The sequence below is a fragment of the Dipodomys spectabilis genome, unplaced genomic scaffold (assembly GCF_019054845.1).
Source record: "Dipodomys spectabilis isolate Male_0828 unplaced genomic scaffold, ASM1905484v1 ptg000140l, whole genome shotgun sequence".
NCBI classification, from domain to species: domain Eukaryota; kingdom Metazoa; phylum Chordata; class Mammalia; order Rodentia; family Heteromyidae; genus Dipodomys; species Dipodomys spectabilis.
In genome coordinates this window covers 23,734,722-24,023,079 of record NW_024870817.1, presented here as the reverse complement: position 1 = coordinate 24,023,079, position 288,358 = coordinate 23,734,722, and the positions used below count along the sequence as shown (strand labels likewise).

The window sequence follows — 288,358 nt, the reverse complement described above, 5'->3', positions numbered from 1 at the left end:
GAACACTGACTATGAGAGGAAAAAGCCAAGAAAGAGCTTAAAACCCTGCTACCACCCCCCCCACCCCCCAAAAAAACCAAATTCATGCCTCTGAATTATAATAAGTTGTTTCTCAAAAACTTACTGCAGTTTAGTGCTTCAAATGTCTTGTAAATGTGTAGAGTTTGAGCTTTAGTTCCTACAAAACTGTTAAAAGAAGGAAAATCTTAAATACACTTTGATTTTTGTGTGTGTGCATGCATGTGTGTGCGTGTACTGTCCCCTGAGCTTTTGTGCTCAAGTCTAGCACACTAGTACTTGAGCCACAGCTGCACTCCTGGCTCTTTTGTGGTTAATTGGGAAGAGTCTCACAGTTTCCTGCCCAGGCTAGCTTTGAACCATGATCCTCACAGCTTAGTTTCCTGAGTAGCTAGGATTATAGGCGTGAGCCACCCACGCCCAGCTTAGGTTTTTTTTTTTTAATAAAAAAAGACAATTCTCATGTTATGTTCTAATATATCACTTTCATAAAAGTTTAAAGAGTTATATGTTTTTTAAACCTAATGTTTATGCTGGTGATTTATGTTTTATTTTTCCCAGTTATAAAAAATCTGATTCTTTTTTTTTTTTTTTTAGATCTCAGTGGAAAAAGTAATGCATTTGCCATATTTCTTTTTTAAGGCCTATATAATATTTTTATATCCTATAAAATTTTGATGACTCTGCTCAGGAGAAAGTTAAGTCATTACTTCAGCCAAGTGTGGTGGGAGCTCACGCTAATGGTACACAGAGAAGAGATGCTGAACAATTTCAAACATGAGAGAAGCATCCAGAAATTTAAAGCACAGAACTGTTATCTAGTAAGCTGTTCCCATGGTGGTAGCCATTTTTCAGCTAGTATTTCGAAAATAATCTTACCTGTTTTGTGTAAAACATTCCATTGAATTTCATATTGTCTCCCTCCCAAGCCCACAGGCCTCTTTTTCCTAGAACCTTATTTATTGTTCCTAAACTTGTATTCTCAGGTTTGGACCCTATTATTAAGAAATAAACCAGAATAACTTGAAAGAGGTGACATTTGTGTTGTACTTATAAACTGACATGTTGAACTGAAAACCCTTTGTACAACTACTTGAAGATTTTTTTTAAAGAGACCAAAAAGAACCCCCAAATCAAGTAGCCTACTGGAAATGTATACGGTTATACTATTGTAAAAATCCTATAGATTTCTACAAGTAACTGAATCCTTTGCCCATCCCCACTGCCGTGTCTCATAAAGGGGAAGACTATTGAAAAGCCTACCCTTTGAATTCTCTCCTGGTTGGGGGTTTGGTGACATCCCTAAACCACCACCTTTTAATTTTATTCCTTGTGTATTGCCAGATAAATTATTCCTTCATGTAATGAAGCTTCAGGTTTAAACATAGTTAACATTTTTTTACAGACAATAATCCATCACAAGTGAGGCTTTTTGCTTGTTTGTGTTTGTTTTATAACATTTACTTCATGTATAGCAGTGTTTGACAAAGTGTGATCCCGGATGGACTCCATTAATATCACTTGGGAATGAGTTAGACTGGCAAATTCTCAGACCTTGAAATTTGTGTTTTAGGAGACTTGTACACTCTAATGTATGCATAGGTTTCATAGCCACTTGGTGTGGAGAACCTGAAAACTCCCATTCATGGGACTTAATCTATTCCTTTCTATGATATTATAAACCATGTAATATGAAATATGAAGAAGTAATCCATCATGCCCCAGCTACTATTGCCTTGGAGATGTTGAATGGTATAACAGGGAAGTGCTATGCTCAGAGCAAATGTCAAACTCCAAGAAGGAAGGGACTTTCTTCCAGAAGGCTGCTAGAACACCTTCTTTCATAGCTACAGCAGTACAAAAATGAGAGGATGAAGATGCAAGATCCACAGAAGATGCCAATGTGAGGCCCTCAGGTTGAGCTGCAGCCTGGTGGCACCCAGAGCTAGTTAAGAAGTGACATTTCAAGGCTCCGAAGGCATTCTAACTTCAGCAATTCTGACAGAAAGCAGGAAACTACCATCTCTCTGTGGGCCTGACTATAGAGAAGCCCAAGGAAGTCTTAGCAAAGAGCTAGTTTTCTTAACTCCCTGGGGAAAGGGTGGGCCATGCTCTTGTGGGTGAGGATGATATTGGGGCTGACATAGCTATCTGCCTTCTTCATGTTTCATTTGAAATATGAAGATGTATTATTTCTGGTTGTAAGTTCTAGAGACCAGCAGTTGACACGCAGGAAGTAGGCCTCAAGTCTTATGTTCTTGTTATATTCTGGAGATAGTTGTCAGTACTGGTGTTAGGTAAATACTTTTTGGTTTCTAGACTCAATCTAATAGGCTCCACAAAGTATAAATCTTGATGAAGTATCTGTGTAGACAAGGATCATTTCTCCTAGGAGTTCATGTCTTTCTCTTGTCCTACCTAACCATTCTGGGACTTTGGCAATCACTTAATATCACTGTCTTCTCAGCCTCTCTAACCAGGCACAATATCCCAGGGTTTGTTCTTAGTAAGCTTTGTGGAATTCCTTCCTCTCCCGCCCCTCCTCCACCTCCATTCTTACAAATTTTATCTACTCAAATCTCTGCATTTGCTAAGGCTACACTGACTGAGTGGTTTAAACAATGTAAGTTTACTTTTTTGCACATCTGGAGGCTGGATATACAAGACCATGGTGCCGGCAGAATGGATAGCTGGCAGTCTTTTCTCTGAGGTCGATGCCTCTCCTTCTGTGTATACATGTAGCTCTGGTATTCTTTCTTTCCCTAATAGGACACCATTACTACTGGACTAGGGCCCCACTGTTACAACTTCATTTAACTTTAATAACTTAAAGGTAATTAACCCAAATATCATTGGGGATTAGAATTTCAGCACTGGAAGGGTATAATTTAGTCCACAACAATCCCTAATATCCCATTTCTGGATTGTTCCAGCTCCCTATTCAATAGACCTTGAATATAGATTCGCCTCAGTAATATAGCATTTGTAGGTTGTAGTCTTGTTAAAAAAAAACTAGAATGATTTCCACTAACTAGAAGTTAGCCAATGGCATAATCTAGCATTTGGTTCCCTTGTAATAGCCTACCTTGTCAGCCTACTTATTCAAATACTGCCTTTCATCCAGAAGTTATGATGTTTCATCAATGTCATTTCTAGATCACCTCCATCACACCAATCTTTCTCTCTGAGCTTACACTCTTATTTCACAGCAAGTATGAACAAGTTTCTGTGCATATGTATGTGCTTCTTCATACATTATCTGCAGGTAAGCACCACGTATTTTACTTCTCTAGGTTCTCACAGTGCCTGGCACAATAGTGGCACTCAGTGCATGGATAATGGATGGATGGCTAGATGGATAAAACCAGGGAAGATTCCATTTGATAAGGTTTCCTAAGTCTCTTAGACCAAAAATCATCTCCTCTGAGAAAACTTTCATAATCCTTCCTGTTTCTATCATATCAACATATTTGAAAACATGGTATAACTTTCAATATTCCCAGAGAATTTTCTTGTTTATCTTTCTAATCTCTCTTCTGGATATTCACACTTTGCGGACACTGAGTCTATGTCTATCTTTTTGTTGGTACTTGGCAAATACATGGTTCGCACTCCATGTGCTAAATGGATGAAAGAATGAATTTAGCATCATGTGGAGATGACATCTTTTGGAAAGGATGATGTGCCTAACAAGGTGTGCATGTAAACAAGGAGGGGCCTTCTTCAAGACCTGGACTTCTAGACCCTTCTCATGAGGTATTTAGGAAATCTTACATTCACTGAGAAATAAATCTGCCTTATATCTTGCTTTATATATTATATATGTTAAGATAAGTGTGAATTAATAATTTATACTCAGAATACCAAAAAGAACTCAGTGCCACTTAAGAGTAACTTAAGGAACCATGAAAGCTATTAGTTAAAGAAAGCCAACATTTAATCATTTGGCAAGCAATTTCTTTTGCAATGAATTTGTTTTCTGAAGCTGGATTTCCACATGGGGAGTTTCCTTAAGGCTGGCAGGACCAATAGTGACTTTACTACATAAGGACGTTTCAGAGTTGTCTGATCATTTCACTGCCTGGATTCCACCAAAGTTAGTTTTGTCTCTGTGCCTTTGCACATGGGATTCATCTCAGTGAGGGTCCAATTGCTTTCTCCAGAAAGTCTTCCCAAGTAATCATAACCATAAAAGAATGTAGAGCTGCATTCATTTTTGCTCTTGCACCTTTGATGCTCATGGATTATGCTCCATTTCTCCTAAGTCCCATTGTCCTGGATGCTCTGTAAGCTCCTTTGGAGATTGTACTTCATGTTTCATTCAATGTCCTCTAATATCTCTTGAGGTTAGGGGGAAATGTTTTTAGGAGACTTCTGGAAATGAATATTCCATGCTTCATAGTCTGGCAGTTTGGGTCCAGAAAATTGTGATATAAAGAGCAAGGCTATTCTGGAATCCCTCTAGAATGAGGCCATTGATCTAGTCTTGTGGTGCTCTTGCTAATGGGAGGACAGATAGCTTTTATACTAAACACACAAGGGCCCAGCACTCAGTTTGATGATGTTGGCTTGAAGAAGTCAGATGTTGGCTGGAACGTTTCCTACATCTTCTCAATTTGTGTTTTCTACAATTGGCAAGGAAAAACTGTGCTACAGGCCAGATCTTTTCCTTAATTTCATTTGGTGTTTGGCAAAAGACCCAAAAGTGATGCAAGTATAATTAAAAATAAGGCTTACTTCTACACTTTTTTTTCCTTTCCAAAAGCTGTATCTGTAACCCATTCGTTGGGAATATTTCACCATCAAAAGGGCTGCTGTGTCTACCTGTGTTTCTCACCTTTTGCCTCTCTGCATGTTTCTGTGTGTCTGTTTCTGTATTTCCTTTGTGAATTGGCATATATTATTTTCTCAGTCTCCATCTATCTCTGTTCTCTGACTCATGTCATTTTTTTAGATTTTTCTGCCTTGTTTGAAGGAAAAATACCAGTGAAAATTCATAAAGGAATATACTTTATAGAAGTGTGATTAAGGTAACAGCAAATGTATTTATGTACATTGTTTTAGGTGATTTTACATCACTTATAAACTTCAACATATATATTTATTTCTATTTTCATAATCAAGCTATGCACTCTATATTGTTCTTTATCCTAACATTATTTTGTCTAAACACATTTAAATAGTGACATTCTGACATGCCAGTGTTATTCCCCCAGTGTCTTATGTTTGAATTATTTCCCATTTCATTATTGTAAATAGCATTGCTAGTTACAATATCTGTATTTTGTTATTTTAATTTTATTGCCAAAAGAAAGATTTTAGGTCAAAGACATTCCCTGACTTTAAAAACTAAAACATAGGAGATCCAAATGACATCCTATCAATACTCAATTATAAAAAAACCTTTGATTTTTGGGTTCTACCAGTTAAGAGATGACAAAGGCAAAATAAAAATAAAAAAGAACAATTCTTCTTATCTACAAATGTTTGAGCACCAACTTCTAAAATTATGGGATCCATCAGTCAATGAGAAATTAAAAAAAAATTCTGCCCATGTAGAGCTACAGCTATGTCCTGTTGGGAGAAGGAAAACAATAAACTGAGTAATAAGTGCACTAATTACATAGTTAATTGGAAGGTGAGAGGTTTTGTGTGAAATAAGAAAATTTGCAGAAGTAAATTAAGGGTAATTAAGAAGAGCAGAGGGACAATGGAGGGGTATGGGTTTTTAAATAGGGATTGGGAGCAGATAGCAATTGAGTTGGGGACATGTGTACATGTGCACAGAGACCTAAAGGAGATAAGAAGTTAGCCATTCAGTGTGGATATGACTATAAGCCTGGAAGAGAAGACAACTCCTTGGAGATGGTAGATCTAGAGATTTGCAATGTAGAAGCAGAGTGAGGGTGAAAGAAAAGAAGCCAGCCAGCGGTGGCAGAAGTCTCACCTCACAGGGGCTATAGGTACTTGCAAGGACCTCAGCTGTCACTCAGCCATGATTTCAGAGGAGGCTCTGGAAAGAAAGGCAACACTGGCTTCACTTTTCTTTGAACAATCAGATGTAGGGCCAGTCCTAAAGCCCTGAGTCCAAGTCTTTGGGATGGGACCAGGGAACTCTTCTATTTATGATGCATTTCTCCAGGTAATTTTGCCCTTAGGGCTTGGGACTGCCCCTTTAGTTCAAAAAGCCCATCATTCAAAATGCAAAATAATTTAATAAAGGGATTAAAACTTTCACAGCATCTGAAATGTCAGCTCTTTATAAAGACTTTGGAAATTATCTGGGAAGATAGAAGCTCAGAGGTTAAAAGACTCACCCAAGGTTACACAGCTTGAAGAGGCAAAGCCAGATTTCACACTGACCCTTGTAACTCAGAGTTTAGTGCCCCCTCTGCTGCGGTGCACTGCCTAATAGGCGATATCATTTCACGTGTCAAGTGGTTAGATTTCCAATAAGCTTCACTGTTACAAGCATGGTTGATGGGTTGGTTAAATGTTTGGTTAGCCAAAGATCAATCAAATAGCCACTGTTGTTTTAACCTTTATGGTTAAGAACCTTTAAAAAGTATTCATCACATTTTCTGCTTCCTTAGAGGAATTCTGGGAGATTCATACCATTTTAGAATTGGAATGAACATTAATTGTTCAGGATCTTGCAGTCATAATTCTGATCCCTGGGTCATAATTCTGAAGCAAGCTTTTACTTAATATCATTATAAAACATAAAAGCCATCCAGCTGACCTTGGGATATATCTGAGGCTTAGTTTAAAAAAATGCATTTCTGATTTGGTTTGCTTTGTTTCTTGGGCACTGCCACTAAGAATTTCCCATTTAATTAATTTTTTAAAAATAATATTGGGTTTTCTGGTCATATGCTGTCATTTGGGCCTAAATTCTGTCTGTGGTGTCTAAGTTTGTAGATGTTACTGTCACTTTGAGATGCACTGTCAAAGTGACACGAGATTGGACCAGAAGTCACTTGTACAGGTGAGAACTTGGGCCTCAGAACTAAACCGACAATGGTATCAGCGAAACCATTTCTCCTTCACTTACACACTTCTGCAAGTTTCAGTGTTCATATCTTTTCCAGCAACAGGGGCAGGTTGTACATTCCCTGGGAGCACTCAGTGGAGATTATAGGGATACATTATTTTTTCCTTTCACTAAGCCAGAATTGGCAGTGGAAGCTGTGTCTGAGCTGTAGGCTGCTTTAGAACTGGAAAGAAATATGTATATCTAGTACATTTCTTTTTCTGTCCTCTCTCTTTCTACAGAGAAGTTGCAGTGTGAGAAAGACATAGGTCCTAGTAGGAAATGGTCAATGAACCCAGTACAGCAGCCCAGTTTTATTCACCAGCTACCTTGGAATCATCCACTCTCTCGAGGTCTAACCAGTTTTTTTGAGCATTATTAATATTGCCTTCAAATAGTTGTACAGAGAATTTTAAACATGTCCATTTATATGTAAGATGCTTCTTGATCAGTGTTGTACCCTTTATTGTTTTCCTTCTCCCTCCATTGATGCTAACCCCACCCATTCCCTCAAGTTTCTAGTTCCACTTTCACATATATGTACACTGAGGATTTTGACTGTATGCATCCACAATTATTCTTCATGCATCCATACCTCTCCCCTTTATCCCTAACCCCCTCAGACATGAGTCAGCTTCCTGGTATTCATTTTGTTAAACTGTTACTTCTTCATAGGGGTTACACCATGGAAATCTACCTCCATGCATAACATGTTTTAGTTAATTTAATCATGCGTATGTGCTTATGGCTCTGTATTTTCATATATGTTTATATTATAGGTGTAACTTTCACATATGAGAGAAAACTTGTGCCTTTTATCTCTCTGAACCTCACTTACTTCGTTCAATACTATTTGTTTCCAGGTCCATCCATTTACTGCAAATGACATAATATTATTATTCCAAGTGGGAATAAATGTAGAAAGCTCAACCCAAATTTGCTTCTGGATGGCATGTACCATTACAATTCAGTTCCTAATGTCCTTGCTCAGAACATTAGGGGAGAAAACTCTGAAGCTATAGACATGAGACATGAAATTTAGCATGGCTATAAATTTCACAAAGGAATATGACTAAAATGGATTGTATAGGGCTGTCACACTGTTAAGCGGTAGGAATGATAAACTCCTGACTTTGAGGTTACACCTGGGGTTGGGGTAGGTGGAGACTAGTGTTTCTTTGAATTCAACTCTGATTTCTGCTCAGTTCCCTTGAAGACAGGGCAGATAGTATTGATTATTTTGGCTAGAGTGGGCAGTTACTAGGGTTTTCTATGTAGACACTCTACCATTGGAGCCACACCTCAACTTTTTTTTGGGGGGGGGGGTCCGGTCGTGGGGCCTGAACTCTGGGCCTGGGCGCTGTCCCTCAGCTCTTCAGCTTAAGGCTAACACTCTACCACTTGAGCCACAGCGCCACTTCGGCTTTTTTTCTTATGTGGTGCTGAGGAATTGAACCTAGGGCCTCGAGCATGCAAGGCAAGTGCTCTACCACTGAGCCACCTTCCCAGCCCCGGAGATGGACTTTTTAATGAAAAATGAAGGGTTAAATGGAGACAAGAAGCAAAAGTAGACTAGGAATAGTGAATCTGTCGCCTCTATATCTGAACTGGGGATGTGGGCTGATATCTTGTGTGAAGATTACAAGCTGTCATTTGAGGTCAGTCCAAGAGTTGATGCTGTGGGGAGGAAAAGGGGAAAGGAAGAGAATGACTGACATGTATGCTTATTTGTGCTTTGCATTAAAGCTTTTGCAGTTTTTCTTTTGCCTTTATAAGCAACCGGACATGAAGACCTTTTTCAGACCATTTCATTATCTCCCTGTGCCTTTGTGGCTGTGACAGAGACTATGGAAGAAGCCCATGCATGTAAGTGGGCAATGGCAACTATAACCATTTCTGCTGAAGGCGTTCTCAGTCTGGGAGACGGAAGGAGGTCATTGTTGACTGGCCAGCCCAGGGTGTCAGGAAAAGCAGTTGACAGTGAGAGACTGGATGGGGTAGAAGGCAGGGTGAAACTTGAGTGATAACCAGAGAAGAGGTGAAAACTTGGGGAGAAACCCCTAAACTATCCACGCAACGCCTTTCTCTTCTTTCTAAGGATGTATGCATTTAAGAACAGGTTCCTGTGTGGGGTTTCCCAGACCTTGGCAGGAACTTCCCACATGTTGAATGGTAGGAATGAGGCTTCTTCTGAAGGCCAGGGCCCCATCCAACTCCACCTTCAGACTATGTGGGTCGGGGGTAGGGGCGCAGGTGGAGGCTGAGGGAAGAACTGTACTGTGGAAGTAGAAAGTCTCTTCTTAATGCCCAGTGTGTTTAGAGACCTGCAAGCCCATGTGGCTGGGCCTCGGTTGTAGGTTCCCCACAATTTCAGGAAGGGCATCTGGGTGTTTGGCTCAGGAATGTGTGAAAATGTGTTTATGAGAATCAGAGATTCGGGAACCCTTCATGGCCTGCCCCGAGTGTGTGCAGGCAGGGGAAGAAGGGCTGGGGCATTAGGGGGCGGTGTGGACATGGGTGCAGGAGGCGCGAGGCCTCCGGCGGGCGGAGGGAGGGGAGGGCGCCGAGGCGTGGTGCCAGTGCTGCGTACCGGGGCAGGGGCCGAGCCCAGTGGCGGGCACGGTCTGCCCAGCGGGGAGAGCGCGGGGAGCAGCGGGACCCAAGCTGGGGGTGGGGGGCACCTGAGGAGGGCGAAGGGAAGGGGCGCGCGCAGACGGAAAGTGGGGAAAGACAGTGCGTGCGTGCGGGCGCCCTGGCCCGGGGCTGGGGCTGCGGGCGGGTGCTGGAGCCCGGCGAGGTGGAGCTGGGCGGCGGCGCGGGCTGAGCCGGGGGGAGGAGGGGAAGGCGGAGGCGCAGGGCGCGTGTTTGGGGCGCCGCGGCGGGGAGGGTGGCGGCCGCCGCTGCGCGCGGGGCGCTGTGTATGCGCGCTCTCCCGTTGGAGGAGGAAGATGGCCCAGAAGGGAAAGTTGGGGTGACGCGCGCGGCCCCCGGACGCTCGGCGGGGGGGGACGGCGGAGAGCCCGACGGAGCGGTGGCCGCGCAGGCCGGGGGGCGCGCAGCCCGGGTGCCGCCGCCGCGGCCGCGCCCGCCCCCTCACTGCAGGTGGCAGCGGGGGCGCGGGGTCCGGGAGGCTCGGGGCGCGGGCGAGCGCGTGCGGGACCCCGGCTGAGGGATGGGCTGCGCCCCCAGCATCCACGTCTCGCAGAGCGGTGTGATTTACTGCCGGGACTCGGACGAGTCCAACTCGCCCCGCCAGAGCAGCCGCGCGTCGCCGGGCCCCGCCGTCCCCCTGCACGGCCTCCTTGTGCAGACCGACGCCGCCGACGCCGTCCCCCCGAGCCGCGCCGCGTCCTCGGGGCCCCGGGGCGCTGTCCGCGTCCGCAAGGCCCGGGCCGAGCTGGGCAGCGGCAGCAGCTCGGGCTCCGCAGCCCCCGCCGCGACCACCTGCAGGGGCCGAAGGCGCCACTGCTGCAGCAGCGCCGAGGCGGAAACCCAGACCAGCTACACCAGCGTGAAGGTAAAACCACCTGCGGGGGCTGGGTGTGTGTGCGGAGGGGGGGGCGGGTGGGCGCTCCGCCCGGGCGGGCCTCGCGTGGGTCGGGGTGGGCTGCGGGGGGGGGGGACTCGGGAGGAGTTGAGTCGCAGTGACGCGGTGGGTTTTGGGGGACCCTGTTACTCGCTGAGGAGGAGTAGTTTACTTTTTTATTTGTGGGGGTGGTGGAGACCTGGGAAATGCGACCTGAGAAAGACCCTCAGAGGGGTTCAGGGGGTGACTGTAGCTGGTCCGGGGAGGAGGGAGTGGAGGCAGGTAGAACGAGGGGAAACAGTTTGTCTGGCCTGCTTCTCGGGGAGGGGAGGAAGGCTGTGGCCAGATTTATGTTGCAGGAGGGTGTGTGTGTGGGGGGATGTCTATCATTGAGAGAAATGGGGGGGTGTTTTTTTGGGGGGGGGTGTCTGCCTAGTAGGTAACTGGTGCAGACCCAGTACCAGAATCGCATGCACCTGCTTGTATTCACATGCACTACCTGGGAAAGCCAGTCAGGCTGGATGGAGTCCCACAGCACAGGGACCCAGCGCTGGGATTTGTGAATGAACGGGTTCTGAGTAAGCTATAGGAAAGGACTGGAGGAACAGGAGCAGAGTAGAACCTGTTGTTTGTCACTGTAGTGTGCCCCTGGGTTGGCTGCGTCCTGGAGGTAATTGAGAGAACCCAGCCCAGCTACAAGGAGAGGACATGGTTTCCAGTTGCGGTGCAGCATCTGAAGATGGAGAGGCTGCACAGACATCGCATCTCCAGGGAGAGTGCAACGGGGAGGGAGTGGTTACAGCAGCCACTGGCTATGTCTTAATGATGATGAAAAGTTAATATTCCAATAGTGACCTTCTCCATTTTCTATCCAAGATGCTTTTCATTGTGTCAGTGTGGACACTAGCCTTTTTCTTTAGAGCAAGCAGAAGGACAATGTGTATCTTCCTGCACAGAGGCAACTATGTCCCCTATTTCCTGATTCCCCACCCCACTTCTGTCCATCCTGGGGTTTGAACTCAGGACCTAGCCTTTGTCTCATATCTTTTCCCTCGAGGCTGGTGCTCTTTTACTTGAACCACAGCTCCACTTCTGACTTTTTTCCTGGTGAATTGGAGATAAGAGTCTCGTAGACTTTCCTGCCTAGTCTGGCTTTGAACCTTGACCCTCAAATCTCAGCCTCCTGAGTAAGATTACATACATAAGTCACCTGCAGCTGATTTCTCCCTGATAATGCTGGATAGATGCAGCTTTTTACATGGTTCGGAACCATTCCACGATTCTTTGGCAAGACACAATTGTAGATTTAATAGTTAAAGGCGTGTTCACTGGCTGATCTAAAGAGAAGAGAGCTTGGTCTTCATTGGATAAAGTCATCCCACAGTGAGGAGGGAGGCGAAAGATAGCTTGCACTGACTTCAGTTTGAAAGAGCAAAAGCTTTATTTTTAAAGAAATCAGTTTTTAAAAAGCAGCACCTGATTTTGAAATACAAAATTTAACCAATATTACTTAGAGTTTCAGTATTTCTGTGGCAATGATCAAAGCACCATTAGAAAAAAATATTATTGACTGAGCACCTACTATATGCCAGCAATAAGTTTCTCTTTTTATTATTCAATGTTAACAGTGGGTAGTGTTAATATCTAAAGACTAGAGACCTGGCTTCATGACAGTATGGGCTATCATTTACACGTTTTTAACAGAGGCATGCACTTAATACTAAGTTTACATATTTTCTTACCCCTCAACCTTCATCGCCTGCCAGTAGTTCACATAAAGTTAGTACCAAAAGCCATTTAAAGATATCAAAATGTTATATTTGGTGACATAATTAAATTGGGGTGTTCCCCATAGAGACTGTTCTGTTGGCTGGGATTGGTGATACATGCCTGTAGTCCTAGCTGCTCAGGAAGCAGAGGTAGGAGGATCTTGAGTTTGAGGCCAGCCAGCCAGCTAAAGTGAGCAAGACCCAAAGCAAGGACACTAGGAGCATGGCTTAAGTGTAGAGTGCTTGCCTAGTCAGGTCCTGGGTTCAGTCTCCAATACCACAAGACAACCCTTTTGCCTTATTGTTGAAAAGAAAGTTTGAAAACCAGGGCTGTATTTCAGAACAGTGACCACTCCGTGCTATTTCTCTTTGCTTGCTCAAGAGGCATCATCTATTTTTGCCTTTCGGATAGCAAAGACCTCATTTTAGTATCTGGCAACTCTAGCTACTCAGTGTTTGTTTAGTGAAAGAGAGTATAATGAGCTAACCCATTCTCTGGGTTTTAACACTTCTCTCAAGAGGCTACTTAAGAAACCAAATGGAGTAAAAACTGAAGCAAAAATGAATCCCAGTTATTAGTTGCTAGTATAAACTTGAATAAATCTCATTGCTACTTGGCTTAAGTGTTAAAAGGCTTGACCTGGGAAGGAATTTAACTCACTTTGCTTTAGCAACAAGATTCCCAAATAAGAGCTTAGTTCATTTCAACCCATTACCAGGAATGTTGGAAATAAAATGGCCACTTTAGGGATCCAATGCTAATTTGCATCCTATTGATCTCAAATACTATGAATTTGAAATTCAGTTTGAGACCAGAGTTATTTATACAGTTCACTCAGAATTTTATCACAGAATTGCCCTAAAATATTTAAGAGTGTCCTTTTAGACATTCTGCCTCAGTGTTGTATTGCTTTTGGATGTCTTTTTTGGAGGGGGGAGGGAGCAGGATTAGTACTGGCGTTTTAATTCAAGGCCTGAAGCTTCTTAGGAAGGCACTGTACCACTTGAACCATGTCACCATCCTGTTTTTCTCAATGTTAATGTTTCTATCTTCTGTTCCTTTTTGTGGATAATTTTGTAAACATTTTCATTTCTCCTTGAATAAGAGTTTTTCTTTTGACCTCAGAGTTTGAGATAATTGCTAGCCATATGACCCTCCACCCTTTCTAAAATGCTTAGGTGGAAAACAGTCTGCCATTTGTCCTGCTTGCACGGCGGTGGGTTTCAATTGTCTTTCTTCCTTTCTGTGCATCAATTATAAGCAATATCCTCTTATCTACTAGGCCTCTAGTATTCCCCAGAGTGCAAACAAAAAATGAGCTTGATCTCTCTTTTTCTAGCAATAATTCATTTCATTAAGCTTTTAGAATGATGAAGCATTATGATGTCAAACATGATGTCAACAGGAACCTTCTTGAATACCTAATTGGCAAAAGATTGTAAACATTAATAATTCATAGGCAGTACAATGATATCACATGGGTTTCCATTTCTGGTAAGAAGTTAGATTTGTATCCCAATTGCTGTAAAAATATGACTTCCTAGCAATTTTTGTCCTCCTTGCTTGCCTTTTTTAAAAATAGTACTCCAACAGGAGAATCTTGCAGGATGCTCTCTCCTGATACTGGGCCAATTTTGTAATTCTCGTTTAGAAATCCTCAGAGGATATGCTTGAACCTCTCTCTGGGAGGAACCAGGGATTCTTACAAATCTTATACCAGCTGTTGCTGCTTGGAAGCACCCAGGACTAAGAAGCCAGTTGTAGAACTTGCAGCGGTCTCTGTTGGTGAACTCTCATGGATACAACACAGGAGACTGTTACCTTTGAAATGGCGCTGTGTGCTGGTAGCTGGCATCTCCAGCTCCCCTGTCCTTCCCCTCCCTCTCTGTGGCTCATTGATTCATGTAGCCAGTGTGGCTGCCAGACTCCAGGGTAAAGACAAAGGTGTTCTGGGAATATCCAAGAAGGAGGTTATATCTCTTACAGAAGGATGTGGCTAAATCAAGTATTCGTGACCCTCATAATTTCTGTTTCTAGATATTACTCTATAATCAGTAAGCGTAATTAATTCTGAGTTGAGTTTATACAAAGGAAAAAATAGATTTTTCAGTTCTTACATTAAGAAGTTTTATTTGAGGAAGGGGTGGGGAAAACTATTTTTTAAATAGTCATTTTGTTTTCTAAGTTAGTACTCTTGAACTAGAATCACCTGGCTGGAGGGCTTATTGAACTATGTTCTGGGCTCTGTTCCTAGACTTTCTAGGTCTTTTCTGGGACCTGAGTTTGAATACATTTACTTTGATTAATTTTGGGGGGTTTTGCATTTGTCAGGCAGGTACTTTGGCCACATGCCAAATCCTTCTGATAGAGTTATTTTTGGGACAGGGTCTTTGCCCAGGATGCCTGCACTGTGATTCTTCTGTTTGTACTTCCCTCTATGACTGGGATGGTAGGTGTGTGCCACCATGCTCAGCTGTTTTTCTATTGAGGTGCAGTGTCAGAAACTCTTTTGTCCTAGTTGGCCTGGAAACTTCCTGAATATCTGGGATGACAGGTGTATCAGAATTCTCAGTATTGGAGAGATGGAGATCTCTTGAACTTTGTCTAGGATTACTTGTCTTGAAGTACAATCCTCCTAATCTTGGCCTCCCAAGAAGCTAGGGTTACTATATGTGAGTCATCAGGCCTGGCCTAAAGTTTGAGTTTTTTAAATTTTATTTTTATTTATCTTGAATTGTTTTTTGTTGTTGTTGTTGGTCGTGGGGCTTGAACTCTGGGCCTAAGCTCAGTCCCTCAGCTCTTCAGCTCAAGGCTAGCGCTTTATCACTTGAGCTACAGAGCCATTTCTGGGTTTCTGGTGGTTTATTGGAGATAAGAGTTTCACAGACTTTCCTGCCCCGGCTGGCTTTGAACTGTGATCCTCAGATGTCAGCCTCCTGATTAGCTAGGATTACAGGCATGAGCCACTGGAGCCCAGCTACCTTGAATATGTTTATTATGTTTTTTGTTGTTGTTGTTGTTGTTCATGGGGCTTGGGCGCTGGGCTTGGGCTTGGGCCTGGGTGCTGTCCCTGAGCACTTCAGCTCAAGGCGAGTGTTCTACCACTTGAGCCATAGTGCCACTTCCTATTTTTATTATCTTTAAGTAGTTATACAAAGGAGTTGCCATTCAACTCAGCAGTTTATAAATACAGTGTATCTTGATCAATGTCACCCCTTTCAAGATTCTTAAGTTTTTAATGCACTTCCAAGAGATGCTAGTGTTGCTCATCTGGGGACCACAATTGGAGAACCACTGCCTTTAAATGAATTGAATTGTCTAGTTGATGAGCTAAATTAGGTATAGGCAGTCTCTGACAGAGAATGTAATACTATATTACCATCTCCATTCACAAAGTCAGACTCAGAGCCTCCATGGTTGGCTGGAAAATCTGCAGGGCAAGCACTTGACCACACAGTCTATTCAGGTTTCTTGAGGCTCAGTTTTTGACTGATCCTTTTGGATTTGCAAGAATTCTGGTGTGTTGCTCTCCCATTACAGTCCCTCACCCGTCTGTGCCTTGGAGAGACCAGGTTATATACAAGGGGAAATTAAAAAGCACCGGAAGAGTAGAAAACAGCTGATGTCATCAGATTCAGGCAGATACTTGGTTTTCAGCTCTTAAGAATTCTTATAGTCCTTTCACCATCGTTTTTAATTATAAAGGAGCTCAAGTGAGTCCCACAAGTGGCTTTAGTAAGCCCCAAGTTTACCTTCTGCCATTGCACATTTTATCACAGTACATACACCACACTAGTTAAAGTCACCGAGCATACTTGCTTAATTTTCACTGCTTTCTTTAACCACTTGATTTTCAATTTTTAAGGATAATCAGGTATTTCTTCCTTTTGACTGCTGAATAAAACCTCATACCAGAAAGTAACAATGCAAGCATATAGCTTTCCAGAGGTAAGACAATTTCTACTGAAATCCTTAACTCCTCTTCCCCAGTGCCCTTCTGACCATCAGGCAGGCAGGGTTTGGGCTCCAGCAGGACAGGGCATATAAGTAGGGGTGGAGCAGATCTGTAACCCCAGAATAGCAATGGGTTAGGGCCAGGAAGCCAGGTAAGAAGGAGAGAATGAGCCCCATAGGACCAGAGTGAAAGATAAAGTCAGGAGTTTGAAAACCAGCAAAGTTGAGGAGAAGCAAATGGAAACCGTGGGGCCAAGTGGGCAAGTAAATTCAGATTTAGAAGGTCTATAAAAGTGACAGATACTGAGCTTATCAATGAATAAAAACTGCTTTCTGTGCTTTGAAAAGTTCTCTATTTGGTATGTAGCGCTCAGAGCCACAGGAGGTGCCACTGGCCAATCAGAGGGCTATAGGTAACTGCTATCCCTAGATGGAGCCGGAATCACCAGCCATGACTTCCTTCCTCCCTGTCACACAGTGTCTGGGCAGGAGACATGCTATACATCCAAAAGTGTTCAACTTGCAGATAATCTCAGAAATGGGTTATGTCAGCAGGTTGGCAGGATGAAGGAAGGCCAACACATGATGCTACTATACACCAGGACTAGAAACTAGGGTGCTGTTACCACCTTAGAAGGGTCATGGCAGTGAATGGGTATAGGAGACGGGAAAACAAAATCTATATAACAGGGAAGCCCCCAGAAGCTGGAGCCTTGGTGTGCGGATAGGTAAGTGACTCTGCTGGTTGCTGTTAGTACAGCTGTTGACTGGGCAGGGAGGGATCCTAGAGGGAAAAACCTTTATTCCCTTTCTCTTCCTCTTAGGGATCTCCTGTCCCCCGCCCCTCCCCTTTGGCCAAATACATCTGAAAGCAAGAGGGAAAGGAACATATTGAGGAGGATTTCCAGAGTATGGGCAGGGGGAGGAACACATTCCATAGAATGCCTGTGAAAGCTGTTAAACGCAGTCCAAACATCATAATAGACACACAGAAAAATCTAGATGAGCAGTGATAATGGTTGCCTTATACTAACAGCACTAACAAATGGTCATCTAGGCTGGGCACTAGAGGTTCATACCTGTAATCCTAGCTATTCAGGAGGCTGAGACCTGGAGGACTGTGGTTCAAAGCCAGCCCAGGAGGAAAAGTCCTTGAGAGTCCATCTTCAATGAACCAAAAAAAAAGCCAGGCTGGAAGTATGGCTCAGGTGGTAGAGAACCAGCTGAACAAAGCCAGCATAAGACCCTGAGTTCAAGTCCTGGTACTAGAGGAAAGAGCCACTTAACTCATTGTTTATATTTCCTCTTTAATGACCAATGATACAAAATATCCGGTGATCTTGGTTGGAGACATCTAAGTTGCTGTAAATGTACCGCCTTCTTTGGTCTCTTCTGAGACCTGTTTTGATTCCTTTCTCGGTCCCATGCCTGCTGTCCTTGTCCCCACCTTCTATTCAAAGCCTAGGGCCTGTGTGGGGAGAGAAAGCAAGTGTTGTCTGCAAGTGAGTGGGGACTCAAACTCATCTGTGTTTTCCATTTTTTCCCCCAGTTTGTAGTTTCCTGCCTTTTTTTTTTTTTTTGGTACAGGACTTAGAACTCAGGTCCTCATGCATGCTAGCCAGTTTCTCACTGTGGAACCATAATTCTATCCCTAAATTTATGCTGGTTATTTTTGAGATAGCTTCTGACTTCTTGCCTGCGCATGTGCCTGGATTGTGATTCACCTGTTTTAGGTTTCTTATTGCTAGGATAATAGGTATGTACCACTGAATCCAGCTTCTTTCCATTGAATCTTGGGAACTTTTCTGCCTGAGTTTGTCTGGAACTTTGAACTTTCTGATTCCAGCTTCACATGTATCTTAGGTTTACAGGTGCATTCCACTGTACCCAGCTATGGGTTGAGAAGAGAGCTCATAAGTTTTTCTGCCAGGGCTGGACTTTACTGGGCTCTGCCTACTCTCAGCTTCCTGGGTAGTTAAGATTACCGGTATGAGCCACTAGTGTCTGGTTGTAAGAAAGCTCTTTCAGCTTTCTTTCCATGGACTCAAAAAGTGAAATAAGGAAGAGGTTACTATGAATTTTACTATATGTTTATTGGTATGTATTTTAAGTAAGGAATATGCATATTTAAACCTATTTAAATATATTAAAATATAGTCTGGATTTGATTTTTTCTTTTGGGGGTCTGAGGATTTAGCTTAAAGTTTCCTATATACTAGTCAAGTACTCAACCACTGAGCTATATACCCCCATCTCACTGGTGTTTGTGTTTATTTGTTTGTTTATTTATTTAAGTTTTTTGTTATTATGAAGGTGATGTACAGAGCGGTTCCAGTGGCATAAGTCAGGTAAAGAGTACATTTTTTTTTTGGACAAAGTCACCCCTTCCCTTGCCTTCTCCCAGTTTTCCCCTTCTATCCCACCCACTGGAGTTGTTTGTTTGTTTGTTTGTTTTTACATAGTGGCTATTTTTGCCTTACAACAGAAGCCTCATTAGTTATGGTGTGTTTATGGAAAATGCTTTTTCTTTAAAAAAAAAAATCAAGTTGTAGTATACATTGGTTTAGAGTTGATTATGGATGTCTCTTTCCCTGTTACTTTTCTTCAGTTGGCACATAAAAGCCATCTTTGGGCTGAGAGCTTGCTCAGTGGTAGAGCACATGCCTTGTATGCCCAAGGCCCTAGGTTCAGTCCTCACCACTACAAAGGAAGAAAAAAAGCCAGCTTTTGTTTAGGACTTTTGTGCATTATTCTTTACCATTCTTAACTCTGCCTTTGTAGGGGTAATCCATAGAAAAATAGTTCCTCAAGTGGAATTACCCTACCTCTGCTGACAATTTGCTCTAAGAAGCTTGTGATTATTGTAATAAAAACCGGGAAACGATTTCACTTGTGGATTATTTTGTGGTTATCTTGTTTCCTAGGTGATTCAAATTTTCACATACCATTTGTTGATTTCATAAGGTAAATAATGTTCAGCTGTTTGCTGCGAATATATATGATATATATATATATATATATATATATATACTATGTATGCAATATATTGTATAAATATTGTTTTACCTAATCTATTCTAAGGTAAAATATGTTATTTTTGTTTTGATAATGGGAACACTGAGGCTGCTAGTGGTGGAAAAAATTGCCCAAGGTAAGAGTGGAAATTGGAATGAAAGATTGTTCAACCCCAGCCCCCAAATTCTAACCATTGAGCTTCACTGTCTCATACTACTTGATCCACCTCTTAGGCCTGAGTATCTTAGGATACTCAGGCTCAAAGGCCCACAGGGTGATTGGTGTGGATTGCAGTTATTCATAGAAGAGAGTGTTATTAGGTAAAAAAGGGAAGTAGGAGGCTTTAGAAATACAGTTTCCAGCCAGGTGCCTAGTAATCCTAGCTACTAAGGAGGCTGAGATTAAAGATTGCAGTTTGAAGCCAGCTAGGGCAGGAAAGTCTGTGAGACTCTTATCTCCAATAAATTACCAAAAAAGCCAGAAGTGGAGTTGTAGCTCAAGTGGTAGAGTGTTAGCTTTGAGCAAAAGAAGCTCAGGGACAGTGCCCAGGCCCTGAGTTCAAGCCTTAGGACTGGCAAAAAAAAAGAAGAAGAAAAATGCAGTCCCTCCCCCCCCCCACCCCCCAGTACCCACTGTCACCTATTTTACTAGTGTGAACTGCAGTGTTGTTTTGAGGTGAATGGGCAATATGTAATGCGTGCAAAATTTGAGACACTTTGATTCAACATGTCATTATTTTCACTGAACATAACCCTTGGCATTTGATAAATACTGTATTGTACAAAATACTAGCTGCTAATATCCTTGTGGCTGCCATCATTACTATTAATTACTATTAAAATAATATTTAAGTTATTTAGGTATTTGTTTTTATCAGAAAGTGTATACCATATTTACAAATTGATGGATTTGGCCTGCATAGACCGACTGGGTATACAGAGTTATGTTATCCAGAAGCTTTGAAAACCACTACCAAGGACATGAACTTGTGTGCTTCAATTAGGTTTCTAAAGGAGAAGATGCAGAAGAATCTTATAAGGCCCCTGTTGGGGTTCCAGAATTTAAAGGTCAAGGCCTTCTTGTTATCTTGAGATGGTTCCTCTTTGCATAAGTTTTTGTTATACGTCTGAAATCTTGATCTGGACTTGTGCTTGGAGCCATTTTGCATGAGCTCTGCTGGTTTTGTCTTGCTGTGTCTCAGGGCTGTCCTCCACAGTATGCTATTGGGAAGATGACACACAGTAAATCCACAACTTAAACTTCTCTCAGATAGGAAGGTTCAGTGAATGGCGAGTCACAAAGGTGAAAGATTTGAATTCTGGGAATTTTTATAGGAAGACACATGAGAGACTTTGAAGCAACCTATCACACAAGGTAACAACTTTTGAAAAAGTGTGATTTTTGGTGTCAGAATCACAAATACCATTAAAGCTCAGCATCCAGAGGTGATGACCAGACTTTAGGCTAGGTAGGGCTTTTGTCAATATCAAGGTTCCTGCTTAGGGAGTCTTAAGCTAGAGAAATGGTTGGAGAGAAAAACAGGTTGGTTGATTTGTTTGAGCCAGTGTCTCCCTCTGTAGCTCAGGTTGGTCTGGAACTCGCTATGTAGCCAGCTCAGCTGTCCTTGAACTCCTGATTCAGCCTCCAAGGTCTGCTGGGATTACAGGCATGGGCCTATGTATCCCTGTGTCTCACTCACTAAAGAGCAGGTTTATGAAAGCCAATGATGACCTCTCCTACTACTACTGGTCTTTAACTCACGTGACAGGCAGTGTTGTCTCCGAAACTGGGTGTGAGGGAATCAAAACCCTACAGTGTTCTGGGATGAGCTTTATTACAGCTAGATACTCACAAGAATGATGGCTAAATAAGAGAGAATGGAGCAAAAGATCTGCTTTGTCAGTGACTTCTGCAGGTACTGGTTTGATGTGCATGTGCCCCAGAGTCTGCCACATGCCCCCACAGATATGGCATGCTTATCCCCTTGTTTGTTAAGATTTTCTAGTTAGGACCAAACACCAGAATATCTTTCTGTGTGTCAGAAGTGAGAACTTTGTTTCTTAAAATAAGTAAATAAATCAGGAAATGCTTTGATTAGTAAAACAGACAACCACTGCGTTATAAGCAGATTGTAAGATGTTCCTTCACCGCCCCTCACCCCCATTCCCCATCCCACCAAATAAACCCCAGAAAACAAAAAAGCCAGATTATAAGGCACCTAGCTGGAATTGGGAAAGTATTCTTGTATAGAAACAATGTTCTTTATATGTGGCATTTAGGTTTCTAGGTTAGTCCAAAAAGGTACATAACCCATTATGTAGCTGGGATGTATTTACAGTGTTAAAAATACTGCTGTGAGAGAAACATAAAATTGAATCAGAACTTGTTTCTTTCATGCATGTCCTTTGGGAGGAATGGGTTTAATTAGAGGGTAATGAAGCAGGTGAGGGAGAACTTGGGGAGTTCCTTCAGGGAGTGTTTGTCAGGGATTAGTTGTGAGAAGTGATACTGGGTGATCTTCAGAGACCAGAAGCTCAGGTGGTGTTATTAACCCCTATAGTGCTAGACAGGAGGCTGAGACTCTTATCTCCAATTAACCACCAGAAAACCAGAAGTAGAGCTGTGGCTCAAAATAGTAGAGTGCTAGCCTTGAACAAAAGAGCCCAGGCCCTGAGTTCAAGCTCCATGGCTGACAAAAAAAGAATACCTGCTGGGCTGAGGGCATGGCTTAAATAGCAGAGCATTTTCCTTGAATGCAATGGGACTCTTGGGTATGCAGATGCATGTACATGTGTGAGTACTGAGTCTGATTTTCGAGTGTGTCTTGGTTTGCTTGCTCTACCACTTGAGCTCTACTACTCTTCCACTTAAGCTACACCCCTAGCCCATGTTTTGTTGGGTATTTTGGACATGGGATGCCTTGGACTTTTTTGTGTAGGCTGATTTCAAATTTATCCTCCAGATCTCAGCCTCCTGAGGAGCTAGGATTAGAGGCATGAGCCTCTTAATGGCATGAGCCATTGGTGCTAAATGCTTCCTATAATTTTTCTAGCTACATATAGTCAACATGAGATGATGGAAAGATACTTGCTGGCCTTTGCTTGAGTTCCAGCCTTGCCCTACTTAAACTTTATGACTTTGGAAAATCTGAGTAACTCCTTATAAAGTGGGAATAATGCATTGCCCAAACAATGCACAACTCCTAGAAGGATGAAGAAGTAGCATCCACATCAAGAAACTGTAAATACCCCAAGTTGGAACTCACAGCCCGTACCCATGCCAAACGCTGCAGCCATCACTCTGCAGGCCACTGGGCAGGGGCTGCTGTTTCCTCTTCCTGTCTTTCTCCCACAGGTACAACTCCTGTACACCTTATAGACTCTCTGAGGGGTGTGTGTGTGTGTGTGTGTGTGTGTGTGTGTGTGTGTGTTTCCTGTCTTACATAAGCACTACTGTCAGTCTGGGGGGGGGCAGATGTGAAAATGAATCAAACAATTCTTTCAGAAGTTTTCATTGTTTATGAAATATTGCCATGGGAAGGCAGCATGTTGGCTGAATGTTGGCTGGTGGTAGGAGGGTAGGAATCGAATTCTTGAGATGAAGTCCTCTTATTGTGGAGCAGGAAGAACTGTAAGCCTGAGGGTTAAGTCACCAAAGAGCAGTCAACTGCATCGTCACTGATACTATCATGTTTACAGGCCAGAAGCAGAAATAAGGTCCAGCTTTCTAAGCCCAGAACTCACAGGTGCCAGATTAAGATAGAATCCAAGAGAATTGACTAAGAACTGACATGAAGTCTGGTGGAGTTGACATCTGGGAATACCCTGGGTAATGTGGTTTATAGGCTTCCAGGTATGGCTGCCTTGGGCTGAACCTCTAGAACAGCACTAGTCAACAGAATTGCAATGGGAGCCACAGATGGAATCCTCCCCTGTAGAGTTCAAATTTTCTATTAGTCCCATTTTAAAATTTTAATTGTAATTTTTTGCAGAGCTGAGGACTGAACTCAGGACTTTGCATTTGCCAGGCAAGTGCTCTTCCACTGAGCTAAATCCCCACCCCCTAGTCCCATTTTAAAAGAATTAAGAAGAAATAGGCAGAATAAAATTTAATAAGTAGTTACTTAACCAATACATTAAGAATATTATCATTTTAACCTATATGGAATATAAAAATTTAATGAGATAGTTTATATTCAGTTTTGGAACTAAATCTGGAATATATTTCATAATTACAGTACATCTCAATATGCACTAGTTGTATTTTAAGTGTATAATGGCCACATAAGTAGCTGCCATAATGGAATGGGAAACTTTACATCAAGGTTATAAATCAAGCTAATGTAATTTGACATTGGAGCTTGGCAAGGAGTTGAATTGGTTATTTATCTCTTAGTTTGGTTCGCCTACCCACAATCTTCACTAATCTACCCTGATTTTTATGGGATTAGAATTCTACAAACTGCATCTTCCTGGCTCCTTGACCCAGTGGTCACCTTGCAGATTCTACAAGGAGTCACTGGCAAGAAATTGACTGTGGAAGAAAGACAGGAAGAGGAAACAGCAGCCCCTACCCAGTGGCCTGCAGAGTGATGGCCGCAGCTGTTTGGCATGGGTATGGGCTGTGAGTTCCAGCTTGGGGTATTTACAGTTTCTTGACCTGGATGCTACTGCTTAATCCTTCTAGTTTCTCCAGCTCTGCCTCCATATTTGTTTTGCTCTTGTGCACCTTCCAGTGCTGTCTCAAACCATTTTTTTTTAATGCTGATATCCCATGCTGAAAGTAAATGAAATGATTTCTGCTTTTCTTATAAATCACTTGGGACTTGAAGTCAGAGAAAATGAGGTTAATCTCATGTGGGCCACATACTCAGTTCTGTGACTTTCTATAATTTTCATTTTTATTTAAAATTATCTTTGAGTAGTTGTACAGAAAGTTGTTATTTTTTTGGCAACTCTTAAGGAGTTGTCAGTCAACAAAGTAATTTATTAATACAATGCATCTTGATCAACAAACAGTAGTAGAAGCACTGAGTTCATAGATTTGCTGGCAGTAGTGTATCCTTATTAGCTTTGTCGTTTGTTATAGAAAAACAATATATAGATTTGTTTTCAACACTCATCATTTAATATTTTTATTATTAAATAATTTCAAATATATAAAGAAGATTAGAGAAAGGTATTCTGACATTTCAGGTACATACCACCTAGTTTCGCCAGTTTTCAAATGGCACCTACTCTTTTTATTGATGACATCCACTCTCCCCCTACACCTGGATTATTTTAAAGCAAATCTAAAACATCTTATTATTTCAGCTGTAACTATTTCAGCATGTAACTCTGAAAGACAAGGTATATTAGAAAGCTTAACTCTAATACTATTAGCATATCACCAAATTAAAATAATTCTTTACTATTATCAAATACCAAGACATTGCTCAAATTTTCCTATCACCATGTTTTCATTTAAATTTTTTGTTTGAAATCATTTTTAGAATAAGATCCACCCATTGCAAGTAGTTGAGATGATTCTTGGACTTAAACTGCAAGTCCTCCTCTCTTTCTGTCTCTCCCTTACAGTTTATTTGTTGAAGAAAGTGGGTCATCTGTCCTGCAGAGTTTCCCACAGTCTGGATTTTGTTGATTACATTCCTGTGGGGCCATTGACCACATTCTCCTGGTTCTGTCTTCCCTGTATATTGGTAGTTAGAGGCTTGCTGGGACTGGAGTTTACTTCTTTACTTAATAGGCAGTGTTGTATACCTCCATCAGGAGTCACAAAACACCTACTGTCTTTCTATGATGCTAGCCGCCATTGCAGAATGTTGCCTAAATCCATGAGATCCTTCAGGGTGGCAAAGAACATCTTTCTTTCCACATTCTTCTGGAGTGATTTTATAAAGAGAAACCTCCCTTCCTATTTGGTTATCCTCAGATACAGCTCATTTGGGAAAGGCTGAGAAATGCTTGCCTCATTGTCTCTGTTTATCAGTTTGCAAAACAAGTTAATCTATGGTATTTTCCAAAGGCAACCCTTGAAATATTGTCTGTATTGTTCTGAGTTTGTCAATTTATAAACACTAGATGTGTCCAAGTTCATCGCAGTCACTGTCCTTACTGATGTTTGGTTATCCTGCCCATGTTGTCTTGTGGGTTCTTTTCATCTTGCTGCAGCAATGTTCAGTAGAATTCTTGTTCTTTTTTGTTTGACAGGATGTTCCAGGTTCATCATGTTCATTCTCTGTCCTTGATCTAGAATCACCCCTTTCTCCTGGGAGCCTAATTCTTGCTATCGTAAAATGATATTTAGAGGCTTGATCTAGGCAGCGTGGTGCTTGCTGTTCATGAATTGTTCATTTCTGAACTTTTAAAGTAGACATAGCCAGGGAATAAACACTTGTTTTTGTTATTTGTTTTTGGTGATGAGCGCAGGGCTTTGCAGAAGCCCTATCACTTGATCTGCTCTGCCACACCCTTTTTGAATTGGTTATTTTTGATAACCAATTAAAAAATAATAATAAATTGGTTATTTTAGATAGAGTTTGTGCCTAGGCAGACCTGGACCATGCTCTTCCTATTTGTATACTTCCCTTTGTCACCTGATGACAGGTGTGTGCCGTTGCACACAGCCATTGGTTGAGAGAGAAACTTGTGAACTATTTTTTCTCCAATCTTGATTCAAACAGCAAGACCCCAGCCTCTGCTTTACAAGTGGCTAGGATTATAGGCCAGCTCCATTGTATCCAGAAATAAATACATAAATTTCACTTTTCTTTTTTTGTCAGTCATAGGGCCTGAACTCTGGGCCTGGGCGCTGTCCCTCAGCTCTTCAGCTCAAGGCTAGTGCTCTACCACTTGAGTCACAGTGCCACTTCTGGCTTTTTCTGCTTATGTGATGCTGAGGGCCTCATGCATGTGAGACAAGCACTCTACCACTGAGCCACCTTCCCAGCCCCAATACTTAAATTTTAAGGATAAAAATATATCATGCCAGGTGCTGGTGGCTCACGCCTGTAATCCTAGCTACTCAGGAGGTTGAGATCTGAGGATCACAGTTCAAAGCCAGCCTGGGCAGGAAAGACCATGAGATTCCTATCTCCAATAAACCACCAGAAAACCAGAAGTGGCGCTGTGGCTCAAGTGGTAGAGCACTTGCCTTGAGCCGAAGAGCTGAGGGACAGCGCCTAGGCCCAGAGTTCAAGCCCCATGACTGACCAAAAAACCCCAAACTATGTATGTATGTATGTATCTCTATCTATCTATCTATCTATCTATCTATCTATCTATCTATCTATCTATCTATCTATCTATCTATCTATCTATCTATCTATCTATCATGACTTTAAACTGCCAATTCAGATTTAAGGTAGCAAGTCTTTAACTTCATCAGTATTCCTTTTCTTTTATCTGCTGCCCATGACATAACTCCTGGTTGAGAGCAGCATCACAATCACTCATCATGTATTCTGTCCTCTAAAGCATACATGTACACACGTGTCTCAGAACACATGAACAACACATGTTTGTGATCTCTGTGGTAACTAAGAGTCATTTAGTTTTCTCTACTGATTGTTGGTGATAGAGTTAAGTCTCACTTGGGATGAACAAATTGTGATGATTTAAGTGATTTACTCAGTCTCTTTTTTTTGGGGGGGTGGGGGTGGTCCGGTCCATGGGGCCTGAACTCTGGGCCTGGGCGCTGTCCCTCAGCTCTTCAGCTCAAGGCTAGCTCTCTACCACTTGAGCCACAGCGCCACTTCCGGCTTTTTTCTTTTTGTTTATGTGGTACTGAGGAATTGAACCCAGGGCCTCATGAGTGCAAGGCAAGCGTTCTACCACTCAGCCACTTTCCCAGCCCCTACTCAGTCCCTTTTTTGTAGCTGTTTTGCTGTTAGTAGAAGTTATTGCTTAACGTATGACAATTAGATTTGTTTCTCTCATTCTAATTTTGGCTACTTTTAATATTACAAATATTATTTATGTTTCCTAAAACATGTATGTCTCATTGAGGGTAGTTTAAGTTTTATCTTTATTTTACATTAAATGCCCTCTATCCTATAGGCAACTATATTTAAAACATTTTTTGTTCCCGCATGATATAACCCCTGTTTTCACTGTATTTGATGTTGGTATAATTTGTGGAGGGGAAGGGAAAAAACAAATTGTTTAAATAGTGATACAGGTGGAGTCATCGCCACAATGAGATGTATAAGACGTTATGTCGAAAAACGAACTTTACAACTTTGGCAGGGGGTGGGAAGCAGGGGGAGGGGTATACTGCGGGGAGTGGGGAATGGGAAGGGTTGGGAAGGGGAAACAAAGGAGGAGGCAACAATGCTTGATAAGAAATGTACTCATTACCTTGCCCATGTAATTGTAACCCCTCTGTACGGTATTTTCCCAATAATAATAATAATAAAAAACAAACATTTTTTTGTTGCTATTGGGTCTTGAACTCAGGACCCTTTGAAGATGGAGTTTCACAGCTTTTTTTTTCTCTCAATTTGGCTTTGAACTTCAGTCCTCAGATCTTCGCCTCCTGAATAGCTAGGTTATAGCTGTGACATATTGATACCTGGCTTTATTTAACATTTCTATGGGTCTTATACTGTTGTTTTAGCACACATTTATTTTTATATCTTCTGTGTGTTAGTTGCACAGAAGTATACCCATTTTCTTTTCTGCATTTTCCTCAATAATATGTTGTGGAAATCACTGCCTTTCATAAAAATGTTCTACATTTCTTTATAGCTGTGTCATATAGATCATATGGGTATACTATGGCTTATTCAACCAGTCCCTATTGATTTTTTTTAGGATTATTTCATAAATTGGTGAAATAATATTTTCCAGGAAGGACATATTTGCCTATTCAGAGCAATAGCTTTTTTATGGGATTCATTGGTTCTCTATGAAATGTAAATTAGCAATACAGTTTTAATTCAAGCTCAAGTTGAAAATCTTCCGCAGAGGGTCTCTGTGAGTCAAATCTACTCTTGTCTCCTTTTCACCCAGCTCCAGTTTGGTTTTCAGGGAGCTGGGAGAGCTCTGAGATGAACTTTCTAGAACAAAGTGTCCTTTCAGATGCAAACATGTTGGGTTTCTTCTTCCTTATCAGGGCAGCAAAGTGGCTTGGCTCTTCACGTAGGGTTCCGTGCATTTACCCAGCATGGGGCTCAGCTCCCCTGACCACTTCAAAGAACTTCCTGAGCCTTCATGAGAACATAGAGCAAAACTGACACCTTATTGTGGGGTTGGTCATCAAGAACTAAAATCATATTTTTCTTGCATGTTAGGAACCTAACACATGGAGACACATGGATGTATATTCTTTTAATGTTTGTTTTTGTTTGAACCCAGGGCTTCACGTTTTCTAGACAGGCCCTCTAACCACTTGTGTCACACTTGAAGCCCTTTTCATGGTTATTTTTGAAATAGGGTCTTTTTGGTCAGGTTTGGCCTAGACTGTGAGACTGTTACACTAACTTTGATAGTTGGGATGAGACGCTTAAGCCATTACACCCAGCTATTGGTTGAAATGGGATATCACAAAGGGTTTTTGTTTGTTTGTTTGTTTTTGCCTGTGTTGGCCTCAAACCATGATCCTCCCTATCTCTGCCTCCAAAGTAACTAGCATTATAGGCATGAGCCAGCAATGCCTAGCTAGATGTATATTCTTGAAAACTGAGATTGGAAAACCCAATTCTGTCTCTGTCTCTGATGAATCTAAGATGATACTTTCCCCAATGTTATTAGTTAATAACATATTAAGTAATATGCTATTATTTAACATCAATAATATTAATGTTAAATGTTATTGGTAAGCAGTTCTCATTCTTTTCTCATATATAAATGTATCAAATTTTACCACCTAGCAATGTTCAAGGTGGTTTCTTGGCTCACAAGTATTGTATATGATTGAGCGAGACACTGAGATAAATTGAATATCAGGTGCCATCATTAGACTTAGGAATGTAATGATGAATAAGATAATCTCTTCCCAAAGGAAGTTTATGTTCTCCTTGGAATGGAGGGTGACATGAAAACACATATTCATCTATGCTGTATACTATACTTAGATGCTTAGCATACACGATTAGTATTCATTTCTATAGATTAGCAAGAGAAATCCTACAGTAAGTCCAATCTTATCTAGAAGACAGGATTCCACAAGGATCAGAATTCTAGTAGATGGGTGTTACTAGGGCTGTGGTAGAGTCTACCAGCCATAGGTATTTACTGTGGGCTTGTAATGTCTTCAAGATGTAGTGTTGAAGCAAGAGGAGAAAGGAAGGACATCTAACCCAGCATGGCATGGAACTGGCTTCTAAGTGAATTATTTACATTTCTAAGCATATCCTTGAGGAAGGGTTCACCTGGTATGGAGATGGTATTGGGGAAAGGAGGGAAGGATTGGTTCCGTGCAGAGGGAACATGAGCAGTGTAGACGAGGTAAAATCTGGTAGCCTGCTAGAGCACTAGTACTGTCTCTGGAGCCATGTGTACCCATGTTCAGTGGAGGACATGTGGAAAAAGTCAGAAATGACAAAATGAAAAGTAAGGGCAAGACTTTGAGGTTTCTCATTCACTAGCCTAAAGAATGAGGGACACATAGGCAATTTTAAGAGTTGTGATTTCATTGGAGTAGAAGATTAATGTTAGCAACTTTTATAACATTTCAGATGCCTGGTGAAAAGGGCCTGTATTAAAGTTGTAGCTGTAGAAAGGAGAGAATACATTTTTTATTTTTTAAGTTAGGAAGTTATTTGATGTTTAGACAGGGTGAAGTGGGAGATAGCGTAGTCCAGAATGCCATCTAGTTTTGGTTTAGGTTTTATTTATTTCTGTGTGTGCTGGTTTGGGGGCTTGAACTCAGGGTCTGTGCACGGAGCTCAAGGATAGCACTTTACCACTTGAACCACAGCTGCACTTGTGGCTTTTTGATGGTTATTTGAAGATAATCATCTCATATCCATTCCAGTATGTGCTGGCTTTGAGCTGCAGTCTTCAGATCTCAGCCTCCTGAGTAGCTAGGATTATAGGCATCAACCACTAGTGCTGCTTCTGGTTTAGTTTTGGCAGGCCAGGAGAAAGAGGAGATGGAAGGAAAGGAAAGCATGAAAGGGAGAGGTCTTGGTTTATGTAAGTTTGTAAATCAAGTCACTGACTACAGGAGAGAATAACTCAACTTTTTTTTTTTTTTACAGTACTCATATTCTCAATTTAATCAATGAAACTATGTAAATTTACTTTCTAGTTAAACCATATGTTCCCCTGGATGGAGTTAGAGTCAAATTCATTTTTTTTCAAATTCATTTTTTGCAAGCATTTCAATAAAAAGAATTCAGTATCAGATTTTAGTAAAGCCAGGCCAAAGGTAGAGATCTCCAATCTACCAGTCTTGTTTAATATTCAGAATATCATCACCTGCCATTTGCATGCAAGTAATACCACTTGCTAGATAGAGAGTGTCATGTAGCTGACTTTTTCTTGAAAATGGAGATATAACTTCCAAAACATGAGCTATAAAACATACAGTTCTGGGATTTGGTGTACAGATAGATGTGCTTCAATTTACAATGGGGCCATACTCCAACAATGACATCATAAGTTGAAAATCTCATTATGTTATATCACTAATGTGTCTCACATACTATACATTATCATTTAGCTTAGCCTACTTACATATGCGCAGAGCACTGACATTAGCTTTACAATTGGCAAAACCATCTAATACAAAGCCTATTTTATAATGAAGGGTTAGATATCTCATGTGCACACACAGATGAACATTTTATAGGAATGATGGGATATAAAAACATAGAATACCGAAGTCCTTTGGCAACTCTGTGTGCTACAGACTGTCTGTTTGTTTCTGTTGTGGTTCTGGATAGCTGCTGAGGCCTGGCAAGAAAATCTGCTGTGTTATAGCCCAGGAAACAGCATCTAAAACTCCATTTCTGTTGAATGTATATTGTTTTACACAGTAAGGCTGAAGACCTTATAATGGTCAAACCATTATAACTTAGGGATAATCTGTAGTCACTGAATCCAGTTCTAGAATATTTATTTTCTTTTTTATTTTCATGGTAGTGGGGTTTCAACTCAGGACTTTGTGCCTGTTTGGTAGATGTTTTACCACTTGAGCCACATTTCTTTTCTTTTTTTTTTCTTTTTCTTTTTTTTTGGGTCCGGTTGTGGGGCCTGAACTCTGGGCCTGGGCGCTGTCCCTCAGCTCTTCAGCTCAAGGCTAGCACTCTACCACTTGAGCCACAGCGCCACTCCCGGCTTTTTTTTTCTTTTTGCTTATGTGTTGCTGAGGAATCGAACCCAGGGCCTCATGCATGCAAGGCAAGTGCTCTACCACTGAGCCACCTTCCCAGCCCCTTGAGCCACATTTCTATCTCTTTTGCTCTGCTTATTGTGTGTGTGCATGTGTGTGTGTGTGTGTGTGTGTGTGTGTGTGTGTGTGTGCACGCGTGCATGCGCATATGCACACACGTGTATGCATACATTCATGTGTGAGTCCTGGGGCCTGAACTCAGGGCCTGTCCCTGTCCCTGAGATCCTTTGCTCAAGGCTAGTGCTCTACCACTTGAGCCGCAGCTCTACTTCTGGCTTTTTTGGAGTAGTTTTTATTGGAGATTAGAATCTCACAGGCTTACCTGCCTAGACTGGCTTTGAATGATGATCCTCAGATCTCAGCCTCTCGGGAAGCTAGGATTACAGATGAGAGCCACCAGTGCCTGGCTGCTTGGGTTATTTTTGAGAGAAGTGCTCACTTTTCCTCTGGCCAGCCTGGACCATGACCCTTACATATACTTCCCTGGGATGACAAATGTGAAGCATTATGCCCAGCATTTTCTGTGGAGATTCCAGTCTTAAACATTTTTGCCTGCACTGACTTAGTACTGTAAGCCTCCCATACGGGTGGGATGACAGGTGCCCACCACCATACTCAGCTGCTGGTTGAGATAGGTTCTTACACACATTTAGTCTGAGGTGGCCTTGAACTACAATCTCTGATCTCAGCCTCCTGAGTAGCTAGGGTTATAGATATGAGCCACAGGTTCCTGCCCTTAATTCTATAGAGTTTTTATTTTCCCTTAAAAGCAACCTTGTACTTATTAGCTGTTAGAGAATATCCGTCTCTAGCGACTATGGGCAACTACAGATTCATTGTCTGCCTCTGTTGATTCGCTAATTCTGGAATTTCGTATGGGTGTTCCCACGCGGCATATAGTGCTTTGTGTCTGCCTCCCCCGCCCCCCCCCCCCCCCCCCCACTTATCATCTTTCAATTTTGGTTCATCCATGTTGGACTCAGAATTACATTCCTCTTTCCTCTTTACTGAGTGTATATCCTTTGTACGAATCTCCTGTTTTGTTTATTCCTTCACACATTAGTGGTCATGCTCATCATTTCCATAGTTTTTGGATATTATATGATTTGATATGCATTTCCCTGATGGCTGATTTAGGGTATTTGAATGAGATACTGTAAGTGGGTTTGGACCTCAATTTGCTGTTAGATTCAGGAGGTCTTCAGGATAACTGTATTGGTATTTCTTATGAGTTTTATTTACACTACAGCTTTTTAGCTCAGGAAGGAAGTTCCAAAGGCTTCATAGAGATATCTGCCTTATAGAACTATGTCAGAGAGTTCTGGAATCACAATACCATGGGGCCTTTCCAATCTCTGCATTTTTCAAAGTGCATGGTCAATGTGCATACAGAGTCAAGAGTTGAGACTGACTCCCTTCTAGGAGAAGCAGTTCTCGGGACTTTGAGGGAAGCAAACTTATTTTCAAGAAGTACATTTACTTGCCACCCACAGGAGGCGCTACTGAGTGCATAGAGCCGAGATGGTGGTTGCCGTTTTTACAAGTTACCTTTCTACAACTAAAATTTGGTTTGTAAGTGAAACAGTAATCCTTATACATCATTACTGAAAGCACTACAGTTGAATGTACTGGTTTGGGTGCATTGAGTCACACAGAGTTGGTTCTTGATATTTGTCTTTGTAATGCAGAGGGAATAGTAAGATAATTTCTAAATAAATAACCCGTGCCAAATTCATGTAAAATTGCTTTGGAATACAACTGGTATGGAGGCAGATGTAGCTGACTGTGTGGAAAGTGGCAATATAGCAAAGGAAACAAGCCAGGCTACAAGGACTCAATTAAAAAAGAATTAGGGAAAGCCTATGAGAATATCTCCTTTCCACATTTCAAGTCTTTCTACTTTTCTTGGTTGAATTAAGTACTATTCCTTTTTTGCCAGACACAATTTTTGAAGGAAATATTTTGCTCTTCTGAAGGCTTTTCTTTGGTTACAGTAGAAAGAATAGAGTTTAGGCTTACCAGGAGGGAATTTCAAATCGCTTTCCCCCCTCCCCCTTTTCTATGATAAGTAGAGAAAGCAGGAAAGGCAATATGGTAACAGTGTCACAAAGGAGCACAAAAGGTTTTGCTACATGTTAATTCAGAACCGATTACAGCTGTCAAAGTTGCATCATTTTTTTTTTGTTGTTCCTTATCCTAGGGGAAACAATTTACTGGGTAGGTTCTCATGAAGAGACTTTAGGTGTACATTCTACTCACAGAGTGGTGAGCAGAGAAAAAGGGAAGGCTAGGCACAGCAAGATGCCTAGTCTTTCTAGTGGATGAAGCCCTCATAGCCCTGTTGGCTGAAGGGCCTCTGGCAGGAGCTGTTCTTATGAAGTCACAAGATATTGCCACCACAAAGCACCAGAATAGGAAAAAATTACCTGACCTCTGTCTTCTCCAGTGCCTCTTCAGTGCTCCTACTGGCTGTACCAATGCACCAATAGGAGGCCAGCCATCAGGCTGCCAGGGTCATCACCCAGGCCCCCAACTAGGATATGGTGACTTGCTATTGGAGACTAACTTGCACAAAAATCAACTTTTCAGGGATCACCCTCTTTTTTTGGTGTTAATTTTAGAAAGTGTTATTTTGAGAAAATATGGCAAGGTTAAAACTCATTTCTTTTTTTAAAAATTCACTATATTTAATGTTTATGAGAAATTTCTCATCTGGTAGGTGATAAACTTTGTTATGAAGTATCTTAAACCCTGTACTTTTTTGTTTGTTTGTTTGTTTTTTTCCCAGTACTGGGACTTGAACTCAGGCCCTCATACTCTTGCTAAGCTCTTTTGCTAAAGGCTGGAGCTCTACCACGTGAGCCATACCTCTACTTCAGGAATTGGCTGGTTAGTTGGGAAGAATAGTCTCATAGACTTTCTTGTCTGAACTGACTTCAAACCACAATCCTCAAAAGTCTCAGCATTCTGAGTAAGTAGGATTATAGGCATGAGTACTGTTGTACTCTGATAGATCTGAAACAGAGCTAGATTGTCTTTCAGATGGGCAGAGATAGGTGCTTTTTTAAATTCTTCCTTTCTGGATAGATACTTAAATACTTATAGACTATTCAGCCATGGCCACTTGTCTTCCAGTTAGTCAAAGTGGGTGTAGTTTGTCTCCTGCAACTTGAAGCTAAGGAGAAGACACAGTGTCAGAAGCATCGACTGTAACATGTCTCCTTACAGGCAGCACTGGGAATAATTTTGCTCCCCATTTGAATGAAACGTACCAACTTGAAGTGTTTGTGCTAACCGAGTGACCTGTTTTTGTCTGTGTCATGTGCATTCTCTTCTAGGTCTGAGATAAAGGCTCCGTGTCTCTGGATCCCTATGGGGTTGCTAGGAAATGATTTTCAAAGTGCTCTGTGGCAATGTAGCAGGTTGAACTTTTTTATGAAGCGTTGTCGTGGAAACCAAATGCATCATTGCCTCGTCTGACTAATTTATCTTACAATGATAAAAAAAAATTGTGATCCTGGCTTAGCAGATACAAAATAGTAAAAATGCAATAGAAATCCCCTGTAACTATCAAGGGGGATGGCCTTGTCAGTAGAAACCTTTTGAACTGCCAGACTTCACTGCAGGAGTGGGCCAGTGTTAGGAAGTTCACGTTGATAAGGGCTGGCTGTGGGAAGAGATGGGGTGGACCAGTTTGCCCTGTTTTATCTTTGGTGAAGGAAAGCCCCATCTACCCCATGGCTTGTTGCTGTGGGGATTTAATAATGACCTAAGTTCTTAACTGTGTAATGAGGCAGGACACTGGTCTGTCCCGGGGAGGCTTGGCAAGATTGTCAGAGATTTTTTTGTTCTTTAGTGGTTGGTTGGTTTTAGTTGTTCTTACTCCCTGTACCTTCCTCCCCGTGGGTGACATTGCTAGACCTACTATCCACAAAGGCCTGTCACTTGGAGATTGCTCTTGGAACTGGTTCTCTCTGCTCAGCTCCCTTCTCTCTGTGCTGGTGGTGTTCAGGACCTTCAAGGGAGAGGAAATCTCTTTTGTGCGTTGAGGACAAAACCTTCTGTCACTGTAGATATTGATGGTTGCTGCTTATATCTTGATCAGTGAACTACTGGGTATGCTTTCAAATGAAAGTAGTTTATCAGGATAGGAGAACTGGATGGAAAGGACATTTTTACTACTGTGTTAAGTTGTTCATATTGCTTCTGTGGGCTTTAGCTCCTGGCTTTTTTCTCCTCCCCCTACCCTACTTTGTTGTTGCATTGGGTTAAATCTGCCTGTTTGTTTTAGACCTTTCCAAAAATCCTTTATTAATATCTCTGTAATGTTTTTGCATTTAAAAGGGAAAAGTTGCACTCTAGGTATGCATTCTAAGATGGAATAGAAACAAATCACTTAAAATCAGTATTTCATGGACTTAAGGCCCAAAGCTATTTTTATTTTTTTCATTCAGCACATATTTCTAAGTACCTATTTTGTGCTAGGTACATCTGGTGAGCTTATTATATACAAAACAGTCATCACATGGACCAAAAAGTGCCTTTAAGGGGCTGAAAGCAAAGGCCAGCCAAAATTGGAGGCCTATCAAGAGCAGCCACAAAACAGCTACCATCGGAATTGGAATCTCTGTGCTGAGGTCCCTATGTTCCTGTGCCTTACTTCTATAATGGTGGACAGTTCCCCAGTCCCAGTCTTAGATGTAGCTCATGAAGACAGTGCAGCCACTGTTTCCACATGACCCTCCAAGAATGACCTTCAGTAAGCAATGTTACCTTTGTTGGTAAAATAGCATTCAACCTTGCTCTGGAGGAGCCGAGCAGCTTTTGATTCTATCCAAGGCAATTTTGTCTTCAGCTTTTATCTCCATTTTATCTTCTATTTTCCATTCAGTCTTCGAGTGGGATACCTTCCTTTCCACGTAGATACTTTGGGAGACTCAGATTTCAAAGATTCTTTCTGCACTTCTAAGAACAGAGATGAAGTAAGAACGCAGTATTCAAGGGGTATCACTGAAGACGCAGCTCTGGCAGAGGACAAGCAAAGTGGAACTTCAGTGACTTGACCCTCTAGTTTGCTCTGGGTGCTGGCCACTCTAGCCTTCCTTGTCAATGCCTTTTCATAGAAGTTTACCCTTTGTTATCTATGACCTTTGTCAGAGGTCTGCCCAAGATATCTAGCCTCCCAAAGTCCAGGTCAGGTGTGTCTAAGGTTCTCCCAGGATATTTGTCATCTTTGCCAGTAAGTGGTTGAAGGGTTCTTTTGCTCTAGAATTTCATTTTTCCCTCTTGCTAGATGAATAACGCTTAGTTTTTGTTTTCTTGCTCATTGAATGGTGGTAAGTGTAGGACACATGTGGAATTAATTAGGATTAAATGAGAGCATGCAAGCAAGGCTCAGCTGCTACTTGGTAAATGCTTGTCACCATCCAACTGGGAAAATTTCCCCTTTCAGTGGTCTTTTCTCTCCTACCCATGAAGGCCATCCTCTACTCTCCTGGCCTCAGAATAACTACTATGACTTTCTACCCAGGGCTGGGAAGGTAGCTCAGTGGTAGAGTGCTTGCCTTGCATGCATGAAGTCCTGGGTTCGATTCCTCAGCACCACATACACATAAAAAACCGGAAGTGGATGCTGTGGCTTAAGTGGTAGAGAGCTAGCCTTGAGCTGAAGAGCTGAGGTACAGCACCCAGGCCTAGGGTTCAGCCCCAGGACCGGCAAAAAAAAAAAGACTTTCCACCCACACAGGAGCCACACGGAGGTCTACAGTCTGTGATGTCTGTGATAAATCTATGATCTATATTTCCTTTCATCATATAATAAATTCATGCCCTTACCTTCCTTCCAGGATTTCCCTGTAGGTTGTAATTTGTGTGTGGATATGCATGTGCATATGTGAACTTTAAGCAGGGAAACATACAAGTGGAAGAAAAGATTAAAAATTGGGTGTAATTATTAATGTGTTAATGTAGCATTCAGCGATGGAGTTTACAATAATATTTATTATACAATATCATCCATTTTGTGTGTGTATTTCAGCTATTGGCTTTCAAAGATGAGTATAAGGTTCTCTGGCTATGCTGGTACCTTTCCTGGTATGATCTAACTAGCAATTCAAGAGCAGGGGACTACTGACAGGGCATTCATTCCAGCAGTCAGGTAGCAAGCATTAGTTCTTGCTGTTATGGAGCTTATGTGGTACTTCATTCACTATTTTCACTCCTTCATCCCTTCAACACATTCTGAAATTCTGTGTGCTTATATGTGTGTACTTATCTGTGTGTGCTTATCTGTGTGTGTGTGTGTGTGTGTGTGTGAGAGAGAGAGAGAGAGAGAGAGAGAGAGACAGAGAGAGAGACAGAGACACAGACAGACAGACACAGACAGAGAAAGTGCCAGTACTGGGGCTTGAACTCAGGGCCTGGGTGCTGTCCCTGAGCTTTTTTTCTCAGGGTAAGTACTCTAGCCACACCTCCATTTCTGAGTTTTGGGTGGTTAGGAATCTCATGGACTTTCCTGCCCAGGCTAGCTTCAAACCATGATCCTCAGATCTCAGCCTGTTGAGTAGCTAAGATTACAGATATAAGGAAAACATTCCTAATTGATGATAAGCTGAGCACATAGTAGCTGAGTGCTGGTGGCTCACACCTGTAACCTTAGCTACTCAGGAGGCTGAAATCTGAGGAATATTTTCTGTATATACTTCTGTTTTCATTTACACTTCCATTCATTTATTTCCTTGGCAAATATTGTTTGGGGCCTACTAAGTGTTGGGCCATATTTGAGCCACTGGCTACAATGAAAAAAGAGAGAGTATCTTCTAAAAGGCTTACATTCTAATTGGAGGAGCTCACCAAGAAAAAATTAAATTGCTAAAATATAAATGTAGTAGTTAGTGGTAAGTGTAATCAGGAAACTAATTCAGGGGAGAGGAAAATATATTTAATTGATTTTTTAAGATGCACTTTTTGAAAAACATTTTTACAGCTTATAATTGACAGCATCTCCTACTTGAATTGGTAGAATTTCTTTAATAATTGTGTATTATTATTCATAGCACCTTTGATATGATAAATATGGCAGTTCTTCCAAGTGTCAGGCACATCTCTTAGTAATTAATTGATTCACCCAGTTTTCACAACAACTTGCTATGGTTCTTGCTATGGCTTGAATGTGTTCCCAGAGGTCATGTGTTAGAAACTTAATCCCCAATGTAGCAGTGTTGAGAAGTAAGGCCTAATGAGAGGTGATTCAGTCATGCAGCTCTTCCTCATGAGTGGGTTATGCTATTAGAACAAGAATGGGTTAGTTATAGCGAGTGGGTTATTATAAAAGCATATTTGGTCTCCTTTTTCTCTCTGCTCTCTTGTTCTACTTCAACATGTGATTCTGTCTTCATGTCATGACATAGCAAGGAGATTCTTACCAGATGCCAAATATATTTCTGGTCACTTAAATTGTTCAATCCATGTTATTTCACTATAGCAGCATAAATGGACTACAACAGTTCTATTCTCCTTTTACAGATGAAGAAATGGAAGCCTAGAGAGTGTAAGTCATTTGCTTGACAAAATGTACTTTCATTTGCATAAGGATTAGCTCTTAGGTTCTATAAATCAACTGTCTTGCTATGTTGGGGAGGGTATCCCTGAAGGATGATTTTTTGGAGATAAGATTTGCAGGAGACAAGGGAGGAAGCCAAGTAGGTATTTGGAGGAAGAATATCCAAAAGAGAATAATCCTGAATCTGGAATATGTTCACTGTTTTGAGAGAACCACAGCAGTCCTAAGTTTTAGAGTGGAATAAGTAAGAGGGGAGGGGAGGAGGGAAGGAGAGAGAAAGGAAGAGGAAATGTGATAGAGAGGCAAAGGGAAGATGCTATACCCACAGATATAAATGTGTGAATCATCAGTACACAGATGACACGTAAAGCTACCACCTAGATGAAATCAAGTGAGTGAATATGGCCAGGAAAAGCAGTCCAAAGACTAGAGTATGTCCTGGACACCAGGACATACAGAGTTGGGTTGATAAGGAGGAATCCAATTCCTGAGAATGAGTAGCCATGAGAAAGAAGAAATTGTGAGAGGGCTTTTTTCTTTTTCACCTGAAAGCTGGGTTGGAAAAAAAAGTATTTCACAGAAAAGGGAATAGTAGATGCAATGCTAGGACAAAGATGACAAAGATGCTAGAATTACCTGATAAATTTAAGGAATTATTATAAAAATATCCACTAAGTAAAGGTTAATACCTGAAACAAATGGAAGTACAGGAAATCATAGCAAAGAACAGAATAAAAGGATAATCAGGATATCAGTTTAGGCTTACAAGATATAACAACAGCAACAACAAAGTCAACTGGATAGGATCAATGTTAAAATGGAGATGAAGAGTGTCAGTGAACTTGAAGATGACCCTACAAAAATGATGCGATCTCGGGCTGGGAAGGTGGCTCAGTGGTAGAGCGCTTGCGTTGCATGCCTGAGGCCCTGGGTTCGATTCCTCAGCACCACATAAGAAAAAAGCCAAAAGTGGTGCTGTGGCTCAAGTGGTAGAGTGCTAGCCTTGAGCTGAAGAGCTGAGGGACAGCGCCCCGGCCCAGAGTTCAGGCCTCACGACCGGACCAAAAAAAAAAAAAAAAAATGATGCGATCTGAACAACACAGAGAGAAGATTGAATAAGATACAGAGTCTTGGGCACTTGTGAAACAATAACCAATTACCCAGAAGCATGACTTTGGAATTCTAGAAGGAGAGGGGAAAAAATATAGTTGGAGAAATAAGTGACTATTTCTAATGGAGAAAGATGCAAACAAATACAGTATCTTGCTCATCAAGTGCCAGGAGACCCTTTCCTGTTTGTTGAGCCAGAACTAAAGACTTTTTTTTTTGTAAATTCCCTTTGAGAGCACAAATGTTTTGAGGGATGCACTAAATACTAACTGAACATCAATGGAGAAAAAGTGGTAAATTCAATGCCAGTGTGGGTACTTTGAATTCTGGCTCCCTTACCAATCCACCTGCTACTGCTTCTTTTTCAAAATTGTCCAGTAGCCATCCCAGGCTTTCTCTCTTGGCTTTATAATTGCTGCCAATTAGAACAAAGGAGTGAAGTATGCTTGCTGCAACCTAGATTTTTTTATGGTGTACAGGAGGCTCACTGGCACAGTTCAGTTTAGTATTGTGCAGACTAAGAAAGGACTTGAACTGTAGTGTTTTGTTGCTGTTTGTGGCGGTGGCACGCGAGGTGATGGGCCCTTTCTGGCATTTTCTTTCCAGAGGCAATTTAGCAGTAAGCAACTCTGCTTAAAAAGGATAACTTTGAAGCTTGAACACACAATTTGAAATGCAAGTTGGCCAGGCACTTGTGGTTTCTTTAGCAAATCAGTGTAGCTTTGCCATTTCCCCAGAGAAATCATCCAAATGCTAGCGTGAACCTTGCTTGAAGAGCACATTATCTCATGAGAAGGGCAGGGAGCACTGGCCTTGGCCCTCACACAGACTTGGACTCTGTCTTGGCCTGGTCACTTAGTAACTGTGTGACCTTGATGCAGCTACTGCGCCTTTCCAGTCTCTGTTCCTTCCTAAGTAGAAGGGAGACAGATACACAGGACTGCTGTGTTAGGCTCTGGGTAGCTAGCAGAGCCAATGTTTAGACATTACTGACTATTCTTACTACAACCGTCTTAGGCTAGTTGCCCTGAGATGCCTTTTGATCTGATGAAATATATGGCCTGGAATCATTCTTTTTTTCAATATTTTAGTTGATAGAAAACATTAAGGAAGATCTTTCTTGAGACTAAAGAAAGAGATTTTGCACTATGATATTTCTGTAACGAAATATCTTTCTCCTATGTGGTACTTGAGAATTGCTGGCCAAACCACTGTACTGCCTGAGCTATAATCCTTTTTTTGGGGGGGGGGGGCGGTCGTGAGGCTTGAATTCTAGGCCTAGGCATTGTCCCTCAGTTCTTCAGCTCAAGGCTAGCGCTGTACCACTTAAGCCACAGCGCCACTTCCAGTTTTCTGGTGGTTAATTGGAGATAAAAGAATCTCATGGACTTTCCTGCCTGGGTTGGTTTTGAACTGTGATCCTCAGATCTCAGCCTCCTGAGTAGCTAGGATTACAGGCGTGAGCCACCAACACCTGGTTTCTGGCAATCCTTTTGCTTTTTAAAAATTTTGTTTTATTACTGAGACATCAGAACTCATGATTCTCCTACCTCTGCCTCTTGAGGAAATGGGACTACATACATGGAACTCACACTGAGCTGAATATATGAGCAGATGTAGAATGTAATGATGAACTAGTATTAGTACTGACCACAATGATATGTATGTGCTGAGATCATTGTAGGATGTCACCCAATATTTTAGATGTTGTTTTCAATAGTTGCTCCTCTAGACATGCCCATCTAGAGAATATCTGGGAGGAAAACTTCTTTCCAAATGGCTGCTGTCTCCCCTGTTCATTACAGCCTCTGCAATTCTCTCATTTGTCTTCATTCTTCATTTTTATATTTTAAAGAACCTTCACTATGTGTGTACTAAAATGAATAACAATCTACTCGCTTCCTTAGAAGTTTTGCAAATAACATTTCCTTACCAAAATTCTGCTTGGCTATAGCAACATGTTATTAGAAATGCTTCTGAAACATTTTATCCCTCCCATAGTTGAAAACCTGTATTTCAACAGCAAAATAATTTTATTTGGTGGAAATGCAATTCTGGAAGTTTCTTAGAGGAAAGAATTATGCCTTTTTCTTTCTTTTCTTTTCTTTTTTTCCTCTTGTACAACATTTATTTTCAGCACAAGATGGGTGCTGAATAATCCCGGGACTCTAATCCAAATTTGAATCCTTTTGGGTAATTAGTGTGGGTATCTCATTTTATTTTGGATATTTTGCTAGAAATGTATTAATGCCTAGTCTCCAGGGACAGGAAAGATGTTGACATAGAATTCTATGACCAGTGACGAGGCTGGGGTACACTAGGCTGTGCTGTGGGTTGCACTCATTTTCTTTCTACATGAGTAGCAGCCCATCTGTGAGCCCTGTGTTTTAATTAAAATTTAAATTGCCCTTCTGAAAAACTTTCAGTTGAATGACTAAGACAAAATACCAAAAAAGTAGCTTCATTTTAATTTCTATCCTAGACTGTCACTGGAGAGCTTGTTGAAAGGGAAGGATCACAGGAAAAGTACTGATGCAGGAAGCTAAAACACTTAGACTTGGATGCACTTGGAGAGCTTGGCGTCCAAGGGCTGCCTGTGTTTCTGGGCTGGGGGAACCCCCCCCAAAACCTTGTGTTCTCAGGGGATAATGGACCAGTAGCAATGATAAACAAACAGGCTTTAAAAACCACCCAAGTGGAAGAGCATTCTGGAAAGACTAGTCCCGGTTATGACAAGAGTGAAAGCTCTGGAAAGAACCATGTTTAGCTTCATCCCAGATCTTCACAGCAGAATGGAGGCTGGCGGAGCTCATCTCTGTCAGAAAGACTAGCTTCTAAATATTATATAGAGAGATAGAAGATTGGGCTATTTTTCCTTTTGGCTTTTTTTTTGGAGGGGTTGGGATGGGAGGCTGGTATTAGGCTTGATCACAGAGCCTGACACTTTCTTGGCTTGCTTGCTCAGAGCTGGCTCTACTACTTTGCCATGCCTCCTTTTGGGCATTTTGGTGGTTACTTGGAGTTTCAAGGACTTTTCTGTCCTTGTTGGCTTTGAACCACAATTCTCCAGATCTTAGCCTCTGGAATAACTAGGATTATAGATATAAGCCACAAGTACTTGGCTTGAACTATTTTCACTCAAAATGTAGATTTTAATTTTCAGAGGGATTATATGTTATTTTCTACACTAAAATTATCCAGCAAAGGAAAGCAAACATTGCTGGTATTATTGTACAGAGAATTAGAGAAAATAAAGTTGGCCACAGATAAGTTTCAAAAGTGCTTAAGAAGTTAACAATTATTAACAAAGCCTGTTGCATCTACAATAGTGTGTTTTTAAGTATTTTTCAAAGAACAGCAATGGTGGAGGATATTAGACCAAAATAGGTGGATCCATTTGTAAATCATTAAAAGACACACACAGAGTATCTTCTCTATATCGTATCATATATATAATTATTTTTATGCTGGTCCTAGGGCTTGACCTCAGAGCCTAGGCCCTGTCCTTAAACTTTTGTGTTCCATGGCTATTGCTCTACCATTTGAACCTTAGCTCCACTTTTGGCTTTTTGCTCATTTTTTGGAAATAAGAGTCTTACAGACTTTCCTGCCCAAGATGACTTTAAAAATATTGTTATTGTTCTTATTAAGGTGATGTATAGAGGGATTACCATTCTATAAGTCAGGCAATGGGTATATTCCTTTTGGGGCAATGGCACACCCTCTTTGCTCTCTCCTACTTCCAGGCTGGATTTAACCCTCAATCTTCAGATCTCATGCTCCTGAGTAACTAGGAGTACAGGGGTGAGCCACTGGCACCTGGCAAGACACTATATATATTTAATTTGGCGGAATAGTAAGTATGATTTAGAGACCCAGGTTATCATGGTTAGATTTTATTAGTGATACTTCAGTAAGATATCAACTCCTACTGTTAGAAGTTTTCTACTAAAATATCAGGCACATTTCTTTTCTCATTAGATTTAGCATTTTGAGAAATGCCAAATAAGGAACCAAGTGTACTCTCAAAATATCAACTATAGCTGGGTATTAGGAGGCTGAAATCTGAAGATCATGGTTCTAAGCCAGCCTGGGCAAGAAGTCTATGAGACTCTTATCTCCAGTAAACTATAAACAACAACCACAACATCAAAAACCAAATCAAAACCCAGAAGTTGAACTGTGGTGTCTCAAGTAAGCAAAAAAGCTCAGGGATAGTGCCAAGACCCTGAGTTCAAACCTAAGGACTGGCACAACTATATATACATATACATAATGCATATATATATAATATACACACATAATATATACATATATAATACATATATACATATATGTATATATGTGCATATATATGTATTATATATACATACACATATATATTTAATAATATTTTTTCTATTTTTAAAGAAAATAGTCTTTTTTTTTTTTTTTGGGTCTGGTCGTGGGGCCTGAACTCTGGGCCTGGGCGCTGTCCTTCAGCTCTTCAGCTCAAGGCTAGCACACTACCACTTGAGCCACAGCGCCACTTCCGGCTTTTTTCTTTTTGCTTATGCGGTGCTGAGGAATCGAACCCAGGGCCTTGAGCATGCAAGGCAAGCGCTCTCCCACTGAGCCACCTTCCCAGCCCGAAAATAGTCTCTTTTAATAAGAGTTACAGCAAATTTGGTGGGAAAAGTTAACTTAATTACAATTTAACAAATAGAGCCTATGTTTTTGTGGGGCAAGACAAGGGACTTTTCAGAAGATGCTTTCTATGGTAAACCCATTGATAAAAACAACAACCAAAACATTATAATAACTCTGGGTAGAACAATCTAGACTACCTAAAAAGCTACTTTATATTTACAGTAAGCTTTGTAGGAGTTATCATTTGTCTTTTATACGTCTTTAGGAGAAGAGCTTTATTGAGGTGCAACTTACATACCATTTCTTCCATTTTAAGGGTACAGTTTCAAGAATTTTGAGTATTTATCCAGTTATGCAAACATCATCAACCAGTTTTAGAACATTTCCAGGATCCCTAAAAAGGACTGAAGTGCAGAGCTTGTCACAGTTAAGCCTTTTCCCACCCCTGGACCCAGGCCACCACTCACTTTCTTCCTGTTGGTCTTACTTTTCTAGAAACTTCATATAAGTGGAGTCACACAAGTGTGGTCTTTTTTATCTGGATTATTTCACTTAACATAATATTTTCCAAGCATAATATGTACTATCCCATGGCAGATATGGCTGTTCCTTTCTATTGCCTTGTATTATTTTATTAAGTGGATATACCACATTTATCCACTCACCAGCTGATACACATTTGAGTTACTATATTTTTTGCTATTACAAATAATGCTAATGAGCTGGCTGGCGGTGGCTCACACCTGTAATCCTAGCTACTCAGGAGGCTGACATCTGAAGATCACAGTTCAAAGCCAGACCATGCAGGAAAGTCTATGAGACTCTTGGCTCCAATAAACCAATAGAAAACTGGAAGTGGCACCGTGGCTCAAATGGTAGAGTACTAGCCTTGAGCACAAAGAGGCTGAGGGACAGCGCCCAGGCCCAGAGTTCAAGCCCCATGACTTACAAAAAAAACCCCAAAAACAAACAAACCCATAAAACAAACAAAACAAACAACAACACTAATGTGAACATTTGTATACAAGTTTTTGTGTGGGTATATGTTCTCATTATTTTCCTTGAGTAGAAACATACAGGGGGAGTAGGTTGAATAGGAACTTCAGGCTGTCCAGTTGTTTTTGAAGTATTTGTGACATGTATATTTCCGTAGCTACCGCTGAATCACTTTTTTTCGTTTTTAGTACCTCTTCACAACCTTTATTGTTTTTCACTTCACTTTTTTTGCAGTTAAAGCTTTTTATTTTTATTTATTTGGTTTTTTCAATTAATTTACTTTATTACTATTATAAAGGTGACGTATCGGGGAATTACAATTACGAGTCAGGTAATGATTACATTTCCTTTTGTACAGTGTCTTCTGTTCTCTCGCTCCTTCCTAGTTCCTCTCTCCCATCTCCACCCATGAGTTGTATAGTTCACTTTCAGCAGTGTCTAGCGAGCTCCACTACTGCATTTTTTCCCTCTTTTTCCTTGTACCCTCCCGCTAACCCTCCTGATGATTTACACTTGAATACACCAGACATAAAGAAAAGAAGACAGACTCATCAAAAATACTTCTTTTAAAGAGAGATCTCTTGCTTCCATATCTTGGAGTTCATCACTTTTTTCTTGCTGTAGTTAATGCTTGTTTTGAGCTGAGGAGCCAGAAGCAGAGTGTGGGAAGGGCTGGTGAGGAAGGGTGCTGGGGAACTGGATTAGATGACAGGGCAGAGGTGAGGAAGAGACTGCAGCACACCCAGGCTTGAAGGTCATAGCAGACCTGGACAGCATTCAGCCAGGAGTTGGAATGACTGAGGGTGGTGGCAGCTGACCTCTGAAATGGGGTTTCTGGCTGTGGTCTTAGCTCCAGATGTAAAGACTAAAAGTGGACAGAGCTCTCAGCACTTTGCCCTGGGCTCATGGCTGACCATTACCCTAGACTCCTATTATTGGACAAAAATATAGAGAGGGTCAGATCTAGAGATAGGCCAGGTCAGGGAGGAAAGACCAAAGATCTGGGCTCAGGAAAGAAAGTATACTGGCCTGAGCTAGATGCTTTTTTAAAAATATGAGTTCTTTATGTACACATTTATTTGATACTGACAAATATGCTAGCACATCAAAATCTCCCTTTATTACAACTCAAATACTTGAAATATAGTTAATCATCTCTCCTCATTATTACCGAATACCTAAATTACCCAATATTGTTTAAATGCCTTCAAATGACTATCACAGACTTGAGCAAATGGCTGGCATTGAGGTAAGAAGAGATCACATGACCAAATTTAAAAAAAAGATAATCACTGAGTCACATGATATGTAGGATCTTCAAAATTCCTACCATCTAGATCAGCATTTGGGAGTTTTGTCCACTGGCCATATTCAATTATCAGCAAGAGACTGACCCCTAATGGACCCTATGCCATAATCAGACCCTAATCTTGCATCATCCCAAGGATCTTGGTCCCAGTCATTCATCAAAAAGTCATTGCATGTGCATCTGAATGGCTTGCTTTCTTTACTCCGGGAAAGCCTGCTGTCAAGGCCCCATTCCCAATTCCCAGAGTTGGCCCTTTGCTCCCAGATGAAGTGCGAGCAGGTCTCCCACAGGAGCTTCTCAGGGTGGGCAAGCTCGTTCTTAAGTTTCAGATTCAAGTTCCAAAAGTTCAAAATCAGGGATCTTCAGGGTCCTAGAAAAGGAGAAGAGCCCTCTAAATCACCGGGGGAGCTTTCTTCATAGGACACCTCAGAAGGTAGAAATCCCCTGACAAGAAGAGAGCAGCAGGCTTTACATATACTATAAATAGAGAAGAGATTTTTGAAATGACAGCAACTAACATTAAATAGTATTCATTTTATACTAACCATTTTAAGTACTTTACACATAAATTAATTTAACACTGCAGACCCATGAGATAGATAATATTGCTCCATTTTGCTAAACAAGGCCTTAAAGCTTAAGAAGATGAAGTAACTTGCTCAAGGTCATAACCACTTAGTGACTAAGCGAGGATTCAGACCTAGCCTGGCTAACTCTGCAGGCTGTCCTTTTAACTCTGAGCTAATCCTTATGCACTGTCATCCTTGACACCTCGGCCTAGATCCAGTCTAGAACTTGTCAATGAGGATAAGGGCCTGGGAACTTGAGATGGGACAGGTGAGATACTACCTTGAAAGTTTAATACCAAAAACCTACATAGATGTAGGCTACAAATTCCAATGAGAGGACTTTGTGGAAAACCCTATGTGAAATATTCCCTAGCCTGCTTAAAATAAACACCCCAGATCTCTTCTTGAGTTAGGTCTAAGACAGATCCAATGCCAGTGAGCTAGAACACTATCACACCGACTCTGCCTGACTGTGGCCACTCTCCATTGATTTGTGTAAGATACCTGCTAGTTATGAAATCAGGAAGACATTATACAAGGTTTACAAAATGAAATAAATTTGTATTTAATATATAATATATATTATATATAATATATACTATATAGTGGCATTATATACTTAGTATAATTATATATAGTGTCAGTTATCATGGTTTAAACTCCTGATCTTTCCCTTTTTCTTTATTTTCTTGCTCATGACTAGCATTCTACCACTTGAGCCACACTTCCAAGCTGTCATTTTGTTGGCTAATTGAAGATGGAATCTTGTGAACTATTCTGCTTGGGCTGACTTCAAATCTCGGCCTTCTTGATCTCAGTCTTCTGAGTAGCTAAGATTATAGGTGTGTATGAACCACCAGTGTCCAGCAACAATATCTGTAAAATAAAAATAAAATAAAAACTTTTTGGTCCAGGAAAAATATTAAATAAAGTGAAAAATTGTATTAAAGCAAAGCATCAATGCCTTGACACTTTTCAATGATATTACATGCAAGGTAATGCCATCATCAGTAGGTATTTATTGAATATCCAGTCTCCTGATCATAAAGAAGACAAAGCCCAGTCTTACAGGAAAACTTAAGAGTTCATAGATGTATCATGGGACCTCCTATGCCTGTCTCATTTTCTCTTTCTCGTTAGTCTTTTTCCCATGAGAAAGGCTAGAAGTGTATGTGTGTATGTGTATATGTGTACATACTAAGTGCCATGCACTGTGCCAGCATTTCATTTACATTAGCTCACTGCATCATCACAGCAACCCCCTGAGATACATTATTTTCACTTTACAGGAAAGAAAACTGAGGCTTAGTGTTTAAAAATTTATCCAAGATCATTCTAATCAGAATCCATGTCTGAGCCACTATATATTTTGTATCCCTCCTCTGTCTACCATCAGTCTTTCCTTTTCCTTCCCAATGGGTCCTAGCATTGTAAAAGCAGGTATTTTAGATTACTGGATGGATTTGTTATTGGATGCTATGCCCATTTTGTTGGTCCACCAAATGACTGAGTGTGCCATTGGGGCCTATGGACTTAAAGTGAGGTCCCAGATCAGTTAGGTTGTTTATGAGGACTTCCTGGCATTAGAGGTCAAGAGAAGAAATCAAGGCAGAGTCTCCCTTAGTTACCATCTATTGCAGAGATCTGAAGACTGTTACCTAAGGACATGAATCAGATCACTCCCTACTCAAGTTTTTTTTCAGCTTGAGACTTAAGAACAGCTTTAGCAGGAGAAGATTTTTTTAAAAAAAAATTACAGGTGAAAAATGATCAGAAATTTCAAATTTCGGTGACATAATAATATTTTTTACACCATAGACTTGTCCATTAATTTGCTTCTTGCTTGTGACAGCTTGCAAACTACAATGATAGAGTCAAATAGCTGTGACAGAAATCAAATGACTTACAAACCAAAAATATTGACTCTCTGGCTCTTTACAGAAAAATTTTGCTAATTCCTGGTTTCTTGGAACATTGGAGAAACAAGCTTGCACTAAATTGTGTATTCCCAACAATTTCTATATTGAAGCCCTACTCCATAGGTAACCGTTTTTTAGAGATAGTTCCTTTAAGTGATTAGGGTTAAGTTAGGTCACAGGGAAGGGGTTCTGATCCAACAGTATTAGTGCCCTTATAAGAAGAGACAGGAGACCCTGTTCTTTGTTTGTCATGTAAGTATGGAGCAAGAAGGCAGCTGTCTGCAAGCCAGCTAGAACCTTTGCCAAGAGCCAGGCCTGTTGAACCTTGATTTTGGATTTCAAAGGCTTCAGAACAGTGTGAAAACAAATTTCTGTTGATTAAGTCACCCATTTTGTGGTCTTTGATGGAAGCAAATTGAGTGGGCTAATGAACATGGTTTCTTAGTATACATCTATTTACACTACTGCAGAAGTGTTTAAATCAACAACAAAAAAAGAATTCTTCAAATGATGCCAGTAGTAGATGATAACTTAGAAATCAAAATTAGCAGCAAGTATAATGGTCTTTTGTTTTGTGTGACAGTCCCGGGGCTTGAACTCAGGGCCTTGGTGCTTCTTCTGAAGCTTTTATGCACAAGGCTGGTGCTCTACTACTTGAGCCACAGCTTCACTTCCAGCTTTTTGCTTATTAATTGGAGATTATGAGTCTCATGAGCTTTCTTGCCCCCACTGGCTTTGAACTGCAAGCCTCAGATTTCAGAGTCCTGAGTAGTTAGAGTTACAAGCATGAGCCATCAGCTCTCAGCAATGATCCATATTTTTTACAACAGGGAAAGATACATTTAATTATTTTCTGTCACAAAAGTATGCCACAAACACTGTCCACTTTAATTCTCATAGCAGTGTTGTATTCTGGTCAAAGGTAATTCAGGCTCAAGAGTGGGTGAGTGAGTTATGCAAGTTCACATGGTTTGTAAGTGGCAAAGTTGAATACTAGTCTAAGTTTTGGTCTCTTGGGCAAGGCTGTAATCTCAGATATAGTTCAGGTTGTCTATCTTCCATGGCCTGGCTATAAAGAGATCAAAATAAAGTACTTCTAACCCAAGGAGAAATCAGGGAAGTTGAGAACAAAGGTTTTGTCTTTGTCCTTAATTTACCTGCCAATGTTCTCTGAAATAATGGATGTCTCAGAAATGTGTGGGCTGCAGCATGTGCATTTGCAGCAATTACGAGGCAGAAGTACTAAGGAAGGCAGTAGTGGCATCCAGACTTATCAGCTGTCAAGGCCATTTGCTCTTGTTCGTCTGAAGCATGCCACTTTAGAAGCACTTCATTTTCCACTGATGAAAATTAGAGGAATTAGATTTCTTGGGCAAGCATTCCAGCACAAAAGAAAGCATTTGGCTGAAGTGTCTGCTGGCTTAGATTTGATTCTTCAGAAATTAGGAAGGTTTGTGAAAACAAAAACAATTACAAGTCAATGTGAGGCCTTGTACAAAGCCTTCTGTTGGCAGACCATCCCCCCATGTCCCTGGTACATGTTACTATGAACTATGAGCCCCGTGTGGGCCCCCTACCAAACTCATGTTGAAGTTCAATTGCCATCTAGTGGGGACCTTTAAAAGGTGGTTAGGTCTGAGGTCTCTACCTCAGGGGATGGTGTCAGAATAAGTGGTCAAGTTTAGCCTCTTCACATTCTCCTTTACCCTCTGTCTTCTACCATAAGTTCGTGTAGTACAAAGGCCTAACCAGATATTAGTCCTTTGACTTTGGAGTGGAAGCCTCAAGAACCATAAAAAGTAAAACCTTCGGTTCTTTATAAGCTACCCAGCTTCGGGCATTCTGTTGGAGTAGCACCTATTAGACTCTGACACTGCATTGCTGCTATTCTTTGTTGTTTCCATATTAAAAAGAATAGCAGCACAAGATGACTAGTGTGTCCAGAGGAGAGCATGCACCTGTGCACTGTTTCCTTCTCATCAGAACCAGGGGGAGGGAAGAAGTTGTCATATGTTGCCTGCCTACTGAGCTTTGGGCTCTGTGCCGAGCTTGCAGATAGGTTTGGGGCATTTTTATCTTCAAGACTCTGTAAGGCAGATAGTGCAAACTAAGCAACAGAATTGCTAAATGCTTCAAACAAGATTTTTCTCCTAAAAAAAATTGTAACAAGGACGTGTGATTCAGAAATCCTTGCTCTCTGGTGATGGGACCCAAGTACTTTCCTCCCAATCCACAGAGGTTTATCTTCTGCTTTTGCACTCTGCTTAGTCAGCATTCAAGGCCTGAGTTTGCTTTCCTGGATGACTAGTTTCTGGGAAATAGGCTGCAGATTCATTTTTCCCTGCATTGTGGCCATGAATGAACCTGGGTTCACTATATTCTGCACTGGCTTTTCCTTTAGTTCTCTTCCGTTTATACTGTTAAACAGAAGCTCAGTTTCACAGCCCTTTCTTCTAAATTAGTAAATACTGCTGGGTTTACACATCTTAGCTTAGTTTTTAGAATTTGGCCTAGTCATATCTCACTGTGTGGATACTTTGAAGCTTTAAAAAAGGTTGCTTTAAAGTATTGCAAGTTGGTCAGAGTTTCCTAGAGTGCCTAGACTACAAGTGAAAGTCTTCTATGCTGGGCTGGGAAGGTGGCTCAGTGGTAGAGCGCTTGCCTTGCATGCATGAGGCCCTGGGTTCGATTCCTCAGCACCACATAAGCAAAAAGAAAAAAGCTGGAAGTGGCACTGTGTCTCAAATGGTAGAGCGCTAGCCTTGAGCTGAAGAGCTGAGGGACAGCACTCAGGCCCAGAGTTCAGACCCCATGACCAGACCTCCCCCCCCCCACACAAAAAAAGTCTTCTATACTGACTTTGATACATAATTGCTAGCTTTATTAATTGTATGTATATGGGAGAAAAAGCTTTTGTGACATGTTTTTCTGCCCATTTCCCTTTTTTTTGAGGCAGAGTAGAGAGGAACTGCTAATATTTATGCATTTGTAAAAGTCTAGATATCACTGGCTCATCTTCCATCTTGGCAGAAGTAGTTTTTGAGGAGAGAGATGATTTTGAATGAGAGAGCACTAGAACTTTAGTAAAAGAGAAAGACATTTTATATCAACATTTCCATTTTTTAAAATGTCATCTTCAAGGCATTGGAGTTTGAGCAGAGAGTTTTCCCAATTTTATTCTATTCTAGGGCAGGCCGTCATTGTGGAAGCAACACCTCCACTTTATCAGATACACGTGACAGGATTGATTGCTCATTCCAAATCAACACAGCTCAAGAAAAATCAGCAAGAAAATTAATTAGCACACAAGGAGCTGGAGCGAACGTCCTGGTTCACCTGGTGAACATCTGGTTTCATGGTAGTGACAGGTGTTCTCTGACAGTTTGTATTTCCATACACAAATTGATGGGCTCCAAGTGATGACGAAGAAACAGTGTTTCAAGTGCACTGCAATCTTACTTTAAGAAAGTGTAAACTTAAGGGATATGTAATTGCAGCCATCGGGTAGCTAACATGTCCTTTACATACAAACAGGTGAGCCTAGGGAGGAAAACAGTTGACTATGAGAGTGAGAGATGCTGTTCGTGTGTGTACGCATGCACGAGCACACGTGTGTATGTACAGACATGTATATGTAAATACATACATATGTGTATTCTTAGCAGTTTTCCCTCTCCTATCATCAGATTCCAAATCCCTGTCACAAAGCAAGTTTCAAAATGGTTGGCAAAAGCCACTCAATACTCACTTAAGCCCTGTAAACAGAAGAGAAAAAGAAATTGAAGAGTGCCCTTCATGAACTTATTTTATCCATTTGGAATTTCATCCGTGTAAAGAGAGTGTATAGTGAAAATATTTTCTGTGGCACTCTACATTTGACATTCTTCTCCAAAGATGGCCTAGGACACAGGCACAAAAGATTTGGAGTAAAATTTCAGTATACCTGAAGGTTTTAGTTTTACAGCCCTGATGCTATCATTGATCACAAATGCAGAACAAGGAAAAGGATTTTTTCTCATTTAAATTCACATATACTCATTTATAAGTAGACAGATTTAATATGATTATAGAGTGCTTTTGAATGAAGTATAAATATTCTTTATATGTTCAGTTCCCACTGATAGGAAATATGTATTCATGATCTGCTTTCACATAGTCTTTATGAATATGGACTAGCAGTTACTAAAAAGAAGCAAGGCATTTGTGGGCAATCAGTAAGCAGAATGATCTTCATGATTGTGTCTTGAAAATATTTCCCATGTTCCTTTAAATCAATCCTTTCCTATTCCTGGTGGGTAACAGCTACAAAAGCATCTGGTTGCTTAGCAACTGGACCATATATGATGGAGACAAACTCCTGGAAAGAACTTTGAATGTAAACTCATTAGAAATGGAAAAATACCTTGCACATCATGAACCTCTTACTTTTAAAAGTAGATTTGAATTGTGCTCAGTAAAGAACTATGGTGAAGAATGATCTTCAAAGTAGGAAAGATCTCAGAACCATTTGAATAAATGCTCTCTAATTTAGAAAAATTCAGTCATTAAAAATTGAAATAATTGTGCTGAAGAATTAGAGTTTGGCTTTCTCTTTTAAGATTCCTGTCTCTAATGGGTTTCTTTAACCACTGCCTTTCTGTATTCATTGTATTGTTACACTAAACCCCCAACCAGGTGCAAAATGACGTACTTCATTTCCATCTGCCATTCTCACAAGAACTGATCTTCTACTCTTTCTTCTTCTGGTCTTTTGTTTTGTTTGTTTGTTTTTCCTATCAAGTTTCCACTTCTGAAACACAGCTGATTAATGGTCTGAACATTAATTATAACTTGAAATGAAAGGAAGCATAATTAGAATTAATTTCTTTGTATTGTTTTATCAGTTCTTCAAATGTTAAGTGATTTCTTTTGTGCCTGTTATTTTCCATTCTTCTTGAACTTCTCTCTCAAGTCTTCCTGGACAAACCAACAGTTCACAGATGATTCTGTGGGGGCAGAGGTGGGAGTCTGCAGGTGCCTCAGTCTGTGTAGCTCTATAGATATAGAAATCTGCAGTTCCTTAATAAATGACACCTTTTTAAGAGACTCAGTGGGATTAAATGTCTTCTAATTTGTGAGTCCTTTGGTTCTAAAGGTCCCTTAATTTCTGTGATGTACAGCTTTCTTTTTTTCTCTCTCTTCAACATCAAGCATCCAAGGTTGTGACTCTCTAGTTCTTTTACTTCCTGTGTGGCCAGTGATGAGACCATTCTCTTTATTTCCATACCCAAGGTGGGAGGTTCTTTCTGGGCTGACTTTTACCTGTTCTACTACCAGTCTCTGCAACCTGATTCTTCTCTGGTAAAGTTTCTGTGGTTTTCAGCAGTTCATTTTGTCCCTGTGCTTTCGTTGGAAGTTGGAGTTTCTCTGTCTCCTGATTGTACTGCAAGCCAAGCTGGCTTTATAGGCATGCCACCATTATACTTGTCCAGGGCCCATTTTCAGAGGGTTTAATGCTTGAAACTTGAGGCTTAATGCTCTGTGGTCATTGTCCTGGAATCCTAATAATTTGATTTTAGAATTTGTCTTCATTATTGCAATCTGATGGGACAATATGGACTATGTGCCAGGACCTGAAGCCACATGGTTCAACTTCCCGGGATGAATTTATCAGCCAATTTACCACTGTCACCACTGTCTTCAGGCTCGGGTGACGACCCGGTTGTATTGCAGAGGGAGGCTTGGTCTGTGCCCTAGTCCTCCACATCTTCCAGGGTCTAGAAGCTTAGCTGGATTTCTCCTTGAATCTGTCGTGACTCAGTGGGGGGGCCTCTTGTCCACTGCAGATGCAGGTAAAGAGTGTGTTCTGGATGGAGGTCATTGGCCCACTGTAGTTTGGGGTGGTGAGTCCCTCTGAAGAGGGGAGTGACTTTTCACTTGCAGCTGGGGTTTTTCATTTTCATTTTGGAACTAGGTCTGGTCAGTCATGTGGGGTATTCTGTTGGATGAGTTATATATGAGTTACAAGTGGCTTCGTTTGTTCTCTAGTTTGATTTCTAAGGTGTTAGAGAAGGTTCAGATTTGGGTATCTCTCATCTTACAGGAAACTAGAAAATCCTAATTCTTTAATTTGCTTTATTAAAATTTTCAAATCTAAAACAAATTCATGATTGGCTACCAGTGGCTCATGTCTATAATCCCAGTTACCCAGGAGGCTCACAATCTGGAGGATTGTGGTTTGAAGCCAGCCTGGACAGAAACATCCACAAGACTTGGTCTCTAGTTAGGCAACAAGAAGCTAGACTGAAGCTCAGGCCTGTACTCCTAGCTGCTTAGGAGGCTGAGATCTGAGGTTTGCAGTTCAAAGCTAGCTCAGGCAGGAAAATCCATGAAACTCTTACCTCCAATTAACCACCAGAAAACTGAAAAGTGGTGCTGTGGCTCAAAGTGGTAGTGTGCTAACCTTGAGCAAATGAGCTTTGGGACAGCGCTCAGACCCTGAGTTCAAGCCCCACAATTGGAAAAAAAAAAAAAAAAAGGCTGGGTGCTGGTGGCTCATGCCTGTAACCCTAGCTACTCAGAACATTGAGATATGAGGATTGTGGTTCGGAGTCAGCTTGAGTAGAAAAGTCTATGGGACACTTGCCTCCATTAATTATTGAAAACAAAACCAGAAGCCACAGCCAGAGTTGTGGCTCATGTGGTAGAGTGTTACAGCCTTGAGCAAAAGAAGTTCAGAGACAGTGCCCAGGCCCTGTGTTCAAGCCCTAGGACTGACATAGAAAAAGCTAAGCTGGAGGCATGGCTCAAATGGTAGACTGCTAGAGTGCCAAGTGAGAGCCTAAAGCCCTAAGTTCAAGTCCTACTACAATCACACACAAAAAGCAATTAATGTTTTTGCAATAAAATGAACAACATGGGTGTACAAAATAAAAGTCAACATTCTGCTCTCCCTCCCAGAGATCAGTGTTCACATTAGGTATATATTAGGATCTTCTTAAATTTTTTACTCATGATCATGTAATATGTACATAATATTAATTTTCTTTCTCAAGTAGTCTTTTCTTTCTTAACACAAGCTTATGAAATTTTACTCCTAATTACAGTACATATATTTCAGCAGAATATTCCTAAATAATCACAAAGGTTTAACTCTTTTCTAAGGAAAGTTTTGTCATTACTTTTCAATTATATATATATATATATGTATATATTTCCCTTAGTGTTACTGATTTTGTATTTTCCATCTCTGAGATAAATTTCTTTTTCATAATAGACTTTTCAATTTAATCTTCTAGATCCAGACTCCAAATTTCAGGCCCCACGCCAGCTTATTTCTATAGATAAAACTTTCCTGGACCAGAGCCCATGCCATTTGTGTTTGTGTTGTCTACAGCTGTTTTCATGATACAATGGCAGACTTGAGCAAGTTCAACAGAGGCCATATGACTACAAAGTTAGATATGCTTATTAACTGGACCTTTGTAGAAAACTTTACCAGTCCTTCTTACAAATTACTTATTGTCTGCAGGAGTGAATATTTTATTTCAGTTTGGTATTGAACTTTATGTTGCTTTTAGTCTTTTTTAGTTCAGAAAGTCATCTTTTATATTCTGGTCACATCCTTTGAGAGTTTGCATGCCTTTGTCCTTTAGTGTTTGCTTACATCTCTTTTATCAGTGAAACCTATCTAAGGTCAGTCTTGTGTGTCTCTCTTAGGGACCAAGTTTTCTTTGTGTATTCCCACATTGATATCATCAATATCAGTACATTGAGGCTCTCAAGCAGCGTAGACTTGGATAGAGTGGAAGACCTGACAGTCCTCTCAATAGGAGGTGCCTGGTCAGAAAAGGAGAAAGCCCTGTACTTACTCCAGTGGAGGCTGATGAAGGTTTTGTTCTCCAGCTGTGACACTATAGTGGATGAGAGGACCAGTTTCAATTGTAGAGCTGGATTTCAGTTCTCCTGAATGATCAGGATTGTAGGACTCCCTTTATAGAGCCATGGGTATACTGAGGCTTTGGTCTCAGTTATCTGGGAGTGGTGGCAGCCTCACAGACTCCCCCCCACCCCCAAACCCTCACCCCACACACATCCAGGTATGTAGCTCCACATCTTCTGCCTCCTTGGGAAGACAGCCATGGCACTAGATGTCATGCATCACAAATTTATATATAAAGCTAGGTCTTATTCAAGACTCTTAGGAACCTCAGGCCTCAGCTCCCTCATGCTTCCTAGGCCCCAGAGGAAAGCATGCTCTTGTTTTCCAGAGTTTAGAAGCATTTAGTGAGTTCAGAGAGAGAGAGAGAATTAGAAAATCTCCTGGTTGATTTGTAGGTTGGGTTTCTTTTTGCTCATCTGGCTATGCTGAGAAAGAACAGGTGATAGAGCCACGTAGAGTACAAATCCATTTGGGACGTAGCATACTTTTTCACTGTATTTGATGTTGGTATAATTTGTGGAGGGGAAGGGAAAAAACAAATCGTTTAAATAGGGATACAGGTGGACCCATTGGAACAATGAGATGTACAAGATGCTCTGTGGAAAAATGAACTTTACAACTTTGGGGGTGGTGGATGGGAGGGCAGGGATGGTAAGGGAAAAACAAAGGAGGAGGCCACAATGCTTGATAAGAAATGTACTCATTACCTTGCTCATGTAATTGTAACCCCTCTGTATGGTATTTTCACAATAAAGAAACTTATTAATACTTTAAAAAAGCTGAAAAGGAAGGGTTCTAGGAGGGGTAGAAGCTTCCTGGAAGGGTTTTCATCTGTCAGTGAAGGATTGTGCTCATGTTTGTTTTCTCTGTGTCTGTGTATGTTGTGCTCATATGCACATATATACACTGTCATACAGATACTGAAGTTCAGTGTTGATTACAAACTTGCACGAAACACTGTGGTGTAAGTACACATACAGTAACACAAATGTCATCAAACATAAAGAACAAATAATCCTTAGTCCTTGGGACCAGTGTCCATGACCCTGTTTCTTAACCTTCTACCCTATCTTCTAGAGGATGCATTAAAATACTTACTAGCTGAACCAAAATGCCAAATTGGCTTCTCTCAAACTTCTGAAGTTTATAAAAGATTCTCTTTGGATCAGGAGTGTCGAATGTAGAAGGAGATCTGTAATTGTTGCTAATCACTGTTTAACAGATTTGGTTCAAAGTATTGTTTAAATTTGTAGCTATCTTCTCTTCTTGCAGAAATGGTTACTTGAAATTATTTGCCATTTATCACATATAATTACTAGTTATATTGATAGAATTATTTTTATTTGCTCAGATATTTGTTGCCTAAGAGGATTACAAACTAGAAATAATACATGGAAGCAAAGATGATCATACATTATGTGTGTTAAAAAAGAAATGCATCTTTTGTGGGAGCTGTTCTGATATGTTACTTGGTCTACTTATGCCCTTATTATGTCTGAGTTCATAATGCACTTAAGTTCACTAGTGCATTATTATTCTTATAATAATCCCATCTGATTCAGTTTTATTTTAAAAATTCTATAATTTGTGTGAGTCTTGACATCAAGATAGTTTCTTTGCTCTTATGCTAGTTGATAATGCAGAAGATACTTTCCAGTAGTTAGAACCAAACATAGCCGTCTTTAATATCTGGAGGAATGTTCCTTTCTTTGTAACAACATTTCTTAGCTGGGTCCTGGAGGCTCACATCTGTAATCTTAGCTACTTGGGAAGCTGAAATCTAGAGCATTGTGGTTTGAGGCCAACCCTGGGAAGAAAAGTCTATGAGACTGAATCTTCAAAATTACCAGCAAAAATCCAGGCTAAGGGTGAGGCTGAAGCGGTAGAACACCAGCAGAACAAACAAACTGAGCAAGCATGAGGCCTAGGGTTTAAGCCACAATAGTGGTTGGTTGGGGAAGAGTTTCTTTAAAAACAAAGAGAAATAAGTATCTTCTGTAGAGTGTTTTGATTTCTGTATATATACATATATATCTCATATCTCATATATCATATATATCATATATATGTTTAATCCTATGCCTTTGATTCATATCAGTGCTTAGACATCGGTATCATTGGTGCTCAGAATAATGATAATGAGATTCTGCACTTTTTTCTAGTATACTAAGTTTCTAAGGCATGAAGAGCCACTATTATATTTTAGGAAAAAAACCCTGCAAGCCCAAAAAGTTTAGATCACATAAAAAATTCTATGTAATCTTCATTTGATTTGGAATTTAGTTAACTAGAATGTCAATTTCTTGAAAATTTTGTTTAATTTGGGTTTTGAGTAACTCTATTATTCAATTTATTCAGTAGTAATTCATTAAAACTCTACTAGGTTCCAGAGATTTTCCCATATGCCAGAATAATAGCAGTAAGTTGAACAATAGTGAACATAAATAGAAAATGATAAGTGAAACCAGCTATTAAAATAAATGTACCTAGTAGACTAACACAGAAGATAAAATGCTTTAGACATTTAAAAAAAATAGTAAACTCGAAAGGAGAAAAAAGAGGAACCAAGAAGAGAAAAGAAAGCAATGAGCAAGATAATAGATTTAAACCCAACTGTATCAATGATTACATTAAATGTAAACAGTCTAAAGAATGAATGTAAGGCCAGATGGCTCACGTCTGTAATTCTAGCTACTCAGGAGGCAGAGATCAGGAGGATTTCAGCTTGATGCCAGCCCAGGCAGTTTCCTAGTCCCCATCTCACCCAATTGCTAGGTTCAGTATGATATGTGCCTGTTATCCTAGGTGTGCCAGAAAGTGTAAATAGGAGGATCATAGTCCAGACCAGCTCAGGCCAAACAAAGAAAAGAAGAAAAAGAAAAAAAAAAAGTGAGACCCTTTCTTTAAAAGAACCAGAGGAAAAAAATGGCTAGAAGCTCAAGTAGTAGAGTGTCTGCCTACCAAGTGTGAAGCTCTGAGTTCTAAAACCAGTATTGGAAAAAAAAAAAAAGTGGAGGTTTTCCATTAGGACAAAAGACAAGACCCAACTAACTGTATGCCTTAGCAAGGCACTTCTCTTTAAAAAGATACAAAGACATTTAAATTACAAGGATAGAGAAATCTGTACTGTGCTAACACTGATCAATTGTGGCAGATAAATAGTAGCTTTTGCCTTGCGTGCATGAGGGCCTGGGTTCCATTCCTCAGCACCACATAAGCAGAAAAAAAACCTGGAAGTGGCGCTGTGGCTCAAGTGGTAGGGAGCTAGCCTTGAGCTGAAGAGCTGAGGGACAGTGCCCTGGCCCAGAGTTCAGCTGCCAGGATCAACAAAAACCCCAAACAAGCACACACACACACACACACACACACACACACACACACACACACACACACACACACACACACACACACACACACACACACACACACACACACACACACACACACACACACACACACACACACACACACACCCCAAAAACACCCCTAGAACCCAATTCAGTGCCTCTACACTTCCATCAGGGCTGCCTCTATCTAGGAAAGAGCTGAGGGACAGTGCCCTGGCCCAGAGTTCAGCTGCCAGGATCAACAATAACAACAAAAACCCCAAACAAGCACACACACACACACACACACACACACACACACACCCCAAAAACACCCCTAGAACCCAATTCAGTGCCTCTACACTTCCATCAGGGCTGCCTCTATCTAGGAAACAATGCCCAGCAGAGAAGAGCTGCAAGGCCCTTTGTCTCAGCTCATAGCTCTACCCTCTCTCACACAGGCATTGCTCCTTCAGGATCTGTGGGGGGAGGGGAGGAGGAGGAGAGTAAGAGGCAAAGGGGGAAATGAGCCTTCAACTCTCTTTTTTGGTTAATTAATACCTTCTCTGATGGAGCATTTTGCTGAATCTTTGTGAATCTTTCTCCCCTGCACACAGATACACTTTATTCCTTGTAGAGATGTCAGCTCTACAGCTGACATCCACTCTCTTGAGGGAGTTAGTTGTCTTGCTGTGACCCTCACTTGGAAGGAAAAAGTCTTGGCCACTTCTCTAAAAGAAGAGCTTTGTAACAATCCCTAACAAACCAGTGATTCTTCAGAAAGGCTCCTCAGCCCACCAATCCCCAGCCTACTTTTTGGCAGCCTGGAACAGGAAGAGGAGTGGCTTAAGTCTACATGTGAAGTCCTTCTTTCCACCTTCAGCCCATTTAATTTTTTGTACAACAGTTTGCATATGAAAACATAGCTGTCATTCCCACCTTATTGTACCACTGAAATGTAAAGAACCAGGTAATTTGGTTGGTTAAGGTTCTTCCAAAAAGTTCTAGTATGACAGTAGAACTTTTAAGACCTTGCTCAGTTAAGAATTACTTCTCAGAAATCCGCTCACCAGTTTACCATCTGGTTTGAAGCAGAAGGTGCATCTTTCCTTGTAAGGAGTGTTTTAAAGTGACATTTAAAAATTAGCCACCATTTGTGTACATGCTTCTGGAAATTAATGATTTGATAAATTAAGAAGTAGTAAAAACATCCACAGACACCCCCCATTTTTTAAAGAAATTGAATGTCAATTACTTCACTAATAAAAAAGTAAATATATCCTTAGGCATTTTACTGATGGTTTGTATTGCGGCTCATTTAATCGACCATTGGGTTGTTTCCTCAATGTACTCTGCTATTAGAAAAGTGATTAAAAAATAAAATCATGATTACTGTAATACTGGCTGACGGTGGAGAAACAAATTAGGAACTATTGATCAAGACTTCCTTTCAGTTCTGTGGAATTTTGGAGAGACTGTTGCATGGAATGTGTTTAAGCTCACACCACTGAGCCTAGATAATCAGGAGACTGAGATCAAGAGGATTGAGGTTCTATGCTATCCCAGTCAAAAAGTTCTCAAGACCATGGGGCTGGGAATGTGGCTCAGTGGTAGAGCGCTTGCCTTGTATGCATGAGGCCCTGGGTTCGATTCCTCAGCACCACATAAGCAAAAAGCAAAAAGCTGGAAGTGGCACTTTGGCTCAAGTGGTAGAGCGCTAGCCTTGAGCTGAAGAGCTGAGGGACAGCATCCAGGCCCAGAGTTCAGGCTCCACGACCGGACTCTCCCCCCCCCCCCAAAAAAAAAAGTTCTCAAGACCACTACAGAAAAAGTTGAATGCAATGGCAAATCACCTTTCATTCCAGCTACATGGGGAGGCATAAATAGGACAATTACAGTCTAGTTCACTGCAGGGGAAAATGTGAGACCTTATCTCAAAGAAAACCAGAGTAGAAAGAGCGGGAGGTATGGCTCAAACAGGCCTAAAAAAATATAATGCCCTAGTCCAAACCCTAGTTTGTAAGCTAGTTGAATTCTGTTGTTTTTAATTCCCAGAAATAAAAAAAAACTTTTAAGTAAGAAATTTAAAAAATGTCCAGTGGGCTTTAAAAAACTGTCCAGAGGCCATTCTGTTAGACTTCTCCTATGGAAGAAGTAAAAGCAGCCTGCGTTCCTAAAGGGACTGAGTGAACAATGCAGCACGTGGGATCATGTGAGAAGACACCAGGAAGGAGCAGCTCTCATTCCTTAGCGCCTGTGCAAAGCCCATCCCTTTTTACGGGGGAATGGAAAAGGATTTTGAAGTATTTCTTGTCAGTGTAGACAGAGATGTAATGTCAACATTGATTGATGATACTTGAAGACTGATGAGGCTCTGGGAACCACACCTGTTTCTGTACATTTTGCTCTCAGTTATACTATTTTATTTCTGGTTAATCACTAACATTTCAACAAACTAGTGGAATTGATGGCTGTCAAGCAGACAGTCCTTATGCCCATCAGAAGGTTGTACCACTCTCTCCATCCATTACCGGATACCCTTTCTGGGTATCTGCCCTGTTGCCAGCTATACATGCAAGTGCCAGATGTTTAAGAAGATTGGAATGGCATTCTAAAGGTATCCAAGGGAGAAAGACTGCCCTGCTCTCCTTCTGAATCCAGACATTTACCTTGACCTGCACCTAACTTGGAGTCATCTACTTCTGACTGTGGGTCCAGTTGGAGGGTCTCCCTATATAGGTTGCTGACAGCTTCCTGCTTTCTGTTTTCTTCACCTTTGTTCACAGAAAAAAAGTTGTGCTACATTTTTTTAAACATGAAAAACATTCTTATTAGCTTATGTTAATTGTACAAAATAATTATTTCATTGTAATATTTTATTATGTGTATTTTGATCATATTCCTTTTTTAAAAAATGAGTATCAAAATAAAAAATGAGTATACTATCTTAAGAAAACTAGCAGGCAACACAAGTCTTTTTACTTCATAAAATGTAAATAGGAGCAATATACTTTTATTTCTATATTATGGCCAATAATGATGGAAAAAAATCAAAAGGCAAGCAGAGTGGTGAACATCTGTAATCCCAGCACTTGAGAGACTAATACAGAAGGATCTTAAGATTGAGGCTAGCCTGGTCTATATAATGAAACTCTTGATTCAGAAACTGGAAAAGAAAGGAAAAATTGTGTCTGTGGAAATGAGGCAGAGGCTGCTGAAGGAGTATGGTGAGGAAAAGAGCAAAAAGAACCAAAAACAGAAACCAGAAGACAGAATGAGGAGCTCATAGGGAAAAGGGGTAGACAGAAGAGCTGCCCTAAGTTTTTCAAACATTTTCTTTCATGTTCAAGTGCTCATTGATGAGCTTGTCCACAGTCTCGCTTGTGTGGCTATTAAGCATAATCAGTATTGTTTCTTAAAAAAAGAATTGAGAGAGGAAATAAGGGCCTCACTCACTTTGTACTACTACTGAAATGTTGCAGAAGAAACCTGTGCTGCAGCCGTAATGCTTACATAAAGATGTGATTATGTAAGAGTAGAAAGTAACAGAGCTAATTACATACCTCTTACACAAAACCTGTTTTCCATACTCTTTATTTATACTTTATTGTCTGATGTGTGCATTTTGTATTTTATCCAATATTTGTGCACAAAACAAATTTGATTACATTTAATTTGACATCTGGACTATCTTACTGCCTATGTGGAATTGGTTATGCATTGTCTTTACTGTCACTGGTGTATTAGGGAGCTCAGCATGACAGAGCCTGACACAGAGGCAGCTGGACTCTGGGGACACCTGAATTTTTTTCTCCTAAAGACCTATATTAACCACATGGCCCAAAGACCTGCTGTGTTTAGGAGTGGAAGCCTGCTCTGTCCACTTAGGCATGCCTAAGTCATTTTACAAAGGTAAGCATGTGTTGGCTCTTCACTTTATTTGACCAATGTTACAGTATCTTCAAGTGAAGATTTCCTCCTTTTTTCCGATAAAATAGTAATTATAAACTTTTAGAAACTCTCCTGGATGTGGAAATGAACATGGCAGTTACTTCCTTTAACCCACTGAGCTGACCCCTGGTTATATGTCTTGTAGACAATATTATAAACTTTTGCCTAACTAGGAGTAGCAAAGAAGATAGAGTGCCCAGTGGGTCCTGAAGAGGCTACCAGGGAATGTCTGAGACATAAACAGCCCCTGGGATAGTGTGTTGAAGACTCAGGGGCAGATTTGGACAGATTCTTTTTGTCAAAGAACAGGAAGTGTTTTGTATTTAATGCATTAAAATAAGTGTGAGATTCTATTCAAATGCTGATCTTGGAGTAGGTCAAACAACATAATCTGAGGTCCCTGTGTCATCTTGGAATATAGCTGAGTAAATAAAAGCTTTTGTTCTCGGATCATATTTAGGTATATTTGGGTTGTGCTCTTTAATACTACAGGAGTTAATGTTAGAACTTCATTTCTGATAACTGTTATAGATTTCTGGTAAGTAATTTTTCATAGAGAACAAATTTGATTTTTCTCTACTGAAAGGCAAAATTACAGGAACTCATCATCCTGCTTCCCTCCCAGTCCATCAACGGAGGATGATTGGAAAATATGGTTATTAGTTTGTGTGATTTGATTTTATTAAAGTGAAAGAGATCCCATCAGATCATTGCTTTTCTAATTGGTTTGAATCACTGGTATTTGGTGCTGTGTGGAATGACCATATTACTAAATTCTTGCTGAAGATTATTATTATTTATTTGTTAATTTTATGGTAGCTTTACTGAAATATAATTTACCTAACTGCAGTTTTCCCTTTTAAAGTGAACAAGTTGATGATTTTTAGTATATTCCCAGAGTTGTTCAACTATCACAATAATCAATTATTAAAACATCTTAATAATCTTCCTTCCAGAAGAAGCCCTTTTATGAATAAGCAATTACTATTTCTCTCACTACCACCTTCCAGCCCCAGAAAAACACAAATCTACTTTCTGTTCCTATAATTTGCCTGTTCTAGATATTTCATATAAATGGACTCACAGCTGTAGTAGTCTAACTTCTTTCCCTTGGCATAATATCTTCAAGGTTCCTTTCTGAAGTACCATGTATCCATACTTCCTTTTTTTCTTATTGCTAAATTATAGGCCATGACTTGGATACACCCCATTTTATTTGTCCATTCATCAGTTGATAGATATTTGGGATGTTTCCCTGTTTGTTTTTGGTGATACTTAGGTTTGAACTCAGGCCCTTATGCTTACTAGGCAGGTACTCTACTACTGATCCATGCCCCCAGCCCTTTGTCACAGTGGTTATTTTTGAGATACAGTCTTGATTTTTGTTTGCATCCATACCTAGATAGCAATCTTCTATTTTATACTTTCCTCCATAACTGGGATGATAGATACACACAACCACACCCAGCTTCTTTAGTTGAGAGTAGGTCTTGTGAACTTCTTTTCCTGGCTGGCCTGGAACCAGGATCTTCCCGGTCTCAGCCTCCCAAGTAGCTGGTATGACAGGTGTTCAGCTATTGGTTGAGAAGGAAAGGTCTCACAAGTTTTTTGCCCTGCTAGTCTTGAACTGTGATTCTCCCAATCTCAGCTTCCAGAGTGAGCCATCATTCCTGGCTTGTTTCCACACTTTGACTTTTATAAATAATGCTGACTTGAGCATTTATATTTAAGTTTATTGAGCATGTTTTTGTTTCGTTGAGTCTATACTTAGGAGTGAAATTTATTTCCATGTGACCAGCCTTAAAGGGAAAGCATTTTGTATTTCTAACTACAATATATTTAGGTTCCATGTTGGTCACATTGGGCCTTCAGGTAGACACTGGCAAGGATAGGGTGGCAAAACACGTGGGAAGATGCAAAGACGTAGATTTCTTATGGCAACAAGCTTGAGCATGATGTCTGAAGATCTTATCCTGTTACCATACCATGCTTTTTAAACCAAGGAATGATGAGCACTTCCCAAGTGCCAGCATGCTGTGCAGCTGCCAGATCAGATAATTTCACATGGCTCTTCTCTTCTGCTTTGTCCTTGGGCAGTATCAGCCCCTCCATTACTTCTCTTCACCTTTCCCTCCTCTCGGCTGTTCCACCTGTTGCAGTGGGCTCAGCGCTGATCTGGCCCAGCTCCTTCTTGCCCTCTATAACCAGAGTCTCTAGGTCTCTTCAAGTCTCTGCCCAGTGTTAGACTTGAGTGCATCCAGTCACCCACCTCATTGAGAAGTTGTTTTCAGGCTGTTTCAATTCTGAATAGCTGAGAACCTAGAAGATGCTGTTGTCTTCTGATCTGTTGTTTTCATGTTACTGGAGTTTCTGGACAAAAACCACATCCCTGGGATTCCCAACAGACTACCCCCACCCACCCCAATATTGTAAATATGCCAGCTAAACATATTAGTAGTGATGAAGGGTAGAGAACAGAGTTTTTTTTTTAACATGGCTGTATTGGAAAGAATAGGTAAAGGGGTTCAGCCACCCCAAGTCTGCCATTGGGGTACTGCCAAGAGCTTCCAGTTTCTCTAGGGAAGGGAGAAGAAGCACACATAGTTAATCATCTTGGTCACCTTGGGGTCTAGTTGATCATTAAGATTGGTCTAGCTGGGCCTTATCAGGGTAAGAAAGTCATTGCTGCCTGGGAGGTAGAGTTGACTCTTTTCATAAAGATGTTTATCAATCTCTACTGTTATTCTCAGAATCTGAGGTGACTACAGGAGAAAAAGATTCAAAGAGGAAAAAAAAGAGTCAAACAAAAGGGAGTTACAAGGGAAAAAATGGAGGCAAGTCAGTGTACAGTGCCCTCTGTCATCCATACATCTTGAAAAGAAGCCTTTTTAGAATCAGTTCTACAGGAGGTAGTTATATTATCCCTCCTAATAAAAAGCAACTATAGATCAGATACAGTCAATGAGTAAAATAAGTTTACCCATAACCCATAACCATTTGATTATGGTTCCACTTGGCCAGGGGTAAATTTGTAACAAGCAATCCATTCAGAGACTTAACTATTCTTATTTCCAGGGATATCCTTTGACACTGAAGGGTATCTCTTTCCTAGGTCCCTCCTAGATGCTTATGTGGGCCAGTGGACTTTGCAAATTTTACATCATATTCCTTTATTTTTTGTACCTTTAGCGACTGGCTGATCATATTCTTGGCATCTTGTATGGGAATCTCCAGCTCTCACTCATCATAGTGGCAGTTGGCTTCTTTGGCCAGCAAGATCCCACAGTACTTCTATTCATTGAGATGAAGCCACAGAGAATATCTTAAACATCAGACCCAGAGACCAAGATATCATAATCAATGGTGCTGACACAACAAATGCCTGCTGGACTTTATTGCCCACAAATGTATCCCTAGACTAGGTGATCAGGTGTGTTGGTCTTTGACTCTTGGTGAAAACCCTGTTTTCAAATGTTTCCTCTCTCTTTTTTTTTTTTTTTTTTGCCAGTCCTGAGGCTAGAACTCAGGGCCTGGGCACTGTCCCTGAGCTTCTTTTGCTCAAGGCTAGCCTCTACCACTTGAGCCATAGCGCTACTTCTGGCTTTTTCTGTTTATGTTGTACTGAGGAATTGAACCCAGGGCTTCATGCATGTTAGGCACACAAGCACTCTACCTACCACTAAGCCACATTCCTAGCACATTTTCTCTTATTTTTGCCAGAAGCTCAGAGGTGACTTTTGTTGTTGTTTAATCTGAGTAAATGATTCATTACTGTCTATAACATAGCAGTTTCTTGTATGCTCCTTCTAGTATTTTAGTTCTTTACCTTAAAATATGTTTTGAAAAGGTTAATCACCTTTGACTGTATTCTGAGAGTTGGAATTTACTTTTTATTTTCAAATTTCCTACCCATAAAATATAGCTGTCTAGTCCCTCCAGAACTGTAGGCCTCTTGAAAAAAATCTCATGATTTGACTTAAGGGCCCCTAAGTGCCCCTCCCTTCTCTAGGCTGTCTAACATCAGGGACCATCCACTGTTTATCATATTAAGGAAATATGAGAATGTACTTTGGGTGTTCTTTCAGAGTTTAATTAGAAAAGGCAAAATTGCTTAATAATAACATTTATTTCAGTATTGTATGTCCTGCCAGAAAATGGCTTCAAGTCTATACTGGTTTGATTCCATACTGGTCAATATGTTTACTAAAAGCACTGGAATCAGAGGTCTTTTGACATGTCCTTGATTAGAGTGTACAGATGCAGGTTGTTTCCCTTGTTCTCCATTTTATCCGGGGAACAGCTGAGAATACATCCTCAGAAACTGAAGCAAACATTACCACAATGATGAGACTTTTTTACAGTGCTCGGCTCAAACTCTTCCTAACTTGCCCTGCTTAGGAAATGGAGGGAGGGGCACTCAATATAGTATAATAAGGTGGCTTCAATGGGAGGCTTAGTGCCTTTGGGTACCCCAGTCTCACAGACTGAGGAGGAGGAGAATAATTGACTTTCATTTTATTGCACACTCTGTATTTGAAAATTTGCCTATTTGTCAACATTTATTTGTAATCCCAACATGAATACTGGCAGGACTTTGTGGTCATTTGTGGTCATGTGCAGTGTGGTGAAAAAATTGAGTCATCTGATGTGACTGTTCCCAGCTGAGGTTGAAGTGAGGAGGGGCTCTTCTGCATCCTATTTCAGCTCCCATACTATAAATAAGTGTCCCTTTCTTGCAGTTTACTTGATGCCAATTTTTTTCATGCTTTTGTTCCATTCTTTGGTGGTTTCCCTGTCTAGAATAGCCCTGAGTTCACTGTCAAAACTGTCTATTGCTTCTGTTCAGGAAGGCTGTGGTGGGGCTTATGGAGAAAATACAAATGCTAGGTAAACTTTGTTCAGGTGTAAGTTGTAGTGCCGTTGGCCATGAGTTCAGTGGTAATAAATCAACAACATAAATTCAATGGCATTTCTTTCAACAGAACCAAACATAAAACAAAGTTATGCATTAATCGGTTGGAGAAAATGTGACCAAACCCTTTCAAGAACCCAAGCCCAGACTTTTCCTAGGAACAGTGACTCAGTGTTTATTAATTTCAGTATTTGAGGGGGCTAAAAGACAATCACTGAACTAATTCAACATGTAAATCCATACTATTTTCTAAGGAAATTTCTTCAAGGGATCTGCTAATGGGTTATATTTCAGAAAACATTGCAGTCTAATCTCAAGCTAAACAATTTCCCAATCTATAGATGATGCATTGGCTCACTAAAGGCACTGGCCTCATCTGCACCCATTCATTGGATCAGATGACTTCATTGAACAGTGCTGCCTTGAATGAGAATGGACTGGGTCTCTTTTTCCTGCCCTCATTCTTGATGTTTGTGAGGAATATGTCTTCCTGGAGAAAGCCTGGGCCTTTTGATTCTTTAGATCTGCTTTCTTTGGAGAATTTCACTTGACAGATTGAGTATTATGTGGTGCTGAAATGAGCTTTTGAGAAAATAGTCAAAACCATCTCCATAATTTTTGTTCCAAACCTCAAAATGGCTATAGCTATCATGAGGCTTTGAGAGTTGGAGAGAGAAGCCAGTTCACTCTGTATCCTTTAAGGTGACCTGATATATTTTTCCACATTTAGATTGACTTGTTGATCAGGCGAGTGATTCATTCATGGCTTCCCACTTCCTGGAGGTTTGACACCACTATTATTAAAAATAACAGGAAAACATTTTGCATACTGAGGCCAAGTGAAAAGATGGCCTCACTTCTGAGTTCATTGCTCCCTCACTGAGCTGAAAGGGGGCTTCTGTGTGCTCCCTCTGTGCCTCCTCTCAGCAGGCATGACAGGGCCATATTTCTCCTAGAGACTGACAGTCTTAGTGGGCCACCCACTTGGAGGCTGCTGCCTTCTGCTGCACTATTCTCCAACTCATATCCTAATCTAGGCTCATTTCACGTAAACCTCATCAGTCATTACATTGACCCAATCCCTAGACAATGGGTAGGAAATAAGTCAACTTTCATAGGGTCTTTTTTATATTATATGCAATGATTACCAAGAGATCACTTACAAGAACAGTCAAAAGGAAGAGTTCAAGCAAGGATCTTTAGAGGGCCAATATATTGTCAATAACTTGACTGGGAAATGGTTTAGAGATTAGAATGAAATGTTTTCTGAAACACATATTGATGAGCAAATCATGTGAAGAGAGATTTCCTTACAGAGTGTGTATTTACGTGTCAAATTAACTTAGTGATTATCCCTATGTACCCAGTTTAAGAAACAAAAGATCTAATGGAAGGGTAGTTGGTTATTAGGGATGGCGGAGAAGATTTGGCAAAGGGATAGCAACCATCAGAAGCTACTAAACACTTCTTTTTGTATTTTTCAGGTTCTCATTTCCTTCTGTGTTACCTCCTAACCCTTCACTCTCTCCTTTGCTTTATGCTCTTAAAGCCAGAGCTCCTGCCTTTTAAGACATGGGAGTGACATGGTAATATTTGATTGAGGAATCCTGGACCTTATAAGCCTCACTTTTTGGGGGGCTCGGTTCTGGATCTTGAACTCGAGGTCTGGGCACCGTCCCTGAGCTTCTGGCTTTTTGGTGGTTAATTGGAGGTAAGAGTCTGATAGACTTCCTACTTTCTTGTCCTGGCTGGCTGCAAACCACAATCCTTAGATCCCACTCTTGCAAGTAGCTAGGATTATAGAAATGAGCCACTGATACTTGGTGAATCTCACCTGAGTAGGCCATCCTACTTAAGAAGGTACTTATTGGTCATTGTGCCCAGTGAGTGGTGAAGTTTCATAGCACTTGTTAGACTTTGTCCCATACTGCAAATAAGGAGGCCTCCTTTGGCAGAAGAAGGAGTCATACAGAGGTACCCAGCTCTTGCACAGAGCTGCTGGGATTCTGGCCAGGTTTGCCTTATCAGCTGGACAAGCAGTCCAGAGTCAAAGGAGTCAGCTGGGAACTCCAGAGCTCCTGAAAACAGAGCTTTTCTAGTGTAGAACACAGAATCACCATTTGCTCAGGAATTCAGTGACCCTGGGAGAAACCCTACTCATGGAACTCATGAGGTGACAGTTCATGGGGAACAGAGGGCAGATACCCAAAGAAGGGGGTCTATACTGAGAAGATCTGCTACCATCACATTTGCATGGCCAGGTTCTGCCTTTGCTGTTCTGGTGACTTTCCCAAGTCACTCTGGTGATAGGCTGCTAGTATCAAAAAGTAAAGGAGAATTGGCAATTCATAAGAAACCACGGGGTTTTCCTGTTCTGATCAGTGGTGGACAACAATGATGGTTATTTCTGCCCTCTTCTTAAAGATAGGAAATTAGACCCAGAGTGGGTGAGCTGAGCATATGGTCTAAGACTGCCAGCTATGAACAGGCCCCGTCATTCAAAACCAAGTCTGATAGCTGGGTGGTGGTGGCTCTTGGCTACTTAGTGGAAGCTGAGATTTGGAGGATCGTGGTTCAAAGCCAGCCAGGGTGGAAGAGTTGGTGAGATTCATCTCTAGTTCACTAGCAAAAAGCTAGGATAGAAGCATAGTTCAAGTGGTAGAGTGCTAGTGAACAAGTGGAAGACCCCGGGGTACTAGCTGGCATCCATAGAAATATACTATAACCCCATCCTTCAACCAATAGAATAAGACCTTCATTTTTACAAGGTTTCCAAGTGCTGCATGTGCAGGTTAGGGTCTGAATCCTGCCCTAAATCCATACCTCTGGTCTTCTTGGAGTTTAGGATGTTGGCTTGTTTCTCTGTTGAGGGTGAGGTCAGAGGCTGGAGGATGGATTAGAAGAACAATGGTAGGAATATGGTGGGCTATATTAACAGAAAGCTAGAAGATTAAGGCACCTGTAAATTTACAGCTTGTGCCTAAAGTGGGTATTCTTTTTCAGGTATGTTGGCATCACAGTACTTTCCAGAGTGAAGTAACTTTAGTTGACTGGAGCTTTTATAATTTCCTTACTTCTCATTCTCCTGGGAGTGTCCAACCACAGCTAGCTAGCTGATCTATTATCAAAGGATGTACAGGGCCTTGAACATGTTCTACTATTTCATAACTCAGTGTCCTTTGTACATAAAGGTCCTTCTCTACTTTGTCTGATCTAACCTTTGAAGCCTTCATTTGATAGGTTCCTCTTCTGGAAACCTGTACTTGTCCACCCCTAGCTGGTGTCTTGTTTTGAGCTGTTTTCTCTGTGCTCCTGCTTACTTACTATTCTGCATAGCCATGGCTGCTATATGATCTTTGAAGTATCTGGTATATGTGTGTGTACACACTCACATATGAATATCATGCACAAAATGGTTTTGAGTGGCTGTGCTTGTTTTAGAATCAGTTGCATAAAGAGGCATCAACTTAAATGTAAGGAAATTAGTTTATTCAATCATCCTTGTTTAAGGAAGCTTTGTATTATAGGAGATTATAGAAGTTAGAACAAATTCATGATCTTGGAGTTCTTTTTTTAGATCATATGTCTGAAAGTCTTGGTACTTGTGATCAATGTAGTATATTATGTAGCTATTATAATATATATTTTGTAGAAAAGAAGTCAAATTTTACATGTGCAGCTAAGTTATGGCTTTGAGTCTCTATTATTCTGTTAATTCTATCTGAAATTTAGTTCAAATAAATTTTTTTTTGGGTCCGGTTGTGGGGCCTGAACTCTGGGCCTGGGCACTGTCCCTCAGCTCTTCAGCTCAAGGCTAGCGCCTTACCACTTGAGCCACAGTGCCACTTCCGGCTTTTTTCTTTTTGCTTATGTGGTGCTGAGGAATCGAACCCAGGGCCTCATCCATGCAAGGCAAGCGCTCTACCACTGAGCTACCTTCCCAGCCCTCAAATAAATTTTTTAAACAGACATTTAATAGTTTATTATGTTGTCCTTTTTATGGGACAATATGGTCAAGTTTGTGGATTTTATTTTATTTTATTTTTGTGGTCATTGGCCTGAACTCTGGGCCTGGGTGCTGTCCTTCAGCTCTTCAGCTCAAGGCTAGTGCTCTGCTACTTGAGCCAGAGCGCCACTTCTGGCTTTTTCTGAGGAATCGAACTCAGGGCCTCATGCATACACGGCAAGCCCTCTACCACTGAGCCACCTTCCCAGCCCTGGATTTTATTATTTTTTTCTTGATGCCAGTCCTGGGAGGCCTGGTCGCTTTCCCTGAGCTTCCCTCTCCCCTTCTCCTTCAGGGCTAGCACTCTACCACTTGAACCACAGCTACATTTCCAGCTTTTTTGGTACTTAATTGGAGATAAGAATCTCACAGACTTTCCTGTCAGGCTGGCTTTGAACCTCAATCCTCAGCCTCCTGAGTAGCTTGGATATATAGGCATGAGCCACTGGTGCCTGGTTTGAATTTTGTTTTTAAAAATGTAATAAAATTCTCCTTTGAGACATTTGACCTAAACTCACTAATGATGATTATGGGAGGATATATATCTATATCTATATCTATAGATATATAGATCCCCTATATATATGGATTTTATTAACATATTCCTGATGTAAATTCATAGAAATTTTACACTGCTTATTTAATCTCATTCTGAGATTAAATAAAATTATTCTTGGATTCAGCCCATGAAAACAAACGTGCTAAATATTTGTTCCATGGAAAGCACTAGGGAAAATGTTTTTGAGAGATGCAGTCAGGAGCCAGAAATTACTTTTGTCTTACAGGACACTGACATCCTAGGACCGGAGGTACCATAGGTAGATATGATGATAAACCTAATGCAAAACATATTTAACTGGTATAGTTATGTGATTGCTGGCTGCCAGGGATGTACAGAAGGAATAATGCTTGGGGCAAAGGCGGTAACCCCTCTTGACCTAGAAGTTAGGTCTGTTTTTCACAAAAAGAAGTAGGGCAAAAGATATTCCAATGTATAAATAGTATATAAAAATTAGTTTTGCTTTTCACAAATTCATTGTGAAGAAAGTATCCACAAGAAACAGAAACTATCATTTAATGGATGTTGATAGCTAAGAATATGTGTGTGCACACTTATGCATGTGTATAGTCTCAGTTTATGTATATGTATAAAATCTCAGTTTGTGGGTATGTATATATATATATATATATATATATATATATATGCACACACAAAATCATAGATTATCTAGCTAGCTAGCTAGCTAGCTATCGCTCTCAGGTCGTCCTCATTACACTCAGTATCTAGGTAAAGAAACTGAGCTTCAGAACATTTCTAGTCCATGGCAGGCCTTGTATCCAGACATAGATCTGTCTGATTTTACTATTTATGCTTTTCCCACCTCTCCCTGCCTCTTTTGTGGGCCCATTCATAAGACTAACAATCAGGGCTTCTCAGCCTTTTAGTTACTGACAACCACTCATTCACTCATTTCCCAAGGTTGGCTGAGTATCTGACTTGTCCCAGGAGCTTTTCTGGGTCCTGGGTGCACTGACAAGCTACAGTGTAGTCTCTCCAGCAACAGAGCCATGTGATGCTATGCTCCTTGCTAAATGTACAAGGCAAATTGAGGTTCAAATGACACCTCTATTCTTCTGAGGCATAAAGGTTTTCAATTAGGTATAAATTTAGAGGATTGTGTGCCTTTGTGATCTCAGCAAGTAGCATAATTGACTATCCCTATCAAATAATTGGAAAAGGCACAGTACTTAGTAGGAAAATAGGCAATATTTAGATAGGAAGCTTGCAACTTAAATATTTTATTAAACCATCAGTAATTTAGAACATAAACAAGGCTATACTAAAGCCACCAGCACAACTATGCTTATTGCAGCATTATTTATCCTAGGCAAGATATGGAATCAGTCCAGATGACCTTCAGTGGATGCATGGATCAAGAAAATGTGGTATATATAAACGATAGAATCCTACTCATCCATCAGAAAGAATGATATTGTACCATTGATAAGGAAATGGAAAGGCTTGGAAAAATTATATTAAGTGAAGTAAGCCAGACCCAGAAAAACATACATTTCATTGTGTACCTCATTTGTGGTAGCTTGAATGTGTCTATAAATCTGTAAGCAAACACACTGGGAGGTATGCAAGCAGTTCCAAATGAATTAACTGAAGTATAATAGACTCTATAGAGAGCTCAAATAGTATATTTCTTCAGAAAGACTAAGTCCAAGCCCAACAAAATAACTACCAGTAAATGGATACTTGCAAGGCAGGGAAAGGGAAGAGGAGTAGAAGAATGAAGGGTGGGAGGGAGGTGGGGAAAATGCAGGCAAGAATACATTGTATATGCCACAGTTGAGAAAAAGAAAGGGGGTGTCAGAAGGAGGATGAAGATGGTGAAGGGGTGACACAGATCAAGATACATTGTTTACATAAACTGCTATGTTAAATGGGAAAAATTCAACGTGGATCCTAGGAACTAAGAAAAGGGACGGGTTGGGAGGGGTTCGGAGGGGTGGGTGAAAATGTTGAAATGGGTGACATTCGTCAAGAGGAGTTGTTGTAAGGCCACACTAAAGCTACCAGCACAACTATGTTTATTGCAGCATTATTTACCATAGCTAAGATATGGAACCAACCCAGATGCCCCTCAGTAGATGAATGGATCAAGAAAATGTGGTATATATACACAGTGGAATTCTATGCCTCCATCAGAAAGACTGACATTGCCCCATTTGTTAGGAAATGGAAAGGCTTGGAAAAAATTATATTAAGTGAAGTAAGCCAGGCCCAAAGAAACATAGGTCCCATGGTTTCCCTTATTTGCAATATCTAGTATAGGTATGAGTCAAGCGGAAAAAGTCAGATAATGTGATGTTAGGAAAACGAACCCTCAAATATATATTTTAATGTTTTTGTTTCTTTCATGCATGTGTTTCTAACGCATTTATAACATTATTTCTTTGTTGCTTTGTATGTCCCTCCCCCACAGTGTAACCCCCGCTTTCACTATATTTAATGTCAGTATAACATGTGGAGGAGACGGGGACAAACAAGTCGTTTAAGGATTCAGGTGGACCTGTTGCAACAATGAGAAGTACAAAATGTCATGTCAAAACCAGTTTTACAATGTCAATGGGGGGGGAAGGGGGGGTATGATTGGGTGGGGGGGAGGGGGGAGGCTGGGAAGGGAGTTGAAGGGTAAACAAAGGAGGAGGCTGCAATGCTTGGTAAGAAATGTATGCATTATCCTGCCCATGTAATTGTAACCCCTCTGTACAGTATGTTCTCAAATAAAATAAAATAAAATTAAAAAAAAAAGAGGAGTTGTTGTATTTATAAACTGCTTTGTTGAATGGCAACTCCTTTGTACAACTACTTATAGATAATAAAATATTTTAAAAAAGAATTCTAGCAAATACAGACTTGAGTGTTAAGCCATGAAGATTATGGTACCGATAAAAGTCCATATAAATATTCAGATTAAGAGAAAGAAAATGGGGGCAAAATTGGGGAATAACCAGATGGAATTTTATCTCTTGGCTTACTTTTTGCACAAAAAAATGTAAAAATCCTAGTATCTCCACTTAAAAATATATTTGTGCTGGGTACTAGTGGCTGATGCCTGTAATCCTAGCTATTCAGTAAGCTGAGATCTGAGGATCATGGTTCAAAGCTAGCACAGGTAGGAAGGTTTGTGAGACTAGTATGTCCAAATAACCATCAAGAAGATGAAGTGGAGCTGTAGGTCAAGTGGTAGAGTGCCAGCTAAGAGAAAAAGCTGAGAGACAGTGCTCAGTCCCTGAGTTCAAGCTCCAGTACTTGCACACACATGCGTGTGTGTGCGTGCGCGTGCACACACATGTATACTACATATGTCCCTCCCCCTCATCACCTCCTCTAGTTCCCATTCCACTAGAACTAACCACTTTTTACAATGTGGAGTTTACCTTTCTTTGGAATTTTTTGCTTCTGTTGACAAATTCCTTTACATAATTTGCACATATAATCCTTATATTGTTAATAAAAGACTATTTCCCCTTCCTGAGCATCATATATCTTTGGTTATATAATCTTTGTCTTTTGAGAGAGCAACTTTAAATTGCTCCCAAAGGTTGCACTCATCAACAATTGCAGATGAGACTAGGATAGAGTGTGTGTTTGTGGTCTTCCACGCCAGGAGAACATCAGTCTGCTGCTGCTTGTGAGGGAACAGCACTGTGCTGCTTGCAGCCCGCACAAAGGAGACAATATCTTGTGATCCAACTGAAGAACTAGCAAAGAAGCAGCTGTGGACTTGCTCTTAATTGCTTTTTCACTACACAATTCTCTCCAGTCATTCTGTGAACTAGTGAGGATCCACCCACAGTAAAAGTCAGATTTGACAACTTGTGAGAATTGTTAAGAGGATTACAATTCTTTGTATTCCCAAGTGAAAAGAGCTCTGAGATAGTCTTAAAATGCTGGATTTCACTTAAATATTTCACCAAGAAAAAAAAAAAACCACCATAACCGTATGAGATTGGAAAGCTTCAAAGTAACTATTAGTTTATCTGTGAGCACAGCAAAAGGGAACCATTAAGTGTTCTTAAAAATGATATAAAGCTGAAGCAAGATAGAGTATCTGTACTTTTATTCTTGAGTGGAAACAGGTGGTGTGTGTTACCCTTTATGCTGAATTAATTTTGTAAAGAATTAAGTTGTGAGTGGAGTTACTGCGTGACAAATTGCCTGAATTGTTCCAGTGATTGTCATATAGGATATGGATTTGTCATCCATATTGTTTGCCAAGGTTAGTAGAGCTTAGAAAAACTGCTCAAAGTTGTCTGTAGATTGCCTCTCGGGCTGTTGGCTAAGATCAAGTATAAAGATTGTCTTTGAGGTGTGACATTTGTGTGTGTGCTTTACTTCACTTAGCATGGGAAATATGACATTACACTGGTTTCCTTTCTCTTTCTTAAAATAAGGCAAGTTTTCCTGGCCTTTGGGGCTTTTACACCTTGTGTCCCTCTCTGGGGCTGCCCATTAAGGCAGACAAACTCTTCAGGTCTCATATGTCAGACTAGAGCCTCAGCAATCCATCTCATGTGTCTTCTTGCTCTAATCACTGTGCCATTTTATCTGATTTTCAGCATTTATACTCTGTCATTATTATGTTCATTTATTCCTCATGGCAGGTCTCTGCCTCAATATATAGTGGAACTCCTGAGTGAACTGTGTTGTCAGAAGATTACAGGGTTCTCTGATGAGTCTTCCCTCACCCCTTTCTCTCCTGTGTTCAGCCTCAGCCACACACTGAGCATCTCAGTGTGCAAGTCACTATATGGGGCATGGCTCACCAACAATGACCTCAGAGAATCTGTCACATGGTGACATTTAGTCCTTTAGAGACCCAGATTCACCTGAAGGTTAATATTAGCTCCAAGTAAATAAAAGACAAATTAGTAAAATATTAGCTCAGAATGTTTCTTAGATTCATCTGGTACTTCTTTCTTGAATAGAAATGCCCAGTCTTACTATATAGTGTGGGCCTTACCAGGAAGTGCCCTTAGAGTAAGACTTTTGTGGTTTTTCTCTGTACCTGTAAAGGTGCCGCTTTCTCTGCTGTAACTCTGTCCAGTTGCTCCAGCAACAGCTCCTCCCTGTCTCCAGACCTAGAGGTTCTAATCACTGACCTCCTCAGCCTAATGCAAGATATCTAGAGTGGTGGCTCTCACCATGTCCCCTGCCTCTCAGACTTCCTGCACTAAGGGTTAGACATTTTCTATATATGACCCCGAGTCTCTAAGGATAAGAAAACAGGAATCTTTGTGGAAAATTGTATTTATTGAGTTAAATATTAGAAACATTTTTGTCTTGTCATCAATCACCTTGATTTAGTCCTTTTTATAAAGTCATCTTTGGAAGATGACATTTACATTAACATGTGAATGTTCAGATGGCCTTTAGCAAAGGAGTTTTAGGAAACATCTACCATCCATGATTGATGTTCAGAATGCAAAGATTTAAACCATCATTTGCATAAAACTCTTCTGGATTCCCTGTTTGTAGCCATTCTTTCTATGCTTCCATTTAAACAACTTTCAGAAGATGTTAGTCTATTTCCTGTTGCTATAACAAAATTCCTAAGGCAGTATACTTAAAAAAGAAAGGAGATTTATGTAGCTCATAGTTTTATCAAGCCTCTGCTTGGCTTCAAGTGAGGTCCCTTACTGTATCTCTATATGGTGGTTAGTACCACACGAGAGAGACAGGTCACATAGTAACACAGTAAGCCAGAGATCAGGATGGAGCCAGGCTCCCTCTTTTAAAAATGCCTCTTTTCTTATAACCACTCTCACTTAGCTAACTCACTCCAGGAGATCTACATTAATCTCTTCCAAATCTGATGCCTCTGCTGGATGTGTGGTTCAATTGATAGCACAAGTCTGTGAATTCAAACTCAGTACCAAAAAGGAGACAATGCCTAATTACCTCCCTCTGGATCCCATCCCACCATTACCACAGTGGGCACCATGATTCCAATATACGAACCCTGGGAAGCAGACCACGTCCAAGGCATCTTCTCATGGAGGCAATATCAAACTTTGCCCAAGTAAATTGATACGCTTAGCTTATTTTGTGAGGGTTTTACTTCCCAATTTTGTTCCTTACTACATGAAAAACAACAGTGTCTGCTTCATATCCAAAATTTAGACTTGTGCCTAAGGAGATATGTTTTTGAAAGCCATGACCTGCGTATGATATGGCTTTTATTTTGTATTTCACTTGGTATTTCTTCTTACTCTCTTTCATCATGTTAGAGGAAATGGAAGATCTGAGATGTGGCACCATTGTGCATTCTTTGCCCCACACCACAGCTCTCTCCTGCTTTTCATACTCATCCTATTAGACACTACAAACCTCCCAAGGAGCACTTTTTCATCATAAATGAGAAACACCATTAAACACTTGCAAATGTAAGAGAATTATTATTTTAATCACTTTGGAAATATACTTCACAGTTTTCTATTTCTTCAATAGACCATACTGAGCATTCACATATCATGAAGGGGTCAAGGCCAGCCTAGTGAACCTGTTCCTTTGTCCCATGCTGGAAAGGGATGCTGTGGAGGCTGCTGAGTTCATCAGAGCCTGTTTCCTGGGCACCAGTGCTCCTGTGTTTTCTCCCTTTGTCTGCTTACTGCTCTTGGCTGCTGACTTCTGAGACCATAGTTGGGTTTTTGTGGCTTGGGATTGTTTTTCCTCATTGTAAACACAGTTGGCTGAGTTAGGGGTCAAGTGTGCACCTAATTCTTCCATAGGCTTGTCCTCTGGGTTCATTCAGTATTCTTGGGCTGTTGTCTTTCATGTGGTATGGTTGTGGCAGGTAGGAAGCAGACCTCTGGATAAGAGGTTGTGCATTATCATTACAAACAGTGTAGTTCTTAATGATCTTGCTCACGGGGTCTCATGAGATGAAGAACGTGGAGCCAAGTGTCTGAAATATTCTTCTTGAGATCATAGCAAGACTCTGTGTTATTACAAATTAATTTATTTATAGGCTAGTTCTGGGGCTTGAACTCAGGGCTTTGCATTCTTGCTTAGCCATTTCACTCAAAGATGGTACTCTACCACTTGAACTATGCCTTCACTTCCAGTTTTTTATCTGGTTAATTAGAGATAAGAGTCTCGGATTTGTCTGCATGGACTGGCTTTGAGCCAGGACCATCAGATCTCGGACTCTTATATACCTAGAATTATAGGCATAAGCCACTTACACCCAGCTTTTGATATTATTTTTTTAAAGAGAATGTTTTTCAAAATCTTGAATAGTTTTACATATTAATGCAATACTGAAAGGACATTATGAAAACAATCTATCATTTTCATTTCTCTTTTTCTGATAAATGCTAATTTTAGCTATCTCCAAAAATTCTCCAACTTCATTCAGAATATGAAATAAACATTAGGGAAGGTTTGTAACTTAATTTACCCCTTATTGTTACTGGGTTTAGTTTAGTACTTTAATTACTAGAAGCTTCTGACCTAAAATGAATATATACCACCTTATGAAGCTATTTTAATTGCATTATTAAGCTATTTTGTTCCATTTATAATTATATTTTATGTCACATTTCACTAAATGCTGGTGATTATGTGGAGTTTGAGGAGTGTGTATATGTAATAAAACTTAAGATGAGGGAATTTAGATTCAGGAGAAAATAAACCTAGAAAATAAACATTGCTTAATTCTAAGCCAGAATTCTTTGATGACTTCTGTTGTAAGCAGGATAATTTTCTATTACATTATAAATATAGGGTGTGACTTGAACAAGAGTTGCTATTCTCAAGTCAATTCCTTTCATTTCATGCTGCATCCTGTCTTCATGTTGTTCTAGATGATAGGTTCTTTTAGTCCTACTAGTCTATAATGCTCCTCGGCTTCTAGCTTTCCAGTTCTCACCTGTCTGGTGCCGTAGGTGTTGGAAAGGGCCCTGACCTTAGAATACCTGCATTGCTTTACTGTTTGCTTTGGGCCAGCGACTGTGTCAACTATTTTCTAGATCTTGCTTTACTTAATTATCACTAGAACCTTATGGTACAGGCGTTAGCATCCACATTTTACAAATGTGCAACAAACAGACCCAGAAGGCTTAAATAATAACACAAAGGTTACCCAACTGGTTGGTGACAATGGTAGAATTTGAATGCAAGTCTTACTTCTAAAACCTGGGTCTTTGGGATGCTGTGCTAACTCACTTCCAAGCCTCTTCAAGCCAGTGAGAATGCCAATCTTGACCTTGTATGGCTACCTAGAGGCATGGTGAGAAAGCAGATGCAGAACATCTGTACTATATTCAAACAACATGGCTAATACAGCATGATAGTCATTTTTCTCTTCTTGATGTGCATTTCCTTCTATCTACCCTGCAGGCCCAATTTGGACCAAATCTGTCCTGCCACACAGCATGCATCCCAGCTCTGGGTGCACCGAGGAAGTTCAAGTGACTAGAAAATGCCAGATGAAGTAGGACAGGAGCCATGAGGAAAGAAATGCTCTTGAGAGCCTTCCCTATGTTCCTTATCATCCGTGGATGGGATCATAGCTGAGAGAGTGCAGGGGACTGGGTGCTCACTAGGACACCTCAGGGCTCCTAGAGCTGGTATGCTGTGCTGCCTTGAGGTACTGCTCTTCACATTTCAGGCATCATATGCAAGTCTTCTTCTGGGAGGACTGGCAAATCACGCTTGTGCCATTACTCCTGTTTCCCCTGCCCAATGTCTGCAATGTCTTCTCCATGATTGCCAAAAGTCTTACTGGTGAAAAGGACCAGAATTATCTGCGTGTATTTTCAATTTCCAAGTTATGATAGCCCGATACTTGGTACACAATGAAAATAAGTTACTAAAATAAGTGGTTTCTTTATAAAGAGGCACAATATATGTGCTGTAGTAGTTTATTAGAAGATTAGCAGCCATAAAATTATATCTCCCCAAATATCACAGTGATACCAAATTACCAGAAATTTCTAAGTATGTATGCTCAGTTTCTGTCCTTATCTACTTGTTGGGTGATGGGTCTCAGACCAGCCCCATGCACAGAGTATACTTTGAGAAGACAACCCAGAGCCCCTCCAGCTGAGGCAGCCAATTCCTGTATGGTCTCAGGTTCACCTGCGGTGGGTCTTGGGTTGTGCTTGCTGCTGTAAACTAGGTGTGCAGGATGCTTGTCCAAGCCACAGGCCACAGTGCTCGCTAGAGTTCCAGTTCCCTGCTGTCATCTACCACAGCTCCCAATTTCCTTCTGGTTTCTCCTTGGTCTGGGCCTGGCTGGTATCGTCGTGGCACTGAGAAGATCTTGTTGGAATCCTTTGCTCAAACTGAGTATCTGTTGTCTGGGTACCTGGATAATGGCCAGGATTCGAATCATTTGTATTAGTTACTAAATGCTGCTCTAGCAAATTACCATAAATTCACTGGTTTATAATAACAGAACATTCTTCTTACCTCCTTTGCAAGGCACCCTTCCCTTATTTTGAGCTGCTCAGGTACCCTCTAGAGCCTTCTGTTTGTGTGTAGGAGGCAGTGCCAGCAGCAGTTGTACTGGCAGCTGGAGTCTGGGGAAAGGCTGTTTGATCATGAATCATCCTCCATGACAGTGCATTGGAGTCCTGGTGGAACAATATCCAGCAGACTTGGAAAAGCTGGAGATCTCCAGGTCCAGAACTTTGAGATAAATGCAGGTTTTACTTCTGGAGTAAAGTCTAGGTGTTTACAAAGCCAGCTTTTTTTTCTGAAGGCTCTATGGCAGAATTCTTTCTTTCTTCTTCCAGCTTCTGGTAGCTGCCAGCATTCTTAGCTTGGGGCTACATTACTCTAATCCCCCTTTTCCTTGTCACATTGCCTTGTCTTGCCTGTTGTCAAACCTCCCTGTACCTCCCTCTTACGAGAGCACTAGACTATCTGAGAGAGAAATATCGGTGGAGTGACCTGAGTTTGTTGAGCTCTGGGGGCAGTGGTATGGCAGGCAATATTAGGTAATTTGTATTCCAGATGCTTTGCTAAAGCCTTTATAGAATTCCCCATTTACTACTTACAACAACCCTAGGTGTTGGGGCTTCTAACACAGAGATGAGGACATTTAACTTGAAGGAGATCAGATAATTAGTGATCCAAGGTCCTTTGTCAAGGAGATTGGGGAGCTATAAGCAATGGTGAACAGTCTGTCTACAAAACCAGAATTCTTGCCCTCTAGATCAGATGTCCCCGTGGACAGAAGTTGACCCTGAGATGTGTCCTACGGCAGCCACATGGCAGGGCGTGTGCTCCAGCTTGACCCCATGGTTCAAACTTTTATCTCTTCCCTGCCAGTCTGTAGGAGGCACTGTCCCTAGCAAGAACAGCCAGGAGAAGCTCCTCAACTTTCTCAGAGTGGAATACATGGCTCAGGAGCCAAAGGAGGACTTGGGCTGGAAGTCAGACATTAGAGCATTCTGGAGAGTATTTGCACCCTTTATTGCAAGGAAGCCTTTCCTTCCTTTCTGGCTGCTTTGGTACTTTCTAGAGAGCCTTCTATTTGCATATAGGAGTCAGTACCAGTAGCAGTTGTCCCAGCAGCTGGTGTCTAGGGAAAGGTTGCTAGGTCATGAATCACTTTCCCTGACATTGGATCTGAATCCTGGTGGAGCAATGTCCAGCAGACTCAGAAAAGTTGGAGATCTAGAACTGTCTGCCTGGTGACCCCATACCTATGATCTAGGTATGGTTACTAGAGCTCAGCCTCAGCTCAGAGGCTACCTGGGCAAGGCTATTTTGAATCTCTATTAGTGAAACTCTAAAATGCCAGCCAAAAGAATGCTATAAGGATTGGGCCTTAAACCTTACACTAACTTCCTGGAGCTTTGTGCTGCAAGATTCCTGGCTCAGAGTCATCCAACCCAGGCCTGCGGCATAAAGGACGTTCTCTGGGAGAAGGAGCCTTATTAAATTCCATGCAATTTAAGTACAGTTTAAGTGAAAAAGTATACATATATTGTTATTGATAATAACACAGATTTTTTTGCATATCTTTTCACTATGTAAGTAAGCACTAAACAGGTTTTGTCTTCATGTTTTAGAGCAGTTCTGAATTCACAGCAAAATTGTGTAGAAAGTACAATTTCTTTATATTCCTTTCCCAGGCATGTACAACCTCTCCTGTTTTCAGCATCCTCACCAAAGCAGTGCATTTGTTACAGTTGATGTACCCACATTCATACAGCCTTACCACCCAAAGTCCATACTTTACATTAAGGTTCAGCCTTGGTAATAAATGTGAAGTACATGTATCCAACGTTGTAGTGCCATGCAGATAGTTTTATTGATCTGAAAATCATCTGTGTTTAGTGTGTCCATTCCTCTCCTCCTCTCCTTAGTCACTGGTGACCATTGAGTAGTGTTACCTATTGGTGATAATAGTGTTCATAGTTTTGCCTTTTCCAGACTATCTCCATGACCTATATGTATAGTCTTTGCACATTGCCATCTCACTTAGTTTTATCTTTTTCATGGTCTGATAGCTCATTTCTTCTTGGGACTGAATAATGTTCTATTGTCTAGAACTCATCTACTGAAGGACATTTTGGTTGCTTCCAAGTTTTGGCATCTATAGTTATTGTAAACATCTGTGTGCAGTTTTATGTGTGGACTTCACGTGTTCTGCTCATTTGGTAAATATCAAAGAATAAAATTGTAGATCATGTGTTAAGAGTATGTTTTGTAAGAGGCTACCAAACTCTCTTGCAAAATGGCTATGCTGTTTCATATTTCATGAACAGTGAATGAGAATTTCTATTGTTCCATATTCTTGCCAGCAATAGATGATGTCAGTTTGGGGAGTTTTCTAATAGATGTGTAGCGTTGTCCCACTTGTTTTAATTTGCATTTCTGTGATGACGTGAGTTCGAGCATATTTTTATAAGCCTATTTGCCATATATATCTTCTTTGGTGCCTGTTTAGCTCTTTTAAAATCATTTAGTGCATTGTTTACATCAAGTTTTCCCTTTTCTTACTGTTGAGTTTTAAAAAGGTTTTGTATATTTTAAATGATACTCATCTTTATCCATATGTATATTTTCTCACTCTGTGATACGTTTTATTATTCCCTTGACAATATCTTTTTTTCTTTTTTTTCGGTCGGTCATGGGGCCTGAACTTTGGGCCTGGGCACTGTCCCCTCAGCTCTTCAGCTCAAGGCTAGCGCTCTACCACTTGAATCACAGCACCACTTCTGTTTTTTTCTGCTTATATGGTGCTGAGGAATCAAACCCAGGGCCTCATGCATGCAAGGCAAGCACTCTACCACTGAGTCACCTTCCCAGCCCCAACAGTATCTTTTGTAACGCCAAAGTTAATTTCCAGTATGGGTTATGCCTTTGTTGCCATAGCTAAAACGTCACGATCAGTTCCAAGGTCATCTATATTTTCCCTATATATCTGCCAGGATTGTTGTAGCACAATGTGTTATATTTAGGCTTAGGTTTCTTTTAGAAAATATTTTAATTGGAAAATGATACTCAAACAGAAAAAATAAAAAATCACGAGTTACTACAAAGGGAACACATTCATAAATGTTCCACATGTTAAAAAAAATAGAACTAGGGGCTGGGAAGGTGGCTCAGTGGTAGAGCGCTAGCCTTGAGCTGAAGAGCTGAGGGACAGCGCCCAGGCCCAGAGTTCAGGCTCCCATGACCAGACCCCCCCCCAAAAAATAGAACTAGTACCTCAGAAACCTTCAGTGGCCCTCTCAATCATTACTTTGTACCTTTTTGGAATTATAACACCATAGAATAGCATTGCCTGCTTGTAAATCTTATATAAACTAAATCATACAGCATGTATTATTTTAGGTTTGGCTTCTTTCGCTTAATATTACATTTGAGAATTAAATCCATATTGTTGTATTTTGTAGTATTTCATGTCATTGCCATTATTATACTATACTATATTATACTGTAATCTCATTGCATTATTATACTACAGTTACTTTATTCTAATGTTAATGAACATTTTATTTTCTCCATTTGAAGATAATCTGAAAAAGCTGTTTGAAAATTCTTGTATAAATCTTTTAGTGTACATTTGGGTACATCCCCGTTCAGTATTTCCCTAAGAGTTAGATAGTGTCACCGTATTTCCAATGTGGGCCTGTCTCAGTTTATTCTCATTTTTGAGGACTAGTAATTGGATACCATTTCTCAAAATGGCCCCAGTTTGGTGGATACAAGTTTAATATTGGTCAAAAAATGTTTGCTTACCCTGCAGTCATCAAGGTGGTCTATATTGTCTTTTTTATTCTTCTGTGCTAACTTAGATAAACTAGATTTTTCTGATGTTCCTTATTTATCATTCTCTATTTTCCTATCATTTCCCTCATCTTTATATTAGATAATTTTATTATCTAACATGTTCAGAATCTTTTTCCTCTCTCATCTCTGTGCTGCTCTTAATTCTATCCAGTAAGTGTTTCCAATATTTTATTTTCAATAAGGTTTTCTGTTTGTTCCTTTTGTTTTTTAAAACCAATATTTGTGGTAGATATTTCTTTTTGGCTTTTCTTAGTATATAATAATATACTATAATATATAATATAATAAAAATGATATGATGATCAGATGCAGGAATAGAATGTGAAATGAGAAAAACAGGACAGTTTGAGAACCCATTTCCTTAAACTTTTTTTTTTTGGTGCTGGTCCTGGGGCTTGAACTTGGGACCTAGATGATGCTGTCCCTGAGCTTTTTCTTTTCTTTTTTTAAAATCACTCTATCAGTTGAGCCACAGCTCCATTTCTGGATTTCTTTTTTTTTTTTTTTTTTTTTCAATTAATTGAAGAGTCTCACAGACTTTTCTGCCTTAGCTGGCTTTGAATCACAATCCTCAGATATCAACCTCCTGAGTAGATGGCATGGGCCACCAGTACCTGGCTCCATTTTCTTAAACATTTATCATTTATTTTTGTTAGGAAACGACTTGTTTGTTCCTTTTTGTGGTCTCGACTTTTAGCTGATATTTCTTCTCTTTTCATTTGTTATGTGCATTTTTTATTTACCTCATTGAGCACAGTTATAATAGAAGCATTAACATCCTTGTCTGGTAATTCCTACATCTGGTCCTGGGGCTTGAACTAGCAGAGTCTGGGCATTCTTCCTGAGCTTTTGTGCTCAAGCACTATCACTTTGAGCCACAGCACCATTTCCAACATTTTGGCAGTTAATTGGAGATAAGAGTCTCATGGACTTTCCTGCCCAGGCTGGTTTTGAAACCTTATCCTCAGATATCAATCTCTTGAATAGCTAGGATTACAGGTGTGAGCCACTGACATCCAGCCCATTATTTTTCTCATGTGGAATGATTTGGGAGTTTATCATAGAAATTGTGAATGCTATGTTGTAAAGACTCCTTGTTTTGTTTTGCATTGTTTATGCAGGCAGTTAATTTGATTAGTCTCAAACTGTGAGCACTTTGTCACTGAAGTGGGACATATTTCATTAAGATGTTTAAAAATCTTTACTGGACTCCTTTGCATCTCTTTTCACCATTTAGACATCTCCTTCTCTAGTTACCTGCTTGCTGGGATTCTTCCCTCACTAACAGCTCTTGCTGCCCAGGATCTATCTTCTAGTATTATAGGCAAAAATAATGGTGAATTCTCTTCCAGAGTTTGGTCACCCCAAAATGTGCTGTGACTGTAGCTTATCCTCATGGTGAAAAACTGAAAAACTGGGAAACTGTAATGGGTTGGAAGTATAGCTCAGTGGAGTATTTGCCTAGTATTTACAAGACCCTGGACTCAATCTTTATCACTGCAAAAGTAAACAAATGAACAAACAAAAAACCTAGGTGATTGAACAGATACTGGATTTTTCTCCAAGTTCCTAATCCCCTCCAAAAATATGTCCACTTTTGTTCATTCTCCAGTGTTTCTGGTAGATATTCTTTATATTTTTCCTGGAGTGTATTACTGCTATAAGTGAGAAGGTTGGTGGTTTAAAATTTTATTCTTAGTGCAAGAGGAACCAAGTTCGTGTGTATTAAATATAAATAGTAATATATTTGTATTAATGCTATTATCTTATTTAATGTTATTACCTTACTTTCTACTTTCCTTACCTGTTCTATAGCAACATTTTTCTCTTATTTTGCTTTTTTTAATTAAGTGTTTTATTCTATACCCCACTACTTTGCTAGTTGCATTCTTTATTATTCCCTTTGCAATTAATGGCAATTTAAAAATACTTTTAACTGATTGGCTTAATATTAATATCTCTACCTTTCTCCCAAACAATAGGAGGATCATAGAATACTTAAAATCCAGTTATTTTCCTCTTAATCTTATGATTTTGTTGTCATGAATTTTACTTCTATTTATTTTTAAATTCCAGAGGGTGTTATTGCTTTATGCATCCTATTGATTTATATTTACTTGCAGATTTACCTTTTTCCAGGGATATTCATGAGTTTCTCCATCTGTGAGCCTCCAGCTGTGATCCTTCTCTTGGAGCTTCAAGATCTCCCTTTCATATTTGTTTAGTGTCAAATTTGTTTAGTGACAGATTCCCAGTTTTTGTTAACCTGTAAGTTTTTATTTTATTATTTCTGAAGTATATTTTTTGCAACGTATAGAGCATATGTTTTATTTTAGCACTTTGAAGATGCTATTTCATTGTGTTCTCACTCCCATTATTCCTACTAAGAAGTTAGTTGTCAGCCTTACTATTACTGCTCTTTGAAAGCAGTTTGCTTTTTCTCCCTCTAGCTATTTCACTTTTATTTTGCTTTTAGGAGTTTTTCTATAATTCACCTAGGTATAGTTTTCTATGTCTTCTTTCTTTATACTTTTCCTGACTTTGGGGACTGTTTTATTTCTTCAGCATTGTAATATCCTTAGCCATCTTGCCTTCAAATACTGTTTCTGATCTACGTCTCTGTCTTATCCTCTTCATATGGTATTATATACATATGGCTTTCCTAATATCTGTTCCAGTTCCCCAACTCTTTGCTCACTGAGCCTAATAGCTTTATAAACCATGCCATTTAGTGATTAATTTTAACTATTGTATTTTTAGGACTGAATTTTTCACTTGATTTTTAATAGTTCCTGGTTTTATTGTTGTTGTTGTTTTTTGTTTTGTTTTTTGTTTTGTCGGTCGTGGGATCTGAACTCTGGGTGTGGGTACTATCCCTCAGCTCTTCAGCTCAAGGCTAGCATTCTACCACTTGAGCCACAGCACCACTTCTGGCCTTTTCTGCTTATGTGGTGCTGAGGAATCAAACCTAGGGCCTCCTGCATGCAAGGCAAGCACTCTACCACTGAGCCACCTTCCCAGAACCCAGTTCCAAGTTTTTTCCAAACATTTTTATATCTTCTCTTTGAATTCTTTGGACATATTAACTGCAGTCATTTTGACATTGTACATAGTAACTCAGAATCTGAATCTTCTATGAATCTATTATTTCTCTCTTGGTTTTGGAACATTTACTATATATATATATATATATATATATATATATATATAAACACACACACACATACATATACACATATATTAAACCAAGTGTTAGACATTAAACTCTTGAACAAGATGATGGTATAGTTCTCCAGTGTGATTTTTCTTCTAATTGGATGGGTGATGGTAGCTTAGTGTGTGTGATGTAAAGAGGTTTTCTTCTTTGTGCAAGCTGGTCCTTCTAGGCCAGCCCCACTGGGGTTCCAATGGTGTCTCCTCAAATTTCTCCTCTCTGATGAGCTACAAATTCCAATCTGAAAATGTGCTATTATATGCTTATAATTTCTTTTTTCTTTTTTTAAATTTTATTTTATTTTTAAGATGCTGTTCAGAGGGATTACAGTTACATGAGTAAAGTAATGAGTACATTTCTTGTTGAACATTGTTACCACTTCCTTTGTTTTTCTCCTACTGTTCCTTCCCTCCCCTACCTCCCCCAATATGCTTATCTTTTCTGATGAAGAGCATTTTCAGGGTTACCAGGAGGAAAGAGAAGAGCAGGATGGAAGAATCACTGGCTTAGCAGTCCAGAGACCTCAGTTTTATCCACTGTGATATCTCACTCAACATGTGACCTTGGGTACACCATGTACTCCCTTCTGCTTTATTCACAGTCTGTAAAATGAAAGGTGAAGGGGATTTTCCAATTCTCAGATTCTTAGAAAACATCCTTAACCATGAGGTCCAAGAGGATATTTGTAATAATAAAAAAGGGTATAAAACATTCTCTCTTCTGTGATACTCCCTCCCAGCATCTAACTTTGCACAGATTCAAAGTTAGATAATTTAGAAGTTGACATAAGAGAGCAAGTCAAATGTTCTGGGATTACATTTTTGCTGCACACTAAAGAAAGAACTTTTTAAGTGAGACGACAAATATGAGGCACCTATTTAATTTCTGGCTCACTGTGGTATTTTCTAAAAGAATGAAGACTATATCATCATCATAATACTTATCATTTATCAATGGCCTGGTGTGCCAAGACCCACCCCTGAGGAATGTGGCTTCAACATCTGCCCTGTGCAAGAGACATTATCCCTTAGCTACACATGGGGAAAGGAATTACAGATTGATCATATATTAAAAACCTTTTACCAAATAGCAATACTGGCAGCATTAGTTCTTCAGCAGCCTATGTTTTATGCCCAGGAGCAAAGTAATCTTCCATTTACCAAGCGCTTTTTCAGCTTTTTAATGATGTATTAAATTAAACACCCACTCACCAAATATCTGTGAGTGTTGGTTGTAGCAGATGGGTTTGGGTGTTGGGTGCTGGGATGTATCCTGTTACAGCTGATCATTTATTGGTTCCCCAACTGTGGCTGAACGGAGCTGGCATCTGTATCTGAGGGTCCTTTTACCCCAACAGTTTGTGGTTATGGCAGCCAAATTATCTCATGATAAATATCTTGTCAGATGTATAAACAGAGGAAAGGGGACTGTGATCAAAAAAGTTTTGGATTCATTTTGGAATTCAGCTGTTTCAGTTAGAATTCCCAGGAAGGCATGGTGTGTGTGTGTGTGTGTGTGTGTGTGTGTGTGTGTGTGTGTGTGTGTGTGTGTGTGTGTGTGTGTGTGTGTGTGTGTGTGTGTGTAAAGGTATTCAGTGTTCCTAGGACAGTTTTCTTCTCCCTCTGGCAGAGTATGAAAATGCTGATCACTCCAGACCCTCCATGATAATCAGCTCCAGTGATCGTCATTGTAAAAATCTTTGGAATCTATTTGTTTTTATTTGCATTTTTGGATTGCCAGAGAGACTGAGCATTGTTGCATAATTTTTACAGCCCTCTTGTGTGTTTGTTTTGTAAATTGCATGTACTTTTTCTGACCTATTTTTAATTGGGGTGCTTGCCATTTTTATTACTGTCTTATTGGAACTTTAAAAATTCAAATAGGATGCCAATTCCTTTTTTGGCCATATATTACTTTTTTAAGTTTGTTTCATATTTTAATATTCAGTATTCTTTTGAGAATTTTTTTATTAATCAAAACATAATTTTTCTTTTGGGTTTGTATCTTTGATATTTTTACCAAAAGCTTTCTGAGCCCTTAAGTGATATAAAAATTTGCTTATACTGTTTTTAATAGTTTCATTTAGAATGTATCTGGAAGTATTTTTGGCATGGTGCGTGAGGCTGACTTAATTTTTTTCCCACGTAGTTAACCAGTTAGCTCGGCATTATCATTGAATACCCACTTGTTTCCCACTGATAGGAAATGTCACTTTTTTTTTTTGGCCAGTCCTGGGGCTTGAACTCTAGGCTCTCTTTATTCAAGGCTAGCACTCTACCATTTGAGCCACATCACCACTTCCGGCTTTTTCTGTCATTAATTGGAGAGTCTTGTAGACTTTCCTGCCTGGGCTGGCTTTGAACCTTGATCCTCAGATCTCAGCCTTCTGAGTAGCAAGGATTACAGGTGTGAATCACTGGTGCCTAGTGGCACTTTTTTATATAGTGTGTCCTATGTTTACACACACATGCATGCACACCCATGAGTACACATAGTTAGGTCCAGAATTCTGTTATTTTTCATTGTTTATGCTGCCAGAACCATACCATTTTTGACACTTATATCTTTGTAGTACATTGTTACATGTGGCAGAGAAAAAGACTAATACCCTTTTCTTCCTGTTGCTGATACTTATTCTTCTACTTGGATCTCACAGTCATTTAACAAATTAAAAATGGCATACTGGAACATGGCTGGAACTAGAAGACATTATGTTAAGTGAAGGAAGTCAGATCTACAAAGATAAATACTATAAATTCTGCAATACTTGGAAGCTAAGCAAATTGATCCCATAGATGTGTAGGGTATAATGAACATGGGCTGTAGGGATGGAGAGAGGATAGTCAGTGGGTGCAGGGGTACAATTGCATAGAAAGAATAATCCTAATGTTGTACAGCATGGCAAAATAACTATACTTGTCAACAATTATGTACTTCAAAATAGATCATAGGGTTTTAAATGTTCCCAGTTCCAAGTAATAGTAACTTATTTGAGGTAATGGATATTCTGATCTGATCATTACACTAGGTATTCATAGTTGAGATATCACACTGTAACCTATAAATATGCAAATATGTAAAATTGAAACTATTTAATTGTAAATATATGTAAATATGTGAAATTTAAAAATTCAGGGCTGGGGATATAGCTAACATAACTTAATGGTAGAGCACTTGCCAGGCATCACACTGAGGCCCTGGATTCAAAGAGAAAAGAGAAAAAATAGTTGTGTCAGGATAGTTACCATAACTACTATTTAGATTCATTCAGGCCAGACAACGTCTTCCTACTGATGATTTTCCAATCAGGAGGGCAGCATATCATTTTTCGTACTTTCAGTTTTCCCTGTCAGTACTCAAGTAGTCCTGGGATAATGTCATATGTAAAAGCACAGAGTCTGTAGGCAGAGTCTGAGTTCAAATCCCAATAATTTTACAAGTACTGCAAAACTAATCTGGAATAGACAACATTAAGATATATTCTAGCAAAATAAATGCACCATAATGAAAAAATTTTTGAGACACTGGAGGAAAACTATCCAAGCCATTTATAAGAAAAAGAAGTCAGGGGGAGGAGTGGAGGAGGTGGGGGAGGGAAGGGATAGTGGGAGAACAACAAAGGAGGGGGTAACAATGCTGGACAAGAAATGTAGTCATGACCTCACTCATGTAACTGTAACCCCTCTGTACAGCATCTTTACAATAAAATAAAATTTTTAAAAAGGAAAAAATCAGATTGGCATCAGTCTTTAATAGCAATGTTTTAAGCTAGGAGAGAGTAGCAACACATATCCAAGACAATCTAGAAAAGACAAAGTGAGACAATTGTTCTATCGCTAATGACATTGTCCTTCAAGTATAAAAACCACAATTGAATGTGCCAGACCTCAAGGAATGGATTTCCCAGGAACCCTCCCTTGAGGACTCTTCTGAGAGCTACTGTGATTGGAGAAGCTTTGGCATAGGGACTGCTGGCTGGTACATGATACATTGGGGTTCATTAGTCCCCCAAGCTTCTGTTTAGACCCTTAATCTTTCTGAACTACCATGTGTGTTTCTGGTCCAAAGACAGCTATGAAAGAGGTTTTCTTATCTCTCAGCTGCAGTACCATTTGTCTTCTGCTCAGGTTGAAGCCACTCTTCTTTGTTTGGGTTGTGATTGTTTTATATCCTTGGTGAGGGAAGCCACATCTTGATGAAGCTGTAGTTTGTGAGCCTTTTTTTCCACTCGGGATACAGATCATCAGATTTTTCAAATATCAACAAGAGGAAGTAATTTGTTTTCATTGGTCTTCTTTTTGTTTTAAACACAAGGAAAAGCTCACTCAACCTTACTTAATAAGAAAAAGGGCAATTTCTTAGCTCACAGGAACTGAGAGTCCTTATGGCAAAACATAAATCTTGAGGGTCTTGGTGTCTTTCCACTTTGCTTTCCACAATATTGCTTCCATTCCTGCATTTTGTCAAGATGTTACATGCATCTTTTGACAAGCAGTGAGCATATATTTAAAAATAAAAAGAACAGCTCTCTCTCAGTATTGCTTGCAAACACCGGAGATGAATATATATTGGTCCAACTCAAGTCATATGCCTAGTCCTAAACAATTGTTTTATTAGGGAAATTAAATGCCTGTGCTTTGTTCACAAATAGACTGTGTTGTCTTTAGAATTACCCAGATCACCAAACAGAAGTCAGTGACTTCTGGTAAGACAAAAGTAAAGAATGGCTGTTGGAAAGACTAACAATAAAGGAATTTTTTAATTGAATGTTCAGTTGCATGAAAATACTACTTTGGCTCCTCTGGAGATGATAAGATATCAACTTGTCCATTATGACTAGCTATATAAGTAAGTAGAGGTAGGACACAAAACTTGAGTGGTGATATTCTAGGAGAATCATCGTTTGCCTTTTCTTCCAGCTCTTAGTGGATTTCTCTGCCTCTTCTTGGCCTCAACATTGGTGTTCTCTAAGGCTGTCTTTGGTCCTCTCCTCCTGTATTCTTGGTTACTTTTCAGTCACTGAAACCGGAATCTTTGAGCTGCATTTTCTTCTCCTCCATTGTCCACATGTCTCAGTTTGTGAACCTTGCCTGCCTTTGATGCTTCCCTTTCTTCCTATCCCCAGCTCCTGTCCTTAGTGCAGGCAGTCAGCGTTTCTGGTCAGCATCAGTGATCATCAAACTTTAGTGAGCATCACGATCATCGAAAGACTAGCCAGTGCCTGCATTGCTGACCCACTGCTGGAGTAGGTTCTGAGAGTTTCCACTTCTACCATTTCCAGCTGAGGCTGAGGCTGTGGGTTCAGGGGCCACACTTTGAGAAACACCCAGATGGAATACTGTAGCAGCTCCTTTGTGGTCTCTGGTTGTCCAGTCTGGATTTCTTGATCTATCTATACTTCCACTAGAACTATCTGGCTAACCATCGATGCTTAGGAAAGCCTAAATTTCCTAACAAAGTGACCATCTGTGACCTGCTTGAAAAATTGTAAGCAGAGTGCAAGAGTTCTGAGTGAGTTGCTTATGAGACAGTTAGGTTAGGAATTCCCCCACACAAAGTAGAGTAGGCCAGGATTGCCCCCTGTCCTTGACCCAAGATATGTGAGACCATTTTTCTCGATGCGGGAGCCTAATGAAAACTGGTGCTGGGTGCACAGTTTAGGTTCTCTTTGAGGAAGAGGTTTTCATGCTTTGAGAGCAGTGAGAAGTTGAGGCTTGCCTGAATTGCAGATGAGCAGAGCTTTATAACCAGAAGCAAAGGGGAGCTCTGATCCCCTTCGTTGTTTTTTTGTTTATTTATTTTTGCCTCTCTTGGTAAGCATGTTCACTGTATACCCTTTCTAATTATCCAGGATCCTGGAGGAGGTTGGGGGCACTGCTTTGGGAGCACTTCCTCAGTGATATTACTGCAAGTAAACAGTTTCCATTGATGGTGTTCCCCTTCCCACCGCCTACATCTTCAAAATACAAAGAAGTAAGATCATGGGCATTCTCACTGGCCCCAGAGGTCAAGGTGAAATGGGGACATGTCTTGGGTGTGCGGGCTCGGTGTGAGTCCAGATGGACTTTCCCTGGGAGCATCTCACATCAATGCTAAGTTTTTATAAGAGTGTAGAAGTTTTAATTGTATACAGTTTTACTTGGGTGTTGTGTTAGGTTGTGACTGGTTCTTTTCTTTTAAAGAAAATAATTGCTTGGAAATACCGTTTTGCCAAATAAGTAAAATCTAGGCATTCCGAAATCTAGGCATTTGTGTTTTGCTGGTGACTTCACATGGGTTACTTTTACACAGGATTCATCTCAATAAAATTAGTTTTTCTGCAGGAATCAGTGCCTGACACATGTACATTACTCTCAAGTACCACACGGGCTCTGGGACTGAAGATTGCCCTGGCTGACAGTGTGACACTGGGTTCTTGGTGGGATATCAGAGTTGCTTTGGGGTCATGGCAGCTATCGGCGTTACTCTTGGAGCCAAGCAGGGAAGGCATTTCATCCTTGGTTCTCTAAAACAGCTCTGGCTTATCAATAGTAAAATTGAGCACAGAGACAGGATGGATAATTGAAATCCACAGGAAATCTCTAAAACTCATTTTTAGCAGATGGCTTGTTTTCTTGCCCATCAAATTTGTTTACTAGAACTGCTGACCATGAAGTAGAATGGACTGCTTTGAATTTCGCCCCTTTCCATTTTCTCCCATCTGCATTTGCTCTTCAGGAGCATGGGCAGGTGAATAGTGGGATGGATGAGGAGCAAAAAGGGATTTTTTTGTGTGTGTTTTCCATGGTCTGGGAATAATCAGAGGGAGTCCTTAGCTTGTTCTCTGTTATACATTATTTTACAAGCTTAAAGTCATTCAGCAGTGACTTTTAGCAGTAGTATCCCTAATAAAAAGAAGGAAGTTAGTTGTGAGATGTCACGTTTTCCCCATTGCCTTTAAATTCCTCTGCTGTCTGGGTCAGACCTTGGGTTTGATCTTGAGAGTCTGGGAATTGTACTGTGTTTGTTTATGCACTCAGCCTTACTGATGCTGTGGTGGGGTTGTTATTGATGGAAGCTCCATGCCTGGAGTTCTGCACTGCATGAGTGATGGGGAGGAAGCCTTTTGACGTAATCACACATCAAAGTGAAGCTGAGCCTTTCTTTTCTCCCCTGAAGTTAACTCTAAAGCTTCCTTGTGCTGGCCTCCTTAGGCTACTTTTCATTTCATGGATTAGAGTCTAGACATTTTCTTTCCTTTCAATTTTAATACATAATCAATGTCAGGCTACATTCTTTTCTCATGGCTGTAGATATTATGACTACTATATAAATATTTTCTCTCCTTCATCTAATATTTACGAGGGAAATGGCTCTTCCATTAGACTATGCCAGACAGGTTTTCTGTGCTTGATTCTGATGGCATCTGCACAACTGCTAGGTTTATGATTTGTTTTTGTTTTTAATTCCTGCTTCAGAGCAAATGAGAGGATGGCCTCTTTATCTTTTTTCATGGCTATGTTTTTCAGGCAGACTGAAAGGCAATATCTTCTCCTTGCCTAGCTCACTGAGGCTCACTGACAGCGGCGATCATCCTTAAGAACAGCCTTATCCATAACTGTGATGCTGGGGCGTGAAGAGAAGGGTGTGCGAGGGCCAGTGTGAGATGTGGTGTTGAGACATGCATCGCTTTGTCTAGTGCATGGTGTGTCCTGGGCTGTCACCTCCATCCTTGCCCTGGTGGCTGGACTGTGTAGACTGGGAGCCCACTGCTTCCAGGCGTGTGCATGGGAGGCAGACATCATATACACTGACCTCCCTACTAGCTCCACCGTTCACATGCTCATCACTTGTCAACCACATCTTAAAAGTCTTATTTTATAAGCCATTCTAAAACTCTTACTCACTGTTACCTGCCTTAGTATACCAGCTGAAGACCTCTCTAGAACAAACTGAGATATAAGCACATACATAAATAAGAGCATACCTTTCCCAGTAAGGGAGACCTGAGCTTTAAGCTCAGTGCCATGTGCTTGGGCAAACTTCTTACCCTGTGTATAGTGTTGGTTTCTTTATCTATGCAGAGGGGCACGGGATTCCCTTATGGAATTGTTACAACCATTCCATGAGGGAATGTATTATGTATGTATGTGAGCTATTCATCAGCTACTTCTGGGGGTGTAGGCACCAAGCAGTTACTCATCTTGAGCATGGGCCAAGAAATAGCAGCCCAATTTTCTAGGATGTTGTTTTACTAAATTTCAGAGGAACAATGTGTTTACTGAGAGGCTTCAAATATAGCACCTTGTCTCATTGCACAGTGCCTGCCCTAATGTTGAATTATATATCTATAATAGTCTGTGTGAGGGGCCATGACTGAACATGAAACAGATGTCTGCTCAAGAAATAGACTAGTGGCCCTTAACCTTCTGCACTCATGGAGATTTAAATAGTGTTGACGTCTAGACCCCACCCTCGGAGACTCTGACTCTGTATGGAGTTGGTCCAGGCACTGGCATATTTTAGAAATTCCTCAGATTGTTTCAAGTAGTCACAGACATCTAGGTCAAAGGTAGAAGTTGAGATGGGAAGGGGCTTTTGAGATGCCCACTGACCTCTTAGGCCTTGAAAGATTTAGACTGACAGAAATACTGGGAAGTGCTGAAGAGTGGCTAGATCAAAGCCAGGGAAGGGCCAAGAAGAAAACCATAAAGAAGGCAGAGTCAACCAGTAGGCAATGGCTGAGGGGACAGAAGGAAGTAGAGTGTTGTGAGAGTGCTAAGCACAGTTGCTGGAGCAGGGTCCATGAGGTGAGATGGGGTTCTTAGTTTGGGGCAGACCCGTCAGAGCCATGCAGCCTCACTGTGTGCTTATCCAGATGCTGCAGTGCTAGGACCTTTCTGGGTAGAAGCCAAAGGGTCGGTGGGGTCTATCCAAAAGGCAGAAGGCAAATGTAACCTCCATTTACCTTGAGCTCAGAAGGATAAAGGAATAAGTTGGCCTGAGAATAGGGGATAGACAGGGGACATCTTGAGATGATTAAATCCTATTTTAAAATCAGAAACAAAAGAGGAACAGGCAGAGGAGGTTAAGAGCACTTGAATAATGCTTGTTCCCATACCCATAGCTAGTCCCTTTTGTGAGTGAGAAATTATTTTCACTGCAGACATCCCTTATGAATCTTAAGCTCAGTGTATGATGGGAAGGGGCGGGAAGGAAAGTGCTGTGTGCAGACACTGAGGAGCTTCGATGGTGGGAGGAAGGGATTTCAAAGGAGAAGCTGTGCAGATTCTGAGTTGGGTTTTGGAGGGTAGAAGATATGAAACCCCACATGTACTACACACACACACACACACACACACACACACACACACACACACACACACACACACACACACACACACACACACACACACACAAAATCTTCTTTCTCACTGCTGATGGCAGCCCTGTTAACAGACTATCAGGATGGAAGCAAAGATCTCCAGGTATTAGATCATCTATTTTGCAGAATCAGGATAGAGTCCAGAAAGCCTTACCAGGAGACAGCGGGTGGTACCGTAAGAATAAAACTCTACATTCTGGAGCATCATGGAAGAGCAGCGCCCTGGGAGGTAAAAGACTAAAGTCTCAATCCTGACTGTGATACTGAACATCTGGGGGGTCTTAAGCAACTCAGTGCAATTCCACAAAGTATTTGCTGAGTGCCTTCTAGAGACAAGGGATTAAATGGTGAAAGACATAGTGTATGTCCTGAAGAAACACAATCTTGCCTAGATAAGTAAGTGCTCTGAAGGACAGGAGGTGCACTGAGGAGGGAAAGTCACTGCTTCTGCCTTGGGTGAGGCATGAGGAGGGGCTGAACATCCTCAGGGGTGGAGGGCATCACAAGAGACCCTGGCAGGATGAGCAGGCCACTGAGCCTAGAAGGTGGGGAAGGGCTTTCTACTTTCCTTCTTGAATCGCAGTTTCCCTCTGGTCGGATGATAGCCATAACACTGGATGCCAAGTTATTTAGCAAGATTCTGGAAGCAGAAACCACCAAGGATGTGGAAATCACCTTTAGAGTGTGATAACATAAGTGAAGGAGCCAATGAACTGTCTTGTTTTCTCTCACAGTTTTGTCTCTCATTGCCTGTGTTCTGCGCCGGTTCAGCTGTACTTTGAAGTTCTACCAATTAACAGAAAAGCAAGCTTTGTCTATTGGTCTTGTAATTTGTTTCTTGATCTTTGTAATATGTATAGCTTCTACTCACTGGAGGATTTTTGTTCGCTTGTTGTTGTTGTTTCTTTTTGTTTTCATTTTGGCTAAATCTCTGTTCTTTATTTTGAAAGTAGGTAAACCAAATGTTTATTTTTTCTCAGATCTCATTATGTTAATCTTTTCTTTAAAACCTATATTGTGATGAATGGTGCTTATAGAATAAGGAAGCTTTTCTCCAGAATCAAGGATCTGTCCTCAACCCACTCAGTCTTCATTTTTATACACTATCATCCAACCTCTCTGTCTACTTCTTTTCTTCCCTGTAAACACCTTTGTTTTCCTGCCTTCCTATCTTTGCTTGGGCTTTTCAATATGTCTACAATCCTCTCCTCTAACCCACTCTCTTTGTCTTCCTATTCTTCACCATCTGTCTGCCTTCATGATGAGGAACAGGTATAGTAGATCTTCCTACCTCCCAAATCAGAATTTTCTCCTTTCTCTCAAGTTCATAGTCTTCAAAGTAAACTGTATCCCAACCAGAACTCTATATCCAGCTGAACTCTCGAGGAAAAGCAAGCAATAAACATTTGCCAATCAACAATGACTGAAGGAGTTTGTTGTATGTAGACCCTCCCTGAATAAAAAGATTTATTCTCAATTGTATAGTCAGAGAATATCTTTTTATTTTAACATAGTCTAGCTACATTGCTAGCTTGAGATCAGCCATGGTGAAAATGTTTATACCACAAGAATCAGTATACACTACAAAACAGGACTCTTTCTCAACCCCCAGCAAGTGTTGTATGTGCAGGTGAGATGGTAATCTGCTTACATGCATATGTATATATATATATATATATATATATATATATGCATATATCCATATATGTATATACCTATACACATATGATATCTATCATGCACATGCATGATATGTACACATGCCTGTGTGTACATACATATTAGACACACTAAAAATGTATGATGTGGTTAAACCTGTATGTTGATAAGCAACCCTTCCTCATTAGGCTATTGGGAAAACTTCTGTGGTTGCAGTGGCTCAGAACCATCTCTACACTATGGTTCCATTTTCTCCCTCTTCCTGAGCATAGAATTTTGTTTTCTATTATTACCACCCCCACTTTTTTGTTACTCTGTCCCTGGCAAAAATATTCACTTCTTGGAAACAGAGCTCATACACTAATTGAGGACCTGTACAACCTGCTCAGTTTGCTCTTTGAAGTAGAGAGCCTTGGCTTGGCCATATGGATGTCTGTGGACAAATAGTGTGGGAGGAATTGGTGGAGTAAGGGCATCAGGATTCCTCTGCTTCAGGCACAGCCCGTAAACTGCTGTCTGTGAGTCTGCTTGCTTTAGGTTTCCTCTGCTGGCCACTGCCTGGACTGGCCTGCAGAGCCAGCCAAGATAGCCTCATGGGTTCTGTTGGCATAGAATCCAAGTTGGGTAACTGGGAGTCATGGATCAAGAGGGAAAAGACAAGTCAAGAGACATGATGCAAGTGTGGGTCATGATTAGAAGAGCCAATAAACTAAGGCACCTAAGCTGGAGGTAAAGGTGGAGTGACAGCATTGGGAGGGGCACAATGAGGTGTGGCTGGGAGGAGATAGGTAAGGGACAGGTAGAGACAAGAGAGGCAGGGGCTGGGAGAAGGCTCTGGCTCTGCCTTCTCAGACTCATAGCTCTGCTTTCTACTGAGTTGTGTCAGGCAAAAGTTAAAGTACTGGATGTATGCAGGGGATGGTTATGGCTGTGAGAAAAAGCCTTTAGACAGGAAAACAGGATCTTCTAGCTTGAGTGTATCTTTTAAAGCTCTCCACTGTCCTTCAGTAGTATTGCCTACTTCCTGCTAAGATCACCAGCATGAAAGTGCTAAGCACAATGCGTGGGACAGTGCTGCTCAGGGAGTGGGCAGTCATCAGATAATTCTCCTAGGGTTTAGACTACTAAGTCCTGCCTCTGAGGAAGGCCAACTGTATCACCACTTCCCATGCATAATGGTTATGGGCAACTTGTCAGGTAGGGGTGAATTGCCATTGTTTTTGTGTGCAGCTTTGTCTGTCTGCAAGTGCCTTCCCCTCAGTCTCTTGACCTCTCAACAACTGGGCTGTTTCTAAGGAGCACCTCTGTTTCACATAACATACACCTTGTGGGTGGAGCCAAGTGAGGCTGGCAGGACACTGGGCGATGGGATGTGACACAGGAGGGGACCAAGGATAGGTTGTACTTGCTGTCATTCCTGGGCTGGGCACCAGACTGCTACTGTCTGCATGGGCCCCGCAGCAGGATACTTACTTGCTAATTTTCTCAGTGAAAAGGAATGTGAGAGAGGTATGTGCTCAACTCTAGCATGTCATGTTTTGCATGTCATTTTCACCTGACATGCAAAGGCCCGTGGGCATGGAGATGACCTCCTGTAGCAAGGGAGAAAGGGCTTTCCCCTCCTCAGTACCTCTGTAGGGTTTTAAGTCTCAGAGTTGCTGCCCAAAATGAAAGGCCCAGGCCTGGGGGAGATGCCCAGGCCCTCAGATTCCCAGTTTTATTCTTTTACCTAGCCATGGGATGTAGATGAAGAATCCAGACAAAGAAGAACGAGTGGAGGCACTTCTGGTGGGCAGGTCACCATAGGAGCCTGGAGTGAAGCATGAGAATAGGAGGAAGGAAAATGTTTAGTCTTTCACAATGTAATTTATAGCAACTCTGACTTTTGGGGCTTGTCCTTTTGATGGATAAGGCCTCCTGGGGCCCTGACATTGCAGTGTCTCTGATGCTCTTGACAGTGCTCCCTCAGACTGACAGGGAGCTCGTGCAGGATCAACAGCTTACAGAAAAAACAAAATGGAACCCATGGAGATAAGGCCAAGACCTTCAGCCAAGGTAGTCTAAAGAAAATTAATTTTTAGAAATCCAAACCAAGTAATTAAAAGTAAAGCCAAATATTTGCTCTACCTTGAGCAAAGATGGAATGAGCCACTGAGCACCTAAAAGCCTCAGGCTCACTCCAGGAGCACCGAGGAGGAGTCTAACCTCTTATGGTCATGGTGCTTTTTATTACATTCATTTGAGGAAATGACTGTACTAAGCCATGAAGATAAGAGAAATAAGATCTAAATATAGAACAGCCATTAAACCACAGATATGTTGAAACCTCTAAGGTTGAGGAAATTCCTACTCCATTTTAAATTTCCGAATAAATAGTCATAATAATAACAGTAGTTCCTAGGACATAGAAGGTATGGAATCGTGTTCTCCTGTAAAGTGTGCTTGCCTATATTATAGAGTACTAAATATGTATCATGAAAATAATGTAGGAATAACTGCAAGTCCTGCCACTTGGCAATTATGGAATATGTCCTTCCAGATATTTTTAAATAAATGAATGTATATATTTCGTGTGTGTGTGTGTGTGTGTGTGTGTGTGTGTGTGTGTGTGTGTGTGTTGGTCTTCGGGCTTGAACTCAGGGTCTGCGGGCTGTCCTTGAGCCTTTGTGCTCAAGTATAGTGCTCTATCACTTGGGCCACAGCTCTACTTCTGGCTTTTGCTGGTTAATTGGAGATATGAGTCTCACACTTTCCTTACCTGTCTGGCTTTGAACTGCAGTCCTCAGATCTCATCCTCCTGAAGAGCTAGGGTGATAGGCATGAGCCACCAGCACCTGACTATATATTCTTCTATAACTCATGATAGTTTATAACCCATCTCCATGTCAATAAGTTGGTACTTTCTATCTAGCGTCTACTGAGTGGCACAATGTAAGGAAGGATTTGTCGATTTATATCGTTTAAGAGTTGGCCCTTCTCATGTGCTGTTCTTTCTTTAGCAGGTATCTTCTGCAGAGGTACGCATCGGACCCATGAGACTGACACAGGACCCTATCCAGGTATGCTTCTGTTCCCCAGTAGGGGCTTTATTGTCAGGGCACATGGAGATGAGGACAATGTTGAGAACTTTCTGCTGCAAGAGCAGATAGCCGCCCTTGCCCTCTCACACCTGTGGATGCATGGTGTGTGTTTTCAATGGTTTGTTTTTATTAATATCACATTGGAAGACCCAAATTGTATTCTTGATGACATCACCCCGTTTTGAGTATAGACATGAAGAATAGTTTGCATGACGGCTTGTGAGGAAGAATCACTCTTCCACCCAAAACTAGACTGTCCCACTTCTTTTTACATGCAGGAACAGAATGTGTTAGAGTAAGGGGCTTTGCCATGAGCTGTAGCTGGGAGGCTCTGCTGTATGAGCTTTTATGTATTGTCCCTCTCCTATGTCCCATTATCCTGCTAAAAAATGGAGATCATAATGCCTTTCTCACTTGTCAGTGAAGTGAAAGCCTTGAGTGCCTAGAACACAGTCTGCAAGGCAATGTGCTCAAGAAACATCATGTGCTATATTAGTTGCTTGCGGAGAAGAGAGCAGTGGAGAGGAGAAGTGAAGAAGAGATGAGAGAAAAGAAGAGAGGGGAGGAGTGGAGAGGGCAGGGGCTGGGAGAAGAGGAGAGGAGAGAATAGGAGGAGAGAAGAGAGGAGAGAAGGAGAGGAGAAAATGAAAGGTTCTCTTTCAGGCCAAGCAGCCTACTTACCGGGCTCCATGATACAGAGGCAGGGGGTCCCTGACAGAAGGCCCAGCCACCTGTGGGAATGGCCTGACTCTAACGATCACCACAACTCTTATTTTTCTCACAACTTATTCAACTTCCAGAGAAACATGTACAAAAGGAGCTTCTGCCTATTTAAATAACTGAAAATTTCCCCTCAGTATATAAGTCAGCTTCTTTATCCTAAATAATGAATCTCCCTCCTCTTTATAACCAATGTAGCTTGCCAGCACCTGGCAGCTCACCCTGGGCTCAGGAGTGAACCCATAGATAAGTAGACAAGTGTAGGGATGCTGGTGGAAACAAGCTAAGAAGGTGCACAGTGCAAGTTAGGAGCAAATGGAAAAAGACAATAAAGCTTCAGAGTTGTTTGAGAAGGAAGGAAATACGATGCTAGGCAAAGGAAAAAAACAGAAAGGAGAGATTTAGCTTGGGAAAATTTGATGAAAATAAATCTAGGAGCAGGGAGAGAAGGAGAGAAAAAAATAAGCTACAACTATTTGTATAGAATACAAACAAGTGGAAAATTCCAGTAGTCATTCTGAGGGCATGTATTTCATACTCCAGTTTTGGGTAAAGGCAATGACAAGTAAAGGCACTGATACCAGATATTTATTCACAAAGCAGTTTTCATAGTACTTGCCCGGGGAGTAGGGGAAGGGGAGAGGGGTAGCGGAGGGGTGGAGGGGATGGCAGGAGGGGGGTAGCTAATGTAGTTTTCAAACAAACAATCTCATTTACCTACATTTGGGCCTGTGCTATACTGGCAATGAATGCTTATGCTAAGGTTGTCTCATACTTTAAAAAATGTAAGTTGTCAAGTTGTGAAATATTTCAAATATTTATAAAGGTATATGTGTACACTCACTTTCATTAAATATTAATATTAGCCCTATTCATTTGGGAGAGGTAATTTTTTTTCCTTTTCAGAAACAAAGATTGCAGCTGGGTATATATTGGCTCATGCCTGTAATCCCAGCACTCTGGAGGTAGGGGCCAGAACTATCACAAGTTTGAAGCCAGAATAGATCACAAATTGAGAGTTTGTCATAAAAATCTAAGGACTGTAGACATAGTTCAATGGTAGAACACTTACTTAGCATGTTCAAAGCCCCGAGTTTAGTCCCTGGCACTGCAAAAGAAAAAAAAGTAAAAGACTGTAGTTACTGTTGAACACGTCGCTTATCCCTGAGCCCTTTCCCCAAATACTTCATTGTTGCATCATTCTGAAATTTATTCTCTTCATTCAGTGTCATTTGATGTCATATCAAAGAACCCATTGCTTAATCTAGAGTCACCAAGATTTAGTTCTTTGTTCGCTTCTGAATGCACTATAATTTTAGCTTTTACACTTAATTTTCTGAGTTACTCTGAGTTCTCTTTTATAGGTAGGGATCTGCCTTCATTTATTTGTATGGAATAATGAATTGTCCCTGTAACATTTGTTACCCCCCCCCCCCACACACACACACTCATGCACATTTCTGCATTGAGTCATCCTGACACCTTTGTTAAAATCCATGAATGTGAGACTTTGATAGATTCTCAGCTCTCTTCCACTGGTTTTTACATCTCTCTTTATGTCAGTACCACACAGCTTTAACCACTATAGCATTTGCAGTTTGAAAATTGTGAAGTGTGAGTTCCCCATTTTTATTCTCATCTTTCAAGATTATCTTGCTTTATCTGATGACTGCAGCTTCACTGAACTGATGTATAAGCTCTCACAGACCTTTCATAGATTATTATAAATTCTTAAAGACTTGTGAAGTATTTGGTTAAACCCATTCATCATTTTTGTAATGGAACAAGTGTTTTGAACTCAGGACTTTGTACTTGCTAGGCAAGTGCCTATTGTTTGACCAACCCATTTTTCTTCTTGTTATTTTTCAAGTAAGTTTCAAGCTTTTTGTCCAGGCTAGCCTTGGATTGTGATATTTTTACCTATGCCTTCTGCACAGCTGAGCCTACAGGTGTGCATCACCATGACTGACTGACTTGTCATTTTGAGAGAATCTCACTAGCTTTTTTGCCTGGACTAGTCTTTGACCCTACTTTTTCTATCTGACTGCCAAGTAGCTGGGATTACATTCAGATGAGTCACTCTGCCTGGTTTCCATTTGTTTAATTGGGTTAATTTTTTTAAGTCTTTAAAAGAAATTCTTCACATATATTTATAACAAAGTCCTTTGTCTCCCAATCCCAGGTTTTTATTCATTTCATAACTCTGGCTTTCGATGAGCATACTTTTTCATTTTGATTTGATTTTATATTTTATACTGCATACTTGCATATATTACACATACTAAGCATCTAGATTTTATAAAACTATTCCAAGTTATTCTGTATTTTCTGTCCTTTCAAACATGATGTAGTCCTTTGCAGGATTTAAATATTGTTAAAAGCTTCACTTTCCTCTAATGGAAATGTAGTTTTGAATTTATTATATTTGATATATTGAAACACAAAAATATTTTTGGCTTTGTATATGATTTTGTATATAAAATAATTATATACAATTATTTTTAACATAATAATAAAATGAATATTAAACCTACCAACACAAGGAAGGTCTAGAATGCCTGTGTTGCTACATACCATGCCTGGTTTACATTGCATGAATTTGGACCCAAATGACAGCTAAGAAAGTGGTAGAGTCCTTTTCTTAGTGATAGAATAATTAATTAAAAGATTCCTTGGAAGAAATAAAACCACATGCTTACAGTCAGCTGGTATTTGACAAAGGAGCCAAAGACATACAGTGGAAGAAGCATAGCCTCTTCAACTATTGATGCTGAGAAAACTGGGCGGCCCCATGCGGAAAACTAAAAGTGGACCCCAGCCTGTCACCATGCACTAACATCAACTCAAAATGGATTAAAGACCTTAACCAAACCTGAAACTCTGAAACTACTGCAGGACAGAGTAGGAAAGACACTTGAACTTATAGACACAGGCAGGAACTTCCTGAACAGAGTCCCAGGGTCACAACAAATTGGAGAGAGACTCGATAAATGGGACTACATTAAAATAAAAAGTTCCTGCACAGCTAAAGATTTAGTAACCAAACTAGAAAGACAGCCAGCTAATTGGCAAAAAATATTTGCCAGCAATATATCAGATAAGGGGCTAATATCCAGTAGATACAGGGAACTCAAGAAACTAATCCCTCCCAAACCTAACAAACCAATTACTAAATGGGCAAGGGAACTAAGAGAGACTTCCCAGAAGAAGAGATAAAAATGGCAAAGAAACACATGAGGAAATGTTCAACATCCCTGACTGTAAAGGAGATGCAAATAAAACAACCCGGAGATACCACCTTACCCCAGTCAGAATGGCCCACATCCTAAAGTCAGCCAATGACAAATGCTGGAAGGGATGCGGAGAAAGAGGAACCCTATTGCACTGCTGGTGGGAATGTACACTAATACAACCACTTTGGAAAGCAGTCTGGAGGTACCTCAGAAAGCTAAATATAGACCTCCCCTATGACCCAGCCATACCACTCCTAGGCATCTACCCTGAGCAACAGGAACAGGATACAAGGACATATGCCCCTCCATGTTCATTGCAGTACTGTTCACAATAGCCAAGATATGGAAACAACCCAGATGCCCCACTACAGATTGATAGATCCAAAAATTGTGTTACCTATATACAATGGAATATTATGCAGCCATTAGAAAGGACAAAATAATGTCATTTGCAGGGAAATGGATGAAACTAGAAGAAATCATTTTGCGTGAGGTAAGCCAAGAGCAAAGAGACAAAAGTACATGGCCTCCCTGATATGTAGATGTTAAATCCAAAATGCAAGGAGATATGACAAAGTAAACAGGACTGGAGAAAAAAAGGACCTCCACTTATCTTATCGTATCATTACTAAATGACCCATGTTGTTCACCACATTTATGGTGTGTGTGTGTGTGTGTGTGTGTGTGTGTGTGTGTGTGTGTGTGTGTGTGTGCGTGCACATCTGAAGGAAGCTAGGAGGAGGACACAGAATCAGAGGGAAAGGGAAAACATACAACAGAGGGGCCCATCAGCTGCAGTGGACATTGACGAAAACAAACTAAGAAACTCAAGGGCAGCGATGGGAAGGAGAGAATGAGAGGGAAAGAGGGAACAGCTAGCACTAAGCAAAATGAAAGAAATGTACGTATCACCCGATGTGGAAGAAATAGCTGTACTGTCAAAGCTCAGAGAATTCACAAACTTTATAGACCATGATAATGACAATTTGCCTCATGAAGATTAGAGTATGTTTGTGACTTTAACTATCACTCACAATACTGGGAAATTTGTGAAATTTATGTAATCATTTAATCACAATAAAAATTATTTTAAACAAAGATTCCTTGGGGAAAAAAAACCCAAGAAGTTCAACTTAGAACCCAAGATGCCTGTATTGATTGGTGTCTGTCATTAAAACATAGTTGGACTAATTGATCCATTCAATAAGAATCTACTGAGGCTGGCTGCTGTGGCTCATGCCGGTAATCCTACTCAGGAAACTGAGATCTGAGGGTCATAGTTTGAAGCCAGCCAGGGCAAGAAAGTCTTTGAGACTCTTATCTCCAGTTAACCACCAAAAAGCTGGAAGTGGAGCTGTGATGCAAGTAGTAAGATTGTCTTGAAGAAAAAAAAAAGCCCAGAGACAGCATTCAGGCTCTGAGTTAAAGTTCAAGCTCTAGGACTGGGGCACACACGCACGCACACATACACACACACTCACATGCATCTCTCTCACACACACGAATCTACATATGTCTATATACACACATATGTCTATATACACACGAATCTACACACACATACATGAATCTCACACACACATATGCACGCATGCGCCCCTCCCCCCACGAATCTACTGAGGACCTACTATGCGAAAGGCTCCATGCTAAGGGCTTCAGGGTTAGGGATATGGCACACGCAGAGGTCTGAGAAGTGGATTTCATTATTCATAACACTCTTAACTTTAGGGACATTGATGGCTACTCATGTATTTTTGTGCTTCTGCTACTGACCAAGCAAATGCCTTAGAAAAATCAAACCATGTCCTGATGCTTTCACTTTTGTTGTATTTTTTCCCCCTTGGAGAAAAATATCTATTCTGTTACTTCACTGGAATGCCAAAAATATTAATTAGTTACATCAGCCAAGAGCCCTAAGGGCTTGGGAGGAAATGGCTTGATAAGACTGTTTCAGGATGTGGTTGCTTTGGAGAGTGCATTGCTGAGTTCACAGGGGAAACAGGGATGTGGAACAGAGGGCCAAGCATGCCCCACATGGAGCTGGCTGAGCACAGGGAGGTGTGGAATGAACTGGAAGAGCAGTGTGATACTCTGCGGCACATCTATCCTGGGTGAGTGTATGTGACTCAGAGAAAGTCAGATTTTCCAGTCTTGGCAAGAAAATAAAAAACTAAGGGAACTATTATGAGGCAGTAAATTCCTATTCACAGAATGCTGTCTGAAAATTAAGTGGCCTTTATCAGTGCTTGGATACATTCGTTTATGCTTACAGTCCTGTCTTCACTCCTTCTCGCCAGGCTTTCCGATGAGCTGGGAACTGCATCCACAGAGGTGGCCTAAACTATTTTTCCTAAGCAAGGCACCTTTTTTCAAAATTATTCTTCCATTTTGTATGGAATTTTGTGGGGTCATTAGTTTTGGGGACATTATGTATTGGGGATCATATGGCTGCATGCGAATCTGGTCATCTCACATTAAGTAAAATGCGCACTGGAGAGGAGAATGGAGTGCTGGAGAGGTACAGAAAGGTCACTCACTTCAGCAGCATTTCCCTTCCAGTCTGTACTTTCTACTACTACCAGGTTGTGTCTTCTGCTTACTCCATCCAGACTGGGGTCAGTCTGGCCTCAGTTCACATCCTGTTATATGTGTGGCCATATACCCAGATGTCTCTTAATCACTCAAGCCTCTGTTCCTGTTTGTAGTATGAGGACAGTAGCCACCTCTACAGTTACTGAGGGATTATTGAGTGGGTATATCACAGGTACTTTAGGTTCAAAGGCTGGCCAATAGAAAGGTCTCATCAAACTATAGCTCTTGGTAACATCACTTTCCTAAATACATTTAAGAGGAATTCCCACCTAGGAATTGTTTTACACTGGAATTGGCCCCTCCTCTGATCATACTAGCTAATCATTTAGTGTTATGTGGAGGAAACTTGCATGGACTATGTGTGTGGTCTGCTCTAGGAGATGCTTGTTACCAGGTGTTGGCTTAAGATCAAGTATTCTAAAAATGCTTCCCAGCAGATCCATGTTGAGAGACCATTTGGAGTCATGGTAGACCCTTATTCAGAAAGAACACTAATGACTAATACATGTACTTGTCTTCTTTGAGTTAAGGAAAAGTTAGTTTTGTTTTCATCCCTCTCATAGTCTTCCCAAGAGAAAATAGTTTCATTTGAAGTTAGCTATCAAAAACAGCATTTTTGCTATTCACACACACAAAAAAAATCCCAGCTTTTTCTAGACAAAACTTGTGAAAGAAATGATTAGAAGGATTTCCCTTGAGGTAAGTGACACGAAGCAGGTCTAGGGACAGATAGATGAAGGAAGTCTGCGAAGGTGCAGCCTGCAGCCCTACAGCTGCTTTGCTTGGAGAAGTTACTGTCCTCATCTATGAGCTGGTGGTTGGATGGATTATTCCCAGAGTCCCTTGGGCTCTTAGAAGCCCTGCAGGTTGTAGTGCCTGCTGTGGACACTGCCACAACCCACAGTCTTATGCTTCCCCTTTGAAACCTCTCCCAGCAGCCACTCTCACTCATTCTCTCATCCAGCCCTGGACCAGCCCTTGTTTCTTCATTCTAGCTCAGGATGATAGACAAATTTTGTGCCTCCAAGAAGAATGCCGCAAAGTTCTTTTGGAGATAGGCCTCTTCCTCACAGTTTGAAGTCTTTGAAAAGCAGTGAGGTATCCCTTCCAAATTCACTGATTTTTACCATTAAAAATGCCAGGCCCGCAGTGACACTCATTACCTACATGAGTGTTTTAACTATGAATAATGGCACAAAGTATAAACTTCGCTGCTAGCTCCTCACATACAAATTACTCTGTAATAACAACTATGTAGCATGATCAGTGGCCATCCATGACACTTTTTTCAAAACCTCCATAATTATCTGCTGCCTATTTGGTATTCAGCTCAAGTACAGCTGGCAAAGTGTGTATTTGTGTTGCTTCCTGTCTCTCAATGATAACCCCACACAGTTTTGTACAAAAAGAGATCCTTGAGAGGGGAATGAGCCAATGACATGCAGCAAAGAAGTGAAAAGAGATGATGTTGTAAGTGAGAATCAAATTGAATGTAATTAGACCCAGTGGCTTATGGGAAAGCTGACACTGCCTTTCAGAGACTCAGGACCAGGATCCACTGGGCTTGTTGAATACAGCTTTTGGACAGTGGTTGGGACATGAAACATCAGAATGCCACAGAGGAAGTATGGCCAGCAAAACCAGTCACACCCATTAAAGGAAGCTCAGGAGCACTGTCTGACACCAGAAGCGCAGAGGGGCAACGTGTTGGAAGCAGATCCAAAGTTGAGAAGATAACATTTCACCAAGGCAGAGAGATGCTCCTTCTGGCCATAATTTATATGGTTTGCAGATGGGAAAGCACTTTGCAAACTACTCCAGAAGTTTAAAAAAAAAGAAATAAAATATTTTAAATTTATAATGTCTGCAATTACAGTGGGCTTGTATAAATATTTGTTTTACTTTGAAAATATTTTTTCCAATATGTTTGTAACCAATACTAAAAGGTTTACAGTATTTTGACAGAAACCCTTAATGGTCATGAGACAATCCTAGCTTTTACCTTTATTAATTCAGATCACTCGGTGTGGTTATTTTTGTGATCTGATTTGACCATGTAGAGGAAGACTGCCAATAGTTGTACTTTGACACTGGACAAAGCCCAAGTTGGCCCAAGTCAGCTCCAGAAAAAGAAGACATTTCCTCATTGTTCCAGGCTTCAGCCCAGATCTGTTTTTTTTTTTCTTCATTACTGAGGTTTGAACTCAGGGCTTTGTACTTGCTGTAGTCCCTCCCCCACCCTCAAACCCACTGTTTGTCTCTTGCTGTTTTGCTGGGATGAATGTGCAGTGAGATTGATGATATTCTTCTGCTTGTTCTCCTAGGCTGGACCTTTGTCCATGCTCTGCCCATGGTCACCACTTACCAGTGCACTTCTTATGGCTCTCCTCCTGGGATGCCAGGACTAAATGTTGGCTTATGGCCATCTCTGTCACCTTTAATACTAACTCTACCTGTTGCATAATAGGTCATCAATAAGTCTTGGAATAAATGTCAAGCTACTATTTAGAAAAGCAGGCACAATGGCAGCTTTTTTTCCTTCTTTCTACATCAAGTTCAGTTATATGCCTTTAAAGTTTATATAAATATTTATTTATAATTTTCATTAGTATATGTTGTGCAAAGGGGGTTTCGTTGTGATGTTTTCTTACATGTGTATAATATACTTGGGTTAAGTTCACCTCTTCTGTTTCATTCTTAGCTTCCCTCCCCTGCCTCCTTTTAAAATAATTTCTAGTAGGTTTCTGTTCTACTTGGAAAACTATTTTTCAGAATTAATAAAGAGATTTGCCTTAGTAGATGGCCAATAGGTACTAACAAATAGCCTAAAAAGAGATTATAACTACAAATAGATTAATCTCTAAGAGAGAGATTTTATACATACAAAGAACACTAAATCTGAAGAGAAACTTCATTGCTTACTTTTTTTATTGTTGTTGTTTTGTTGCAAGTAACAGCTCCCCTATGCAAGTAAATAAATAAATAATTGAGAAATGTATTACAAAGATAGTACATTCTTTCTCCCAGAATCTAAGAACAAGTTGAACAGCCCTGTCTTGGGAAGGGTAGTGGTGGGCCTCCTCTGAGTTTGCAGTGCTTCCTTCAGCATCTCTTCTCTAATGGGTATGGGCCCACTCCTCAGTCTCCCTCGAAATCTAAATCCTGGAAACAGAGTATCTTTACTTGACTGTGATCTGGGAGCCATAGAAAGAGTCCGGTACTGGCCAATTGGATCCTCTACTTTCCTGGAGAAGGTATAATTTTTCACGGCTAGGCATTTTTAAATGATTACTAAATAATTGAAGTGATTATTACAGTGTTTTATTCTCAAATGTATATTTTTATTCCTATAGATTTTCACTTTGCTTAGTTCTTAAATAATCAAAAAGTAGTTTTTCTAATCAATGTTTTATAAATGGAAAGAATTTTAAATACTCAAAGAAATTCTCTAATAAATGCTTGCCTGCCTGCATGCATGCATGTATGTATATATGTATGCGTGCATGTATGCATGTATGTATATATGTGTGCATGTATATGTATGCATGCATGTGTGTGTATGTGTGCATGTATGTATATACATGCATGTGTGTGTGCATGCATTGTGTATGTATGTGTGTGTGTGTGCATGCATGCATGTATGTATGCATGCATTTATGTTTTGGCAATACTGGGGACAGAACGTAGAGTCTTGCAAAGCACTCTACCCTTTAAGCCATATCCCCAAGCCCTTTGACTTTTTAGTTTAGTTTCCAGAGGGGATTTTGTGTTCCTGCTTGGGTCTACCTTGGATCATGATTCTTCTCCTCTCAAGCAGCTGGGGTAACAGGCACACATCACCGTGCCTAGATTATTTTTGAGATAGGTCTGGCTAACTTATGCTCAGGCTGTCCTCATACTACAATCCTTATATCCCTTTCAAGTTTCTGGGCTTATAATAAATGCCTTTATAGTACAAAATTTTCTGTTTTGCAGTATAGATTTTAAGCTGGGCTCTGGTAGCTCATGCCTTTCCTCCTAACTCCTCAGGAGCCTGAGAACTCAGGATTTCTGTTTGAAGACAGTCTGATTTTTAAAAAAAATGTGAGACACTTACCTTCAATTCGTCAACAAAAAAACGGGAACTGGATGTATGGCTTAAGTGGCAGAGCACAAACCTTGAGCAAAAAAAGCCACTTGAGAATATGAAGCCCTGACCTCAAGCCCCAGTACTGGCACAGAAGAAAAACATAAATTTTATTGTTCTTTAGGTATGGTAGGCCAATAGATCAGAGGACAATTGCTGTTGAAAATAATTGTTCTGGTTTCCAAGAGGAAAAGGCAAATCACAGACTATAGGAAAACACCGGAGTCAGTGCTTCAGGGAACTTCAGGTGGAATTTTTACTGTGGTTTCTGTGGGAAAGAATGAGCAGGTAGGATAATCAGGTTAAGGACTAGTTACTTTGGTTAATTTTAGGGTGGGACATAGGGATAGTTCTAGTTGTCTGTTACCTGGCCCAGGGATGGTTAAGTGGCCCAGTCCTGAGTCTATGAGAACAGTAAAGGTGGTTGGAGCATGGACTGTGGAGATTTGCTACACAGATGAAAGCCAAGCTCCCAAAACAATTGCATTTTTGTGCTGGTACTAGAGCTTAAACTCAAGACATGGGTGCTTTTCCTTAGTTTTTATGTTCAAAGCTAGCACTCTACCACCTGAGCCATAGTCCTGTTCTACTTGTGTGTGTGTGTGTGTGTGTGTGTGTGTGTGTGTGTGTGTGTGTGTGTGTGTGTGTTTTATTGGAGGAGATAAGAGTCTCATGGACTTTCCTGTCCAGGCTGGCTTTGAACCTCAGTTCTCAGATCTCAGCCTCCTGAATAGCTAGTATTATAGGCATAAGCCACTGGGCCCCACTCCCAATACAGTTGTTTTTATCACTAGGAATTAGTAAATCCTATCAACAGCTGACACTCCAGATCAACAAAGCCCTACTAGTCAAAGCATCAGAAACATAAAAATTAAAAAGACATGATTGATACTTCTTGCCTTGAGTCCATCTTACACATTTCCCTGTGAAGTACAGTTGTCTTCAAAATGATGCACAATGCCTGACCATTATCTAGCCCTCCATCTACTTGCCCTCCCTATCTTCTTTTCTCTCCAGCACAATTCTGGTTCCCTTGGGTTCCAGAGCTCAGCCAGGAATACTTTTCCTCCAAATGTCAACTCATTGCCTATCTCCTGTTTCCAGGAGCCTTGCTCCTGTCCTCACTGCCCACTGCTTTGTGTGTGTGTGTGTGTGTGTGTGTGAAAATACCATACAGAGGGGTTACAATTACATGGGCAAGATAATGAGCACATTTCTTATCAAGCATTGTTGCCTCCTCCTTTGTTTCCCTTTCCCATCCCTTCCCATCTGACCCCCTGCCTTCCCCCCAATTCCCCCCCCCCCCGCCAAAGTTCGTTTTTCAATATAACGACTTGTACATCTCGTTGTTGCAATGGGTCCACCTGTATCCCTATTTAAACAATTTGTTTTTGCCCTTCCCCTCCACAAATTATACCAACATCAAATACAGTGAAAGCAGGGGTTATACAGTGGGGGAGGGACATACAAAGCAACAAAGAAATCATCTTATAAATACGTTAGAAACAATTGCATGAAAGAAAAAACATTTGAATACTTATCTTGGGGTTCTTTCACCTAACATCAACTTATCTGACCTTTTCTGCTTGACTCAGACATATACTAGTTATTGCAAATAAGGGAAATCGTGGGACCTATGTTTTGTTGGGCCTGGCTAACTTCACTTAATATAATTTTTTCCATGCCTTTCCATTTCCTAATAAATGGGGCAATGTCATTCTTTTTGATGAAGGCATAGAATTCCAGTGAGGGGCATCTGGGTTGGTTCCATATCTTAGCTATGGTAAGTAATGGTGCAATAAACATAGTTGTGCTGGTAACTTTAGTGTGGTCTTGTTTGTGATCATTTGGGTAAATGCCCAAAAGTAGGATTGCTGGGTCATAGGGGAGCTCTATGTGGAGTCTTTTGAGGAACCTCCATACTGCTTTCCAAAGTGATTGAACAAGTTTACACTCCCACCAACAATGCAGTAAGGTTCCCTTCTGTCCACATTCCCTGTTGTTATTAGAGTTCTTGATTATAGCCATTCTAACTGGGGTGAGGTGGTATCTCAATGTTGTTTTGATTTGCATTTCTTTTCTGGCTAGAGAGGTTGAGCATTTCTTCATGTGTCTATTGGCCATCCTTCTTTCTTCTTCAGAGAAGTTTCTCTTTAAGTCTTTAGCCCACTTATTTATTGGGCAGTTGTTTCTTTGAGGATTTGTTGTTGGGGGATTTAATTTTTTGAGTTCCAGGTATATTTTAGATATGAGACTCTTGTCCGTTATATGGCTAGTGAAGATCTTCTCCCAATCCGTGGGGCTTTCTGTTGATCTTGCTAGCTATGTCCTTTGCCATGCAGAAGCTCTGCAATTTCATGCAATCTTATTTGTCCAACCTTTCTTTGAGTTTTTTGTGTTTCTGAATCTTTATTAAGAAAATTTCAGCCTGTGCCAAAGAGACCTAGGGTTTCTCCTATTCCATCCTGTAATGTTTTCAGAGTGTCTGTTTTGACTCCAAGGTCTTTGATCCATTTGGAGTTGATTCTGGTGCAGGGTGATATATAAGGATCTAGCTTTAGTTTTCTACAAGTAATTAACCAATTTTGCCAGCACCATTTACTGAAGAGGCTGTCTTTCTTCCATTCTATTTTTTTAGCTCCCTTATCGAAGATTAGATGGCTATAGGTCTGTGGGTTGATTTCTGGGTTTTCAATTCTATTCCATTGGTCCTGAGGTCTGTTCTTGTGCCAGTACCAAGCTGTTTTGATTACTATGGCTTCGTAGTAGAGTTTGAGATTTGATATTGATATTCCTCCAGCACTGTTCTTTCTGTTAAGGATCGGTTTTGCTATTCGGGGTCTTTTATTGTTCCATATGAATTTTGGGATTGCCTCTTCTATTTCCTTAAAGCATGAAGTTGGAATATTGATAGGTATTGAATCGCATTGAATTTGTAGATAGCCTTGGGAAGTATTGCCGTTTTCATGATTTTGATCCATCCAATCCAGGAGCATGGGAGGTTTTTCCACTTTCTAAGTTCTGGTTTGATTTCCTTTTTCAGGTTTTTAAAGTTTTCATCATAGAGGTCTTTCACTTCTTTATTTAATTCCTAGGTATTTTATTTTTTGTGGGGCTATTACAAATGGAGTTGCTTTCCTGATTTCTCATTGTTGGCATACAGAAAAGCCATTGATTTTTGAGGGTTAATTTTATACCCTGCTACTTTGCTACTTTGAATCAGCTTAAGTAATTTGGGAGTGGAGTCTTTAAATACAAGATCATGTCATCTGCAAAGAGGGAGAGTTTGACTTCATCTTTCCCTATTTGGATCCCTTTTATGTCCCCATCTTGTCTTATTGCTGTAGCTACTGCCCACTTCTTTTATATTGCCCTTACCACTTGCATTCTACATAATCTCCTTACTTAATATACCTATGTTTGTTTGCCCTTTGACTAGGACAAATTAAGAATCTCAATGTTGTTCTAGTACATAGCATAAGCAATTAAAAATAGTGCCTGGCACAAAGTAAGCTTTTAGGAAATGTATGTTAAATAATGGCTCTATTTTTCCCAAGAGTGTGATATTTTAAATCACAAGTGGATACTAAAGAATATTAAATGCTTTATCTATATCTGGAGGTGATTAAATGTTAACCAATGGGATCTGTTGTCTTACCTTTACTAATAGCAAGGCCCTCACAGTGGTGCATGCCCCTAATTCCAGCTACTCAAGAGGCTGAAGCAGGAAGATTGAGAGTTTGAAAACAACCTGAGCTACATAGCACAACTGTTATAAATATCCTTTCCAAGAAACATTGGAGTCACAATAATAGACAGGTAGAAAATAAAGAATTGTTTCAGCAAGGCAGAAGGGTGAACCATCAGCCAAAAATGTGGCAAGCAAGCACACAAAATGGGCAGGCTACTCCCCTATTTATCCCTAATGCAACAGGTCCTGCTCCTCTGCTCAGATTGGCTGAGGTCAGGTTCACAGTCTGCTCATGATTGGCTAGTTTGTATCTGGTAAGATGTATTTACATAAGGTAACTTTGAAATAAGATGAACAGTTTCCATGTAATCTCAACATATACCTGCACCCTCTGCTATTTCTTGAACAATATGAGGTTTGTCTTATGCGGTGTATTTTAATTCTATCTTGGGGGAAAAAGCAGTTCTTTTTTTTTCTTAACAAGAGCTAAGCCATCAGGCCAAAGCAGGAATTTTTAAGCAACACACACACTTGGATAGAAAAGACAATTTTTCTCACATAACCTTTTCTTAAAAACAAGTCCTCTTATATTGTTCTCACAAAATCCTACGAGTAGTTATATACATTTTTTCAGTCATAAATATTTTACTGAGTGGCTCACAACTGCCAGCCTGGTATTGGACACAGGGTGTGGCAGGGAACAGGACTAGCAAGTCTTCTCTAGTGGAGAAGATCATGTAAGTAAGTGAATAATCCAGGTGGTTGTGTTAAGCCTGACTCTGGCCTGGCCAGCAGAAAAACTGGCGTTCCTGGGCCCAAGGGGTCAGGGTAGAGCTGTACTGTTTAGTGATAAGGATCCAATAGTCCTCAATTTAGTTCTCACATGTCATGATCACTTTTTTTATTTTTTGGTGGTTCTTTCCTGTGCCTTTGTATCGGTTCAGAGACAGCCTCCAGGGACTCAGGCAACTACCACATGCACTGAAAACAAATGCATGCATATGTGAATCATCACCTAATCTGCAATTTGTGTCCTTTTAACAATTGTACTGCTTATCTTATTTAAAAAACAAAGCTAATTGGAAATTAAGAAAACTTGGATTGTAGCCTACGACTGCTCTCACCAGCTTGACTGAGTCCTATTGTATCCAGTCATTCAATTTTCAGCTCCAGTTTATAAGGCATGGCTCTGAGTATATCTCGCAGCAGAGAAACTAGGCCCAGGACATAGAATGACTTAACCAGAGAACTATGACTTAGCACTGGAACTGTTGGAGGAGCTGGGTTTGGCCCTAGGCAGCTTCCTTTCAGAGCCCCTTGTAAACTAGATGGGAATTTCTGTGTAGATGCTATATTCTTTGTGTTTCAGGTTTTGCTAGTCTTTGCCAAGGAAGATAGTCAGAGTGATGGCTTCTGGTGGGCCTGCGACAGAGCCGGATACAGATGCAACATTGCTCGGACTCCAGAGTCAGCTCTTGAATGCTTTCTGGATAAACACCATGAAATTATTGTGATTGATCACAGGAAAACTCGTTACTTTGATGCGGAAGCAGTGTGCAGGTAACGTCCTGTGAAACCCACCCAACAGTTTACAGCGAACTTCTCTTACAGATTGCTTTCATACCTAAATGTTTCTTCAATGTGTGCGGACTCCGCTGAGAAGCAGGTTCATGTTTCTGCAATGAAAGCTGTAGCTCCTTCCTGTGGATACCTCACATCTTCCCATTTGAGTTACACTGATTTTTCTGTGTGTGTGTGTGTGTGTGTGTGTGAGAGAGAGAGAGAGAGAGAGATAAAGAGAGAGAGAGAGAGAGAGCTGGACTGCTCCCCTAAAATTTTGGGATACTCCCCATTCCCATCCCAAGTATTATGTCTAAAAAGCATCATTAAAATGAAGTTTTCATTATACAGATATGGTTTGGATTTAAAGCAGATATTTTAAACTTCATTATTCTGTCCCAAAGTGAACATCAGAAATGTGTGAACGATAAATTTTTCTGTGCGTGTCACAGATGGGTAGATCCTGCGGCAGGCTTCCCAGACTCAGGGGGAGGGAAGGCAGCCACTTTGCGGCAAGTCATCAGTCTTCCCAGGGCTTGATTACAGCAATGCTTGCACTTTGGGGAGCAAACACATGCCTGTTCATAAATAAATACACAGTCAGAGTTAGCAAGGGATGAACTGAGCCGTTTAGCGGAAGTGGAATGCTTTAACGTTAGGTGGGAAGAGGTCACTAATTAAATGCTAGGCCAGGACAGAGTCCACTTACATATGGAGCTGGGATTTTCTTAAATATTAGCAAATGAAAGCAAGAAGTAGAGAAATGGATTCTTAGAACCTTTAGTACACTGACAATAAATTAATGGACTAAGATTTTTTTTAATCACAGACATTTGCATTTTCCCGAAGAAGACTTTTTTCTAAGAAACCTATTTTAAGTGTTTAATGATCTCAGAACTTAATTTTCATAGAAATTTCCTATTTAATAATGCTTACACACATAATATATTTGAATGCTATTTTTTTAGCATTAAGAAATGTATTTTGGATACTAAAAGAAATGCACCCATGACCTGACATGCAACTGTAACCCCTCCTTACATCCCCTCTATAATAACATTAAAAATTGAGTGATTACAAAAAGTTCGAAAACATTACCCAGATCCTGGTATCAAACCCAGGACAAGTACAAAAAGAAAGAAAATGAAGTATAAATTTCATTAATATCTTAAAAAAGAAATGTATTTTGTTATTTTTAGGGAAGAATCTGATCTTTTATAACTAAGTAAACCTATATTTCCTGGCCTTCATTTTCTTATGTGGCTTTGTAATAGATTTAAGATAAGCTTGCATTATAAAGAGAAAAACGATAGGAAGAAAGTTTTAATGCAATCAAAAGCTAAGTTTAGCAGATTAGCCTTATATTTTCTTTGAATATAAAAAGGTATTGTTTTGTTTCCTAACAAATGCACCTCTATCTTTGCTGCACACAAAGACAATGGAGAATCTCTACATTTTAAAATATATGGGGGGGCTGGGAAGGTGGCTCAGTGGTAGAGCACTTGCCTTGCATGTATGAGGCCCTGGGTTCGATTCCTCAGCACCACATAAACAAAAAGAAAAAAAAGCCAGAAGTGGTGCTGTGGCTCAAGAGGTAGAGCACTAGCCTTGAGCTGAAGAGCTGAGGGACAGCGCCTATGCCCAGATTTCAGGCCCCACGACCAGACCCCCCCCCCCAAAAAAAAAAGAATTAACAAGTGGCCAGTTTCTTGGATGATTGACCACCAGCAAATATTCCCTAAGGAGATGTTGAGGGGTAGGGTGTGTGTGGAGGGGAGGGGAGGGGATGCAGCGGACATGCTCCTAGCAGATGTGTATCCTGTATTGTCATCCATGGCCACAGTCCTTGGCTTTTGAGCTAGACTGGATCTTCTCTTATCATGCTTGATCCAGACCCATCCATCTCCAGATCTCCCTTAGTCTTCTCCTCAAGAAGTAGCCTAGGTGCCTCTTGCCACATTTCTTTGGGAGGAATGAGCTGGAAGAGGAAAACAGCAGGAAGCAACTCAAAAAACAAGCTAATTCCAAAAGAAACCAAGAGAATATATGCTCTGGCCCAGTTATGTTTATTCCTACTTTGACCTCTTGCCTAGGACTCATCCTTTAGAATGTGGCCCAGCAGTGTACCTATGATACCTCACTGGGGTAAAAGAGGCCAGAGGAAGGTGGGGACTCTGCAATATTTTCTAGTGATCAGTGGAATGCCTCTAAAACACTGTCATTTGTTTTTCATTTGGTACAAATGGATATGTATGCTGTGTATCCATCTAGTTGGTTCCTAAGTATAAAACAAATTTAGACCTGCTCTGTGGGATGGCTCAATGGGACATAATCTATGCCAGCATTGGAGGGAGGCTGACCCAAAACTCCTAGTCCACTGTGATTTAAAGTATCTTCTTCGAAGTTGCTCACTTAAATATCATTTACCTGGGAGGGAAACTTCACTTCCTAGGAAGACAGCAGCTGACCATTTTTCTGAGTATACTGGCCACACAGGTGTCAAAGAGCATGACATAGAGAACATACAATTTTGGGGAAAGGTCAGGAATTGTTGGAGTGGAAGAGAAGCAATAGGAGCTGCCATCCCTAGGGGAGCCAAAGGTAAACATATTAACATGGAGAGGAGCAGAAATGCCAGAAAAACGAATTCACGGCAATAATCATAACAGCGACAACAACAACAACCCATCCCAGAAACTACATGCTGTTTTACAAACTACTTGGATGATTCTGTCCTTGGTGATAATTGTGCCATGTTTCAAGAGATTTCAAAATAAGCAGAGACCACACTGTGGGGATGAGTTAAAACAAGCAAGCGTGCTGGTTACACTTTACAAAGATGTGGCTCTTCATGGAAACTTTCCCCAATTCAAAATCCTTTGATCCCAATAGTCCAGAAGCTGAACACATCTAAGAAGACTCAAAAACTTCAGATGTCTATATTCTTATATGTTTTGATCCATTAGACTACTAGGGAGAAAACTAAGTATATAGACTTGATCCTAGTTCAACAAACATCATTATACAAAGACAGTTACTGTATTTCAATTGATCTAAGCCCCAGCTGATGCCCAAGTTGCTTGAAGTATTCCAGCCAAATGACAGAATAACAAAAAGTTGAGCAACTCTTTGAATCATCTTTAATAAACTTCAACCTGTACTTGCCAGCAAGTGCTTCAATTTTTATTATGAACTTTCTTAATTAACCACTATTTTCTAAGGAAAAAAGATCCAGCCTTGTCAGCTGTCACAGATACAAATTGATAATTAAGTGGATTTTAGAACTGTCATTTTTTTCAGAGTAGAATTTCTATCAAAAACATGAAATTTAAGTGGAATTTGCTCATCTTTGAGTGGAAATTGGCCAGTCTGACCTATTGTATAATTGCCTACCAGTTAGAACAATTAAAAAAATAATAACCTTCTTAATTCAGAAGGCCATTTTTCTTTGCTGTCTCACATGTCTTGTAAGACCTTTACTTGAGAGAAAGACTTGATTCCGTTTTATTATCCGTGTAAAAAAAGATCCACATTGGTTTAATGTAACAAAGCTCAGCTCACTGTTTGACTTGGAGCCTTTTGGTTGCAGGTCGATCCGGGCCACAAACCCCTCGGAGCACACAGTGATCCTGGCAGTGGTTTCACACATGTAAGTTCAACCTCCAACCCCAGCAGGAAACAGTGCTTCTCAGGCTGAGGCATTTGTCTGGAGCAATCCAGTTTTTGAATTGGCAATATGCTGGGCAGGTACGGGGCCTTGGGATACCAACCTTAGGATTTGCTTTGGGGGTTTTGCTTGTTTCACAAGTCACTGGAAAATCTTTCAGCTTTCTCTCTATTATGTGTAACTGCTGTTAGCACATTCTCATACACCTCAGGGAAAAAGTTTACTTGTCATCCTTCTGTGCCAAAAATGAGTAGAAACTGAGAACAAAGTCTGGAGAGAAGATTGTTCTATTTCTTCTCTTCTTTGAAGAAGAGAGATGGGGAAAGTACTTGGTTTTTCACTTACAAAGAAACACTGTAGCCTGAGAACAAAGAAACAGACTGTGAGGTTAATGTAAGAACTGGTATGTAGCTAGCAGGGCAGTGGGATTTATGTTCATGTTGGACAGCAAAGAAGACAGACCAAACTGTAGGTACATCAAGACTATGGTTAGGAAATTGTTTGCCAGGTTTACTGTCTGGAATGTGCTGAACTTACAATGAAAGAGCCAAAAGGAAAGACATTGTTTGCACAAGTCTCAGTAGTTGGGATCTTTGCAAATAACAAAATTTGTTGTAGTGAATTAATGGCTGTCATTAGCATCAGAGAGAATAAGATCTTCATTAGACCTGTTGAACTTGGCTCTGTTCTGGCACTTGGCACAGATCGTGTACAAAAGGAACTGACAAACCAGCAACTCTGACAAGAGGGTAAAAACTTTTCCCAGGCCAGTGGATGCAGAGAGAGTTGAAATACTGTGACCCAAAGTCATATTGGTATAGCAGAGGGTCAGGGATATAAAATCCTGCCCTGACTGAAATTTCCTATTGATATACTATTCTTTGAGTATCTTCACTTGACTTCTTACCACAGGCTGTGGTCAAAGAAGGTAAAGAATTGTCCCCGTTATTCCTTACACCTGCCATCCTGAGGAGATGAGATTTCCAGGAGAATGAATCCGATGTGAGACCAGCTCCATTATCTTCTTTCTTCCATTTATCTTCAGGTTACTCTGAAAGCTGAACAGTGTCTTAGAGTCTTGGACATGATACTAAAATGTACAAAGTAATACTGTATTTCCCTGCTTAGCTTGTTCTATGGGTCCAAGAATGAAATACCTTTTTTTTCCTATTCATAGAGGAAAAATATTTTCTGTTGCTTGATACATAATGTCTTATTTGTTACATTTTCACCTATTTTTCCTGTTTTTAAAAAAATATGAAATGGTTCATATAAGATTAATAGTGCCTGTAATAATTAGTAAAGCTTCTAATTAATAATTAAGACATTATTAATCCATTTGGAGCCTCTTTGTACCCCTCCTGAACTGTCACTCAGAGAAGACAGAACTTCATGTTACCGAGGGAAAGGAGGAGCGGGGTAGGGTACAGAATTTTCTTATAGGGCAAGACTCAGCTATGGATAATGCCACAAATAAATTCTGGAATTTCTCTTCCTGTTTTGATTGACATTTCCATGCAATCTCTTTTATTCCATTTTTCTTTCCAAGCCACTGTCTGGCTATCTCAGGGACCTTGTTTCTCTCTCAATGGGATGTTTTCGTGACAGGCTAGTCCCTACCCCACTTTGTACTCAACACCTAACTGTAGGCTCACTGTAGGAAACCATCTCACAGAATAGATGACAATGACCAATTTTTGTTTCCTTCTGTAGTAAGTTTACATTCTTGCTGACATTTCTCTCCCAGTTGGCTGTAGAGTCCCGCAGGTTTGCTCTTCACATCGTAAGGTAGATCCAGCTAGGCCTTAAGCAAAAGTCATACTTGCACAAGGTTTTGGAACAACGGTCTTGGGATGAGTAGTGTCCTTGATGAGTCCTGCTTGAGACTGCTCAGAGGACAGCTCAGGGTTGGAGCAGGCCCACACATGTACTTGGTGGTACTTCCCAATGCATGATTGGATTTCCTGGACTGTCAGTGTTCTGTTTTCATCTGGAAGGCATATGTGGGGTTTCTGCCCTTGAAGATGAACCCTGTGAGCACGGGCTGGTCAGGAAGCCCCTCTTATGGCTAACAGCCATGGTCTCACTGCTCTTTCTCCATGTTTCAGTGTGAGGAACCCTGGTTTGTATCTTCTGAGTGACCACATTTTCTGCTTTGCTGCAGATCTGATGACTGTGAAGAGGCCTCAGTCCTTCCTCTCCTCCATGCAGGCTTCAACCGGGTATGTACAAAGGGATCCAGTACTTTCTGACTCTCCCATGACTGCAAAGCTCAAGCCATGAGAATTGTCATGGGAAGTGAGCCCCTGGACTGTGAATGAGAGAAAGGAAATAATTGTGTTTTGTGGGATGTAACAAGCAAGTGCTAGTCAAGCTTTTTGCTTTTTTAAATTCATAATGTTGTATGTCTTAGCAACAGATATGTAAGACATAGAAAATGCATCTTACTATGTCAGATCAGAATTCAATAGTCATAAAGTAGTCTCATGTCAATCAGCCCTGTGAATCAGAGGCAAGGTGCCTGTGATTATATAGAAACAAGTCCACCAAATTGGCACTTGGCTCTGTGTTCACCAAGACCCACCAGAGCTTATAGGCCAGGTTCATACCATGAACACTACAAAGGAAAACTCTTTGAATCACAACTATGTGAAAAATACTGATATTCATCTTGAGACAGATCTATTATTTCAAGGAGATTTACCCTCAAACTAGATAACTGGGCTTAACAGTTATGTGAAACTGGAAATTTGACTGTGGTCATAGCTGCATGCATGCAAATTGAAAGCAAATATTGTTGTTGTTGTTGTTTGTGTGTGCTGGTACTAGGGCTTGAATTCAGGCTATGGGTGCTGTCTTTTAGCTTTTTTTTTTTTCCTCAAAGCTGGTGCTCTACCACTTGAGCCACAGCTCTACCTCTGGATCTTTGTGGTTAATTGGAGATAAAAGACTCATAGACTTTTCTGCCCTGGCCGCCTTCAAGCCTCAATCCTCAGATCTCAGCCTCCTGAGTAGCTAGTATTGTAAGAATGAGCCATCAGCACCTAGGTAAACGTGGGGGTTAATTAAAATAAAGGGGGAAAAAGGAGTAGAAAAAGATAACCTAAACAGTAATGTTAAAAAAGAAGTATATTTTATATTTATAAAGCTCATTTAGAGAAGTTATGGAAGACCTTTATATATTTAGATTTTTAATAATAGGTATCTTTGTCCTCTTTTAAAAATAAAAGATTAACTTTTGGATAAAATAGTATAGAGATCCTAGGCTGGAGTTATGTAAGTTCACAATATTCAATCTTAAAAGATTGAGCTTCATTATTCCAAGTAGATCTAACATCAAACTGAACAGCCGGGCTTGCCTTGTATCACAAGGACTTTTGAAAGGAGTAATGGCAGATCAAAGAGATGGTGGAATACATCTTTTCAAAAATAAGGTACCACCTGCACCTTGTGAATTATGAACATTCCTTTGGTGCTCTGGGTATGATATTTTGCTCTTCTGAGGTTAAAACCAAAATCCCTCTTGGTTGTAGACCAGAGAAGCAGGAACTGCCTTTGTGAGGTGGTTGCTCTGTGTATTGGTAAACCTGGAAGCAGCGGCGCTGCTGAAGGCAACGTAGTAAATCAGTGTGTAGCAGAAATATGTGTGTATTGTGAGCAGTACTCCACAGCTGCCTAACACTTCTCGGTGTCTGTCATCTCTTTTCACAACAGTAATATTTGGTTCTGCAAACAATCCTGAGTTTGGGATTGTAGAGGAAAATTAGCAAAGAAATTATGTGAGTGGGGCTTATTTTTCTTGTTCATTTGTTTTCTAAAAAAAAAAAAAAGTTAAAATTATTCACAGGCTTCATAGATCTATTTCATATGGACACCCCCGTACACACACACACACCCACACACACAACATACACACACACACACACACACACACACACACACACACACTGACCTTTTCAAGTCGACTCTCAGAGCATGACGTGCTAGCTATTTCTCATGGAGAATGGCCTTGAGCTGCTTCATCAGTTGGGACCCACATGGGTCTGTTGAGTGGCCTTTTGGAATTTTGCTTTAGTTCAGTGATCCTTCTTCCAACTGGTTTAGAGACTGGTGTTGTTTGAAGCAATAGCCTCTTGACTGGAAGGTAGAGATTGAACACCTGCTCACATACTTAGGAGAAACAACTGTTAATCATAAGGGCAAACACTCAAGAGAATCTAACAAAAATTCATTGTTTCCTTTTATATTTTCTAACTTGTCCTTGCTGTTCTGGAAGGTTTCATTTCCCTCCATCCAGACCAGTCACTGATTTTTGCAGTCACCCACAATGAATGGACCCTTAGTGGGAACATGATAGGCAACCCCTGTCAGGACTGCCGGCTGTCCTCTGTGCTGGGTCTAATCTGGTCAAGACCATTCACCAGTTGGGTCAGGGTACTTCAGTCCTGGGAGCCCTATCCAAGGGGAGCACACAGCCCCCATGGTGGCTTTCCTGTCTTACTGTGGCTCAGGAACAGCTGAGGTAGATCTCCAGGTGGCTGTTTTCCTTTTCTGAAGAAGATCTTGTCTTTGGCAACTCTCTATCCAAATATGCCAGCTCTTCTTGCCTTCCCTGGGTTGTTTTGATTGTACTAAATCATTTGCCAAAACTCAGCCTGTGTTGCTAGCTGAGAGGCCAGCACTTCAGTCTATGGTCCCTGAGTGAGGATTCAGGAACATGTTGTGCTATCAAATGTCCTGCAACAATTCCCCTCCCAGCCTTTGGAGCTTGAGTATGTGATCAACTATGCTGATACTCCACACTAAGCCTTCTAGAAACTAGTATCTTTGCAAGATTAACCTTATATTAACCTTTGTGTGCCTCCTTTTTCTGTTTGAAATAATGCTTATTCATCTCAACAAGTATTTCTGGAGCTGATTGTGTGCAAAGTAATGTGCTGGGCATGCCAGGGCATAGCTGTGGGGCATAATTCTCCCCTGAGTGGCTGCTTGTGGATGAGGACTAGGGAACTATAATTCATTATTTGTCAGGCTCAGTTCCAAGTGATTTACTTAATCCTCCTCCACATAATAAGGGATTTGATATTTTCTCCATTTTTTCAGAGATGGAAACAAGGGCAAAACAACAAAATAGCTAGCCAGAGCTCATGTTCACAGCGAACTCAACGATGCCGTTTAGCCTTAACTCCAAACTCTTGTCCGGGTTCTCTAAAGTTTATTGCCCACACTGTCCCATGTGACTCCAGTATTCCAAATGCTCATAGGTATTACACAGAGATAGCCTTTAGGGTCAAAGAAGTTTGGGGTTAGTGAAGACACAGTCTGAGAATCCACAGAGCACGTTAGCCACACTGCCCATCAGCATATGGGATGATCTGATCACTCCTATAGTCAATTCCATCATGCCAGCTTTAGCATAATCTACTGCATTACAGAATGTTTTAACTCTAAAGAGTATTTTCTTTTTTTGGAAAAGAGATTTTATTTTGTTTAGTTTTAAGTATTTTTTATTGTAAAGATACTGTACAGAGAGGTTAAAGTTACATGAGCAAGGTAATGAGTGCATTTCCTGTCAAACATTGTTACCCCCTCCTTTATTTTTCCCTACTGTCTCTTCCCTCTCCACCTCCCCAACTCATCCCTCACCCCCTGCAAAGTTGTAAAGTTTGTTTTCAACATAGTGTCTTGTACATCTCATTGTTATAATGGGTCATCCTGTATCCTTGTTTCAGCATTTTGTTATTTCCCTTCCCCTCCCCGATTTGTACATTTTCTCTTTTCATAGTCATTCATCTGAACATTCTAGCCGACTCTGTGACTACTATTTTTTTTAAACATTTTTAATTATTGTTATCTTGAAGTAGTTGTACAAAGAAGTTCCCATTCTACAAAACAGTATATGAATACAAGGTGTCTGACAACATTGCTGCCCATGGCTCCTAACCCAGCCCTTTTCTCATTTTTATTTTCTTTTTTTAAAAAATTGAGATTAGGTGATTACATAAATTTCATATATTTCACATTATTGTTGAATAGTGATACTTAGTTAAAGTCACAAACACATTTTAACCTTTTCAAGGCAAATTGTCTTTATCATGGTTTATAAAGTTTGTGAATTCTGTGAGCTTTGACAATACAAGTGTTTCTCCCACATCAGGTGATGTTTACATTTCTTTCCTTTTGCTTAGTGTAAGCTTTCCCTCTTTCCCTCTCATTCCTTCTTTCCCATCACTGTCTTTGGGTTGCTTAGTTCTTTTTCTTCTATGTCCAGTGCAGCTGATGGGTCCCTTTGTTGTATGTTGTTCCGTTTCCCACTTACTCTGCATCCTCCTCCTGGCTTCCCTCTGTTGCGTGCATATATATACGCTATATATGGTCAAGAACATGGAGTCATTTAGCAATGATATGACAAAATGAGTGACTGTCCTTTGTTTCTGGAGGTCCTGTTTACTTTGTCATATCTCCTTGCATTTTGGCTTTATCATCCACATACCAGGGAAACCATGTGCTGTTTGTCTCTGTTCTAGGCTTACCTCACTCAAAATAATTCACTCTAGTTCCATCCATTTCCCTGCAAATACCATTATTTTCTAAAAAGTATTTCTAAATAAAATTAAAAGTAAAGCCTTAGCTAGTCACTCAGAACTTTCTAACTGCCTGACACATGGTTCCACCCATCAAAGAGTTCATAGCATCAGTGGCTCACTCCTACAATCCTAGCTACTCAGGAGGCTAAGAGTTGAGGACCATGGTTTGAAGCCAGCCCTGGTTGGAAAGTCCATGAGAATCTTATCTCCAAAAAAGCCAGAAATGGAGTTGTAGTTTAAGCCGTCAAGTGCTAGCCTTGAGCAAATAAACCTCAGGGATAGCACCCAGGACCAGCACACACACACACACACACACACTGACTGAAGTATGGTCTATGTAGGGTGGATTTTTTTGGTATAACGTCTTTGAACAGTTAACAGCCAGTTTAACAAAATGCTAGCTGAAACATGTCTTGTCTGAGGGTGGCTAAGGTTAAGGGGAGGGAGTGAATGAATGGGAGAGGAATGGTGAGTGAATATAATCACAATTTTCAATGTGCACACATAAAGATGGAACTAGGAAACTTGAGGGGACAGGTGGGATTGAAAGAGATGCAAGTAAGAATGATTAAGATGCACTGTACACATTGATAGGCATGGTAAACTGAACATTGTACAACTATTTAAAGATAATAAAACAAGGAAAAGAAAGAATAAACTACTTTAAAATGGACATTTAGCATATTTACAGTTGTGTATCCACCACCTATATGTAGTTCTAAAACATTTTATAACCTTTTCCCATTAAGTGGTCACTTCTAATTCTCCTTCAGCTCTGGACATCCCCAGTCTGGGCTCTATGGATAGATCCACCGTACAGATTTCAGGTCAATAGAATCACAACATATGACTTTTGGTGTCTATTTTACAGATGATTGTTATCTTCATTGGTGTGTGTGCGTGTGTGTGTGTGTGTGTGTGTGTGCACAAGAGTGCATGTACAAGAATGTGCCCCAGTCCTAAGCTTAAACTCAGGGCCTGAGTGCTTTCTGAGAGCTTTTGTGCTCAAGGCTAGCTCTCTACTACTTGAATCACAGCTCCACTGTCACTGTGTGTGTGTGTGTGGTTCATTGGAGATAAGAGTCATAGACATTTCTGCCCAGGCTAACTTCAAACTATGATCCTCAAATCTCACCCTTCTGAGTAGCTAGGATTACAAGGTGTAAGTCATTGGTACCTGGCTTCACTGAATATTTTTAGGTTTATACATGATACAACATGTATCAGTACTTCATTCCTGCTTTATGTTTGAGTAACACTTCACTATATGTACACATCACAAATTGTTTATACATTTGTCTGTTGATGGACATTTGGGCTACTTCTACCTTTTGGCTATCATGAATCATGTTACTAGGGCCCTGTTTATACAAGTATTTGAGTCTCCATGTTTAGTCCTTTGGGTATATTCTTCCCTGGATTATACAGAAATTCTGTGTTAAGTTGTTTTACTCATTCCCCAAGTATTTTTCCCAGCAACTAAACCATTTCACATTCCTACTGGCAGTGTTCAAGTGTTCTGTTTCTCCACATCCTTACCTGTGCCCATTTTCTCCTTGTTAGTATAGCCATCTCCTTGGCTGTGGAATGACTACACTGTGCTTTTGATTGCATTTCTTAAGTGGCTGATGCTGTATTCAGCATCTTTCATCTATTTGCTGCCCATTTGTATATTTTCTTAGAGACATACCTTATCAAATATGTATCCCAGTTTTTCACTGAGTTGTTTATCTTTTGTTGTTTCGCTTAATGTTTTGTTTGTTGCTTTTTTTTGCCAGTACTGGGGTTTGAACTCAGGCTCTACCACTTGAGTTACATCTCTAACCCACTTGCTTTACTTAATTTTTGAATAAGGTCTCATATATATATATATATATTGGGGGTGGGGAGCAGGGCCAGCCTGGATCATGATGCTCGTGTTTAAACCACTCATATAGCTAGGTTGACAGAAATGTAACACTATGCTCAGCCTTATTGGTTGAGATGGGTTCTTGCTAACTTTTTTCCTGGCCTGAAACAGTGATCTTCCTGATCATCTATGTCTCTTAAGTAACTGAGATTATAAATGTGAGGAACCACACCTGACCAAGTTTACTGGTTTTTTAAATGAGCTGTGGATTAAGCACAAACAAAATTCAGAATGAAGCAGAATAACCACTTCCTACAATGAGTTCATTGGCAATGTAGCACACAGTGAATATGCTGGGATTGAGTTTCAGTGATGTTTATTAGTACAATATGAAATAGCAATGAGTACATGATTGGGGAAGCATTTTGTGCTCTTGTGTATTTATTTTCCTATGATTACTCATAATGAAGTTTAGTCCACCTTTGTTATAAAGGGAGTGTAAGTATAAGTATTGCCTGCTCTGTTGTTTCTCACGCATTCAAACAAGCATTTCAAACTCCCTGACAACTTTTCTGTTTCCTCTCATCCTACTTACTAGACATCTTACATAACAGTTACCTGGTGGTAGGAACAGCTGTTAAGTTTCTCTACTTGACTCTCTAAGAAATAATTGGAAATGTCTTATGTATTATCTTTGCTTTCTTTTCAGAGATTTATGGAGAATAGCAGCATAATTGCTTGCTATAATGAACTGATTCAAATAGAACACGGGGAAGTTCGCTCACAGTTCAAATTACGGTATGTAGCAAAATGCAGTGGCACCGCAGCTTAAAAACTCTTTAGAAAAATCTTACCTGTCAACAGGCTGATATTCACCATCTCATGGCTGAATCCCATAGATTTTGAAGTTCTTAAACTGGATAATGCCAAGTGGCCAGGGACAGTATTTAAACTGGGATTTCCCTTGACATAATGGCCTAAATTGAAATCATTTCTTCTTTTGGAAATATTTTCTGCCATTTCCAGCAGTTTTAAAATCATAACCTGGGAAAATATGGTTTACTTTTTGCATGATTTGATCAAGATTAAGAATAACCTTTGTTGGGGGGGTGGGGAAAGGGAAAGTAGGAGAAAAATAAGGGAAGGGATAACAAGTTTGACAAGAAATGTAATTATTGCTTTACTTACGTAACTGTAACCCTCTCTACATCACCTTGACAATAAAAAAGAGAGAGAGAGAAAGAATAACCTTTGGCAATAACTCTCTATCTCTTACTTTCCACATTTATAAACTCATACTTGTATTGTTTTAGTAAGGGCAAACCATTGGGTATATGTACTCTGCTAACTATGAAAATAGCTATGTAGTAATTTCCTAAATCTATTTCTGACCTCAATATTCATGAGATATCTTCAAGAAAGGGACCTTGGTCTCTTTATAGGTATATGGCGCTTTAAGAGCAGGCTCCTTATACTGGCTTTCAGGTGCTGGTGGGAGTCTCCTAGTGACAGTTAATAGCCAATGTTGCTGCTGACTGACTTGTTCTGCTCTAGGCTTAGTTAGACTGCCAGGGTCCTAGCACCTGCCTGGTTTGGCTCAGGCTCTGCTCTGATTTGCTCTGAGGACCCTAATTTTTTCCAACTGCCCTGTTCAAGTCAGAGATGAGGGGAGTGGCAAGAGGAGGCTTATCAACCTTACCACCCACCTCTACCCCCTACTTGAGAGGGCCAGTCCCCTGCAGCTTTCTGGCATCCAGCAGGAAAATTCCTGCATGGCTTCTCACTCTAGTCAGCTGCTAGGTTGGTTTACACCTACAGCAGCAGGTCTCCCTGGGTACACTTGGTCTGGGGATTCCTCTTTGGTGACTAGAGAAAGCTAAAGAATAATGTTAGAATAAGAAGTTGATGGTTGTAACAGTGGAAAAATGTTTCAAAAGAATGTCCAGTCAGTGGTAATTCAGATATTTGAAAAATTCTGATTATTTCAAAGCCTTTGATGAACAAAACTCACCAAAGATTTTTTTTTAAATATTTAAGTAAGGTAAATTCCTTGGTTTCTTTTTGTCTGTATGTCTTTTAGTTTTAGAGAACTTCATAGAATTTTTCCAGAAAATTACATAGACTTTTCTTCTAGAATTTGTGCTTTTTGGTATATTTTTGTGTATAGTTTTTATTTCCCCTCAGCGGAGGGAGGGGAGCGTCTCTCCTGATTTTAAATGAGATAAAAAGAATATAGGCCAGTTGCAGTAGCTCATGGCTGTAATCCCAGCAATTTGGGAGGTAGGGTCCCAGGAAGAAGAGCCTGCCTAGCTCTCTGTCCTCTTTCTTTCAATACCATCTCACTTGATTGCATTTTGACTGCTTCTTCCTTGGCCTAACCTGAGCTTTTTCCCTATCTGGGTATTTTCATGCACACATATGATTTGAATCTCCCCAGATATACCAGATCCAAACCCCAACAGATGAGAAGTCAGTGACCTTGACCATGACCTTCCTCCAGCTCTTGAGGGCATTCAGGGATATCCAGAGTATCTACCTGTACCCTCAGGCAGCTAAGTGGCTATACCATTTGTGACAAACTGGGAAATGAGCTCTTTATTATACAAAGCCAGAATAATTATAGTCTAATTATGTAAGAATTTTCCCTACAATTCCGCCCTCGGCTGCAGCTAAATATGTAACATGACTGTCATTCTACAAGGACACAGTCTGTGCTGCATGATGGTGTTGGATGCTGCACACCTCTGTATGTGAGTCTGAACTTATCAAAAGGATGATGCAAGCCTGGTCCCCTGCAATGTTTGCCTTTTCCTCCTGAATTATCAAGTCCCTAAGTAGGTCCAGAGGAAATAACCAAACAGAAGATGTGGTCTAATTTTTTAAAAAGGACTTGAGGTAGAATAAATTTTAAAGATGTGAACATTTCTGTGTACACTTGATGAATTTCTCTGCTAAGCAAAATAACTCATGAAATGCAGAGCTTCTAGGATAATGCCTTTTTATCATGGAAAGACCTGTTTTATCTAAAGTCAACATAATTTACCAGGAGTTTCAGCTGATCAGTTTGTACTAATACAGTTCCAGCTATTCTTTCAATCATTCATCAGTCTAGGAATTACTCAACTAATCATGCTTCTTTAATTCTCAATCTTAAGACAGTGGCAGCCCTTCATTTCAGAAAGAAGGAACATTTCTGATGGACCAGACTCTGTGTTCTGTGGAATACTAGCATTAATGGATGTTTGTAGAGCTTTTATTCTCCCATGGGTGCTTTGTGACAGCTATTGTGGTAGACAAATACATGGAGCCTTAAATACCTAAAATAATCTACCCTTTTGCATCCTTACCCCAGGACTAGTGCCAGAAAGTAGCAAGCCCGTGATTCCCTTGCCCATCTGGTTCCTACTCCGCTCATTCAAGGCCCCTGTGGACTTGTATTCATAAGTTTAGACATGTCACCACCTTGCCTAGCTCTACCTTTGTTCTCAGTGGTATTTGTGTGTCTGTGTTTCTGTCTGTGTGTCGTGTGCCTTCCAAAGAAACACAGGAGATCACGTATCTAGCTCAGTTACATTGACAAAAGAAAGACACTGGAAGCCAGAGGACTGCTGACATGATCATAGCTGTGCAAGTTGACGTGTTGGCTACAGTGCTAGAATAGAGCTCATTGTCCTGCTTGTTATTGTGGTGCTCCTTCTATACCATTGTAGCTGCTAATACACATTCTACCTGGACACCTACATTTGCCTTTCCCTTTTGGGCTCTCCCTTGGGGTCCTTGTAAGGCCCCTAAGAAAGTCTCAGGAAATGGTCCCATTGCTTATCCTTCCTGGATTTTCACGCTTACCTACATTACCTTTCTTTCTTTTTTTTTTTTCCTTCTTTTTTTTTTTTTTGTCAGTCATGAGGCTTGAACTCTGGGCCTGGGCGCTGTCCCTCAGCTCTTCAGCTCAAGACGAGTGCTCTACCACTTGAGCCACAGTGCCACTTCCAGTTTTCTGGTGGTTTATTGGAGCTAAGAATCTTGTGGACTTTCCTGCTTAAACTGGCTTTGAACTGTGATCCTCAGATCTCAGCCTCCTGAGTAGCTAGGATTACAGGCGTGAGCCACCAACGCCCAGCCATTACCTTTCTTTCTCTTCTGTTTCTTTTTCCAATTTCTGACTTAACCTAAAGGAAGTCAAACCTATCAACTAAAGGCATTTGAAATATAGTTATATGGTTTGCAAGAACAGAAAATTAATAAAGCCATGGTTGTCCTGCTTAGAGAATATGAATAATTAATATTAGCAAATTAGATTCCCAAATTCTAGCAACATGACACAAATTGACTGTCCCATTTTGCTGCATGTTTATTTAAGTAGAGAGATCGAAAACCCAAATAAATATTGTTGTTTGTCACTGTGAGGGCAGGAAGAAGAATAATATCCTATTCTGTTAAGTATCTTCTGTCAACTGTCAGTATAAGAATTTGCTCTTCCCTACTGGGCATTATACTTTTTGAAGATTTTATGTTTTGTGGCTAATCATGAAATGAATGTTTAATAGACCAATCCTAGACGTTGGCTCTGAAGATTTATACAAAGGCCACTTCTTGAATTGATAAAATGATAATTGCCTAAAGTACCAGTTTACACTCTTACTTGAAATATATGGATACCTTCGAGAAACCACTTATGCAGGAGAGAAATGTATCGTTTGATAATTTGTGTTCATTAGAACTTAATTATCCAGCTCTCAAAGTTGACAAATTGGCCCACATAGAGTGTGTATTGCCACACAGCACTTCTGAAAAGTAGAAGTCCTTTTCTAGGATAAGGAACTGAGCCCATTATAGACCAGGTATCCAGAAAATACTTTTCATAAGACTGGCTGTTAGCTGGGCATCGGCAGCTCATGCTTATAATCCTAACGACTCAGGAAGCTGAGATCTAAGGATCAAGGTTTGAAACCACCTCACTTAGGCAAATCCTCAAGACTTTTCTCTCCAGTTAACCAGCAAAAACTCAGAATTGGAGGTATGACTCAAGTAAAGTACCAACTGTGAACGAAAAAGTTCAGTGAAACTTGAGGTCCTGACCACAAGATCTATTATTGGCATGTGTGTGCACATATGCACACACACACACACACACACAGGCTCTTGCTTATCTCTCAAGAGGCAGTTCAATAACCATGTTTATAATGGCCCTGATTTCCTCTCTTACTCTTCCTTCTTATTGCTAATCACCATGTTTACAAATACTGAAGTGATTGTGTGACAGTATGCAGTTGAAGTTGGGTGGATGGGTATAATTGGAATATAGAAATGATCTGTCCACTCAGGAATGTCAGCAGAGTCAGGCTGGTCCCATTCGTAGCTCTGCTCACCCAGAACATGGTTATTTGCTTTCCGACCCTTGCTCACTGATATCCTCATCTCTGGAATTACCGGGGCCAAAACCCTTCACTCTCCATGCAGGTTACCTGGCTATTATACACTTTTTGGTTTGACATTTTAGATATTCACATGAAAAAACGACAAGCTATAATTTATTTTTCTTTTCACTAAAGGTTTTTAAAAGCCTTAGATAACAAATAATAACAGCTACTACATGTTGAATTCTTACTCAGTACAGTCCCAAGTGCTTTGAGAAATACTTAGCAAAAATCATGTTCTGATGATTACAAAGCCCTGTGGAATACGTATTCTTTGTCTTCTCATTTTCTAAATGAGGAACCCAAGGGCCAGCAAAGATAAAAAGTTGCCCAAGATTCCAGAACTGGAAAAGTACGAACTCAAATTTCACTCAATGCTTTCTGCCTTTTCCCTTATAAACAGATCAAAACAAAGCAGCAAAATTAGACTCCCTTGATGAGTGGAAAAAATAACATCGGAAGAGTTTGTTTTGTATGAACAAATATCAGGGCAATAAATCAATGCTTTTCTTTTTTTCCTTTGTAATGTGTAAGAAAGCCTTTGCTGGGATTCTTTAGATAGTCAGTACAAATAACAGAGCCCTAGCTACATTCTTGCCATATTGGGTAGTAACTAACCTACTGTATTTGAACTGGTTCTAGATTTAGAAGTTAGTTAAAATTATAACTGCATTCTGTGAGCCTGATTTCAAATGTCCTAGATATACAGGAAGGTTGGCAAGGGACAGGCTACCTGGAGGGCTGCACAGGTACTGCTCAGGGGGATCCGGCCATATTTGCCTTTCTTCATGCCAGGGAGTATAGTTGGAACCAAAGTAGCATCACAAAAAAAAAATAATAAGAAAAGATGGTTCTATGTCTGTTGCAAGAGGCTAGACTACCTCAGAGCCAATTTAGGTCTACTTAAAGCCTCCTAAGTGATGGAGACTTTCCCTGTTCTCTGACCAATTCTGTGAAGGAAATGGAATGTCACCAACATAGAACATATGGGACTTACAGGACAGTTTCATCTGTGTTTTGTTCTCTGTGTCCCTGTTGAAGCTCCATTCAGCATACACATAGCCATTCAGAACGCAATTACAGTTCTTTTTTGCATATACATATGGGTATATATGCTGTTGTTTATGCAGGTAGTTTGAAAGATTACTTCACTTTTTCAAAACATAATAACTGACTTAGTCTGTTTGGACTACATAACAAGATACCTTAAGTTGGGAAATTTATAAATACCAAATGTATTGCTCAGTTCTGGAGACTGAGAAATCTAAGATCACAATGTTGGTGGATTTATTGTCTGGTGATAACACATTCCATGTCCTCAAAGGCATTGGGAGCAAGGGTCTTCTCTAAGGAAATGAATCCTATTCGTGATGGTAGTGCCCTCATAATCACTTCCCAAAGGCCCCATGTATTAATACTATTGCATTGGGCATTCAATTTTTAGCATAGGAACTTTGAGGGGATGCCAATAGTCAGATCATAGTAATAAGAAGTATATGTCTTCAATGAATCTAGCATCTGTTTTTTTACTTTGCTAAATTAACCATCAAAATGCAAATGATTTTTATAGGACAACTAATTCAGTCTTTTGCATCTTTCAGGGCCTGTAATTCAGTGTTTACGGCATTAGACCACTGTCACGAAGCCATAGAAATAACAAGCGATGACCACGTGATTCAGGTAAGGAAAGAAACACTTCTATCATTAGATGCCAAAATAGAACCTTTTTCAAGTTGGGGCCACCTTTTTGACAAGTGCTTTCCCATAATTATCATATACTAGTACAGTTTCTTTGAAGAACTGAGAATCAAACTATGTAAAGCACACTGACAGACTTAAAAGAATTAGGTTCTCAATAAAGAATAAGATGTATGTGTTCAGATCATAAACTGTGGTTTCTTTGACAGAGTTGGCATAAATTCTCTGGGTCATCTGTCAAGACAGAATTTAGAGAAGCAAACCAGAATTGTAGAGCAAACACTTGCAAATGTGTATGGGAACAAATCATTCAGAAGATCTCATTTATTTGCCTGTAGTTGGTATACCGATTATAGAGCACTATGTCTTCTTAAGGGAATGTGTATGGTAGATAAACATTCATTTGCTGTTCCTCTGAAATGTAGCTGTTCTTTTGTGGCCTCTCTGTGACAGTGGCCTGCCTGTAGCTAGTTTACAGAGTATCCTTGCACGTGAGGAGTACTTGTGGCCACTAGAACACCAACATACTGTGGTCAGCTCCACAGGAGCCTTCTTTTGTCTCTTCTGATGCTCTCACTGCATACACAGCCAAGCCTTGCTATACCCACAGATCCCTGGTGTCAGTAGCCCACACCACCTGGCTCTGTCAGCATCACTTTCGTTGAGTTATTTCATCTCCATTTGGCAACAGTGGCATACTGGCCCCATAGTATAGGAGAGTAAACTGAGGCCCAGCAAGGTCCAGGGACTTCTCCAAGAAGTAATAAGCATTGAAACCCAAACATGCAGCCATGTCTTTTTGACTCCAAAGCCTGACTACTTTCCTGTTTGGCTGCATTTTTAGGATTTGTTTTTCTGGCTGCTCCTTGAAATGGAACTGAAGGTTCCTTCCTATTGCTGGCTTATTTCTGGCTCACCTGCCCACAGCTTTGGCTCAAATCCCACAATTCCCCTATCTCCCCCACTTACATCTAGAACTGAACAGTCAGTCCTGTCCACGAAACACATTTGTGTTGTGCCTCCCTACTTTGTGGTGGGCAGCTGGGCTATGATTTCTAAAATAAGGAGAAGGGGCTTCTGCCTTCCACCCACCTTTTCTACTTGTAATCTAACTGGTGATTGTTTGAATAGGGAACTGAGTTGATAGCAACCAGTAGTTAGCAACCCCGTATCCCTAGTCCGGAGATGGTTTCACATTATGGCGTAAATCATCTTTCAGCCTCTTCCAAAGACAGGCATAAACAGGCACAGGAACATAGACGGTGCCTGTGAAGTAGAGGTGGAGGGAGGGTCACTGAAATGAAATGGAAGCATGTATTCTGGAATAAGATTTTACAGGGGTTTTCTCAGGGGATCTCTTTTTGCTACTTTTAAAGATGTATCATCAATGCAAATTTCAATTCAAAGCAAAGGGAAGAAGGGTTGGGCATGGTGGCACATGCTTGCATTCTCAGCTGATCTAGAGACAGAGATTAGGAGGATTGTGTTCTGAGGCCAGCCCTGGGCAAAAATTCAAAACCCTATCTGGAAAGTAACTGAAGTGAAAAGGACTGGAGGTGAGCTCAAGTGGAAGAACATCCCGCATAGCAAGTATCTAAGTTCAAACCCCAGTACCATCAAAAAAGAAAAGAAAAAAAAGTATGTATTAACCAACAAATAAGGAAACATTACATTCTATCATATTACCTATTTACTTATCACATATCTACAAAATAAACAGGAACAGCCAGATAAGATTCTAAAATGGCCTTTGGCTTTGAGGATTTTAATGTCCAGTGGGATAGAAAATGAACAAAAACTTAAGTTCAGTGTAGTTAGCTTAGTGTTCACAGGAGTCACTGGGAGCTCTTAGGAGTGACGGAGTCTACTTCCCTTTCCTAGAGGAAGACAGTGGAATAGGGCAGGATGGGGAGCAGGGAATCAGTCAGGCACAGACTGCTAAGGCTTTCTAAAGCCCAGAGGAGGGAGACTCACAGGTAGCCTGGCAGCCTGCAGGGCCCACTATGGGGCTGAAGGCTGGTCCTGGGAGGAGGGGCCAGGCTGCCCCCACCTTGTCCAGGGAAGGGGGCAGATACCTGCTCTGTGTGTGCGGTCACAGCTTTCTTCTTTAGCCATCCCCATAGCTCTGATGACTACAGCATCCTCTTGACCTTTTCAGCTCCTGGGGTTAATCATGTTCATAGAAGCTATGCTCCCAATGGAGTAGCTCCCTAGGTGTCCTTACATCAACCAGTTCGTGACCCATCGCCCCAGTGGAGGACGAGCGTGACTAGAGTGTGGGAGAACATTTCTGATGGAACCCTTACCCACAGAAATCATGACCAAAGTGCAGCGTGGCCACGCTTTCCCCACATTCAACAATGCCTGTCCCCTACTCTTGACCTCTCATCTGATTCTGTGCATTTTGAAAAGAAAATGGAAGTGGAAGCCTGAGCCGAGTAGGTTAAAAAAATAGTTCTAAACCCCAGATCATAGCAGATTTCTGCACTGAAACCTCCCGAGTCTGCTGACCTCCAAGTGCACGGTGGCATACTCCTCCTCTCCACTAGCACTCGGCTCTACAAGGCTGTCCTGTCCGTGCTGGCTAACTATATTTTTTGTTCAGATTAGATTACAAGTGACCTCAACCATAGCATCGATAAATAAATTGTGGCAAGTAGAAAACCAGCAGATATGAGATCAAATTGCTGCCTTACAGCTATGATTAATAAATGCCACAACCTGTTGAAATAATTAAGCTCTGGCTTAATTACCTATTTGTTTTTAAATTTCTGATGCTAGGCTGGAACTCAGGACCTCATGTGTGCTAGGCAAGCACTGAGCTACACATCCCCAGCCCTATTTTTTATTTCTACTTTCTTCCAGATTTTTCCTGATTTCTTGGGGTGGCAGATGGTGAGTGAAGTCCACCACAGATTTGGACTACTAGATAAGGAAGGCCTTCTTGCTCCTTCCCTGCTAACTAAAGTTCCTTCCAGCTGCCCACAGAGGAGTTAGGACAGCAGTTAAATAGTGGCCATCTAGGAGGAAGGCCCCTGGTCTGTGGAGGTCAGAGAAGGAGGGCCATGTGGCCCCTGCTGTGGAGCACAATTGGTGCTAGAACTGCTTTCTCCATAGTCCCGAGTCCCAGCAGAGTACCCTGAATTGCACACTGATATGTAACCCACCCTGTTCACAGTACGTCAACCCAGCCTTCGAGCGGATGATGGGCTACCACAAAGGGGAGCTACTGGGCAAAGAACTTGCTGACCTGCCCAAGAGTGACAAGAACCGGGCTGACCTTCTGGACACCATTAATACCTGCATCAAGAAGGGAAAGGTTAGTGGAACGGGCAAAGCTGGTCCCTCTCCCCCGTGCTTTGTTGTTGCTGCTGCTGCTGCTGCTGCTGCTGTTGGAAGTTTTGGTGTCTCATCAGTAAGGTTTACTTCCTTAATAATATCAGAATTAAGTGAAAGCCTTTTGCTGTTTGCAAGGAGATAATGGTTTAGTTTTGCATCTCAAGTGAATCCAGTGTTAATCGTGAAAGGACATGCATGCTACCTGTGTAAGTAAATGCCACCTGTCATTTCTGGAATACTGTGCCCACCTTTGAGCAGTGTTCTACCCAGACAGCCACTGTGTATTTTTCAGCCTATCAGTTAGAAAGTAGGACTGAATGTCAGTCTATTTTTTTTAATTGCCCTTTTCTCTTGTCTTTGCTCTTTACTGCTCAGAATCCACAGGTAGTTCTCTCTCCTGGCTTCTTCTCCTGCCTTCTGTGTCATCCTGGGAGACAAAGGCATGGTAGAAGTGCAAGAGGAATTTCCTCTGTAGCCCTCTCCTCCAAAGGAGTGCTGGCCCTCTAAACTGGGATAGGCTGGGTACTTTCTTCTAAGCTTCCTCTCCTGCTGTCTTCCATTTTCCTTCTCTTCTGTGTAATAGTTTGATAAACATTGTCTTTGTTGAACAGGAGGCCATTCAGTAGGGATAAAAATGTGTAGATTATAAAGATAACCAATGTTGATTTTAAAACAATTGGAGCAATGAGACTTAAAAACGATATAAAATGTTATATACTACTACAAAAGGGTTTGGCAAAAGAATCCAACCACTCACCGGTTAACCCAATGTACATACACAGCCATATCATATGTAAGTAAAGGGACAAGAAACAGATGAGAGCCCGCCTCTGAGTTACTCCCAAGAATTGTTGGGATACTCCATGGTTCCTCCTGATGTCACTTGGCTCTCTCAGCCGATTCCCAGGGTCCAGTGCTTAGCTTTGTTCTTGGCAGCACCTGTGGAAACTGAAGAGTCAGAGTAGCTCTAAACATCTTGGCTGAGAGGCTCCAAGAACGTTAGCCATCTGGGGGCTTCAGGAAATGTTAAAGACATACAAGTTTATGATCAGATTCTCTATTTCCTAATGAAGCTAAGTTAGTTAAAATCTCTGAGCCTCTGTTTAACCATCAGTACACTAAAAATACTAAGTCGAGCTCATAGGTGGTGATTTTGAGAGTGATTTCTCAAATTCAGTGCTATGGCAGAAGGTTAGTAGCAGGTAACTTGACCCCCTGGTCAAAGATCCTGGAGCCCAGGACCTGCAGCCAAGTGGACACATTGACTCTATGGTTTTGTCGAAGCTTTGTGATGGTGTCAGTGTTGCTGTGGAAGCAGTGGTACAGCAGAGTTTGGTGCAATGTAAGGGCAGCTTGTGCAAACATTCTGACTCAGCCTACTCCATGGGGGCAACTGTGACCATGACCGAAGGATCTTAAGAGCTCTCTTTGTCTATGTAGGAGTGGCAGGGGGTTTACTATGCCAGACGGAAATCCGGGGACAGCATCCAACAGCACGTGAAGATCACCCCAGTGATTGGCCAAGGAGGGTGAGAGCAAGCTCTTTGACTCTTTCAGCTGCAGACATGGACTCAGGCTGTTGGGAGCATTGGGTTTAGACACTGAATGCCAGTGTGAGCCTTAGGTCCTTGCAAACAGTAGTGTTGTGCCATATGTGTATGCACTAACGTATCCTACCAAGCCAGTAGCGCCCCATACATGTGTTTCTTCCCCCTGTCTTCTAGTCATGGATGTTCCCATTGTTTCCAGTACCCTTTGAGGGGGCTTCATGTCCAGGCTGTTCTTCCCCTTTAATAATTTCCAGCTGGGGCTCTAAGCCTCTGCCCTCAGCCCACAGGGAGTCTACTTCTCTCTCTCTCTCTCCTGGGGCCCTGCCTTTCCTGGTTTTCTCCAGATTGGCTCTGGGTTTCTTCCACAAGGGCTCAGAAAGTTCTGGAGGCCACTAACCTGTAAGGGATGCTGTCTGACCAGCTGCTGAGGGCATCTGACTCCATGGACTCAGGCTACCAGAGATGTCTGTGTTGTAGAGAGATGAGAAAACTACACAATTCCTTTTCCTTCTCTCAGTTAAATTTTGTGAGAAGGTTCTCAGGGCTAGACTAGACTCCTAACAATACCTCACTGATAAGCCTCGTGACCCATCTTGAAGGTCAACCCTGCTTGAGCGTCTGAGTTTGTAAGGGACTCAGAACATGGAAATAATGAGGTAAGAAGAGTTAGCACACCAACAATTGGTATTGGAGAGTCCCAGTGGAGACTCCAGTGGGAAGCACACATGACCAGCTTGGGGTGGGGGTGATGCTTCTCGAAGTCTAATCACCAAACAATTTGTATATTGTGTCTTCTCCGATTTTACTTATTTAGCCATTTGAAATCGTGCTGCCATCAGATGGAGATCACTGCCTAGTGTTTGATACATTGTGTAATGCATGTCCTCTCTCTGGCTGAACTCTGGAGGTGGCAGGCACCATAAGCTTCTAACCGGGCTTCTACCCGAAGGCTCCCTTTTGTTTGGGAGCAGCGGCCCCTCCCAACAGGTCCCTGTGGGAGCAGGCATCACCTCAACGCATCCCTTCCTACCAGCGGCCATGGCTGGCAGAAAATAATGCCCGGGGCTCTCATGCTTTTAACATCCTTATTCTTAGACCATCTTCTGAGAACATGGAAGCTAAGAACCGTTTTTGTTTTTTGTACATGGGACCAGAATCAGTGGATAACCAAAGCAGAGGAGATTGCTATTACTTGGTAATTTCTGTCAGAATAAATTTTTCTGATTTGACAGATGAGGGAAAGAAGTTCTTTTATCTAGACACAATTTCCAATGTTATTTTTATCTAATTGTAGGCAGTGAACTAACAGAGGCAATTCTGGTTTAAAATTGGGAATGTTACCTCTTCCTATTTGAATGATGCTCATTAAAGAATAGTTAGTATTTTCTATGCTCTCTTTAAAGTTCTCCAGAGAAAAGTAAACCAGAAAAAGTTAGAGATAGAGACACAGGCACAGAGATGGAGGTACACACACATACACAGAGACAGACACGGGCTGGGCGGGGGGTGGAGAGAAAGATGCAGTGCTTTTGAGACGTGAGGTCTTATATAGTGTTTGAATTTCATGGCTGTACTTTCAACAGAAAGTCCACCTTGAGCTAACTTTTACATGGGGCCTAGGTACCTGTCATCTTTTAGTTTCCCTTATGGTCATGAACAAGACCACAACCTAATTGGCAGAATTTTAGCTTGCCCTGGCCACTGTCCAAATAAATGTCTTGGCTTTTTATATGAGAAATCAAATTATTTAGGTCAGAAGTTATGTGTGGGTAGTATTGCAGGCTTTCCCTGAAAGTATCTAGGAACCAAACTTCTGGAGACAGTTACACAAAGAAAAACCCCTTCAGAATATGTGTCTGCACCAGCTGGGATTCCACCAAGCCAGGTTTTTGAAGAGCAGGGTGGGAGCTGTGTGGAAAATACCTTTTCTGTAGCTTGGATTTTGCTTGAGTCCTAAATCTACCCTAGTCCCTGCTAAGGGAGTGTTGCTTTAAGAAGACTGCTGATGTTTTCATGTGCTGATTTGTGGAGCCCTCTGGTATCGAACTCACTAATCATGGATTATTTATGTTATTAGGAAAATTAGGCATTTTGTCTCCCTCAAGAAGCTGTGCTGTACCACTGACAATAATAAGCAGGTACAGTATTCAGACCCCCACCATCTGCTTTGTCAGCTTCACCATGTGCTACATTCTTGCTACCCTTCTCTGCCTGTCTTTCTCCATATCTTACTATAGTTACCAGCTAAGAAGGCTCATGTAGACATTAAATACCTCTGATATGAATTTGTGAAAGATTCCCCTGCAAATGTGTCTTACTTTATTAGCAAAGACACTGGTTATGCCTTGCCTCTTGGCTGACTTACTAAGCTAATGTATTTTATGCAGCAAGTATGAAATTCTTCCTCCAACCCCCCCCCCAATCTTATTTTCTATCTTCAGTTCTTAAACAGATGAAAAGTATATATCCATTTGAGCATTTCAACCCTACAATCTGCATCCAAATTCAGAATCATTCCAAGTTAGGATTGCAGTTTTTTTTTTTCATACCATGATATCATGTAAAGCGATGCATTTAAATGATAACTTCTGAAACAACAGAATTTTAACAAGTTTTTATATTTAAGGATATATTAAGATAGTTTTATAGCAGAGAACAATGTTATAGATGAATTTTCTTTTATGTGATTCATACTTTTGCTACTTGATCACATAGATTTTCATCTCATGCTCTGTAACTTGGTTAAAAACTATGCAGCAAAAATAGTTACCAATGAGCTGTTTTTGAAACCTTACAGAATATGATCTTTGATTTTGGTGAAGTGATAGCATTTCTAAGAGCTTTCAGAGGTTTCTGGGGTAGTGGTCCTATGATGGGGTAAGACCTGGCTCATGAGGAGTTGGACTGGGCTGGCAGGACTGCAGATGCCAGGGCTCCTCCAAGAGAAGTTCCTGAGGGACAGATGTGCTATGTCTTAAGGAGACTCTGGACATCAAAGTCACTATGGCCATGTGCTTATTCCTAACATTTAGTTCAACCTACAAGCCTTCCTTCACCACTAAGAATCTAATTTGGAGTCAGGAAATGTTCTGTTAATACCAAAAAGTCACGCAAAGAAGCAAGTCCTTGGAGACATGGAAAGGAAAAAAATGGGCTTCCACAAGGAAAAAAATCATCAAGTTAGCTACATTGATACAAACCAGGAGGAAGAGTAAGTTTGGCATGAGAGAGGTCACAAGCAGATGGCAAGAGACAGGCAATCCTGGTGTCCCTTTAGAGACAAATGACTTAACATATGTAGTACAGACCACCGTTTCTGGGCTGTGGATTCACGGGAGAGGAAACAGGCTCCATTGGGCTTATTCATTCTCATGCCAGAAATTAACTAAGTATAGCTCATGTCTAAAATCAAGCATGCCCTTCTTCCTTCACATTAGCCTCATTTTCTCCCCTCTCCCTTTTGGAGTAATGAAGAGAACCTCCAGTCCTTATAACTCCACTGCCAAGCAGCCCTCCATCCCTAACCCCCACATTGCTTTGTTAGTTTTGTACCTCCACTGGCATAGCTATTTGTGGGCTAACCTGCCTTCCCTCTCTCACAGGGTCATGGGTTGGTGTGCCAGCTGCCTGCACATAGTAGGCCCTGCCGCTGTTGGTTAGCGTGAATGGAATGAAGTGTCTCAGTCCTGGCCTCTGGCCAGCCATAAAGCTTCTACCACAGGCGCATAAGGAAAGCAGAGGAGCCATTAGCACAGGACTTCAGGATGTAGAAGCAAGGGCCATGTCTTTTCTGTGGCTGTAAATAGCAACGCCTTTACCACCATGAATCAGCCGCTGTTCTAAGCAGAGCTCTTATACTCTGAGCCATTGACGTCACCTAATGGTGCAGCACAGGCCTAGAGAGACTCTTAGATTTTCCAATAATAAAGCATTTTTGTCCCTCTGGCTGGCAGCAATGCTTTTCCTCCTCATCAAAGGAGGCTGAAGTGTGTGGTTCTGGGCTCTGCTCCACACCCGGGGAGCTCCAGACGGGAGCAGCCTGTCTGCAGGCGTTCCACAGCACTGATTTCTGGGGTTCAGCCCTGACGTCAGCATGGACCCATGGGTTTGCATTTTAACAAGGAATAGAATTACAAGCCAGGCAGCTACTTCTGGTTGGGTTTGTCATCAGGAGAGATTTCTTTTCCTCTGGAAGTCCTGTAGGTTTTTTATTTTTGTTTGTTTATTTATTTTTGCCAAGAGGCTGGAAGTGTTCATTAAGGTTTGTCTGCTGTAAACATTAGCCTCACCACCACCACCTACAGTCTCCCCAGATGTGTATCAAACACCTGCTTGGTGCTGGCACCAGAGACATACAATGTCTGTCCCAGAAACCATGGGAGCCAAAGGCAGGTTAAATGGGCTAATCAGAACACAGCACTGGGGAAGAGCAAATTGAGACTGGAGAAGGCCTAACCCACGGTGGGTGGAGGCTGGGATGGGCAGCCAACTGTAGTGCCCAGCCTGAGGTGGCTGCTTGGTGAACAGCTCTATTGGAGCATGGCCAGCCTCTTGGAGACTGCTGTAACCCAGTAGCTGACTAGAACAGCTCTCACAGAGAACCTGTGGCCTGCAGAGCCTAGAATGTTTACTTCCTGGCTCTTGGCAGAAGTTTGCCAATCTATTTATAGATGATTATTTTCTCTTTTGAATTTCTCCCTTCTCTAGGCCAGTAATAGCCCAGACCCCCCACACTACCCTTCCCCCGCCTTCTCCACGGCCCTCTGCATCCTGGCTCAGCCCCTGATAGGCTACCATGCTGAGATATGAGGACCTACGAACGCTGATGTTTTTGTCTTTACATGAGGTCAACTCCAGATCTGAATATATGGAAGTTCAGGGATCTGCAGCCATGGTCGGAGTCACACTTGTATAGGGAAGAAGAGGCACACCAGCTTGTCCCAAGCTGGCCCAGAGCCTGGTATGGGGAGGACAGCCAGTCAGAGCAGGAGTGGGGGGAGGTCCCACCTGTTCAATGTCCACTCTCAGCTTCAAGCATCATTCCCTGTGCTTACCTCCTCCTCTGCATTGGTCATGACAATATGGGGAGCACAGCAGTTCCAGAGCCAGTGTGCCAGAGGGAAGCGAGCAGTCAGGAGGACAGGGCTGCAGTGGGCAGTGTCTGACATGTCCTGGTAACCTCTTCTCATAAATGGTAAACCCATGCTGAGAGCAGGAGACCAGTCTGACCCAACACTCCACTGGGCTTTGTGGAGCTGTTAAGTGGGGACCCTACCTTGGGAACTCCTCAGCCTCCCTTCATGGCAGGAAGGCTGTTTGCACTTTGAGAAATTGAAAGGGCATAACCTCTAAATGGAGAACAGCTATTTAACTTGAGTGAATCGGGTTTTCATGGAAAACTTGGTTTGCACATGGCATATGCAACTTATTTGAGAGCAATAGGGGTAGAAATGGAGGTTAAATTGGGCGTTTATGGTGGTATAACTTTACTTTGAATTACTACTCTTTGGGGTTCATGCGCTTTTTTTTATAGTTAGCTATTTAATCTTGAAATTCCATCAATTAGGAAAAAGCAGAACTTTAATAACAATGCCAGTCAGAGTGCCTAAAACAAGAAAAGAAGGGTATGCAGTGAGGGGAGCAGGAAGGAGAGGGAATGAGTTCACTATTGTGAAGGCTACCTGTGAAGAGGGAGCTTCCACGCCTGAAAGCAAAGCAGAGAAGAGTTCTAAAGAATCATGTCAGGTTCAGTGTGAATGAAGGAAACATCACTTAACAGAATGGATCACGACTTGGTAGCCTTAGTGTGGGCAGTGAGCTCCCAGTATGGACAGGAATCACTGGAGGATGAGCCAAATCGTGGTTCCCTGAAGCAACGGCAGCAGCGTCCCTAGGAATTTGTTCTAATTGAAAAAAACAGATCTTAAGAATCAAAAACTCTGAAGGAAGGGGGCAGGCATCCTGTTTTATCAAACACTCAAAACATGCCAGAGTTTGAGAACTTTGGGCCAAGATGAATGGCTTCAACACTTGAGTGGTGTGACTGAACTCTGATTATTAGTCCAGGAGCATGGGCTGCTTTGGTTTGAAAATAGAAAAATTATTTTGGGTGCCCTTCCAACCCTCCAGGTGTTCCCCTCCCAAATTAAGATGCTGTGTAGAGTTTTAGACTGTATAGTTCTAATGTATGTTTCATATCCTTTAAGGCATGCATCCAAATGCGATATTTTAAAGCAAAATTGGAGGAAAAGCAAAAATCACCTAAACTATGACTTTGATTGCCTCTGAAAGTGGCCATTCACATTTGAAACATTTAAATATATATATGTTTATATAGTTTACATGTTTATATATGTATATATAGTTTGGCTATATATACTTTATAATGTATATATACATTATATATAATGATATAATGTGTACACACACACATATATATAGAGAGAGAGTGACAGAGAAAGAGAGAGAGAGAAAGAGACAGAGAGAGAGGGAGAGAGAGAGAGAGAAAGAGTTTGTTTTGTTTTTCCCACTTTTGGTGATTAATTGGAGCTAAGAGTCTCATAGACTTTCCTGGGCTGCCTTTGAACTGCTATCCTAAGATCTCAGTCTCCTGAGTAGCTAGAATTACAGGTGTGATCCATCAGCACCCGGCTAGAAGTATATTTTAAGTCATTATCAGTGGGTCACCATGAGGCAGAATTTATACATGTGTACCTCGCTCACAGCAAATGTCCTGAAATGTTTGTTGATATATTTGGTAAAGCCACTAAGTTAACAAAATGATCCAAATTTTCCCAGTTAGCTTTAGTACATATTTACTAGACACTATTTAAAGGAAGCCCTCTGATATTGGAAAAAACACGTTTTTTTCTCCCGAGAAACCACATTTTGAACAGCCAGGCCCTGAGCACACAAGGATGGAATACCTGCTGTGTGTCAGGACCCCAGGAGCTCCAAGAATACAGGACACAAGAGCTTACAGCAGGGACACGGATACAGTGGCAGGACTGAGTGCAGGGAAGGGTATGGGAGATGGTTTTATGGGTAGTGGTGGCTGCTAAAACTGGCCATGAGGCCCAAATGTCTGTGGGTAAACTGAGGACCTATACTGCCCATGTGTAGGTATACAGAGTTGTTCTTTGCCTGCTGGAGAAGCTCGACCCCTCATGGGCAGCAAGTTGCCATGCCAGATACCCTCTCTGCACTGTGATGGGGTTTCTTTCTGTCCTGCCATGTTGTCGCTGTCATAAGATGTTCACAGGGCACTTGGCCAATGGTGGAAGACAGGAAGAGAAAGTAGGCAGAACTATTAAGTCTGAGTTAGACGTACAGTTTCCCATTGTGTAAAATCATTCTTGCTCTTCACAGTCATCACCTGCTCCCTGAGGAGCAGAAGGCCCCACTCAGGTGAGCCTGAATACTGGAGGTCTAAAGGTAGGGACAATTAGTTTATTTAGGAAGTTTAAGATAGATTTGATGATGAGGGGCAAGCAGACATAGCTTAATATTACATTGATGGATGTTTAGTTCTAGTGGTAAAGCACCAGCTATAAGCAAGAAAGTCAGCAAGAGTGTGAAGTCCTGAATTCAAGCATCAGTGCTGGCACAAAAATTAATGCCTCATTAATGTTCATCTCTGATGCATTCAAAGATACTAAGACTGGAAGAGGTGATAGTGTGTTACTATTTGGGGAGTAGGGTCTGTGCTTTGAAATTTAACTTAAATTTCAAAGGTTGCACTTTTATTTGATTTGTATCATTTTTAACTATTGCATTCTGGAGATTTGTACTTGTAGAGCCCAAGATATTTTACATTACCTGATCAAGACCCAACCTTGACTATTTTTTATGTCACTTGTGAGTGTTAGCCTTCTCTGGGAGGGGAGAGGTTCTTTCACCAAAGCAATAGCTGGTTGCTAATTTGCCAGAAGAGATTTGTTCACTTCACAGTAAGAATGCTGAGGTTTTGGTAGATACTCACCCTAAGTGGAGTATTGGTTTACCTGTTCTGTGAGCAACAGCGGCCTCAGGCACTCTGGCTCAGTGGATGAGGCAGAAGTCACCATGTCTGTCCGCACATCTGCTCTTGCTGTCTAGCCTCACTTCAGGGTCTCTGTTATGGCTTTTCTGCTTAGCTCTGCCATTCTGGTAGACAAGTGGATCAGGTGTCAAGGAATGGCAAGGATGTATTAGAGTAAAGTGTTATTTACACAAGTACAAGTAGTCTACTTCTGAGCCAGGATTTACTCATATCCACTGCATATCAGTAGTGTTTATAAGCTACGTAGCTGCAGGTGTTTGTGCATATTTGAGCAAACCAGTGGTTAAACCTTTTCCCACATGCCATTGTCATCCAGCCCCCGTCCTTATTCTGCAGGGCTCACCAGTGGATCCTCACCACATAGGAAACCATGGTCACCAGGGTTAAGGGACATTCCTGTCTCTTTCCCTGCCACTTCATTGTTCCCTAAACACACCAGGCTTGCTGTAGCTCGGCCGAATCTGCTGCTCCCTCATGCTTCCCCTTGTCTTCTAAGATCTCGCGTGCCTGCCCAGGACTGTTTCCCATGATTCCCCCAGATATTCCTCACCCTGCAGGGTGGATTTAGCACTTCCACACTTGTGCTGCCCTGCCAGGCACATCATCTGGAGCAGGCAGCACAGGTCTCTGCACCGCCATCTGATTGTTAGTCAGGATAACCAAAGGCTTTTGTTTTCTTTCTCTTTTTTTTTTTTTTTTTAAAGAAAACATATCTATATTGTAAAGGTGACGAACAGGGGGTTACAGTCACATAAGTAAGGTAATGAGTACATTCTTTTTAAACACCATTACCCTCCCTTCATTTTCTTCCACTTACCTCTCTCTACTCCCCTCCTTCCCCCCAAGTTGTATAGTTCATTTCCAACATTGTGTCAAGTGAGTATCATTCTGACATTAGTTCATCCTTTGTCCTGCTCTTTCTGTGATTCCTTTTCCTTTTCACAGGTCAAATAAACTTATGTACAAGACAAAGTGTACAGAAAACTAAAACAGAAAAAAGTAGAAATAACTGCTTACAGGACATAATAAGAACTTTTGTTTCCAATTTTTAATAAGTTTTTTATTGTGAAAATATTGTACAGAGGAGTTACAGTTACATGAGCAAGGTAACGAGTACATTTCTTATCAAGTATTGTTGCCTCCTCCCTTGTTTTTCCCCTACCATCCCTTCTCTCCCATGTTGATACGCTTCATTACATATGGTTCTATGTACTTCGCAATTGGGCTATTGTGATCCATGTTAAGAATATCATGGGACTATTGTTTTCATATCCTGGGGAAACCTGTGGTGTCCTGACACTTCATATCCCTTACTCTGCCCATGCTTGTCATGTGTCAACTCCTGTAGCCTCAAACAATCCCTTTTTACAGATGACAGAAACAGGCTGGGAGTGGGTGAGGAACCTGTCCAGGTGTCACACAGGGAATATGTGGCGGGGCCAGGATTTAACCCCAGGCAGGAGTAATTAGCAGCAGAGCCAGGAAAGAAATACAAGCACATGTTTACAATCTTCATGGAGAGTTGTTTCCTTTACTTGAAAAGCCAGGGGACTTCACAAGAGGGGCTGGTAGTTAGAGTCAGCCCTGGTTGGGAGAGGAAGAGGAAGCCCCTGGAGAAGCTAAAAGATAGCTTTTAGCTTCTGTCTAGACTCCTGAGGGGCTGGGGAGTTGGGGGTACTAGAGCTGCAAGTGCACCTGAGGTGCAGTCTGGGTTACCCAGCTGCCTTTGCCCAGCAGCTCTATGTCCCTTCTCTAAGGGCTTTAGCATGCATAGTCATCACTGCTAGGTGTTGAGGCTGGGCCCTGTGTATGTGATATGCATGAAATGAGGGGACAGTTGGGTGGTTTGGTGGTGGATGTGAACAATGAGAGAGTGAGGAAGCTGACTGGGCATAGAGGGCCTCGGGCCTTGGACTATCACTGCTTGTGAGGTCATCAGAGCAGCTCACCCTAGGACTGAGTGCTGTTGGGCACACTGTCATGTCTGCTAATGGCGGTGTTTCAGGATCCATGCCCCATCACACCTCAGTAGTATGCAGCCCATGCAAACCTAAAATCCAGCCGTGGTAGCTCCAGCTCCTCTGCCTTGAGTGCATTTGGTTCCAGCCATGGTGAGAACCATGTTCATTGCCAGGATCTGTTCAGAATTCAAAGCTTCCCTATGTGGTATGAAGTACGTCCTCCTCCAGTGCCAGTAATGGAAAAAAGTATGGAGAAGGAGGGTTTTGGAGTGCTGCTCCTTCAACTTCCTCTGTTGTGTTTTGGGAGAATCTGACACTGAAGTCTTAAGTTTCAGAGCTGGGATTCAGAGCCCTATTCCAGAAGCCTGGAGATAGCTGTATGTACATAACCTTCAAGGCCAGTGTGTCCCTACACCTGGAATCCTGATTTAAGGAATAGATTCAATGAGAATTTTCCCCCATATTGTCAACAACAGCCGACTATGGGCTGAGAGGCTGAACAGGAGTGACAATTATACTTAGAGTCAGAAGGAGAGAGAGTGGTGAGGGATCAAGGGTCAGATCCCAGGAGCACCATTCATTCTACAAGGCCTGAACTGGAACTAAGGCACAGTGAGAAGCAATCAGGTGGAACCTGTACTCAAGCTGCAGAGTCTTGTGAAAGATGATGAAGAGGTTTCAGTCTGTAAAATTGCTCAAAAGACTATAAGAGCTCATTTGCAGATCACTGGTCCAGGATAGAAGATGCCAAAAGAAGCCAAAGGCAGGCTTCAAGGAAGCAGTAGTGGTGGTAAGGAACACTGTATCTGTTGGACTCTAGAAATGTGTCCGGGAGAGTGCCCACACCCATCCAGGGCTGTTAGGGCTAGCAACACCACTGGCCCTGTGTTCTGTGACAGGGAACATGGAAAAGCTAACAGAGAGGCTCACCGTCTCAGCTGCACATGGCAATTTCCTGGCAAATTAAAAAGAAGGGAAACAGGCCTCATCGCAGAAGAGCTTTGAGAGAATGGGCTTGGGTTACAGGATGGGCACTCAGATTCCTGAGAGGCCGCCTCAAGACATTCTAATGTATGCCAAGGTGAAGCTGCCAGACTCCCAGCAAAGCCTCTGCAGGGATTTAGACTGTGTGGTGGTCTTGTGCTTTTTGTTTTGTTTGTGTGTGTGTGTTAAAAATCCACTTTGTTTTTTTGTTAGATACATTTTTTTGTGTGCCAAAAAGTTTCCTGCTGGGCACTTTGGAGGAGGCAGGAGATCAGATGGAAGGCTGATAGGAGGATGCCATTATCTGATTCTTGCGGTGAGGAGCAGGCACTGCTGATCTGCCAGGGGACAGGGACCATGCCTTTGGCATCTTGATCATCCCTCCTGCACCCTGGCATGATAGTTTCTGTGGGTGACTGTTCACATCAGGGAGGCCATAGGGTTCGAAGCCTAAGGTGCCAGGGATGATCCTTGGAAGCCAGGAGCTCTGTGTGCTCCAAGGGATGATGGAGCTTCAGCAGGCAGAATGCCTGAGGATGGGAGCCCAGTTGCCTTCCCAGCTAAGTCTCCAACTCCTAGCAGAACCTTGTCCAAGAATGAGGAGATGGGTGATGTTCTAGGCAGTTGACTTCTCCCTGGGTGTGACTCTGAGCACTGGAGCATCTCTATCTGTGGGAACTGACCCAACGACACTTTCCTTGCTGATCATAGTGAGATTTGGAACACAGGACAGCAATAACGCGCTCATCCATCTACCTACCAAGCCTGTTACCTGACTCAGCTGTCAAGTGTTCTGTTTATTTTTCTTCCGCATTAATGTTTCATGGCTGTAGCTCTGGCAGGGGAAGTAATGATGTGGATGGGATTTATTTAGTCTTCTGTTTCATTTAAATCTGAAAAATTTATCCCTGCATTTTTTAGGCTATGAGAACTAGTTTTGAAAATCATCTTTAATAAATCATCAGCCTTGTGATTCTGCAGGGCTGCAACTCCCAAGTCTTGTTTCTCTGTCTGTCACTGCTGGGCCCCCAGATGGTATAAACTGGCAACCCTGTTAGCCAGAGATCCAGCAGAGTACTGCTCAATAGTGTGGCATGTTCTGGGGGAGCTGCCTTGTTGGCTGATTTTTGTCACTGTGTAAATGTGAGAGTGTATTTGCATGAACTAAGACTGTCGCTGAGTAGGACAATCTCTAGGACCACCATCATATATGCAGTCGATTGCAGACAGAAATGTTATGAGATACATAGCTGTCATCTCCAAATTGTGCTGTGGGTAGCACTGTGCAGGTAAAGGGGTGAAGGGATGGTGTGGCCCTCAGGGGGGAGTCTTGAGATGGGGGCTCTGGGACAGGCCTAAGCCCTTGGGAGAGGCTGCCCTGGAGGGTGAGTTGTGATGAATGAGGCAGATTCAGGCCAGAGCAGATCACCACCCATCCCAGGTTTTACTGCCCCTGAGAATAGCATGGCCCATGCCTGGGGTTCAGCATGGGGCAGAATGGCCTCGGGGGCCTGAGCAATGGTAAGAATGTTATTTGTAAACTTCCAAAGAAGGGAGAATGTTAAAACATTGCTTTCCCAAGGAAACAAAAAGCAAGTGTCTTTATATAAAAAGAAAGGGGGAAAGTCTAATTTTGTTCATAATCAGAATTTTGTTCATAAAGTGCTTTGATTAGGGCCTAGGTTCCCTTCTCAAATGGAAAGCAGGGAAGCAGCTACTATAGCCAGAGTCCTGTGGTGCCTTGGAGAGGGGGCTGAGCCTCATGTGCCTCTGCTGGTTGAATTCATCTGGGGCCCACAGCAGACTTCCCAGCTTACCTGGACCATAACCTTGACCTTGCTTCTGGAAAGCCATAGAGATGGGATGCGTCAGAGAGCAAGCACTTTGCTGTCAGCCCACCATTGTGTGTGTCCAGTCACCTCTCCTGTTGTGACTGTTGACTCCTGTTCACTAGCTTAGGCCAATGAGGCCAGGTGACCTCGGTGACCTGCTTCCTTCCAGAAGAAGAAGGGGCCTAGAAGACCCTCTAGAAAGTCTTGAACCTCAATATCCAACTTTCAGTAGTAGTGACATGTAGAGAAGAAAATGTAATTTTCTGCTGACAAACAGAAACCACTGTGCTGAAACCACTCATCCTTTGCCAGTACATCTCTCACCCATACCAGCCCTGTCTCCTTCATTTGACCTTGGACCATTTATTTCTGCCATCCAAGCCTGAATCCCTGTAGCCTACAGGTCTGTCCAGGTGGCAGCGTGCAGCCCCCTGGCCCATGGCTCACTCCTACCTAAGGAGCTCCCACTCCAGAAGAGTCAGCTACCCAGCACCCCGTTAGTCTTTGCTTCAAAGGGAGACTTAGAAGTCCTGTTTCACCTATGAGTGTCCCCTTCACAGTGGCTGCCTGTTTTTTCAAGACTGCACTTCCCTTGCTTGGCAGTATCAGTCAGAAGAGAGAGAGCAACATGAGGCAGAGTCTGGAGGAAACCATAGGCTCCCTGTGTTCCTCTCTCCATTCTGCAGTATAGGAAATCAACAGTAGGCGTGCAGGATTTTCACTCAGAGACTCACAAAGTCCAAAGTTCTTCTTTTCATTCAGTTCAAAATACTTTAATTTCACATTTCCCACTTGATATTTTTCCTTTGGTCCTGGGATATGTAGAAATTTGTTTTTGTTTTGTTTTCAGTCTTGAAACATATGGAGATTTTACAGATATTTTTCTGTTAATCATTTCTAATTTAATTATATTATGGTAGAGAATATCCTTGGTCTGATTTAAACATTTAAATTCACAGTAGGAGCCAGATAAATGTCTGTATTAGTCAGTGTTTCAAGCCCATCTGGAAAGAAGGTGTATTCTTCTTCTGGTGGGAGAAGTGTTCTATTAATATTAATTAGATCAGAGTGTTTGATCACACTTTTCCTATCATCTGTTTTTGCTATTTTTCCCCCAAATTTAGTACATGCTAAAAGGAGAACATTGGGATCTTCAACATGACTGTGGCTCTGGACTTGTCTCTTTCTCTGTCAGTTTTTGCTTCATGTGTTGTGAGGCTTAGCTGTTCAGATACTTATTCATGATAGTCACGTATATGATTGTTAGGCCTTTCTACTGACTCTTGGCCATTATAAAGTATTCCTCTTTAATATTACATAATACAATCTTATAATCTACTTTATTTAATATAATACAGCATAAATATAAAACATAATATAATGTTATAAACATAAATATAAATATATGGTGGGGTAGTGGTGATTCATGCCTATAATCCTAGCTACTCAGAAAGCTGAGATCTGAGGATCACAGTTCAAAGCCAGCCAGGAAAGTCCATGAGACTCTTTTTTTTTTTTAATTTAATTTTATTTTATTTGTGAACATACTGTACAGAGGGGTTACAATTACATGGGCAGGATAATGCATGCATTTCTTACCAAGCATTGCAGCCTCCTCCTTTGTTTACCCTTCACTTCCCTTCCCAGCCTCCCTCCTCCCCCCCCCCCCCCCATGAGACTCTTAATCTCCAATTAACCACCAGAAAACTGGAAGTAGTGCTGTAGCTCAAGGTGCTAAAGTACTATCCTTGAGCAGAAAAACTCAGGGACAGTGGCCAGGCCCTGAGTTCAAGCTCCACAACCAACCCTCCACAAAAAAATGCTATAAACATATGTCATATATTTATGACATAAAAATATGTTTATTTACATCATGCATCGTTTCTCATCCATATGCTCTCAATCTGTGTCTATTTAAGGTGCATTTCTTATGGAGAACAAACTAATTTTGTTTTGTTCTAATCAGTTCTGGCAATGTTTAATTGGAGTCTTTAGTTCATTGATATTCAATGTAGTCATATGATTGGACTAAAGTTAATTTATTTAGTCTTGGTAATGGAGTGTGAACTTGGCCTTTCATTTGCTAGGCATTTTATGTCCATCGCCCCTCCCCAGCACTTCCTGCTTTAGGTTATTTTAAATATTTTTATTACTGGTAATTCTAACACTTAAACTCAGCGCCTCACACTTGTTAGGCAGGTACTCTGTTACTTTAGTCATGCCCCAAGCCAGTTTTTTTTTAACTCAATTTTTTTTTGTGTGTCTAAGACCATAATCCTCCTTTTTACTCTTCCCATGTAGCTGGGGTTACAGGCATGGACCAGCAAACCCAGCTTTTTGACTGTTTCTGGCCCTTCTTGTTTGTTTTTTGCTTGATTCTCTTTAATTTTTTTGTTTCTCTGGTTTTTCTTAATGTATACTTGAATTATACCTGTTAGATATTTGTACAGTTTTTAAGTTTTTATCTATCCATTGGCTTTTTAGTTAAATCTCTGCATTGTTTACTGGTTGCCCTACAGAATGTCTTACACATCTTTAACTCATCTATATACACTTTACCTAACATTATACTAGTTCGTGTGACTCACAGACAACTAAGCATTGTAAGGTCCAATTACTACTCTCCCCCCATTCTTTCTACTGTAGTTTTCATATACGGTACTTCTGCATACATGGCAAACCCTACAAGGCAATGCTAGCATTTTTGCTTTAAACATGTATGTTTTATAGAAATTAGGGGGAACTGTTCTCTGGTATTTGCCATTCCTGTGCACTGATGCCTGACAAGAAGGGTGCACATCTGCTCCATCCTTCCCTCTCCAAGGATACTTTTGTGCTTTGGGGCCAATGCCCTGACTACTCAGTCTCAGCAGCCACCTTGACCTGGCACATCAACAGCTGCCTTACCACCTGCAGGCTGCAGACCAAGCCAGCCAGCCTCACACAGATAAAACATACACTGCAGGAGCACTGTACAAGGGGAGAAGACAGAGGCACAAGCTCAGGACTGTCTCATCTCCTCATACAGACCCCCTCATCTCTAGGGACTATGATTCTTGAGAAGTTGCATTATTAATATCGAGCTTTGAAGACTAAAACCGTTGCCAGAGAACATAGCTGTCTTCCCCCAGGAACTTTCAAAGTGGTTGTGGCATGATTAGATGCTTGCATACTGATGTGACCACTAGCTAAGCTCTCAGCTGTATTTCTAGGACTCTATTCTGGCAGCCTTTGTTGTAGGACAATGGACAGTCCTGAGCTTGTGCCTCCATCTTTTCTCCTTGTATAGTGTCCCCTGCAGTGTCTTGAGAGGAAGTTTCTCTGTGAAGCCCACAGCGTGAAGGCTCAACAGGCCTGGCCCCTCAGGACAGGCAAGATAGACAGGCACACCATCTAGATGGCTTCCCCCCTAAAAGCCCTTCTACCCGTACAGCTATTAAAAGTCCTACTTTCAGACATGGATTCCAGATGCACTTTACTAGTACATTTTCAGTACCAGAGTCTGCAAAAGTGAAAAGCTAGGTAAGAGGAAGGCAAGCTCCATATCTGTGTAGAGAATGGCTCCTGACTACATTGCCATCTGGCTGCCTTGTGTCCCTCCCTCCCTCTGTCAGCCAGGCCATCCTACAAAGTTGGCTCTCCCTGGGAGGTCCTCCTTCCGCTGCCCTGTCACTGCATACTCACAGCCCAGTTCAATAGGCTCCTAGGAAGGTTTGGTAAATTTTTTTTTTCTTTTATGCCAGTACTAAGGCTTAAACTTGAGGCCTAGGTGCTCTCCCTGGGCTTCTATATTCAAGGCTGGTGCTCTACCACTTGAGCCATGCCCTCAGTATTATTCTTGCTTTGGTTGTTTTTGAGAAGGTCTCACATTTTTTCTAGGCCAGCCTAGACCACTGTCCCCTATTTATGCTTCCCTCTATAGCTGGGGAAACAGGTGTACCCCACCATGCCCAGCTTTTTCTGTTGAGATGGGATCTTATGAACTTTTCTGCCTAGGCTGACCTGGAACTGTAATCCTCCTGATATCCATCTCCTTAATCACTAGGATGATGGTCATTAGCCACCAGCAACTGGACATACACTTTCATTTTTTTTTGTTTCATCTTATTATTATTTCATATTGTTTCATCTTTGTAATAAAAAAACAGCTCATTATATTCAAATGTTTTTTTCCTTTCATGCAATTGTTTCTAACACATTTATAACATTATTTCTTTGTTGCTTTGTATGTCCCTCCCCCACAGTATAACCCCTGCTTTCACTGTATTTGATGTCGATATAATTTGTGGAGGGGAAGGGGAAAAACAAATCGTTTAAATAGGAATACAGGTGGACCCATTGCAACAATGAGATGTACAAGTCGTTATGTCAAAAACAAACTTTACAACTTTGGTGGAGGGGAAAGGGGGGACGGGGAGGATTGGGTGGGGGGGGCGGGGGGAGGATGGGAAGGGGAAACAAAGGAGGAGGCTACAATGCTTGATAAGAAATGTACTCATTATCTTGCCCATGTAATTGTAACCCCTCTGTACAGTATTTTTACAATAAAAAAAGAAAAAAAAAACAAGACGTTTATTTAAACAACAAGATACTTGACTTGAAGGGGAAACTATCTAGGATTCTTTTTTTTTAAGAGTAATTGCCCTACATGTAATAGCTACGTACAAAAAAGTTATAAAATTGTCCTTGGTTTTACAATGATAAATGAAAACATTAAAATTCTCCAATCAAACAAGGTATGCAAGGATTTTTGTTGTTTTTTTCTTTTTTTGTTAAAACAATGAGAGCAAAATAACTAACTCAAATATAAAGATAAAAGCTGAATGCGCATGCCACGAATGGAGGAGGGGGCTATTTTCACAAGACAGTATTTTTCCCCATCCCATCTCCATTTGATGTCAATAAAAATATACCATTGGCCATTTAATTTAAAAGAAACAAAAAGAAAAAGAAAAAAGAAAAGCAATGTGCTTGTGCACATACACCAGTTACTTTATGTACAATAAAGGAATGGGGAAGGGGAAAATGAAAGAATAGAGAAAACTATATTGTAGTAGTCAGGATGTGGTGGACCCAAATTGCAGTCTTCTAATTAAGAATGTATTCTTGGTCTGTAAGAACAAAGTTCTGGAGCAAAGTAGCAGGTTCCCTTTTTTAGTAGACACCTCCTGTCTGCTGCTGGAACATATCAATTGTATCTTCATCCTCCATTTCCAACTGTGCAGGTGTGTCTGTGTCATTGATTGGCTGCCCATCAAATCGGAATCTGATCTGCCTCATTGACAAACCCTGTCGTTCACAATAGGCTTTCATTAGTTTACTAAGTGGTGTGTGCCTCTTCATCTTAAACTGCACCACAGAACCATCCTGCCCCGCCACCTTCAAATTAATATGATCGTTGTTCTCAGTCTTGACTCCTTCCTTGGGCTTTTCGTCTGCCATTGCGAGCGCCGGAGTCTCCTCAGATGCCGCTTTATAAAAGAGGTCCCTGGTCCGCACCGAACGAGCATACAGGCAGCACCACAGCAGCTGGAGGAGGTGGCAGCGGTGGACAGGTTTTCATTTTTGAGTGTGCTTCCAGACTTGACTGAATGAATGGCTCTATCTCTAAGATGTCTTTGCTGGTCTACTACCTCTTTGACTGGCCGCTCAGAACTAGGAATGAGTGCTAGGTTCCAAACAGCAAGTGGCTTGAAGTACATGGTTCAAGGTTATGACTATCAAGCCTGAGAATGCTCTCAACTTACCTTTGAACTCAGTGGCTTCTTACCCTTTGGAGGTGCCATCTTTTCTACTTTTGAATTAAGTTTCTTGAGAATGGAGCTTTCTCTCTTTAGTTGTCATATCCCTATGCCTAGCACACGGCCTAGCACATGATATATGCTCAACAAACAAGGAATGGATGAATGGCCTCATGATAGATCACCCATTTTTGTCCATAATAAACAGTAAATTGCTAGAGGGTGGAGATTAGATCTACAAAGACCCAGTGACAACTTCTTGGGTTAAATTAAAACTGGGAGCCAAGAGCCACTGGCTCATGCCTGTGATCCTAGCTAGTCAGTGGGCTCAGATCTGAGGATCATGGTTCAAAGCCAGCCAAATCAAGAAAGTATGCAAGACTCTTTTTTTTTTTTTTTTTGGTTGGTCATGGGGCCTGAACTCAGGACCTGGGCGCTGTCCCTCAGCTCTTTAACTCAAGGCTAGCACTCTACCATTTGAGCCACAGTGCCACTTCCAGCATTTTCTGCTTGTGTGGTGCTGAGGAATCGAACCCGGGGCCTCATGCATGCAAGGCAAGCACTCTACCACTGAGCCACCTTCCCAGCCCTGCAAGACTCTTATCTCCAATTAACTACCAAAAAGCCAGTGGAGCTGTGGCTTAAGTGGTAGAGTGCTAGGATAGGTCTTGGGGCCTGAGTTCAAGCCCTAGGATAAGTATGCAAAAAAAAAAAAAAAAAATAGAAGCTGGGGGATTCACCAGAGATACACCTTTCCTCCTGGGGTGATTATTCACAAAATGCAGTGAATGCTCCTAATATACAGCATTTGCCAAAGCTCAGGACGCAGAAAGACAACATGGTCTTCCATTCCCATCTTGTCCTCACCTCAGCTATAGTTTGGGAGACTTGAGTTTTTAAGCACTGGTCCTGAGGGTCACTTCTGTCTTAGGCTAATCACAGTATGAATGAAGCTAGGTGTCATTAAGTAGTTTGATGAAGGACTGTTGAAGGCTTGGGTAATAGGAGTGGGAAAATGTTAGATCTTATAATTTTCTCTCTCCCTCTCTCTCTCTCTCTCTCTGTATTGGTGGTGGGGCTTGAACTCTGGGCTTGGGCACTGTCCCTGTGCTCTTCAGCTCAAGGCGAGTGCTCTATCGCTTGAGCCACAGTGCCACTTCCGGTTTTCTAGTGGTTTATTGGAGATAAGAGTCTCACAGAGTTTCCTGCCTGGGCTGTCTTTGAACCATGATCCTCAGCTCTCAGCCTCCTGAGTAGCTAAGATCACAGGCATGAGCTACTGGCAGCCAACAGATTTTATAATTCTCTTGACAAATCCAGCAGGCATGTGGTTTTGCACGTTGACAGCAAAAGTGCTACCCATCATTGGCAATGCTTTCAGAAGAGGAAATGGAATTCTTCCTGAATCTATTTGTGTATGTATGTGTGTGGTCCCTTTGTCACTGAGTGGGGAAGGGCGGCTGGGGGAATGACAAGGAGGTGGCTTCCGGGCAAATGGCTTGGCAGCACACTCAAAGTGCACTCAGCTTTGGGCTTCAAAGGAAATGAAACTAGCGTCAGTCCTCGATGAGCAAGCAGTGTAGACATCACTGGTCCCCAACTCTTGATGAATAGAAGGGATCCATGTAAGAGAAAATCAAGAGAGAGGGAACTGGCATCACTGGACCACTGGGGACCCGTGACAGGCCACTCAGAGAACCTGGAGTCTCTTTTTCACCCCAGGACTACTTAGAAATGCAGTTTCAGCTTCCAACCTGAAGAGTTTAGAAAAACTACAGGGTGGGGCCCAACGGGGGTGTTTAGCAAGCTGCCCACTTCACCCCAGTGTGCAGACCAGCTCGCGGCTCCTTGGCCAGGCATATAGTACATACTCATTTCACCCTCTTGGATCTTCAGAAGTAGATGTGACAGCTAACTGTGGAGGCATTTTGCCAGCGTTAAAGAATACCCCAATAACTGCGAATGTCTAGAGAGGGTTTCCCGAAGAGAAGGAATCTGAGTTGGTGAAGGGAGGAAAGATCAGCTGTGCGGGGAGGTGAGATGTCCGTCTTTGCCACCCCTGGGCTGTGGCTCTGCAGGTCCCAGGGTGTCGCACCCCAGAACTTACACCACCACCCCTGGGCTTGCACAGGGCATATGGTGGCACTTTATAACCGTCATAATCGCGTGAGCAATTCTAACTATAATTCCTTATAAATACATGCATGCTGCTAGTTATGTTTCTCTGAATAACCCTGATTAGTATGGCAGGTACAAGTCGCTATTCACCCATGAGAAAAGAAGACTCATGAAGCTCCTAAGTGCCACAGGTTTACACAGCTAGAAATAAAGGTACCAAAAGATACCCGCCTCTGGTGGGGATGTGGCTTAGCAGTAGAGCACTTGCATTCTATCCTCAGCAGTTCAAAAGCAAAAGGCACCAAAGCTGATTATTTTTCTACCTTGCCAGTGTTTCTCAAATGCTGACACGTAATCCAATCATTTGGCAATTGTGTTAAACTGTGGATTCTGAGTCCATAAATCTGGAGGGGCTGTCAGCCAGCTCTAATGAGCTCCCAGGTGTCACCAGCCCCTCTGAACACCAGCCCACTTTGAGCAGGAAGGCATCCTGCATTACTGTCTGGCCTCGCCCAGGCTCTTAGAGACCCAAGCATGTCAGTAATTCTTACAGCAGCTCTTGGCACGGAGCAGAGCAATCTCTTTTCAGAAGCCTCCAGGTGATGGGTTCAGCTTACATTTGAGAACCAACATCCATTTCCATATGGAAAAACTCATTCAAAGCCAGGCTAGGAAGCAAAGAGGTTCTTACATTACAGTTACTACAAAGTCATCAAAGGAAAAATGGGACAAGGGAAAAAGATATCACATTGTAGTCTGAGTAGTAACTTGCATGCAGTGTTTTTGGATGAGATAAAGATATAAAATGACCCATGCTGAGCACCACCCTTGAAGGCTTCTGAAAATGAACGTGGGATATAGAGCCAGTGGCATCAGCCGTGGGTGGGGCAGGGTAGGGACATCTGGGCAAAGGACACAGTGGTACGTGGACATGTAGGTCTGGCATGGCACAGGAGAGGAGTGCTTCTCCTTTTTCCCACAAACTATCTACCGGTGGAGGATGGTGGATGTTCATGTGATGTATACACATGGAGCTGGGAAGGCAGCTTGGGGTTTCTTGTTTTAATTGTGTGTAATCTTAAAAAAAACAACCATGCACACGTTCATCTATAGCAAACCAATACACTTTACTTTGGTATGAACACTGTATTTAGTTACCATTAAGATAAAAGGAGACACTGTTATGTGCAGTCTCATGCATCGAAGTGGAAAGATCACCCTCTTCTCCCCGCCCCCCAGATAGCAGGATCTGCATTGATTCAGCCTCTCTTCCTCTTGGTGCTGCAGACATTTGAAAACCAGACTCAGAATATGGGAAGGCAAGTGGCCCTTGGTCTGTCTGTGTTGTTAGGCGCTGTGCAAAGTATTGTTGAGGACAGGAGCCCAGGATGTCTTCTGAGTTGTTTTGAGCCCATGTCTGGGACGCTTGGGTTTGTGTTTTAAGAAGTTATATCTTTCAAGTAGATTTCAAAAACAGAGACAAAAGATCTTTGATCTATGCTTTAGATCCTTTTGAGTTTCAAGAAAATGCTCATCAAAGTATTTTCAGTAAAGAAAGCTGATGAAAGGTGTATGCGTGATACCACTCACTGTCATTTTCACTCCATGTAAATTAAGGGAGGGATGCCAGTGACTCAGTTTCTGCCATCAGATCTCAGCATCTAATACTTCATCAAAGGACTCACATCCTGGAGAGCCAGCTGAACAGAAAAGTCTGCAAGACTCTATCTCCAATTAATCAGCAAAACTTTGGGCTGTAGGTGTGGCTCAAGTAGTAGAGCACCATCCTTGAGCAAGAAAGCCAAGTGAAGTTGAGGCCCTGAGTTCAAGCCCCTAGGAGAGCCAGAAAGAAAAAGAGAGAGAGAGAGGAAGAGAGACTGCAAACAAGAGTGAGCATATGACAGCAGGGCTTGACCTCGAGTATTTGTAAAGAGTTTAGTACCAGGACAGCCAATTTTGTAGCATTCTATAACATTTTAATTAACTAAAGTTCTAAAATGACTCTCCTTCACCCCACCCCACCCCCAACAAGAAGAACAAACTGTCCACCTTCAAGGGCTGGTTAGGAAATTGCAGCTTTGAGTTCGTCAGAAGCTTGACCCAGCTTCGCAGGCCAAGGACAGAAGAATTCATGTTACAGAAATGCTAGCCAGCATCATCGTTCCCAGCCATTCCTGATCTTGCAAGTATTCTACTTGTAAGTTTTTACGGGAGGAAAAACAGCCCACACAGACAGCGGCCTGAGGACTGTGAATTCTGATCTCTTTGTATACATGTTACAAACCTTGTGTGCGTGCATGAGTGTGTGCGTGCATGAGTGAGATGCTGGGGATTAAACTGAGGGCCTCACACTTTCTAGACAAGCACTCATTTCTAACCCTTTTACTTTTATATTGTTTTTCAGATTCTCAATTTGGACTAGGCTAACCTTGAGCTATGATTCTCCTACTTATACCACCCAAGTAGCTGGAATTACCGGAGGGAGGGGAACTGCTACAGTTGGTGCGCTCTCTCTCTCTCTCTCTCTCTCTCTCTCTGTGCATAGGCTGCCTTTGAACAGAAATCCTCCTATCTCTGTAATCAAGTAGCTAAGAGTAAAGGTGTGTAACACCATGCCTGCTGACAAAATCTTTTGACAAGAGAAAGTCACTACTCCCCCCAAATAGCAGGGGAAAATACATTCCAAATTAATGACCTGAGATGATCCAGGAAGTACTTCCTTTGACCCCAGCTAAGCAACTCATGTCCTGGGAAGTCCCTTCTGGAGCATCTCTGTAGTACGTAGTGTGGCAAGGAGCAAGTGGTTTTGGAAGTAAAGGACTGTGGTTTGGGTTCTGTGTGCAGTTACATGGTACTTACTTTTTCCCTTGCCAGAGCATAATAATGACATCATAACGATTGCAAATGGAGAACTATCAGGATTTGGAGACATGTAAGAGGTGGTCTTTATCACAGTCTGCAATCCCCAGTCTCCCCCAGCCACCCACCCCAGAGAACACTGAACTGTTCAAGCCCTGTTTATATTCTCTATGAACGTGACAGTGTTATGTGGAAAATAATTTGGAATAATTCATACTGAATTATAAGTAACTGGTGGGTTTTGGTTTTAGGAACAGATTTTTTCTTCCAAGAGACTCTTGTCATGTGAGTAAAATTATTATAAAATGGAACAGTCAGGAAAAGTTCACAGATTATCAGAGAGCTTTGATGAAAAACCTTTTCTTCTGGGATGGGACAGAAGAGACGTCTCCCCATGATGTACAGCCCTGAAGCACCTCACCTCCAGAGACAGCTGTCTTCTGCTGTTGGCAGTGGGCACAGAATCCACCAGAGGCTCTGGTGCCAACAGGGGGACCGCGTGTTCAGCTCAGAAAGTACCAAAGATGGTATTGCCATGTGGATAAAGATGGCCCACACGCACCCCCGCCAATGGATTGTTCCTCTAGTTTCAATTCCTCCTTATTCCCTCTTGTCCCCTTTAGTGGCCAGGGTACCCCCCACTCCCAAGCATGGCTGGGCTTCTGCTGGACTTTAGACTCTATCAAGTTTAATGTGGCTCCTCTCCAGACAGAATGCAAAGCCATGGTTGGCCCATGGGCCTGTGAAAGATAAGAGAAAGGAGTTAGGTTTTTGTTTGGTGTGATATGGGGAATCAAGGTTATAATCAAAGCAATGAACTTTGATTCAGAGAGCAAAACTAAGCACGTAAAGATCAGTTGCTTTTGTGCTAGAGCTGATGAGAAAAGAAAACAAGGCAAGAGTTGTATTTACTTGTATAGTATTGAAAAATTGACACCAAGCCTAGTAGCTTTGTAGCAAGTGGTCTTTATGCCTGAAGGAAAATGTAAAATAATTGTTCATAGAAGTATAAAGGCCCTGTAATCATGGTATAACTGGGTCAGCAGCCTTGACTGGCATGATGTCCACAGTAGCTCACAAGTGGGTCACGTGGTTGTTTCTGTGTCACAGGGAATATCCTTGAGCAGAAGAGCTCACAGCCACTGCATTTTAATACTTCATTTTTCTCTGATGAATTTTCAATGGCACAAGTCAGCAGAGACGTTTTTCTTGTACATCTTGCCTATGGCCATGTTAGTAAACGACATGACTCTCTCCACTTCCAATTCCCCCACCACCTTTGTAGTCCACGCTCATGGAAACAATTCATTGAATGGCTGCCAAGGTGATGATCTGAGTCTGTGATGGGAGCTGGTGTCCTGAGCACAGAAGCCTCAGGAATGAGGGAGATGGGACAGTATTGCCCACTGCCTTGGTGGGTCATAAACTCAAGAAATGCAGAACAACCAAGAAAGTTTCCTTATAAGTTCTAGTGTTAATGACTTCATTTTATCATTTCACTGATAGCTAGTGAGCATTTGCAAAGCCATTAGCACAAAACAAATCTGATAATGAGAAAGAAGTAGGTGCAAAATGGCAATGAGAAGAAACATTTCAGAATTGACTGACGGTAATGGAGCAGCATTTGGAGACTTTAGCACTAGGGAGATTAAACTTTAATTCAAGTTACTTTTACATTACAGGAAAAGCTATGGAACATGTCTGAATCCAACAGGTTATATAGAAACCTTATTTTCAGAAAAAAGTAAGCTGAGTTTTAGCCTTTGTCTTCCTTTGTTGTCACAGACTGGTGACAAGAAGCTAGCTGATGGGAGACAGATAAGCAGCTTGGAAGGGTGACCCTCCGCCCAGGCCCTCAGGGCCTTTCCTGCTCAGAGACTTCAAAACTGGAAAGCTGTCTGTGTCCACACTTGGTGTGTGTCTCATTGCCCACACTGTCTGTGCAGCCTCTTGCTTTCTGCAAGTCTTCAGATATTTTTAGCTCAATTGTTTGAGGAAGACAGCAAATCCATCTTTAACTTTTTTTTCTCTTGTTTTATCAAACTTCGGAACAACACTAGATCCACAGGATTCATCGTGATTCCGGAGACAACTCCCAGACAGGTGAAAATCTTTCATGTTTGGTCTCTGTGTAGAAGACTTTGTGAGTTCAAGTCTATCAGTTGCTCTAAAGGTGATGAGGGTGACACTTGCCACCCAAGATTGGAGACAGCTAAGTGCTAATGTTGAGAGCCTAGAAAGGTAAAGAGAGGTAGGAAGCGGTTAAAAAGTACTCCATTCTTCATTGACAGTAACCTCTACTCGACGCCTCCCCACTGTGGTTTTCTTTTATTTTCATAGAGAAAATAAACCAACACAGTGAGAACTAGCATTCTAGGTAGACACTAGTAGGATAGAACACAGGAGAATATGGTGGTGGTTCAACCATAACCTTTTGTCCTCCATTGCCTTTTGGTAGTAGGTGGCTGACTTCAGAACTGGGAAGTGTGGCAAGGTAGCAGGTAAAGAAAGCCCCCTCCCCAGCTTCCCCTCATCATCTCAGACCTGTGGTGACACTGCCTGACCTTGCGTCAAGAAGCACTAGATGATTTTTACCTGTAGAAAGACCTGGAATTATCAGATCACTAGAGGATATTTGGATTTTGGCAATCAGCTCTGGAGCTGGTTCTCCTACCATCTATAGTGCCATTAGGCAATTCTTTTTATTAGATTACTATAATTTTATTATCTATAAGTAATTGGACAAAGAGATTTCAGTTCAACATGTTGATGAGTACAGTGCATCATGATCAATCACCCCTTTCATCGTTCTCCCGCCATCGCTCCCAGCCCCATCCATCCCTTCCATTTTCCTAGGTTCATTTTCATATATCTTCATATTGGAATAATATGACTGCCTTCTCCCACCATTCCGCTCTACGTATCTACTCCCCTACCCACATACACACCTCAAGTACCAGTTCCCTAGTATTCATTTTATTAGACTGTAAGTTATTTGTTCTTAAGAAACTATTGTTACCCACTTTTTCCCCCGGCTTAGAATGTGATCATATGATGGTGTCTGAGAAATGCATTCTTCCTGGCCCTCAATTGTCTTCCTCTTAGCATAGCCGTGACTGTTTCATGGTTACAACTCCCTCCTTGCTCGGGAGTTTCTCTCACAAGAAGCAAATACCCTGAAAATGTGTGTTGTCCAGGGTGACATGGCTGCCTTCACATTATGCATAGTGTTCACTGTGACATGTGATTTTATATTTCTGAGACAGAACATTTTCAATGTGAAGTTCAAAGTCGGCAAAGAGTTATGCAGAATTTTTTCAATGATTTTTTTCCTCCCCAGAAAATAAAGACACAGATTAGAGGTTAGCTGTTCTCTGCTCTTGCTATGATCAGCTGCTCTTACACATCATTGGGTGAAGTTTATCCTTAGTCACCCTGAAAGACTGTCTAGACGTCTGACTTTCCAAAAGTGCCCCCAAACTAGTCTGAATTTATTTCCCAAATAATATAAAATGTCTATGCATTTCACAAGGATTTTATTTCCTTAAATATCTCCAGAGGAGTTCTTCCCTTCCAGTTGAATAGGCTCCTTTAAGTCAAGGTGATCCCTGTAAAAAGTTCCGCTAAGTTTCAGCTTATTTTCAAAATGATATTCCACTTCTAGAATCAAATAATCCTTGATAATCTCCAGTTGCATGATATAATGAAGCAGCAGACAGCAAAACAATTTACGATTCACATGACTTCGATGACTTGAAGAGAAAGTAGTTTATTTCTCAAAATGGTTTTTCTGGTGTTTAAAAAGTAAACATGTTTCCTTTGGAAAACAAGTCATGGGTGACTACACAGATGTCTCATCCCCTTCCATTTCTAATGTGCAATCCACAGAGCCTCACTCATTCAGATACAAGAGCCGAAGGAAAGAGTCCATTGACGTCAAGTCCATATCATCTCGAAGCAGTGATGGTGAGAAGCTTTTTGTATTCCTTGACCTTTTAAGATGTAGAAAGTGACAGAGAAGTATACTTGAGAAGAGGAATATGTCCAGTACCTTCATCACATATAAACTCCAAAGTGGAAGATTTCAGTTAAATTGGATTTTTTCCAGTAACTAGACATGTTTTAGGGATTTTGAAAAGCATTTTTCAATGCTTGCTACAAACTTTCTCTTCTTAAAAGGGTTCCATGTGCCTTCATCACCTAAAGTATGTGGGCCACATAACCACACAGGCCCTGCAGTTTCAGTAGCCAGCCAAGGTCATTTTGGGGTGTGAGTAGCAAACCTTGGGGGTGATGGATTCATTGGGGGAGCAGTGTTTTGGCTTCCCAACTCCAATACACACCTGTTTCCAGCCTTTCTGCTACATGCACTTACGTTCTGTTAATGAAATGTCACAGACACTGTTGAGTCAGAATATAGCAAAACATTTCTTCCCTTCGTGGCAGAACTTAGCAATGCATATGTGGTCCTAGCCAAACCTGTAGGTCAGGAGGGAGTCAGAGAAAATAAGACATGGAGGAGAAAAGATCTCAGGTGAGCCATCCAAGTAGTATTGTACTCGGGTGAGCCATCCAAGTAGTATTGCATGAACCCAGAAGAGAGGGTATTGGGGAAAAGGGACAGCTAGAGTGTTAAATGCTAGAGATCAAAGGTTGAGAGCTGAGGTCAATCAGTAGGTTTCGCTTTCCATTTGGGTTTTTGTTTTTTGTTTTCTTTGTGGGGCTTGGGGTGGAACCCAGGGTATTGCACATTACTAGACAAACACTTTGCAACTGAGACACATCCCAGCCCTCTTTGGGTTTCCTTTGGTTTTCACTAGAAAGACAGGTTCTAAGGGTTGGGGGAGGAGAGGAGCTAGTGCCTGTGCGCTAAGTACAGAGGTAGGCTGATAACTTCAAGGCATAATGGGAAGGTCAAGTGAAGGACTTCCCAGCCTTTAGGTGGCAATGGGAAATATGAAAGAACTGGTTGAAATGGCAAAGACCGAAGATGACTGACACAATGTCAACAATTCCCAGAGCAAGGCAGTCTGACAGACATGGGGTGCGAGCCAGTGAGACTATAAGTATGAAGGAAAACAGATGGTAATATCATGAGGCACATTGAGGATACAGTTAAGCAGAACGGGAATGAGGAAACCTGAATGGTGGAGGTAGTGGTAGGAGATTTTGATGGACCGGCTGTAGAGGTGGGGGCACAAGAGAGGACAGCAATGGCTGCCACAGGGGCTCTACCTGGGATGGCTGAAACGGGGACTAACCCTCTCCCCCACTGGGGTGGGAAGAGGTTGATGAAAGCACCGCTCTTAAAGGAACACATCTACGATTTGAATCTTTGTCTTGTCTTTCTTTTCTCTTTCTTTCCTTCCTTCTTTCTTTCTTTCTTTTCTTTTTGTCAGTCATGGGGCTTGAATTCAGGTCCTGGGCACTGTCCCTGAACTCTTGCTCAAGGCTAATGCTCTACCACTTTGTGCCACAGTGCCACTGCTAGTTTTTGAGTGGTTAATTGGAGATAAGAGTCTCATGGAGACTTTTCTGCCTGGGCTGGCTTCAAACCATGATCCTCAGATCTCAGCTTCTTGAGTTAAGCTAGGATTACAGGAATGATCCATGGACACCTGGCTCTATTTGAATCTTTAATCATCTGTAAGCATTAGCATTCCAAGAAGTAAAATCCTTTAAAAATGCATGTTTCTACAGATTGGAGCTAGCACCATAAGTTCTGAATATTACAGACCTACAGGCTCAGGAAGAAGGCGTGGTTGGCCCCAGTTCACTGAGTCTTCTATATATGAACATGGAAACTCCTCCCACTCTGCTCAGGTAGCTGGCCAATGGCCAGCAGGATAGTAATAAAGGCCAAGGAATTGCCTAAAGGGGCTTTTTGGTGGCCTGTGGCCCAGGAAGTCCTAGGGATGGCTAGGCAGCTTTGTAGGAACAAGAGATATGCTTTGGGAGGAGAGGGAAGTCTTGGGAGAATCAGGTCCCCAGCTGTGAAAGGACTAAGCTGCACTTAGCCAAAGCTGAGCCACCAGAACTAAACATGACTCTCTCACCTTCAGCACCAAGCCTACAGAACCGCCGCTATCCCTCCATGGCAAGGATCCACTCCATGACCATCGAAGCCCCCATCACGAAGGTGAGCAACAGCTGCCATCTCCATCCTGCAGTGAGGACCCTCGGCCCGCCTGGGCAGGGTTCTGGAGCTGCATTCGGCTGGTCTCATGTATTTCAGTCTAGTGGGAAAAACAGAACTAAATCAATTAACAGAAAATACATAAGTGTAGAATCACTAAGTAGAGGAAATGTTATAAAGGAAAACCCACGGCTCCATGAGACCAATGAGAGTAGGGGCTAGATATAGTTTGTATGAGAGACTGGTCAGGGAAGGTAACGCTGTAGAGGAAATAATGTTTGCATGAAAACTTGAAGCCCAAGAAGCATGCTGGTCAGAAGAGGTCTGTGGGGGAGCTGAAACAGCACTGGATGCTTTGCCATGTGACCTGGAAGGAAGCCAGAGAGGCTGGTGTATGGCCGGCAGAAGGGAGATATGGTAGGGCTCATGTCATTGTGATCAGTTGGGTAATAGTGAGGGATTTGTGTCTTAGTTTACATGCAGCAGAAACCATTGAAGATTTTAAAGTTAGGGGTGACATGATCTGACAACTGTGTCACAGAAAAATAAATGCCCAGCTGTTGTGCATATGGTGTGAGTCTAAGAAAACAAGCCAATCAAAACTTTTCTGTAATTCCAGGCCCCTGCACAAAAGTGGTGGTGACTGAGCTTGCATTAATGCAGTGGCAGTGGAAGAGACCTGGAGATATTTAGGGAGAGACTCAGCTGGGCTCTTTGAGAGAGTGGGAGAGGAGTGAGGGAAAGCAGTGTGTCAGGCAGGCAGGTGGTGGAAAGTTCTAGAAAAGCTTTCATCTTTGGTTCTGTTATTGTTGCTGCAGTTGCTGTTCAGTGTCCTGCTTTGTAGGAAGGAGAACCAGCCTGTATGTTTAGCTTTGGACTCTCCGGTCAGTAGGTCAGGTTAGCCTGAAGGTGAGTTTGGGAGTCTGGAATGGATTATATGCGTCCAGAGTCATGGAAACAAAAGTGTTATTTCTGGAAGGACCATAGAATAAGAGACAGACTCAGAACTATCTCTGAGAAACTCCAACCTGTGGAAAGGAGCTGGAGGAGAAGGTCACCAAAGGAGCCTGGGAGACATGGGCAGGAGGACACGGGACAGCATAGGCTGCCGAGTGCAGCTGTGAGACCGTGGCAGTGCCCTTTGAGCAACGAAGTGTGTGATCACCCACTTTCTTTTGGGCTCCCAGCATATCCATGACTTCAGCGGATTGGCATCCCAATCTCTCAATTTTACTCTTTTTTTTACTTCCAAAGGTTATAAATATAATCAACGCAGCCCAAGAAAACAGCCCAGTCACAGTGGCAGAAGCCTTAGACAGGGTTCTAGAAATTTTACGGACCACAGAACTGTACTCCCCGCAGCTGGGTACCAAAGATGAAGATCCACACACCAGTGATCTCGTGGGAGGCCTGATGACGGTGAGTGATGAGATAAACCCAGAAATGTCCAGTGGAGTCCCTCTCGAAGGCAAACCGATGTGATTTAGAGATGGCTGTCGAATAGATAAACACCAGTATAGCCAGAGGCAGCTCCATCCATTTCTGTAATGTATGTGTGATGGTATTCGAGTGACTCTTGCATTTATCTTTCTATGAAACTGACTGACCCCCACAGTGGGAGACAGACCTACTGCAAGTGATTGGGGCTGTGTATGCAAGGTGGAGTTGTACAGGGCCTCCTTTGCTACTTCTTCCCCTCGACCTTGTTGAACTCGTAGATTGAGGATGACAGCTGTCTGTAGCCCTCAGGCTCTACACAAGTGGCCCTCTGAATCTATAGGTTCTGCATCTGTGGATTCACCAATCACAGATCAAAAATACAAAACAAAGAAGAAAAAGAAATTTCTGCACCACTACTGAATATTACAGAATTTTTGTCATTAGTTCCTGAACAATGCAGCTATTAACATAGTGGGGTTTTTTTTTTTTGCATTGAATTAGACATAAAATGCAAGGATGATCTAAAATATGCAGAAGGATTTGCATTGGTTATATGCACATTCCATGACATTCATATACAAGTGACTTGACCATCTTAGTATCCAAGGTTGAGCCTGGATTATACAGGATGCCAAGCAATGTTCTTAGTCGGCAGCATTGTCCAATTTTTAGATATAGAATCCTTCCTATATATAAAAGTTTAAGTCAGAGTTCTACCTAAAACTGGAGCCATTCTGGCTCAGAGGGGGAAAGTGGATGAGGGCCACCCCTTGCCAACTGCGAGACCCACCACATGTATGGAGAGCTGATGTCTGAGAACTCGCCCTGTTCTAGTTTTTTGCTGTACTCTATTTGGTTTTAAGCATCATCCACAAGCCAAGTGATGACAAAGAAGAAAAGTGAAATGACTCATAAAAGTCAAATTATTTATTTGGGTTTCTTATTAAAGGTTAAAACTAGATTTTTTTTAAGAAGAAAAAGTCCAAGAGTCACCCAAGAGTTAGTTCTACTTGGAAGGTTTCTGTCTAGTTCTGTTTCCTAAAGCTGAGTGTTGACTGGTTTTCCAGTCGCTTCTGATCCTTTCTGTTCCTCGGTTGCCGTATTCCCAATGCAGCATAGGTTCAGCTCTTGAGACCACTGGTGAAAGGCTAGGACAAGTGGGGGCTTTGTAGTGCTGTGGCTCAGGAACACTGGCTCCAAGGAAAGCACCGCTGCCCTGCCCACCATGCCACCATCCATTGGATTCCTGTCCAAATAATGCTGTGAGGGCCCGGTGTGAGGCTCCACTTCATTTTTATGTGACAATAGGAAGTGGAGGGAGAAGGGCAAAATAAAAACAGGGGATTGCTATTTTGCTATTTCTACCTTAAAAGCAGGAGAATTGGCTGTGGTTACTTACCTTTTTTTTTTTTTTTTTTTTTTTTTAAGATTAGCTCTTGGCTTAAAGATCCAAAACATGACTTCTTTCCCTGGCTTTATTAATACTTCTTTAAACCTTAGCCCACATTTTCTGAGGACATCATGCATTTTTAAATGTCTTTTAAGCAAAGATTTAAATAATGAAACACTCAAGGATAGAAGGTGGAGGCAAGGAAACAGATTCAAAAGCGTCTGGGGCTGGGTTCACGTTTAAGAGCCTGAAATTAGCAGAATACTGGAATTCTATCTACTCTTACTCTGCCTCCTCAGACTTCACATCCAGAATTTTTTTTCTTTAGAAAGCTAGTAGCAATGCTCATGTATAAAACAGAAAATGTGGTTGAAAAGAATTCGGTATAGATATTAGCTTACAGTTAGCCCAGTTTTTAAAAGACGATTTTACCAAGTTATCCCCATACGTGGCATGTGGCTTTGATGCTTCCCAAGGTCAACCTGAGGACCTAAGGGGCCCACCCCTTTGAGGGATTGCATCCGAATTTTGTACATCCAAAGCAAGATTGCTTCTGCAATTTCACTTTGGTGGCTTTAAAATGCTAGAAGAGACTGTTGCCGGGAGAATACAGCCAACTTGCCGCTCAGGTATGAGCCTGCACGTGGCTGTATCCACTGTGGACCAGGTTCCCCTCCTCCTGCAACTAGCAGCCATTACGGGAGAGTAGCATCTGTCTCATAGCTATTGCTCTGAGTTAACTTGGAGTTGGAGGTTGAAGGGGTTGTTTGGGATTTGAACTCTGGCTAATGAAAGAAACGAGAGAAGGAATGACTATATGTAAAGTATGCTTCTAACAATATCTGTCTTTATTCCAGGATGGCTTGAGAAGGTTGTCAGGAAATGAGTATGTGTTTACAAAGAGTAAGTTTTCATCTGTCACCTGTTTCTGATTGTCTCCAGTCTGGGCCACACCCAGATTATGACTGTGGCTCAGGAAAGGCTTTGGTGCTTTCATTGAGTTTAGCATCTCTGTGATTGACATTTGAAACTGCAGCTTCTGATTAAAATTGCTTCTCTGAGCACAATTAGTATAACTCTGTAGGATTGAGTGTGATGGTTGGTACACAGCAGTAATCCCAGCTACTTGGGAAGCGTATGTAAGAGGATCAAGGTTTGAGGCCAGCCCTAGGCTAAAAACATTATGTGAAAAATAAAGCAGCATGGTAGATCACTTGATTAGCAAGTATGAGGCCTGGAGTTCAAACTTGAGTGTTGCAAAAAGAAAAGGAAAGAATATGGTCTTAAGGTTTTATAAGAGTAGAACCTCAGCGCGACCATCCCTCTACCTGTGGAAGTTCAAGACTTCCTAGTGGGGCAGAAGTGGGGAGGCCATGTCTGTAATCCCAGCTACTCTGGATGCAGAGACAGCATCTCAGTCACAGTCTAGCCCAGGCAAAAGCTAGAGACCCTATCTGAAAACTGAAAGCACAAGGACTGGGGCTAGGACTCAAGTGGTGGAGCGCTAGGCCCTGAGTTCAGCCCACAGTACGGCACACAGGTGCAAACATTTTTTTCTAGTGGCAATGCTTAGGGACATTCAGTTTCAGAACTCACCGGCCTCCCCCACCCTCTCCCACCTTTTCTATTTGCTCAGATGTGCATCAGAGTCACAGTCACCTTGCCATGCCAGTAACCATCAACGACGTGCCACCTTCTATTGCCCAGTTACTTGATAATGAGGAAAGCTGGGATTTCAACATCTTTGAACTGGAAGCAGTTACACATAAAAGGTATGAGACATCTCTGATCACAGTCAGGCCTGAGGCCTTCACAGTAGGAAACTTGGAGGGAGTTTGTTGTTGTTGTTATTATTGTTGTTGTTTTTACTTTTGCCAGTCCTGGGCCTTGAACTCAGGGCCTGGGTACTGTCCCTGAGCCTCTCTGTGCTCAAAGCTAGTACTCTACCACTTGAGCCACAGTGCCACTTTCAGCTTTTTCTGCTTATGTGGTACTCAGGAATCCAACCTAGGGCTTCATGCATACTAGGCAAGCACTCTACTGCTAAGCCACATTCCCAGCCCACTTGGAGGGAGTTTTGTGCCTCAAGCTAGCTCCTTTATGGAGAGGGAGTTGTCCTGGCTGACATTGGATCACTTTGTATGTCCTGTCATATCCTAGTTTGGATACTCCTTTGTGCTAGTAAGCAAAGAGTTTCAAGTTTTCTTATCTCAAAATTTGTTGAAGCTTTACCTACAAAATAAATTCAAAGCAGGGATAGGTGGTGCATATCCATAGTTCCAGCTACTTGGGAAACTGAGGCAGGATGATTGTGTAAGCCAAGCAGTTTAGAGCCATCATGGGCAACATAGTGAGACCTCATCTCCCCCACGGGGAAGCTTTGAAAGTAGCAGCAATATTTCCTTGAATTTGTCCTGTCAGCTGGGGACACATGAGACAAGTCGAAGGATCTCTTGTATATTCGAAGCCATTTCTGCTGAGGAGTTAGCCTGTGGGTATGAATGATACCTGTAAATATGAAACATGACTCTAAATGGTGTGACTTCACTTTTGCCCAGAGAAGTTCTCTGGGCAAGTGAATTCAGTAAACCAGGATTCATTTTCCTATTTTGCAGGCCATTAGTTTACCTGGGTTTAAAGGTCTTCTCCCGGTTTGGAGTATGCGAATTTCTAAACTGTACTGAAACTACTCTTCGGGCCTGGCTACAAGTGATTGAAGCCAACTACCATTCCTCCAATGCCTACCATAACTCCACTCATGCCGCAGACGTCCTGCACGCCACCGCCTTCTTCCTTGGAAAGGAAAGAGTGAAGGTAGAGTTCCCGGATCATGATCTAACAGCCATCTGGCTTGAAGATCCAAGAGATAATGTAATAAATGCATTTGGTGGAGAGCTACTTTCACAACCAACTTTCACAAGCATTTTTGTTTGTTTCTTTGTTGTTTTTCTAACCAAATTGGTTACTTTGGTATTATAAAGACCTAGACCTTTCTTTTAAACCCCCTCCTCAAATGCATACATACTAATTTATGCAACTCCAGAGACTCCTGTATATGAGCCCATGATGCGATAGTTCAGGAGCTTGGTGAAACTGGGCTGCAGGGCAGAATTGTTATAGCACAAAGAGATTAGGTCTTGCGTTTAAATATGGCCTTCGGTAGAGTGCAATCCTGATCATAGTAAGCCAGCCAGCCGCTACTGACTTATGCGCATTTATGTGTGTAGGTGTGAGGTGTGTGTGTGTCTAACTTTTGCCTAATTGGGAAAGTGTCCCATATCTTTTAGTCTTAGTCCCATGTCGTCATCGTGCATAGCAGGGCTGATTTGAAGGGTAGCCACGTACTCTTGTATTACTGAGCTGGCACAAGGTCCCATGGCCGTTTCTTCAGTTGTAGTTAAGCTTGTAATTCCTTTGCTAAAATTACAACTGAAGCTTAAATTTTAGGGCTGCAATGTGACTTAGTGGTAGGATGCCTGCCTAGCTCATGCAAGGCCCTGGGTTTGATCCCTAGCACCACAAAGATAAAATGCAGATACTCTTGGTACTGTCTGGATATTGAAATTACTATTAGCTTGTGAACACAAGGTTTCATTTTCTTGGCAGAAGTCTGATGAGGGATACGATCTTGGGATCTTAAGATGAGGAGACATTGGAACAGGTCAAAGGAGTAGAAATGATCCCAAAAGTGAGGTGGAAGAATTCCTTCTCATTATTGCCAGGGTCATCCAGTTATTTCAGCAAGAAAGCAAAGCATCGGGTGCAGGCGTGATGCTTTTGAAGGTGCTTTGAGGTCTTATTTTTTGTTTTCTAATTTGAAGAAATTAACAGCTTTAGCCTGGGTCTGTGACACCTCTCTGAGATACAGCGCCTCTGCATCCCTGCCATGAGCTCTGCTTGTCTATTCCACTGGGTGAAATTACTCAGATGAGGTCTCACCACCAGCTGAGAATGCCACCAGGTGATTAGCGCCAAGACCAGAGGGAGGCCTGCCCCTCCGCCACCCTCCCTGAATTAGAGCCTCTCTAGGAAAACTCACATGCAATGTGCAATAAATTAGGGACCACTTAGTCTTGCCATTTTCTCTCTGCCTATCCCTTCTCTAAAATAAGCATGTCCCTGAACTTGAGTTCAGCTCATGCATTTGGGGTCTAACTGAATTTCTCAAACAACAGCCCTCGAAAGGTGTCGACGTAAGACTAGATATAATGTTTGCATTCGTATTCTGGCACCTGTTAGAGATTCTGAAAGTATACAGCTGGGGCTGTTAGGAACTCCTGAGTTGAGAGAGTCAGAAGTTCACCAGCCCAAATTCAGATTAGTCTACTCAGAGGTACTTTTGGCTCTCTCCTGAGGCCTCTTCCCGCAGACCTGCCACCGCAGACTAATAGGGCCAAGAGATTGTATTCCAATCTCTTCTGTGCATCACCTGCCCCTCTAAATCCTCCAGGATAAGGTTTGCATGTGCTCACACATATGTGCATGTAGGAAGGGACCTGAGGACCTCACACATCATAAGCACATGCTGTACCACTAAGCTGCTCCCAAGCGCCACGAATACAAAACAGCCTCAACCCAACATAGAGACAGTGGGCCAGAGCAGACAGGCCCTTGAGGTTCTATAGACCTCGTGCTCTTTCCGCCAGTCTTAGCAGATGCATGGTACTCACAGTGAACAGCAAGGCCAGGACAGCCAGAACTGCTCTTTAGTGATTTAGGCCTGAGTGACTATCCTAAATAAGAAAGTGAAAGGCTGACCCACCCCAGAGCCAGTCTTCCTCAGCATGACCCAAACCTACTCAGGTTAAAGCAATTAAAAAGAAAAAATGCAGAGATGTTCAAGCTGAAGGTTTGTGGGGGTTTCTTCCACAGACCATCTCGCACTATGCACATGCACACACACACACACACACACACACACACACGTACATGCATTTCTTCTCTCCTTGCTCTAGGCTTACTAAGTCCTCTTTCCCCATCTCCCAGCCACTTCCTACCAGCCAGAGCCGGACTAGTGCTCACTGAATTGCAGGAATTGGTCCATTATTGGTACCTTTGGAAAAGTGCCATTGTCACTGAGATGTTGGGTTGAATCAGGTCTCATTTAGTACCATTTGTACTCCCTACCCATTCTCTTGAATCTTCCATTGAATAGTTTAAAAATAGTTTGAGTAGTTCAAAAATAATTTGGCTTGAGACGTCTAGGAGGGCCAGACCTATTTCAGAGCATGAGCTAGAAGCCTAGGGCTCCCTGGGTCCTCACCCCCGGGTGGGGTAACCAAAGGTGGGGCCCAACTCATCCTAGCTCTGGGCCCTGTGCTCCAGGCAGCTGCGTGCCTGCCGTTACCTGGCCTCTCCAACAGCAGTGAAGAGGGCTAATCATGCTCTTTTGCCCTGCCCACTCACTATGGTTCTCCATCTTGACAAGAGCTGAAAAGAATAATATTTTGCTGTTTCTCATGAAGCTTAGTCCTGTTGACAGAGGCCAAGCCAGAATTGTTCAGCAGTTCCACAAGGTGAAGGTTCAAAATAGAAAAGACTCCATCTGAGGGGCCATAGAGTTTCCAGGCAAAAACCTACTATAACCCTAACCCAACACAAGCAGCTGCAGCCCAGAGCGGGGCCAATGTGTGAGGACAGGTCTGAGCTTCAGGTTCAGCCTTTCTCACCCCAAAGCAGTTTTTCCTTCAAGCCTGTGCAGAAGAGGAAGTTTGGGAATACCGTAAGCCCCGCCCCACCCTCTAGCCTCATTCACTTCTCCCTTGGTCATTGCTCTGAAGCCACACATTACTCTCTAGGATTCCTGGATAAAGCTCTTGTGCTTATTTTCTCTCAGGAGCTTCACCTGGGCTTTTCTTTCTGCCTGGGCTTCTCTTCCTTGCCACCTGGTGCCTGACTACTGTCTGCTTATCCTTTATATTTCAGCATAAAAATCACTTCCTTAGAGAAATTATCCCTGTCCACACTCCAGCAGTCGTTTCCACTTTAGCAGTCATTAGCCACACATTAAAACATTAAAACGAGCCAGGCGTCAGCGGACCACGCCTATAATCCTAGCTACTCAGGAGGCTGAGATCTGAGGATAGGGCTTCAAAGCCAGACTCGGCAGGAAAGTCCATGAGACTATTATCTCCAATAAGCCACTCAGAAAACTGGAAGTGGCATGATGGCTCAAGTGGTAGAGCGCTCGCCTTGAGCTGAATAGCTGAGGGACAGCACCTAGGCCCAGAATTCAAGCCCCACGACCAACAAAACAAAACAAAAAAACACACACAAAAAAAACCATTAAAACTAAATAAAATTAGCTGGGTGCTGATGGTTCACACCTGTAATCCTAGCTACTCAGGAAGCTGAGATATGAGGATTGCAGTTTGAAGCCAGCCTGGGCAGGAAAATCTGTGATTCTTATCTCCAATTAACCATGAAAAAGTTGGAAGGGGAGCTGTGGGTCCAGTGGTAGAGTGCTAGCCTTGAACAAAAGAAAGGTCAGGAATAGCGCCCATGCCCAGAGTTTAAGCCCCAGAACTCACATACACACAAACACACACACACAAACACACACACATAAACAAACAAAAAAACATTTAGTTCCTCCATTGTACTGGTCACATTCTTGAGTCCAGTAGCTACAGGTGAATCTGAATTAACTGTTGTAGGTAATGCAACCATGACATACACCATAATTATTGATGGTAAGACCCCAAACTAGACCAGTCCAGTGTTTCTACTCTCAAAGAACATATACATTACTGCTCAGCCAGCTCACTATATTACTTCTATCTGTACATTTAAAATTTTTTTGTTTCTCCCTCCAGATTATAAGCTCCATTAATACAGAATCTGTCAGCATGAATCATTCCTGTAGCTCAAACCCTGTGAATAACTGGTACCCATAGCATCTAATAAACAAATTCATAGTACACTATGTGACAGAAGCTCTTTTTCTCTCCTAAAGCTGTAGGCTAAGAAAACATGTATCTTCAGATGTTCTCCTTTGAGTTCTTTATTTGCATAATGAAAGCTTTACAGTTTTCCTTTCTGCCTTTGCAGGCTGCTAGCTCAGCCCCCTTATCCTTTTTTCCAGGTAAAATAATTCTTTTTTACAGCTGAGTTCTAATCATCCGACCGGGTGAATGAACTCTGGAGAGGGCTAGGCAACCGCTATAATTCCATTTCTCCTCAGAAAATACACAGCAGAGAAAGGGATAGATACTGTTTGTCCAAGGACACCGTTCACCTCTGAAAATTGCAATGTTCTCTCCTACCCTTCCAACTTCTTCTACACTTCTTCTCCAGAGACATACTGGACATACTGCCTAAACTTGCCTCCTTTATCCCAGGGAAGCCTTGACCAGCTGGATGAGGTAGCAGCCCTGATTGCTGCCACAGTCCATGACGTAGATCACCCAGGACGGACCAACTCCTTCCTGTGCAATGCCGGCAGTGAGCTTGCTGTGCTCTACAATGACACTGCAGTCTTGGAGAGTCACCACACAGCCTTGGCCTTCCAGCTCACAGTCAAGGACACCAAGTGCAACATTTTCAAGAATATTGACAGGTTTGTTGGTCTTGGCTCCTGTGCTCAAGGGGAAATTCCATTTCTCCTGGCTTCTCTGAATACTCCGGGGGAAATCAAAGTGTCAGGGTAGTTGTACCACTGCATTGGATGAGAAAATAATGACCTTGCCCTAGCAAACTTAATTTTATTGTTCAGACTGCCTTTGTGGTTTTAAATCTCATTTCATCTTTGATAAGTTCATGAAAATGTTTTAAATACTGCAAAACACTGCATAAAGATTGACTGTATGATTAAGAAACCTAGCAGATATTTTTACTCTCCCAGGAGATGAGTCTGTCCTTTGGGTGGCTCAAAGGAAACCTCCACTCCTGTCTTTCCAGCCCAGTTTTGGTTACTTAACACATTTCATCATGAGGAGGTTCCAGCAACGGTGATAGAGCCAAAGGCAAGGCAGGGTTCAGTCTCACTGGGCCCTCTCTTCTGCTGAGACCTGGCCGGGTATGACCAGACATGGAGTTACTGCCAGCAACTCTGTGATCAGACTGCAGGTATCTTGCTAACAGCACCAGCCAGCTGCTAGGCAGAGGCCTGGAAGGGACCCAGGAATTCAACTGGATCTTAGGACAGATTGTTTGGACCTATTGTTTGGTGTCTAGACATCTAGAAAAACATGGAGACCTGATATGGCAGATTCAGCTTAAGCTTCATCAAGTATCAAGGATTGGTTTTAAACTTGTGCCGAAATAATTCTTCCCAATTGCCAATTTTACTCAACATCTCATTCTTGCTCTTGAAGTTAGAAAATGGCAGGAATTGGCCAGTAATTGTGGGTGGTTGTTCCATCCACCTCAAGGTCTAACAGTCGCAAGCTAGAAAATTACAAACAAGAAAAACTTCCTCCGCAGCTGTAAGACATTGTGAGTTCTCAGCAGCAGGACTCTGTCTGTATGGAATGTACTAGATGGTTCATCAGGCTGCCATCCCAGCCTGTCCTTCATCTTGTGTCCTTCTCCATCTCCATGTTCCTAAGGGTCAGGGCAAGGGAATTGCCTTGTAAAGTGAGTGTTCACCATGTGACAAATACTTTAGCACTCCTAATTCAGTGTCAGATGTCACTAGGATGATGGAATCGCATCTCCAATACTGCTTTATTGAGAGAATAGGCAGGTGGACTTTGCACTCATTTAACTCTGCCCCAGCTCATCCTGGGTTGAGTAAGAAGCATGACGAAACGGCAGTAAAACAGTTCTAATTCTGGACATGATGTGAACAAAGTCCTTTGTGTTCTGGTTATTTTAGGAACCATTATCGAACACTGCGCCAGGCTATTATTGACATGGTTTTGGCAACGGAGATGACAAAACACTTTGAACATGTGAACAAGTTTGTGAACAGCATCAACAAGCCAATGGCAGCTGAGGTAAGCACCCCCATGTAATAAGATACATCAAGTGTATTTCCATGAGCATCCACACTGGAAGCAAATTCCCCTCTTGGTGCAAGGAAGCTGGCAAAGGGCTGCAAGTCCTGGTGACTTGTTTTTCTTAGGAGAATAGATTGGCAGAGGCCACAGAAACTTGAGCTCCTTGAAGAAAAGGCCCTGAGATAAAGTGAAGAGTGACAGGAGGAGTTGGGCCCAGGAAATCCAATGGAAAGAACACAAATGATTTAGGAAATCAAACGCCTTTTTAATTCTGGAGCTCATATCTCTTGGAAGTTTTTTTTGAGGTGGTTGTTGTTGTTGCTATTGGGGCTTGAACTCAGAGCCTAGGCATTGTCCCTGAGCTTTGTGCTGAAGGCTAGTACTCTATCATTTTGAGCCACCATGCCAGTTCTGAAGTTCCTATCTTTATGGTTAATGACCTATCTAGGTGAAAAAACTGTGTCCACTTCACCTCTGCTGAGCCTCATCTCCCATACCATCCACAGATACCACCATACAGCTCAAGGCCCTATTCTCCAACAATGGACTAGAGGTAGCAGCTATCTGGGATTTAGAGAGTGGGAAACCTATACAGAATGAAACAATTTGGAATTGAGATATTCTATTCAAGCTATTCTATTCAACTCTGTTGATACTATGTTTGCCACAATATCTGTAGCAAACTTTTATCTTTCAATGCTCAACAACCAAGACAAACAACCTTCAGAATATATGTTGCCTATCAGTGATCTAGTAAATAAGACCACTCTCAAAAACTGCTTAAATGTCAAGCCATCTTCAGCTTGGCAGAGCTTTGAAGAGCTAATTGTTTTTATGCAAATCCAATCAATGGTGCCTTTGCAAATGGGGAATCGTTTTCTAGGCTTGGTGTAGTTAGTTCCGATTGCACATAGATCACCTACTTATAGACCTGCCCACAAGCCTCCGGACCACAGAGGTATGTGCACATCACAGGAATGACTCAGTGTATGACCACATGCCAATGTCATTGAACAGATGTTCTCTTTCCTTGTCCCCAAGCTTACCTGGCTCACATTCCCCTCCAGTGAGGTAGTCCAGGAAACACATGCCCTTAAGAAACAGCAGGTGGGGGTGGGCCAGAAGGTCCCAGGAGAATGACTGGTGAGTGGGAGCACAAAAGTATAATGAGAAAATGCCACATGTATGTGCAATATCCTCACTTTTAAAGCCTCTATGTATCTAAAAGTTCTGCTTTCACACAAAGCAAAGGAAAGCCTTCCTTAGAGGTGACCTGCAGCACTGCCTGCAGTTGTTCTGTCTGAGGAAAAAGGGTAGAAGGGGGTAGATGGGTGGCGACAGACCCCTTTTCCTTCCAAACTATATATTGTATTGAGGGTTTTTTTTTTTAATGTATCAACATATTATATACACCAAGGGAAAGAAACCGCCTTGCTTCCTGAGTGCTGGCCACACCTAAAGTACCTGGTGAGGAAATCTGTGGGCTGCACACCACCAGTCCTGATCTGATCATCTGTCTTCCAGATTGAGGGCAGTGACTGCGAATGCAATCCTACTGGGAAGAACTTCCCTGAAAACCAAATCTTGATCAAGCGCATGATGATTAAGTGTGCAGATGTGGCTAACCCATGCCGACCCTTGGACCTGTGCATTGAATGGGCTGGGAGGATCTCCGAGGAGTATTTTGCACAGGTGCGTTGCCTCTAGGGAGGTCTCACTTTCCTTCTAGTAAGGCACCAAGTCACAGAAATGAGTGGGTGCTCCAGATGGGTAGCTTCTCACCACCAAGCAAGCAGCTCACACTGCCTGGAGCAGACTCCCGCTTCCCTCAAGGGACCAGCCGATATGCTGGTCACCGACCAAGGTCTTCTAGGGGAAGACTGAGCCTTTAGAAGTAAATTGTCGGGTCTGGGAAGGTGGCTCAGCGATAGAGTGCTTGCCTCGCATACATGAGGCCCTGGGTCCTATTCCTCAGCACCACATAAACAGAAAAAGCCAGAAGTGGCGCTGTGGCTCAAGTGGTAGAGCGCTAGCCTTGAGCTGAAGAGCTGAGTGGCACTGTCCAGGTCCAGAGTTCAAGACCCATGACTGACAAAAAAAAAAAAAAAAAAGAAGTGAATTGTCATATTCAAATTGCTGAAAGCTGAACTTCCACAGGAACTAGGAAGTACCCCCATACATTAGGTCACAAGTTAGTGTTTCCCTGGTGCATTATGGGAAAATAGACATGAATAAGCCACATCCTTGCCCAGAAGTAATTCACAATCCAGTTGGGGATGGAAGATGTGGACAGATAGGTCCATGTTGGTTTAAAAAAAAGAAGGTATGTGTAAAGAAGTGTATATGTTAAATACTACAGGAATTAACAGACAAGAGGAGGGGTTAATGGAAAGTTTTAGCAACGTTTCTGGGAAAACAAGGCATTTTGAAGCAACATTCCTAAAGACAGAGACTAGAATTTTTAGCAATATGCATTTTATTTTAACAGTGGCAGTGAAAAGAGGCATGAAAGGTGGCATGTCAGATGCCATCTGAAATATAGCCCTACTTCCAGAAAAAAGGCTCTAAGGACTGGTTGTGTGTGTGTGTGTGTGTGTGTGTGTGTGTGTGTGTGTGTGAATCAGAAGACAGCAGATAGCATCAAGTGATTCGTAAGCTGGAGAGGGGTGTTGGGACTGGAATATAGTACTAACACAGGATAAAGAATAGCTGGCCAGCAGAGAACTCAAGAGAGTTAACTGAGACTTTCAAAGCTAGGGAGGAGTCCCTAAATTGAGGAAAAATAGGACAGGCAGTTCTGAGTTTGACAGCAGAGGAGAGAAAACCAAGAAAACCTTAAACACTAGTGGGTATTTTAAGGCTACTCAATCAACTGAGCAAGCCGAACCAAAAGCTGGTAGGAGGCCATTAGTGGGCTTCCCAGGACCCACATGGAGAGAACTTGAGTACTGCATCTAGTTACTCCCAGTGTGTGGTGGGGAATGGGGGAGAGCCGGTCTTAAGTTCTCATAAGCTTCCAAGTTAGGCATCCTTTTCCCTGAGAGGGGTGACCTAAAATTCAAAAGGTTACAAATGAAGCCTCTTCTCAGCTCAACACACCATCAGGAAAAGGGGATCTTACTAGTCAGCTTGGTCTTGTACACATGAACCTACACGCTCATGTGCTTAGCACATTGCTACATACCTTGAGAGCTGCAAGGCTAATACTCACATCCAAACAAATGTATGTCATTCTTTCAAGTAAAAAAGAAGCAAGTTCAGTTCACAACTCAATTGATCAGCTGCTAAATCCGGAGAAAACAGTCAGATTCTGGCATACAACACAGGGCTTTCTGAGTATTTCCCATTTCGTCACACAGATTGTCAAAAGACATATTCTCTAAGGTGAGGATTTAATCGAAGTTAATCTCATGAGTTCCTATTCGTGTGGCTCAAATGGCACAGGGCCAGCCATGAGTGAAAAAGCAGAGTGGGAGTGCAACATCCTGTGATTAAGCCCCATGTGTGCAAGCGTGCGTGCGCGTGCACACACACACATGTTGATTATTCTGATTGTTTCAGACAGGTCATTCTTAAATGAAACTTTTAACAACTGAAAGCATGTGGTTGTGCCTAGAAGAGTGACTGTTCTCTTCAAATTGCTTGGTACCAGTACTTGATCCATGCTGGGGTGCTGACCAGGACCAGCATTGCTTCTGCAACCTTGGTGCATTGACAATTAGCAGACTTGTACTTCTGGATTACATTGTGAAAATGGTTTTGAGCATTCAGTAATATAACAAATCACAGAAATGTATGTAAGCACCCAAAGATCAGTGCATCAGGAAGGACTGTGGAATAGCCTAGAAAGAAAAACAGACTGGAAAGTTGCTTAGCAGTAGATGCTTGCCTCATGTTGGCTAGACATTGGGTTCCATCCCCAGCACCAAACAGATAAAGGAAACCTAAGAATTGGAAGGCCAGAACATAGTCATTACAGCCCATCCAACATGTGTTATTTAAGTTCCTGGGCCCTCCTAAGTCTTCCTTCATAAATAAAACTGGACAATGACCCACATTCACGGGAGCTGTGACTGTGAAAGCTTCTTGCATGTCCCACAGCCCCGGGCGGTGGTATTTTTTCTTACAGACTGATGAAGAAAAGCGACAGGGGCTACCTGTGGTCATGCCGGTGTTCGATCGCAATACTTGCAGCATCCCCAAGTCCCAGATCTCCTTCATCGACTACTTCATAACAGACATGTTTGATGCTTGGGATGGTAAGTCAGTTACTGCTTCATCACACACAAAGAAATTTGTTGCATTTGACATTTAATAACAGACTGGGTGTAAAAAATGAAGTATTTTTAAGCTGTTAGTTCTTTGTGGCCATACAGGGGATGTATGTGTACTGTATGTTATACATCCCTGATCCCCAGCATAGAACTTTGAATACAGATGCAATGTGTAGTAATTGGATAAACAAGTCTTCACTTCTTCAAAGGCCACATTCACAAGGCACACAGCAATTTACATCTGTCATTAGAGATAGAGAAAACTCCAGCTAGAGTCCAGTGCAGCACATCTACTCCAACACAGCTTCTCTTGATAATGTCACTGACTTAACAACTTTTCAGCTAATCAAGGGCCTTACTTGTATTTCACACACTCTGGCCCTGCTTGTGCTTGTTTTTTACTTGCAGCATGAGACCAAGTCCTGGGTTATCTTTTTCTTCAATTTTGTTCCTGAACCTAAGCCCTTGGGATCCAGCTTAATTTAATGGGTTTCTCTTGATTCTTTTATGTCCTTACAGCCTTTGCACATCTGCCAGCCCTGATGCAGCACTTGGCTGATAACTACAAACACTGGAAGACATTAGATGATCTCAAGTGCAAAAGTCTGAGGCTTCCATCTGACCCCTAAAGCTGAGCAGGAGGAGACTGACCTCTTCAAAGGACACTGTGACTCAGTAGTGTAAACAAAAGGTTCTCCTTCATATAAAAATGACAGGTGCAGATTAAGGAGCTAATGTTTAATATTTGACCCTAAGTCGTGCAAGTCTCCAAATTTCATTTTTTAAAAGTTATGTTCCAGGAAGGAAAATGTATGTTCTTTTGAATGATCACTTAGTGCCAGAAGGAATATTCGGCAGCCTCCTATGCTGGGCTGTCATCCCGTGGACCCTCGTACAATCATGGAGCTGATTCACAGTAATTTACCAGAACACAAATAGGGAAGACCTGGTACCTGTGAGCCTGGCCTCTGGGCTGGGGTCCAAGTAGCTTAGCCAGTGTTCTACTTATCTTTTACCATTAAATTACCAACACTGTATACTTGACCACCGTCTTCAACAGCATCAGTCTGAAGGATTCTTAAGACGCATATCTGAACAGATATATCTAAGGGGAAAAAAGCTACCTAAAATGAGCAGAACAACTAGGACCAAATTACTGATGGAGTGATTAGTTAAGTGGTTCTCCTGGTTGGTGGTGTGACAGTCAAGTTAGAATGCGCCTTGGCCTGGTGAGTGCTCCCTCTGGAAGGATGACAGCAGCTTGGAAGCCCTCCCTCCTCTAGAAGTAGTTCACCCAAGAGAAAGCCATCTGGGATGCAGGAGGAGTGGCTTCTTGCTAGGAGGAAATCCATGAGCTTCCCTTATTTTGGGTTCACAGAGGTAACCACAAGGCACTATCCTAAATATTATATAAAAGCCATTTAATCTGAATGCCCTTGGAAAAGCTTTTTTAAGGAAAAAAAATTTATATACATTTGCTGTTAAACATTTTTATTAAAACAACCTAAATTTTCTGGGTCTAGGCCCATGGAGTTTGTTGTGCCATGCACCACCTATATGTCTATATTTGGGACGGGATGGGGATGTTTCAAGGTTCAGATATTTTTAACTTATCTATATTTGAGATCATGTCATTTGCTTTAATGATGTAAAGTTATTGCAAGATGTGTAAATATATTAGAAAATTGGCATAAGGAGAGGCAGCAAATAATATTTTAAGCTATTAATTGTATGCTAAAAGCTTCTAAAGCACAAGTGCATATTTTTATACAGCTCTTTTCACAACTTCCTGTGATCTATATAAAGTCAAACTTAATGTTTTCCTTTCATCAGCCAGCCCTTCTTGGAGTTATGGATATTAGAAACTCAGTAAACAGAGTATGTTAGTTTTACTTTTTCTGTACTCCATGTTGCATCTTTAAGAGGTATATATACAGATGAAATTAATTGAATAAGTAGTTGCTTTTTCCAAAAGAAAAACGTATTTCAGAAATGAGACATGGGAAGAAAAAAACTGACATCACTACATAATGTGCCAATTTTTTTCTATGTTTTGTACCCAAAATGGAAACATATATGACAACTCCATGCAAAGAAATGTATTTAAATTATTTTTGTTAGATGATAAGAGAACTTGTTCGGGCAGGGCAGCAGCCCGCTTCGTGTTGTGATGCTCTTATGTAAATGTGATTTCATGTTTTTGTGAAGTACTTGTGACTAAATTCCTACAGCCATTTTCCATTCCCAACAGCTGTTTTCATTTTACCTCTTTGGCCTAAACTTTTCATAATTTCAAATTTTGGATTTAGTGTCCTTTATTTCATGAATCACACACTTTGTTTTCAGAACACGTTAAAATCAGGATGTTAACTCCTGATAAGGAGCTTCAGAAACTTGCTGGAGGCAAGGACAATATTTTTCTGACCACCTTGCTTTTAATTCCATTTGGTAAGTAACATTTATCAGGTTTCTGATTTTTTTTATATTAAAAAAATTACAGGTTAGTGTTATGTCAAGTAAATCTCATGTTAACATCAAAGCTTAAATATGTAGATGTTCAATCATTTAAGACAGTGGGGTCTGCAAATACTAGCACAGCTCTACTACCTATCAGTTGTAGTCTGCAGAGCAACTTTCTGAGTTGCCAACTGGCATAGTCTTCATATAATCAACTAGAAATACAGACTTTCAGGTGGTATATAGAACTCAGTTTCTACATGATACAAACTATTACATTTGCCACTTAAACAAATTTATTTACTAACTACAACACCATGTCTTGAAGAGAGCCATATTAGGAAAATGCAAAGCCATCTAATTAGAAGTTTCATGATTATTACTTCCAGCTGAAAAAAGAAAATTGGGTGCTACTTGAAAGATCCATATTTTCTCATTTTTGTCATTGTTTACAGTTAAGACTCTATCTTTCAGGGCAAAGAAGGACCTATCAGTAGTCAATCCACATGAGAAATAGAAAGGGTGAACTTTCAATTATGTTTTGTGAATGTAGCCAGAAAGTGAAGTGGAAGTATTTTTCTCTCTTCACATGACAAGGCATAATATATAGTGACAGTTGTGGTGTTGCCAATATCTTAAGTGCTGAAAGCTACCCCAAGAAAATAGGATAAAATATGTTACATATATTCATGTTTTCTTCTTCAAAACTGAAAGCTTAGCTTTTAGCAGAAGTCTTCATGGAAATACTGAGCAGCAACTAGGATTTGGTTACGATCAGAAGCAACTGGGATTTGGTTACTATCAGAATCTACTAACATTCTCGATGTCTCTAACCTTATGTACTCATGAAAAAAATATGCCATCAAATCCACTAACTAGGAAGGAGGCTGCTGGTAGAAAACTAGCTAACTACAATATGACAGAGATTCACTAAGGTACTATTTGCTTCCAAAACTTGTGTGTGATTTCTACCACTCCATTTGAGAAGATTACAATCACAAAATATAATCCAAAACAGGTTAGTAAACAAAACTATTAAAAACCCATGAACTGGGGCTGGGAAGGTGGCTCAGTGGTAGAATGCTTGCCTTGCATGCATGAGGCCCTAGGTTCGATTCCTCAGCACCACATAAGGAAAAAAAAAAAAAAGCTGGAAGTGGTGCTGTGGCTCAAGTGGTAGAGTGCTACCCGTGAGCTGAAGAGCTGAGGGACAGCGCCCCGACCCAGAGTTCAGGCCCCACGACCAGACCCCCCCCCCCAAAAAAAAATAAAACCCATGAATTACTTATGTCTTGCACAATTTAAGAAGATATCTTTAATAACTCATGACCTCAGAAGCCAGGTGCCAGTGGCTCACGCCTGTGATCCTAGCTATTCAGGAGGCTGAGATCTGAGGATCGTGGTTCAAAGCCAGTCCATGAGATTCTTAGCTCCAGCTATGTACCAGAAAACTGGAAGTGGCACTGTGGCTGAAAAAGTAGAGCGCTAGCCTTGAGCTGAAGAGCTGTAGGACAATGCCCAGGCCCAAAGTTCAAGCTCCATGACTAACACCCCCCATCCTCCACCCCCCACCTCCCCAACCTCCCCACCCCAGTCAAAAAAAAAAAAAAAAGAAAAGTAAAAGGGAAAGTCCATTTACAGAGGGTATTAGAAGGTTTAGGTGAGTCTAAAATAACCTCAGGTTATTTTAGAGTGCAGGTTGGCCAGGCTTAGAAGCAACACTCATTCCCCTTCAGGATGAAAGATTAGATAGCTGCCTGTGAGATAACTCAAACTTACCTCCATGTAATGGTTTGTGGCTAAAAGGTAGTGCTGCTTTTTCATTTATATTCTCTTCTCTAATGGGGTAGCTTAAGTTTTCATATATTTTCCCATTGAAAATTAAAACAGCACTAATGATTTGAACATTGCATTTCTTAAGTGGTACTTGTATGTCATCTAAGCCTTTCTCACTCCAGTCTTCAACTCCTTTTCTATTTTTTTTTTTGGGGGGGGGTCCGGTCATGGGGCCTGAACTCTGGGCCTGGGCACTGTCCCTCAGCTCTTCAGCTCAAGGCTAGCGCTCTACCACTTGAGCCACTTCCGGCTTTTTTCTTTTTTCTTATGTGGTGCTGAGGAATCGAACCACTCTACCACTGAGCCACCTTCCCAGCCCCCTTCAACTCCTTTTCTAAAACTGATAATAATTGGACAATAGAACTAAGCTACTACATGTGAGGCCTTAGTTTCCTCATGTACAACATTTTATGTCCTTGGATAACCTTAACTCTGCCAGTCTTTGTAGGTAGTTGTGAAAGTTAAAACTAGTAAAATAAGAATTTTTAAAAGTTCTAAGCCGGGAATGGTGGCTCATGCCTGTAATCCTAGCTACTCATGAGGTTGAGATCTGAGGATCGAGGTTCAAAGCCAGTCTGGATGGGAAAGGCCATGAGATTCTTATCTCCAAAAAACCACTAAGAACACCAGAAGTGGTGCTGTGGCTCAAGTAGTAGAGCACTAGCCTTGAGATGAAGTGCTGAGGGGGTATTAGTATAGATGCATGTATAATGAACTGATAAATCTGCAGGAGTTTTTTGAGGTCCGTTACTTTGCCCTTTCTTTAACAGGATTCAGTAGTGTAAGAAACATTCTACCATTTGGGCTGGGAAGGTGGCTCAGTGATAGAGCGCTTACCTTGAATTCATGAGGCCCTAGGTTCGATTCCTCAGCACCACATAAGCAGAAAAAAAACGCCAGAAGTGGCGCTGTGGCTCAAGTGGTAGAGCTCTAGCCTTGAGCTGAAGAGCTGAGGGACAGCGCCCAGGCCCAGAGTTCAGGCCCCACGACCGGATTACCGGCCTTTCCCCCCCCCCCCCAAAAAAAGAAAGAAACATTCTACCATTTAAATTCATCTAATTCATACTGTAGAATATTTGTTTTTACTTTTTAACACCAAAAGTGAGTATGTATCGTAGGCTAGTGGGTTGATGAAGGTGATCCAATCTCAGTTCCTACACATGAAGTTACACAAGTGAAGCATTCCTCAAGCAGATGGAGCAGGTACTTTGGCTTCAGTCCCTGACCTTGAAAACACTGTGCCTCTTTGCTGGTAGAGCACTGGTCCTTAGCATACATATAGGGCTGTTGGTCCAGTACTAGTCCATCCCCTAGTTGCTGAGGTCAATTCATACTGGGAAAGAAATAAACCCTCAAAAATATCATGGATTGCTGCATATAAGGATTTGTAATAGCACCAAAATTTTTAATGATTTAAGCCAATCAGTTGGTATCAACCCCCACAAAACCACTGTATTTACAAAATATAGTTCATTTTGTGGCCATGATTCATTTGTTCTAACAGATCATAGTTACTAAAAGCTAGGGAAATTTGTAGGAGAAAGGATATATTTACCACATGATGTGGTAAATTAAACAGGCTCTAAAGGAAATAAAAAGGAAATAAAAAATAAATCCTATTAGAACACCACAACTTTACTGTTACCTCTGTTTCTACTACTGTGAAGAGCTCAGTTCAGGCAAAGAAGCTGAGAACAAAGCACTTATGACTTAAGACGACACAATATATGCCACAGGTGAATGTGCCCAAACCTGACACGCTACTTCCCGTTACTTTATAAGTGCAAAAGAACTCAAATACGCAGAATCTGGAAGACAGGAAAAAAATCACAAATTTAAATAACACATTATTCCATAGTTTATATTTGCGATTCAGACACCTGTGCTTTCTTCATTAAACTAAACAGCAAGGTATAAGTCACCATTCTCCTCTAACTTTTGAAATAATTTTAAACTGCGCAATCCAGATTCTTGCTCCCCATTTTTCCACAAAATAATGAGATGATCAGCAGAGCAAGTCACTAGTCCATGATCTTCAAAGTACAGAAACATCTGTAAAGAAAATTGAGACTTCTGATTACAGGGACTTCAAGAAGAGACCACTACTAATGTGCATGCTTAAAAAAGATAATTTGATAACTTACTTGAATTTAAATATGAAACCATTATCCTTCTCTCCTTCCTTACTTCCTCATTTTATTTATTTTATGGAATTGAATCCAGGTCTTCACATAAGTCAGGCAAGTGCTCTGCCATTTGAGCCACACTGCGTACCTTTTTGTTTATATCTGGATTTTGAGACAGGGTCTCCTTCTAATATTGCCCAGGCTGATCTCAAACTCATGATCTTCCTGTCCTCTGCCTCCTGAGAGCTACGTTGTGTGCCTCACTGTGCTTGGTGAGAAATTTTTTTAAGTTAAAAAAATAGAATCATAGGTATGCAATGCAACAGCATTAAAATACATAATGTTGTGAGTTCATCATCATCATCTATACAGAAAACTTTTTTGGAATCCTCAATATAAACTCTGTAGTGACTAGTCTTCAGCAAAAAAGCTAAGGGACATAGCCTAGGCCTGAGTTCAAGTCCTAGAACAGGCATCAAAAAAATAAAGCCAGCTGGGCGCCGGTGGCTCACACCTCTAATCCTAGCTACTCAGGAGGCTGAGAGCTGAGGATGGAGGTTCAAAGCCAGCCTGGGCAGGAAAGTCCATGAGACTCTTATCTCCAATAAACCACTAGAAAACCAGAAGTGGCACTGTGGCTCAAGTGGTAGAGCGTTTGCCTTAAGTTGAAGAGCTGAGGGATAGCACCCAAGCCCAGAGAGTTCAAGCCCCACAACCAACCAAAAAGATAATAAATAAAAAATAAAGCCAAGCTAAGCCAAAGCATAAATTGTTAAGTTCAAGTACTGGTACCAGAAAGGAAAAAAAAAATGAGGTCTTTGATGGAGGGAAATAGATGACCAGAATAAACATGTTAAGAGTTCTCTCCTGAAGACAGCAGAATATGGCAAGGACTTACTGATGGTAACAGAGTGAAGGGAGGAGATGTTAAGAGCAAAATCTCAAAAGACTGGAAAGATAGAATTCAGTACGTAGGTAGAGAGGCTGGGCCAGACAGCAGCAATGAAAATATAGTCTCAATGAGGATATTCAGTAGACAGCTTCTAAGGAACCTAGATTTTAAGAGGACCTAGATTTTATCAATGAAGCCACAGGTACTTTTTTTTTAAAGTTGCAAAGCTGTGCCCGCAGCTCACACCTGTAATCATAGCTATTCAGGAGACTGAGATCTAAGAACCTGATTCAAAGCCAACCCATGCAGACTCTTATTTCCCACCAAATCCCAAAAGTGGAGCTGTGGCCTAAGTGTTACAGTGCTGGTCTTGAGCAGAAAAGCTCAGGGATAGCATCCAGGCTGCATTCAAGCTGTAAAGGTCTCCTCCACCATTTAAAAACTAATGATCTACCACTATCATAAAATAAAGTCCAAGGCTCTCAACTAGTGGAGAGCTTGCATTGAAATGCTATACCACCAAGGAATTAATAAAAAGTAAAAATAAAAGTGCAAACTTTTCAGCCTTACTTTAAAGGACATTGATAATCTGAGGCCCAACTATCTCCCCAGCCTTTATGACTAGTGTCTCTTCTTGGACACCCAGTGTGCCTGTTTACCATTGTCTACTACCACATTCCATGCTAACCACCCCAAACCACATCACAGTCACCATGCCAAAACAAAGCTCAAAATAAGTACTTGGTAAAGGAAAGCAAAGGTGAAAAGACAATACCCATAAGAGGGAGCTTGTGATGACAAGACTATATAATAATCCAATGTAAGTCTAACGTAACTTTCAGAGTTCATCTCCAATCTCACATCTTCCACAACATCTATAGAATTCACTCAGAAATGTTTCTTTTTACTCCTGACCATTATCTGCTACTCCTCTGGGTCTATCACAAGCAGCCTCAATAAACAGCTCATAAGGTCTGTCTCCGTCCTCTCTTAGGTCTATGAGGACAAGGATTGCGTTTTATATCTAGTGATTCTTAAATATACTCATGATGTAGAGGAAAAGCTCAATAAGCCAGCATGATGCTGTGGATCTAAGCATGAATGTCCTTTCATATGAAAAGTAACCTCTTCCTCCTGGGTATGAACCACAGAAGGACAATTTTAAGATATTCATTACTTAGGGCAGCTTAATCTATTATCTTTTATTACCAGTTCTAAACAGCTCTTCAGCTCCATTGATTTTTTTTTTTCTATCAAAAGCAATGATGTCTGTAGTAAATAGGAAAGTCTTTGGGTTTCCACAAATTACAAAATTTATGTTTTCTTTTTGTGTGTATGTGTTTTTAAATGTTTTTATTGTAAAAATGTACAGTAACATGAGTAAGGTAATGAGTAATTTCCTATCGAGCATTGTTACCTCCTCCTTTGGTTATCCCCTACCATCGCTTCCCTTTCCACCTCCCCAGCTCCTCCCTCTTCTCCCCCCTAAGTTGTAAAGTTCATCTTCAGCACAGTGTCTTGTACATCTCATTGTTACAATGGGTCAACCTTATTTCAGCATTTTGTTATTTCCCTTCCCTTCCCCCAAACTAGGAAAATGTATATGCAAGATGCAAGGCACCGACATCAAATACAATGAAAACGGGTTGTACTGTGGGGGAAGAACATACAAAAGAAACAAAAAAAAAAAAATCACATAGTACATTTTAAATATAAAATAGCAAGAAAGAAAAAAAAAAACAGTTGTGTCCCTAACTTGGGGCTCATTTCACTTAACATCATCTTATATGGTCATATGTACATAGCTTTTGACCTTTTCTGCTTGTCCTAGACTTATACTAGTTATTGCAAATAAGATCTTCACTAGCCAAATAATGGACAAGGGTCTCATACCTAAAATATACTTAAAACTCAAAAAACTAAATCCCTCAACAAGGCCTCAAAGAAACAACCACCCTATCAACAAGTGGGCTAAAGACTTAAAGAGAAACTTCTCTTAAGAGGAAATAAGAATGGTCAATAGACAAATGAAGAAATGCTCAACTTCTCTACCCATAAAAGAAATGCAAATCAAAACAACATTGAGATTCCACCTTACCCCAGTTAGAATGGCTATATCAAGAAATCTAATAACAACAGATGCTGGAGGGGATGTGGCCAAAAGGGAACCCCACTGCATTAAACTTGTTCATCACTTTGGAAAGCAGTATGGAGGTTCCTCAAAAGACCCCACATAGAGCTCCACTATGACTCAGCAATCCCACTTTTGGGCATTTACCCAACTAATCACAAACAAGACCACACTAAAGCTACCAGCACAACAATGTTTATTGCAGCATTATTTACCATAGCTAAGATATGGAACCAACCCAGATGCCCCTCAATAGATGAATGGATCAAGAAAATGTGGTATACATATACCATGGGATTCTACACCTCCATCAGAAAGAATGACGCTGCCCCATTTGTTAGGAAATGGAAAGACTTGGAAAAAATTATATTAAGTGAAAAATTTATGTTTTCTATCACTTCCAACTCATTCTCAGAAATGCACAATGATAATATTTTTTAAAACACAAGTTATTGTCCATCAAAGGGAAGTGAAAACAATGCTCTATTTAGGAAATGTGCTTGAACTTAGGCTCCATTAAGGTCTGAACTCTCCTTGTATAATCAAGCCTTCTTGCTCCCTCCATTGTTACTGTTGCCACACATATACATCCAGCATCACTCACACTGCCCTTAGCAAAGGGTGAGAAAGCCCATTCTGAAGGCTTCCTCAAATCCTATCTCTGTAAAGGAAGATCCTAACTGCCTGTCCTCTAATCTATGGGATATAGATGTTCAGATCCAACAAATACCTACATATGAAAAAAGTTTATTTTAAACCAACTGAGTTCAAAGAGCAGCAGCATTCAGAAGCAGGACTGTATGTCCTACACACCTACAACAAGCATACCTCCACTGAGGATGAGTGTCCAATCAGATCTCCAATGAGCTCCAGCAAACAGGAAGTGGCACTCTCTTGTTGTTTTTTAACAGGCTGGCTGGCTTGTTTGTTCACTCTTCCAAATCCCCACATATTAAAAAAGCCTAGAAAGGCAAAGTCATCCCAGTCATTTCCCAAACTACCAAATTCTTTACTTAACAATAGTAACATAAGCTGCCAAAACATAGCACTTAAATGCAAATAGGTTCCAAATTCAGTCATGGTCTAAGCAGATGCTACCAGATAGTACCCTCGGATCCTTAAAACATGTTGATTTTGTTTCATTTTTCTTAACTAAGGAGATCTGCTCTTAATCTTTTTGCATTGTTCCTTCTCACCTATTGGTGAAGGTATATTAAATGACAAAAACCAAAAAACCTAGACACTGGAAGAAAAGTAAAAATACAAAAACAAAATAAACCAGTGTCTGCTTTTATATTGAGCTGGGAACTAATACATCAGAGTTTTATTTTTCAAACTGAATACCTAAAAGTCAAAGAGTTCATGAGATTATAATACAAACAAAAAGAAGTGAGTTTTTCCATAAATTAAGTTCACTGTTGATAATGCTTCAAGGCGAATGAACACTTTAGTTTTATATCTAATGGTACAGATCAATGTACCAGTCACACTTGTAGACAGTCTAACTGAATAATTATTTCAGGAGGCCATTTGCTAATTCAGATAACTAGAAAACAAAATTTTCCCTCAAAACAATCCCAGCTGACTTGAACTGAAATAAAGAAGCAGTTCTCCACTATGGCAATATTAAGACATGAATCCTCCATCCTGATTACCATAGCTTCCTGTAAACATCTGATAATCATTGCGGGCAATCTTGTATCATTCCTGTGTTTCACATAATCATTTTCCTTTTGCCTATCATATGAAAAAAAATTAAGAGAGGGAAAGGAGGATGGGGAAGGGATGGGGAAAAAGAGAAGGAAGGAAAGAAAACCACAAAGGAGAGGGCAGATAGATATATATATACTACTACCTTTCTGGCAAAAGACACACACCTGTTGGTACAGGTTCAGCTGGGAGCTGCTGTTTTTCTCGTAACTCCCAAATGCGTACACTGCCATCTTCTGAGCATGAGATTAACTGCCTGTCAGAACAGAAAATCAGTGATACAAAGACACAGTGTGCCATGGAAGGCCAAATGCTAACTGCAGTAAAAGAAATCACTGGAGCTCTCAAAGGCTTTCATTCAGCAACTGGTAGGAGCTGATAACACACACAATTGTAATATGGCTTCACAATGCAAACTAACAGGAAAGGCACACATTACATTGCAACACTGGCTCAAATACTATACATTTATTATAGCAGGAAAACAGTATGAACTACATTTTTACAATGTCCTGAGCAGTCCTCTTTCCTCCTCTACTGTATCTCTTTTCAGGGTGCCTCTCACTGTAACTATGCCCTTTGGAGAATAGTCAGATCCATAGAACCATGGATCAGATTAGTGGCTGTCAAGTGATAGGGGCAGAAATCAACTGGAAGTAACTACTAAGGAATAGTTCCTCAGTGATTAGATTAGGAGGAGACCCCAATTTAAGAGGACATGGCAGAGATAAGAGAAACACCAAGGTCCAGGGGGGAACATAGGGAAGCCTAGTACACACATCGGGTCAGGTGGAATGAGGAAACGCATGAAATGCAGGTAAGGAAACAGCTCTTAAGTCTTTTCCACATCCTCAAAATTTGAACCATGGTCTAAAAAGAAATGGCGAGTCAATGCAATCCATAAATCCCAAAACAAAACCTGTCCTTATCCACCTGTTGCAGCGGGAGCAGCAGCAGAGTTGTGCTCCTGGCTGGCCAGCTGCCCACATTGTCTCCCTTGTCCCAGCAGTGTCATCGCAAACTTCTGCTTCTCCTATTCTTCTCTCTTAGTAAATTCTTCTACCAACCCCAAACCATGTCTCCTAATATCCATGACAGTGGATGAAAATGTTCTGGACTTAGACAATGCTGATGTCAGACAACTTGGTCAATGTACTAAATGAACTTTACAAATTTAATTGTATCACAATGAAACTTATTTAAAAATAAAGAAGTATGTCATCTAGAAAACAGTGCTATTCCCCTCCTGTAATTTAATCCCTAGAAACTCAGCAGCCATTCTCTCTTGAGAGGAAAACTCTCACTTGACAACAATGAGCCTGCCATTTGATTTGAGCCATAAACACACAACCACGATAAAGGGAGAAATTAGTACATTGTTACATTGTTAAATAAACACCAAAATTTAAATAACCTCACAATGAAATTCAACATAACTCAGCTGAGTCTTGCTCCTGTAATTTTGTCAGGTATTCTGACAAAAAAAAATTCCTCTGATAGAGATAGCCAGAGCAGTCTCCATTCCCCCAAAGAGCCAGCAGCTCATGCCAGAGCTAGGTAACTTGGCCACTGGAGAAAATGCATTGGCAGCCCAGGAACTGTGGCTTGCTTTCACCTACTGAAGAACACAGAACTTGTACCTGTTTGGAAGCTTGGCAATGTGCAGGACATTGGAGTCATGTGCAGTTTTCTGGTAGGCAATCACATGCTTCATTTGAAGGTTATACACATATAAACCCCTTCCAACTGCAGCAAATACATTCTGTGGGTAAAAGTTCAGAAATGGGCATAAAACTAGCATTTATGATCACCTTATCAGAGATTTCCAGCATGTGTGACATGAGAAAGCCACATTATCTTCCCTATTTCTGGCCTTCAGCCACAACTACTTGGTTGCTCTTCACCCCCACCATTTTCACCATTTTTAAATTATCTTTAAGTAGTTGTACAAAGGGGTTTCAATTCAACAAGTCAGTGTGTAAGTACAAGGCATCTTGATCAGTGTCACCCCTTCATCATTCTCTCAACTTTCCCATGTAGCTGGGGTATTTAGAAAGCAGAAGGAAACAGTCCCAATACAGAGGAGCTTTGCATGCTCTATACTTAACAATGCTCTCCTCACTACAGTATGACAGCTCAAGGAGAAAGCTGTGGCTGTCAGGCCAGGTCTGCAGCAAAAGCTCCTCCACAGACCACTATACACTTGGAAAAATTACTTAGCTTCTTTTGCTTGGAAAATGTGGGCAAAATGACTTGCACCTCACATCTTAAGCAATCAAGAGGCATACAAATGATTATTTTAAAAGCATAAGCTGTGGTGTGACGCTTACCCTAAGGTCTTCTGAAGGCTTCACAAAAACCTTCCAGCGTATGTGATGTTAGAAATAGGCTTTTACTAAAACAATTTCAATATTGTGAAACTGAGAGTTCATCTCACTTCAGCCTTGCACCTCTTGTCAAGGTAAGAAAGGCAGGTATTGCCATCTTCCAGATGAGCAAGTTCGTTTACTCTAATCCCTTGCTCTTTACTCCCCCCATACCACCCAGTTTCAGAAATTCCTTTCTAAGTTACCAGACTAGATAGTGCTCGTCGTGGAATCATTCTTACTCAGTAGGTACCCCTGAGAGGCAGACCTTTCAAAATTCCATATAGACTACCTCCCTGTTTTCAACCAGAGGCCCATGGTTACAAACTAACTGAGACCAATAGTGGCTGAACCAAAGCCCTCCAGGATACCAAAGTGGAAACCTGGAATGATCCCCTTGACCCTCAGGACTGATACTCTACTTCCAGTAATGCAAGCTGAGAACCAGCACTCAGTACATTAAAGAAAACAGCTAGCCAAAGTGCTAAAACCTAAAGTGCTGAGGTTTGTACTTAACACATAATCCCAGAAACCTATTCTTTAGGCTAATAAACCCATGCAGTATAAGTGATTTATACAAGGTCATGAAGAAAATATAAACACAAGAGCTCTAGGGAGAATAATGAAAAGGTGACACTGGTCAAGATGCTCTGTAGTCACAAATTGGCATGTTGAAATTGAAATCGCTTTGTATAACTACTTAAGGATAATGTTAAAAAAAAACAAACAACCAAATCCACCAAAGTATAAAAGGCAAAAGAAAACACTGCAGAAGATCATTCAAAAAAGTAAAAGCTTTGAGAGCAGTATTTACTCAACAGACACACAGTATCTATCAATAATAATTAATGGAAGGTAAAAAGAACCTGTAGATGAAAAAAAAAGAAGGAAACTTAGGGGAAACTGAGCAATGCCTTATCAAGAATTCCTAGCAATTAATAAAGATCAATAAAAAATTTAAAAACTAAAAGGAATACAAAATGAAAAAACTTTTAAGTATTATTCTTTCAAATATAAAAAAAGGATATAAAGTTAAATATACTTGCAACTTTTGAAGGGTCTAATTAATCCAGTTTATATCTTTCCTGAGGTCTTGATTTTATCATAGAAACAATTTTTTGACTATAAATGAACTTTTAAAATCAATTCTTATCCCTTTCTTTTAATTCTACTTTTTGTTTTGTTTTGGAAAAGTGGAACAGAGAAGACTTTAAAAATATTCTCTACCTCCAGAACAAAATTATTGATAATTTTACTTAATAGCATGCACAACTAGAAATTTTATTTTTTGGTCGGTCATGGGGCTTGAACTCTGGTCCTGGGCTCTGTCCCTCAGCTCTTCAGCTCAAGGCAAGTGCTCTACCACTTAGGCCACAGTACTACTTCCCGTTTTCTGGTGGTTTATTGGATGTAATAGTCGCACAGACTTTGCTGCCTGGGCTAGCTTTGAACCGCAATCCTCAAATCTTAGCCTCTTGAGTAGCTAGGATTTACAGGAGTGAGCCACTGTTGCCCGGCTACAACTAGAATTTTTAGACAGGATAGAAAGCCACAAAAGAGAATGAAAGAAAAACTTTTCCCATACACTCTCCTAAAAGGTTCTGAACATTTTTTGTAATTTTTTTTCTCCAACTTTTTTTTTTAATTGTAAAAATACTGTACAGAGGGGTTAGTTACATGAGTAAGGTATCAAGCATTTGTTACCCTTCCTTTGTTTTTCCCTTACTATCCTTTCCCTCTCTACCTCTCCAACTCCTCTCTCCCCACCCCGAGTTGTAAAGTTCCTTTTCAACATAGTGTCTTATACATGTCATTGTTATCCTTGTTTCAGCATTTTGTTATTTCCCCTCCCCTCCCTAAATTAGAAAAATGTATATACAAGATGAAGAGTAACTACCCCTTAAATAACTTTTCTGAGGCCCTGAGGCTAAAAGAAGAGAGTTGTTCAAACTGGAGACTAGTTTAAGCTATTTGTGGGTATTAATCTCTTACAGCACAAATGCTTCAAAAGTCTAAAGGACACAGATCGAGCACTCTCACCCAATTATCTTGGCCAGGATGCCAGAAGACTGAAAGAACATTCCCTACCATTTTCTTTTATCTCTCTAGGGAATATACTAGAATCATCCAGAAAATTCTGAACTGGTATTTCTTAAAACAATTAACAAATTCCTATGGAATCATTTAATCCAACCCAAAATTTCAGTGGTTTCTAAATCTGTGGCTATGTGATCACTTCCATGCTTCCAGATTAAGAGCAAAGATTAAACTCCTTTTCAATCTAAGTGACACAATCTCTACAAAACATCAGACTATTTTAAAACCCAGCTTAAACTTTTGTTTTGGGTCCATCGTGGGATTAAATTTTAAAATTCGGAAATTGGATTTATTTTAAAAGCTGCAGAAAACTAGACTTTTACCTCTTCATCACATGTGAAATGATGAATAGAAATGTCATGTGGTTTCTGAGAGAGTCTGATCTCTTGCTGAGTGTCCGGCTGTGGGGATGGGTCCCAGAAGTTGCGCTCATAGGCCTGCACAGTCCAGTCTAGGACATCCCAGATGATCAGCTCTCCAACATGGGAGCCGGTGACAAAATTCACATCTAGGAAGAGTTCACATATGCTTCATTATTATTATTTTCCTGGCTGTAGGTAAAAATGGATAGACTTCCTAGCACTGAGGCTCCATAAAAATCAGAGTAATCAAAACAATAAGGTATCTAGACAAGCCAAACAAAACTACTAATGAAACCCTAAAGAGATCAGAAACTGACTCATACTTACTGAGTGACAGTGACTGTACTCCATTCAATAACAAATTTGGGGGGAATGAAAAACAAAAGAACCTTGCTTGGAACATATACCAAAATAAGCCTCAAATGGATAAAAACATAAAAGGCACTTAAAGGACTAAAGAAAAAGAAAAAAAATTCTAGAGTGGTAATGGACCTAAGGGAAGCAGGTAAGGATGAAGATCCAAGTAAACATAGGCTTGACAAATAAAAATTATACACTTAAGCCGGGCGCTGGTGGCTCACGCCTATAATCCTAGCTACTCAAGAGGCTGAGATCTGAGGATCACGGTTCAAAGCTAGCCCGGGCAGGAAAGACTGTGAGACTCCTATCTCCAATAAACCACCACAAAACCGGAAGTGGCGCTGTAGCTCAAGTGGTAGAGCGCTCACCTTGAGCTGAAGAGCTGAGGGACAGCGCCCAGGCCCAGAGTTCAAGCCCCACTACCGACCAAAAAAAAAAAAATTATACACTTAAATGATAAAGAGCTGATTGCAATGTGGATGTCAAAACAGGATTATATACATGATACATAAAGTGTATCAGAAATCACTAAAAAGGAGATAATTAAATCAGCAGGGGAGGGCAAATGTGCAAATGATCTGAACAGGAAAAATTAAAATACAGGTGGTAAGTAAATATGTAAATAAATTTGACTATTTTAATAACAAATTCTAAAAGCAATAACATCCATTTATTGACTTACAAGCTGGGAAATTTATAGGTTTATAAACTTAAGTTCACAGATATATGATATAAACATTTGTAAATTTATATACTATATAAAACATCTGTAAACTTAAATGTATAGATAAGCTATATAAAACAGAAAATAGCTAGTATTACTGGCAAAGCATAGGGTGTTGGCATTGTACATACTGTTGTATCTTCATATACATCAGTATAAACTGGTCCAATCTTTTCAAATATGAATTTGGTAATATGCACCAAAACTACAAAAAAGTAAACATACTGATCCACAAATTCCACTTCTATGATTATATCCTGAGGGAAATGCATAAAAGATACATGTACAGGGTTGCTAGACAGATTTGAAGGTGAAACATCTAACTGGGGACGGAATAAGTAAGACACCCAAAAAATTCTCTCGTTGAAAATTACATTGTAAAAGTATGCTTATATTGGTACGTATATATCATATTGTTATGAACCAATAACACACACACACACACACACACACACACACACACACACACACACACACCTTGTAGCAAAGAAATACACAAAGGATATGGATTGGTCAGGATTATGCCCTGAGTTAAGCCATTCCCTGGCCCTATTTTCAAATAGGTTCTCATGTTTTGCCCAGACTGGCCTCAAGCCACAATCCTCTTAACCATGCTTCCTTCAAAACTGGGATTAGAAATGTGAACCACTCACCTGTCTTATTTATTGCAATAAGATCTCACTAACTTTTTTTTTTTTTTTTGTCAGTTGTGGGGTTTGAACTCTGGGCCTGAGCACTGTCTCTCAGCTCTTCAGTTCAAGGTGAGCACTCTACCACTTGAGCTACAGTACCACTTCCAAGATCTCACTAACTTTTTGTCTAGACTGACCTCAAACTGTGATCCTCCCAATTACCTCCTAAGTAACTGGGGTCAAAGATGTGAGCCACTGAGCCTAGCCTATGGATTAAGCTTCAATACTAGATCATGAAATGATTTTCAACTCTATTTTTGTGTGTGTACTGGTACTGAGGCTTGAACTTGGGGCCTGGGCACTGTCCCCAAGCTCTTTTGCTAAGAGTCTCTTGGACATTTCCTGCCTGGCTGGCTTTGAACCACCATCCTCAGATCTCAGGCTCCTGGATAGCTAGAATTATAGGCGTGAGCCACCAGCACCCAGCTAATTTTAACTTTTTATGTTTCTTTTTTTTTTTTTTTTACTATGACTGTGTATATCTTGTACAATTATATTTTCTAAAACCTTTAAACAGTTGAAATTAGCAGGCCAAGACCCTTTATAATATATGTTTAATAGAAAATGTATAGCTGCTAGATTAAAAATTACATGATTCTTAAAAATAATTCTTATATATATTTAAGGCAAGACACAGACCAATGTCTGAATCCAGAAACCAATTTGTTATTTTGGATCTATCTATTATGGCCATATGATTTTAAGAAAACCACTCAACCTTTCTCTGGATTCCTCATATATTAAGTGAAGATTATTACAGGAGTCAAACTAAATAATAAGTGTATTGTTTTTAAAATGTTATCATTGAGTCTCTGCTATTGTAAGTAACTGGTATTATTCTGAATTAATGATATTAAAACATGTAGTGACTTGCCATTTGGGACTATACAGATGGATAATTATGACTTAATTTTTCCATTTATCAAATAAACCAGCAGAACAGAAATCTCTTAATAACCAGATGAGCAGTCTCTTAGAAATAAAGAATTAATAACAATCATGCATGTAAACACTATTTTGTCTTGGTTCCAAGACCATAAAAGGTATCTTATTAGTTCAATTTCTATACTTTATTAACAGAACATAGTTTATTTGTGAAGAAAGCTCACTTTGGATCTCAGAAGAGAAATAACTTTCTAGTTTCAATACAGTACTGTCGAATTTAAAGCAGGAATAATCTTTACATGTTTCTCTTCCACCTTTATCCCTCCTCTTTCCAATTTCACTTAAACTAAAAAAGAATTAGAGATGCTAGAGTAAAGATTCCTCTTGACTCCAACTCTGGTGTGTAGTCATAACAGACAGTTAAGTACTGAGAGCACACTGAGACCAGTTTCTTACTCTGCCTTAGCCCTTCAAGTGCTTATCATTCCTTAATGCAACAGAAACACAGTACAAACAATACTGCTTGGAATTTTTCACTAAAAGAAAATTACTGGCATTCATCTAGTTTAACACTGTGTAAATTATTTACATTTCCAGATAGGTAATTCAAAATGGTTCACACCAAAAGCCTCAATGGTGCTTTACTAGTGGATGGATTGTCAGCTTGTATCGAGCCACTTACAAAAAATCTCACCTGACATCGATCTATGCCTCCTAAGTATAACGCTTTGTGATTACTGTACCATACTGTCAGCACAAAACAAGAACAGAAATGAAAAAGCAGCCAGTGCTTTTCTCCAGAAGAGGTTACAAGGTCATTTTATTGTATCTACTCAGGAAACCTGTCTGGACATTCCGGTGTTTTGGTGTTTTGTTTTTTTTTTTATGAAAACTTGTAATATATTCTCCACATTGTGGGAATTCAAGCTCATGATGCTAAGGTTGCCTAGGGCCACCTCACTAAACATGCACTTCTGTGATACAGGAACAAGTACCTGACCACATCCTTCACTGGTAATAGGTGAGGACAAAAAGGGGCAGAAAATAGACCAGAGAATTATACAGCAAAATCTGTAGCATCACTGACAAGAGTAAACAGTTAGCAATGTTTTTCAAGTTTTGCCAGACTACCTGGCCATGAACGATTCCTAAATATGCTTTAGCCGTATTTATACTCTGTAATATAAACTACGGCCATGGAGGGGTTTTTTTTTTTGGTAATTTCCTTTCTTTGTGTGTGTAGGACAGTATGGAGCTTCAGCTCAGAGCTTCAGACTTGTTAGGCAGGCACTCTACCATGTGAGCCATGCCCAACCCCTATTGGCTTTTGTTACTTTTTTGGTATGATCCCACCTAGAACCAACTCAGATTTCAATTCTCCTACCTATGCATCCTACATAGACAGGATTAAATATGTGACAACCATACCTAGTTTGTTGACATTTGATAACTTTTTTGCCCAGGAAAGCCTTGAACCATGATTTTCCCAATCTCCTACTCCAAAGTAGCTGGAAATATAAGTATGAACCACCATCCCTGGCCCTCTGCATCTTTCATTGACTATTTTTTTTCTTTATCTTTCAATTTTTCTTCCTTTGAGAATCTAGAGTGTGGTGGCACACACTTATAATCCCAGAACTGGAGATGCAGAGGTAAAAGGATCATGATTTCTAGGAGGGAAGAAAGGAGGGGGGAGGGTGAGAGGGTAGAAGATTGCAAGAGGGGGACCTGGCAAAGAAGTATTCTTATAAGAAGTCTTGGACTGAGGTACAGCTCAATGGTGGAGCACACACTTAGTATGTACTAGATTTGTTCCTCATCACTCACACACACACACACACACACACACACACACACACACACCAGATTAATTACATAGCACCCAGAAAAAGGAGGACCATGAAGTAAAGGCTATCTTGAGACCATCCCATCCTCTTCATTCAAGTAATTATGCTGGTTCAATGGCATTGCCAGAGCAAAACAACTAAGCAGGCAAGACTAGTACAGTGGGCCACCATAGCCATGCTTTTCTCAGCAGTTGCAAAAACTTGGGGCTTATGACTCATGTTGCCAAGGAGGTTCAAATGGGTGAAGAATTTTAGAAATGACTTTTCACAGAGTTGAAAATGTGACCAAATAGCAAAAAGACACAAAGGGAGACTACACTTGGTGTTCTCTGCTTCTCCTCTCTTTGTCTCATGTTTATACAAAATATTGCTCAAAAACAGCCATCCCAGGCCTCATGTCCATATGTAACTAGGGGTGCTGACCAGTGCTCCTATTGTATCTAAGTGGCAATGGAAAAGCTGTTTACATTCTCCACCACAGCAGTCCTCTCATCTGATTTATTTACAGATACCCAGAAGATCTCTGTTGATGGAAGGTGTCACTTGAAAGTGAATGAGCTAAATGCTGAGATCTGTGGTTTGTGATCCTATCCTTCTATCTGATGTCTGACTCAGTTCACAGATAACATGCCAAAATTATTTATGGAGCCAAATAAGATGTCTGGCAAGTCAGAGTGAATAACAGAAAGAAGGGCAAACATAACACATTTTCATTAGAACTTTGTTTTCCTTTGAGTCTTTGATCATGATTACAACTAGCTTAAATCTTGCTCATTCCACTTTATATACTATTACTTGATATTATACTATATGCTCAACAAGACAAAAGTGCTTAACTATTTCCAATCTTCTCTACAAGAGGAACTAGTCAGAATAATTTCCAACAAGGCTAGAATGCTATGAGGCATTGGATTTTCAGCCTACCAGGATCATCCCATAGCTACCAAGTGAAACCTGGAGAGTTATACCATAGCCAATGCTGGTGCCTAAGTCTTAGCGCTGAAAGTATATGAGATCTGCTCAGCTTTGCTGGATGAAAGCTTAAAGTAAAAGACAATAACACTAATATAAACTTATTTTAATGACAGCCTATCTCCTGGAACCAAAGAAGACCAGAGTTCAGCGTGTGCTGGGTTAACAAGAATGAAAGTGTACATAATATAAAAGTATACAATGAGCTTACCGTTGACATTAACCAATGACAGAATATTATCCTGGTGATCAAGAAGACGCTTAACTTCAATAACATCCCATTCCAGTGATGCTTCTATGGGTGCTACTAACCTAAAAATTACTAAAGACAATATTTTGTTACATGTTCAAAAGTAAAGTGATTTCCACTCAAGAAAATAAGCATTTCATTATGTGAAAAATTCTTACCACATTAGAAATCCCATTTCCAAACAGAACCTTATTCATACTAATTTAAACTATTTCTTTCAAATGCATAACATATATAAAATGACAAACTAAAAGCCTGTCAGGATTCCTTTAGAACTCACGCCCTTTATTAACTCTCCAAATCCACTACCAAATACTAAAGCCTCTAGTTAGTCTTTCCATTTTGACTTCCATATTTACATAGCAGTCTAGTTTCAAAATACATATATTTGTGTATGTCATGTGTTTTATGTATTTATATACACAACTACGTATAAAGTAGAAAGATAAACATACTTACTCAGTTCTTTGCCAACTGCTGCTGCAACACAGTTCCTAGGTATTTCAACCAAAGCACTGATCCCTTTGTAAACACATAAAACAAAGAAAAACATGTTTTTCTCATGGATTAGATTAAAAAAACAATATTCTCAGTTTTATTATATTCATTTCCCATCATGAAGGTAGTAACAATAAGGCACATGAAGCCTGCAACATTCATGTTTTAAATATGAGAAATGAGAGTAACAATAGGTTTCAGAGGCCTTTTGAAAACATTATTAATCTATTAAGGGTAGGAATGGCCTTTTGAGTTTTTTCAGAGTGGTGAAGTGGTATGTTCAGCCATTCCACATATTTACCAGGGATCTCTTCTACTAATCACCATCAACCATTACAAGATCATTAGCTCAAAGATGGAAAACTGGGGGTCTCTCTTGGAGAGGAAAAAGCCTGACCATACTCATTGTTACTAAATCTTGTTTTCATTCCTGTTGAGGGCACATAACTCTTAAAATCCTTTGAATCTTCAAAGATGGTGTCTTTTGTATCAATAAAGATGACGGGTTGCCAATTGATCCTAGGAAACTGGTCACCTATGCACTGGAAAAATCAAGGCAGGATTAGAAAGTTGAGACTTTCAGTCCCAGTCCTCAATCTTCAGGAAATAGAAAGAAAATGAAAGCTGATTATCAAGACCAGTGATTTAATCCACTATGCCTAGGTAACAAACTCTCTATTAAAAAAGAAATAAAGGAGCTGGGAAGGTGGCTCAGTGGTAGAGTGCTTGCCTCACATGCATGAGGCCCTGGGTTCAACTCCTCAGCACCACATCAACACAAAAAGCCAGAAGTGGCACTGTGGCTCAAGTGGTAGAGTACTAGACTTCAGCTGAAGACCTGAGGGACAGCGCCAAAGCCCAGAGTTCAAGCCCACGACCGACAAAAAAGAAAAAAAGAAAAAAAAAAAAAAAGAAACAAAGCTGGGCACTGATGACTCATGCCTGTAATCTTAACTACTCAGGTGGCTGAGATCTGAGGACCATGGTTCAAAGCCAGCCCAGGCAGAAAAGTCCCAGTGAGACTCTTATCTCCAATTAGCCACTCAAAAACCCAGAAGTAGCACTGTGGCTCAAGTGGTAGAGTGTTAGCCTTGAGCACATAGAGACTCATGGACAGCACCCAGACGCTGAATTCAAGCCCTACAGCCAACAAAAAGAGAAATAGAGAAAGAGAAAGAGAAAAGAGAAATAGAAAGAAAGAGAGAGAGAAAGAGAGAGACACTATAACAAAGGATTAGCTTAGATAAATTCCATACAGTCTTCCTAGAAGATGACTCGCAGGATGATGCCCCATGCCCTTTCCCACCTGCCTTGCTCTCTATATTTCTTCATTTGTAATTTTTGTAATATCCTCCATAATAAACTGATAAATGTGTTTCCCTGAGAACTGTGATCCACTCTAACAAATTAAACCCAAGGAAGAGGTTAAAGAAACCTAATTTATAAGCTGGCTGCTGGAGGCTCATGCTTATTATCATAGCTACTCAGGAGGCTGAGATCTGAGGATCATGGTTAGAAGCCAGCCTGGGCAGAAAGTCCTTGAGACTCTTATCTCCAATTAACCAGGAAAAGCTGAACGTGAAACTGTGGCTTAAGTAGTAGAGTGCTAGTCTTGAGCACAAAAGCTCAAGGACAGTCCCTATGCCCAGAGTTCAAGCCCCAGCAAAAAAAAAAAAGAAACCTCATTTATAGTCAGTAGGTCAAAAGCTCAAGTAAAACAAATAGGCTTGTGAATGGCACAAGTGAGTCTAGGCAATCATGGGGGCTGAGCTCTCAACCCTGTGGGATCAAAGGCTACCTCCAGTAGACAGTATCAGAATCGACTTACAGGACACTCAGCTGGTACATGCTACTGCAGCTTTGCTTATCAAAAGCTTGTTGTTGAGAGTATAAACTGAGTTTGTTCTTGCTTATATCAACATGAATAGCTAAAGAAGTGACTTCAAATAGGATGTTTATGATCAATTAACACACATTAACAAAATTCCTTATTGAAACATTTAGACATGAAGGATCTTCTTATATTGTCCTGGCTGGCCTCAAACACCTGGGCCCAAGTGATCTTCCTGCCTCAGCCTTTCAGATACCAGAGACTATGACCATAGTATGCTATGAATATAGCATCATATATTGCTATAAGTATAGCATTCTGAGTATAACTAAGTCATGACATAATTTGAGGCTAACCATAACTTCTATAAGATATACTATAATAATCACTTCGGTCAGCAAGAACTAAAAAGTTAATATATTAGAATATATGTTAGCAAAAAAAATAGTAATAACAACAACTGTTTACTGGCCTTGGCATGTTGGCTCACAGCTATAATCTTCACTACTTAGGAGGCTGAAACCTGGAGGATTCAGTCTCAAAAGCTAGCCTGCATGGAAAAGTCAACAAGACTCCATCTCCAAATAATCAGAAAAATGACATACTAGAGATGTGGTTCAAGTGGAAGAATCCCATCTGTGAGCAAGAAAAACAAACAAGAGAGGCCGGAGTTCAAACCCAAGCACAGGCACAAAAAACAAAACAAAAAACCTCGCTTACTAAAGTTAATTTTTCCTTATAATTTATACTACATAAATAAATTTGGAAAATATTCTACTTGTTTACTTCTATCCTAATTTCTCTTCCCCATAAGTTTATAAACCAGTAGTTTTATATCTTCTCTGTTGAGGAGGAGAAGAAAACAGAAGAAAGCAGAAGAGGAAGTGAAGGAAAAAAGAGAGCAAGTGTGGGAAAGACAATTCTAAATGCAGAAAATATTCTGTTTAAAAAAATGTTCATGAAGTGATTTTGAGATGAAAATACAAATTAAATATGGCAACTGTTATCTTCAGAACTGAAAAACACAATCCCCTACACAGACTCCTGTATTCATGAAGTCTCTGTGGAGACTTGCTAGGGTTTTTTTTTTTTTTTTTTTTTTTTAACAGTATATGCGCCAGATTCACAAATGACCTTGCCTTGTTGTTGTTGTTTTTTTTTTTTTACCTGTATCAGAAAGGTGGCCGGTCTTACATAGGAGATCTAATTTTCTGTTCCATACACACAAGTCATTCCCACCAGAAAGCCAAACATCTAGTTTCTGAAGAACAGTTAAGCACTGCAAAATTATTTAGAAATGTACATCAGTTCAGAAATTCAAGCATTATTGTTCAGTGTTTTAAAATTATGTTCCCAAGTTCTTTGAAATCCCTCCCTCCAAGATTGCTACTTTTTCCTCTTGAACATGGCTCTACTAAGTAACTACTATTTCATGACTAGAATGCGCAGAAGGAATGTACATGACCTGTAAAAAAAAAAAAGTCATAGAAGATTTGCTCTAGGGCAATAGCAGTAACATGGACAAAGTCTACCCAGCAAAAAACTACCACCAGCAGCTGGCAATATCATGGTGAGCCTTTGAAAGGGGGACACACACTCAGGGCAAGCTTTTTGATAACAAAACCTCATGAGATGCTGAGCAAACTCACTCAACTGAGATACTCTTTACTCCTGACCACAAATGCTGTGAAACTGCTTTAAGCCACCAAGATTTAAGGAAATTTGTTACTAGTACATAATGCTTAAAGACTTTTTTAAATAAAATAAAAAAAAATATGGCCTCACTTTTTATGTTTCAAATTAATTATCTCCTCTTTTCAATAATTCTATTTGGAAGTTGTCATGTCAAAAACAAGCTTTACAACGTTGGTGCTGGGGGGGGGGAAGGGGGGGAGGAGGATTGGGTGGGGGGTGGGGGGGGAGGCTGGGAAGGGATGTGAAGGGTAAACAAAGGAGGAGGCTGCAATGCTTGATAAGAAATGTACGCATTATCCTGCCCATGTAATTGTAACCCCTCTGTACAGTAAGTTCACAAAAAAAATTAAATTAAATTAAATTTAAAAAAATAACTCTATTTGGTAAACTCATGAAAGTAGGTGTTCTAAGAACTACCTTTAATAGTATCAAAGTGTCTTCCACTAACCCTATGGGCATCTACCCAGAACATCACAAGCCAGGGGACAGTAAAGACACTTGCACATCCATGTTCATTGCTGCACTATTTGAAAGTTATGGAAGTAGCCCAAGATGCCCAATGATAGATGAGTGGATCAATAAAATGTGGTACATGCACACAATGAAATTTTACCCATTTATTGAAAAGAATAATATAATAGCATTTGCAGGGAAATGGACAGACCTAGCACAAATCATCTAAGTGATGCTAAATCAAGCTAGATATAAAATATAACTGGATGTGATATCCAATATAGGACTCTGGGCATTCACAAACAGACTAAAGGAGGATACCTTTAGGAGAGGAACCCAAAGGTGTAACTTCTCTGAACATTTAAAATGCTATTTATAAAAATGAAGGCCAAGAAATGGAAACATGGAGGTTTTTTTGGGGGGGTGGGGTCCGGTCATGGGGCCTGAACTCTGGGCCTGGGCGCTGTCCCTCAGCGCTTCAGCTCAAGGCTAGCACTCTACCACTTGAGCCATAGCACCACTTCCGGCTTTTTTCTCTTTTGCTTATGTGGTGCTAAGGAATCGAACCCAGGGCCTCATGCATGCAAGGCAAGCGCTCTACCACTGAGCCAACTTCCCAGTCCACATGGAGGTTTTGTTGTTAGTGGTGGTGGTGTTTGTTTTTGCTTGTTTTTTTTTCCTTCTTTTTGAGCAGAGGAGAAGAAAAGTGCAGAAAGGGAAGGAGGAATGGTAAACAAATGCAATCATGCTAGCATATTCAGTGAACACTTTGTGGAAAATGACCTCTGTTAACTTGTGGGTGGGGATGGGAAGGGGAAACTGGGAAAAAGTGAAGGAAGGGGTAACACTCTCAAAAAAAAAAGAAATGTACTCATTACTTACATATGAAATGGTAACCCCTCTGTATAACACCTTAATAATCACAATAAAATTATATATATATTTTTTTTTTTTTGGTCGGTTGTGGGCCTGAGCACTGGGCCAGGGCACTGTCCCTCAGCTCTTCAGCTCAAGGCTAGTACTCTACCACTTGAGCCATAGACCCACTTACGGTTTATCTGCTTATGTGGTACTGAGGAATTGAGCCCAGGGCCTCGTGCATGCAAGGCAAGCACTCTACCACTGAGCCACCTTCCCAGGCCCTAAAATTATATTTTTAAAAAAGGAAGTTCCTAATAAAAGACCCTGAATAGCAAAAATGATCCATAACAGAAAGAATAGTGCTGGAGGAATATCAATACCAAATTTCAAACTCTACTACAAAGTCATGGTAATTAAAACAGCTTGGTACTGGCACAAGAACAGACCTGAGGACTAATGGAATAGAATTGAAAACCCAGAAATCAACCCACAGACCTATAGACACCTAATCTTTGATAAAGGAGCTAGAATGGAAGAAAGACAACCTCTTAAGTAAATGGTGCTGGCAAAATTGGTTAATCACCTGTAGAAAACTAAAGCTAGATCCTTATAGGTCACCCTGCAAAAGAATCAACTCCAAATGGATCAAAAACCTCAGAGTCAAAGCAGACACCCTGAAAACATTACAGGAAGGAATAGGAGAAACCCTAGGTCTTCTTGGCACAGGCCAAAATTTTCTTAATAGAGACCCAGAAACACAACAAATCAAAGAAAGGTTGGACAAATGGGATTGCATGAAGCTGCAGAGCTTCTGCATGGCAAAGGACATAGCTAGCAAGATCAATGGAAAGCCCATGGATAAGGGTCTCATACCTAAAATATACTTGGAACTCAAAAGTTAAATCCTTCAACAACAAATCCTCAAAGAAACAACTGCCGGATAAATAAGTGAGCTAAAGACTTAAAGAGAAATTTCTCTGAAAAGGAAATAAGAATGGCCAATAGTCTTATGAAGAAATGCTCAACCTCTCTAGCCATAAAAGAAATGCAAATCAAAACAACACTGAGATTCCACCTCACCCCAATTCACCCCAACTCACCGGTGCCAGTGGCTCAATCCTGTAATCCTACCTACTCAGGAGGCTGAGATCTGAAGATCATGGTTCAAAGCCAGTCTGGGCAAAAAAGTCTGTGAGACTCTTATCTCCAATAAACCACTAGAAAATCAGAAGTGGTGCTGTGACTCAAGTGGTATAGTGCTTGCCTTGAGCTGAGAGCTGAGGTACTCCACAACCGACAAAAAAAAAAAAAAAAAGAACTCTAAACAACAGATGTTAGAGGGGATGTGGCCAAAAGAGAACCCTACTGCACTGTTGGAGGGAGTGTAAACTTGTTCAACCACTCTGGAAAGCAGTATGGAGGTTCCTCAAAAGACTCCACATAGAGCTCTCCTATGACCCAGCAATCCCACTTTTGGGTATTTACCCAAATGATCACAAACAAGACCATACTAAAGCAGCTACCAGCACAACTATGTTTACTGCAGCATTATTTACCATAGCTAAGATATGGAACCAACCCAGATGCCCCTCAGTAGATGAATGGATCAAGAAAATGTGGCATATATATACATACATACATATATATCTCTCTCTATATATAATGGAATTCTATGTCTCCATCAGAAAGAATGACATCACCCCATTTGTTAGGAAATGGAAAGACTTGGAAAAAATTACATTAAGTGAAGTAAGCCAGGCCCAAAGAAACATAGGTCCCATGGTTTCCCTTATTTGCAATAACTAGTATATGTCTAGGATAAGCAGAAAAGGTCAAAAGCCATGTACATATGACCAGATAAGATGATGTTAAGTGAAATGAACCCCAAGATAGGGACACAAGTGGTTTTTTTCCTTGCTTGCTATTATTTCTAACATATTTATTTCTAACGTATGTGATTTTTTTGTTTCTTTGTATGTTCCTCTCCCCCTCCCCACCCCGTATAACCCCTGTTTTCACTGTATTTGATGTCGGTGCCCTGCATCTTGTATATATAACTTCTCTAATTTGGGGAGGGGAAGAGAAAAAACAAAGTGCTTAGATAGGGATACAGGTTGACCCATTGTAACAATGAGATGTTTAAGACACTATGTTGAAAAACAAACTTTCAATTTGTGGGGGGGCGGGAGTGTAGTTGTAGAGGTGGGAGGGAAGGAATGATAGGGGAAAAACAAAGGAGGAGGTAACAATGCTTGATAGGAAATGTACTCATTACCTTGGCCCTGTAACTGTAACCCCTCTGTACAGTATTTTTACAATAAAAAAGCATTAAAAAAAAAAAAAAAGGAAGTTCCTTCCCTTATAGACCTCTTGTTACCTAAGGCCTAAGAACTCAGAGGGAGAACAATGGTAACAGCAGGACAGAACTGACAGGAAAAAGGGGAGGTCTTGGTGGCCTTGCCTAAGCTGAAAGTGGAACTACTTTTCAAGGTGATGGAGTAGAGATGAGCTACTTTAAAGCAAATGAGATTGCAGTCATTTTACTAGTATTTTACAGACTGGCTGACATTTTTAAATGGTGTTGCATTCTCAAAACATATAAGGTCATTTCTTTTATTTGAATCACAAGGAGTCAAGTTTTATCCCTGTTCATTTCTCTAATGTGTAGCAAATTTCTTATCATATATGCCTTAGTTAATATTTCTCTAAGAAGTCAATTTGTCATATTAAATATTTTTGTCTGGGAACTAGGAAATAAATGACTACAAGGCAGAGATCAAGGAAAAATAACCTCAAATAACATTTCTAGGCTAAAACAGAAATAAAACATCAGATATATTACAGTCTTTCTAGAAATAGTACTTTTTCTGGAATTACCTACTAAACACATCAGGTCCTACCTTTCTCGTTGTCTTGCTTAGTAATCAGCCCCCACTGTAATGTCCAACTGAAACATTCTAAGACAATAATATATATACTTCCAAAAGTCAAGTCTCAGAATCAAATGGCTATGAGTGCATTTCATCTCATAAACTGTGTTTTCATAAGGGGAAAAAAAACAAATTATTGAAGGTGGGAAGGGAGGCAAGGAAAGTGACAGAGGGGATGAGGTTAACTGAAATACATTTCAAGCATGTGAAGATACAACAATGAAATCAACCCTATGTAATTAATGTAAGCTAATAAAAAGTTAACAGAAAATCCCATGCTTGCTTAGTATTTTACCTTTACAGTAGACTGGAAGCAAGACACTCTCTGAATTTGTCGGCCAGTGTCACAATCCCATACTTAAATATATGTTAAGAAGTAGTTTCTAAATGAAATTCTTAATTAGGAGATAATATTACTAGTTAGAAATTAAAGCAAATATCTATATAAAACATGAAATATAGTGTTTATACTGACAAAAAATGAATTCCCATAGCAAGTCATCAAGTTGGTGGAATGTTTCCAAATATGCTTAAGATACGTTTTCTTGTTAAATCGTAAGGAAAGTGCCAACAGAATGAATGGTCTCAGTTTTATGGGGATTAATACTACAGCTGTCATGAGTATATTCTCCAGAACAGTTCACCATAATATAATAGGCATGCACACAGAGCATGCATACTCAAAGCTACTGCATCTATTAGTTATTTCCTGAAAACTCCTGTAATGAGCTTGGCATGACTTACTGCTTGTTATCTTGATTCAAAAATGACACTAACAGTGCATTATCTATTTCTGAAATATCCGAGAGTCTCTCATAGCCTTTCCAGGGCTAGTTTGGCTTAAGGGGCTTGGCAATTTTCAATTTTTTATGTTTCTTATGGAAAGAAATAAGTTTTATGACATGTCTGACATATTTTATATTAAAAATTGAAAGGAATTTAACAAACTAGTTAATCTTATCATGCCTGATGCTTTATAATATTCTATTTCATCCTTTAAATGTAGCTAATTATGAAGAGATATAGCTATATATCTCCAAATATACATGCATATGTGTTATCACACTAAATAAACTGCTAACACATAAAAGTGCTCTCTATTTGAAAGTATAAGTGCTCTGTATTGAAAGGATTCAATTTTGAATACTGTCAGCTCTTAAGGCTCTATTGCTTGACAATTAAAAAAAAAGACTTTTAGTACTTAATTAAATATATTAATTAATAATGTCTACCCAAGCACAGTAGACTTATAATTCATTTGAGTAACATGGGCACTGGAGGCTCATGCCTATAATCCTAGCTACTTAAGAGCTTGGCTTCTGAGGAATGATGTTCAAAGCCAGCCCACACAGGAAAGTTCATGAGACTTTTTTTTTTAATATGTATTTTTTTATTGTAAAGATACTGTATAGAGGGGTTACAGTTACATGAGTAAGATAATTAGCGACCAGAAAACCAGAAGTGGTGCTATGGTTCAAAGTGGTAGAGCATGGCCTTGAGCAAAAAACTCAGGGACAGTACCCAGGCCCTGAGTTCTAGTCTCACAACCAATAACAAGAAATAATAATAATAATTCACTTACATAAAAGAAACCTCCAACTAAGAACCCTAGATTTTTTAACAGCAAAAAAAAAAAGTTATTCAGCAAAGGAACTGACTCTATACTAGCATTTACAGCTACACTTTCTCACTTAATTACCTGTACTGTAACAGTAATCATAATAATTGCCATGAAACACTACTGTTGTATTTTAGGAATGGTCTAGTAAAGAGAAAGGATTTTCAGTTCCATTTTTGCAGACTGTTCTGATGCTGGGGTGGGGGGAGGGGAGGAACTTTAGTTATATCTATTGATATCCTAACAGAATGAGACTTGTAATCCTAATCTAAATTTAGTCTTATCACAGCTGAAATGTATCTTCTCAAACTGTGCTCTGAACTTTGTGTCTGTGCTTAGGGGTGTAGTTCATGGGAAGGGCACTTCTGAATGGTTACTAAATCAGTTTCTCCAAAGACCATTCACGTCCCCAATATTCAAACATATTTCTTCCACTTTTCATTTGCCTTTTATCTCATTTTACCTCACCCTACCCCCATCCTTGTGTATTCCTACCACTCACTGTTGGCACTTAGTAAATGGTTTGGGGGCTGATAAATTATTCATCCTTAATATACTTCCTAATATGTCACAATTTAGAATTTTCTAAAACATCCTGATCTGGATAAGAACTAATGTGAACCATTGCTCGAATTCTGTAACTCAGCACACATGCCAGTCTTCCTGTGATTGTGAAGCCACCAATGAAAACACCATATAAAAAAAAAATTTTTTTACTACAGTCAACCTTCTAAGTATGTAGACCTGTAGGTTCTATTCTACAAATCACTAGTAGTCAAGATAATCATTATTGTATGCTTATTTACCAACTAATTACAGTTGAAAGGAAACATTTCACTCCTTTAATACTATGCCTTTTATATGTTACTGTATCTCTATCATTAGTCATGTACTAAGACATTTTGCTTGTATTAAAAGGGCCAAGGTAAATGCCTTTCATTAAGTATCTAGAGTTGGCAGTTAATGATGAAATATGTCAAATAGCCCTTTCAAAATTGTATTTGTGACATATCCAAAAAAATAAATTGATCTACATAGTTTTTGTTGATTTAAAATAACAGTGTTTGCCTCAGTAGAGCAGTAGTACTAAGGCCAATCTAGCCTAAACATCTGAGCAAAAGTTATGCCATTATTTATGTCACACAATAAAGCACACCACACACATGCATATTTTATCCCCCACTTAAATGATATTTTGAAATTTTCTCACCTATAAACAATCATAAACTCATGTAAAGTATGTATTTGTGCATGCACATGCACACCTGTACAGTATAATGCACACACATGCATGCCTGAACTAGCCTAGACCTGATCCTTCTATTTACAATTTCCTCTGAGCTGGGATGAAAGGAATCCTGCCATCATACTGTTTTTTATTGGTTGAGATAGAAGCAAACATTTTTCCCAAGCTGGCGAACACCTGTGTCTCTACTTTCTTATCTGTAAGTGACCAAGAAGATATTGCAAAGAGCTATTTTAAAGATTAAATGGGTCAATCTATGGAAAATTCAACCATGTATATAGTACACAATCATTTTATAAAACTTTACAATTGCTGTTCTATCTTAACTTTTTCACTAAAAATATAGGAAAAGAAAAGCAACTACTTTTTAAGAATTGATTTTGAATTGAGAATATTAATAAAGACTAATATTAATACTGCATTTTTCTGCAGACTAAGGTGATCTAAAAGTTCTCATGGTTTGAGGGCATGAAGTTTCTTTTGTTATTTGAGGGATGAATTATTCTCCAGTCCAACCTGTCTTGGTTTCTCTAAATTGGGAAGCAAACTGACATAACAAAATACATATTTTTAAGTCTACATCCTTCCATTTTATACAAAATGATAGAACAGAAACTCTGGAAAGAACATCTTTCATCATATGGTCTCTATGAAGACAAGACTTAACCTACTATTTCCAGTCTAATCCTTCTCAGATGCTTAAGATTTTTAAGAACTGTGTTCTGAAGACTAGCGCAAAATCACTTTAGCTACAGCAAGAATATATGGACGTATATATTCTTTAGAGGCTAAAGATTAATAATGCGTGTAGGGGCCCCTTGGGTCCCTGTGGCTGTTTCATTCTCTTCCAGATTTAAGGATATAATAACTGTTCGATCAGCAGAAGCTGTCAAGAGGAGTTGATTTTTTTCTTCACAAGGTTTCAAGGATGGAAATGTAGTAACAGCTGTTATTTTCTGAGTGTGTCCACTGAGTTCCAAAAGTTTTTCTCCTGTCTGAAATAACAATATGAATCTTAATAAACTCATATTTCACAATTTAAATAATCTTCAATGACAACATTAAGAACCATCACATCCTAAACAAGTACTGAAAAAATAGCTGTAAGTAGTTTTATTTTCTAATTATAAATGCTAACTTCAGCACGTCTCTACAGAAAATTTAAAGGAATATTCTTCCCTGCTTTCAAGAATATTATTATGCAAATAGAGGCCCCTTTGTATCCACATATTTGTATATAGTTCTCAACAGTTATAAGTTGTGTAACAAAATACAAGACAGCATACAATGTGTGTGTACACTAATTGACCAATTACTTATAAAGTTAGTCTCTACTCCATGTCTAGTTTCACTCATTCATTGTTTCTCCTTCAGTCACTGATTTTCCAATATATAAAAATAAAATATAAATATAACATAAACTGAAAATCTCTCCAAATTCACAAGTATGGTGAAAGCACAGATGGCCCTGTGCATCAATGATTCCCTGTGAATCCACAGATTCAACCAACCTCACACTGAAAATATTTATATAGTATTTACATTGTATTAGGTATTATATGTAATTTAGCAATTGTTTAAACCATATTGAAAGATATACAGGTCATATGAAAATACTATAGCATTTTTTATGAGAGAGTTGAGCTTGCGCAGTTTGTGGGATGGGGGTATACTAAAAAGACGGTAATATTTCAGAATTGCTTTAGTGAAAGGCAAAGCCATTGAAAAATGAAGATCTGTCAGACCAGATAGTAGCCCCAAATAAGGAAACAATAAAGAAAAATGCATTAAAAGAGAATCATTTGCAAAACAAAGAAGCAGAAAGAGAGGTCTTGAAGGAACTTGAAGTCTTAAATGTTTTTGAAAAACCTCTTGTTATATTATTACTAAAGTCAAACATAGGAAGAACGTTGTACTACACTAATACACAATGTTCAAAGAAAAAGTTGCACCTCTCAAAACAAATACTTGATTCATTTTGGAAGTCAATACATAGTTGCTACCTATATTTTTTTCAAGGTTACATTTCCCCATAAAAAAATCTTAAGAAAAATTTCCTCTTTATTATGAAATATTAGTGCCTATTTTAAATGAATTTATCTGAGTAGCTCTTCCAAGTATTAGTTGTATCCTAGAATAATTTCATGTATTCTCAAATAACAATATATATTTATAATTTATATACTTATTTATAATTTATACACTTATTTCATAATCCACATATAATCAATACACACCTGGGCATTCCACACAACTATAATTCCATCATCCCCAGCAGATGCAAATCTAATGAAAGAAGAAAGGTCAAGAAAAAGTCACATTTGACATTTAATTGCTACAATTAACTAAGAACTACCAGCCTTATTAGTGGAATCTTGACTAACATCAATGAAGATTAGTCTCTTTAAACTAGCTTAACAAATACTTGTAAGACACCTTCTAAATTCTGTGCCAAGTACAAAGGACCAAAGATAAAGAATACACTTACAGATTTACAAAGAATAACCTAGCAGAAATATAAAAATGAGGGCTAAGCCAGGTACTGGTAGCACAATCCTGTAATCCTAACTACTCAGGTGGCCAAAACTGAAGATCAAGTTTGAAAACCAGCCCAGGCAGGAAAGTCCATGAGACTCTTATCTCCAATTAATCACCAGAAGCCAGAAGTGGAGTGGTGGCTCAAGTGGTAGATGGCTAGTCTTGAACAAAAAAAGCTCAAGGATAGCACCCAGGCCCCCAATTTAAGCCCTAGAACACACACACACACACACACACACACACACACACACACACTCTCCCCCATCAAAAAAGGGGATGTACACAGATGGCCTTCAAAGTTCTTCCTTGTATTAAAATTAAGATTTTAAGAGATGCCTAACATATTTAATAAAATAAAAGTTGAGAAGTAGCTTCACTGATAGAAATGACAGTCCAGAAATTCTCTGGAATAGAATCATATCCTTAGTTCCATTCTTTCTATTACTTTTTCTTTTTCTTTTTTTTTTTTTTTTTGCGTCCGGTCATGGGGCCTGAACTCTGGGCCTGGGCGCTGTCCCTCAGCTCTTCAGCTCAAGGCTAGCGCTCTACCACTTGAGCCACAGCGCCACTTCTGGCTTTTTTCTTTTTGCTTATGTGGTGCTGAGGAATCGAACCCAGGGCCTCAGGCATGCAAGGCAAGCGCTTTAACCACTGAGCCACCTTCCCAGCCCTCTATTACTTTTTCACAATATGTATTTTAACACTAAATTAATTTTAACACTAATCAAGACGTCTCTCCTTTACTCATCTTGGCTACTTAGTCTATCCATGTATATGTTGTATTCATGGTATGGAAGGTTTGTAGTTTTGTTGGTGGTAGTTTTGCTTGAAACACAAAAAGGTAAATGGAAGTTTGTTTCATGGCATAATAAAAGAGCTGTAATCAAATTTGCTCTAGTTTATCTCTCCTCTTCTCTGTACATACAGGAACAAATTCTACATTCTGTAGAGTAAAAGTATCCTTCACATAAATACTGTCAAGAAAATAATTTGTCAAATAGGATTATTCCAACACAGTGGTGTGAAATAATCAAATTGTAAGCATGTCAAATAACTGGTTATTAATAATGTAGTACACAACTTAGTAAATGAATTTTAGTGATTGAGAATTCATTAAAACTTGTTATTCTATTATCACTTTCATCTATTCAAATGAAAGGGAAATTTTCAAATAAAAGAAAAAGAAGTGGCTTTCTAGATAGCCAGCTATGGATTGCACATAACTGGCTCCTGATAGTTAACAATCATTAATAACTGACATTCCACGCAAAGCTATGGTATTTAAAAAATTTATGTTGTTTCCCCAAAAGACTGGGTTTTACAAGATCTGAGATAGGCTGGGATGTCTTAACTTAATATTTTTGACCATGTATTGCTGGGAAAACATAGAAAACTGAAACACTTGGACATAGAAATCACTTTGTTCCCATGAAAGCTTCCAGTCTCATGGATTTTACTCCTACATGAATGAAACACAAACTCTCATGGCCTTCAGTCAAGTAACACCTGCCTTAACCCTCCAAACAGAGGTTGAAATTTTTAATCTTCAGTTTCAAAGTCCCCTGTGTCTTCACAGGTTCAGATAGGTCCCATGCTCAGTTTTCATTTCAAAACTCTATGATTAGACCGCCTACTGTCAGAGCTACAAAATTACCCAGGAAATGTAAATGCTCAAATATAGTCAGATAAAGACTGGCAATTTTAAGTGTGGCCCCACTTCACTTTCTAATGGTAAGAACCTTTAAAAATTCTTAACTAAACTGGGTGCCAGTGGCTCACACCTGTAATCCTACATACTCGGGAGGCTGAAATCTGAGGATTGCTTTTGAAAGCCAGCCAAGGCAGGATAGGCCATGAGATTTTTTTTTGTACTTTTTTTTATTGTAAAAATGCTGTACAGAGGGGTTACAGTTACATGAGCAAGGTAATGAGTCCATTTCCTATTGAGCTTTGTTGCCTCCTCCTTTGTTTGCCCCCAACCATCCCTTCCCTCCCACCTCCACAACTACCCCCCCATGAGATTCTTATCTCCAGTTAATCACCAGAAAATGAGAAGTGGCACTGTAGCTCAAAGTGGTAGAGCGCTAGCTTTGAGCAAAAGGGCTCAGGGATCCGGGGCAGTGCCCCACAACTGATAGGAAAAAGAAAAAAAAAAAAACAAAACTTAGTTAAGTAGCTAGAAACAACATAAAAAGTTAATTTTAAAATAGAAGAGATAGCTGGCCCCTAGTGACTTACACCTGTAATCCTAGCTACTCAGGAGGCTAAGATTGAGGATGGCAGTTCAATGCCAGCCTACGCATTAGAAAGTCTCCATAAGACTCTTACTTCCAATTAACCACTCAAAAACTGGAAGTGGCACCGTGGCTCAAATGGTAGAGCGCTAGCCTTGAGCATAAAGAGGCTGAGGGACAGCGCCCAGGCTGAGTTCACACCCCACAACTGACCCAAAAAAAAAAAAAAAGAGAGATAAAAAATGTTGATATTTCTGGCATCAATGGCTCATGCCTATAATCATAGCTACTTTGAGGTTGAGCTCTGAGGATCATGGCTCAAAGGCAGCCCCACCAGGAATCGCTGTAATTTTTTTATTTAGTTATTTATTTATTTGGTCGTGGGGCTTGAACTCTGGGCCTGGGCGCTGTCCCTCAGCTCTTCAGCTCAAAGTGAGCGCTCCATCACTTGAGCCACAGCGCCACTTCCGGTTCCCAGGTGGTTAATTGGAGATATGAATCTCAAGGACTTTTTTGCCCAGCTGGCTGTGAACCGCGATCCTCAGATCTCAGACTCTCGAGTAGCTAGGATTACAGGCATGAGCCACCGGCTCCTGGTTGTAATATTCTTTTTTGTATGTTTTTTGTTGCCAGTCCTGGGGCTTGAACTTTGCACCCTGGGCACTTTCCCTGAGCTCTTTTTGCTCAAGTGTAGCACTCTACCACTTGATTCACAGTGCCACTTCCAGTGTTTTCTGAGTAGTTTATTGGGGAAAAAAAGAATCTCAGGGACTTTCCTGCCAAGGCTGGCTTTGAACCATGATCCTCAGATCTCAGCTTGTTGAATGGCTAGGAATTACAGGCCTAAGCTTCTGTGGAATTATTATCTCAAATTAACTACCAAAAAGCTGAAAGCAGAGCTGTGACTCAAGTGGTAGTACAATAGCCTTGAGCAAAAAAGCTTAGGGACAGCAAGAAGGCCCTGAGTTCATGCCCTTAGACTGCTGCTGCACAATGCTCACATACACATAGACACACACAAATCTGTATAGTAAAAAGAAAATGATAGTTTTAAATGTATACTTTCAATTGCTGAAATACATACATTTTCTGAAGCTGAATACTAGACAATGTCTTGAGCATCAAAACTGGCTACAAGCAAATCTTGAGTAACTTACATTTCTAGACCTATTGATTTCTTTTTCTATTTGAATAGTAATGGCAGGGAGGGTAGAGAACTCAAGGTCTTAAGTTTTCATTGGTATCAAACGTCAATCTCTATTGATTCTTCAAACTCTTATAATTGCTTTTCTCCCATTTAGAAGACTGCAGGTTTAAAATACTTTTTCTAACCCTGTTTTTTAACTTCTCATTACTGTTTTATCATGTTTGATTTTCACAATGAGAGATGAGTTCACAATTAGAGATGACTGAACTGTTGAGAGTTTAAAAATGAGACACACAGCATTTCACCTCAAACGAATGCAATAAGTAGTGAACAAAAGTTAAATCTCAACAATGCTCAATGGTAATGCATGAAATCACAGCCAATTTTTTATTGCTCAGAGGTCAATTACCTAAGGTGGTAGCTTATTCAGCTTTTCAGTTCATACACACACACACACACACACACACACACACACACATTCTTTTATATTTTGGCATGCCAATATTTATTTTTACCATCTCTAAAGAGAGAACATGAAGTTTTAAATGCAAACCAGTAGACTAAGGAATGGTTCAAATGGTAGAATACTTTCCTATTAAGATAAGGTCCTGAGTTCAATTCCTAGTTCAGATAAAAAGAAAAAAAAATTCAAACCAGTGTGTCTGTGTTACATAAAGGCAACTCATAAGTAACAAAAATTAGGAGGTAATTCCTAGATTACAATTATATATCCTATTACAAAGGCTAACCAAAAACTAGCCAGATCAGCTTATTAAACAAATTAGCACAGCTTATTTAAAATTGTAATCCTAATCAGTCAGGGACCTTCTCCATCTTCAAGTCAGAATTAAAAATATAACTCAAGGGGCTTGGAATGTGGCTTGGTGGTAGAGTGCTTGCCCAGCATGCATAAAGCCCTGGGTTCAATTCCTCAATACCACACAAACAGAAAGAGCCAGAAGTGGCACTGTGGCTCAAGTGGTAGAGGGCTAGCCTTGAGCAAAAGAAGCTCAGGCACAGTGCCCATGTATTACTGTTCAAGTCCCAAGACAAGAAAGAAAGAAAGAAAGAAAGAAAGAAAGAAAGAAGGAAAGAAAGAAAAGAAAAAAAAAGAAGGAATCCCTAATAACAGTAATAGAAGTAATGACGATTAAAAAGGAATAGTCAAAATGTCAGTAAGACTTAACCTATTCCATGAAAGAAAAAATGGTGACAATATTGCCATAACATTTAACATACTTTTTATAAACATTCTCCATTAATAGAATTCAAAGAATTAAGCCTTAGTGTAAGACGGTGAGAGAAATATTTCTTTGCTGGTTAGTATGGCATTAATTAGTGATATTCCACGCTAGGGTTAGGGAAAGGCCTAGATGAATAGCATGTGTATCCTGCCTTGAAATCTCAATATTGAATGATCATTTAGAAAGGTAATATATCTCAACAAATCTAAGGCATCATCAGTTGTAAAACACTCTCATGTTATGTATCATAAAGGAAAAATGCAGCCAATTATAACTAAAAGACACCATCAATTATGATTTTCAAAATTTTAGAGATGCTAACACAAAGAAAAATCAATAAAACATAGTACTTACCATATTTATTGATCTTTTATAATAGTCTAATAAATCTTTGATTATCTCTGGTAGGTTTAAAGTGCTAGATAAATGTTAAATGAATAAAATAACAAACATTTAAATGTTACAGGGCTCTGTGAAACAGAATTAATGGCATTAATGAAATTTCAATCTTTACTTTTAACATTATGACTATAATATATTGTTACAAAAGTAAGTTTAACAAAGTTTAAACCTAGAATTCCACCATATTAACAGAAATTCTACAAGTTCATACACCAGTACAGCCCTCCCCCCCCCCCCCCCCCCCCGCAAAGTCCTTATGGTAAAGACACACACTCATGTTCACTTCACTAAAGGGATAAAGAGGGGGTTAAAAAGGGGAGAGGGATAAAGAGAAGGAGGGGAAGGGAGAACTAATACCTAAAATTATACGGTCCACTTTTGTTCACAAACAGAATGAAGAAGGAAATATTACAAAGGCAAAATCTTCGGTAAACTCTCTTCTCTCTCAAATCACAAACAGAAGTCCAAAGAACATATCAAACTCATCATATTAGAATAACAACAACAACTACTACTGAGAGAGTAGTCTCCATTCCCCAATGGGAGAACTTCTGCCACTGTAGAAACATCCCTGACCCTCCTTGCCTCATATAATGAGAAAATGAATTGAACATATTCCTCTCTGCTTCTTCTATCTCTTCTAGCCCCTCAGCTCCCAACCTGTGAGTTTGTCTGTGAATAGGAAACATTCTTGTCTGCTCTTATTTTTAAGGAAAGCCTACATCTGAGTGGGAGGCTTCCAACTGTCCAGCTGTACCAGTGATTTGGTAAGTCTACCTAATTCAGATGAAATATAAGGAAACTTGCTGTGTTTATAAACCAAGGTCATTTCCTTTAAATCTAATTTTCATCAGTTAATACTTTTTCAGTTATTACTTTAAACTGATAAGTCATAGACGTACATGTGATCCTTGCATTGAGTCTCCACCAGTTCTACTCTTAAAAAGAAATGTCTGTCTGCAGGTGGTTCATGCCTGCAATCCTAGCTACTCAGAAGGCTGAGATCTGAGGATCATGATTCGAAACCAACCCAGGCAGGAAAATCTGTAAGATTCTTATTGCCAATAAACTTCTCAAAAAAGGCTGGAAGTGGTGCTGTGGCTCAAGTGGTAGAGTACTAGCCTTGAACAAAAGCAGCTCAGGGTCAGGCCCTGAGTTTAAGTCCCAGGACAGACAGACAGACAGAAAGAAAGAAAGAAGGAAGGAAGGAAGGAACGAAGGAAGGAAGGAACGAAGGAAGGAACGAAGGGAAGGAACGAAGGGAAGGAAGGAAGGAAGGAAGGAAGGAAGCAAGCAAGCAAGTAAGCAAGCAAGCAAGCAAGCGTTGTTTCTTCATTAACTCTTAGAATATTAATAATCCTAAAACTTTTTATATTAAAACAACAATGTTTTTATATTTGTATATATATAAATTTATATAAAATTTATATAAATATATAAAATATATATTTTATATTTGTATATATATTTAAATTCACCATAATGAAAAATGAAAACATTTTATTTCATATAGGTGAATTTAAATATATATACAAATATATACAAGCGAAGACAGTATAAGAAAAATGAATAATAAAATTAAAATAAATAAAAACCCTCATATGCTACTCTTCAAAACCTATCAACTCATCTCTAAAACTGTTTCATTTGTACCCCACGTAACTTCTCCCAAGATCGTTCTAAAGCAAATCATACGCTATATTTTATCAATAAACATTTCAGCAGAGAATACCCATAAGGACTTTTAAATCATGAATAAATTTACATTTACTTCCTAATTTCATCAGTAATCAAATTTCCCTGTCTCCTATTTATTTAAATTACCTTAGTTAGAAATGGTATCCAAATAAGGTCCATATATTGCAATTACTTGACATATCAATAAAGTCTCTCTTATCTATTGATGGATTCTCCTACTTTTCCTTGCAATTTATTTATTGAAAACAAAAGTTATCTGCCTAGTAGAGATCTTAAGAGTCTGCATTTTGCTTACTCATTCCTGTGTTAGCACGTAAAATGTGTCTCTATCCCGGTATTTCTAGTAGACTGATAGATCTCAAGACTTAATCATATTCAAGTCCGACTTTTTGCTAAGATCATGACATAAAGCCATTTGTATACTTACAGGAAATGTATTTTCTGGCAGTCTTATTTTGTGTGTGATGTTAATAGTTATCAATAATCGCTATCTAACTTTATTGCTAAGCATAATTAATTCTAATGTAAGAATTATTTTCAGCTGAAGATTACAGAGAAAAAGAAACACCAGTCTAACCTTCCCCATCTACCCGAAAAGAGATCATAAATCACCCAGTGAAGATGCTCTCCGCTCCTCTTCCACACCAGGAAGGAGAATACCAACTTATTACTGGAGATGAGATGGCACAGAGAGAAAGGCTGCACAAACAAGGCACAAACAAGCCTTACTAACTAGCTCTCCCCACTCTACCAAACCAGTGCAGAGAAGTCAGAGAAACTTTGTTTCCAAAATAACCACCAAAAAGCAGTTCTTTTCTTCTATCTTCTCTCCATTTGCAACAAAAAGCCTTTTTCCTAGCACTTGTCAACAAACTGACTTTTTAAGATCTTATCTCATCATTGAGCATTCCTCTGGGTGCCTGTTTGTATTTCTCTGTTCATCTTTTGTCAAACTTGCAGGGCCCCAGCCAATAAGTACAGGAAAACATTATTTTCATCTTTTATATATTAGAGCTTACAAAATCACCAATTCCTAATTTGGGTTCTTCTGTAAAGAGAAATTTCATCTCATTAGTTACTACTGATCTCAATATAACCATATTTGTGATATTCAAATGTAAGCTAGCTCCCTAGCATTCTCCAAAGGTAACCAGTAAGATTTCTTTTTTAAGTAGCATTATGAACACATAGATTTAAACATACATGTTATGTTGCAGTCCACTGCAATAATTACCATTATCTATTATAAAAAGGATTCTGCATATGTCGTTTTCTAAGTATAATTACCTTAATGTCTCATAAAACCACAACTTTTCCAGGCCGCAAAAAACTATTGACCAATGTTATACATATGTACAGTTTCCTATAAAGCTACCCAAGCTGAGCACTGGTGGTTCACACCTGTAATCCTAGCCACCACATAATTCCAGTTTTTTCTGAGTGGTTTATTGGAGATAAGAGTTTCATGGACTTTTCTGCCTGGGCTGGCTTTGAACCATGATCCTCAGATCTCAGCTTCCTGAGTAACCCAACTATACTATACTGTACTATACTATACTATACTAGTATAGTAGATATAAAGATAGGCCTTCCAGACTCCCCTTTTCAAGAGGGCACTTAGCTGGATAGTAAAGAACATAGTTATCTGCCTCCACTTCAGGGATCATTCTAATTCATACTAACTCAGTCATACTAACTGGGAGTCAGTTGGTTCCCCATCATTATGAATTAACCAAGATGGTAGAAGCCAGGAGCATGTTCACCTTGGATGACCTTCAGCAAAAGCCCAGTTTAATTCCCACCTACAGCAAAACTCTTAAGAGCCAAGTCTTCCACCACAATTCCTCATCGGGCTGACAGAGACTCTATCCCACATGATCAGAGTCTCAGCCATCTCCCCATTCAAATTGCTTTCTTCTCTCATCCTTCCACTAACCGTTTCTTTCTAATAATTTTGCTCACTTCACTCTATTTTAGTGTCTGCTTCCCAAGGAGCCCAAGAGTTAGGAAATGAACCATGAATGTTACTGTGAGAGGAAGAATATTCTTAGTTTAAGAATATCTTCTTAAAGATGAAGCATACTGTTCGTACTTAGTGGATTATCAAACTATTCTGCTTTGTTGCTGTCTTGAAAATGCACAGCTTCACCAGCTACCTAGAGCACATTTCATTCTCGAATTTGGTACTTCATGGGTCATCTGATTCTTTTCCAGTCATGATCACCTTCCTACATAACCTTGTCTGTTTCCTGGAGAAGCAAGGAATGGTCAAATGACCAACAGAGAAATCTATTCTTAAAATGTGTTATCAACTTGGTTGTTTAATGTGTCAAATGCTAGAGTATTACATGCAATTTTAGCACAGTCCATTTTTGGAAGGCCCTTGCTGCGGCTTAGCCTTCTTTAGTGATCTCCCAATCAATATGACCCTCACTTCATGTTCAGAAAATACTAAAGAAGAAAAGAAAAGGCAGCTGTCTGTTAGGTTATACAGGATTTATTTGGTATCTTCAAAAACCAATCTGAGAAAATTTTCCACTCACTGATTTTAGCTGAGCTACCAAGAAAACAAGAAAATCCTTCTGCAAAATTTTCAATAAGATGATATTATCTAAAGACCTGAAGCGTGAAACCTGGATTACAACCGCTGACAAAAAAAAAAAAAAAAAAACAGAATGTAATGCCTACAAAAAAATAAAAAGTATTTCTGCAATTTAACAATACATTGATAATGTATATATACAATAGTAAAAGTAATTCCAAACTATTAAAAATAAAAATATCCCACCAATATGCACAATTATCATATTAAAATGTTTAAGAGTGAAAATATTGAGCTTTTAATTCTCTACATAATAGATTTTTGTCATGATTTAGAGATTTTCCTATAGTTCACAGATTTTCCTATAGTTTATATCTTATTTACAAGAGTGACTCTTGGCTGGGCACTGGTGGCCTATGTCTATAATCCTAGCTACTCAGGTGGATAAGTTCTGAGGATCATGGTTCAAAGCCAGCCCAGGTAAGAAAGTCTGTGAGACTCTTATATTCAATTAACTACCAGAAAACCAGGAGTGCCACTGCAGTTCAAAGTGGTAGAGTGCTAGCCTTGAGCAAAAAAGCTCAGGGACAGCACCCAGGCCCTGAGTTCAAGCTGACACACACTAAAAAAAAAGTGACTGGGGCTGGGAAGGTGGCTCAGTGATAGAGCGCTTGCCTTGCATGCATGAGGCCCTGGGTTCGATTCCTCAGCACCACATAAGCAAAAAGAAAAAAAGCCGGAAGCGGCACGGTGGCTCAAGTGGTAGAGCGCTAGCCTTGAGCTGAAAAGCTGAGCGACAGCACCCAGGCCCAGAGTTCAGGCCCCACGACCGGACCCAAAAAATAAAAAAGTGACTCCTTTGGTCTTTACTGGTTTGCTACAGAATTTAAATTTTAAAGCAAAATTCAAACTGAAAGTTCTAAAGTTATGCAACTCAGAAATTCTGCACTTAATTAGGTGTAAATTTTGACTTGAGTAATGGACTAAATGTGATTCATGAAGCCAATTCATCACTGTATTGTAAAAGACAAAGGGCAGGCTTTTTCATCTAGACACTTAAATTCAGTACAGTAGATAGCCAACATAGCCACACAATATTCTCCATCCCTATACTCAGAATAATTGCTTATCCATCAAAAGGTACAGAATTTATTTATCTACTCAGTGAGTTTGACTCAGCTCCTGAATTTCTGTGGCTACTGAACAAGCAACAAGTAGACAGGAAAAGTCTTACTTTGAAACTTGCCCTCTGCCAATATTATAGCTCAATCACTATGTGAAGGGGAAGCACATAGAGGAAGAAGGCAGTTACCCCAGCTGCACTACTAGGAACCAACCAACTCTAGCCAATCTGCCAGGTGATACTCAAAGAATTTTGCCAAATGGCACTAGATCCTGGCACAAGATGTAAAGACTCTCCCAGATGAGCCTAACTCAAACTGCCATCCTGCAGAATAATGACCTAAATAGTGGTTGTTTTGTGTTAAACCACTAAGTTCAGAGGGATGCTTGGCAATGCAATAGGTAACTGAGATAAAGTTTTTTGCTGTTTACAAAATATTTCTGAATCACTGAAGTATAAGCACCACTTTGGGGAAATGCAATCAAATGTCAGCATTTATTCAAGGACCACAACTCTACAAGCTGGTATTTTGATTCTTCTACGCAGTTCTAACCAAGAGGACAGGTAGCATGAACATAATAAATGGAATGATAAATAATAATGATAAATAAACATGATAAATGGAATCTACATAAAATTTAAAGACAGGATCCTGAAAGTACACCATATATTTATCACTTAACTCCCCTAAATAAGATGATTTTAAGATAAGGCCTACCTACTACATATTAGTGATTTTAAGAAATCATTTAGATTTTTTAATCTAGAAACACTCATATAAATCTTGGGAATTTATATAAATCGTACCTTTAATCATTTATATAAATACACCGAGTATATATTTTAAGGACACAACAGAAACAAATATTATCATAAATGCCCATATGTTTAACATGCTGTAATTTAGATGAGCTTATATTGTAACAGAAAAATAGTATTGACACACCAGTAAAAATCAAACAAAATTGTGTGAGCTGATGGCTCACATCCTGGCTACTCAGGAGGCTGAGATGCAATGATCACTATTCAAAGGCAGACTCTTATCTCCAGTTATCCTCCAAAAAGCAAGAAGAAGAGCTGTGGCTCAAGTGGTAGAGCACTAGCCTTGAGCAAAAAAGCTCAAGGACTGCCTAGGACCTGAGTTAAAGCCACAAGACCAGCTTGCACACGCACATGTGTGAGGGGGCACACACACACACACACACACACACACACACACATACACTTTAGAGGAGGGGAGGTATATATATATATATGTATATATGTATACATATATATGTATATATATGTATGTATATATCTACATATATATGTATATGTATATATATACATATATATGTATATATATGTATATGTATATATATATATATATATATATACATGCACACACAGACACACATAATTACTTTGTTGGCCTTTAACCTGGTTCCTTTTAGGTTTAGCCTCTAGAACCTTGGAATTTCCTACATGATTGGAGTGCCTTCCTCATTCAGAGCGTGTACCTTGGAGCACACCTGAGTTTATGCTAACAGAATGACTGTAGGTTCTTAAACAGTTTGAGAATGGAGTTTGGCCAAGCTAAAAAGATGATCAGATGGCTTGAGCTTTGTGCTATTGCCACACTGCCCTCCCACTCTCCCAAAGTGATTGTTTGGGGATTTGAGACTGAGTTCAAATCATGTAGTCAGTGATTCATAATCATGCCTGCACAACAAGGCCCCTAAAACAAAACTCTAGACACCAAAGCTCAAGTGCATTTCCTTGCTGTCATGCACACTATTGCCAGGAGGGCAACCAGTGCTAAGGATGTGAGGACTCCACATTTGGGCTTGCCTAGACCTTGCCCTACACATTTCTTTATTGGCTGATCTCTGGTTTTTACCCTTTATAATACAGTGTCATCATAAGTATAGTGCTTTACTGTGTTTGATGAGTCTTTACAGTGAATTTTTAAGCTTGAGGGGGCAATGGGAACCTGTAGCCTGCTAATGAGAAACATGGTGGCCTTCGAACACAGATATGGACAGTGTGTAAGGCAAGGAGAATGCTGTGGAGAATGTATCCTTTACCTGTGGGTCTGACCTAACTCCATGTGGTCCGAATTTCAGTCCACATGCAAAACAAAACAAAAACAACACCAAAGACACAAAATGGCAGAGAGAAGGCAAGGTCTGTAGACAACAAAAGAGGAATAATCACAGCAGTCACTCATGGAGTCAAAACCAAGACAAAACAATGACAAGAGAAATTTAGAGATGACAGTGGAAGAACTGGTCTCAACTACAGAAGGGGTTGGAATTCAGAACAGGATGTAACAAGTACTTAAGAGGCTGGGGAATCGTTCATTCACATAACAACCATCTATTAACACCTACTTGCATATAGGCACTATGCCAACCACTAAGAATATATGGTAAATTAAAAAGAGACCTCTCATCAAGCTTAATCTAAGAAAGTAAGGTATAAGTTAAGAAGTTCCACCATTACTTAAGTAACTGAATTAAAAGCACTTCTAGATAGGTCATTGATAATCTTAAGTATACAGCTCTAGGGTTATACACTTTCATACTTATTTTAAACATTAAGAACTTCATACATGTTACCAAGAAAGTACAGAATAATGCACATTTAAAGGGGTTTCATCAATAACAAAAATAAAATCATCACTTTACCTTCCACTAAAAATAGCACATTCCTAACAAGTACCTTATAGTTAAACATTTACCATACTTACTTCTCAAATTCAGGCTCCCTTGATATACAGTTATAGTTCCTATGCAAAATTTTAAGTTGTTTGCTTTTTCTAATAAGACTGTCTCTTTAAATATATAATTTTATGAAAATACATGTCAATTTCAACTTGTACATTTTTAATTAACTATGTTTCTCCAGTTACTAATGATTACAGAGTTGAAATTCTTAGCAAACAGGTTAATTGTAAAGTTAGTTTCAGTATAAAATCCCTAACATTTCTTTCTACACAGTGGTAAACTAGATAACCAGAGTCTCTTACCTGTAGTCATCTAACTGTACCAGAAATCGCACAATGTCATGATGCCCTTTCAATACAAGCAGTTCAGTATAGGGGTTCTGGGACTGTTCCTCACCTATGGTCTGAAAAGCAGATTTCTTGCAATGGAAAAAAAAAGAACAAAAAGAAAGAACATTATTTGTAACTGCATGGTATCTACTTAAGAACATTTAATTTTAAAAGCTACAAGATACTACCATCCTAATGCAAAGCAATCGTTGCTTTCATATCAACTAAGTAACTGCCATTCTATATTTTTCCCACCACAAATTTATGCCACAAATTTTAGTTATTTCCAGGTAACAATAATTTGTAAAAAGCATTTTATTTTATCTATATTATATCTCAGTGAGTGGCAAAAATTAATGGGATAATCCAGCTCAATGATTGAGGATAATTGAGAAATTATCAGTCCTCAATAAAAACTTGTTGAAAACCAAAATGCAGACCAAGGATAAAATACAGACTAGCACCGTTCACTGCAGGCACTCAATACATGTTTGCTAAATGAATAAAGAAGTAAAATCCTTCAGACTTGTAATTCAACTCTGCATAACAATACTGATAAAAAAATGTTGCTGCTGGGCACATTCACACCTATGATCCTACCTACTCAAAGGCTGAGAGCTGAAGATCAAGGTTCAAAGCCATACAGGACAGGAAAATCCTTGTGACTCTTTTATCTCCAATTAAGCATAAAAAATGCTGGGAGTGGAGCTGTGTTCAAATGGTAGTGTGCTAGCCTTAAGCAAAAGAGCGCAGGGGCAGTGCCCAGGCCCTGAGTCTCTAGCCAGCATTTCTCAGACTTGACACTGCTGACATTTTAGACCCGATAACTTCTTCTTATTGAAAGCTACTCTATTCCTTAAGATACTTAGCAGTATCCCTGGGTCTCTCCACACTAGATGCCAATCAGAAGCACATAATCACTGTCCTTCACATAAATGCCCTGACCATTTCACCAGAACATGGTCCCATATCACCAGAACTACTACTTACACTAGAAGGGTGAATACAAAGTTATTGCATAAATGACAGGAAATACGGGTTTTGACAATGTACAAATTCAAGGTAGTTATACAACTGAAGCAATTTTACATGACAAAATGTGTAAGTTAATACCTATCCGTGTTTTCTGAAAACATTCCTCCCACAATAGTAATTCTGTGTTTAGCCCTGTCTCTCTAGCGGAGTCTCAAATGAGAAAAAGTGAAAAACCTGAAAACATGATTATCTGCCTCTCTCAGAGGAAAATCTTGCCAGAAATGGCAGAATTGAGTAATCAAATCATATGATTAACCAAATACAAGTTAGTATCAAATTACCAATATATACCACATACTGTTGTTTAATGAGCTACAGTCCCTTTCACAATTTCATCTGCAATGAAGGTTTTTCTAAATAGGCAGTAAACCTCAACTGCAAAGTCAGGAGGAAGTTAGAACTGAGAAGTCAGACTACTTACAATCTTATTTTTACTTTAAACAGCATAAGTACTTTCTATGAGAAGTGGAACTAAATACACATTTTTCTGTGGCATATGAAATAAATTCATATTCCAAATGTAAATGTCACTACACCGTCCATTCGATTATTCATGAAGAAGGTGCAATTATGGAATCAAACACAGCAGTTAAACAGAAAAGCCTCTTGACTTTGACACAAGTATTATATTCTTTTTCTTGGTTGTTGGAAAGTCACCAGAATGATGTTGGGAAGATGATATTGGGAAGTGACACCAATTCTAATAAACCAAAGATGGAGAGCGGTGGTCACTTCTTCCTTGTTCACTTTCAGTGTAAGTCAGCCACTTTTTCAAATTAAAAGTGGATGGGCTGGGCCGGAGGCTGGGAGGTTCCCAGCTGTAACCCTAGCTACTCAGGGGCTGAGATCTGAGGATCGTGGTTCAAAGGCAGCCCGGGCAGGGAAGTCCATGAGACTGATCTCCAATAAAAGCCGAAGGTGGAGCTACAGCGCCCAGGCCCTGAGTTCAAGCCCCCCCACCACCCGCTACACACACACACACACACACACACACACACACACACACACACACACACACACACACACACACACACACACACACAGCGGGGGGGAGGGGGAGGGAGTGGAGAGCGGGAGAGAGAGCGAGCACAGGTTCCAGCAGCCAGAAGGCTCGTGGCTCGACAAGCCCCTCAGTGAGGCCCCACGCTACCGCCCCAGGGCCGCGACGCGCGTGCTCGCGCGCAGACCCCGCCTCCGGCTGCGGCAGGACGGACAGCTGGGCGCGCACCCTGTCGTTCGCGCGCGCGCAGCTCTGCAGACGCGGACCCAGCCCGCGCGGGCCTACCTCGGCCAGGCCCTGAGGTTCGCGGCCTCCCCCGATCAGCCATCGCAACATCCGGGCAGCCGCGGGGTCTCGCCGGGTCAGGGCCAGTCAGCCACAAACTACCGGGGCTGAAGCGCAGTGAAGACGCTGATGTTTGCTGCCCCAGACTCGCAAAAGTGGAGGAGTTTTCCTCCCAAAGCACCAGGCATCCGACCCCCACGGAGACTTAGTTTGGGGACCCGGCGCCGAAGGCGGGGCTGCGGAGAGGCGGCGGCGCGCGCTCCCAGTGAGCAGGCGCGGGCGCCGTCCTCGGCGGCGGGGAGCTCGGGCGGCCGAGCGGCCCCTGGTGGATGTGCGCGGCGCAGCCGCTGCAGTCGGCCCCCGCGCTGGCAGCTGGCTGGAGAAGGCGGCCGCCGGGGACGTGTGCATCCGGCCGAATCTATTAGCACGAGTGTTCACCAGCATTTATTTTAGCTCACACTGTTTTGCCAAGAATCTTACAGGTTCCATTTTACAGGTAAATAAACCGAAGCTCTCCTTTGGGGGGGATGATGAAAGGGTGACATTGATCAAGATGCCTTGTACCCTTAACCTGACACATGGGATTATTTGTACAACTATTTAATAATCAATATTTTTTACAGATGCTGGAGGGGATGTGGACACAAGGGGACCCTACTGCATTGTTGGTGGGAGTGTAAACTTGTTCAACCTCTTTGGAAAGCAGTGTGGAGGTTCCTCAAAAGACTCCACATAGAGCTCCCCTATGACCCAGCAATCCCACTTTTGGGCATTTACCCAAATGTTTACAAACAAGATCACACTAAAGCAACCATCACAACTATGTTTTTTGTAGCATTATTTACCATAGCTAAGATATAGAACCAACCCAGATGCCCCTCAGTAGATGAATGGACCAAGAAAATGTGGTATATATACACAATGGAATTCTATGCCTCCATCAGAAAGAATGGCATTGCCCCATTTGTTAGGAAATGGAAAGACTTGGAAAAAATTATATTAAGTGAAGTAAGCCAGGCCCAAAGAAACACAGGTCCCATGGTTTCCCTTATTTGCAATAACTAGTATATGTCTAGGACAAGCAGAAAGGGTAAAAAAAACTATGAACATATGACCAGATAAGATGATGCTAAGCAAAATGAACCCCAAGATAGGGACACAAGAGGTTTTATCTTTCTTACTGTTGTTTCCGTTTTTTGTTTCTTTTGTATGTTCTACCCCCCCCCAAAACCCCTGTTGTCACTGTATTTGATGTTGGTGCCCTGCATCTTGTATATACATTTATCTAATTTGGGGAGGGGAAGGGAAATAAAATTCTGGAACGAGGATACAGGTTGACCTATTGTAAAAATGATGTACAAGACACTATGTTGAAAACGAACTTTACAACTTGGGGAGGGGAAGGAGTTGGGGAGGTGCTGAGGGAAGGGATGGTAGGGGAAAAACAAAGGAGAGGGTAACAGTGCTCTACTGGAAATGTACTCATTACCTTACTCATGTAACTGTAACCCCTCTGTACAGTATCTTTACAATAAAATATATATTAAAAATAAAATAAATTTTTTAAGAAATGGAAGCTTTGAAACATGCAATAATTTGTCTAAAGATAACAGCCAGGAGGGGACTACAGTGGAATTGGAACCCAATCTCCAAGCAAAACTAGTTCTTGACTATATGCTATATTGTCTAAAAACTGGAACCCCTTCACATACTTTCTTATTTTATTCTTTGTGTGTGTGTCAGTCTTGGGGGGCTTGAACTCGGGGCCTGGGCACTGTTCCTGAGCATTTTAACTCTGAGTGCTCTCACTCTGCCACTTGAGCCACAGCTCCTGATTTTTAGGTGGTTAATTGGAGCTAAGAGTCTTACAGGCTTTCCTGCCTGGGCTAGCTTCAACCCCAAATCCTCAAATGTCATCCTCCTGAGTAGCTAAGGTTACAGGCTTTAGCCATTAAATTGACTGCAGTGGTGGAGGTAGAACCCAGAGCCTTATGCATGATTGGCAACTGCTGTACCATTGAGCAGCACCAGCCAAATACTTCAGTTACTAAACTTACTTTCTATAACTTGGCTGTATATCAAAACTACCTGGGTAGATTTTTGAAAACTATTGGTCCCTGGCTTCCACCTCTGACTTACAGAAACAATATCTGTGGTTGGAGAACAGGAGTCAGGGGTTGGAGAAAGTTTATTGTGCAATTCAGAAGACTATAAAGATTTGAGAAATCACTGATCTACTTATTTTAATGTATTTGTAACAGTTCCTAACAAATGTATATACATGTTAAGTTCATATGAGGCTCCTAACAGCAAATTCCAGTTGGGAATCTGTGTAAATATCCCATCAAATGCATTGATTCAATATGTGTTGCAAACAGGTATACTAGAGATGCAAAAAGGAATCCCATAAAGTTGCTGTTCTCTGGGAGACAAGAGAGGACCCTGGACAATTATAAGACAGGGCTAAGCATTTTACTTTCAGGTATGTTAGTATTGGGCAGCAGCACAAGCTTCCTGTGATTCATCTTTGGATTTATTTTTTTGCCAGGTCTGGAGCTTGAATTCAGGGCCTATGAACTGTCCCTGAGCTTCTTTTGCTCAAGGTTAGCACTCTTACCACTTGAGCCACAATACCCCTTTGTGGTACTGAGGAATCAAACCCAGGGTTAGACAAATACTCCTCCACTAAGCCACATTCCCAGCTGAGTGTACTTGGCAAAGGAACACTCTCAAGGTTAGCTTCTAGGTGCTAACCCAAATTGCAGTTTTTGTGCAGTTGAAAACAGACAAAATATAGCCTAGTTCCTGGAAAAGGAAGGCTTGGCTTTAATGAAATGAAAGCCAGGAGCACCAGGATTTCAGTTCTGGAAGGACTACTGTCAATGAGGTAACAGTTTCCCAGATAGCCTAAATTTTATCCTGATTATCCACAGTCTCAGATTTGTCACAAAGCTCAAACCCTAGTGTTCTGTTTAAAACACTGGCCCAGTGATGAAAGCTTCCTCTTAGCACAGAGAGGACCTTTGTAGAAGACGACACTAGAATTTGGAGAAGAAAAAGCACTATAAATTCATCTCTTCACCTAAGAAACAGTTATATTTGGAGAAACTGAAGCAACCATTTTGGAACTCTGGAGTCTACTTCAAAGTGTTTGGCCTCTAGAAGAAATGTGTTTGGCACAGAGGCTAACCACCATTATCTGAATCCTCATTTCCTGAAGGAACTTCCAAGGAACTCAAGGCAACAGTGTTTTTAATACCCTGCTTTTTTCTCCCTTTGGGGGGCCAGGCATTTAGGAAATAACTATGAACCAGATACAGGGGCTCACACTCGCAGGCCTACCTATTAAAGAGTTTGAGATAAAAAGATTGCAGTTCAAGGCCAGCCCCAGCAAAAAGTTTATGAGACCCCACCCATCAATAAAAAGTTGAGTGCAGTGGCACACATCTATCTTCCAATCTACGTGACCCCAGAGGCTCTTGCCTATAATCCAACCTACTTAGCAATCTAAGATCCAGAGTATCTCAGTTTAAGCTAACTAGGGCAGAAGTTTGAGAAATTCTATTTCCAGAATAACTAGCAAAAACCCAGGCTAGAGACATAGCTAAAGTTGTAAAGGACCAGCTTAGCAAGCAAGTGTATTACAAGGCCCTGCATTCAAATTTAAACTCTTTTTCCTCTAACAGAGGGACTTAACTAGACATTTCTCCAAGTGGCAATAAGCACATAAAAAATTATCATGAGTCATGAGAGAAATGCAAATCAAAACCCACAATGGAATTCATACACACTAAGGATGACTATGAATTTTTTTCAATTTAAACATTGGTCTATTTATTAACAGTTTGTTTTTTACATTTATTTTGTTGTCATTATAAAGGTGACGTACAGAGGGATCACCATTACATTAGTTAGGTAATCAGTGCATTTCCTTTCATACAGTGTCTTCCATTCCTTCACTCTCTGCTAGTCCTTCCCTACCATCTCCACCTACAAGTTGTATAATTCACTTTCATCACTGTCCAGTGAGCTTCCACTGCTGTTATTTTTTTACCCTTTTTGCCTCAAGTTCTGTAACTTCCCCACCATGCTCCAGAAGATATACACATGAATATCCCATACATAAAGAAGACAGAATCATCAAAAACTAAATTTTTTTTGAAAGAGAGATCTCTTGTTCCCATGTATTAGAATTCCTTTTGATATCTACATAGATACAGATATAATTATATAGAGATACAAATTTGCTTCTTTGTGTTTCTCTCTTGAAGGTATCCTCTTTTGATCTAACTGTGTGTGAGTATCTAGAATCCTGTATAATTAATCATATCCCAGTATATTGTATATCTAATGACTATGAATTTTTAAAATTAGAAAGTAAGTGATGGTGGGGATGTGAAAAATTAGAATCATTGTGCACTGCTAGTCAATACATAAAAAAATGGAATAGCCACTACAAAAAACAGTTTACAGTTCTTTAAGAAGTTAAATATAGGTCCATCACAGTAGCTCATGTTTGCTACTTAGTAGCAGAGATGAAGAGGACCATGGTTTAAGGCCCAAACAAAAATTTAGCAAGACCCTCATCTCAGCAAGTGAACTGAGTGTTGTAGTATGTACCTGCAATCTCAGTTATGTGGGAGACCACAGATAAAAGATCCTGGGTCTGATCCTGGCACAAGATATTATCCAAAAGTACCTTAAAACTAAAAACTGGTTTGAGGCATGGGTCAAGTTGTAGAGAACCTACTTAGCAGGTACAAGACCCTGAGTTCAAGCCCCAATAACACACATACACACAAAGAGAAAATATAACCCAGGAAATACACATATACATACATATATATACATACAAATTATACATATCTATCTATCTATCTATATCCAAAAGACACGAAAACAGGCTCACAGATATTTGTGCACCAATTCTGGCAGCAGTATTATTTACTATAGCCAAAAATAAAAACAGCCCAAGTCAACAGATGAATGGATAAATAAAATGTGGCATATTCATTTAATTGAATATATTTAGCATAAAACATGAAACCTTCATCTATACTACAACATGGATGACTTTGAAAATATTGTGCTAGCTGAAATAAGCCATACTCAGAAGGACAACCATTGTAGGATTAGCTTACATGAAATTCTTAGAATAAGTCATAGGGACAGAAAGTAGAGTAGAGGAGCTAGGGATTGGTTGGAGAATTCTTATTTATGACTACAGGGTTTATACTGAGACTTCTGAAAAGGTTTCCTATGTAGATGATGGTGATGGACATACAGCATTATGTATTTAGTGCCATTGAATTGTATACTTACATGTAGACACAATGGTTATAAATATTACTTTTTTACTCCAATGAAAAGAGAATAAATTAATGCAACAGAACAGAGTGCTCAGGTAGGAACAGACTGGATGCTGCACAAAGGTGTAACGGCAGTCATCAGTGGGGGAAAATAGTCTTTTCAGTAAAACATGTTAGAAGAATTTGACAATGATATCCAAATAAATGAACTTTCATCTCTATCTGACTTCATATACTAGATTTTATATGAATTAATCTTAGACATAAATAGAAAAGTTAAATCTATAATTCTAGAATAAAGTGAATGGACAAATCTTTGTGAGTTTGGGCTATGCAAAGATTTCTCAGCTCTTAAGAGTGCAATCTATAAAAGAAAAAGACATTGATAAATTGTAATTGCATAAATTAGCAATTGTTGCATACTATAGGAGGGCAGGTGAAGCCATACTAATAGCTGATAAAAATAGACTTCATGTTAAAAATAGCATGAAGAGACAAAGAAAGTCACTTTATGTTAATAAAGGAAATGATTCATTAAGAAGAAATCACAGTGGTCAATATATATTTAACAAATAGTACCACATTCAAATTCATTAAACACTCAGACTTATAGGAACTGATAGACTTTAACACAATAATAGTGAGAGACTTTAATACCCCTCTCACCAAAAGACAGGTCAACTAAACAAAAACAATGAAATCTCTGAATTAAATGACATTATAACCCAAATGGACTTAATAGATTTCCACAGAGTATTTCACTCAGTAACAATATAATATTCATTCTTCTCAGAAGCCCATGGAACCTTTTCCAAAACAGATCATATCCTAGGACATACAACAAGCTTGGGAAAATACTTTTTAAAAAAATATATAATACCCTGTATAAAACTAGAACTCAACAGGAAAAGATACTACAGAAAATATTCAAACAAATGGAGACCGAACAACACACTATTGAATAACAGCTGTGCCACTGAAGAAATAAAGGGAAAAATCAAAAAGTTCCTGCAATCCAATGAAAATGAAAGCAAATCCTATCAGAACCTCTGGGACACAGCAAAGGAAGTGTTGAGAGGAAAGTTCATAATTTGAAGTGCCTATATAAGTAGAATAGAAATTGCTCAAATATATAGGCTTATGATGCAACTAAAACTTTAAAAAAAACAGGAACAAACCAAACCCCAAGGTACTAGGATTGAGAGATATCAGGGCAGAAAATCAGGGTAAAAATCTGGGCAGAAATCAATAAATTAGAAATTTAAAAATATACTATAGAATCATTTTTTAAAAAAACTGGTTCTTTGGAAAAATTAGTAAGATTGACAAACTCCTACTTAATTTGACAAAAAAAAAAAGGAGAGAAGAGACCCACTGAGCAAAATTAGAGATGCTAGAGGAAATATCACAAATACCCCCAAAATTCAAAAGATTAAAAGGGACTACTTTTAAAACCTATACTCAAGTAAGATGAACAATCTAGAAGAAATGGGTGAATTCCTAGAGGCATACAAGCTGCCAAAGCAGAACTAAGAAGATGTAAACCACTTAAACAGACTCATAATGGGCTGGGAAGATGGCTCAGTGGTAGAGTGCTTGCTTGTAGGCATGAGGCCCTGTGTTCGATTCCTCAGCACCATATAAGCAGAAAAAGTCAGAAGTGGCACTGTGGCTCAAGTGGTAGAGCACTAGCCTTGAGCTGAAGAGCTGAGGGACAGCACCCAAGCCCAGAGTTCAGGCCCCACTATTGACAAAAAAATGAAATAAATAAATAAATAGACTCAAAACGAGCCATGTTATCAAAGAAGCAATAAAGATCTCCCAATAAGGAAATGTCCGGGTCCCAATGGATTCACAGCCAAATTCTACAAGACCTTACAAAAGAACATCAGTAATCTCAAACATTTCCGTGAAATAAAAAGGGAAGAATCACTACCAAATTCATTCTATCATGTCAGCATTAGACTCATTCCCAAACCAGGTAGAACCTAATGAAAAAAGAAAAGTATAGAGCAATCTCTTTCATGAACATAGTCACAAAGATCCTTAATGAAATACTTGCTAAGAAAATTCAACGACTAATTAAAATTTCGTTCACTCCTATAAAGTTGGTTTCATTCCAGAATTGCAAGGCTGGTTCAATATACATAAATAATAAATGTAGTTCACCATATTAATAGAGCCAATGATAAGAATCACATGATCATCTCAATAGACGCAGAATCTCAATAGATGCAGAAAAAGCCTTCTACAAAACTAACATCTGTTTATGATTTTTTTAAAAAGCCTTGAGAAGCTAGAAATGGAAGAAACATACCTAAAGAAAGTCTATATATGACAAACCTATAGCCAACATCAAAGTAACTAGTGAAAAACTAAAATAATTTCCTCTGAAGTTAGAAGAAGTCAAGGATGTCTTCTCTTTCCACTTCTTCTCAATATAATACTGGAATTCCTATCCAGAGAAATAAGGCAAGAAAAAGACATCTTTAAAAAAGATACAGCTGGATGCTGGTGGCTCATGCCTGTAATCCCAGCTACTCGGGAGGCTGAGATCTAAGGATTGCTGTTTGAAGCCATCCTAGGCAGGAAAGTCTGTGAGACTCTTACCTCCAATTAACCACCAGAAAAGTGGCACCATAACTCAAAGTGGTAGAACACTAGGCTTGACTTAAAAAGCTCAGGGACAGCACCCAGGCCCTGAGTTCAAGTCAAAAATATTGAGAAAGAAGTCAAACTATTCCTATTTATAGATGACATGATCATATATCTAAAAGATCCTAGAGACTCCACTCTCAAGTTTCTAGAGCTGATCAATAACTTTGGCAAAGTAGCAGGATACAAAATTAACCCACAAAAAACGGTAGCTTTCCTGTATACTAACAATGTGCAGGCCGAGAGGGAAATCAGAAAAACAATTCCATATGCAATAGATGCAAAAAATATATTTTGGAATAAACATATTGTAATATCATTCTTCACAGAAGTAGGGAAAACAATCCAAAAATTCATATGGACCCACAAAAGACCCTAGATTAGCTATATCAAGTTGGGACAATAAAAAACAATGCTGGAAATATCACAATTCAAGATCTTAAAGTTTATTACAGCGCTATAGTAACAAAAACATCTTGATAGTAACATAAAAATAAGCCTAAAGACAAATAGAATAAACTAGAAGAGCCAGAAATAAACTCATATACTTACAGTCATCTGATATTTGAGAAGGGTGCCAAAACTACACATTGGAAAAAAGACAGTCTCGGGCTGGGAAGGTGGCTCAGTGGTAGAGCGCTTGCCTTGCATGCATGAGGCCCTGGGTTCGATTCCTCAGCACCACATAAGCAAAAAGAAAAAAGCCGGAAGTGGCGCTGTGCCTCAAGTGGTAGAGCACTAGCCTTGAGCTGAAGAGCTGAGGGACAGCGCCCAGGCCCAGAGTTCAGGCCCCACAACCGGACCAAAAAAATAAAAAATAAAAATAAATAAATAAAAAGACAGTCTCTACCACAAATGACATTAGGAAAACAGGCCATCCATATGTAGAAAACTAAAATTGGATCTCTATCTGTCATCTTGCACCAACATCAACTCAAAATGGATCAAAGACCTCAACATGAGACTGGAAACTTAGAAACTACTACAAGAAAGAGTAGGAGAAACACTGAAACTTACTGGCCAGGGCAGGAACTTTCTGAGGAGTTTCTGGAGCTCAGCGAATAGGAGACACACGACGAACTAAATTGTGTCAAAGTAAAAAGTTTCTTCACAGCACATAGTTACTAAGCTGAAAAGACAGTCTCTAGACTGGAAGAACTTTACCAGCTATATGTCCAACACAGGCCTAATATTCCAAATAAACAAGAATCTCAACAAACTACCCCCCCCAAATTAATAACCCTATTTAAAAATAGGCAAAGGAGGTAGAGAATTCTTAGATGAAGAAGAAAGAATGGCCAATAAACACATGAGAAAAGTTTCAGCATCCCTGGCCATGAGGAAATTCAAGCCAAAATACATTGAGATTCCATCTTACCCCAGTAAGGTTAGCCAACATCAAGAATTCAAAAAGTAACAAATGTTAGTGGAGATATGGGGGAAAAAGAAGCCTCATTACACTGCTGATGGGCATATACACTAACACAATCACTTTGGAAAGCACAGAACTTCCCTGAGATCCAGAGATATCACCCTTGGGCATTTACTCAGAATATTACAAGACAGGATATGGTAAAGGCACTTGAAAAAAGAGACCTAGAAAAAATTATGTTAAGTGAAATAAACTGTGCATGTTTTCTCTCATATGTGATACAAACATGCATGATTACAGATACAGGGATTTGTGTGTGCATGCGCGTGAACATACACACACACACACACACACACACACACACACACGAAGTGACTAAAGGATGATATACTTAGGAGAGAAGTCCAAACGTGTACCTCTTCTGAAGAACTAACAAACTTTATCAAAATGAATACCAGGAAGTGGAAACATGTTTTGAGGGGAGAGCAACAGGGGGCACATGAATGGAGGGAGGAAGAGTGAACAAATGCAATCATTATATTCAGCATACATTGTGTGAAAATTGAACTTTGGGGGAGTAGGGACAGGAGGGAGTAAATGGGGAAGAACAATGGAAGGGTGACTTTGATGAAGATGCATTATACAAATAACCTGACTTATGGAACTGCACAACTTCTTAATAATAAAAAATTTTAAGTTCTCATTTGTTTTAAAACAGCATCAGAATAAAATAAGTCTTAGATTTAAAGAAAACACTTTTAAATCATACATCTGATGAGGGACTTGTATCCACACTATATAAAAATAACATTTAGTGAGAGTCCAATTTCCAGGTAAGATATACGAAACACAAATTATCTTTTTTCTCTGAGTCAACACAACTAGAATGCTTGGACAGAATGGCAGTGTGTCTCTAAGAATTCAGAATATGGTGACTAGGAAGAATACCCATCATGGCAGAATTTCCTTTCCCTCCAGTAGCTTTCACAACTGAATCCCTTACAGTTTCAGACCTGAAAGTAAACACTTGGGGATACAGAGAGATGAGGTGGAAGATGCCTCTGGATGTGCTAGGCAATGCTTATAAGGGGGCTCAGAGAGAATGGGGGATCCTCAGAGGTCTTTTTCTCAGATTCCCTCCATCTTCCCCTGTCCCTATATGGGAAGGTGTCCTCAGAAATGCTGGCAGCAGTGACAACAGCTACCAACTGGAGACCAGCAGAAAGAGGCACAAGGAGTTCCTCTCCTAAGAAAATTGGGAAAGTAAAAAAAAGCCAATATTAAAAGACCATACTATAACACATTTATATGAAAGTCAGAAATGGAGAAACTTACGAAGACAAAAAGTAGATGAGAGATCTAAGATTAATAATAGTGGCACATACATGTAGGTATATTTAAAATCAGTGAATCATATATTTTCAATGAGTACATTACAGTATGTGATTTATCTCTCAATAAAGCTGCTTTTAAAATTCAGATATTCATCAGTAAGCTAAACTTGTTGAATCTTGTTACTCTCTGGTAGTGTATTAATCTTTCCCTTTACTTTCTTTTACATCTCATTGGTCAGGATTGAGTCTCCTTCTTGCTCATAAACCAATCACTGCTCTGGAACCAGTGTCACCAGGATAAAATCAGATTACTTAAGGTTTTGTCTATAGGGATTGAATAAATACCTAAATTAAGGTTCTGCCCAGCAAGCAAGAAAGTGGCTGTAAGATAGACTTGCAATAATGTCTGCTACATATTTAACATTTTCACATTACAATCCCTACCCACGATCTAAATTTTTTCATCATAACCACTTTATGAGATTGGAGAAGAAATAGGTGCATTTTACAGATGATGAATCTGAGTCTGCATGACATGAAGTAACTTAACCAGAATTATATTGCGTGACAAATGTAATGGAGCCAGGACTTGATCTGAGGACTTTTTATTCCACATTACTGTTTTTAAATTAGAATATTCTTTAAAAACAATATATCCGCTAAGCAATTTGTACTAAACACTGTTACTTATCATAATTTTGGAAGATGAAATGGAAAGATCATCCCAATCACAATCCTTATTTAAAGCTCTGTTCTACTTTCCCCCTTTAACAAACACAACCAGTTCATTCTCTTCAGCTGACCTCTTTCTACCACACTCCACTGCACCAATATATCTGAGCTCTCATTCAAACAAAGAATTGCTCAGCTAAGGATTCTGCACTCCAACTAAGGGTGCCCGTTGTATACTTTGTGGAATAAGCAGAATAAGCAGAATGCAGTAGAATTTTAAATTGAGTGTTATCTCTCATGGGTTTTCATTCATAATTATAGAGATGACAGAAATTTACCAGAACACATTCAATTGTCTGAATTAGTTTCAGACTCTTATTTAATAAGTTATTAATCAACCACAGTCAGTCAATAGTGTATCACATTAAATCTATGAGAAACACAGGCAAATACTTTTTATTTTCTCCTTATGTTACCCCATGGAGCAATCTTTAACAATAGGAAGCTGTTCAAACATCCCTTCACAATTCTATTACATCTGCAGTTCTATTAGTAAAGGTCAGATTAGGTTAGTTCACTGTCAGCAGCTAGAAAATGGCAAGACTAGATGAGCTTAATTGCTTTCTGGTTACTATCACTGTGCCTATTTAGAATTCTGGTACATAAAACTTACAAGATACTAAATCTCTATTTAGATACCAAGAAATATTAAGTTCAGTTTTTACCCAGAAGCTACCCTAATTTATTAACACTACAGATGAGCACATTTAAGATACCTCATAAATCAGTAATAGGTAATGTATATTATATTACTTTACCCCTGATTCCACTTATACCATCTTTAGGGATTTAAGCAGTTAATCAAGCAATTCATAGCTAGCAACTATAGATACCAAAGAACAGTATTATGCTTGTAGCTAAATAAAATGAGGGAAAATGGATTTGTAATTTTCTTAATTTGCTTGTTCATCTAGAATAGTGATTTTCAACTGTGCTGTGCAATTGTTCTTCCTAGAGAACTTTAAACAATATTGATGCCTGGTTCCAGAATATCATCTACAGTAGAGGGAGCAACCTGGACACCAGAATTTTTTATTAAGTTCCTCAGATCACTGGAATGTGCTCCTAAATTAAGAAAAGTCTATGGTCTGTAATTACACACTGTGTGTGTGTATGTGTGTGTGTGTGTGTGTTTTACAGGCAATCAGGAAAAGGACAACTAGAAGTCTTTAAGACATAAAATTGGATGGGAACCTCAACTTCCCTCATACAAAAAATATGTTTAAACTTCTCAGGTTTTGTTTTTGCTGTTATTTTGTTTTATTGGGGCCAATACTGGGGCTCGAACTAAGCACTGTCCCTTGGCTTTATTTGATGTTGTTGGTCAAGCCTGGCACTCTACCACTTGAACCACAGCTCTACTTCCAGCTTTTTCAGTGGCTAATTGGAGATAAGAGTTTCACTGGCTTCTCTGCCTCCTGAGTAGCCAGAATTACAGGGGCAAGCCACCAGTAAGCTGGTTTGATTTTTAAATTTCTGTAAATAAAAGTTAATGATTATTACATGGATGCATTTTTATCTATTACTCACATAATATATTTTTACTCTATGCCAAGCCTGTTTCAAATGCTAAGGATTCAGAGATGCTCAAGTAACAATGAAAAATTTCTAGGACAATAAGAAAGTCCTATGATTTCTTTCCTATCTGACTAAGTCAGAATTTAAATAATCATTGGTTTGTCTCAGAGATGCTATTTAAAACACACTTAACTGACAAGCATATTTTGAACATTGATTTATTCCAATTCCCTATACTTAGGGTGAGAGACATGACATACCTTCTCTTCAATCCTTACACTTTTCTACTTCTGTTATAATCTGCTTAATGAAAAGTTGTAGATCCCTGGACCTAACTCATACATTCCAGTGTTTTCCTAGTGAGTGGCCCTCTGTAAGAATGGGCACTTGCCAGTGAAAAGTTGAATTCTATGTTTCTTTGGCTCTTGTTTATTTCACTTAATATAATATTTTCCAAGTCTTACTAATTTCCTTATGAATGGTACAATATCATTCTTTCTGATGGATGAGTAGAATTCCATTGTGTACATATACCACATTTTCTTGATCCATTTGGCCACAGAAGGGCATTTGGATTGATTGCATATCTTGGCTATGGTAAACAATATTCAAAAAGCATGACTGTGCTGGTGACTTTAGTGTGGCATTGCTTATGTTTTATTGGATAAATTCTCAGGAGTGAGACTGCTGGGTCATAGGGTAGCTCTATGTTAAGTCTTTTAAGGAACCTCCATACTGCTTTCCAGAGTGGTTCAACAAGTTTACATTCCCACCAACAATGTAATAGAGTTCCCTTTTGGGAACTCCATACCTACCAGCATTTGTTATTGTTAGTTTTCTTGAAAATTGCCATTCTATCTGGAGTGAGGTAAAATCTCAATGTTGCTTTGATTTGCATTTTTTTATGGACAGAGATGCTGAATACTTCTTCATGTATCTCTTGGCCATTCTTACTTCTTCCTCTGAGAAGTCTCTCTTTAAGTCTTTAGTCAACTTATTGATTTGACTGTTGAGTTTTTGAGGTGTTTTGGGGGGGATATTTTTTGAGCTCTATGTATATTTTGGATATGGGACCTTTGTCTGATGCATAGCTAATTAAGGTCTTCTTTCATTCTATAGGCTATTTATCTTGATAGCTATGTCCTTTGCCATGCAGACACTCTGCAGTTTGATGCAATCCCATTTATCCAGTCTTTCTTTGATTTTTTTGTGATTCTAGATCTTTACTTAGGAAGTTTCAACCCGTGCATAGTTTCTCTCATTTGTGGTAACTGGAATGTGCCTATAAATTGACCAATAAACACACTAAATGATTAAAATATGGGCATATATATATGTGTATATACACACATATACATTGGGACATGAAAATTTATATAGGACTCTAGACATTCACACACTGAGGCCAAAGGAGGATATGCACAAGAGTGACAAAGGCTCAATAGCTATGTGCATATGATCATATAATATTTTATGAAATGTACTCTAAGAAAAGGAAATGACACTTTTTAGTTGCCATTGCTATTGTCTTGTTTTTTCTTCTTTTGTCTTTGTTGTTTGTATTTGAGAGGGCACTGCAAAGCACAAAAAAAGTGCAAAAAGATGAACAAATATAACATAGACACTCACTAGACACTGTGGAAAATGAACTTGTGGGTGGGGATGAGTAGGAAAATTTGGGAGAAAACGGGGGGGGGGGAGGACATGGTTTAAAAAGAAATATACTCAAACTGTAACCCCTCTGTATATCAACTCTACAATAACAATTTTTTTAAGTTGAATTCTACCAAGGAGTTGCTTTCTCATTGTTCCTAGTGGCCAGCATTGACTAGATAACCAAATTAGTTCTTATGTTTTAAAACATCTACACTGTCATTTCTTCTTTCAAGATTAGAAAACAGCAGCAAAGCAGGGTGCTGGTGGCTCATGCCTGTAATTCTAGCTACTCAGGAGGCTGAGATCTAAGGATGGCAGTTCAAAGCCAGCCCAGGCAGGAAAGGCTGTGAGACTCTTATCTCCAAAAAACCAGAAGTGGTGCTGTGGTTCAAGTGGTAGAGAGTTTACCTTGAGCTGAAGAGCTGAAGGACAATGCTCAGGCTCAGAGTTCAAGCTTCATGAGTGACAGAAAAAAATAGCAGCAGAGAAGATTCACAACTGTCTGAATACATCCCCATAGCCACAGATCTTGAAATTGTTCTCCTCCTCCCAATTAGCACAGGTTTCCTTGGGAACTAAATCACTATTCCTCATTCATCCATTTGTCTCCTTCCTCCCTACAGACAAGATACAAAAGTGATTTTGTATCTTGTATCTGAGATGACATGGAGAAGTCATCCAAGTTTTTTATAAATCAATGCTACAAAAAGCTATGTGGTCATTTTTTCTTTATAAAATATTAAATATATTTTAATAAAACAACATCCAAAACTAATAATCTAATATGACATGATTGAAAAAGAAGGATTGTTGGGGAGTAAAACTGTTCCAAGTGAGGGAGAAGTTGGTGATAAGTGGTATATGGGACCAGTTACATTATAGACATGTATGAAAACAATGAAATTCACTAAAAATTGTTTAAAAGGAAGAAAGAGGAGGAAGGAAGGCTAAGGAAGAGTTATACAGATGGATGGATTTGATCAAAGCATATTATATGCACGTACAAAATATCACAATGAAAGCTCCTGTACAATTAATCTAATAATTTTAATTGCTAATTATTTCTGCATAGTATTACCCATATTTTAAACCTGCTTTTTAAATGTTCACAAGCACAATTTATTTTTCTAGCTTCCTCAATTACAGAAGATCTCAAAATATCAAAAATCAAAATAATTTTCTTTTCACTTGATTTTACACTATAGATCCACAGATTTTCCTTTTCCTTTTTTTGTAATACTTAAGTTTGAACTCCGATCCATATATTTGCTAGACAGGCACTCTACTACCAAAGCCATGTATCCAGTCCTTTCAACTTTAGTTGTTTTTCAGATAAGGCCTCACATTTATACTCAGGCTGGCCTCAAAGCTTGATCATCTGCATCTCTGTCCCCCCAGTATCTGAGATTACAAATATGGGCCACTGTGACTCTCTAGAATTTTCTCTTTTAATGACTGCTGAATCGAACATTTATTTTCCTCCTTGTATTTCTATAAGATCCTCAAGTTTTTTCTTTACACTTTTAGGGTCAATGGATTATACTTTGGTTTTATTTTTCTCTAAGAGAAAAGCAGTTCTTTTATTATTACACTTTTATTATCTTTAAACAGTTGTATAAAGTAGTTATCATTCAACAAATCAGTTTATAAGTACAATTTAGTTCTTTAAAATTAAAATTATTTTTCACAGGTAACTGTAGTGCATTATAGAAAATTGGGAAATACAAAGATCACCTAAAATTATCCCAACTTTTAAATCATTCTTAGGATTGTGATTAGCATTTTCTAATCTCTTTTTGCTGTTTATTTACTTCTACACATCATCATCTGGTAGATTCATTTCTGTACTCTTCTGATTACAATGACCTAAACATTTTCCATGTCAATATTCAGCATTCTATCTAGTCTTCATGAACTTTTTTTCTCCATTCTTAATTATAAGCTATATTTTTAATTAGCAGTGCCAATCTTCATATCCCAGTCTAGTCCAAGTTATCTTGCTTTTTGCTTTTATAGAATCATTTTTCTTTCCTTAAAGTAGACAGTATCTGAGGGTATATAGTGCCAGAGATGCCTTTGAAGAATCAAAGTCATGAATGCTCAGGACACATGAAGTTCTGTACTCTAAACCTATGTTGTACTAATACCCTACACATAGGGTTGAGCATCCAGGACTTGAAAACATTATGTCACAAAAGTTACTATTGTACAACTCACAAATAATGCTCACCAAAACAAAATCATATTTCATGTTTTTTACCTCAAATAGTGTGAATCAATTCATCTTTCCCATAGCGTCACCCAACTTCCATAAAAGACATGCTACCTTTCAAGCAACCTAATGTTTTTTTTTTTTTTTATTTAAGCACATTATGTTCCCTTGGGGCTTGCTTTTTACGTGTCATTCACTTCAGAGCAGCCATACTCAGCAGACTACACAACAATTTAAACATAACTGATGACAATGTGAGCCAGATGGAGAGCTTCTCCACATCCACTAAGCTGCATAATGTACATCAGGAATTTAAATCATGTTTCTGAGATTTCTTTGGATATTTATTTATTTAGACCATGCTTGATCAAAACCATATATAATAAATCCATGAATAAGGTGGGCTTACTGTATGGAACTAACCATAATGTAAGTTATTTAACCATTTGTCTTTCCCACAAGGCTATAGACCCATTAGAACTAAGACTGTGTCTATCCACAAACTCTAGAATATAGTAGACACTCATATTTCACATATATTTTTTAAGATGCCACTGTGTATAAGCAAAAATTCGTGTGAATACATGAATTGATGAGAAATGGGAAATGTGAGTTAAATAGGGATAAAAAGTGGCCAACATGCACATTGCTGATAACATATGTCCCATTCGGACATTTCTTGTGCCTATGGTGCCTCCTCTGACTCCTGCTCAAACACTTCTGGGTGTCTGCTCAATCAGTGAAAAGTACTTGGCAGGCTCTGTACAAGCCACCAAGCAATCAGTTCAAAACTGAAGTGAGGAATCCTGTTCTATACAAACTATCGTCTGAGAGGACTCCATTGGACTCCTCTTGATACTTTCTTCCAGGTCTTTCCTTTCCTTTTCGAATAGATTTATTTTAAACGCTTTCCTGCTTTTTAGTTCTTTAATGTATAGAGAAAAATAATCCAATCTTCTAGACAGTATCAAAATGGTATGTCATTTTCAATGACCATTTATCTGATATATATCATTAGACTATATTTGCCAATCCATATGCTGGACGTTTAGACTGCTACCAACCTGTCAGCACCATTATTAATAAAGTCTCAATGCTCAATATTTGTGTACCTGTAACATTTCAGTATTTACAATTATTTCTTTAGAACTATTTTCCAGAAATGGACTGTTAGATGAAAAGTCAAATATATTCTCATGGTTCCTGATATATTTCTAAATTATTTCTAATTTATGTTGCCACAGCAATGAAGGGACATGCCAGTTTCCTTTATCTGTTATGAACATTGGGAAAAAATTGCTAAGAAATTGGCTGTGGTGGTAGATATTTGTGATTCCTGAACTTAAGAGGTAGAGGGGCAGAAGGATCAGGATTCTGAAGCCAGTTTGGGCTACATAGTGAGTTCAAGGCCAGTTTGTGCTACATAGTGAAACCTTGTCTCAAAAAACAAAAGTCTACTAATAGATAAAAGATAATTTGTTTTACTTTGCATTTTAGTTACAGATTAGGGTTCCCTTAGCCTCCCAATTTCTATATACAATCACAGGAACTTGAGATCCACATGTAAAAAATACTTTAAGGTGTGTCACAAAAATTAGAACTTCACAAGGTAGAACTTTTAGCAAGAAACACTTCCTGCTCTCACATAGGAAATGTGAGTAATGATTCAAAGTGGTGGGTTATTTGTGGCCTTTATACTTTCTTTTGTTTTTGCTGTGCTGTGTTGTTCATGGGACTTGAACTCAGGGCCTGGATGCTGTCCCTGAACTTTTACACTCAGGGCTAGTGCTCTACCACTTTGAGCCGCTGCACCACTTCTCTGTTCTTCTCAGTTTTATTGGAGATAATAATCTTCCAGATTTTCCTGGCCAGGCTGGCTTCAAACTGGTACCCACAGATCTCAGCCTCTTGAGTAGCTAGGATTACAGGAATGAGCTACCAATGCCTGGCTGCCCTTACACTTTCTGAGCTGGGAGATTTCAAATGACAGACCCTTAGACAGGTGGCTAAAATGGGTGCTCTTTGTTATTCTAAATCATGAAAATATGATCTATTTTTATTTTTATTTTTTATTTTTTGGGTCCAGTCACGGGGCCTGAACTCTGGGCCTGGGCGCTCTCCCTCAGCTCTTCAGCTCAAGGCTAGCACTCTACCACTTAAGCCACAGCGTCACTTCCGGCTTTTTTTCTTTTTGCTTATGTGGTGCTGAGGAGGGAGTCGAACCCAAGGCCTCATGCAGCAAGGCAAGCGCTCTACCACTGAGCCACCTTCCCAGCCCCTGAAAATATGATCTAAAGTGCACCCCAAACACAGGGACAATGTGTGAGATTTTTGCTGCTTTAGCCATTAGTGGAAGAGCTTGCAACTTCTTAACATCTCAAGGGGAAGACCAATGCAAACAGTCCTTGTTTGTATCTGATCCTTGTAACTGAATACCTAATAGGTAATAGGAGGGGAGCTTGCTATTGGTTGTTTTGTTTTGTTTTGCCTTCAGTTTTTGCTTCACATGTCTGATTCTGACCCTTTAAATATTTCTTAACTTTAACTTCCCTGTTTATCTATCCTCTCAGTTTGTTTGTTTTCATGTTTATTATTTATATTTCTTTTTTTCTTTTTTTATTGTGAAAATACTGTACAGAGGGGTTACAATTACATGGGCAAGATAGTGAGTACATTTCTTATCAAGCATTGTAGCCTCCTCCTTTGTATATTTCTATTAACTGTATGTAACTAAAAGTCTTCTAATGCTACTAATCTGAGAGAATGAATAAAATTAATATGATAAGCCAGGTATTGGTGGTTCACACTGGTAATCCTACCTACTCAGAAGGCTGAGATTTGAGGATGGCTGTTCAAAGCCAGCTCAGGAAGGAAAGTCGGTAAGACTCTTTTCTTCAATTAACTACAAAAAGCAGAAGTAGAGCTGTAGTCCAAGTGTTAGATCACTAGCCTTGAACATGAAAGTTAAGGGACAATGCCCAGGCCCAGAGTTCAAGCCCAAAGATAGGTAAAAAATATAAAATAAAAAATAACATGATATAGCCATGTGCCAGTGGCTCACACCTATAATCAGGAGGCTGAGATCTGAGGATTGCTGTTCAAAGTTGGCCTGGGCAGAAAACTCCCCTGTGAGACTCTTATCTCCAATTAACAACTCAAAATCTGGAAGTGGCACTGTGGCTCAAATGATAGAGTGCTAGCCTTGAACACAAAGAGGCTCAGAGACAATGCCCAGGCCATGAGTTTAAGCTCTACAACTGACAAAAACAAACAAAAAAATGTAGATACACATGGACAAATTGTATAAAAGTTAACTTTAAAATTTTTTAAACTTTAATATTCTTTTGAGACAAAAGTAGTATATAACTCAGGTTAATCTCAAACTCACTATGTAGACTAGGCTGGCCTCAAACCCATGATCACCTTGCCTCTGTATTCTACTGCTAGGATTACCGATAAGTACCAGCATGCTTGGCCTTACAAATACATTTTTAGTAGCTATATAGGGCCAAGAAACAAATTCTCCATGGTAATTATATGAATTGATATTAGATTCTGCTGCAAGTTATAGACACCTAGAGTAAGAGTATCATAATAGAAGCTAACTTCTTTCTCAGGAAAGTGGTCTAGGACTTTTAACACTCCACAGTATCAAGGGACCTAGTTCTTCCTATTTAGCTTTACTCCATCTGGCTTCTCTATTATGGTCTAAGATAGCAGTATCTTAGTTCAGACAGCACGATAGATAAAGGGGTGAAAAAGACAAATGATGTGTGCAATTTGTCTCTTTAAGAATGTTTTTCAAGCTGGGCACTAGTGGGACACGCCTATAATCCTAGCTACTCAGGAGGCTGAGATCTAAGGATTGCAGTTCAAAGCCAACCCAAGCAGGAAAGTCCTTGAGACTCTTATCTCCAATAAACCACTCAGAAAGTGGCACACTATGGCTCAGGTGGCAGAGTGCTTGCCTTGAGTTGAATTGCTCAGGGACAGTGCCCAGGCCCAGAGTTTAAGCCCCATAACTGATAAATAAGTAAGTAAATAAATAAATAAATAAATAAAATGTTTTTCACAGCTACTGATTGCTGAGCTAGAGGAAACAGCCATCTCCCTCTTTTGTGATACTCAAAGCAGATCTCCCTCCTACTGAACTAGCCTGGGAGGAGGGTTATAGAGTCCCTGGTAAGGCAGAGCTTCATTCTGTCTGCTCAAACAAACTGATTGAAGAAGCCAATCAAGCCACAGGAAAAGCAAACACCACAAACAAACCAGAGACTCCACCAAGGGACTGGTTACAGACAGATTCTGCCCCCCCACCCCCAAAAGAAATTGAAGAGCTCTTTTTTCTACCTAATTTTTAAATATTTTTTAAAAATTGTTTTCATTTTTTCATCATTTTTATTTTTTTAATTCTCTTTTTATTCTTTTCCCTTTTGGTCCTTTTGTTGCTTTACTTAATTACTACTCTGTTCCTTCCTAGATATATACCCATCTTCAATTATTAGACCTTATCATTCATTGTGTGAATACTTAATTCAGATATTGATTACTCAATTCACAAACTCTCAGCCTTAACTCCTTTAATTGTAGTATTATTTCTTTATACTTATATAATTTTTTTTGTCAGTTGTGGGACTTGAACTCTGGGCTTGGGGGCTGTGCCTGCGCTCGTCAGCTCAAGGCAAGCACTCTACCGCTTGAGCCACAGCACCACTTCCAGTTTTCTGGCAGTTTATTGGCGATAAGAGTCTTACGGGCTTTCCTGCCTGGGCTGGCTTTGAACCTCGATCCTCAGATCTCAGCCTCCTGAGTAGTTAGGATTACAGGTGTGAGCCACTGATGCCCGGCTTATATAATTTTTTAAGTGTTTCATTTTTAACTTTTTTATTTTTCATTTTTCTTTATCTCTCTTCTTTCCTTTTATGCTTTCCCTCTCTCTGAATTTAGGTCTTATTCATCTTCCATCTCTCCTTTTCCCTCCCCACATTCCTCTAATCTTATTTTCTCCTCACAATTCTCCCTAAACCTATCAATTTCTTGTCTGCTGATTCCTTCTTTGATTTTCTTAGTCCATTGATTCCTAGTTGTTTATTGTTGAACAAGAGTGTATCTGTTGGACTAGATTGTATCTGTACTCATTTTGATTGCACAAACAATCTGCAACTACAGGGCTCTGGTTGATGCTTGCCTTAAAATAGTGTTCTAGCGCCGGGCGCTGGTGGCTCACGCCTGTAATCCTAGCTACTCAGGAGGCTGAGATCTGAGGATCGCGGTTCAAAGCCAGCCCGGGCAGGAGAGACCGTGAGACTCCTATCTCCAATAAACCACCAGAAAACCGGAAGTGGCGCTGTAGCTCAAGTGGTAGAGCGCTCGCCTTGAGCTGAAGAGCTGAGGGACAGCGCCCAGGCCCAGAGTTCAAGCCCCACAACCGACAAAAAAAAAAAAAAAAAAAAAATAGTGTTCTAGCACAGAACTGGTTTTGCTTTCATGCTCAAATGGACATAACAAGCCAGAGAAACACAAGAAAAAAGGTAACTCCAGGTATCTCAACTCCTGCTCATGATAATCAGTCAACAGAACAGTTAATGTATAATCCAAAGGAGAGTTCCCAAAATGCTCTACAAACATTACTGGTAAGCATGCTGAATGAAAGCCTGCAAAGGACTCTGTGTGAGCATGATAGGGAAATGTGTGAGTGTGATGAGGCTAACTAAAGATTAACACAGGAATTTCGTGAGCGTGAGGAGGCTAATCGAAGATTAATAGAAGAATTGAGTGAGTGGAATGAGAATAAACAAAGATTAATAGAGGCATTCATGGAATCCACAAACAGAAAGCTGGAGGAATCCATGGAGGCAACAAAGGGAATGCTGAATGAAGCACAGCAGAAGGAAAGGGAGTCCAATGAAACTATAACCAATGAACTAAGGGATTTGAGAATGAACACTGAAAACCAAATTAAGGAGGTAAAGAAGTCCATACAAGATATAAAACAAAGCACCAACAAAGAATTTGAAATCATCAGATTGGACCAATTAAAAGGAACAGAAACAACAAAAAAAAGTAGACAGTCTTGACAGTATGTTAGACCATGCAGAAGATCAAATCTCTGGATTGAAGATAGCCTAGACATGATACAGAAAGAATAAACAAGCATTCAAGACAAATCCAAGAAATATGATAGATCTATTCAACATATAGAAGACACCACCAGAAGGCCTAATTTAAGGGTAATGGGTATAGAGGAGTGCCTAGAGACAGAAGCTAAAGGTCTAGGAAATTTATTTAACAGGATCCTAACAGAGAACTTCCAAAACATGCAAAAAGATAGGCCCATTCAGATACAAAAAGCCTATAGAACCCCAAATAGATCAGACCACAACAGGACATCCCATCATCACATTGTAATCCACACAGGATCAATAGAGACCAAGGAAAGGATCTTTAAAGCTGTCGGGGAGAAAGATCAATCACCTATCAAGGGAAACCAATCAGAATAACTTCAGATTTCTCAGCAGAGACCAGGAAAGCAAGAGCCTAGGGTGTATGCCACACCCTAAAGACAAACAACTATCAACCAAGAATACTGTACTCTGCTAAACTCTCCTTCATAATGGAGGGACAAATAAAAAATCTTCTACAGCAAAGAAAAATTGAAACAATATTTCTCTACCAAACCATCCCTACAAAAGATACTTAAAGATGTCCTCTACATTGAAAATGAACAAGAGCATGATAAAGGCCAAGAAACAGACTCCAAACAGAGAATCCAAGAATCATAGGGAGAACCTAGTTGGCACAGCCCCCAAGAAGGTGGATAAAATGGAAGGAACTACCAAGCACCTCTCAGTCCTAACTCTCAATATTAATGGCCTTAACTCTCTAATTAAGCTACATAGATTGTCTAGTGGGATCAAAAAGCAAGATCCTATCTGCTGCCTTCAAGAAACACACCTTGCCCACAAAAACAAACATATTTTGAAAGTGAAAGGCTGGAATAAAATCTACCAAGAAAACAATCCCCATTAACGGTGGTAGTTGCAATCTTAATATCAGATAAAATAGACTTCAAATTAAAATTAGCAAGAAGAGATAAAGTAGGTCATTATATACTAATTAAGGGATCTCTCCTTCAGGAGGATATTAAAATCTGAATATCTATTCACCAAGTAATAGAGCATCCAAATTTATCCAAGAAACACTACTTTTCCTAAAATCTCACATAGATCCAAAGACATTAATTGTTGGGGACTTTAACACAACACTATCCTCAATTGATAGATCAACTGGGAAAAAACTCAACAGAGAAACCTCTGATCTAAACAACTAGACTTAACAGACATCTACTGAATATTTCACCCAGCAGCATCACATACATTCTTCTCAGCAACACATGGAACATTCTCCATTTAGATGACCATTTTAGGTCACAAAGCAAATTGGTCCAAATTCAGAAATTAAGCCCTGAATTCTCTCAGACCACAAGGGAATAAAATTAGAATTCATCACCAAAAGCCACCACAAAGAAAATCCTGTAACGCATGGATGCTGAACAACACACTGTTGAACCACCAGTGGGTCATGGAAAAGATAGAAAAGACATTCAAATGCTCATGATATTTAACAAAAATGAACACACAAATTACCAGCTCCTATGGGACACAGAAAAGGCAGTACTCAGAGGTAAGTTTATAGCTCTGAGTTCCTACATCACCAAATTGGAGAGATCTGAAACCAACAATTTAACTAGGCACCTGATGCTCCTTGAAAAAGAGCAACAAGCTAAACCCAATCCAGTAGATGGAAATAAATAATTAAAATTAAATCAGAATTAAATGAATTAGAGTCCAAAAAAATAGAATAAACAAAACAGTTGGTTCTTTGAAAAAGTCAACAAAATTGACAGGCTTAGAGAATCTTACCAGAAAAAGAAGAGATCACACCCAAATAAACAAACTCAAAGATGAGAATGAAAGTATCACCACAGAAACAAACAAGATTCAGAACAATATAAGGGAATACTTCTCAAACCTTTATACTAATAAATTTGAGAATCTGGAAAAAATGGACGAATTTCTAGCAAATATTGACATGCCCAAACTAAATCAAGATGATTTAAATCAACTTAAAAGACCCATATCAAACATCAAAATAGAAACAGCAATAAGAGCCTTCCCACACAAAAAAAATACCAGGACCGAATGGATTTACAGCTGAATTCTACAAGGCCTTCAAAGCAGAATTCACACCAATACTCCTCCAACTCTTCAATGAAATTGAAAGTGAAAACTCACTACCAAACTCTTTCTATGAAGCCACCATAACCCCATCCCAATACTAGACAAGGATGCATCAAAAAAAGAGAATTATAGACCCATTTCTTTGATGAACATCGATGCAAAACTTCTCAACAAAATTTTGGCCAATCGACTTCAACAACTCATCAAAAAATCATACACTATGATTAAACAGGATTCATTTCACAATCAAAAAAATTATACACTATGATTAAACAGGATTCATTTCACAATCAAATAATATAATTCATCACATCAAAAAGAGCAAGGATAAGAACCACATGATTATCTCAATAGGTATACAAAAAGCATTTGACAAGATCCAACACCCCTTTATGATTAAAGCTCTGGAAAAACTAGAAATCCATGGAACATTCCTCAATATAATAAAGGCTGTGTATGACAAACCTACAGCCAGCATTATATTTAATGGTGAAAAGCTAAAGCCATTTCCTCTAAATTTAGGAATGAGACAAGGATGGCCACTCTCTCCACTTCTCTTCAATTTAGTATTAGAATGCCAAGCTAGAGCAATAAGATACAAACATAAAGGGGATCCAAATAGGGAAAGATGAAGTAAACTCTCCCACTTTGCAGATGACATGATTTTGCACTTAACCCCATGAACTCCACTCTCAAGCTACTGAAGTTGATTTGAAACTTTAGCAAAGTAGCAGGGTATAAAATTAACCCTCAAAAATCAATGGCTTTTCTCTATGCCAATAACAAGAAGAGGGCGGCTGAAAACTCCTTTTGTGATAGTCCCACCCCCCCCCAAAAAAAAAAACCTAGGAGTTAACTTAACTAAACTAAAGAAATGAAGGACCTCTACGATGAAAACTTTAAAAACCTGAAAAAGGAAATCAAAGCAGAACTAAGGAAGTGGAAAAACCTCCCATGCTCCTGGATTGGGATGATTAGCATCATGAAAATGGCAATACTGCCAAAGGCTATCTACATATTCAATGTGAAACCTATCAATATCCCAATCTCATTCTTCAATGAAATAAAAGAAGCAGCCCCAAAATTCATATGGAACAATACAAGACCCCAAATAGAAAAAATGATCCTCAACAGAAAGAACAGTGCTGGAGGAATATCAATACCAAATTTCAAACTCTACTACAAAGCCACAGTAATCAAAACAGCTTGGAACTGGCACACGAACAGACCTGAGGACAAATGGAATAGAACTGAAAACCCAGAAATGAACCCAGAAACCCACAGATCTTCGATGAGGGAGCTAAAAAATTAGAATGGAAGAAAGACAGCCTCTTCAGTAAATGGTGCTGGCAAAATTGGTTAACTACTTATAGAAAACTAAAGCTAGATCCTTATATATCACCCTACCAGAATCAACTCCAAATGGATCAAAGACCTTGGAGTCAAAGCAGACACCTGGAAACATTACAGGAAGGAATAGGAGAAACTCTAGGGCTCTTTGGCACAGGCCAAAACTTTCTTAATAAAGACCCAGAAACACAACAAATCAAAGAAAGGTTAGATAAATGGGATTGCATGAAACTGCAGAGCTTCTGCATGGCAAAGGACATAGCTAGCAAGATCAATAGAAAGCCCACGGATTGGGAGAAAATCTTCACTAGCCATACAACAGACAAGGGTCTCATATCTAAAATATACTTGAAACTCAAAAAAGTAAATCCCCCCAACAACAAATCCTCAAAGAAACAACTGCCTAATTGATAAGTGGGCTCAAGTTTTAAAGAGAGACTTCTCTGAAGAAGAAATAAGAATGGCAATAGACACATGAAGAAATGCTTAACTTCTCTAGCCATAAAAGAAATGCAAATCAAAACAATATTGAGATTCCACCTCACCCCAGTTAGAATGGCTATAATCACAGATGCTGGAGGGGATGTGGACAGAAGGGAACCCTATTGCATTGTTGGTGGGAGTGTAAACAACCACTCTGGAAAGCAGTATGGAGGTTCCTCAAATGACTACAGATAGAGCTCCCCTATGACCCAGCAATCCCATTTCTGGGCATTTACCCAAAAGATCACAAGCAAGGCCATACTAAAGCTACCAACACAACTATGTTTATCGCAGCATTATTTACCATAGCTAAGGTACGGAACCAACACAGATGACCCTTAGTAGATGAATGGATAAAGAAAATGTGATAGATAGACAGACAGATAGATAGATCAATAGATAGATATGCATGCACACACAATGGAATTCTATGCCTCCATCAGAAAGAATGACATTGTGCATTGTTAGGAAATAGAAAGACATGGAAAAATTATATTAAGTGAAGTAAGCCAAGCCCAAAGAAACATAGGTCCCATAACTTCCCTTATTTCAATAACTAGTATAGGTCTAGGACAAGCAGAAAAGGTCAAAAGGTATGCACATATGACCATATAAGATGCTGCTAAGCAAAATGAACCCCAAGATAGGGACAAGAGAGGTTTTATCTTTCTTGCTATTGTTTTTAATGTATGTATAATATATTATATGATTTTTTTTTGTATAACCCATTTTCACTGTATTTGATTCCAGTGCCCTGCATCTTGTATATACATTTTTTCTAATTTAGGGAGAGGAAGGGAAATAACAAATGGTGAAACAAGGATGCAGGTTGACCCATTGTTGTTGGTTTTTTTTTGGGGGGGGGTGTTGGTTGGGTCCAGTCGTGGGGCCTGAACTCTGGGCCTGGGAGCTGTCCATAAGTTTTTCAGCTCAAGGCTAGCGCTCTACCACTTGAGCCACAGCACCACTTCCGGTTTTTTTCTTTTTGCTTATGTGGTGCTGAGGAATCGAACCCAGGGCCTCATGCATGCAAGGCAAGCGCTCTACCTCTGAGCCACCTTCCCAAGTTGACGCATTGTAACAACAAGATGCACAAGATGCTATGTTGAAAACAAACTTTACAACTTTGGGGCAAAGTGGTTGGGGGAGGGAGGAGTTGGGAAGGTGGGGAAGGAAGGGATAGTAGGGGAAAAACAAAGGAGGGGGTAACAATGTTCAATAGGAAATGTACTCATTATCTTACTCGTGTAATGGTAACCCCTCTATATAGTATCTTTACAATAAATATATATATATACATATATATTTTAATGGTTTTCAGAAGTTACTCTAGGATATTTTCCATTTAGAACCAATTGACCAGAACTTAGTTTTATTTCAAGGGGAGCTGGGAAATGCAGCCTCTATTCTGAGCTATCAATTGCCAAAAACTCTACTGCTAACACCATACATGCATACTGAGGAATCACTAAGAGTTTCTGCCAGTAGAATTGTCATTCAGTTCAAATAATCTACAGCTAATTGACAGATCTTCATCTTTAAATAATACAAACATAAATTGTTTAAAGAACTTCTACCAGATGCCACAGTGACCAGTTACCTGAAAATATAGATGTAATCTTGCTTGAATACTGTAGTAGCAAGTTGACCACATTTAGTATCTGAACCTGTGTACAATTTGGCATCAGAGTCAGGCTGCAAATCACAGGCCAAATCCTTCATTCCCCAGATCTCTAATGACTGCCTATTTTCAATTTTTTTCTTTCATTAATATGATTTTCTTCTACTTTGACAACTAGGAAATTCTAAAATTTGATTTATCAAACATTTGAACATTGAACATTTCTACCAGGCTAATAAATATTAGCAGAAATAAATATGACACTGTTTAATACAGATTTTAAAACATCCAAATGGAAAAGATATAAAGTAAGACAGCCCAAATGCCTCCTAGAATGCTTAAGTACCATTTTGTTACAGAACAAAACAAATCATCACAAAATACTGATAGACACTGTCAGACCCTATATATTTTTTCATCTTGAGTACTGTATATACTAATTTTCTGCCAGCACAAAAGGCTTTTTTCTAATAATATTCAGCAAACAATAGGCATTCAGGGAAGACTATTAAATACTGAAAGCCAGTGAACTCCTTAAAAAGAGCAAGTGCTACCTCCCTAAGATGACTCTGCTGTGTGATCACTCTGAGTTTTTAAGTTAGCAGGGAAAAACCGAGGCTGAGGTGGCGGTGGGGGGTTGGGGGGGTGGGGGAGTGGGGAGAGAAGGGACCATTTTTCAATGCTATAGATCCATCCTAGAATTTATCTTTTTAAGGCCATTCTTTTTTGGTTTGACTCTATGGTCCTACTGCATCTCATAAATAGCATGACATTTTATGTATCTTATGCTGTACATTCCCTGTCTCTTAAAAGGAAAAATGATTGGTTATAAGAAAGAAAAATCTCTATAATGCAGATTGTAAAGAAAAAAAAAGGATTAATTGGGCTGAGGTGGCTCAAGCCTCTAATCCTAGAGATCTGAAAACCACAGTTTGAAGCCAGCTGGGGAAAGAAAGTCCATGAGACTTGTATCTCCAATTAATCATCAAAAAAGCCAGAAGCAGAGCTGTGGCTCAAGTGGCAGAACATTAGCCTTGAGCAAAAAAAGCTCAGTAACAGCATCCAGACTCTTGAGTTCAAGCCCCAGAAACAGTATACACACACACACATATACACGTACACATAAACACACACACACACACACACACACACACAAGGATAATATATTAAACGGTATTCCTCTGTGTAATCACTACAATCAATATTAAGAGAAAAATAAAAATCATTGTTCTAATGTACAAATGAATAATTCTATATTACCCTATACAATTATTAGTTTTAGTGAACTGTGATCTCCCTAAAAAGCCCCCAGGTGGCATTATTGCCTTGTTTTTCCTAAATTGCTTGTTTTCATATGACACAGATCACAATTTACTTTAACAAGAAATTCCTTACTCCAATGACAAATGTCCATATGAAAAATGTTATTTTCTTATGTCTTCATTTGAACAAGATCTTTTAAGTTTGAAATAGCTATGAATTCGAAATGTTTGATTAAAGCAAGATAAAGCATTTTCCTTATAGTTGATGAACCAAAATTTTCCAAAAAAAAACAAAATATGAAATTTGTGTGTATAATATAAATTTAATCTCAAATAACTAATTTCATTGAGAAGGTTTCTTTGCAATTGTTACTACTTTATTTGTGATATCTGAAACAAAAAGTTAATTTTCTAAGTCAGATTCTCTCTTTCAAAACAAGAGCACTATGTTTACAGAACTGAATGATGCTTTTGATGCCCTTATGCAAACAGCAGGTATAGGAATTGTTAGTGGAAAGAAGGCAAGGATAAAAAGAAGGTATGTCCCACATTTCCAAATATCCATACAAATCATAGGAATTTAAGATATGGGACAAAAAGCATTTGGGGGGGGGGTCTCACAAAAAAAGAAAACCTGGAGCCAGGTGAAATCCTCAGTATCTCAGCCTCCTGAGTAGCAAGGATTACAGGCCTGAACCACCAGTGCCCAGCTTCCCTACTTTATCTTATTTTACGAAAGGAAATCCATGTTAAACTTTATCTGAGAGACTTGCTTTTTTGTCTGTTTGTGCCAGTCCTGGGGCTTGAACTTTGGGCCTGAGCACTGTTCCTGACTTTTTTTGCTCAAGGCTAGTGTTCAACCACTTGAGCCACAGCTCTACTGTGGCTTTTCAGTAGTTAATTGGAGTCTCAGAGTTTCTTGCTTGGGTTGACTTTGAATATACAGGAGGATGAGATCCTAGCTGCTGAGGATCAGGGCTCAAAGTCAGCCCTGGCTGAAAAGTCCCTGTGAGACACATCTCCAATTAACACCAGAAAACCAGAAGTGGCGCTGTGGCTCAAAGTCATAAAGCAGAAGAGCTCAGGGACAGTGCTCAGGCCCTGAGTTCAAGCCCCACAACTGACAAAAAAAAAAAAAAGATAGAGTAGGAAGAAGTGGAAAAGAAGGAAAGGATAAACATCTGTACTTCACAGCAGAAACTGGGAGTGAAGATGACTCCGATCAGTCTTTCTTCTGTATAGTATTCTGGGGGATTTCTTGTTGAGTCCCTTCTGGTGATATTATCTAGCAATTCCAAATCACTTTGCTAAATTTCCAAGCATGAAGACAATGGGTTTAGGATGAATCTATTACCCACAACAGGACCTTTTAAAAAAAAACATGTAGATTAGTATATGTATATTTTAGTATGTATAAAGTTTCTGTCTCCTTTCTCAAGAGTTTGCAGTTTAGAAGTCAGATACAGGTAGGTCCTTTATGTTTGTCTGTTCTTGTAGCTTAACATCTAGAAGGGATGGGATGACGGGAGAAGGAAGGCAAATGGAAGAGTGACGTAATAGGAGGAGCACTTGCTGTTCTGATGTTTCAGTTTTGCTTCCTGGTTTTGTTTTAATCCCTTAGTCTAGTCCGTTAATACATTTTTTTTTCATTTCAATTTCCCTGTAGCCTCCTCTATCCTGCCTTAGTATGAGAGCATACTTTCAGCTAATATCAAATAATAAAATGTATATATCTTAAAAATATAATTTCAGATATTTGGTAACTATAATTCAACAGTGAGTTATTTTAATGAGCATGACAAGGAAAATATTACTGCCTGATTATTTATGGTCAATAAAAGAAATTTGTTTAAAGTATTGTCTTATGTAATTGTGTATATAAGTTTTTTACATTGAGATTAAAAACTATATATCATTGAAGTATATGTATTACCAAGATCATCAAACTGTATTTGAGTAGCAGTACCATAATAATTTATACTAGGTGACTTTTAAAGAACATTAATTTCTAATTCACTTAATTTACTAAATAATCAATGTGATAATTAAACTAAAAGTTCAGGTTGTGATTTAACTCCAAATATTCAGTCTTTTTTTTATTGTGAAAATACCGTACAGAGGGGTTACAATTACATAAGCAAGGTAATGAGTACATTTCTTATCAAGCATTGTTGCCTCCTCCTTTGTTTCCCCTAACAAATATTCAGTCTTCATTCTTTGTAAACTTAATCTACCCACTACTCTATCTAATCTACCTACTACTCTATACTACCACTAGCATATTAAAAGATTCAAAAAATTGTATTTATGAGAAGTAATTGTTTAAGATTCAACTTGAAAATAGTCTCTTTTGAGGACTTGTACCAGTTTAAAAAATTCCCTTAAAAATATTGGCAGAGACAACTTCCGGACCAAGATGGCGACGGGGCAGTAGGGAAACGCCACAGCTCTCTCCAACCAAAAAGAGAGTTCGAGTTCCAATGCATAATCTCCCCTAGAGACCGACAACAACAAAAAGACGAACACTCAGAGAAAAACCAGAGGTGGAAAATAACAAAAAAAGAAAGAGAGGAAAAGAAATTCAGAACAGAGAAGAGCGAAGACCCCTCCCCCAACCTTTACTGGCCGCGCGGCAGTGCGCCAAGCCGCCGGCCAGCCGGCCCGGCGGGGGCTGCCGGAGCCACAGAGACACAGGGGGCTGCTTGCAGATCACCAGGTACCGGATTGCAGAACAGCGGATCGCAAGGAACAGAGAAACCTACCAGCCGTGAGTCTCCACGAGGATCCCACCCCCACCCCTCACTCTCCACCGGAGCGGAGAGGCTCCATCCCGCCAAAGCCGCCCGGCACCAGCAGCGCGACAAAGGGACCTGTCCGCAGACCACCCGCCCAATCGCGATCGCAACGACCCGGCGGGGGCCACCCAACCCAGCCCGCAACCACCCCAACTGAACTCAGATTGCAACAACAACTGACGACCTACAGGGTGAGTACCCCACAGGGGACAGGGAATCCATCAAGGGAGACCAGAGCTGGAGGGAATCCCCAGACCCTGACCTAGACTCCCTACCCCAACACCTGGACCACAGGACCCACTAAAACTGGGAACTGTTCGAGAGCTCCACCAGCCGGTGGAGCACACTCTGCTGGCCAGGCCAGAGCAAGAGTGCCCCTGGAAGGGAGCTTAAATGCCCAAGCCAGGAACAGCCCCCCTGGGTCAAGACTACAAACAGTAGAAGAAATTTGAACTGTGTCCTCCAGGCTGCATAACCTAGGTGGTATACACATTAGCACAGGCCTAACGAGCGCGCTCCAGGCTGGGGCCGGAACCAGGCCCGGGGACCGGCGCCTGAACAAAGCAAAAAGGGTCAGAAGTGGGGCTGTGGCTCAAATGGTAGGGTGCCAGCCTTGAGCTGAAGAGCTGAGGGACAGCACCCAAACCTAGAGTTCAAGCCCACAACCAGCCCAAAACAAACAAACAAAAACAAATCAGGAGCACATAGCAGACTCCAGTATTTGGGAGAGTGCATCCAGAGCATCTGATCTTCCCAAGAGCACCCACAGGAGCAAACACAAGCAGCCTAGGCTGCTCAACCCTTCCAAAGGCGGGAATTGCCAGCAATCTACAGCAGAGAGCTGAGAATCCTAAGTAAGTCAGAATAGCAGCTGGAAATAGGCTCCCAACAAAATCCAGATCAGGCACAGACTCTCTCTACCAATACAGAATCAGCAACCAAACAAAGACAGACACACCAAAACAAGATTGAAGAGCAGTCTCCTGAACCCCCATGCGAAAATCACAGAGAAAAATCACAAGGTTTACCACTACCCAGGACAGCAAGCTCACCTCAAAAGCCAGCAGCCACGCAGGGGAGAGCCCCAGTGGGAGCAAAGCAGGAATGGAAGACAAAAGCTACATCCAAGGGTTGCTGGAGGCAATGACTCAAGAAATAAAGCGAGAAATGGATCAGAAATTGAAAGAGCACAAGGATGAACTATCAAAAGATATACAGGATATCAAACAAAAGTTGGATGCAAAAATAGAAGCTGCACAAACCTCAGTAAGAAGTGAGATAAACGCCAAATTAGAGGTAATGCATAATGATCTCACCTCATTGAGAGGTGAGATCAGTACTCTGAGAACCAACATTGAATCCATAAAGGGATCCATTTCCACCATGCAAACCACAATAGAAGCCACGGTCAACAGAGTGAATGAAATGGAAGGTAGAGTGTCAGATACAGAAGACAGAATACACCAACTGGACCAAAAAGTGACAGATATGGAAAAATCACTCAAATTAAACCAAAGGGAAATTCAAGAGCAAGCAGATAATGCTAAAAAATTTAACCTTCGCATAATCGGAGTGGATGAAGGTGAGGAATTCCAGAGCAAGGGAATGCAACACCTATTTAACAAGATAGTCAATGAAAATTTTCCCCACCTCAAAAACGACCATCTTAACTACATCACAAAAGCTTATCGAACACCCAACAAGCAAGATCCCAGGAGAAACACTTCTAGGCACATAATAGTAACAATGATGGATCTGAATAATAAGGAAACAATCCTGCATGCAGCAAAAATGAAGAAGGAGCTATACTACAACGGGAAAAAAATTAGAATCACTGCAGATCTCTCCACACAAACAATGAATGCAAGAAAAGCCTGGGAAAGCACCATACGAGCCCTGAGAGCCAATAACTGCCAACCCAGACTGATATACCCGGCAAAGCTAGCATTCACATTCGATGGAGAACTGAAAACTTTTAATAGCAAAGAAAAACTAAATGAATACATAAACATTAAGCCGGCATTACAAAGAATTCTAAGAGGGGGGACACAACCTGAAGAAAGCAACCAGGAACTGGGACCTGCCCCAAACAGGCATTACTCAAAGTCTAACTGAGCAAGCACAGGAGGAAAGGAAAGAAGAAAAACTTAGGAAAACGGAATGGCAGGGACAACAATGCATCTCTCTATACTTTCTCTTAATATAAATGGGCTGAATTCGCCAATTAAAAGAAAACGAACTGAGGACTGGATCAGAAAACAAGACCCATCCATCTGTTGCCTTCAGGAGATCCACCTCTCAGCCAAACATACAAACAAACTCAGAGTGAAGGGGTGGAAAAGGATCTACCAATCAAATTCCCCCAATAAGAAAGCAGGTGTAGCTATCCTGATATCTGACAAAATAAACTTTTCATTAAAATCAGTACAGAAAGACAAGGACGGACACTACATATTAATAAAAGGAACAATCCAAGAGGAGGATATAACCATCATCAACTTATATGCCCCAAATATTGGTGCACCCAGATATGTTAAACAAATGCTCTCAAACTTACAGAATAAAATAGATCCCAATACGATAATACTAGGAGACTTTAACACGCCACTCTCACCAAAGGACAGGTCTACCAACCAGAGGATTGGCAAAGAAGCTACCGAATTAAGTGAGGCCATACTTCAAGCGGAATTAACTGACATCTACCGAGTATTTCACCCTAAAACAACACAGTACACATTCTTCTCAGCAGCTCATGGAACTTTCTCCAAAATAGACCATATCATAGTTCATGCAAGGAACTTAAGCAAATACAAAGGGATCGACATAATCCCCTGTATCCTATCTGACCACAGTGGAATCAAGCTAGCTTTCAATAACAAAGCATACCGCAGAAATTTCTCTAATACATGGAAATTGAACAGCACACTCCTTAACAAGGCCTGGGTAACAGAAGAGATCAGAGAAGAAATAAAGCATTTCCTACAACTCAATGAAAATGAAAACACCTCACAAAGAAACTTGTGGGACACAGCAAAAGCAGTCCTGAGGGGCAAATTTATTGCCCTCAGTGCCCACATCAAGAGAATGGAGACAGACCAAGTAAATAATCTCATGTTGCAACTAAAACAGCTAGAAAAACAAGAAAAAATGGGACCTAAAGCTACTAGACGAAGCCAGATAACCAAATTGAGAGCAGAGATTAACCAATTAGAAAATCAGAAAACCATAACCAAAATAAACCAAACAAAAAGCTGGTTCTTTGAAAAAATAAACAAAATTGATGGCCCGTTGGCAAGATTAATTAAAAAAAGAAGAGAGGAAATGCATATTAATAGGATTAGGGATGCCACAGGAAACATCACAACACGTACCCAAGATATCCAAACAATTCTAACAGACTACTTTCAAAAGCTATACTCTCTAAAGGAAGAAAATCTGGCGGAAATGGATGCATTTTTAGAGAAATACAAGTTACCCACACTGAGCAAAGAAGAAGTTAACCAATTAAATAAGCCAATATCCTATAATGAGATACAGGAAGCTATCAAAAGTCTTCCAACCATAAAAAAGCCCAGGACCAGATGGATTCACAGCAGAATTCTATAAGACCTTTAAAGAAGAACTAATACCCATACTCCTCAAGCTCTTCAGAGAAACAGAGAAGGAGGGAGCTATCCCAAACTCATTCTACGAAGCCAATATCACACTCATCCCCAAACCAGGCAAAGACCCAACCAAAAAGGAGAATTACAGGCCAATTTCCTTGATGAACACAGATGCAAAGATCCTTAACAAGATTCTAGCTAACAGAATCCAGAAACACATAAAAAAAATAATACACTATGATCAGGTAGGCTTCATCCCAGAGACACAGGGATGGTTTAACATACGTAAGTCAATAAATGTAATCCAGCATATCAACAGAGCCAAGGTCAAGAATCACATGATTATCGCCACAGATGCAGAAAAGGCCTTTGATAAAATTCAACATTCATTCATGCTAAAAGCTCTGGAGAAAATAGGAATAGAAGGAACATTTCTAAAAACAATAAAAGCCATTTATGACAGACCAATAGCCAATATTATACTTAATGGGGAAAAGCTACAACCAATCCTCCTAAAAACAGGAACAAGGCAAGGATGCCCACTGTCTCCACTCCTCTTCAACATAGTCCTAGAACCCTTAGCCAGGGCAATAAGGCAAGAAAAAGACATTAAAGGGATCCGCATAGGGAAAGAAGAAGTTAAACTATCCCTTTTTGCAGATGACATGATACTATACCTCCACGATCCCAAAAACTCCATCCCCAAACTTTTAGAAATCATAAGTCACTTCGGCAAAATAGCAGGATACAAAATAAACCCACAAAAATCAGTTGCCTTCCTATATACTGATAACGTAAAGGAAGAGAGGGAAATAAAGGGAGCAACCCCATTCACAATAACCTCCCAAAAAATAAAATATTTAGGAATTAACCTAACCAAAGATGTAAAAGAACTATTTAATGAGAACTATAAAAAGTTAAAGAAAGAAATTGCAGAAGACACTAGGAAATGGAAAGACCTCCCATGCTCCTGGATAGGCCGACTTAATATAGTAAAGATGGTGATACTTCCAAAACTAATATACAAATTCAATGCAATTCCTATTAAAATCCCAATGACGTACATCACTGAAATACAGAAAACAGTCCAAAAATTTATATGGAACAACAAAAGACCTAGAATAGCCAAAACAATTCTAGGGGATAAAGACAATATGGGAGGGCTATCCATGCCGAACTTCAAACTCTACTACAGAGCTATAATCACAAAGACAGCATGGTACTGGCACAAAAACAGACCCGAAGACCAATGGAACAGAATAGAAGATCCAGATATAAATCCACAGGCCTACAGCCAGCTGATATTCGACAAAGGAGCCAAAGACATACAATGGAAGAAACACAGCCTCTTCAACCGCTGGTGCTGGGAAAACTGGGCAGCCACATGCAGAAAACTAAAAGTGGACCCCAGCCTATCACCATGCACCAACATCAACTCAAAATGGATTAAAGACCTTAACATTAAACCTGAATCTTTGAAACTACTGCAGGACAGAGTAGGAGAGACACTTGAACTAATAGGCACAGGAAGGAACTTCCTGAACAGAGTCCCAGGGTCACAACAAGTTGGAGAGAGACTCGACAAATGGGACTCCCTTAAAATAAAAAGCTTCTGCACAGCTAAATCTATCGCAACTAAGCTAGAAAGACAACCAACTAATTGGGAAAAAATATTTACCAGCAATATATCAGACAAGGGGTTAACATCCTGTATATACAGGGAACTCAAGAAACTAATCCCTCCCAAACCTAACAAACCAATTACTAAATGGGCAAGGGAACTAAAGAGGGACTTCTCAAATGAAGAAATAAAAATGGCAAAGAAACACATGAGGAAATGTTCATCATCCCTGGTGGTGAAGGAAATGCAAATAAAGACAACCCTGAGATACCACCTTACCCCAGTCAGAATGTCCCACATCCACAAATCAGCCAACGACAAATGCTGGAGGGGATGTGGAGAAAGAGGAACCCTATTACACTGCTGGTGGGAATGTACACTTATACAACCACTTTGGAAAGCAGTCTGGAGGGTCCTTAGAAAGCTAAAGATTGACCTCCCTTACGACCCAGTCATACCACTTCTAGGCATCTACCCTGAACAACAGGAACCAATATACAAGGACACGTGTACCTCCATGTTTATTGCAGCACTGTTCGCAATAGCTAGGATATGGAAACAACCTAGATGCCCCACCACAGATGAATGGATCCAAAAATTGTGGTATCTATACACAATGGAATATTATGCAGCCATTAGAAATGACAAAATAATGGCATTTGCAGGGAAATGGATGGAGCTAGAAGGAATCATGTTGAGCGAGGTAAGCCAAGAACGAAGAGACAAACGGTACATGGTCTCCCTCATAAGTGGATGCTAAATCCAAAAGGTTAGGTGATACGACAAAACTAACAGGACTTAAGAAACAAAGAACTCCCGCTCATCTGGTTGAACCACTACTAAATATCCCCATGCTGCTGATCACAAACATGGTATATAACATGTGAACACTGTTATATATTACAGACTGTGGTAGACAATTTGCTCCAGGGAAGTTAGAATGAACTTGTGACTTTGAAATTATGTAATCATTTAACCACAATCAAAAAAAAAAAAGAACCTCGGGGAAGGGAGGGAGGGAGGGGATGGTAGGGGGAAAACAATGGAGGGGGTAACAATGTTCAAGAGGAAGTGTACTCATTACCTCACTCATGTAACTGTAACCCTCTGTATAGTAGCTTTACAATAAAATAAAATTAAAAAAAAAAATATTGGCAGAAACCCTGTTCTGCATTAAAATTGGCCAGTTAAAAAGATTTTTTAAAAATATTTTCCTTGTAAGCTGGCACCAGTGGGTCATGCCTGTAATCTTAGCTATTCAGGAAGCTGACATCTAAGTATCCAGCCTGGGCAGGACAGTATGTGAGACTCTTATATCCAATTACCAGGAAGCCAGAAGTGGAGCTGTGGTTCAAGTGGTAGAGTACTACATTTGAGCAAAAAAGATCAAGGACAGCATCTAGGCCCTGAGTTCAAGCCCCATGACCAGCATAAACACACAATTATTTTCTTTCCATCATTACTAAATGATTGTATATTTTTATGTTAAATATGATGTCCATTCCAAAATTACTTCAATTATACACATGCATTTAGTTTTTCATGAGTTTTGATTGCCTTTTTTTTCATCTTTTATTGCTAGGAATTGAAGCCATTGCCTCACCTACCATTTAGATGTATCCTTAGTCATACAATGACTTTGATAGTAATCAAAACAATGTTACCTCTATTTTCTAATATATATAAACACAAGAAAATGATTTCACCATTTTTTGGTACAGCTAGGCTGCTCACAGTCATGGTTAATGTTCCTAAAACCCACCAAAATTTCTGTAAGTGTGGCAAGCACCAACCTCACAAAGTACAAGGGCAGTTTCTCTGTATGCCTGAGAAAATGTCTTTATGACAGGAAGCAGAGTGGCTACAGTGATCTGACTAAGCCAATCTTTGGGAAACAAGTTAAGACTACAAAGAAAATTATTCTGAGACTCGAATGTGCTGAGCCCAGCTGCAGATCTAACAGAATGCTGGCTATTAAGAGATGCGAGCAGGAGAATAAGTTCAGCAGTGGTACTCAGTAGACACAATGTTGAAATGAACTGTACAAATTTGGACAGGGATGGGGGGATGAGAGAGAGCAAAGGAAGGGGTGACATTGCCCAAAAAGAAATGTACTCATTACCTGATTTATGAAACTGTAACCCCTCTGTACATCACCTTAATAGTAACAAAATAGCCCAGTGCTGCTGGCTCATGCCTATAATCCTATCTACTCAGGGGCCTGAGATGTGAGGATTGCCATTGGAAGCCAGCATTGAACACAAAGAGGATCAGGGATAGCGCCCAAGCCCTGAGTTCAAGCCCCAGCATGGGCAAAAACAAATAGGTAAGTAATAATAATAAATTTAAAAAGAGATGTAAGCATTTTGAACTGGCAGAGATAAGAAAGAAAGAGGCAAGTGATCCAGTTCTAAGCTCTATATCTTGTTATGAACACAATGTAATCATGAGATCTAACCTTGAATTTTTGTTATAGTATAATCACAAGGACTAAGTTACAACTTTCCCTATGAAGATAATAAAATCAGGAGGTCAAATGCAAAAACAAAGAATAATATATTTCAGTCCAAGCTCCCAGAACACTAATCAGTTTCAGCTCCAGGAATACTCACTGAAAAAAAAAGGGGGAAATCACTCTCAACATATTTCAATTTGTTTTTTCCAGTGCATAAAAAATGTTGTGTTTTTAAGTAAGTAAAACAAAAACATCTTTAAAAGTTTAGGCCTTGAAATTGCTTTTCCTTTTAAGTCACTTGGAGTGGTATTTGAGAGGGTCACAGCCTCACTGGGGAAAAGTGTATAATTAGAGAACTAACAGTCAGTTGAGAAAGCCAGTGCAATTATCTCTCTTGCCCTTTTGGTGTAAGATCACTCTCTGATGGGGTTGCAGGACCATTTAAAATGGATTGATCAAATAAAATTAGATTGGCTAAATTAGAAACCACAGCTATAACTTGAGAAAGTATTTACTCTAATAAATGTGCATGGACAGTACCTTAGTGATCTCTTTAGAACCATGATTCCAGAGTGATTGGACTCTATGCACTAACTGATAACAGTACTTTTACCTAAAGATCACTTTAAGCTCTTTTCCAGCACTAGCTCATTGTCATAGTTTTTGTGCAGATGACCCTTGATATTATTTTAGCTATCAAAACAACAATTAGACTAAAGTAAAGCAAATAGTATAAAGTACTCATATGGACTATATTTGATAGCCTTCAATATTTTGGCACTGCTTTGTTTTCTCATTCTTTTTTCTCTTTCTCTGTTATTACAGTATTTTAAAGCAAATTCCTGACATGTTTCATTTCAACCCCAAATAATTCTGAGTATTACTACAAAATATGGAAATTTTTATATTATCATAATATGATTGTGCCTACAAAGGTTAAAATTATTTTAATATCATCTAATAATCAATATCTGAATTGCATTACTTAACAGAAGTATTTTTGAGTTATTCTAGGGTATTTTGTTTTGTTTTATAGTGCTAGGGATAGAACTCAGGAATGCTAAGCAAAAACTCTACCAACGAGTTACACCCCATCCCATATTCTAGCCACTTTCAATATTTCTATTTCACTCTAAGGTAGTATTCTACATTTAGATTCAACAATCATATTTTTCTTGATTTTTATAAACTCCCATTCTGAATTGGTACTTTAGTTATAAGGGCCTTATATATTTCATTAACTTCAGGCACACCTCCCCAATCCTGTTTCCAGACTCAATATATTCTTGAACACTTCAATGATTATTTCAGATATCCTTCCTGATTTTTCACCCTAATACACACAAGGCAGGACTCTCTCATTACTTTCTCCAATCTGTTAAAAGTATAGTAAAACTCCACCTAAGACTCTTTTTATATCACAGATAAAAATCACATTTGCTATATTTATAGTGATGTGTGATTCTTATAGCTATAATTATAACTCAGTAACCCTAGAATATTTTCTTGCGCTGCCAGTGTCAAATTGAAGATCAGCTCTGGCTGGATTTGAGATTTGATATGACTCCTCTCTTGACCACTACTGAAGAAAACTGAATGCTCAGGCTTCATAAAATTCATGATCATACTTTGATGCTTGATTCATTTTCCCCATATCACCCAACTTCTGCTAAAAACATGCTGTCTCTCACCAAATGTAGATGTGATTAAATTGAAACAGTGGTTATTATAAAATAAAAATTATAGTGTTTTGTAGAGCTCAAAAAATGGTAAAATATTTCCTTATAACAATAGGATAACTGCATATAATAAACAACTGGAATGGTGTTTTTTAGATAAGGTTTTAAATGCTCTAATTTTTGGGGAAGTAAAGATTTTGGTAAGTTACGTCAAAAGCTAATTCTAGAATACTTGTCAAAATAAAAAATAATAAAGCACAAAATTTTCCATGGGGAAAAATTGAGTAAGAAAAATATGCACTACAGAAGAGAAACAGAATGAAACACAAAGCACATAAGACAAATTGAAATCATGCGATGAAGTTGTCAAAACGAATACAAAAATATATTAATGAGTTAAATAAAAATAAAATGCACAAAAATCAGCAATGAACATTTAGAAATAGTGTATTGTGTATTACTAAAGTTTGAACTCAGAGCCTTAAAGTTACTGGGCAAGTGTCCTATAGTTGAGACACACCTCTAGCTATTTGCTTTAGGATTAAAAAAAAAAGAATAGTATCTCGGGCTGGGAATATGGCTTAGTGGTAGAGTGTTTGCCTAGCATGCATGAAGCCCCAGTTTGATTCCTCAGTACAACATAAACAGAAAAAGCTGGAAGTGGTGCTGAGGCTCAAGTGATAGAGCACTAGCCTTGAGCACAGAGAAGCTCAGGGATAGCACCCAGGCCCTGAGGTCAAGCCCCAGGACTGGCAAAAAAAAAAAAAAATAGTGTCTCATATTTATGCCCAGCTAGGCTGGATCAAGATCTTCCTATTTATATTTCTCTAATATCTAGAATGACAAGTACAAACCATCATGGCCACCTTTTTTTGGATTGAGTTGGGGATCTTTCAACCTTCCCATGCATGAAATCCTCCCAATGTGTGCCTCTTGACTAGCTAGAATTATAGGCATGGATTCTGACTAGGCCATAAACCAATATTAAGCACAATATGATTTGCATTTATATATATACTTAGTATGCGCAAGATCATAGCATTCGGATTTTTTTTTAAAGCCAATGAAGAGGTTCCGGGAAGATGGCAGAGGAGAAGCTGGAGGCTAAACAAGTTCTTGTTTAGAAAGCAGTTTTAGTGTTCCAGTGAACAGTCCTAGGCCAGAGAATTTTACCAAGTGTGCCATCGCAGTACAGAGAATTTGGTCAGAGAGGGAAAATCCAGGCAAAGAGACAGATCTGAGCACTTGCCAGTTGTGGCTGCAGCGGCAGCAGTGGTGGTGGCAGCTGCGACGGTGGTGGCGGTGGCCATAGCCGCCATATCTACAACACAGAAGGTCCAGGACAAAGGCACCAAATGCAGTAGGCAAGTGGATTCTACTCAACACCAGCAAGAACTGACAAGGAGCAGATATCTTCATCCTGCAGATGGCAGACCAGAGATGACCCAGGAACCAACATTCCTGTGGCTGAGTAGAAGCCTGACATCCTCACTCCTTCTCAGGGAGCAGAGGAGGGAAGGCCACCCCTCCCCACCCAACTACCTGAGATCTCCATCTCTGATACTGACAAAGGCCTGGCTGAGCTGCTAGCTCCAACTCAGGCCTTGGAAGAAAACAAAAGAGTCATTTAGCAGGTCACAGGAACCTGCCCAGACCTGCCAGGCTCAACTCCACCCAGGAAAAAGTCACCCAGCCCAGGCCGGCCGAGCAAGCTCTGCCAGCCCCAGAGTGGCTTTCTTCACTGGGTAAACAGAGCCAGAGGCTGCCCCTTCCTACAGCAGCCTTGACAATCAATTGAAATTCATTAAACATAAACCCTGAGAATGGTTCCAGGCTGGGCTCTGTGAGTGTCTCAGAAGCTAGCCCCTCAGGGAAAAGCTACAGTTTGCTGAAAGGCCTCAACTCTACCCAGAACATAGCCTCATCACAGCATCTCCAAACTAGAGGAAATAGCCATCTCCCTCCTTTGTGATACTCAAAGCAGATCTCCCTCCCACTGAACTAGCCTGGGAGGAGGATCACAAAATCCTTGCCTATAATTCTAGCTAGTCAAGAGGCACACATTGGGAGGATTTCATGAATGGGAAGGTTGAAAGGTCCCCAACTCAATCCAAAAAAAGGTGGCCATGATGGTTTGTACTTGTCATTCTAGATATTAGAGAAATATTAAAAAAAAAAAAAAAGCAGAGCATTTTTCTGCCTGTCCAAACAAACTGATTAAAGTAACCAATCAAGCCACAGGAAAACCAAACACGACAAGCAGACCAGAGACTCCACCAACAGACTGGTTATGGACACAAGGATCTTCCCATCCCCCTCCTCAAAAAAAAAATCAAAGAACTCTTTTTTTTTGTGCCTTTTTAAAAAAAAATTTTAATTTTTAAAAAAATTTGTTTTCTATTTTTTTTTCTTTTCTTCCTTGTATAATTTTTATTTTAGGTGCTTTTTTAAATCTCTTCTAACCTTTTGGTCCTTTTTTTTTCTTTCTCATTCTTTTCACTTTTTCTTCTCTTTCGTTCTTTTTTGCATGACTTAATTGCTGTTCTGCTCATCCTCAGATATACCTGTCATCGAGTATTAGACCTTATACCCCATTGCGTACACACTTAACCCAGAAATTTATTACTTAATTCAGAACCGCTTAGACTTAAATTCCTTAATAGCAGTATTACCTCTTTATACCCATATAATATTTTAAACATTTTTATTTTTTAGTTTTTCATGTCTCCTTTCTATCGCTCCCCTCCTCTCATCCTATCCCCATTCTTGTCTGAATATTAATTCCTTAAACTTGCATAATTTTAAGTACTTCATTTTTAAATTTAAATTTTTGTTTTTCCTTTTTTTCTTGTCTCTTTTTTTCTTCTTCTTTTTTTTTTTTTACTTTTCTCTCTCTGCTATCATTCTGTCCAATCCATTTCCCTCTTTGAGATTAGGAGTTGGTTAATTTCACTCTCCCTTCACCTTTCCACATCCATCTAATCCTATTTTTCCCCACATTCTCCCTAAACCTAATAATTTTTGGTATGCCAAATTCTTTGCTATTCTTAGCCAATTAAGACATAGATGTTTGATATTGAATAGATTGTATCTCTTGAACTAGATTGTATCTGAAGACTTTTGACTGTGCAACTATGGACTTTGGTTGATGCTTGCCTTAAAATAGTGTTCTAGCACAAAACTGGTGTTACTCTCATCCCAAATGGGCAGAACAAGATAAAAAAAAACCATAAGAAAAATGGCAAGTCCGGGGATCTCAACTCCCACTCATGATAATCAGGGGACAGAACAGATAATGAATAATCTAGAGGAGAGTTCCCATAAAGCTCTACAAACACTACAGGTAAACATGGTAAATGAAAAGAGTGAAAACCTGCAAAGGTCTCAGTGTGAGCATGACAGGGAGAGAGAGGAGGCAAACCAAAGATCAATACAGAAATCTCATGAATGTGAGGAAGCCACTCAAAGATTGATACAGGAATTGCATGAGCAGATTGAGAATACTCAAAGAGAAATAAAGGAATTGCATGAGCAGGTTGAGATCAGTCAAAGAGATAGACAGGAATTGCATGAACAGGCTGAGATCAGTCAAAGAGATAGACAGGAATTGCATGAGCTGGCTGAGAACAGACAAAGAGAAAGTCAGGAATGGCGTGAGCAGGCTGAGAACACCCAAAGAAGACTACAGGAATTGCATGAATGTGAGGAAGCTAATCAAAGAGTAATACAGGAATTGAGAGAGCAGGATGAAATCAGACAAAGATCAATAGAGGCATTCATGGAATCCATAAACAGAGAGCTGAAAGAAGTTAGGGAGACCACAAAGAGAATGCTGAATGGAGCCCAACAGAAGGAATGGCAGTCCAAGGAAACCATAACCAATCAACTAAGTGAGTTGAGAATAAACACAGAACAGCAAATTAAAGAAGTAAAGAAGTTCATACAAGATCTAAAACAAAGCTCCAACAAAGAATTTGAGCCATCAAAACTGATCAATTAGAAGGAAAAGAAATAAAAAACAAAGTAGAAAGTCTTGACAGTAGGTTAGACCATGCAGAAGATTGAATCTTGGGGATTGAAGACAGTCTAGATATTATAGAGAAAGAACATACAACCACCAAGACAAATCCAAGAAATATGATAGATCTATCCAACATTTGGAAGACACTATCAGAAGGGCTAATCTGAGGATAATGGGTGTAGAGGAACACCTAGAGACAGAAGTTAATGGTCTGGGAAATTTGTTTAACAGGATCCTAGCAGAGAACTTCCCAAACATGCAAAAAAGATAGGCCTATTCAGATACAAAAAGCTTTTAGAACTCCAAATAGACCAGACCAGAACAGGACATCCCACCGTCACATTATAATCCCCACAGGATCAATTCAGACCAACGAAAAGATCCTTAAAGCTGTCAAGCAGAAAAGATCAGTCACCTATAAAGGGAAACCAATTAGAATCACCTCAGATTTCTCAGCCAAGACAATTAAAGCAAGAAGAGGCTGGAATGATGTATGCCATGCCCTAAAGACAAACAACTATCAACCAAGAATAGTGTACCCAGCTAAAT

General features: G+C 40.3%; 3 protein-coding genes across 4 annotated transcripts; 1 reads left to right on the top strand and 2 right to left on the bottom strand.

Moving 5' to 3' along the window:
* The first annotated feature begins 104,934 nt into the window (after positions 1 to 104,934).
* Pde8b (phosphodiesterase 8B) lies at positions 104,935 to 193,791 on the top strand. Of its 2 annotated transcripts, XM_042690911.1 has the most exons (21): positions 104,935 to 104,994; positions 120,747 to 120,937; positions 124,527 to 124,586; positions 126,769 to 126,826; positions 133,750 to 133,838; positions 140,059 to 140,137; positions 143,334 to 143,474; positions 144,935 to 145,023; positions 147,122 to 147,182; positions 170,641 to 170,683; positions 172,469 to 172,546; positions 174,643 to 174,719; positions 175,971 to 176,135; positions 178,404 to 178,449; positions 179,183 to 179,318; positions 180,162 to 180,360; positions 184,887 to 185,104; positions 186,365 to 186,485; positions 188,013 to 188,180; positions 190,618 to 190,747; positions 191,282 to 193,791. In XM_042690911.1, exons 1-21 carry the CDS (start codon positions 104,968 to 104,970, stop codon positions 191,389 to 191,391), a joined length of 2,286 nt encoding a protein of 761 aa, XP_042546845.1. In that variant the 5' UTR covers positions 104,935 to 104,967; the 3' UTR covers positions 191,392 to 193,791. The 2 variants fall into 2 exon arrangements, with proteins under 2 accessions (XP_042546845.1, XP_042546846.1); XM_042690912.1 differs by lacking the exons at positions 144,935 to 145,023; positions 147,122 to 147,182.
* On the bottom strand, positions 162,967 to 163,304 carry LOC122117216 (small ubiquitin-related modifier 2-like). The gene has a single exon (XM_042690914.1). It carries the CDS (start codon positions 163,302 to 163,304, stop codon positions 163,017 to 163,019), a length of 288 nt encoding a protein of 95 aa, XP_042546848.1. The 3' UTR covers positions 162,967 to 163,016.
* Positions 193,792 to 196,895: 3,104 nt separating the features above from the next.
* Positions 196,896 to 242,140, bottom strand: Wdr41 (WD repeat domain 41). Its single transcript, XM_042691056.1, has 13 exons — positions 241,890 to 242,140; positions 239,543 to 239,658; positions 225,839 to 225,887; positions 224,465 to 224,596; positions 221,033 to 221,095; positions 215,966 to 216,077; positions 212,929 to 212,991; positions 212,431 to 212,541; positions 206,701 to 206,885; positions 203,555 to 203,676; positions 202,082 to 202,170; positions 201,033 to 201,166; positions 196,896 to 197,107 (listed from the first exon to the last, which is right to left on the bottom strand). The coding sequence occupies exons 1-13, from the start codon at positions 241,938 to 241,940 to the stop codon at positions 196,955 to 196,957; spliced, it is 1,380 nt and encodes a 459-aa protein (XP_042546990.1). The 5' UTR covers positions 241,941 to 242,140; the 3' UTR covers positions 196,896 to 196,954.
* Positions 242,141 to 288,358: the final 46,218 nt, after the last annotated feature.

Coding starts and splice junctions, on each gene's coding strand:
- Pde8b (XM_042690911.1), top strand. CDS start 104,968: ATGAGACTGACACAGGACCCTATCCAG. Junction 126,827..133,749: donor TCCATGCAGGCTTCAACCGG/GTATGTACAAAG, acceptor CTTTCTTTTCAG/AGATTTATGGAGAATAGCAG. Junction 145,024..147,121: donor CCAGTGATTGGCCAAGGAGG/GTGAGAGCAAGC, acceptor TTATGTTATTAG/GAAAATTAGGCATTTTGTCT.
- LOC122117216 (XM_042690914.1), bottom strand. CDS start 163,304: ATGGCAGACGAAAAGCCCAAGGAAGGAGTCAAGACTGAGAACAACGAT.
- Wdr41 (XM_042691056.1), bottom strand. CDS start 241,940: ATGTTGCGATGGCTGATCGGGGGAGGCCGCGAACCTCAGGGCCTGGCC. Junction 203,677..206,700: donor ATTTCACATGTGATGAAGAG/GTAAAAGTCTAG, acceptor TTTTACCCACAG/AATGTATTTGCTGCAGTTGG. Junction 201,167..202,081: donor AGCTGAACCTGTACCAACAG/GTGTGTGTCTTT, acceptor TTGCCTTTCTAG/GCTTTTTTAATATGTGGGGA.